The 288,358-nt window shown below is 46.9% G+C and overlaps 3 protein-coding genes across 8 annotated transcripts; 2 read left to right on the top strand and 1 right to left on the bottom strand.

The window, feature by feature from the left end:
- Positions 1-48,758: 48,758 nt before the first annotated feature.
- Positions 48,759-62,429, top strand: NDUFV1 (NADH:ubiquinone oxidoreductase core subunit V1). Of its 4 annotated transcripts, none has more exons than XM_073563341.1 (11): positions 48,759-48,912; positions 50,271-50,378; positions 50,568-50,647; positions 50,731-50,901; positions 51,164-51,347; positions 52,332-52,521; positions 56,326-56,538; positions 56,715-56,881; positions 56,959-57,040; positions 60,234-60,379; positions 62,236-62,429. In XM_073563341.1, the coding sequence occupies exons 2-11, from the start codon at positions 50,283-50,285 to the stop codon at positions 62,317-62,319; spliced, it is 1,413 nt and encodes a 470-aa protein (XP_073419442.1). In that variant the 5' UTR covers positions 48,759-48,912; positions 50,271-50,282; the 3' UTR covers positions 62,320-62,429. The 4 variants fall into 4 exon arrangements, with proteins under 4 accessions (XP_073419442.1, XP_073419443.1, XP_073419445.1 ...); XM_073563342.1 differs by having other exon boundaries at positions 48,871-48,991; XM_073563344.1 differs by lacking the exon at positions 48,759-48,912 and adding an exon at positions 49,148-49,168.
- Positions 62,430-62,473: 44 nt separating this feature from the next.
- On the bottom strand, positions 62,474-75,912 carry NUDT8 (nudix hydrolase 8). 2 transcript variants are annotated; one of them, XM_073563345.1, is made up of 5 exons: positions 75,601-75,912; positions 68,284-68,531; positions 67,912-68,044; positions 65,637-65,714; positions 62,474-62,775 (listed from the first exon to the last, which is right to left on the bottom strand). In XM_073563345.1, the coding sequence occupies exons 2-5, from the start codon at positions 68,523-68,525 to the stop codon at positions 62,554-62,556; spliced, it is 675 nt and encodes a 224-aa protein (XP_073419446.1). In that variant the 5' UTR covers positions 68,526-68,531; positions 75,601-75,912; the 3' UTR covers positions 62,474-62,553. The 2 variants fall into 2 exon arrangements, with proteins under 2 accessions (XP_073419446.1, XP_073419447.1); XM_073563346.1 differs by lacking the exon at positions 75,601-75,912 and adding an exon at positions 74,008-74,065.
- A 4,800-nt stretch (positions 75,913-80,712) lies between these two features.
- On the top strand, positions 80,713-271,480 carry ACY3 (aminoacylase 3). 2 transcript variants are annotated; one of them, XM_073563400.1, is made up of 6 exons: positions 80,713-80,945; positions 163,562-163,757; positions 165,416-165,509; positions 197,592-197,699; positions 259,341-259,450; positions 271,256-271,480. In XM_073563400.1, exons 1-6 carry the CDS (start codon positions 80,713-80,715, stop codon positions 271,460-271,462), a joined length of 948 nt encoding a protein of 315 aa, XP_073419501.1. In that variant the 3' UTR covers positions 271,463-271,480. The 2 variants fall into 2 exon arrangements, 1 of the variants encoding a protein (XP_073419501.1); XR_012227415.1 differs by lacking the exons at positions 80,713-80,945; positions 165,416-165,509; positions 197,592-197,699; positions 259,341-259,450; positions 271,256-271,480 and adding exons at positions 133,503-133,524; positions 138,468-138,557 and having other exon boundaries at positions 163,562-163,658.
- Positions 271,481-288,358: the final 16,878 nt, after the last annotated feature.

Genomic DNA, 288,358 nt, shown 5'->3' with positions numbered 1-288,358 from the left:
GATCGTTTTCTGCTGTCCGGAGACCGACGTCATCGTGCCTTTGCCTGTACCCAGGCATGCCATCTAGCACGTATCATGCCGTGGACCTTGGCGTGCCCCCGCACGCACCTTGCTGTGTTTTCCCTGTGTTTTCACGTCCTGTACCTGATGTTACCCTGAAGTTTTCCTTAAAGAAGATACCTTGAACTTACGTCTTGTCTTGTTTCCTGCCCGTCCCTGGTCGTCAGACAATCATATTGTGTCTTCCTTGAGCTGGCCGTCTGGTTCCAGCAGTCATGGTGGCTCACCCCCTTGGTCTTGCCCCTGACACTCCCTGTATAGGGGTGGTTCCTCACAAGGTCAGCTCGCCCTCGGTGGGTGCCACGACCCAGAGGGTTCACTCTAAAGAAAAGTCGACTCAGCTAAAGCTGACTCTTCACAGTTATAAACTTCTGTGAAGCCCTTGTGGGTTCAAAGTTCTCACAACATATCTAGATAAGTTCCTTGGAGGGTCTAGTTTCCAAAATGGGGTCACTTGTGGGGGATTTCAACTGTTTAGGTACATCAGGGGCTCTCCAAAGGCAACATGACACCCGTAGACCATTCCATCAAAGTCTGCATTCCAAAATGTCACTACTTCCCTTCCGAGCCCCGACGTGTACCCATACAGTAGTTTTCTCCCACATATGGGGTATCAGCGTACTCAGGACAAATTGGACAACAACCTTTGGGGTCCAATTTCTCCCGTTACCCTTGGGAAAATAAAAAAATTGGGGACTAAAAGATCATGTTTGTGGAAAAAATATGATTTTTTTATTTTCACGCCCAGGCGTTATAAACTTCTGTGAAGCACTGGGGGGTTCAAAGTGCTCACCACACATCTAGATAAGTTCTTTAGGGGAACACAAAAAGAAAGCACAGAATAACAAATGTGCAAAAATACCCTGCAGTAAAAAATATGACAATAATCAGCAAGTGCTGGTAAAAAGATGACAACAAATGCAGGGTATTTAGTCGATATGTTTTTTTGCAAAAAAGTGTATACCAAGCCACTCCACCTCATCAAGGTAACCCTTAATGGAGCAGTCCCTGTCTAATGTATTTAAAACCTGAACATATGAACAGTGTCTAAATGAACAGGATTAAGACAGGCGCTTCCTAGTAAGGGCACGTAGTGTAAGATGGCTCTTTATGTGCATGTCACACAAGAGAGGGGTGGGGTCTCTCAAACCATGCAAAAGCAAGGAAAAAATGGATTAAAAACACATGACATGCCCAAATGTGAACAAGTCGGTCGGACAGTGTTCACACCACTCACTGACTGAAACACAAAAAGAAAGCACAGAATAACAAATGTGCAAAAATACCCTGCAGTAAAAAATATGACAATAATCAGCAAGTGCTGGTAAAAAGATGACAACAAATACAGGGTATTTAGTCGATACTTTTTTTGCAAGAAAAAAGTGTATACCAAGCCACTCCACCTCGTCAAGGTAACCCTTAATGGAGCAGTCCCTATCTAATGTATTTAAAACCTGAACATATGAACCGTGTCTAAATGAACAGGATTAAGACAGGTGCTTCCTAGTATGGGCACGTGGTGTAAGAAGGCTCTTTATGTGCATGTCACACAAGAGAGGGGTGGGGTCTCAGCTCTTTCTGATGATTGTCATATTTTTTACTGCAGGGTATTTTTGCACATTTGTTATTCTGTGCTTTCTTTTTGTGTTTCAGTCAGTGGGTGGTGTGAACACTGTCCGACCGACTTGTTCACATTTGTGCATGTCACATGTGTTTTTAAGTTCTTTAGGGGGTCTAGTTTCCAAAATGTGGTCACTTGTGGGGGTTTTTCACTGTTTAGGTACATCAGGGGCTCTCCAAAGGCAATATGACACCCGCAGACCATTCCATCAAAGTCTGCATTCCAAAACGTCATTACTTCCCTTCCGAGCCCCGACGTGTGCCCATACAGTAGTTTTCTCCCACATATGGGGTATCATCGTAGTCAGGACAAATTGGACAACAACGTTTGGGGTCAATTTTCTCCTATTACCCTTGGGAAAATAAAAAAATTGAGGACTAAAAGATCATGTTTGTGGAAAAAATATGATTTTTTTTTATTTTCACGCCCAGGTTATAAACTTCTGTGAAGCCCTTGGGGGTTCAAGGTGCTCACCACACATCTGGATAAGTTCCTTGGGGGGTTTAGTTTCCAAAATGGTGTCATTTGTGGGGGTTTCCACTGTTTAGGCACATCAGGGGCTTTCCAAATGCGGCATGGCGTCCGATCTCAGTTCCAGCCATAAAAGTCAAATGGCGCTGCTTCTCTTCCGAGCTCTGCCATGTGCACAAATAGTGGTTTACCCCCACATATGGCGTACTCAGGACAAATTTCACAATAACTTTTGGGGTCCTGTTACCCCTGGAAAAATAAAAATTGAGGGTGAAAAGATCATTTTTGTGGAAAAAATATGATTTTTTAATTGTACAGCTGTACGTTATAAACTTCTGTGAAGCTCTTGTGGGTTCAAAGTTCTCACCACATATTTAGATAAGTTCCTTGGGGGGTCTAGTTTCCAAAATGGGGTCAAATGTGGGGGGTTTCCACTGTTTAGGCACATCAGGGGCTCTCCAAACATGACATGGCGTCCGATCTGAATTCCAGCCAATTTTGCATTGAAAAAGTCAAACGGCGCTCCTTCCCTTCTGAGCTCTGCCATGCGCCGAAACAGTAGTTCCCCCCACATATCAGGTATCAGCACACTCAGGACAAATTGCACAATAACTTTTGCAGTCCAATTTCTCCTGTTACCCTTGGTAAAATAAAAAAAATTTGACCTGAAGTAATTTTTTTTGTGAAAAAAAGTTAAATGTTCATTTTTTTTAAAACATTCAAAAAATTCTTGTGAAGCACCTGAAGGGTTAATACATTTTTTGAATGTGGTTTTGAGCACCTTGAGGGGTGCAGTTTTTAGAATGGTGTCACTTTTGGGTATTTTCTAACATACAGACCCCTCAAAGTGACTTCAAATGTGATGTGGTCCGTAAAAATAAAATGGTGTTGCAAAAATGAGAAATCGCTGGTCAACTTTTAACCCTTATAACTTCCTAACAAAAAAAAATTTGGTTCCAAAATTGTGCTGATGTAAAGTAAACATATGTGAAATGTTACTTATTAAGTTTTTTGTGTGCCATATGGGTCGCCCTCGCATACCCAGGGCAGCGGGGTACTCGGTACCGGGCCGGTGTCGAGGCGGGAAAGTGTCACAGCAGCGGTGACCCGGTCCATGGCCCTGGGCGCCCAATATCAATGGCGGTGATGTTAATGGTATTAAAGTTTATTAGGTAGTTCGTGATGCCACCCGTGGTGTTTGGCAAGTAAGATGTTGAGCCAACACTGCATGCAGATCCGCTGGTACTGATGGTGTGGTGCAGCAGAGATGGTATAGCTCCCCACAGGTGGAGCTGTAGTCCCAGGGCAGTGTAGGTGCAATGGATGAAGAGAGGCGCAGAATGGTATAGATGTTGTTACCCAGACGTAGCGGTGTGGGAATAACTGGAGGACACCAGAGTAAGCGGCTCCAAAGCTTTACTCACTGTTTGCAGTTCACACAACTGCCTGCTTCCGTACTGTGTTCTCCAGGTCAGGGCTCCAGCCAACCTCCAGGCAGGATAGGATTCTCCCTTCCACACTCCGCCAACATGTACCTTACTGAACGACTCCTCCAATGCGCCTTTAGGTGCGAAGCACTCCAGTACTTAGTTACCCTGGAATGCCTCTCTCTAGGTGTTCCTAGTCTTTACTTGTATGACAGACAGCTGTAGCCTGCTTCGGGGACTCCTCACTGCGTCCCGGCTCTCTATTCAGTTGCTGTTGTGTCCCAAGTCTATGATGGGAGCAAGGCGTTAGCGGCTCACTACTCCTCCGGTGTCTGTTGCCGGACATAAAGATCCAATCAACCTCGGGGACCGGCCCCGGCCTTTGCGCTCTCTGGACTGGAAGGGTTATCTCTCTTTCTCAACCTGCTTCCCACCATCCTTCTATTCTCCTTTGTTCCAATCTGTTCTCTCTCTCTTATGGAATCTGTAGTCTTCAGGCTACGTCTCTTTCTCCTTCTCTTCCTTCCCTAGGGAGCTCGTTCCACTAAGACCAGTCCTCAGCCTCTCCTGACTGACTGCCTTCCTCCGCCTTGAGCTCGTCTCAGGCTGACCTGCTGTCAGCCTGCTCTCTCTCTGGGACTCACCCCAGACTGACCTGAAATCCTACAGCTTCCCTCTCCTTTATATCTAACTCCACCCGCCTCCCTAGCACCTCTCGTGTTACGAAGCCAGGGACCACAAAAGGCACCCTATGACCTTTCCAGCATAAAGCATGGATGGGTCCCTGATGAACTATCCTGTGTGTGGGGTGCAGGTGTTGGAATGCGGAAAGGAGTTCCCAGCCTACCTGGATGGTGGGGCACTACACCTTAGGAGAAGGTGCAGTACCTCTGTGGTGACGGAAGCCTTAGGGGCGCCACATACCCCCCCGTTAAACACAGCACGTCCGCGGGCTGTAGAACAACAAAAGGTACAATACAGGAACACACAAAATTTTTTAAATGCTATTCAACAATACTTATCTAATCTTCCTAATGTAGGAGGCACATTTCTTAAACGTTACAAACAGGTTAACTTCCTATCTTAGTATCAAAAATTTACTTAAGTGCAATTCTTAATTCAAAGTGCTATACTCAACACATTTTCTTTAGTACATTTTCAATCAATTATTCTCTTTTTATTTCTTTCTTCTATTGGACGCAAGACACTGACCATCTACTCTTGGCCTGTCACCTGTCACTTTCAATTCTTCAGTCTTTATTCAATTCTCACATTCTATCTAAAAACTTTTCTAATTCTCTGTATCAAATATTCTATAAAAGACATTTACTTTTCACAAGACACAACATTATCAAATACGTTATCATAAAACATTCAAAATTCTTGTAAGGTGCTAAACACTGCTCCCAGCCGGGCTTTCTTGCAGTGTCCCTTGAGGTAGACATCATTCTTCGAAAAGTGTCCATGCAAAAACATTATCTTCGCAAAGTGTCTTTATATGTAAAACCAAGAAAGGGCATCTAAAGAGGTGCAACTATTTCCAATAAAAGTTTTTGGATCAATCAGCGTCCATGATCTCCACAGTTCCATTTCAAAAACAATGCTGCCAATCAAAAACTGGGCAACATGATGAACAAAGGCAAAGGCACAACTGGTGCAACAAACCCTCCTGGGTAACGAGAAATTTTGTAATTCTATTTCTTAGTGGCTACCAGATTCAAAGTAGTCATTGGCAATCCGCAGGTACTCCTCTTCCCACGGTGTCAAGCCAGAGATCTTTGGTTTGGGCTGCCAAACTGGAGGTGATGCATTAGCAGCCTGGTTCTTGGAAACAGGTACCTGAACAGTCTGTGGGGTACAGGTGGATGGAGCATTGACTGGTCTTGATGGCAGGTACCTCTCGATGAACTCTGCAGGGATACGTCACACATTCAGGGCGTACCATCCCCAGAGTCCCTTATGCCGGGTAAAGGTCACATACTCCCCAGGCTGCAGGTCTCTTTTAGGGTGTCCTTTAGGCAAGTGGGATTCAACATCCCTCCGATTAAAGAATAAGTCACTTATCCTCTTGGGGTCTGCAATAAATCCGAACTCCCGTTCTCGATTGATGTTAAGGACCTGCCCCCATCCTGCGGCATCCTTTGAACCGTAATGCCCAGCACGGGGCCTCTCTTTCCTGCTCAAGTCCGGGCCCAGTACAGCCATTCTCCTCTGCTCCATCTCTCGGTACTCATCTGCCAGCTTTTTAATGGTGGCTCGGCAATAGGCATCATTCTGCCCCTCCCGGGACCTGCTTTGGCCTTCTGGGGCCTGCGGTGCCACCGTTGGGGGTTCTGGTATCTCCCCTGGGGACTGGCTTCCCGGTCCCAGACCAGGTCTAACACAACCTGGCCAGCCGTTGCAACGGTGGGACAACCCCGGGTCTTCTCAGGGGAAGGGGCACAGGACATACCTGAGGTCTCCCGGTTGTGCGGCCTCGGCTCCGATGCAGGTGATAAAGGAGCAGTTGCGGGTTCTGGATCCGCAGGGGTCTCTGTGGGGACCGGCACAGCCGCGCCAGGCCCAGGCGTGAGCTCTGCTTCCACTCCCGGGTCCTCCGGTAACTTCACCGGGCCGGTGATGTTCAACCGCACGGTCAAAGTAGATGTGTAGGTCAGCGCCGCCCAGGGACAGTCCAGTGCGGTAGCAGCGGGTACCGATGGAGAGGGTGGTACCGCTGGTGTAGGCCCCGCCGGGGCGCGCTGCCGTCTCAGCTTCTCCAAAGCTTCCTTCTTCTGCTGCAGGCGGGTGGTCAGTTCGGTGATTTCGTCTTCCAATTGCTGGCGGTTCATTCCGGAGCTTGGGTTGGAGCCGTCAGACATGGCGCCGGGGGTTTGCACTTCCCCACGCTCCGCAGGCCTCCTTCCCTCACTCTCCAAGATGGCATTCTGGCGTTCTTCCTCTGCTCGCCACTAGCTTTCTCTGCCCCTCCTTCCGGGGGCGGTGTCTTCTTCCAGCGCCTCCATACCAAGCCAGTATACGAACCCCTCGGGGGTGGGCCATGCATCAGTCTTTTCTTTGGACCTCCCATCTCTTCACGCCCCTCATCTCTGCGCCAGCGGCCATTTCTAATGTCCATTTTACAGTATATTAAATTTGGTCTTCTGCACATTTTCAAAAGTTGTAAATCCAAGGCACACAGAACCCGATGGCATCGGGTCTCGTCATCCTGTTCGTGACGCCAAAATTGGGTCGCCCTCGCACACCCAGGGCAGCGGGGTACTCGTTACCGGGCCGGTGTCGAGGCGGGAAAGTGTCACAGCAGCAGTGACCCGGTCCGTGGCCCTGGGCGCCCAATATCAATGGCGGTGATGTTAATGGTATTAAAGTTTATTAGGTAGTTCGTGACGCCACCCGTGGTGTTTGGCAAGTAAGATGTTGAGCCAACGCTGCATGCAGATCCGCTGGGACTGATGGTGTGGTGCAGCAGAGATGGTATAGCTCCCCACAGGTGGAGCTGTAGTCCCAGGGCAGTGTAGGTGCAATGGATGAGGAGAGGCGCAGAATGATATAGATGTTGTTACCCAGACGTAGCGGTGTGGGAATAACTGGAGGACACCAGAGTATGCGGTTCCAAAGCTTTACTCACTGTTTGCAGTTCACACAACTGCCTGCCTCCGTACTGTGTTCTCCAGGTCAGGGCTCCAGCCAACCTCCAGGCAGGATAGGATTCTCCCTTCCACACTCCGCCAACATGTACCTTACTGAACGAGTCCTCCAATGCACCTTTAGGTGCGAAGCACTCCAGTATTTAGTTACCCTGGAATGCCTCTCTCTAGGTGTTCCTAGTCTTTACTTGTATGACAGACAGCTGTAGCCTGCTTCGGGGACTCCTCACTGCTCTCTATTCAGTTGCTGTTGTGTCCCAAGTCTATGATGGGAGCAAGGCGTTAGCGGCTCACTACTACTCCGGTGTCTGTTGCCGGACATAAAGATCCAATCAACCTCGGGGACCGGCCCCGGCCTTTGCGCTCTCTGGACTGGAAGGGTTATCTCTCTCAACCTGCTTCCCACCGTCCTTCTATTCTCCTTCGTTCCAATCTGTTCTATCTCTCTTATGGAATCTGTAGTCTTCAGTCTATGTGTCTTTCTCCTTCTCTTCCTTCCCTAGGGAGCTCGTTCCACTAAGACCAGTCCTCAGCCTCTCCTGACTGTCTGCCTTCCTCGGCCTTGAGCTCGTCTCAGGCTGACCTGCTGTCAGCCTGCTCTCTCTCTGGGACTCACCCCAGACTGACCTGAAATCCTACACCTTCCCTCTCCTTTATATCTAACTCCACCCGCCTCCCCAGCACCTTTCGTGTTACGAAGCCAGAGACCACAAAAGGCACCCTATGACCTTTCCAGCATAAAGCATGGATGGGTCCCTGCTGAACTCTCCTGTGTGTGGGGTGCAGGTGTTGGAATGCGGAAAGGAGTTCCCAGCCTACCTGGATGGAGGGGCACTACACCTTAGGAGAAGGTGCAGTACCTCTGTGGCGACTGAAGCCTCAGGGGCGCCACACGTATCTCTGTGATTTAAGGGCATAAAAATTCAAAGTTGGAAAATTGCAAAATTTTCAAAATTTTCACCAAATTTCCACTTTTTTCACAAATAAACGCAAGTTATTTGAAAGAAATTTTACCACTAATATGAAGTACAATATGTCACGAGAAAACATTGTCAGAATCAGTGGGATCCATGGATGCGTTTCAGAATTATTACCTCATAAAGGGACAGTGGTCAGAATTGTAAAAATTGGCCCGGTCATGAACGTGCAAACCACCCTTGGGTGTAAAGGGGTTAATTTTTTTATAACAATTCACATCATTAAGTTGTTTAAATGCTTCTCTTTCATATTGTTGTATTGGCCAGACGACCACAATACCACCTTTGTCAGCTGGTTTAAATACAACTTGTTCCATGTCCTTGAGCTCCCTCAGTGCTTGACGTTGTATTTTTGTCAAATTATCATAGGGTTTTTGGATTTTTAATTGGTATAGTTCATTACATACCATTTTGACAAAAATTTCCACAGATGAATTTAAAGTTATTGGCAGAAAGTTTGTAGATTTCTTTATGATAAAGTGAGAGAACTTACAATGTATAGGTTCTTACTGTTCAAGGAGTAATTCCTCTAGGACCGGGGCGCTTCCAAATCTGCCTCTGTTGAAAAAGGTATGTGGAGGGATTTTTTTTATTCTGGAATTTTTTTAGCAGTAATTTACATGCAAAGAGAAATACATCTTTGATTGCCATAAAGGTATCAAAAGTAGACATGGGACAGAATGTAAGACCTAGAGACAAAACTGGTAAATGAGCTGGTGAAAGATTAACATCAGATAAATTGATTACGTTAAAATCATCAGACCGATCTGAATTTTGGCACTTGTTATATTTGCGTCCATATGTCATTTGACGAGTAGTACACCTTCTCGGATTACTATTAGATAACAAGAACAGTGTATGTGATAGAACGTTGCACAGATATTGTATTTAGTCTCGTGTCATAATATACTATATTTACCCTGTTACTGTAACCCACCATATAGTGCTTATTTCTGTATATACAGTACAGACCAAAAGTTTGGACACACCTTCTCATTCAAAAAGTTTTCTTTATTTTCATGACTATGAAAATTGTAGATTCACTCTGAAGGCATCAAAACTATGAATTAACACATGTGGAAAATGTTAGGCGTCAGATTTCTGTCGCTGCACAGCGAGAATCCTGAGCCTTACTTCCAGCAGTCTCCCATTCCTGTCCAGGCGCAGAGGAGGTTGCTCAGCAAACTTGTCGGTCCAGGCACTCTGCCCAGACCAGCTCCATGGGTTTGCTTGCTGCTGCCACCTCTGGCGCAGCTATGACAATACATGCTGCTCAGCAGCGAGATTCTCCAGGGACTAAGTAGCCATGTCGGGCCACTGAGCATGCCCGTGGAGTGATCTCCCATTGGAGATCAAAGGTCACGTGCTCAGGTCCTGCTCCTGTTCGGATTGGCCCATCCGAGAAGCCAGGAGGGTCCCGGACGCTCGCGGCTATAAAAGGTTCGCATGGCCGCTCAGCCATGCTCTAGGATAAGATTGTATTTACAGACTATGTGGAGTGAGTGATGTATGCACGCATGAATGTCTCTGGTGAATGACTCATTAAGAAATCCCTACCCTTGGTACGCATGTGTTGTGCAGCCTAGCCTTCTAGCGCCCAGGCTTAGGTGTAGGTAGGACAGAGGTTGAGTCAGGCATCAGTCCTCACCAGGGACTCGGCACACCTCAGTGCACGTGCTCCATAGCCAGCGTCTATAGCGGCGTTCGCGGCAACGACGCCGTGCGTTCAGTGGGCCTAGAAGGACTCTAACCCCGTGTCCTTGGGGTAGAGTTCTGTGGCCGTACACTGTGCGCTCTTTTGGCCGGGCTCTGTGAGCTTAACAGGCTCCGGCATCTACGTTCGGCGGTTGTGCGGCTCTGTGCATTAACAGAGTTCGCCCCTGTTCACATTGGGTGTCGTAACCCACGTGTGACTGGTTTCAAACTGCTTAATTCTTCCGCCATTACTTAGCAGCAGTGTACCACCTCTGCACGGTGGACCCCAGGCTGCGAACGCACCTACTATTATTTTATAATTTGGTGCGTTCCGCCAGCCCTAGCATAATTAAATAATTAACAAAAAAGTGTGAAACAACTGAAATATGTCTTATATTCTAGGTTCTTCAAAGTAGCCACCTTTTGCTTTGATTACTGCTTTGCAAACTCTTGGCATTCTCTTGATGAGCTTCAAGAGGTAGTCACCGGAAATGGTCTTCCAACAGTCTTGAAGGAGTTCCCAGAGATGCTTAGCACTTGTTGGCCCTTTTGTCTTCACTCTGCGGTCCAGCTCACCCCAAGCCATCTCGACTGGGTTCAGGTCTGGTGATTGTGGAGGCCAGGTCATCTGGCGTAGCACCCCATCACTCTCCTTCTTGGTCAAATAGCCCTTACACAGCCTGGAGGTGTGTTTGGCGTCATTGTCCTGTTGAAAAATAAATGATGGTCCAACTAAACGCAAACCGGATGGAATAGCATGCCGCTGCAAGGTGCTGTTGTAGCCATGCTGGTTCAGTATGCCTTCAATTTTGAATAAATCCCCAACAGTGTCACCAGCAAAGCACCCGCACACCATCACACCTCCTCCTCCATGCTTCATGGTGGGAACCAGGCATGAAGAGTCTATTCGTTCACCTTTTCTGCGTCGCACAAAGACACGGTGGTTGGAACCAAAGATCTGAAATTTGGACTCATCAGACCAAAGCACGGATTTCCACTGGTCTAATGTCCATTCCTTGTATTCTTTAGCCCAAACAAGTCTCTTCTGCTTGTTGCCTGTCCTTAGCAGTGGTTTCCTAGCAGCTATTTTACCATGAAGGCCTGCTGCACAAAGTCTCCTAACAGTTGTTGTAGAGATGTGTCTGCTGCTAGAACTCTGTGTGGCATTGACCTGGTCTTTAATCTGAGCTGCTGTTAACCTGTGATTTTTGAGGCTGGTGACTCGGATGAACTTATCCTCCGCAGCAGAGGTGACTCTTGGTCTTCCTTTCCTGGGGGCGGTCCTCATGTGAGCCAGTTTCTTTGTAGCGCTTGATGGTTTTTACCACTGCACTTGGGGACACTTTCAAAGTTTTCCCAATTTTTCAGACTGACTGATCTTCATTTCTTAAAGTAATGATGGCCACTCGTTTTTCTTTACTTAGAATTTGTATTATGGCAAGAAAAAAGCAGCTAACAGTCTATTCAGTAGGACTATCAGCTGTGTATCCACCAGATTTCTGCACAACACAATTGATGGTCCCAACCTCATTTATAAGGCAAGAAATCCCACTTATTATACCTGCCAGGGCACACCTGTGAAGTGAAAACCATTTCCGGTGACTACCTCTTGAAGCTCATCAAGAGAATGCCAAGAGTGTGCAAAGCAGTAATCAAAGCAAAAGGTGGCTACTTTGAAGAACCTAGAATATAAGGCCGGTTTCACATTCGCGCTTTTGAGCGCAGCGACGGCCTGCGCACGGCCGCCACTAAGCCCCGCCCCCTGCCCCGCCTCCACCGGTATCTCCGCCTCCGGGCGCATGACGTTGCATGCGTCGTGCGTCCCCTATCTTCATCACAGAGGGCGCAGGCCGTGCGCAGTCTGCGCACAGTCTGCGTTTGGCGGTGCATGCGTCCTTTTGACGGTGCGCCGAGCACAACCAAAATGCAACAGGTTGCGTTTGGCGCTGCTCGGCGCACCGTCAAAAGGACGCATGCGCCGCCAAACGCAGACTGTGCGCAGACTGCGCACGGCCTGCGCCCTCTGTGATGAAAATAGGGGACGCACGACGCTTGCAACGTCATGCGCCCGGAGGCGGAGATACCGGTGGAGGCGGGGCAGGGGGCGAGGCTTAGCGGTGGCCGTGCGCAGGCCGTCGCTGCGTTCAAAAGCGCGAATGTGAAACCGGCCTAAGACATATTTTCAGTTGTTTCACACTTTTTTGTTAATTATATAATTCCACATGTGTTAATTCATAGTTTTGATGCCTTCAGAGTAAATCAGTCATGAAAATAAAGAAAACTCTTTGAATGAGAAGGTGTGTCCAAACTTTTGGTCTGTACTATATATATATATATATACTTACTTATAAACAGATTTCCCTTCTGTGTTAGTTGAATAAATAGTTAGTTTAAATATCACTGTCTCCTGACTGTCTGTGCAGTTGCATCCAAGTAACCTGCCTACATTTACATTGCAAATCTGCACTGCTTTATGGAGGCATTCTCTGGTTGCACTTTTACGTGAAAACGTTTTTTTGTGGGGACACTCTAACCAATATTAATATATAGGAGCATTGTCTGGCTGACGCTCATCTGTGTAGATAGTCTCTGCGTCTTCCCGGCTAACACTGTCACATCTCTCCAGTGCATCCTTGACTCTACTGTATGACTCCACCTCTCTCCCCCGCTTCTCCTCCTGTTCTGAAAATCCCTTCACTGGCTCCCAATTCCCTAGTATTCAATTCAAACTACTAAGGCTGGTTTCACATTAGCGCTTTTTAAGCGCACGCACGGCCGGGGGTAGCTCCGCCCCCGAGCCGGCTCTCTGCCCGGCGTGCCCGCCCCTTGCTTGTAGCGCCGCCTCCTAGCGGACAGCGGCGCCTGCGATCGGCGCACCCTATCTTTAGCATAGGGTGCGCAGATCGTGCGCAGGCCGTGCGCTAGTTGCGCTTTGACCTGCGCTGCGCACTTTTGACGGTCAAAAGTGCGCAGCGCAGGTCAAAGCGCAACTAGCGCACGGCCTGCGCACGATCTGCGCACCCTATGCTAAAGATAGGGTGCGCCGATCGCAGGCGCCGCTGTCCGCTAGGAGGCGGCGCTACAAGCAAGGGGCGGGCACGCCGGGCAGAGAGCCGGCTCGGGGGCGGCGCTACCCCCGGCCGTGCGTGCGCTTAAAAAGCGCTAATGTGAAACCAGCCTAACACTAACCTACAAAAACCATCCATAATCTGTGTCCATCTTATATCTCTGAACTAAGGCTGGTTTCACACTTGCGCTTTTTTGCGCTGTTTTTTAGCGCAAAAAAAAATGCGTTTTTTCCCTCCTATCTTTTACATGGTGTAGTGTGCGCTCGGGCGCACAAAATGCATCCTGTTGCATTTTTTGTGCGTCCGACTTCCCCCAAAAAAACGCATGCGCACGCAATGCGTTTTTTTTTACAGCAAAACACCCATTATAGTCTATGGGTGCGCATACGTGCGCATGGTAATGTGCACGTATGCGCAAAAAAAGCATGCATTTTTTTAAAAAAAACGCACCAAATCCCGCAAAAAAACACACACAAATGCATGATGCGTTTTTTTATGCGTTTGTGTGCGCAAAAAGTGCACCGCAAAAAAACGCAAGTGTGAAAGTAGCCTAATCGGTACTTTCAGATGGAACTTAAAAAGCATCTCTTCAAGAAACCTTACAGCCTGTAATAACACCACCAGAGCTGCTGCAACCCCCCCAATGTACTGTCTCCTTCTTTATTACCCTGTAGCCAGTAAGCCGCAAGGGCAGAGTCCTCTCCCTTCTGTACCAGTCTGTCACTCTTAGCTTGTTCTCTGTAATATACATGCGTATTTTGTATGTAACCCCGCTCATGTACAGCCCCATGGGATCAATGGTTGTCTCAAAATAAATAATTATAATAGGTATTTACTGGGTCACTCATTTGATGCCAACACTGATTCTGAGCTAAAAGTCCTGCTAAAAAAACCCCTTCTACACAGTCAGTGTCATCATTTTGGAGTTTTATCAAAGTATGCCTTTTAAAGGCTCATTTAGACAAGCCGATAATTGGTGTTGGTAGGAACGCACGCTCTCATTTATCAGCCTGTGTAAACATTCGTTTGTCGGCATATTTTATGTGTTTTTTGCCAGCATAAATATCATCGTTACTGGCAGCACACCACCCCATATAAATAGATGTGCTGCTGATAACATGGTGCTTTACGGGGACAGAATGATTGTAATGATAATTGTCTCAATCATTGCTTGCCTGCCTGGGAAATGAGCGCTAAAAGACTTGTATAGAGCTGACTGGCGCTTGTCTAACAGCCTGAGGTCAACCGGTGTAAATGGGCCATTATACTACAGTTGTAACGTGGAAAGTCAATCACTGTTGTGGGTTCATTGGTGTGGTCACTGTAAAGGCCCCGTCACACTAAGCAATATCGCTATAACGTCACAGGTTTTGTGACGTAGCAGCGATATCGCTATGTCTGATACTTACCTCCGACCTGCTCCCCCCCGCTGCTCATCGCTGATTGCGCGAGAACATCCTGGACCGTTTCTCGTCGTCAGCTTCCTGTGGTGCCGATGAGCGAAGCGTTGGCGCGGGCGGGAGGGCGTCTTCATCGCCTTGTCTGACAGGTAAGTAGCGACCCCCGACCCCTGCTATGTCGCTGTGAGATCTGCCTGTGTGGCAGCTCACTAGTGACCACTTAGCGATGCACCAGCGATCCATGTCGTTGTCAGGATCGCTGGTGCATCGCTAAGTGTGACAGTACCTTAAGGCTGCATTAAGGCGGCCATAATGGCCACATTTAAAGGGGTTATCCAGGACCTATTTTTGGTGTATGGGGCTTATCAGTTATCTGTAGGTAGATGCTAACAACGTGCCTGTTCTGCCCTGCAACAATCTCTCCTGGCTCAGAGCAGTAACAGACTGCTCCTGTCAGCGATTTTTCTCCTTCCTATGACATCATTCCAATCCAAATCCAGGTGTGAAAAACTTGTTGCATCATTCCCAAGAAGAATCATGGCTGTACTAGCGCAAAAGGGTGCTTCTACTCAAAACTGAGCAAAGGGGCTGAATACTTATGACCATGTGATATTTCAGTTTTTCTTTTTTAATAAATTTGCAAAAATTTCTACATTTCTGTTTTTTTCAGTGAAGATGGGGTGCAGAGTGTACAATAATGAGAAAAAAAATGAACTTTTTTGAATTTACCAAATGTCTGCAATGAAACAAAGAGTGAAAAATTTAAAAGGGTCTGAATACTTTACGTACCCACTGTATAGCAGTGTATTTCTATGTAACTATTCAAGAAGGAGAATATAAGTAAGATTTTTTTTCTTCCTATAAGATTACTAAAAAATAATGAAAACAGTTATAAAAAAAACATCATTTTCTTTTCGTAAGATTTGGTCTTCCTGGGAATCAAACCCACAGCCTTTATCATTGCAGGCAGCAGCTAAAGCTGAGCCTCCAGCAGCACTGACAATATGGGAGGATTTTCTATATGTGAAGCTGTATTGAAGGCTCTGAACCCACAGACACAATATCCTGGAATATGTAGCTGTATATAGCGTATTCAACGTCCGTGTATTCTAGAGAAAAAATAAGTTTGATTTTTTTTTCTAAAAAAATACTAAAAGATGATGAACAATAATTACAATATTGTCATTTTTAATGCACTTTTTTATAAAAAAAACAAACAAACAATAAACATCACAAATCCGCAAATAAAATACTTGTTTGTTGTCCCTATAATCAGAACAACCCGCATAACACAGTGATTAGATTATTTATGGTAGTCGGTAAATGGCATAAAAATGGCGTGATTGATTTTTTTTTTCTCCATCAAACCCCTAAGAAAATATGTAAAACTGAGGCCGTGTTCACACATAGAATTAATGCTGCATGTTTTGTCCTGCAAAAGTAGAGAGGTATGAGGATAGGTGTTATTTCCGGCCATTGGGTCAGGCCACAACACAATGCTGGAATAAGCCTGAAATACTTGTATTTATTAGGGCAAACCTGGGCAAAGTGCGGCCCGTGGGCCACATCCGGCCCTTTGGCTGTCTCAGTCCAATCCACGGACCGAGACAGCCGAGGGGCTGGAAAACTGCGGTCCACGGGCCACACCGTGCCCGCCAGCTCACTGTTTCCATAGGCGCCACTGACTGCATTGGTGGAGGAGGGGCCTCCGGCCACTTAGTCCACCAATCAGCGTGTGAAACAGCTGATGCAATGACATCATTTCATCGCGTAAGCTGTGTGCTGCGGTGCGGAGAGTCAACGCACCGGAGACAGGGAGACAAGCAGAGCGCCAGGGAACAGAACCGAGGTGAGTATGTGGTGTTCATTTTTTTCATGTGTATGGGATGTTGGATGGGCATGGGGATGCTATGGGGGTGTTGAACTTTACAAGGGGAGGCTATGGGGGTGTCATGCTGTACAAGGAGAAGCTATGGGGGTGTCGTGCTGCTGAAGGGGAGGCTATAGGGGCCTCGTGCGGTACATTGGGAGGCTGTGTGAGGCTTGTACAGTATATGGGGAGGCTGTGTGGAGCTCATGCAATATATGAGGAGGCTGTGTGGGGCTCATGCAGTATAAAGGGAGGCTGTGTGGGGCTCATGCAGTATATATATATATATATATATATATAGGGAGGCTGTGTGGGGCTCATGCAGTGTATATAGGGAGGCTGTGTGGGGCTCATGCAGTATATAGGGAGGCTGTGTGGGGATCATGCAGTATATAGGGAGGCTGTGTGGGGCTCATGCAGTGTATATGGGGAGGCTGTGTGGGGCTCATGCTGTGTGGAGCTCATGCAGTATATAGGTGTTAGGGGGTAAGATATAATGTCTTTCATGCTCTCTTCCCTCTGATTGTCTTCCAGTACTTAAGATTTATAGATGTGTTTTATGATAGCTGCCTGCGGTACTGCTATATGTATAACTATGTATTACTGCTCACTGTTTATGGTATTGCCACTTGAATGTGTTACCATTATATAGAAAAACTGTAATATATTGTCTTGTATTGTAATATTGCATATATGTTATGTGTTCTTTGTATATGTACAGTCAGGGAAACTTAGTGTATCCTCCTTGGGATAGTTTCTATAGTTTCCCCTATAGATCGGGTAGCTGTAATTATGTTGTGGGCCACTAGATGGGGGTATACTAGTAGGACCTGATAGGAGGTTCATAGAGGGTTAATTTTAGGAGGGGCTCCTGAGATTTAAGGTTAGTGATGAAAAGTAGTTTAGAGAGACAGGGCCAGGGCGCCCAAGTGTCCACATGGGCTATAGGCCCGGACAGCTCAGCAGTCACGTAACGTTAAGTCGTTATTGCCCACGTTGCCCACGGCCACTGCAGGTCTTAGCAGTGGGTCAGAACAGGAAAAGAAAGATGAGGCATCTCACCACCTGGGCCAATGCTTTTAGGGCAGAAGTTGGCTGGACTAAAGAGATGAAAGGAGTTGGAGCTTCAATGAGATCGGTACAGATGGGCCGGATGCTTTACTAGGGGCCACCAAACGTAGTGATTGATGAACTCATGTCTGGGGCAAAACAGGCTGAAGGAAATGTCATTATAGCGAGGTCAGGTCAGGAAGGAACTGGGAAGCAGTCTAGTACGGTCTGGTCTGGGCGTGTACTGCACAGAAGTGACAGCAAGCAGGGGAAAAGTCAGGAAGCAAGCAAATGTTATGATGTACCAACTGTGGATGTAACGTGCGAAATACTAAGTAAGGAAAGTGTTAAAGCTGTCTCAGACTGTGTCTCCATTGATAGGGGTCGCCTAGAAGAGTTACCATTATGGCCTGGGAAGTGCCCGGGTAAAGATGGATCTGGAGATGAAGGTATGCCAAGGAGAAGAGTATTGTAGGGGAAGGGCTGGGCGCAGTTGCCACTGGAAAACAGGTCACGAATACAGTCCTGTCCCTCCCTTACATAGGGAAGCTGAGTGGGGCTCATGCAGTATATACAGGGAGGCTGTGTGGGGCTCATGCAGTATATATATATATATATATATATATGGAGACTGTGTGGTGCTCATGCAGTGTATATATAGGGGGCTGTGTGGGGCTCATGCAGTGTATATATAGTGAGGCTGTGTGTGGCTCATGCAGTGTATATAGGGAGGCTGTGTGGGGCTCATGCAGTATATATAGGGAGGCAGTGTGGGGCTCATGCAGTGTATATAGGGAGGCTGTGTGGGGCTCATGTAGTGTATATATAGGGAGGCTGTGTGGGGCTCAAGCAGTATATAGCGAGGCTGTGTGGAGCTCATGCAATATATAGGGAGGCTGTGTGGGGCTCATGCAGTATATAGGGAGGCTGTGTGGGGCTCATGCAGTGTATATAGGGAGGCTGTGTGGGGCTCATGCAGTGTATATAGGGAGGCTGTGTGGGGCTCATGCCGTATATATAGGGAGGCTGTGTGGGGCTCATGCAGTGTATATAGGGAGGCTGTGTGGGGCTCATGCAGTGTATATAGGGAGGCTGTGTGGGGCTCATGGAGTATATATAGGGAGGCTGTGTGAGGCTCATGGAGTGTATATAGGGAGGCTGCAGGGGGGCTCATGCAGTGTATATATAGGGAGGCTGTGTGGGGCTCATGCAGTATATATAGGAAGGCTGTGTGGGGCTCATGCAGTATGTAGGGAGGCTGTGTGGGGCTCAGGCAGTATATATAGGGAGGTTGGTGGGGCTCATGCAGTTTATATAGGGAGGCTGTGTGGGGCTCATGCAGTGTATATAGGGAGGCTGTGTGGGGCTCATGGAGTATATATAGGGAGGCTGTGTGAGGCTCATGGAGTGTATATAGGGAGCCTGTGTGGGGCTCATGCAGTGTATATATAGGGAGGCTGTGTGGGGCTCATGCAGTATATATATATATAGGAAGGCTGTGTGGGACTCATGCAGTATATATATAGGGAGGCTGTGTGGGGCTCATGCAGTATATATATAGGGAGGCTGTGTGGGGCTCATGCAGTATATATAGCGAGGCTGTGTGGGGCTCATGCAGTATATATAGGTGGCTATGTGGGGATCATGCAGTGTATATATATATAGGGAGGCTGTGTGGGGCTCATGCAATATACTGTATATAGGGAGGCTGAGTGGGGCTCATGCAGTGTACATAGGGAGGCTGTGTGGGGCTCATGCAGTATATAGGGAGGCAGTGTGAACAGTTAATAATTTAAGAAAGAATAGAGGTACAGAGAGATACATAAAGTGCATGTATACTTGTTATGAACGGCGGAACACACTAAATAAAAATATAAATAAAGTGTGTTCGCCGCTCGGGGTCCACCGTGCGGTGGATGGAAAAACCGCAGCTAGGAGATGACAGAGCACTATGGCAATAGTGTGCACAGGGTTTGATTTCACCCAGGTGCCACAAGCAATCTCTGCTGAAGACACAGAGCTGCTATAACAAATAATAAATAACGCAACGCTGAGCCTGTTAGCAGCACAGGGACTCAGCGGCACACAGTTGGTAAAAGGTCACTGGAGTAGCCAAGACCTACCGATAGTGTGAATAGCGTTGCTACTGCCAACGCACAATAAAAGGCTGCTACAGCAGCGCGGCGTAGAGGAAGCCGCAATATAACACCGCAGTAACGCTGGCGCGATGTTAGACGCTAGCAGGTGTTGCTGTGAAGCTATGGCGCGCAGGCGCTGGCGCTAATACTGGCTCTAACTCAATCCCTCACACATTCATAATATCATAGGAATGGGGTTTCAAATGAGTCATTCACCAGATCATGCATCCATCAGCAAACACACAGCAGCAAATATGACTATACTAGCGCATGGCGGAACAGCCATGCGCGCCTTTTATAGCAAACGGGACCTTACAGAAGTCTCCAGAACTCTGAGCTGGACCAATGGGATCAGGAGCAGGACCTGAGCACCTGACTCCTGAACTCCAATGGGAGATCGTCCTACGAGCATGCTCAGAGGATGGAATGAAGGACTTAGCCTCCGGAGAGAGCTGCTGCAAAGCAACCCCCTCTGCAATCTCTTCTGCAGTGGACAGAGAGCAGGAGCCTGCAGAATGTGAGGGTCTAGATTCCTGCATAGTAAGGGCAGAGATCTGACTCCTAACATTACCCCCCCTCCTAGGGCTCCCCCCTCCCTGAACCCTCCGATCCACCAGCCTGTGCCCGACAGTGGCACAGGCCTCAGACTCGTCCAAAGGCGAGCCTGATGTCCTGGTAGGTGAAACAGAAAACCGGGACACACGGAAGGTATCAGCGGAGGCCAGGTTTCAGGAGGGACACCCGGGAGATAATGGGAGCGGGAGTTTCAGGGAAACGCCGCCGTGTGTCGACGGCCGTTGCCACACTCCGTCTGGGAAGGCTATCCCGAGCACATGAGGTGCATGCCCGAATAAACTTTTTAACGTCCCGAGCCCTGTGGCGATAGTGTGCACAGGGTTTGATTTCACCCAGGTGCCACAAGCAATCTCTGTTGAAAACACAGAGCTGCTATAACAAATAATAAATAACGCAACGCTGAGCCTGTTAGCAGCACAGGGACTCAGCGACACACAGTTGGTAAAAGGTCACCGGAGTAGCCAAGACCTACCGTTAGTGTGAATAGCGTTGCTACTGCCAACGCACAACAAAAGGCTGCTACAGCAGCGCGGCGTAGAGGAAGCCGCAATATAACACCGCAGTAAAGCTGGCGCGATGTTTAGACGCTAGCAGGTGTTGCTGTGAAGCTATGGCGCGCTGGCGCTAATACTGGCTCTAACTCAATCCCTCACACATTCGTCATATCATAGGAATGAGGTTTCAAATGAGTAATTCACCAGATCATGCATCCATCAACCAACACACAGCAGCAAGTATGACTATACTAGCGCATGGCGGAACAGCCATGCTCGCCTTTTATAGCTAACGGGACCTTACAGAAGTCTTCAGAACTCTGAGCTGGTCCAATGGGATCAGGAGCAGGACCTGAGCACCTGACTCCTGAACTCCAATGGGAGATCGTCCTACGAGCATGCTCAGAGGATGGAATGAAGGACTTAGCCTCCGGAGAGAGTTGCTGCAAAGCAATCCTCTCTGCAATCTCTTCTGCAGTGGACAGAGAGCAGGAGCCTGCAGAATGTGAGGGTCTAGATTCCTGCATAGTAAGGGCAGAAATCTGACTCCTAACAATACTAATGCCAGAAGCCTTGCCAACAAAAAGGAGGAATTAGAATTAATTTTGTTGGAACATAATTATGACATGGTGGGGATATCTGAGACATGGCTGGACGAGAGCCTTGACTGGCCGGTTAATTTACAGGGCTATAGTCTGTTCAGAAATGACCGTACAAATAAACGAGGGGGAGGCGTGTGTTTATATGTAAAATCATCCTTAAAAACCATCTTGCGTGATAATATATGTGAATCTAATGAAAATGTAGAGTCCCTGTGGGTAGAGATAAGGGGAGGGAGGAAAAATAATATAAGTCTCCAAAAATAATGGAAGCAACAGAGAATATCCTCATAAAGCAAATAGATGAAGCTGCGACTCAAGGAGAAGCCATTATTATGGGGGACTTCAACTACCCTGAAATACATTGGGGAACCGAAACCTGCAGTTCCAGCAAAGGTAATAGGTTTCTGACAACTATGAGAGACAATTACCTTTAACAACTGGTTCAGGACCCAACAGGGGGGGGGCACTGCTAGACCTAATATTAACCAACAGGCCAGACCGCATATCAAATATAAGAGTTGAGGGTCAATTGGCTAATAGTGATCACAAAATAATAAATTTTCAGGTGTCCTTTAATAAGATGTGTAGTAGAGGGGTTACAAGGACATTAAACTTCAGGAAGGCAAATTTCCAAAGGATGAGAGATGATCTTGATGCATTTAACTGGGACGATATCCTGAGACATAAAAATACACAAAGAAAATGGGAGACGTTTATTAGCATCCTGAATAGGACCTGTGCACAATATATACCGTATGGGAATAAACATGCTAGAAATAGGAGGAAACCACTAAGGCTAAATAAAGCTGTAAGGGGCGCAATAAGTGACAAAAATAAAGCAATTAGAGAATTAAAGCAAGTAGGTAGTGATGAGGCATTAAATAAATGCAGAAAATTAAATAAATTCTGTAAAAAGCAAATCAAGACAGCAAGATGGAGACTCATTGCCAGAGAAAGTAAAAATAATCCCAAAATATTCTTCAACTACATAAATAGTAAGAAGCTAAAAAATGATAGTGTTGGTCCCCTTAAAAATAGTCTGGGTGAAATGGTGGATGAGGATGAGGAAAAAGCCAATATGCTAAATGACTTTTTTTCAACAGTATTTATACAAGAAAATCCAATGACGGATAACATGATCAGTGATAAAAATTGTCCATTAAATGTCACCTGCTTAACCCAGCAGGAAGTACGGCGGCGTCTAAAAATCACTAAAATTTACAAATCCCTGGGCCCGGATGGGATACACCCCCGAGTACTGCAGGAATTAAGTACAGTCATAGGTAGACCATTATTTTTAATCTTTAAAGATTCCATAATAAGAGGGTCTGTACCACAGGACTGGCGTATAGCGAATGTGGTGCCAATATTCAAAAAGGGGACAAAAACGGAACTTGGAAATTACAGGCCAGTGAGCTTAACCTCAACTGTGGGTAAAATCCTGGAGGGTTTTCTAAGAGATCCAATACTGGAGTATCTGAAGAAGAATAACCTCATGACCCAATATCAACATGGGTTTACGAGGGACCATTCCTGTCAGACTAATCTGATAAGCTTTTATGAAGAGGTAAGTTCCGGACTGGACCAAGGGAATGCAGTGGATGTGGTGTACATGGACTTTTCAAAAGCTTTTGATATGGTGCCACACAAAAGGTTGATACATAAAATGAGAACAATGGGGATAGGGGAAAATATGTGTAAGTGGGTTAAGAGCTGGCTCAGGGATAGGAAACAAAGGGTGGATATTAATGGAGCACACTCAGATTGGGTCACGGTTAGCAGTGGGGTACCACAGGGGTCAGTTTTGGGCCCGCTTCTTATTAACATATTTATTAATGACCTTGTAGGGGGCATAGAGAGTAGAATTTCAATTTTTGCAGATGACACTAAACTCTGCAGGGTAACCCATACAGAGGAGGACAATGTTATATTACAGGAGGATTTATGTAAACTAGAAGCTTGGGCTGATAAATGGCAAATGAGCTTTAATGGGGATAAATGTAAGGTCATGCACTTGGGTAGAACAAACAAGATGTATAATTATGTGCTTAATTGTAAAACACTGGGCAAAACTGTCACTGAAAAAGACCTGGGTGTATGGGTGGACGACAAACTCACATTTAGTGGACAGTGTCAGGCAGCTGCTGCAAAGGCAAATAAAATAATGGGATGCATTAAAAGAGGCATAGATGCTCATGAGGAGAACATAATTTTACCTTTATATAAGTCACTAGTGCGACCACACTTAGAATACTGCGTACAGTTCTGGTCTCCGGTGTATAAGAAATAGCTGAACTGGAACGGGTGCAGAGAAGAGCAACCAAGGTTATTACACTTGGGGTTATTTAGTTTGGAAAATCGTAGGCTTAGGGGAGATCTTATTACAATGTATAAATATATGCGGGGACAGTACAAAGACCTTTCTAATCATCTTTTTACTCTGTAAGGTAGCGCTGTCATTCGGGTAGGGGATACTCGCTTGGCAGCCAATAAATCACATCTGGCACAGGTTTTCCATAAAAATAATCACAGTCCATGTGGTTTATTTAGGCATCATAAACCATGACCAGCAACATAAAGTTCATATTAACAGCATAGCGTCCATGACAGAGCTTCACTCTGTTATCCCTGTGGTCACACAGGTTATGCAATGTTCCATACGCAGTCTCTTCAGCCTCCCAGTTATATCCCCTCTCTGGGTTTACCTCATGGCTGCTTCACCACGCTGCAGACGTCCATTTCCTCTAGGGAACTATCCGGCACGTGCAGCCGTTAAACACAGCGTTCACTTGCTGTCAGGAAGACAGCCCCATCTCTCAGACGGGACCTTCCAAAACGGACCAACCGGGTCCCTGCATTCAGTCCATGTGACCTACCCTGGCAACCTTATATGGTCCGTAGCCATACCCACCGGGTCACATGGCTATGACCTCATCACAGGTCCTTCAACCACTCATACACACTTTACAATAGCGTTCTTAAACACACCCCCTGGGTGGGTTTGTGGGTAACTGGTCCGCCCTTCTCACCAGTTACCTAGAGACTTCCCAAACACATTGAAAAAGCACCTCAGCACTATCACTGCTGATCAACATACACACAAGTCTCCATCCCAAGGCCACCGACCTTGAGGTACATAACGGTCATTCAGTATTATGCCAGTCATCCTCTCTCCTGGGACATCCACACAGCACCCCCTAGCGGACACAGTGGTCACTACACCACAACTCTTAGACCTGTGACGGGGACAAGGGGGCATCCTCTACATCTGGAGGAAAGGTTTAAGCATACTGGAGCGCCCTCACTCGCCAGGGCCGTGGGGTACTCGGTACCAGGCCGGTTGATCTTCTCAACGGGGGTTGTCAAGGCAGCAATAACCTGGTCCGTGGCCCTGGGGCTCCATTGCAAAAGGGGGAGTTTCAGTGTGCTTATGATGGTGAAAGTTTATAAGTGATTCGTGACTCCACCTGTGGTGTTCGGCAAGGAAGATGTTAAGCTGATGCTGCAGATAGATCCTCTGGGACAAATGGTGTGGTGCAGCAATGATGTTATAGCCCTCCACAGGCAGGGCTGTAGTCCCAGGGCAGTGTAGGTGAAGTGACACTTAGATGGTGTAGTGTCGGGCGCAGGAGGGATGTAGCAGTGTCGAGCAGGTTGGCGCAGGAATAAGTGGAGGACACCAGGGCATGTAGTTCCAAAGCTTTACTCACAGTCTGTTGTGGTACAGGTGCCCGCCTCCGTGCCGTGTCCTCCGGGTCAGGAGCTCAGGCAAGAAGAAGTACTCCTTTCCAACACTACGCCAACATATGTGCCTTTTCTGAACGTCTCCCTCTTAGCGCCTTTTAGTGAAGTACTCACAGTACTGAGTTACACTGGAGATCCTCCTGTCAGATGTTCCTAAGAATTCTACTTGTATGGCAGACAGCTGTAGCCTGCTTCGGGGACTCCTATCTAGTCCTGGCTCACACACATTGCTGTTGTGCCCCCAAGTCTGGTGTGGGAATAAAGTGGTCACTACTTCTATTCCTCCGGTGTCTGCTGCAGGACCATTAGTATCCATACAACCTCGGGGACCGGAGCCCGGCCTTGCGCTTAGAACTTGGGAAGGGTTCTCCTCTAACCCTGGTCCTTGTTCTCTTATTCGCCTCACGTTTCGTATCAATCCTTTCTTTCTTATGGAGAGTCAGGCTTTCTATCAATGTTCCTTTCTTGTGCCAGCGGACCCAGATCAATGAGGTCGGCTGCAGCATGTAACGAATGGAAGCCGAGGCAGAGATGGTGAAGTTCACGTTCGTTTTTATTTTTTAAGTGGAACCTCGGGACCACGGTCCGGGGGCTCCGAAGGGGACGTGACTAGTGAGCCCCGGGCACCCGTAGTAAAGCCCCTCAGGCAGGGCCAGAATGGAATACCCGGAGGACACAGGTGCTACCTCCAGTTAGACTCCGAACACGTGGCAGCTGTCCCAGCGGGACCAAAAGTGATAACAAAAGTTACATCAGAGTCCGTAATGCGCTGGGTCCTGGATCCGGTTAGTTGGTAAGGAGTCGGTTCCAGTGACCTTCACACAGTCCTTTGGACTCGGATGGCTGTAGGCGGAACGGGATGGCTAAGGCCCAGATGGTTGCTGATATAATCAGGTAACACAGGATACTGATATGCTGTGGAAACAGAGAGCATTAGACAATGCACAGAGACTGCAGATGCAGCGCAGACAGGTTAGCATGAGAGCCGGATGTAGCAATGATAGATACACGTTGCTCCGGCGCTCTCCCTATGGAGAAGAGGCCAGAAATAGCAGCCAGTGCGCTGCCATTGGTTGATTGCATTTTTTGAATAATGCACACCGCCCCTTTAAGAAGGCAAGAGAGCGGGCGGGCGTGCCCTATTAACCTTAGCTACAGATCTCCTCACAGGACGCCAGGAGGAGGAGGCAGGAGGGAGGACAGAATGCTGAGCAGCAGTATGAGAGGCTTGAGGTGAGTGCCCAGAACGGAGAGCAGCGGCAGGCCTGGACGCAGCGCCAGGACGGGGGCCAGGTGTAACAGCGACAGACCTGGGCGCAGCGCCAGGACGGGGACCGGGTGTAACACAGCACTTCCTTCATCCATCCCACTCAGGGGATCTCCTCTCACAGACTGACCTCGTCAGACTCCTGTGACTAACTGACTAAATCCTATCCTCTTCCCACTCTTTTAGTGCAAACTAAACTCCACCCGCCTCCCAGCACGCTTTGTGTTCCAAGCAGGGAGCCCCCAAAGGGTGCTTTGCTACACTACTATGTTGTGTGGGATGCAGGTGTTGGAGTGTGGTCAGGTGTCTCCACCTTACCTGGATAGTGGGGCACCACACCTCAAGAGGAGGTGCAGTACCTCTGTGTAGTGTTGAGCGATACCATCCGATATCGTGAAATATCGGATCGGATTGGATCGGACCGATACCCAAAAAGTATCGGATATCACCGATTCCGATACCGGAAACCAATGCAAGTCAATGGGACAGAAATATCGGAATTAAAAAAAACCCTTTCTTTCCTTGTAGGTTAATTCTACATGAAGAAAAACAACTAATAATAATGTAGAATGTATTGGGGGAGGTGGAGGAGACATTAAAGGCATAGAGGTTTAGCCCAATCAAATGGAATAGCAGGAATAAATTTTTTTTTAAAGACGTTTGTAGTTACAAAGATATTGACTATGTTAACCTTTTTTATATTTTGTCAGATATCTATGTTTCACTACTTCCATGCTCTTCACCTTCTTTTTTACTTCTCCCACACTTTCTCCTTCATGATCCTCAGCAGCAGCAGCATCTTTTTCATCAACTTCTTCATCTTCTTCACCTTCTTCCTATTATTCATTTTTTTTTACATTCTTCATATTCTTCTTATTCAACTATTATTCTTCTTCATATTCTACTTCTTCATCTTCTTCCTATTCTTCTTCTTCTTCATCATATTCTTATTTGTGACAGTCATTCCTGTAGTTGTTATCTATAAAAGTTTGAAGATTACACCTTCCGTTCTGCCTGTCACAAAAGATTTACAACAGGATTTGTCCGCATTCAGTTTGGCCTGCAGCAGCAGGCATTTTCCAGGGGCACCACGAGGAGGAACGGACTCACCCCCATACACTGCTTAGTCTTCTTCTGCTTATAATTCAGATAATATCTTTTGCTCTGATTTTTAGTCTTATGCTTAATGTTCTTCTGCTTTTTGTTCTTCTGCTTCTTGGTCTTCTGCTTCTTGGTCTTCTGTCTCTTGTTGTTCTGTATCTTGGTGGTTGTCTTCATGTTCTTTGTCCTCTTGGCCACCTTCTTCAGGGTCATCTTTTTGGTCTTCTTCGGGGTGGTATTCCGGGTCGTCGTCTTCAGGGTCATCGTTTTCGTGGTCGTCGTCTTCTTCGGGGTGGTCTTCATGGTCATCGTCTTCAGGGTCGTCAGGGAGATCCAGAGTGATAACCAAAAAACATTTCCAAAAGCTTGAACTTGGAAATGTAGCAGAAGGTACAAGAAGGCTGAGGAACTGCCGAGAACCAGCTGACGGTACTGGAACCCAGATGGGTAGCAGAAGGAACAAGAGCCAATGGCATTACCAAGGACCAGCTGACGGTGCTGGAACCTGGTTACTAAGCAGGAGGTACCTGTGCTAGAAAGCACTACCAAGGACCAGCAGACGTTGCTGGAACTCGGATACCGAGATGGAGGCACCTAAGCCAAAGGCACTGCCGAGAACCAGCTGACGGTGCTGGAACCCGGATGGGTAGCAGAAGTTGCAAGAGTCAATGGAACTAGCGAGGACCAGCTGATGGCGCTGGAACCCGGAGGTGCAGCAGAAGGAACAAGAGCTAATGGCACTACCGAGGACCAGCTGACGGTGCTGGAACCTGGTTACTAAGCAGGAGGTACCTGTGCTAGAAAGCACTAACAAGGGCCAGCAGACGTTGCTGGAACTCGGATACCGAGAAGGAGGCACCTAAGCCAAAGGCACTGCCGAGAACCAGCTGACGGTACTGGAACCCGGATGGGTGGCAGAAGGTACCCATGAAAAACAAAGTTGCAAGGCCGCGAGCCGGCCGCAATTACCGAAACCCACAGTCCTACAGGGGGTGCTTGTCCTATTGGCACTTGTTAAATATTAATAATCTGTTAATTTCGTATAAGACTCAGTTCTGTACATTGCTTTAGCTGACACGACATAGGCTATTTTTGTAAGCTTGGCTCATGGTACAGGACAACTCCATATATACCAGGATCACGTGCTTCAAGAGACGTATATAATTCATGGCTAACTGTAGAGGTCGCTCGCTCCTTCCCTCACCATCATGAGACACAGACGCAAGATGTCATCTCTGCACGGACATAACTGAACAGCTGGTATATACTGTAACTTTACTACGAAGAAGCCTAAGAGAGACAGAGGCCATTTTACCATTTGCAATCCCAGAGAAAGAAGGTGACAAGCTTTTGCTATGAACTAATGGACAATCTCTCTTTCACCTATTTTTATGTTTTTCTGTAATAATCTTTTCTTTGATGGAAGAATCCAAATAAACCACTACATTTTTATCTGGTAACTAGTCCTAAGTATTTTATAAGAATACACATTATTTTACAGCACTATGGAACCAGCTTTTGTTGCCAGATCCCGCAGCCCACATAGGAAGCCCATAAACTGCAGGCACCATAGACTCAGCTAACCCGACCGCAACACGACAGGACAACGTATTGGTGTCAAAGTGACGTTGACACTATCTGGAAACATAGCAACGGGGATGTGGAAACCACAAATTACGACCAAAAGATCCATTAGAAAAATATCTTTATTAAAGAATCATACAGAACGGGGCAAAGTGGGGAGACACATACAGGGAAACAAAGTTCTACAGTGCAACGGACACGTGACCAGCCCTTAGCCAACGTTTACAATATCAAATTCTACAAAATAAATTGATTCACATCATTCCTATAGCCTGAAAAGGCCTGGCGAGCCGATTATCTTCCTGTTATTACAGTGTATAAATTAGTGAATATTAATGGGCTACATTATATATGGGCAACCACAGATATTCAGGGCATATCCTCGCCACTATAACAAACCCAAACTATAAGTACCCAATTGGAAAATAATGCAATGACCATATGTAAGATCTAATATCCACCATGTGTGTAACACATGATCCGCCCACCAACACGCTGGTGGACGGCACAAGGCAGAGGTAATTACCTGCAAAAGGAATGAATGAGAGGCCAGGGCAGTCAACGCGTCAAGGGGGTAATATTGTTTTATGGCCTAAACAGCTTTATGTAAAAGAAGCCATGCGTCAACTCTCTGATATTACCTGTTATAAAAGATTGACATATAACCCCCTTTCCGCCTTTTGTGGACAACTCAGGGAGATTTTGACTTGAGCGATGGAAAATGACATTATTTCCAAGGAGCTCTTGTCAGCTTTGATTGTGGTGGAACCCACGATTCCGACGTTTTATCTACTTCCCAAAACTCACAAGAATGTACAGTCACCACCAGGTAGGCCCATAGTGTCGGGACGGGGGAGCTATTTGGAATGCGTGAACAAGTGGCTGGATTCTCTTCTTCAGCCACTTGTAGAATTGATGCCCTCGTACCTTAAAGACACCAATCAGCTGTTGCGCAGGATGGATTCTCTTTTTTTGGACAATGACACGCTGCTTGTCACCATGGACGTTGAGTCACTATACACGAGCATCCGCCATGGTGATGGTTTGCGTGCCACGAAATTTTTTCTAGCGATGTCCAATTTATCTTTGGGATTCCAGGGCCTTATTCTAGAGGTTCTGGAATTCGCTCTTACACACAGCTTTTTTGTTTTCAGGGGGTCCTTCTTCCTACAGCTCCAGGGCACCGCTATGGGAGCAGCCTATGCGCCCTCCTACGCTAATTTGTTCCTGGGGCTGTGGGAAAGGGACCTCCTGATGTCAGATCATCTGTCATCTATGGAGCGCGTCCTGTTATGGACGCGCTACATAGATGATATTTTTGTTATCTGGCAAGGTGAGGCTGGACCATTAAATGAATTTATAGCAGCACTTAACAATAATGATCGGAACATTCGGCTTACAGGTACTTTTGATAGGGATAAGATTGAGTTTTTAGATGTCTCTCTCACTAGGGGTGATGAGGGTTTGATCCACACAACTATATTTCGTAAATTAACATCTACGAATGCACTCCTACATGCATCTTCCTCCCACCCAGCTCATATGGTGCGTTCTGTACCAGTTGGCCAGTTTTTACGGCTCCGACGGATCTGTTCAACAGAACAAGAAATTGAATCCCAGGCCCTGGATCTGAGAAATCGGTTTTCCGAAAGGGGATATAGCAATCGTTCTATTAAACGGGCATATCTCCGGGCTAAACATAGCAGTAGGAATTCCCTCCTATATAAAACCAAGGAGGCACAGGAAAAGAAGGATGTGCTGAGATTTATTACAAACTTCAATGCACGGTCAGGTCAAGTGCGTGGGATTCTTGAAAGGTCTTGGGCTATATTAAAGACAGATCCCATTATCATCAAAATTATTCCAGATAGACCACAGATCACGTTTAGGAGGGCCAAAAACCTACGGGACCATATTGTGCGCAGTCACTATTCTGATGAATCTTCAAAGACCTTTCTGGATAATTTTACCAGAAAGAGGAGTGGTGGAAGTAAGGCCTGTGGTCATTGCGTGGCATGCAGTAATATGGTTAGGGATGACAAGTTTTTCGATTCTTCTGGACGGAAAATGTTTAATATCAGGAAAGCCATTACTTGCACGTCCCGCAATGTAATTTATTATGCCACATGCCCCTGTTCCCTGATCTATATAGGGTTGACCACTCGTCAGTTAAAGGTGAGGATCAGGGAGCATGTTCTTGGCATACAGGCCGCAGCAAATGAGGTAGATCTTAATTCACTCAAAACTCTACCAAGACACTTTAAGATTCATTATAACTGCGACAGTAGTGGCCTAAAGGTGAAAGGTATTGATATGATTGATGTGGGGATTCGGGGTGGACGTGTGTCTCAACGATTGGCTCAGCGAGAGACACGCTGGATTTGGACTTTGGACACGGTACACCCCCTAGGATTAAATGAAAATATATCTTATGTTCCATTCTTGTGATGTCCCTGTGGTTGGAGCAATGCATGGAGATGCATTGCGCTGCAGTTTGTTTGTTCTTATTGTTTTTAATTTTAATCTTTTTAGGATTATATTTTGGTCCGGACCGGCAACACCATTACACCTTGGATCCCCCTTACCGTCATGGATGAAGAGTGGTTCTTTCCTTTCCTTCCCCTGTTTCCCTCCCTCCCTTCCCCCCCCACTCCCCTTCCTTTCCTTTATCCCCCTACACTCCCCTTCTTACAGATGTATTTTATTTCATATGTGCACACATGTATATTATATCTTTATACCCTATCCTTTGGTGTTATCTGATTTTCATATACTAGGATATAATAATATATATGTAATTTTTTATTGTATACATTGTTGTTTACAATTATGTGCGGGTATATAGGTATATGGATGTACATGCTGTTTATTGATATATTATTTTCTATACATTAAGGTTCGAAATTAGGAGATTGATTTTCATTGCTATATGTGAACATCCAGTATGACATTATGTCATGGATTCCTTTCCCCTCCTCTTCCATGATTAGTGACGGCGGATCTGACGTGGCGCTGACCCTGTACGCGCGTGAGTCATGTCCTGGTGCGTCGGATGGTACTGGTGTCTCTATGCGGTGGGAATGTCTCAGGTTGCTGGGCCCCTCCCTATCGCATGACGCTATTCCCATCCGGCGTTCCCGGTCCGCGTCACGGGTACTTCCGGTTTGGCGATATTTAAACTCACTGGTTTTAAGATTACACACGCCCCCTGACGAAGGAGAATCTCTCCGAAACGCGCGTCAGGGGTGACGCGTTGACTGCCCTGGCCTCTCATTCATTCCTTTTGCAGGTAATTACCTCTGCCTTGTGCCGTCCACCAGCGTGTTGGTGGGCGGATCATGTGTTACACACATGGTGGATATTAGATCTTACATATGGTCATTGCATTATTTTCCAATTGGGTACTTATAGTTTGGGTTTGTTATAGTGGCGAGGATATGCCCTGAATATCTGTGGTTGCCCATATATAATGTAGCCCATTAATATTCACTAATTTATACACTGTAATAACAGGAAGATAATCGGCTCGCCAGGCCTTTTCAGGCTATAGGAATGATGTGAATCAATTTATTTTGTAGAATTTGATATTGTAAACGTTGGCTAAGGGCTGGTCACGTGTCCCTTGCACTGTAGCACTTTGTTTCCCTGTATGTGTCTCCCCACTTTGCCCCGTTCTGTATGATTCTTTAATAAAGATATTTTTCTAATGGATCTTTTGGTCGTAATTTGTGGTTTCCACATCCCCATTGCTATGTATATTAACGACTGATCCTTTGTTTATTCCATAATACAGGCATCCTATTTAGTTATAGTACACATGATGCTGCTATTTACCCTTGCTTTGTTGTCATACTATCTGGAAACAGCAGGCGTGCTGGAACCAGACTGGGCAGGAGGGAGTACCCGTGCCAAAGACACTGCCGAGAACCAGCTGACGGTGCTGGAACCCGGAGGGGCAGCAGAAGGAACAAGAGCCAATGGCACTACCGAGGACCAGCTGACAGTGCTGGAACCCGGTTACTAAGCAGGAGGTACCTGTGCTAGAAAGCACTACCAAGGACCAGCAGACGTTGCTGGAACGCGGATACTGAGAAGGAGGCACCTAAGCCAAAGGCACTGCCGAGAACCAGCTGACGGTGCTGGAACCCGGATGGGTAGCTGAAGCTGCAAGAGCCAATGGAACTAGCGAGGACCAGCTGACGGTGCTGGAACCCGGATGGGTAGCAGAAGGTACCCATGAAAAACAAAGTTGCAAGGCCGCGAACCAGCCGCAGTTACCGAAACCCACAGTCCTACAGGGGGTGCTTGTCCTATTGACACTACGGAACCAGCCTTTGTTGCCAGATCCCGCAGCCCACATAGGAAGCTCATAAATTGCAGGCACCATAGACTCGACTAACCCGACCGCAACATGACAGGACAACGTATTGGTGGCAAAGTGACATTGACACTATCCGGAAACAGCAGGCGTGCTGGAACCAGGCTGGGCACGAGGGAGTACCTGTGCCAAACACAATGCCGGGAAACAGCTGGCGGTGCTGGAACCCAGGGAAAATACAACAGAGTGGAGACAGAGGCCTAATTGGAGCAAGTTTGAAGTCAGTAGTAGTGTGAATGTGGAGGCAGCAGTAGACATTGCCGGACACACAGCAGGGGAGCAGTTGGTGTTACTGAACCCCACTAACACTGGAACATGTGTTTTTCTCTGTGCAGACGGCACTTCTGAGCAACAACTGGCGGTGTTGGAGCCCAGGATCAATCAGGGTTTAGGCTGAGGTCTAATTGGAGCAAGTTTTATATCTGATGTAGTTTGAATGTGGAGGCAGCAGGAGACTTTGCCGGACACACACACACACAGCAGGAGGGGAGCAGCTGGCGTTACTGAACCCCACTAACACAGGAGCTAGTGTTTTTCTCTGTGCAGTCTGCACGTCTGAGCAGCAACTGGCGGTGTTGGAGCCCAGGTTCAATCAGAGTTTAGGCTGAGGCCTAATTGGAGCAAGTTTTATATCTGATGTAGTTTAAATGTGGAGGCAGCAGGAGACTTTGCCGGACACACAGCAGGGGAGCAGCTGGCGTTACTTAACCCCACTAACACAGGAGCTAGTGTTTTTCTCTGTGCAGACGGCACTTCTGAGCAACAACTGGCGGTGTTGGAGCCCAGGGATTACAGTTCAGGTGGTATAAACATGAACACAACAGGAGACCTGGATACTGTTGCCAACCAATTATTTATTCTGGAAGAGGACTGGCAAATTCCGGCGAGATCCCGGCCTTGTTCATTTTCAGAAAAGTAAGCCGGTCAACGTTATCGGAGGATAATCGCGTGCGACGGTCTGTTAGTACACCACCTGCGGCACTAAAGATGCTTTCCGATAATACACTAGTGTGGCGCCCCTGAGGCTCAGTCGCCACAGAGGTACTGCACCTTCTCCTAAGGTGTAGTGCCCCACCATCCAGGTAAGGTGGGAACTCCTTTCCACGCTCCAACACTCGCACCCCACACAACAGGGTAGTTCTGCACAACCACATTGCGGCTCAGTGCTTAGAGAGTAGCAGAGCATCTCTGGTGGTTCCCTGCTTGGAACACTGGATGTGCTGGGAGGTGGGTGGAGTTTAGACACATAAAAGAGTGGGAAAGTGTAGGATTACAGGGCAGTCTGACAGAAGGTCAGCTGACAAATGGTCAGTCGGGAAGGAAGCGACTCGGGAGGAGTGGGGATTCCTGGAAGGAGGGATGGAGGAAGGAGTGCTGCAGCTGCCTCAGTGTTCTGAGCCAGCTGGCACGGGAAAGGAAAAGGAGAAAGACGTAGAACTGCAACCTAAGCTTCCATAAGAGAGAGGAAGACCAGTACGGAACGAAGGAGTAAAGAGAACAGAGAGGACATGTGTTGGAAGAGGAACCCTGCCTATAGGTTCTCAGCGCAAGGCCAGGGCCCGGTCCCCGAGGTTGTATGGACACTTATGGTTCTGCAGCAGACACCGGTGGAGTAGTTGGCTGTAAATGCACCACTCCCATCTAAGACTTGGGGCACAACTGCAACTGATTAGAGCCGGGGCTCAGGGTAAGGCACAATAGAGGAGTCGTTCAGGAAAGGTACATGTTGGCGGAGTGTTGGAGAGGAGTTTTCCATCTGGCCTGGAGGTTGGCTGAGTCTCTGACCCGGAGGCTACGGCTCGGAGGCAAGCAGCCTTGTGTACCGCAGACTGTGAGTAAAGCCTTGGAACTGCAAGCCTCGGTGTCCTCCATTCATTCTTGCGCCAACCCGCTCAGCACCGCTACATCTGGGTGCCATCCTTTACACTGCCTGTGCCTTTCCACAACCATTACAACTATACTGCCCTGGGACATCAGCCCTGCCTGTGGAGGGCTATACCATCACTGCTGCACCACACCATCTGTCCCAGAGGATCTGTCTGCAGCGTCGGCTTAACACCTCCCTTGCCGAGCACCACAGGTGGCGTCACTTTTACATTACAAACTTCCACTGATTTTTGGGCGCCCAGGGCCACGGACCGGGTCACCGCTGCTGTGACACATCCCCCCTGACACCGGCCCAGGACCGAGTACCCCACGGCCCTGGGAGGGCGACCCAACTTGGCGTCACGAACAGGATGCCGAGACCCGATGCCATCGGGTTCAGTGTGCCTGAGATTTGTTGGACTTTGAACTTTTTAAAATGTGAAGAAGACCTAGTTTAATGGACTGTGACATGAATATTAAAAATGGCCGCTGGCGCGGAGAAGGGCATGAAGAGGAGGTCCTAGGAAAAGACCGCGAAGAGTCTTGGGCCTCCCCTGCCTGAATTACTACGTGACAGCTACATGGCCCACCCCCCCGAGTGGTTTTTATACTGGCTTCGTATGGAGGCGCTGGAAGAAGACGCCGCCCCCAGAAGGAGGGGCAGAAGAAGCCAGTGGAGGGAAAGGGGCCGAGGCAGGAAGAATGCCTGAACGCCATTTTGGAGAGAGATGGAAGGAGGCCTGTAGAGCGCGCGGAGGTTGGATTGGATCTCCCCGGCGCCATGGCTGAAGGCTCCGACCCTGTAGCACAGATGAACCGCCAGCAGCTGAAGGACAAAATTGCCCAGCTGACGCGCCGCCTGCAACTGAGGCAGGAAGCACTATGGACATTGAATTTGCAGCGCGCCCAGGAGGGGCCTACACCTGCGGTGCCCGCGACACTGGTACCAGCCGCTGCTGCACTGGACCTTTTTCCGGCAGACCCTGTGGAGCCTGGAGCCGCTGCCATGCCACCGGCAGCGTACTCTGTTCCCTCTCTGCCGCTAATACCGGAGGAGTTGTACACAGCCCAGGGAGCTGAAGTGGAGGAAGAGAAGCCCCTGCCCAGACCTGACGCGGCTGCGCAGGTCCCGCCAGCGACCCCCGCGGAGCCGGAGCTGCCATTCGCTCCACCACCATCCCCGATGTCTCACCGGGCGGCGCCAGTTGCCACCATGCCTGCACCGGAGCGGACACCACACCGCCAGGAGGCACCAGGTATATACCCCGGCCCTCCTAATGGGTTGACCTCTGAATTCACGCTGTCCGAGGTGGGTTTGCGACAACTCGAAATGGGGCAGTTGGAAGAGTCCGCTGGGCGTGCTAGTCAGTCAGAGATGGGGAGGTGGAAGAGGTCCCTACTGAGGAGGGTACGGCTGGAACAGGCGCGCACGATTCGACATCTTCGGGGAATAGATGAGTCTCAGTCGCTTTGGGATAGTGACCTCGGGATCCCTTGGTGGCCGAACCCTCGTATAGTTGCTTATCAGCGCCAACAAGCTGCAGAAGCCCTCGGTGCTAGGCCTCGTACCAGAGCAGAACAAACTACGAAAAACAGAACTGATATCCAAAAATTTTTATTATTAAAACATATACAAAAAATGTATATATATCCAACAATGTAGACCAGCTCACTCCTGTGAACCACCTGGAACCTCAGCTGACCTGGTTAACTCCGTTGTGCCCGGATCTGGATGTAGGAGTCCATCCATACAAATGTGAACAACGACAAAGCAAAGTCCAGCAATAACGTGAGCAATCCAGGATGCTGTTAAAATTTTTTTTCTTTTTATTCATAAATCCATTAAAATGCAATGGTCCAAGCAGTTCAAAACAGCAATAACGCAGGAAAGTCATGCAGATAGGACTACGCGTTTCAGCGGTAGAACCCGCCTTCTTCACGGTCCAGAATCATATGTATATATAAAAGAAAGGGTGGGATCCCAATACCCAAATGGAGGAATACCGGGAAACAATATGACATTAATAAAATTATAATAAGATGTCCCCAAATAAAATGAAAATATGAAAATAATTGAGTATAGAATAGCACATATCATAATGAAAATGTACTGTAATTTAACCAAAATATATACAACATAGCATAATTAAATCGAATGGTGTAATAACCAATAATGTGTAACAGGTATCAGTACACAAGAATATGGGCATATATTATATTGCAAACTAGTGCTATCATGAAAAAAATTATATAAATATATGAGTACACAGTTACATGATGCACATTTATATATTGTAAACAAATACAACTCGATAAGCACCAATGTGCTACAGGCTGAATAGCCCTGCCATATTGCACACACCTGAGTAAAATACAAATTAAATGGAGAACAATGGAGTATACAATGCCACAATGCACTTAAATATATTTGAAACTAGTGCCACTTTATATGTACCAATACCCCGCAAGTAAAATAGCCGTGCCATGATGCCTACAAATGTAAGAGACACATGTTAAGAAAATGGCTATAAATACCTAGTATCTGTTAATGCCAAGTTCCCAGTATACGTCCGACCCCTACATCTGGGTACCATCCTTTACACTGCCTGCGCCTTTCCACAACCATTACAACTATACTGCCCTGGGACATCAGCCCTGCCTGTGGAGGGCTATACCATCACTGCTGCACCACACCATCTGTCCCAGAGGATCTGTCTGTAGCGTCGGCTTAACACCTCCCTTGCCGAGCACCACAGGTGGCGTCACGAACTATTACATTACAAACTTCCACTGATTTTTGGGCGCCCAGGGCCACGGACTGGGTCACCGCTGCTGTGACACATCCCCCCTGACACCGGCCCGGTACCGAGTACCCCACGGCCCTGGGAGGGCGACCCATTAGCAGCAGGGCAAGCCAGCCCCTCCAATGCATGCTGGCTAAGCTCTGGCCATGTATCCAGCTTAGAGACCCAAAACTTGAAGGGGGAAGAGCCATTTTGGAGTACACTGAGTGGGCAAGACATGTAGTCTGTCACCATCTGACGGAAACGTTGCCTCCTGCTGACTGGAGAGCCGTCTGTGATGGTGTAGACATTTGTGACGGGCACACAAAACTTTGCCACATTTGGGCCATACTGGTCTTGCCTTGTGCTGAGGCGCTGCTTCTCCTCCTTCTTTGTGCAGAGCTTCCTCCACTGCCTCGACGCACAGAGCTGCTTTGTAAAGCACTAGCAGCACTGCTCTCGGGTGGAATGGAGAACATGATGGAATGCACCAGTGTGTCTTGGTACTCCCGCATTTTACTCTCCCGGTTCAACGGTGTTATGAGACTTTGTAAGTTGTCCCGGTAGCGAGGATCTAGGAGGGTGTACACCCAATAATCAGCCATGTTGAGAATGTGGGCGATGCGGCGGTTGTTTCTCAGGCACTGCAGCCTGAAATCAACCATGTGCTGCAGACTCCCAACTGCCCAAGAAACGCTGTCCCCTGCTTGAGGCGTCATCTCTGCCTGCTCTGCATAACCCCACCCTCGCTCTACATACTGACTACTAGAGCATTGTGTACCTCCCTCCTCTGGAGAGGTCTTCCTCCTCCATTGACTCCTCCTCATCCTCCTCACAAAGTGTCCCCTGCCAAGGCCTTTGTGAGGAACCACGTTGAGCAGACTGTCAAGAAGCAGATGGCATTTGTGACTCCTCATCCTCCACCTCTTCCAAAACCTCCTCCCTTAGTGCTTGCAGTGTTTTTTGAAGCAGGCAGAAAAGGGGGACAGTCATGCTGACTAGTGCATCATCTGCACTCGCAATCCACGTGGAATCATCGAAGGCACGCAAAACGTGGCAGATGTCCTTCATAGAGGCCACTCAGTGGTGCTGAAGTGTGAACTGCGCGCAGTGCGACTTGTTTGCGCCTGATGCAGCTGGTACTCCATTACTGCTGCCTGCTGCTCACATAACCGCTCCAACATATGTAACGTTGAATTCCACCTGGTGGGTAGGTCACATATGATGCGATGTTCCGGAAGGCGAAATCGGCGCTGCAGAGCTGCAATGCGCGATCTAGCCATGCTAGAATGCCGCAAGTGAGCGCACTCTATGCGGACCTTGTGCAGCAGTGCATCAAGATCTGGATAGTCCCTCAGAAAGCTCTGCACGACCAAGTTGAGCACATGTGCCAGACATGGGATGTGAGTGAGGTTGCCTAGGCCCAGAGCTGCCACCAGATTTCGGCCATTGTCACACACTACCAAGCCTGGCTGGAGATTCGCTGGCACAAAACACACGTCGCTCTCCTGCTTGATGGCATTCCAGAGCTCCTGCACTGTGTGGCTTCGATTCCCCAAAGAAATTAATTTCAGTACGGCCTGTTGATGTTTGGCCACGGCTGTGCTCATATCGGGTAAGCGTTCACGGGTCCATGTGGAGGTAGACCGTGACGGCTCCTGCAGCGCTGATTCTGAGGAACTGGAGTATGAGGAGGAGTCAATGTGTACAGACTGGATTCCCGCAATCCTTGGAGTTAGCAGAACACGTACAGCGCCACTCTCAAGATCTGTACCCGGATCCACAACATTGACCCAATGGGCAGTGAGGGAAAGGTATCATCCCTGTCCATAGTTACTGGTCCACGCATCGGTGGTCAGGTGGACCTTGCTACTGATGGCGTTTAGTAGCGTATGTTTAATTTTTCCCTTCACATGCTTTTGCAGGGCAGGGACGGCTTGCCTGCTGAAATAAAAGCGGCTGGGCACGGTGTATTGTGGGACTGCCAATGCCATGAAGTTACGGAAGGTGTCAGTCTCCACTCACCTGAATGAAAGCATTTCAAGGGCCAGTAGTTTTGCAATGCCAGCATTCTGAACCTGTGCTCGGGGATGGTTTGCCGAGTATGGCCGCCTTTTCTCTCATGCCTGTGCTACCGATGGCTGCAGAGCCTGGGAGTGTGAGGATGACAGGGAACGTGGTGCTGTGGGTGGAATGTCACTGAGTCACTGGACAACAGTGCCAGACGTTCTTCCATGGCGATCCTGTGAGGAAGCCAAACCAGCTGTGTGTGAGCTGGAGGAAGAGGCTACAACACGAGCTGAAGAGGTGGTAGGTGGTGCTGTAGGTAGGCCTACGTCTTCAGTGTGTCTTTGTAACTCCACCATGTGCTTGGTCCGCACATGTTTCCACATATTTGTGGTATTCAGGTTGCTGACACTTTTCCCTCTTTTGACTTTATGATTACACAGCTTGCATTTGACAAAGCAAATGTCATCTGCAACTGTGTCAAAAAAGGACCACGCACTGCAAGTCCTGGGAGCGCCCGTTTTGGGTTTTGGAAGAGGAATGCCCCTAACGGGTGCCGAAGCGGAGGCTACAGGCAACCAAGTCTGCCCCCTCCCTCTCCCTCCTGTTTTGGCCGTTCGGGGAATCTCTTCCTCAGAGCTGCTCCCACCACCTTCCTGTTCCTCACGCCATGATGGGTCAAGGACCTCATCTACACTCCCCTTTTCAAACACTTGCTTCTCCTGGGTAGTCTCGCCAGCACAGTACACACCAGAAACTGGCACCTGAGTCTCATCATCATCTGATGCGTACTGAGGTGTGCTGACCATAGGCACTGGCCCACCCGCCTCTTCAGATTCAGAGGGACAAAGCAGTTGCACATCACTGCATACTCCCTCTTCTTCACATTCTAGAATGCTGCTTGGCTGGCCCCCTGATTCCAAGCCAAGAGATTCAGAGAACAGAAGTAGAGATGGCTCCTGTCAAGGGCTCTCTGACTGCCTGGGCAATTTGGCAGGTGGTGAAGAGACAGATGGTTGCTCTTCAGTGCTCTGGCCCTGAGAGGATGTGAAAGTAATTGATGTCAATGCGTTAGCTGTCATCCATCCGACAACGGCTTCAATTTGTCTGTCCCGCAGCAGTGGGGTACGGCGAGGTCCTACAAAGCTGCACATAAAGGACTGTTGCCTGGTAAAACTGGGGGATGCTGAGTCAATGGTGTCCGCAGCAGGCACAGAATCCCCACGTCCTCTCCCTGCTGAAACTCCACGCCCACGTGCCTTACTCCCTGCCTTCTTCATCTTGGTAGACTGATAAAGATAGGCAGAAAGTAGAAAGGGGGGGCTTAGTGTGCTTATTCCTGAACAGCTGCTAACAGGTATAAGAAACACTAATTTTATAAAGTGTGTGGACTACACTTTAATATGAGCTAAAGTGGCCTACACAACTGTCAAGTGGAGTGTTTGGTGAACTTTATTTACGTGTTTTTTTTCAAAAAAACAAAAAGGATGTGAAAGCGATAGTATCACAAACTTTTTGGAGCTATTACGATGCAGGAAGGTAACCTACAATGCAATAGATGAGGCTCCAAAAAATAGGCTAATACTAATCTGGCTGCGGCTGCAGGGAACAAGCCAGCAAAAAGGCTCCTCTATCTACTCCTATATAGTGTTTGCAACCAACCAATGTAGATGGATACGGATGGAAGCACACTAATAGGAGAAAAAAAATCAGGAAAAATGAGCTGCAATAAAACAAAAAAAGGACTATGTATGAGGCAGTGACGCACACTAAGCGGACTACAACCAGAGGTGAACGCAGAACACACTGCAACGTGAGCTGCACTCACACACAGAGACCTCACAGACAGCCGTGAACAGTGCAGAGAACTGGGCACTAGCACTGAAAGGCTGCAGAAAGGCTCCGCTGTCTACTCCTATAGTATTTGCAACCAATGTAGATGGATACGGATGGATGCACACTAATAGGAGAATTAATGAAAAATGAGCAGCAATAAAACAAAAATATGTATGAGGCAGTGACGCACACTGAGCGGCCTACAACCAGAGGTGACTGCAGGACACATTACAGCGTGAGCTGCACTCACACAGACCTTGCAGACAGCTGTGAACAGCGCTACAAGGCAAAAGAAAGCTACAGTGATTGAGAATGTAGCCTGGGTAAAGCACAATATTATTTAGCAAATCGCTATCTCTAACTGTCCCTCAGAGTCTTGAACAGCACCCTGTCCCTAACTGAATTCACAGCAGAGTGAACCCTAAATGGCGGCAGCGGCTTTTATAGTGCATCACGACATCATTTCAGCAGCCAATTACAGCCATGCCATTAGCTAACATGCCTACATGCCTAACAGGATGTGCCCATACTTCTGAGGATTCCTCATTGGCTGAATCAAATCAAACTGGCTCATAGCATTATGGGAACTTCCGATTCTGGTATTTGATATGCTAAAAGTATCGGAACTAAGTATCGGCATTCCGATACCGTGAATATCAGCCGATACCCGATATTTGCGGTATCGGAATGCTCAACACTACCTCTGTGGTGACTGAACCCTCAGGGGCGCCACAATACTCACAGACGCGGATTCTTTACTGTAAGAGCAGTGAGACTATGGAACTCTCTGCCATATGATGTTGTAATGAGTGATTCTCTAATAAAATTTAAGAAGGGACTGGATGCCTTTCTTGAAAAGTATAATATTACAGGGTATATACACTAGTCTCTTTAATATTGCGTTGATCCAGGGAGCTAGTCTGATTGCCGTATGTGGAGTCGGGAAGGAATTTTTTTCCCCAATGTGAAGTTTACTGTTTGCCACATGGGTTTTTTTGCCTTCCTCTGGATCAACATGTTAGGGCAAGTTAGGATAGGATATGGGTTGAACTAGATGGGCTTAAAGTCTTCCTTCAACATCAATAACTAAGAGGACGGCATCATATGAAGATGGGAGGCGTCGGACTGGAGCGTGACACCCATCGGACCGGACGCACGGGTGCAGGGGTGGATTAAGGGTAGCCAGGGCCCGGGGCAGTTCAGACTCTGTGGGTCCCCCTCGTCACGTGACGGGGGTCACGAATCGTAGAGCCACACTCTACATAGAGAATAATGGGGCCTCCAGCACCGACCTCCACCCGCAGAGCCACACTCTACATAGAGAATAATGGGCCCTCCAGCACCGACCTCCACCTGCAGAGCCCCACTCCACATAGAGAATAATGGAGCCTCCAGCACCGACCTCCACCCGCAGAGCCCCACTCCACATAGAGAATAATGGAGCCTCCAGCACCGACCTCCACCCTCAGAGCCCCACTCCACATAGAGAATAATGGAGCCTCCAGCACCGACCTCCACCCGCAGAGCCCCACTCCACATAGAGAATAATGGGGCCTCCAGCACCGACCTCCACCCGCAGAGCCGCACTCCACATAGAGAATAATGGGGCCTCCAGCACCTACCTCCACCCGCAGAGCCGCACTCCACATAGAGAATAATGGAGCCTCCAGCACCGACCTCCACCCGCAGAGCCGCACTCCACATAGAGAATAATGGGGCCTCCGGCACTGACCTCCACCCGCAGAGCCGCACTCCACACAGAGAATAATGGGGCCTCCGGCACTGACCTCCACCCGCATAGCCGCACTCCACATAGAGAATAATGGAGCCTCCAGCACCGACCTCCACCCGCAGAGCCGCACTCCACATAGAGAATAATGGGGCCTCCGACACCGACCTCAACCCGCAGAGCCGCACTCCACATAGAGAATAATGGAGCCTCCAGCACCTACCTCCACCCGCAGAGCCGCACTCCACACAGAGAATAATGGGGCCTCCAGCACCAACCTCCACCCGCAGAGCCGCACTCCACATAGAGAATAATGGAGCCTCCAGCACCGACCTCCACCCGCAGAGCCGCACTCCACATAGAGAATAATGGGGCCTCCGACACCGACCTCCACCCGCAGAGCCGCACTCCACATAGAGAATAATGGAGCCTCCAGCACCTACCTCCACCCGCAGAGCCGCACTCCACATAGAGAATAATGGGGCCTCCAGCACCGACCTCCACCCGCAGAGCCGCACTCCACATAGAGAATAATGGAGCCTCCAGCACCGACCTCCACCCGCAGAGCCGCACTCCACATAGAGAATAATGGAGCCTTCAGCACCGACCTCCACCCGCAGAGCCACACTCCACATAGAGAATAATGGAGCCTCCAGCACCGACCTCCACCCGCAGAGCCGCACTCCACATAGAGAATAATGGAGCCTCCAGCACCGACCTCCACCCGCAGAGCCGCACTCCACATAGAGAATAATGGAGCCTCCAGCACCGACCTCCACCCGCAGAGCCGCACTCCACATAGAGAATAATGGAGCCTCCAGCACCTACCTCCACCCGCAGAGCCGCACTCCACATAGAGAATAATGGAGCCTCCAGCACCGACCTCCACCCGCAGAGCCGCACTCCACATAGAGAATAATGGAGCCTCCAGCACTGACCTCCACCCGCAGAGCCGCACTCCACATAGAGAATAATGGCGCCTCCAGCACCGACCTCCACCCGCAGAGCCGCACTCCACATAGAGAATAATGGGGCCTCCGGCACTGACCTCCACCCGCAGAGCCACACTCCCCATAGAGAATAATGGGGCCTCCAGCACCGACCTCCACCCGCAGAGCCACACTCCACATAGAGAATAATGGAGCCTCCAGCACCGACCTCCACCCGCAGAGCCGCACTCCACATAGAGAATAATGGAGCCTCCAGCACCGACCTCCACCCGCAGAGCCGCACTCCACATAGAGAATAATGGGGCCTCCAGCACCGACCTCCACCCGCAGAGCCACACTCCACATAGAGGATAATGGAGCCTCCAGCACCGACCTCCACCCGCAGAGCCGCACTCCACATAGAGAATAATGGGGCCTCCAGCACCGACCTCCACCCGCAGAGCCGCACTCCACATACAGAATAATGGGGCCTCCGGCACCGACCTCAACCCACAGAGCCGCACTCCACATAGAGAATAATGGAGCCTCCAGCACCGACCTCCACCCGCACTCCACATAGAGAATAATGGGGCCTCCAGCACCGACCTCCACCCGCAGAGCCGCACTCCACATAGAGAATAATGGGGCCTCCAGCACCGACCTCCACCCACACTCCACATAGAGAATAATGGGGCCTCCAGCACCGACCTCCACCCGCAGAGCCGCACTCCACATAGAGAATAATGGAGCCTCCAGCACCGACCTCCACCCACACTCCACATACAGAATAATGGGGCCTCCAGCACCGACCTCCACCCGCAGAGCCGCACTCCACATAGAGAATAATGGGGCCTCCAGCACCGACCTCCACCCACACTCCACATACAGAATAATGGGGCCTCCAGCACCGACCTCCACCCGCAGAGCCGCACTCCACATAGAGAATAATGGAGCCTCCAGCACCGACCTCCACCCACACTCCACATAGAAAATAATGGGGCCTCCAGCACCGACCTCCACCCGCAGAGCCGCACTCCACATACAGAATAATGGGGCCTCCGGCACCGACCTCAACCCACAGAGCCGCACTCCACATAGAGAATAATGGAGCCTCCAGCACCGACCTCCACCCGCACTCCACATAGAGAATAATGGGGCCTCCAGCACCGACCTCCACCCACACTCCACATAGAGAATAATGGGGCCTCCAGCACCGACCTCCACCCGCAGAGCCGCACTCCACATAGAGAATAATGGGGCCTCCAGCACCGACCTCCACCCACACTCCACATAGAGGATAATGGGGCCTCCAGCACCGACCTCCACCCGCAGAGCCGCACTCCACATAGAGAATAATGGAGCCTCCAGCACCGACCTCCACCCACACTCCACATACAGAATAATGGGGCCTCCAGCACCGACCTCCACCCGCAGAGCCGCACTCCACATAGAGAATAATGGGGCCTCCAGCACCGACCTCCACCCACACTCCACATACAGAATAATGGGGCCTCCAGCACCGACCTCCACCCGCAGAGCCGCACTCCACATAGAGAATAATGGAGCCTCCAGCACCGACCTCCACCCACACTCCACATAGAGAATAATGGAGCCTCCAGCACCGACCTCCACCCACACTCCACATAGAGAATAATGGGGCCTCCAGCACCGACCTCCACCCGCAGAGCCGCACTCCACATAGAGAATAATGGGGCCTCCAGCACCGACCTCCACCCGCAGAGCCGCACTCCACATAGAGAATAATGGGGCCTCCAGCACCGACCTCCACCCGCAGAGCCGCACTCCACATAGAGAATAATGGGGCCTCCAGCACCGACCTCCACCCACACTCCACATACAGAATAATGGGGCCTCCAGCACCGACCTCCACCCGCAGAGCCGCACTCCACATAGAGAATAATGGAGCCTCCAGCACCGACCTCCACCCACACTCCACATAGAGAATAATGGAGCCTCCAGCACCGACCTCCACCCACACTCCACATAGAGAATAATGGGGCCTCCAGCACCGACCTCCACCCGCAGAGCCGCACTCCACATAGAGAATAATGGGGCCTCCAGCACCGACCTCCACCCGCAGAGCCGCACTCCACATAGAGAATAATGGGGCCTCCAGCACCGACCTCCACCCGCAGAGCCGCACTCCACATAGAGAATAATGGAGCCTCCAGCACCGACCTCCACCCGCAGAGCCCCACTCCACATAGAGAATAATGGAGCCTCCGGCACTGACCTCCACCCGCAGAGCCGCACTCCACATAGAGAATAATGGGGCCTCCGGCACCGACCTCCACCCACAGAGCCGCACTCCACATAGAGAATAATGGAGCCTCCAGCACCGACCTCCACCCGCAGAGCCGCACTCCACATAGAGAATAATGGAGCCTCCAGCACCGACCTCCACCCGCAGAGCCGCACTCCACATAGAGAATAATGGGGCCTCCGGCACTGACCTCCACCCGCAGAGCCGCACTCCACACAGAGAATAATGGAGCCTCCAGCACCGACCTCCACCCGCAGAGCCGCACTCCACATAGAGAATAATGGGGCCTCCAGCACCGACCTCCACCCGCAGAGCCGCACTCCACATAGAGAATAATGGAGCCTCCAGCACCGACCTCCACCCGCAGAGCCGCACTCCACATAGAGAATAATGGGGCCTCCGACACCGACCTCCACCCGCAGAGCCGCACTCCACATAGAGAATAATGGGGCCTCCAGCACCGACCTCCACCCGCAGAGCCGCACTCCACATAGAGAATAATGGAGCCTCCAGCACTGACCTCCACCCGCAGAGCCGCACTCCACATAGAGAATAATGGCGCCTCCAGCACCGACCTCCACCCGCAGAGCCGCACTCCACATAGAGAATAATGGAGCCTCCAGCACCGACCTCCACCCGCAGAGCCGCACTCCACATAGAGAATAATGGGGCCTCCAGCACCGACCTCCACCCGCAGAGCCACACTCCACATAGAGAATAATGGAGCCTCCGGCACCGACCTCCACCCGCAGAGCCGCACTCCACATAGAGAATAATGGGGCCTCCAGCACCGACCTCCACCCGCAGAGCCGCACTCCACATACAGAATAATGGGGCCTCCGGCACCGACCTCAACCCACAGAGCCGCACTCCACATAGAGAATAATGGAGCCTCCAGCACCGACCTCCACCCGCACTCCACATAGAGAATAATGGGGCCTCCAGCACCGACCTCCACCCGCAGAGCCGCACTCCACATAGAGAATAATGGAGCCTCCAGCACCGACCTCCACCCGCAGAGCCGCACTCCACATAGAGAATAATGGGGCCTCCAGCACCGACCTCCACCCGCAGAGCCGCACTCCACATAGAGAATAATGGAGCCTCCAGCACCGACCTCCTCCCGCAGAGCCGCACTCCACATAGAGAATAATGGAGCCTCCAGCACCGACCTCCACCCGCAGAGCCGCACTCCACATAGAGAATAATGGAGCCTCCGGCACCGACCTCCACCCGCAGAGCCGCACTCCACATACATGGCTGCTCTCTGTGCTGTGCGCACAGGACCTGTGATGAGGTCACAGGAGGGGAGGAGACAGGGGTCACATGATCGGGGGTCCTGACCCCTTCCCTCCTGTGATCTCATCACAAGCCTTTGCACGCTACCAGCAGCATCAGCGTTCACGCTACTTGTAGATGCTGCTGGTAGCAGAGCACATAATGCCGCCCCCACGGTCACTCACTTTTAGGTGGGGAGAAGATGAAGTGCCATTGCAGCAGCCAGCAGGAATGTGGTGGGGGCCCCCTTAGAAGCTCTTGTGGTGGGGGCCCCGGGGCTGAAGCCCCGCCTGCCCTGCCTATAATCCGGCCCTGCGCGGTGGCGGATTATAATGGGGCAATTTACTGGCCTGGGCTGTGGGCCCCTTAACCCCACTGGGCCCGGGGCAACTGCCCAAATTGACCTCATTATAATCCGCCACTGCCCGGGTGAGTATAATCTGTTTCTTTTTCTCTTTCAGGTTACATCGGGGGCTTATCTACAGCATTACAGAATACTGTAGATAAGCCCCTGATGGCGGTGCCGGCAGCTGATAGGGCTAAAATGGGGTGACAGATTCCCTTTAATTCTGCTCAATATTGAGTGCTACAATTAATAATATAATTATCAATAATATAATTATAATATATTGATATTAATATTGAGTAGAATTAATTTCGGCATATTGGTTCTGCCCTCCACAATAGTCACTGTCTCTCATGTCGCCCCTCAGAAAAATGAATTGCCCACCCCTGTATTAGGGCACAGATCTTGTACAGCCACTGGGGATTTATAGCTGACACTCTGCCTCTCTCCTATAGGAGGCGCACTGGAGGCAGGTGAGGGTGTGGTTGGTGTCATGGCATGGCATCTAGGATCTTCCGTGGCGGTTTCTTTCTTATACCATTAGGACTAAGTTCTGGAACTTGCCAGCAGTAAAGATGGCCTCCCGAGCCACTGACGTCACACCGTGCGCCGCGGACCAGCCTGAAGTGACTATAGAAGTCAGTGCCGGAAGAGGAGGAGCTTGTGTGGCGGCTGCTGCTGAAGGTGACACGATATAAACATATTATAAACAGTGGGGGGTGACATAATGGAGGTGGCTGGTGCCCGCCGGACTCGGGCATAGGTTCGTCACGTATCTGATGTGTGTGTAATCCCTGCAAATTAGAAATGACCTCTCAGATCACCTATGTGCTGCCGCTATGCATTACTAAATAGAGGTTGACCAATCAGAGGCCAGCTCTTATGTCGCAGACACCCTTGGAGAGATGAGCGCTGCAGTCTGATTGGTCACCAGTCACTGGTATCCTTTGCTCTTTCTCCTTCACCTCCCCAATAGATGCATTAGCAGTCAGCCATGATCCCGCAGTGGTGACGCCCGTATATAAGGCTGGGGCACACAGAGACTCTGCATGTAGAAACTTTACTGTATATTCTCTGCTAATTGCGCACCCCTTGTGCACAGGAGAATCTGAAGGACACAAACATGTATGTAGGAAGAGGCAGCCATGCTTGCCTCCACTGCTCACTGTGCTCCGCACTGAGACCCCGTCATCTTCATGCTTCCAGAAGCCCCGTGTCGTGAGGTCGCGGCACATCGTGACCTCACCGTGTGCTTCTGTTCTGAGACTTCCCAGCTCGGTCATGGCTGTCCGTCCCGGCATAGTGTGAAGAGGCCCAGGGTCTCAGCGCTAGGTGGCGAGGCCTGTATAGGGGCGTCATGTAGGGTGGGGGAGTGAAGGGTTTTCGTGTTTAATTTTTGCCGACCCTTTGTGGTTCCACATAATGGCCATCTTGCTGAATTAATACAAAGCGAATTATAAAGATATCTGCATTCTGGAGAATATGGGTTTTTGTAAACTCGCCCAATTCTAGCTGCGTGTTTTGCAGCCTTTATGGAGAACGCTGTGTCCATCTCGCCATGTATGATGTACATTTCAGTGGGGAAAGATTGCGTAAAACTTGTATTTTACTCATTGTAGTCCCTGGTGTTTGTATGCTTAGGAGTCCAGGGGGCGGTGCTATCAGTGATTGACAGTCTCTTGTGTATGACTACATGCGGAGATAGCTGTCAATCAGTAGTAGGACCGCCCACTGGACTCTTCCATACAGACACCAGAGATTTCAAGGTAGAAAGTACAATTTATACTGAATCTTGTGCTTCTCTACACTGTGGTGTCCATACATCAGACTGCATGTACAACATGACAGGTCCTTTTAGGTGGATGTGGAAGCCTAGTTATTGTGTGAGGCTTGTCAGAACCTTGCTGTTTGCAATGTGACCACGTTTGTTGACGTTTTGGTGCCATGAGGCGATCTTATACCGACACATTGGCCAAGTAGTCAGTGAGGTCGGTCATCAGTAAATGCAGCCTGTGTATATGCACGTGTTTTCTTTCTTCTAGCCTTCTGCCAGGATGCTGCTGTCAGTCCGACACATCCTGCGCTCGTCCCTTCCCTCCCCAGCACCTGCTGCGTCCTTGATCAGGTTGAACTCCACAGCAGCGGAGCAGGTGAGCGGTGCCCTGGTCATGTCCTAGTGCATGTAGGGTTAGCACAATGTAAGCTTGAATTGCTGCTATATATGCAGCCTCATATACAAGATTTAGACAGTTTATGTATCATTTGCCACTGATAGGTGTGGAATTTAGAGGCTGATTTTATTCTAGATACATTTTTTTTGCTATAAATAATATTACCAGGCACCTAAAAAGACAAAGTTTGGGCCCCTGAGTGATGAAGACCGAATTTTCACCAACCTGTATGGCCGTCATGATTGGAGGTGAGCCGGGATGTTTTTTCAGCTTTGTATTTCCAATTGTAATTTTTGTTTTATGGTTATCGCAATCTTCCCTTTTCCTTTAGGTTGAAGGGAGCTCTGAGCCGCGGCGACTGGTACAAGACAAAGGAAATTCTTCTGAAAGGAGTGGATTGGATATTGGGGGAGATCAAAGTGTCAGGCCTGCGTGGAAGAGGAGGTGCTGGTTTCCCAACAGGTCTGAAATGGAGCTTTATGAACAAGCCATCCGATGGACGGTAATTGATTTTGTGAATCAGCCCTTTATGCTGTGTAAAATGTAATGCACAAACAATATGGCAGTAAGAGCAATGTGATGTGTGCTTGGACTGTCCTGCCTCTGAAGTGCTGATGTTGGTCTGTGTGTATCTTGGGCAGGATTAAGCAGCGATTCATTCCCTACTTCTCAGAACTGCCTACTGGTGGATGAATATGGGAACAAGCATCTTCCTTTTAAAACTGTCCAGATTTCAATCATTTTTATTATTTTTTTTTTTTTAGCCCTAAGTATCTTGTGGTAAATGCAGATGAGGGGGAGCCAGGGACCTGTAAGGACCGCGAGATTATGAGGCACGATCCCCACAAGTTAGTGGAGGGATGTCTGGTGGCCGGTCGCAGTATGGGGGCGCGAGCTGCCTACATCTACATTCGAGGAGAGTTCTACAATGAGGCCTCAAATCTTCAGGTAACAATTAGCCCCCAAGTGGGGGTAATTACTAGATGCAATGATGGTCCATCGTTTTTAGTTATATTCTGTGGATCCTTTCTGTGTATGGCTGGGCTGAGCTGTACTATCACCACAATGGAGAACAGTGGTCCTTTTCCTGAACGTTCACACCTTGCTAGTTGGTCACAGATTTACAGGGTTTTCTTATATGCAGTGAGCCCATGCTCTTCACCCTGTAAAGAGTCAAATTGTGGCCAAGTCCACACATGATTTATGTGAATGTACAGCAATGTCTGACGTAAATGCTTACATCTGGATTTAAGAGGGAGGTACATTTGTCACCTTCCCATTGGATTGGTGATAAATGCTGGATTGATGAGGGTCCTAATGCAAGGCCCCCCACTGATCACTAGAACTGGAGACATGATCATTCCTGCTAGGATAAGTTTGAGTTGAGCTGTGGCCTAGCATATGGTTTCCTGTTCTGATTATCTGTAAGGGTCCCTGTGATCAGACCCCTACTGAGCTAGGCATTTGTCACTTATCCAGTGGATAGGTGATTAAGATGTATTTCTGCCAGAAGCATTTATCACCAACCTTTTGGCTAAGTAGGAAATGCCTAGATCAGTGCTGATTGGGTCTAATCACAGGGACCCCCATAGAATTTAAGAACAGGGAACTGTAAGCTGGATTGCAGCTGTGGCCTTTCCGCTGGAGGAACCAGTGGATCAATGGTGGTCCCTGTACTCAGACCCCACACTGATCTAGTAATTTGTTACTAATCCACTGAATAGATGATAAATGCTTCTGGCTTAGATGCATTTTAATGTTTTTGATAAGGATGGAGCTAAAAATTCCAGAAGAAAGGGTTAAGAGCCAGTCTCATCTGGCAGCTTAAGTTGCTTGTTGTTTTACTGGCTCATGTACTTCTTGTATTTTATATGTATAGTTCACCGAAACCAATGGCATAATGTAAGACTTGTTTAACTCCTGAATTTGCAGGTGGCCATCCGCGAAGCGTATGCTGCTGGTCTAATTGGACGCAATGCCTGTGGCTCGGGATATGACTTCGATGTGTTTGTGGTGAGAGGAGCTGGCGCCTATATTTGTGGAGAGGAGACGGCTTTGATAGAGAGCATTGAAGGAAAACAAGGAAAGCCTCGCCTCAAGCCTCCATTCCCTGCAGATGTTGGTGGGTCCTGGATTGGTATTGGGGGCGCAATCTTCTCGTCTTCATAATCAGCTGACGTGTGGATTTATGGTACCAACCCGCTCCATAGAACTCTACTTCACCATGGCAGGGACTTCTACTGTACCCCCTGATTTCACAGGATAGGATTACTTTGGGCGGTTTTACAGGCTTTAATGCTTGTTTAACTATATCTTCTCCTTGTGAAGGAAGCAAGTAGAGATTATTCAGTGCTGCAAAGTTGAAGTAGTAGCCAAAATTCTCACGGCACCCTGCTAGATGACTTTACATGGCACTACCCATCTTTTATAGCACTCGAGTAAGTTTGCAGTCTTGATTTTGAAGTGTCCATCTGTGACTGGTAATAGACTATGGAAAATCATGAAATAGTACATGTTGTCATGTAAAGCTACCCTTAAGGTGCCCATACACATCCAGTCGCTGACAACTACTGCTCTTGATTCCCCCATATACTTGAACTCTGCTGAGCATTCATGTGTTTTCAGTATAGAGAGGGGAGTGATCTCCCCAACGATCAGAAGATTTGGGCATGTAAATGTAACCTGCTTTGTTCAATCCTTCTCTCCAAGCATCATCTTGTAGTGGAGTGTTGGCCGGGCCCCATAGTTGATCGTCCAGCTCCAGTGAAATTTTTTTGCCCACTACTGGACAATTAATTGCCTAAAGGGAATCTCACAGATTTTTGCTTCCTCCATATCACAGCAGCATGATTTAGGGGCAGAGCCCCCCGATTCCAGCAATGTATCACTTACTGGGCTGCTTGCTTTAGTTTTGAGTACCATTTTTTTTTTTCTTTGTTTGAGATCTACACTGAATGCTAAGCTCTGTATAACCCCGCAACACCACTGATTGGCAGCTTTCTGTGCATAGGCAGAAAGCTGCCAATTAGTGGTGGGGGTGTGGTTAGACTACCTGGCAGCAGGCTTACTAGGCCTCTAGCTAAAATCACCGTTTTATCAACCGAAGATTATATTAAATCCACATCAAGCAGGACAGTAATTGATATATCACTGGAATCAGGGTCTCTGACCCTACATTACGCAGCTCCCAGATTAGGGTACTAAAAACCTGGTGACAGATTCCCTTTAAATGACCCACATCACCAAAAACTTTGTTCAAGTGAATGGTGTCATTTGAAACTACAGAATGTAACGCAAAAAAAACATACAGCCGTCAATGGAAAAATAAAAAAAAGTTCTGGTTCTTGTAAGAAGGGGAAGAAAAAGAAAAAAGCAAGAGGAAAACGGGCCTCGGCAGGAATGGGTTAAATTCTTGAACTCTGTAGTTGAGCTTCTGTTACAAAAAAAAAAAAAGGCGAGAAGGGACAGATTAAAGGCCCGATTCTTCAATGCTTTTATGCTAGTATTCTGGAATAAAAAGTTTTAGTGTAACTGTCAGCTGTACTAAAACAATGAGACTTTCACAAAGTGGGTGGAGTTGGGGCAGGACAGGGGGTGGTGAGCGTCACTCCTCAAATTTCAGACAAGCGTCAGAGTTCACTACACTATAAATCTTATTCCAGCAGGGGTTTGATGGATCTGTCCCTAAGTGTTTAAAGTGTAAGCAATACTGTAATAGTTGCCAAAAAACTTCTTTATGTAGAGTCACCTGCATCCAGGACCATTTATGGACAGGTCATCCTTGGTAAAATTGGTTTACCGTGAAATGGTACCAATATGTGTCGAACAGCCCACGGCCGTTCGTCCACTTACGGGCGACACTAACGGGGGTCCCGCTGCCACCAAAACGCGACGGACAGCGGACCCTGTGTCACCACTATGTCACAATCCCACCACTGACACCGGTGTATCAGCGGACGGAGGGGCGTGACACAATGCCGGCACACGGCTATCACAGGCGCAGTGGGGCTTATCTTAGTTATCCCAACACTGGCACCATGTGACCAAAAATATCCAGCAAGCTAATCTCGCTCTACAATTTGCCGCAGGGGGAGTTTAATTTGGATGCCCCACCACTGCTATCAATCTTCCAAGTACTGCGGGGATTTATGTATATCCCACTTTCTCAGTTCCACTTTGGAACTTGCAGCTCTCCGGCGCCCCCCTTACCCTCAGGTCAGTCAGGGAACTGCACCTAGGATAATTGGTCGCCGGACGGGCTGCCTGTTGTGAACCGGCAATTAGGCTTCTGCAGTAAGGGAATTATGAATGCTGGTGCCGCAGACCCTTATTCAGCTATATAAGACCCTTCTAGACTGCCAGCAAGCCGCGATAGCCGTGCAAAACGTGCTGCCACCAGTCACGGTTACTTAATTCACAGTGTTAAATTAAGAGGGTCCGTGGCAAACACCTTGAATTAGTAGCGATTATCTATCAAAGGCGTATAGTTCGAGTCTTAGAGCATAGAGACAGATCTAAATAATTATTTCATTTATTTTCCGAAAGAGGACAGTGATTACAGATAAAAGTTGCTATAAAATTGAGACCTAAAATATGTACAGTACAGGTATAAAATAAAAGTGGAGAAAACAAAGAGATTACACTCACAGTTCCATATTGTTCCTTAGGCAGACCATGCGGCTAAGGTGGGTGGAGGCGGAGCTGCACTTCTCCGCTCATCTGGGGATCTTTCTAGCACGACGACTTGAGCCGTTCTGCTCTGGTTTTGTCCAGGAAATGCTTTATAGACTTGCTATGTGACATCACGGAGAGATGCATGCTGGGTTAATCCCACCTCTCTCTTTTGGATGTAGAATTACACTAGAAAACTTATACTAATCATAACTCCGTGGGGGCAGCCCGCACAGACACATATAGGGCATCATCGGTTGTGATTTGTTGAGTACAATAATTCAAGACCAAATATGCAGTAGTTCTGATACACCGTTTAGCTGGAACACATATCTCAGGTTCTGAAAGGATTACGCTTCGCCAGAACCACGGCAGCGATGCTGTGACCGCCCGGATTACAAAAATGTGATTTTCATATCTCTAGGGTATTTGGTTCTTATGGTATAGTCTCTCATAGTTTTATTCGTTTCAAACAAAGAAGTTTTTCCCGCTCTGAAGAGGAGAGAAGGAAACAAATGGTTGTAACAGCAGGGGGGTCTCCTATTACTAGTGCGAACACAGGCTGTAGAGGAGGGGGGGTGGCACTGCTCTGTGTGTGTGTGACGGGAGGAGGGATGAAGCTGCAGAGCTAGCAGCCTGGATTGTCATATCTGCCGGATCTTTCTGGAAAGTTACAACAGAAAACATCATATTTTGTGGACAAAACCCCATACCTCACAGACATTGTACATCACACCTCCCCCCTTAAGAGGGCGCTAAGGAGGCATTACCTCTCGGTAATCGGCCATGCGCACCTCAGCGGGTTCGCCCCGGCGGGACAACCCATCGGCATTGCCGTTTTCACTGCCCTTCCTTCCAGTGAAGTCGTACTGTTGAAGGGCAAGGCTCCAGCGGCGCAACCTTCCATTGGTTCCGGACACTGTGTACAACCAGCTCAGAGGGTTGTGGTCGGTTACCACCGTGAAGGCGCGCCCATACAGGTAGGGCTGCAAACGCTGCAGTGCCCACACCATGGCCAGACACTCCTTCTCGATGGTCGAGTATGCCACTTCCCTCGGCAAAAGTTTCCGGCTCAGATACAACACGGGGTGCTCTTGGTCCCCCGAATCGACCTGGCTAAGCACAGCAGATTGTGAGCCCCATCGGGGACAGTGATGATAATGTGTGCAAAACTGTAAAGCGCTGCGGAATATGTTAGCGCTATATAAAAATAAAGATTATTATTATTATTATTAAATGGTTTGCTTTCTTGAAGGTGTTTTTGGCTGCCCAACAACAGTTGGTAACGTAGAGACGGTTTCCGTGGCCCCCACTATTTGCCGCCGTGGTGGATCCTGGTTTGCTGGATTTGGCCGGGAAAGAAATTCGGGAACTAAACTGTTCAACATCTCTGGACACGTGAACAATCCGTGCACTGTGGAGGAGGAGATGTCCATCCCTTTGAAAGAGCTCATAGAAAGACATGCAGGTATGTACAATGTAAGCGCGGATTCATGTCAGGTGGTGTATTTCTATTTTAGGGATCTAGCTGTGCAAATAACGGTCTTGTAGTTTAATGTATGTTACATGAATAATGCACCTTCTAAACACTACTGTCTCAGGATGGTGTGCTGCTTGCTAATTTTTTGTGACTGATTCCTATAGGTGGTGTGATCGGTGGCTGGGACAACTTGCTTGCCGTAATCCCAGGTGGTTCCTCCACACCTCTCATCCCCCGGTCAGTGTGTGACAATGTCCTCATGGACTTTGACGCCCTGATACAGGCGCAGACTGGTCTGGGCACAGCCGCTCTCATCGTGATGGATAAATCGGTGAGTGTCTCAGTGCAAGATACGCCCGCACAATGTATGGACCTCCAGGATTTCACTTGAGACTTCCTTTATTGCAGACAGACATTGTTCGAGCTATTGCACGTCTTATAGAATTCTATAAACATGAAAGTTGTGGTCAGTGCACCCCCTGCAGAGAAGGTAAGTGTCCCGTCATTCTTACTGGTCTGCATATGTAAAGCATGCTGTGACGCCTACATCTGAGAAGGCAAGGAGGATAGGCCTAAGGCCCTTATATACCAAGTTAGCTTACTTTTCTGGCCCCATCCCTTTTGTGAAATTTTGTTTATGGGGCTGATCACAGCTATGTCCAGTAGTGTAACTATATCATACCGAGACCTTTCTTCTTACGGAAAGGAGTTCTGCTTTAGCTCCTCTGTGCCTAGCGTTCATAGAGTAAAACAGCCCTGGCTCACATCGCAAACTCAACTTCTTCAGCGATGCTCTAGGTGTGCTGAACGCCTATGGAGAAAAACCCGCACACCAGAAGACTTCATCCACTTCAAATTTATGTTAAGAACCTATAACGCTGTCCTTCACCTCGCCAAACAGACCTACTTCACCTCCCTGATCTCCTCACTAGCCAACAACCCCAAGAAACTTTTTGACACTTTTCACTCCCTCCTCAGGCCAAAAGCACAAGCCCCTATCACAGACATTTGTGCTGACGACCTGGCCTCCCACTTTACAGAAAAAATGGATAATATCCGTCAGGAAATCTGCTCCCAGCCACCAAGTGCTGCATCTCCCCTGGCTCACTTTCCACATCACAGAAGAAGTAGTCTCCAGACTCCTCTTGTCCGACCACATGCACTACTGACCCCATTCCCTCACATCTTCTCCAGTCTCTCCAGTCGTCACAATTCACCTAACTGCGATCTTTAATCTCTCCCTCTCCTTGGGCATTTTCCCATCCTCCTTCAAACACGCTATTGTTACTCCATTACTAAAGAAACCCGCTCTCGACCCATCCTGCACAAACAACTACAGACCAGTCTCCAATCTCTCCTTCATCTCTAAACTTTTGGAGTGCCTAGTTTACTCCCGCCTTACCCATTACCTCTCCACTCACTCCCTCCTAGACCCTTCACAGTCCGGCTTCCGCCCCCTACATTCGACTGAAACTGCACTCATCAAAGTGACCAATGACCTTCTGACAGTAAGACATAACGGTGACCACTCTATGCTCATTCTTCTTGACCTATCTGCAGCTTTCGACACTGTTGACCACCATCTTTTACTCTCTAGGCTCCAGTCACTAGGCATTAAGGACACTGCTCTCTCCTGGATCTCTTCCTATCTTTCTGACCGCTCCTTCAGTGTTTTGTTCTCTGGCTCCACATCATCTCCTCTTCCTCTCGCTGTCGGGGTACCTCAGGGCTCAGTTCTTGGCCCCCTTCTCTTCTCTCTACACAGCCCCAATTGGACAGACCATCAGCAGATTTGGCTTTCAGTACCATCTTTATGCTGATGACACACAACTATATACGTCATTCACCAACCTTACCCCCGCTGTACTACAGAACGCCAGTGACTGTACGCAGTCTCCAACATCATGTCCGCTCTGTATCTGAAACTCAACCTCTCCAAAACTGAACTTCTTCTCCTGCCGTCTACTAACTTCCCTAAATCTGACATTTCCCTCTCCGTGGGTGGCACCATAATAACACCCCGGCAGCAGGCGCACTGTCTGGGTGTTATGTTTGACACCAGTCTCACCTTCACATCCCATATACAATCTCATGCCCGCTTTTGCAGCTTACACCTAAGGAACATCTCTAGAATCCGCCTGTTTCTCACCATAGAAACAACAAAACCCCTCACTGTCACATTGATCCACTCCTGCCTGGACTACTGCAACGCTCTATTAATTGGCCTCCCCGTTACTCGACTATCCCCTCTCCAGTCCATACTTAATTCAGCGGCCAGGATCATCTATCTGGATAATCGGTACTCGGACACGTCCGCTCTTTGCCAGTCCTTTACATTGGCTGCCCATTCATTATAGGATCCAATGCAAAGTACTTGTTCTCACCCACAAAGCTCTCCACAGTGCAGCACATCTCCTCCCTCATTTCTGTCTATCGGCCTAACTGACCGCTGCGCTCTGCAAACGACTTTCAACTAACCTCTGCACTAAATCCATACCTCCCACTCCCGACTTCTCCCGCTGTATTGCCAACTGTTTAGCAATAAGGTTCGGATACGGCTTTAAAGAAGGCACCACTTGGATATGACACAATTTTATTATACAATGATTAATTTAAATGATAAAACACCAAATTAATGGAATGGCAGATATAATATTACCCTGTTTTGTTAATTAATTTCATGTGAATCACACAATTAATATGAATTATAGTACATAGAGAAATAAGCATCCATACTATACATTACCAAGCATTGTAGCATCACTTCTCCACTGGAGGGACCACAGTGTCAGCGAGAAGGAAATACTCTGGTCTTGCATAGCGCGTGGATAGTTGCCTCTTGGAGCAGGGACCAACAACGATCTCAGGTGCCATAGTCAATAGTGACTGCAGTGCCTTAGGGGGCATAAGCAACATGAAACCCCAATACAGGAGCAGTTCTTAACACCCCTGGCGTTGTCTAGTCAGCCTATACTTGGTATCCCTAGAATCACGATGATCTGAAAATAAAGTTTACATGAGTTCTAGATGCAGGAAAAAAAATAAATGTTAAAGTTTAACTGCACTTTTAGAAAGTATTGATACATAGGGTTCTGTATGGACCATCACTGAAATCTAGGCCAACTTTGCTTTCATCAGAGAGCAGCACTCCATTGCCTCTTCAGTGATTGGTGGTGGTCCCAGCACTCTCTAATTAATAAGACCATTCATCTCCACCGGGGGGGCCTCACATTTATGTGTGGTCCCAATGCAGCGCGCTCATCATTCTCCGTGGCTGGCTCATTGCTGTCACTCATTTTTGAGACTACGTAGAAGTGGCTTGTCTTGTGACACGATTGCGAGCTAACATAGGCCTTGTGTCATTCAGATACACAGGACCCTGGTGGGTTTTTCAGTATGGCTTTGGTTGTAATAAACGTTTTAATAAGGTTTTTTCATACAGCGTGTAAATATCTAACAGAAGTGTGTTGGAGAAGGGTATTTTTGCTTTTTGGCCAATTAGGTAAGCTGTCTTGTGCTACAGCACAGCATTTTGTTCTAATTTTATGCAAACCCTAAATGTTCCCGAGTACTGAGCCTTGGAGAAACCTTGAGATTATTTGGCCGGTCCTAGAAAACCATTTTGTTATTTGCAAATGGGAATTTGAGCATTTAGGGTTTTTTATCTCTTGAATCTCCAATAGGTGTTGATTGGATGAACAAAGTCATGTGGCGAATGTGTCAAGGAAATGCCCGTTCTGATGAGATCGACATGTTGTGGGAAATCAGCAAGCAGATTGAGGGCCACACTATCTGTGCTCTGGGAGATGGCGCTGCTTGGCCCGTGCAGGTAAGATGCTCTGTGACCTAATCCCTACATAACCATACATGCCCCCAAATCTTACCTCAAGTGAATATACTCCTGGGCTTGCTCAGATGCCAAATTCTGGTATCTTATAAAAAATACTACAATTACCATCGTTGAAACATCTGGCCTGACTCTAGCATTGTGCACTCCAGTCTTCATGATGGACCTAGTTCACAAAGTGGCACCACTCAAGACAGGGGTACCATTTCTGCAATAAGGTACGCCACAAATTTTTTATGAATTTGTGAAGTGGGTGTTTCCTGTCCCATCTATGTGTTGCACATATTTTATGCCTAGAAAACTCTTTAGGAATCGATCCCGTAGCTTTGCTTCAATATGTTCTCTGGCTGCATTTATTTATAAATAAAAACCTTGCTGAATATTGGACACACTGGTAAAAAACAAACAAACTGATGATTTGGGCTGTGGTGTATTAATTGGACTTTTAAAAATCCATTTTGGTAAAGCTCTTTGGGATCTCTCATCTATCACGAGCCTCATGTATCTGACATCTTGTTTTGGTTTGACGTCTCCTTGTTATGTCTGAATGGCATTTTCTGCTGAAGAAATGATTGTACGCCTGCTGAGCAGTATAGTTTTGTTAGTGTGTTTTGTGGTAAACTAGGACTGAATGCTACAATTTCCATGGCATGCATAGGGTGCAAACTCCACTCAGGACACTACTGTTAGTACAAAACAAAGGTGCTGGTGAGTGCAAAGAGCTGGGTGACAATGTCACAAATCTCTAATTTAAATGAACCTTTTTTCAATTTTTTTTACGTGTCTCAAAGTATATTTATATTGTCATGCCACAGAAAAATCTGCATCAAATAACATTTAAAGGGAATCTGTCAGCAGACTTTTGCTATTTAATCTGACAGCAGTATAAGGTAGGGGCAGAGACCCTGATTCCAGCGATGTATCACTTTACTGGGTGCAGCAGTTTTCTCTGTGGCACACAGTTAGCGTTCTGTGAACACTGTATAGTGACAGAAAGCGGCCAATCAGTGTTGGGGGCGTGGCAGTGCTCCAGTGATAACCTCCTGCTGATAAAACACCCATTGTATTGAAACAGCAAAATTCAACCCAAGTAAAGCCCCCCGTTACACACTGCGATATCGCTAGCAATATCGCTGTAAAGTCACCGATTTTGTGACGTTGCAGCGATATTGCTAGCGATATCGCTGCATGTGATAATTACCTCCGACCGGCTCCCCCGCTGGTTATCGCTGATCGCGCGAGAAGCTCCTGGATCATTTCTCGTCGGTCACTTCCTGCTGTGACGATGAGCGACGCGTAGAGCCGGGCGGGAGGACGCAGGATCGCCGCGTCTGACAGGTAAGTAGCGATCCCCGTCCCCAGCGATGTCGCTAGTGAGATCTGCCTGTGTGGAAGCTCACTAGCGACCACCTAGCGATGCACCAGCGATCCTGACCGCGTCATATCGCTGGTCGGGATCGCTGGTGAGTCGCTAGGTGTAACGGTACCCTAAGTGACACATTGCTGTAATCTCTGATCCTGCACATTGCTGCTCACAGTTGACATAGCAAAAACCTGTTGACATCTAACTCATTGAAGAGAAACTGTCATAAACCGATGACATTAACATTGCTACTTGGGAAGATTCTCCAGTGTAGTGATGAGTTTTGCAGCTACAATCCTCTGCCGATATTCAGCGTGAACATAATCTAACTGTTGATTGGTAATGATTTTGACCCAAGTACTAGTACATCAGTACAAGAGTATTCAGGCCACCAAATCGTGGAGAGGAGACACTGGCCTATACTGTAAAGCAGTGCTGATTCATGCCACTATAACCAGTCACTTATCTCTTGCAGGGCTTGATCCGCCACTTCAGGCCAGAGTTGGAGGAACGTATGAGACAGTTTAATGTATCAAAGAGACAGCAAGTCAGCAGCTGAGAGGGCACAAGCCCCTCTGCCCAAAAAATGGAATCTGTTTTATTTATAAAGAGGAATGAGCATCATTACCCTCAGTACGTGTGCTAATAAACCGGAACTTTCTAAGCTGACTTCTTTTGTCTAGAAGTTTCTTTAAACGTCATAGAAGGTCCAATAATGTAAAACAAAAACTTTATTTTTGGGGGGGTACTTAGCAGCATTTAGATTTTTCTTTTAGGGGAAAAAAAGACATGGTCACTGAATTCGAGAGCCACTGAGGATGCTATGATATGAGCCTGGGAACAGCAGGGAAAGAGCAGAGTCTGTCATCATTGCTGTAAGCCCCCATACTTTGTATCCTTGGAGCTGGAAGACTGGTAGCGTATAAGCATAGCGGCCACGCTGACGGAAAAACGTGTAACCACGAATGGAGCTTGTACAAGCAAGTGAAAGTGGAAGTGTGAGGAGCGATTCCACCTACGAAACAAAGAGAAAATCATGACTTCTTGGGTTAAGAATACAATGTTGGTGAAATTCTTCAGTGCAGAGTTAAGGCTTGGTGTACCCTGTGTCTGTGCACCTAGCCTACTGTATAGGTGGACAGCTTTTCTTTGTGTATACTGTAACACCACCTTAGGCGACCATTAAACAGAGGCCAAAAGAGTATTCTGTTGGCCTCCGATTCTATATGCATATTAAAGCACAGCAGACTGCTCTTTACTATACAGAGGGCCACTGCAAAGAAACTTCCAAGTAGCAAACAAATGTGGAACTCACCCTGTGGCTAAAACAACCCTTTACTAATTACCGGACCGAAGATACTGAAGGAAAAAGCGAAGGCCGTTTCATGCTGTCCAGTGCTTCACCCAGCCTTCCTCCAGGGGGAGCCTGGATAAAGTGCTTGACCACCAGAAATAGCCATCACTTTTTCCTTCTGTATCTTCGGTCCGGTAATTAACAAAGGATTGTTTCAGCCACAGGCTGATTCCACATTTTTTGCCATTTGGAATTCTCTTGGACCCGTTCAGCTCAGCGTGTGGCTGTGATAGAGCTGACTCAGAATTTCAAAAGCTCAAGGCCCAGAAATATTTGGACAGTAAGGCTAGGTTTACATATGGATATGCACATGTAAATCATAGCGTTAAATGGACTGCGTTAACGCTACTCATTCTGATCGCGTTTAGACGCTCCATCTGCACTAGCAGTGACAGACCCTCGAACACTGCAGACTGCGTCCGAGGGTCCGTCACAGAATGACGGCACATCGCTAACGCATGCCGCTTATGATATGCGTTAGCGATGCGCTCGGTAATGGGAGTGTATGGCAGCGTTAATGCCGTGGTGTAACGCAATCCGTTAAACGGACTGTTAAACGCTATGTGAACCTGGCCTAACCGAATCTCCTTGATTTGGACTCGTCGTGCCACTATTTTGTATTTAAAATGAAACAACTGAGATGAAGTGTAAACTTTTGGGTTTGATCAAAGGGGATGAGCAAAAATATCCTGTGAAACATTTAGGAATTGCAATCATTTTTCTACAAAGCCTCCACATTTCAGGGGCTGAAAAGTAACTGGACAAAATAACTTTTATTTTCAGTAAATGATTATTCATAATTTGCAGAGAATTCTTTGCAGGCAATGACTGCCCAAAGTCTGGAAGCTATGGATGTCACCAACCACTGGGTTTCCTACTTCTTCTCTGTATAATAAGCTTAGATACTGAAACACCCACTTTCTGGAGAATGTTCACTTGGGAGGATGTTCTGAAGGGGCTTTTCTTTCTTCACCGTGGAAAGGATACTTTAAACATCCACCACTGTTGTCTTCCATGGACATCCAGGCAATTTTTTTTTCTTTTTTTCAGAGTGTCCCAAGCTGTTGACTTGGCTACTCTAACATTTCTGGTATCTCTCTGATGGATTTTTTTCAGCCTAGCAATGGTCTGCTTCTTTCATTGAGAGCTCCTTTGACCGTATGTTGTAGATTCACATCAACAGGTTCTAAATGCAAATATCACACCTGGAGTCAGCTCCAGACCTTTTAACTGCTTAATTGATGATAATTAATGAGGGAATAACCCATTAAAGAGCTTTTGAGATAATTATCCAATTACTTTTGGTCCCTTTAAAAAGTGGCAGCACATCTGAAAGAGCTGTAATTCCTAAACCCTTAAGGCCCAGTGATCCCACCAACGATCCGACATGATGGGATCGCTGGGACATTGTTAGACAGCCCCAGCGATCAGGACCAGTGATGCTGGTTTGTAATGTAAACGTCGGGTATCTAGGAGCCCGGCGGCTCTTGGATACCCGTTGTTTACCCTGAAACCAGCATGCACGCTCGTTTCCAAGAGTCGCGGGACTCCTAGATACCCGACGTTTACATTAGAAACCAGTGTCGCTGATCGCTGGTCTCTCGCTGCCACACGCAGCGATGCGCGCTGGGCAGCGGGAGACCAGCAATCAAAAAACGGCCCGGGACGTTCGAGGACGATCAGCGACAACCAGCAGGGGGGCCGGTCGCTGATCCCCGTCACACACAGCGATCTTGCTGGCGATATCGCTGTGTGTGACGGGCCTTTACTCTGATTAGTATGTGAATACCCTCAAATTAAAGCTGCACTTTAGGTCACGTTCAGTATTTGGTCAGTATTTTATATCAGTATCTGTAAGCCAAAAGCAGGAGTGTGTATAAAAAAAAATCCAGAGGTGGTGACGTGTTTCTATTAGACTTTTCCTCTGTTCCACTCCAGGTTTTGGCTTACAGATACTGAGGTAAAATACTGACCAAATACTGAACATGTGAATGTTGACTATAAAGCCTAACTGTATCTTGAATATGTTTTGGTAAGCCGCTAGCATGCCCAAACCTGTCACTGTCCAACTATTTCTGGACCTAGCTGGATATGCACATGTAAATCATACACTCCTAGGCTTGCTTCATTTAGTAGTGCTGATTCATTTCTCTCATTTGCAAAGAAACTTGTACCATGTCGCATACGTTTCTCTACAATAGGCCCCTGTGGTGCCTGACAATGGGCAGAGATGCAGTTTAGACCTAGACTGAGCCAAAACTAAAGATGAGTCCATAGCCTCTTGCTGGTCTCCGTGTTCTTTATACCACCCTTGTGTTTTCTAACCCTGTGCTCATGCACCCACTATGAAATACTCTTACTAGAGTGCGTTACTCATTTAACTAACTAGATTCCTCATGCCTCCTTTACATGGAATTGTGCCTCTGCAGTTTTTACAAAATTACCACATAACAATGAACATTAGTATGATTGCTAAACCACCAAAAAATATACAAACAAGACTGTAATGGTGCGGGACTAACCTCTTCTGGATTGGGATTCGGTGACAGGTCTTCCAGACATCCTATGTTAGCTATGACCGGTACTATGACCATGCCTGTCTGAAAGTACAGAAGGAGAAACTTAACAGGTGAGGCAGCAGTGGACACAAGTGTACAACTCTTTTTAATGGATTCCCTATGTAATCCCTTCTGGACCACGTGATATTCCTTTTTTTTTTTTTTTCCTTCTCTCAAGATCCATCATTTTTTGATTTTACCATAAAATGTACTTGAAAAGGGGAAAAATTACAGGTGCCATACTCAGGCCGATGGTCCATGTGGAGAAAAAAAATTGCAGCATGTATTATTCTGATCCATTTAGAAATAGTCCATGCAATGTGGGTAAGCAAATGGAGCCAATTATGGAAACTGGCCATCTTTTAATATGGCGATATGAACCCAACCTAAAAGATGCCCGACATCCTGCCTTCCCCTCACACCTCATCCATAAAAATAGCATAGATAACCAAAGAAAAAATGGACATCAGAGCAATATAACAAAAAATAAGTTCAAATTTTATTTATACATAGAAAAGAAATATAAGGTAAAAATACCAAGTAAAAAAATAAAGGGGTGGGGACACCTAAGTGCCACATCCAAGAGGGTTGGTATATAAGTCTATATAAGTGTTCAGTCAGGGTTCAATAAATACAAGCTACTCAACTGGCATAAATATTAACTGAACATATATGGTGCACTAATCTAAAAATGTCAAAATATTGCATTACAGTCAATCCCATTAATAGACCTTTAAATCCAATAAACTATATACCAGGCTATTTGCGCTCCCGTAGGTTTAGGATCCAAAAAGCACATACAACGCGTTTCGACAGTATAAAATGTCTTCCTCAGGTATATATTCACAATATACCTGAGGAAGACATTTTATACGGTCAAAGCGTGTTGTATGTGCTTTTTCTTGAGAAATAATAACTTTTTTTGGATAATAAGAAGCCTTGGATCCTACACCTACAAGAGCGCAAATAGCCTGGTATAAAGTTTATTGGAATACATTCCTATGGTTACTTGGTCTGAGTGACTTACTAGCTACCAGGGATATGCAGCATACCGACCACAGAAGAAATCCACCTTTGAACACCTAATGGTCCTAAATGACCTATATGCAAGATCTCAAGATTTATAAAAGGTGAGTGACACCTATATTTACCTACGACCTAATTATACATTTACATCGGTGCGCTTTCTTCCTTTCCTTCCCTTTTACCAGAACCTTCATTACTAGACCTTTCCAACTATCAGATTGTATAACGTGCATGGTGCAATAACTATACGTGGTCAAACAGAATAAGACCCATAGGCTACAGATAAAATAGTATACAATTTTATATTGGTAAAGTGCAATGGAAAGACATTCCCCGAAGAAGCACATCGCGAAACGCGCGTTGGGGTCCCTCTCCCATGTCCTTTCACAGGTTGGTTCTCTTTAGTGTTTCCCAATGTTTAGTTAGCCACATGGCTTTTGTATATCAGGGTCTTATACTCATTAAGGATTAATATAATGTCCTCCAACCCTCTTGGATGTGGCACTTAGGTGTCGCCACCCCTTTGATTTTTTTACTTGGTATTTTTACCTTAGATTTCTTGTTATCTATGCATTGCTTATATCTATATGTATAAATAGCATTTGAACTGATATATTTTTTATTCTTGCTCTGATGTCCATTTTTTTTTGGTTATCTAGGGATGTTTTAGATAGAATTTTGTGAAGGAAGAGTTTCTAAGCTCTTCATACAGGTACTCAATTACCAATGGAACGAGTCTGTTACATATAAATGGTTCCATAGGAAAGGTGGGTAGTCCTGCACTCAAACTTCCAAATTATCATAAAAAAATTTTACAAGTCTATTTAAAATACATAGTTGAAAACAGGACATACACATTTATTTTTGCCAGTATCTCCTATGCGTTTCAAACCATCATGTTTGAACGAATTATATCTGCCATGACTAAGAACTGTTCACATGTGATTATTAGAAACCCGTAGGTGATTTCACTTTTTTTTGACAGGATATCTAGTTTTTAACTGCGTGAATTTTTAAATGCACTTAATAAAATATCTAATTTGGAAGTTTCAATACAGGACTATCGCCCCATTCCAACTGAACTATTTTCATTAGTAGCCAATTTCAACCCAGAGCTCCTTTTGTCTTTGCACCATTTGTGGATCCAAATACTTGGAGGCAATTTCATTTGAGATGAGCTGAAGTCTTTTCGTGTGATTGTTCCTTTTCTTACCCCGTCTGTGATTGGCTTCATTGCGCCCCAGACTGTGTTGCGAGACAGTGTTATTCCGAGTTCCTCTTGTGCTTCCCTTAGTGCTGTGCCGATCGCATCTTCATCTGATGAATCGAACTTGCCACCTGGAAAGCTGGAAGCAAATACATAATCTAGAGAAGGGCATCCACACACCATAAAGACATGGCATACATCTGGTTTCTGAAATCTTATGGAGAGAAACCCTAGAAAAAAGCCAAAAAATCTGTACTCCAAGAGCACAGCAAGAGATTAGCTGGTTAGGAGACCTCCGTAACAATGGGGGTGGTAACAAAAGAGCCTATTACCAAAGCAACTGACAATAAATGACTTCAGGTCAGAAGGGCCACCTACCTTACATCTCCCTTATGTCTCCCTTTCAGCTTAGATGATCTCAGGGTGTACAGAAAGGCAGGAGCACCCCGAGAAGTGCATAACGTCACCAGGACCCCTGCTGACACCTTCGGAGGCAGAGCGGTCTTGCCCAGTATCTGCCGGCACCGCTGCTCTGTTTCTGCAGTCAGGACTTCATTGGGAAGTTGCTGGAAATCCTTTGTGCAGAGACCACGGCTCAAGAAGGCTGGACGCAGAAACATCGGTTCCTATAAGAATAGTGACAAGTATGTGCATCATAAATAGAAATGTTCTAGATGCACTACTACATGCAATCTGTACATATGTCTTCTACCTAACTAATCCAATTAAAGCATTTTTAGCAACTTCTTTTGCATTGCTTGCCAGGGACAGCACACGTGACAGTTCATGCACGGATCATGGTTGCACCGTTAGCCCGAACTGTGTGCTCTCCCAGGCTGCAAGCAGAGAGCAGAAAGATGTCCAAATCCAGTTGACTTCAGAGCAGCGCTTACAAGCTCTATTTAAAAGACTTTGTAAGTGCTGCACTCCTTGCTTAGGAACCTGGCAAGCACTTTGTATCTTTGACCATTTATGATGATGAGACTAGCCCTTTAATGGTGGAGCTCAATGACAAGCAACAAGGCCAGGGCTGTGGAGTCGGTAAGCCAAGCCTGCGACTCCGACATATATTGCTTAAATTTAAGTGAAAAATTTATTGTAGTACAATGTGAACATCAGACATTTAATCATTTTTATGATGCAATAATCAAGATATTTAGATAGCACATAATATATATTTATTGGAATACAACTTTAGAACACAAAAAACTGTAAAATTGTAAATATGTAATACTGATTCATATACTGTGTATATTGTGTGTGTGTATGTATATATATATATATATATATTTTCACACTATAATAAACTATGTAAGTGGCAAAAAACAGTTTTCAACAAAAACATACTAAACATTTGTGCAGTCTATGAATTTGTTCTAAGAAATATCAATTGCCTCCATCAGATCCTCCTTCATAGATGACCTCAAATCTGACCTAATAATTTTAAGGCTAGAGAACAACCTCTCTACACTAACTTGGGTTGGAGGCAAAGCTATAACCACATGGGAACATCTCTAACAATTTCCGGGTATAAAGGAATTGCTTCATGCACAGTCAGTTTTGCTGAACGGTTGAATTTTTCTATTTCTTTGAAAGCAAGTGAAACATTTTGCTGAAATATGGTCAATCTGCTTGCTATAGGAGACGGAGTGAAATCTTTTTCCTTGCGGCAACGCTTTGCCTGCTCCATGTCATACAAATACTTGTCAAAGTCAAACTCCTCATCTGATGAGGATGAAGATATGGCAGCAGTAGCACTGTCAGGACCCGAGTCCTCTTGCGCCTGGCAGTCCTCCTGTAGGCCACTCATCCTAACTGCTACCTCAATCAGAGCTTCTTTTCCTTTAGTACGCTGTTGATCATCAAGCAATATACGATGACTTGGGTCCACATAAACAGCTGCCAGATTTTATTTTCCAATAGCGGTGTCTCTCTCCGTTTCATTGAAGCAGAACTGCCATCTGCGATTAAACCTCCTCTTTGGGACAGGCAAAATAGCAAGGTCTTCCACTCCCTTATGAAAATGCCAGGAGTTAAATCCTCAGCTTGTAATTCTTTAGTCACGGTAAATGGGTGATTAAGCAATTCCTTCAATTCAGCCACCTGTGTCCATTGACCTTCATTTAGGGTTACCTGAGGGTTCGCCATATCTATAAGAAACGGCTTTAGTTCAAGCAATCGCTCAATCATTAAATAAGTGCTGCCCCACCGAGTGACTTGATCGACAATTGCCCCTTTCCCAGCACGTCTCTTCAAGATGGAATCAATTTTAGGGGTTCTGGCGGCAATAACCAATTTCCTCACTTTTCCAATCAGATTTCCAGCATGTTCCTCTTGCAGACGGTCTCATTGCCAGCTGCAGCGTGTGCACAACACAGCGCATGTGATGAATAGCAGTGTTTTGAAGACGCTTCAACAAGATCATCTATTTCTACAGTATAATTTTGCTGCTTTTCTGTTCCTCAGTTACATGAACAGCACTGTGTCCTTCCATCTCAAACAAACTGAATCCTAAATGTTCCTCTAGCTGTTGTTCATTACTCTCATTCATCAGTATAATTGTACTTATGTTTGAAACATTATCAGTTACAATAGCAAGAACCTGTTCTTTTTTGAGTTTGTAATCTTGCGGAATGTTTCCACTAAGGCCTGGAGAAACTGGCTGCTGTGATGAGCTTTAGTATCTTTTACTGCCAGAGTCTTGGTAACAATTTCTTTGTTGTCACAAACATATTGAATATTGATGGCAAAATAGTTCACTCTGTGACGTGTGCAGGCATCCATTTTAAGAAACATGAAGCGTCTTTTGAGAGTCTTTTTATACTTTGGAGTCGGGCCATTTTATACCGACTCCGACTCCACCAAAATGAGCACCGACTCCGACTCCATAGCGCTGAACAAGGCCTCCATTACACCTTCTGCATAGTTGTTATAGCGTGCAGATTGGAATGGAGTAGGGCAATAATGGCAGCTCTTGTGGTGGTCGCGGCTTCCAGAAAAAGATATAACTTTGAAATTAAAATGTTGTTCTGTTCTTCCTAATTCATGCCGTCATAATATCCAAACAGTACTCAGTCACTACAGGCACCAAGCTCATCTAGTGTTCCCAGCTCAGGAGATATGTTCTGCTATGTTTGGTTGCATACCCCAATGGGGTCTTCACTGGATATGCTCTATGTAACTTCCCCTGTCCCTGCAGTTACTGCAGCTGGGATACTGTATTCCAACTGAAAGTACAAAACATCTCAATCTACAATAACGTCGAAACGCGCGCTGGGGAGGCACACCATCCAGGAGAGCGAGATGCCATTATCTCTGTAAGCATTCTAATATTACTATTTTTTCCTGACTTGATCTTTTTATATTTTGGCGGTCTCATTTCTACCCATTATTACTGAGGTTCCAATGCTCTTGTATATTAGTTTATTTATCGCTCCTATTCACAATTTGGGTTATACTGATATTTCTTTTACATCTCTTTACACAGTTTTCTTGTTTTTTTGACATTTTAGCACTTTACATGTTTTATTGATTTTTATCACCAATTTTTGTCTATTGATTTTTTTGTCATTACATTTCGAAACGCATTTTTGGCCTGACCATATCTCAAGGTTTTTACTGCCTTTGGCCTTTTTTCCTCTCATATGGATGCACGGCCTTGTTTTTAATTTACTGTTTTCCACACATTGATTCTTTTACTCCCATTATTCCTGTAATTGATTATAATTAATAAACATCATATTTTTCCCATTATCTCTTGGACTTCATGGTCATTTTTTCTCTCCTATATTTCCCTTGGTTTTATCTGATTGTTCACAATCAACTATATATTGTCCATTCTTTTCGGTTTCAGGGTTACCATTCTGATTCACTGAATATTCTGATTATCTTTATACATCGGTACCCTGCCCTTACTAGTACTCCGTTGTTTTGTTTGGTTATCTGAACGTGTACCACGTTGGGCACAAGTGTAGAAGAAAGAGATGGCTCGAATGGAGCGAGTACACAAGCAAGTACTTGAGGTTGTACCAAGATGGTCGGAGTTGTCCACTATCCAAAAGATTCCTGATCACTAGGAGTCTGATCCTGAGATCAAAGCTCTGAAGAGCCCCATCTGAATAGCTCCATTGCATTCATTCTCTGGGGGTGCCATCACACTCTGCTAGGGACAACCCATTTATCGGATTACATAACTAGGTCGAGCTATTGAATTTGAGATTATTCATAACCGGGTGTAAATTTAATCTTTTTTGGCAAGTCACTGTAAGAAAAAAAAATCGTGGGACTCTGTCCTACAACACGAACTCTTAGGGGCACGTCGACAAACGTTGAATACGCAGTAAAATATATGGTGTATAAGAGCTGACGAGGGATATCTAAGGTTTTCATAGATAGCACCTGGACCCATGATATTACAAAAAAAAAAATCAGACGTCCGATTACGGTGAGTGTTGGATCAGAATCAGCAATATGCAAGTCTACAGGTCCATGAAACCAATCGGACCCACAGATGACATCGGAGTGTGATCTGATTTTCACTGACAGAATGGAGAAGCTTGTTTTTTTCTCTCCATGTCTAAGGTCAAACTGACTATAATCTGACCATTTTTTTTTCCAGATGTGGTGAAGTCGGTCGTATGAACTTAACCTCACAGTGTCGGCATTGCATTTCATTGATTCTCAGCCACTGTAATGTGAAAAAACCAGCACTGCGGATCCGACATCCGCATGTGTATTTATGCTGCCGGTGTGGATATCTTCATCAGGATTGGACACTTTGGAATGCCAGGGGTGACTACCGTAGCAATGTGAGAGGATTTCCGTGGCAAACTAGCCAAGAGGAACTGAAGCAGCAAATCCAGAGAGGCATTGATGTCCCCCCAGCTTGGCCAGCCCCTGGACCTGGGAATAGGTGAACCACAGGCAGCATGAACTGTGGCCAGGTATAAAAATAGTCTATGAAAAACCACGGCGTTTCAGGGAAAATATGCTATAAAGATCTGATTTTGGACTATCCTCGCCAGCACCACAGCAAGTGATTGACAGGTCACTCCTTAATGCACATAGGGAAACACCTGTCAATCACCTGCAGCTGCGCTGGAGGTCTTTACAGTCAACTGTCTCTGAAGCTGCAGAGCTTTTCCTGGACTAATGTACCTGGATGCAGTGGTGCAGCCAGGCTCTATGGCATGGTGCTCAGTTTGGTTAGCATGAATGGCCTAAAAAGGTACCTGTCACCGGAAAAAAATACTATTAACCTGCAGATATGGGGTTAATCTGCAGATTAATAGTATTAGGCCGGGGTCACATTTGTGAAAAACTCGCATGAGTCTCGCACCTCAATACCCAGCACTGCCGCCGGCACTCGGGACCGAAGCGTGCGGCTGCATGTATTTCTATGCAACTGAGTGTTCTGGTCTGAGTGCCGGCAGCAGTGCCCGGGTATTGAGGTGCGAGACTCATGCAAGTTTTTCTCAAGTGTGACCCCGGCCTTACCAACCTGCCTGGCGTCTGCACATAGCCGAAACCCTGCTTCTGTATTGCCACATGTGCCACTTATGTCATGTGAATATGCTGAAGATTACACCGGGCATGTAACTACAACTTTACAAATCCACCGCTAACTCAAGAATGGAAGGATCTTTAATTTCATCTCTTGCTTGTTACCTTGGTTACCGGCCACCACTGCAGGCTTGGCAGCAGCCGGTCTCCTAGACAAGGCTCGCATAGGACATGTAAACACGTCAGTGCCACCGCACTCACCCCATGTTGGAAAACACGATGCCGCCACCTATGGTATGTGTACTGACTACTGGAGGACCCCTTAATTACTCTAGAGCAGGCCCGGATTGGTAATATAACCAACCGGGCATTTTCCCGCTGGGCCACTGTCATGTGGGCCGCGGGCGGCAGCGCCCGATCATCTGGCCGCTTGCCAGCTGATGCGGCCACTGGCCTGGCTGTTGCTCCTGCCGCCGGCCCTCTGCGGGCACGGCGGTTATAGTTTCCAACCCTCCCGCACTGCAGGGAGATAAGCCGCCACGCCCCTCCCCACGCACCCCATCCTTGCCGTAGCATGAGACCCCCCCCCCCGCCACTCACAGCGTCGCTTGCCTGCTCTCTTCTCTGTTCACAGGACCTGTGATGAGGTCACAGGAGGGGAGGAGTCGGGTCACATGATCAAGAGCCTTTGTCCAGACCCCTGATCATGTGACCCCTGACTCCGCCCCTCCTGTGACCTCATCACAGGTCCTGTGCGCTCAGCCTTGCCTCTTGGTGTCTGCAAGACTCTGCTGTGCTGGTTGTCATGGTGCTGGATGAGGTAAGTATGTGTGGGGTCAGGAAGGGTTTACAGGGTAGATGTAGCAGAGCCGTGTGTGTACGAGGTGTGCGGAGCGGAGCCGCGCGTGTACGAGGTGTACGGAGCGGAGCCGCGCGTGTACGAGGTGTACGGAGCGGAGCCGCGCGTGTACGAGGTGTATGGAGCGAAGCCGCGTGTGTATGGGGTATACGGAGTGGAGCCATATGTGTACGGGATGTACGGAGCGGAGCCGCAAATATGGGGTATACGGAGCGGAGTCGTGTGTGTATGGAGTGGAGCCAAGTGTGTACGAAGCATACAAAGCGGGCTTTTCCCACAGACACAGGAGTACATGGCGGAGCCCCGAGGAGCATTTTAAAACACACACGACGTTCCACCGGAAGTGACGTGCTGGAAGCTGACCGGAAATTAGATAATTTCTTGAGGAGATTGTGACGGAACCAGGAATGCTTCAGATCCATCACTGTGTCCTCCTCTGACAGCGCGAATAGCAGGATCGCCTTGGAATCGGGGATGCAGGCCATGTGAGCAGATCATGATATTTCCTGCATCGGGAGGCTCAGGTGGGCATTACAATGGGAGCCGGCCTGCTATAGTATCTTTATGGAATCTTTCTTTAGTTCTTTCTCTCTTTTTCTTTCTCTGTTTCTTTCTCATTCTCTGTTCTGTCTTTCCCTCATTTTCTTTCTCTCTCTCTGTTCTTTCTTCTTTCTCTCTGTTCTTTCTTTCCCCTCTTTATTTTTCTTTCCTCTCTGTTCTTTCTTTCTTTTCTTCTTTCTTTCCCCTCTTTCTTTCTCTGTTCTTTCTTTCTCTCTCTCTGTTGTCTCTCTTCCTTAGTACCCGCCACTGTGCCCTCAGTACCAGTCAGTGTGATCAGCAGTGCTAAATGGGTGTGGTTGTGGAGTGGGCATGGGTGTGACTAGTTGTGAAATGGGTGTGGTCGGGCGTGGGCTAAAATTTGCAGCGGTGCGCTGCAGTCTTTGTCCCTCTTTCCCTTCTTTAAAAGTTGGGCAGTATGATAGGGGCAGCTATGACCAGGGGGTCTGGTTGCCCAATGGAGAGCAGTTCTGCCAGGAATTCTGTCACCGTGCGTACAAAAGGGGACAGAGCTTTGGGAGGAGTACTGTACCTAAAAGCAATAAATAGGACTGAGCTGAAATACTGGGCACAGCTGTGACTACATGTTATATAGTCGTGTTAATCTCCTCTCACTTCTTGTAACCTACAAGTGTACAAAGATATTATACAGTCACCATGTGACTAGTGGGCCTATGTAACTTCAAATGCCAGGGCTGAATTTTAGTCGCAGTCCGGCCCTGCTCTAGAGCCCCCCAGAAAGTAAAAACAATGTCTCCTCGCCTCCGATTGGTCACCTGCAATGCTGGCGATGCTATTCTCGGTCACCTGGCATCGTTCTAGGCGGATACAGATGTGGCATAAAACCCCTTTAAGCCCTGAGTTCTCAGAAAACGCTGGTGTCTGATCAATGTCCAACTTCTGGAAATCACAAAATCCCCTGAGCCGTCACGTCCTGCTTCTCCCGCTCCCCGAGTCTTCCATGCAAACACGGTTCAGAGGATGCAGAAATCCGCCTCCATTTGTCGTGTAAATAGACACACCGGGCTCTACTCCGTCCTTGTACAGAACTTTCCGTGCACTCTTGCCAGCATCAAAAATGGCCGACATTTGTCCCGCCCACACTGGGAAACTTCCGGGATCACAATTACTTTTACGTCAGTCAATTCAAAATACGAACGCTAGAATGCGCTGTGGGTTCGGGAATAGACTCGAATGGCACTGCGCATGCGGAACCAAAATAGTTGCTGAGGCATACTTAATAGATAATGTACGCATGCGTCAATTATTTAGCGTCGCTATGGCTAGTGGGGAGGGTGGGTACTAAATGGCTGGCTCGCTCACAGGACGATAAAAGCACGCTTCTGTGTCCAGTGTGACCCTGTTATTTTACACAGCTCTATTTGTCTTGTCCACAATGTGAAAAGCTGAAAACTTCTATTTCTATAGTAAACATGTTCCTTTATTACAAGCTTTGCCTGAGCAAATGTCACCTTCTGTGTGATGTCGGCCTGAGGAGCTGGAGGTCATCAATAGCTCGGTCCTGGGTGACTGCTTTGTTTCATTTCTGTGTTATTAAGAGAACATATGATAATTGTCGTCCATAAGAGTCCGAGTCATTGACATATAATGTGGTTAACGCCATAAAACCAGTCACAACGCCGAAATCACTAACAATGCAACAAAAAGCAAAATGGCCCAAGTGCCATAAGATAGTAAAAAAAACATAGCTCAACACAAAAAACAGGCCCTCACACAGACTTACAGGAAAAAAGCAATGTCCGAATTGTGTTTGTTCACCTTACTTGGATTTTTCCCCTATTGTTCAATACGTTATATGGTAAAGTTATAAAATAATAAGTCTTCTGCAAAATAAAAAAATCCTGTCATAATATTTCCTCTTAGGCCGGGATCACACTTTGCCAGAAACTCATACAAGTCTCTCGTCTCAATACCCGGCACTGCCGCCGGCACTCGGGACCGGAGCGTGCAGCTGCATAGAAATACATGCAGCCGCACAGTCCTGAGTTTCTCGCAAAACACTCGCAAGTGTGACCTCTGCCTTATAGGCAGAGTCAGACGGTCAGTTCGAACACCACGGTCCGATCTATACAACCATCTAAGGGTAGTTTCACATTTGCGTTTAAGGCCGCAGCGACGGCCTGCGCATGGCCACCGCTAAGCCCCGCCCCCTGCCGCGCCTCCTCCGGTAGCGCCACCTACGGGCACATGACGCTGCATGCGTCCTGTGTCCCCTATCTTTAGCACTGGGGACACAGGCCGTGTGCAGGTATGCGTTTGGCGGCGCATGCGTCCTTTTGACACTGCGCCGACTGCACCAAATTGCAACAATTTTAGCATTTTTGGAGTATTTCTGAGGCATTTTATTTTAAAATCCATTGAACAAGGAAGAATCTGCTTGTGGTTTTTGGCAAGGAGAGTGGCGTCCTATGGGATTAAGCATACTCTGCCACCCAAAACGTAACCTGCCAGAGTAAATAAATACAGACAGAAATGAATTGGGGGATTTTGGCCATGATCATCTTGATTAACCCCTTAATGCTCTTTGACATACTGCACATATCAGTCATGACCATCACACTTTGTGCACCATGTATATCACGCTGATCACACGGCACAGCTTTTATACCGGTGTGATCAGCTGCAGGAGCTGGATTTATGGACACAGCAGGGCAGCTGCAGTCACTTCTAGGATCATGTTCTTGCTGATCCCAGCAGTTTAACCCCTCTTATGTTGCTGTCAATAGTGATAGCGGCAGATTGAGAGTTTGACAAACAGAAGAATTCTGGCAACCCATCGGCACTATCTTAGGCTATGTGCACATGTAGTTTTAGGTGCTGCAGATTTTTCCGCGCGGATTTGGAAAAAGACCTGCGGTGTACCTGCGGATTAGCCTGCGGTTTAGCCCTGCGGGTTTCACACCTTTACAATGGAGAAGGTGTGAAACCGCAGCGGAATCCGCACAAAGAATTGACATGCTGCGGATTTGAACCCGTAGCAAATTCGTGCAGAAAAATCCGCAGCATGTGCACAGCGTTTTTCAGTTTACCATTGAAAGCAATGGTACTGTACAACGCAGCTAAATCTGCTGCGTACCCGCAGAGCCTGAAACGCTGCGGATCCGCAGCAGAATCTTCTTTTCCACTTGCCGTATTTTTTGCGGCCCGTTATAGCGGGCTTTTTTGTGGGCTGTATCGCGACAAAAAAGGCGGTCTGCCGCAATAACAGACTGCAAAAAACTTGTGGTTTGCCGTTTTTCAGTTTTTCAATACTATGGAAGAAGTATTGGGAAAAAAAACGGCGTTCCTTCTGTTTGTTTTTTTTGCAGCCCCATTGATTTTCAATGGGAGCCATGTCCGTACGCCGTGAAAAAGATTGATCTACTTTCCTGGCCGCTAATACGGCCCTCACGGCCATACGGCACACGGCGCACCATGGAATTTTTGTGGGCCGATTTTGAGGCCCCATAGAAATCTATTGAGGCCACAAAAATGGCCAGCAAAAACACGGTATGTGTAAAAGAAGCCTTAACCGGAGGCCTGAGAATGGCCTACAAGACTTACATGCAGGGATTGATATGCTACCTGTCAATCTTACCCTGACAGGATGAGGTAATTACCTATACAATCATAGGACCGCATGTCTCCCTGGGGGACTAAAAAATATTCTATAGAAAAAAATGTTTTTAAATTTTTAAATAAAAAAATAAATTAAAAAAATGACATAAAAAGTGATAAAAAGTTGTATGTATCCCCACACCATTACTGACCCACTGCCAAACCGGTCATGCTGAAGGATGTTGCAGGCAGCAGGTTCACACTCAGCACATGTTAAAGATATGACAGAGTCTGGAGACGCTGTGGAGAACGATCTGCCTGCAACATCCTCCAGCATGACCAGTTTGGCAGTGGGTCAGTAATGGTGTGGGGTGGCATTTCTTTGGAGGGCCGCACAGCCCTACATGTGCTCGCCAGAGGTAGCCTGACTGCCATTAGGTGCTGAGATGACATCCTCAGACCCCTTCTGAGACCATATACTGGTTTGGTTAGCCCTGGGTTCCTCCTAATGCAGGACAATGCCAGACCTCATGTGGCTGGAGTCTGTCTGCAGTTCCTGCAAGATGAAGGCATTGAAGCTATGGACTGGCCCGCCCATTCCCCAGACCCGAATCCGATTGAGCACATCTGGGACAGCATGTCTCGCTCCATACACCAACGTCACGTTGCACCACAGACTGTCCAGGAGTTGACGGATGCTTTAGTCTAGGTCAGGGAGTAGATCCCTCAGGAGAACATCCGCAACCTCATCAGGAGCATGCCCAGGCGTTGTAGGGAGGTCATACAGGCACGTGGAGGCCACACACAATACTGATCATCATTTTGACTTGTTTCCACTGTAATTTTGTCTTCTTTTGAGTTTCATTTTGACTTGTTTCCACTTTCATTTTGGGGGTCTCTCCAAATCCAGGCCTCCATTGATTCAAAAATTTGATTTCCATTGATGATTTTTGTGTGATTATGTTGACAGCACATTCAACTTTGTACAGAACAAAGTATTCAGTGAGAATATTTCATTCATTTAGATCTAGGATGTGTTATTTGAGTGTTCCCTTTATTTTTTTGAGCAGTGTATATTAGATATCAAGTATAATAAAGCTATATTATTAAACTTTGTCTATGGATAAATAGAAAAGGCATGTGTCTCGGAATATGGAATGTCTCCCAATAATTCGATTTTTTTTGTATAAATGAAATAACGCATAAGATAAATTATATAAATCGAGTTTTTTCCCTATTATATCAATTTGCAGAGTAAAGGTAAAATGTCAATAAAACTGATTAGTTAACAATGTAAAAATGACAGAATTTCTGGGGCTTTTTTTGTACATTCTGCCTCCCAAAAATTGTAATAAAAAATTATCTAATAGTCGAATGTATCAGAAAAATAAGCCCTCATAGCATCATTGATGGAAAATTTTAGAGCGTATGGCTTTCAGATTATAGCGACAAACAAATGATTTTTGTCACACGAGCGCTGTGCGTGGTAGCCTGGCAGCTCTCAATAGGACTTCCACGACCAATACTAGTATGGAATCCATTACCAGCTTTTTACTACCTCACTGAGAGCAGCAGGATCTGGGGGAAGAGCAGGGTTGTCAACTATCCAGAAATTCCAAGACAGTCTGTAAAAATATAGCACTTCTTTCTCCTTTGTCATGGCCGTAAGAAAAATTTGAAGCATCTATGAATTTTTGAAGCTGAAGAAACTTCTACAGAATATTTTGACTGTAATGATCATCATTTTATAGTTCAGTTACAGAGCTCATGAAAGCTTGAGTTAAGAACATAACCTATAATCCACGTCTAGTATCAAAATTCATTTTGTGATTGCCCTATTTGGACTAGAAGCTGTCCATAACGCCTACACTGTAGTCCAACAGTTTGGGATCTGATTGCAGATGGGGACACTAGCATGTTGTACCCATTGTACAGTGTTAATACAGTGACAGGTCAGGTTCTCTCACTCATGTGACTGATGCATTGTTGCCACAGGAAGGGTCAGACAGTGTTAAGTCAGGTCACAGCATGACTCTGTGTTTGGATAGCTGTGAGCTCTGATTGCCTGCATTGTGCTGTATTGTGGAAATCTACATATGACCCTTGGCCTTGTCAGCATTCCTGGGGTTAATAGATAATTTGCGTGTAACTTGTAGAAGGTATTATTATCCAGTAATGACAATTTAACAGACAAAAAATTAGGCACAATCCACCAAAGTTAGCTTGCCTAGGAGGCGGCAGGGTTGAGTGTACGTAAACTTTGAAATCTTGTGCTGTCCTGTGATTCACCATCTCCGAAGATCTTGAGATCCGCCAAACTTCTTTTCGGCATGTCTGGAACAGTTTCCATTAATTCCCTTCATCGTGTCGCTGTGGCAGGAGGTACGCATGGTAATGAGATGTCGGGGGTCACTCTTGTAAAACACTGGCTTAGAGACTCTACTGATCTGGTGAGGGACACTTTCACCGCTGTTCCACTATTGGCCAACCCAAAAGCGACTGAGAAATGCGTGAGATACTACGAAAGGGACCTGAACCGCTGCTTCACCTGGGACATCTTGTGGTAAGTAGGCTGTTTAGATAATGGGGGCATTAATAAGTTCAGCTTTGGTTTTTGTTAGTGACCATTAGTGGACGAACAGCATCTGGGATCCCCCTGAAAGGACCATCATGCTTGGCACAATGGCAGCACTTATTTTAATATGTTCAATTGATTAAGTGTCTCAGTGCCAAAAGCTGTAAATCGAATAGGGAGAGGCGTATCGCTAGGTGGGAGACCCTGTTCACATGTGGAAGTAGTAAAAGACACTTATTAATGTTAGCAATTGTCTTTTTTCCTGCAAAAGAGTAAATATGATTCCTACTGTTTGCCTTTAGGTGATTATATTCAGTGTTCCCCAGGATCTGGTTGGGTTTAATCGTAAAGATTTATCTGCTTCCATTCCTCTTGTTACCATTTGTCTTTCATTTCATAGTGTATATCATATAATGTGTCCCACAGCAACCATGTAAAAGTCCTGCTGCTGCAACAATTAAGAAAGGGCATTTTCCCTTTACAGTATTAGCAAAAACAGTGCTTGTTGCAGTATCCTCAAACATGAATGGTTGAGATGTCTCCTTCCCTTATGATTACCAGTTTTCAGTGGCCATTAATGTTCCCCTGCCCCAGACAACACTAACCCTGTCCAAGTGATGATCTCAAACCTAAGCTGGAACAAAGGTTTAGGAGTTCACACGTCACGTTTTTGCCAAACATTTTCGTCCCCAAAAATGGAGCATTTTACAGTCCCAGCAAAGTGAAGGATATTTGTGATATCTCATGCACATGTAGCTTATTTTTTCCTTGTAAATTTGAAGCACTTTTGTATCTGCAGCATGTCAATTATTTAACCATTTTTCACCCATTCTAATGACTGTGACAAACTGCATCAAAAGTCACATAAAAACTAAAGCAAAAATATGAGGTTTTATGCAGCGTTTTTCCTGCAAAAATACATGTTTTTTAATGCAGAAATGTCTACAGCAAATACTTATAGGGGTAACTCCGATCTCCAAGATCCTATCCCAATATGTAGTAGGTGTAATAATAATAATAATAATAATAATAATAATATTAGCAAACCCCTCCAATTAGAACTGTAGTATAGTTCTCCAGATAAGCTATGTCGCTTACCCCATGTGCAGGGCATTGCAGCAGCTTAGGTGTACATGATTACGACCACTAATAGCTAATTAACTGTCAATTGCAAACCTCCAGTAGATTATATATTCAGGATTATGTACTCCAAACAGAACCAGAAAAAGAATAATCCCTAAAAAGTAACTTTTAATTCAATCACTAAAAAGCATAATACAGTAAAATTACCTCAATACATAGAGAGGTAGATAAATAGATAGAGGGTCAGGTAACCAAATGGTTCAATAATTCACAGACAATAAGGGCCAAAAACTACTTCGCCCTAATATGCCCAACCAAGACCCTTCCTGACCGCGGAGGTTGGCACCCTAATTGTTGACGATGTGGCGCCCCCGCTCAACGTCGGCGTCCCTAGTAACGCCCTAGACCTCCCTACATATACAAAAATAGGGGACACAAAAAATACCCATACTCACACCCACAATGCCGAGAATAGTGGAGAGACAATAATTGACTCGCGCTAATAAAAGTGCTAGGTGCTGTAAACTTATCTCGTAGTATAGGACTGTAAACTTATCTCGTAATAGAGGACTGTAAACTTATCTCATAGTCTAAAAATTCTTAATTCACAGAATGGGTATCAGCAGAAAAAATAGAACTTATCTCGTAGTCAAACAAATTATACTACCCTGCTGAAATAAATCAAACCCATAATAGAAAATCTTAGAAAAAACGTATACAGAGAGATCAATGTCGCTAGTTTACAATAAAAGTACACATATTTGTTCAAAATTGAAAACCAGCAACAAACACTGTAAACACTGCACACTTAAATAATGGAAGAATAGTATCTGTTAGACAGCTGTTGCACATGCGCATAAATTTAATCAGCCCAATATGTCCTGAGGCTCAGTCAACCTCAAAAGATGCACACAATGTCAAAATGAGCAACAGTATTGGTATAAGGCGGTACTTCAGGTTGACTGAGCCTCAGGACATATTGGGCTGATTAAATTTATGCGCATGTGCAACAGCTGTCTAACAGATACTATTCTTCCATTATTCCATGGTGTTGTACATGAGAAGGGGGCTACATCCAAATTACAGATATCACTTACAGTAAACAAACTAACAATCACAGACTGATATAGAGGGGAGAGGACCCTGCCCCTGTGGGCTTACATTCTACAGGCTGGTGGGGAAGGAGACAGCAGGTTTGGGGGTTGTGGCAGCTCCAGTGTTGGTGAGGCGGTAGCTCCAGTGGTGGGGAGGAGGTAGCAGGGTCATTGCAGGCTGTAAGCTTTCAAGAAGAGGTGGGTTTTTAGGTTCCATCTGAAGGATCCGAATGTAGTTGATAATCGGACGTGTTGGGGCACAGAATTCCAGCGGATGGGGGCTATTCGGGAGAAGGGACAATCATAAGGGCTTCATCTTGATATAGTAAAAAAATCAGAGATTGGGTTTTTGTCATTTGTCAGTTCAGGAAGACATAGTACTCTGTGGTTCTGTCTGTTACTCTAAGGGGTGGCTCTAAGAGATGTTTCCATCCACTAAGCTCTGAGCCATTTATATGACACAAGATTAGTACTTTTCTTTTGTTATCCTTGTTATTGTATGTGATTGTATATACTGTATTGTTTTGTTCCCATTTTGTAATATCTTTGTATATACACTGCCTACTTTTCCAAATTACATGTATACACACAGTATACAAATGTATAAAACACAATGTACCTATACCTACAGATGACATGGCTCCCCAAACTATCACTGAAGTTTCTACAATCAGTGATGGTTTGGGGAGCCATGCCATCTGTTGGTATAGGTACATTGTGTTTTATCAAGACCAATGTCAGAGCAGCCGTCTACCAGAAATTTTTAGAGCACTTCATGCTTCCCTCTGCCGACAAGCTTTTTTGGAGATGGACATGTCATTCTCCAGCAGGACTTGGCACCTGTTCACACTGCCAAAAGTACCAATACCTGGTTTGCAAACAACAGTATCACTGTGCTTCTGTGCATGATTGGCCAGCAAACTCGCCTGACCTTAACCCCATAAAGAATGTATGGAGTATTGTCAAGAGGAAGATGCGACACCAGACCCCACAATGCAGACAAGCAGAATGCTGCTATCAAAGCAACCTGGGCTTCCATAGCACCTCAGCAGTGCCACAGGCTGATCGCCTCCATGGCATTGATGCAGGAATTGATGCCAAAGAAGCCCGACCAAGCATTGAGAGCATTTACTGATCATACATTTCAGTAGGCCAACATTTCAGATTTAAAAATCATTTTTTTAAGCTGGTGTTATAAAGTATTCTAATTTACTGAGAAAATGACTTCTGGGTTTTCATTGGCTGTAAGCCATAATCAGCAACATTAACAAAAATAAACACGTGAAATACATCACACTGTTTGTAATGACTCTAAATAATATATGAGTTTCACTTTTTGTATTGAAGAACTGAAATAAATTAGCTTTTTGATGATATTCGAATTTTTTGAGATGCACCTGTATATTCCAAGTGTTATAATCGGATGTGATTTCACTGTGAGCTCCCTAATATGCGGCTTAGTAGTGAAAGCAGCTGCGGCCTCGTCCATCAATCGTCATCCATTTGTACAATTATCTTGACGATTGACTTGCGTCCCCTGACAAGAACTATCAATATGGTGAGGGGAGAGACAGTTGTTAGGAGTGAGAAAGTTTTATTGTCCACTAATTGAGGTTTGGTCCATGGGGAACATGCCTTAATAATAATAATAATAATCTTTATTTTTATATAGCGCTAACATATTCCGCAGCGCTTTACAGTTTGCACACATTATCATCACTGTCCCCGATGGGGCTCACAATCTAAATTCCCTATCAATATGCCTTTGGAGTGTGGGAGGAAAACGGAGTACCTGGAGGAAACCCACGCAAACATGGGGAGAACATACAAACTCCTTGCAGATGTTGTTCTTGGTGGGTTTTGAACCCAGGACTCCAGAGCTGCAGTGCAAGGGAGTCTGTCAACCTCAATACTCAAATTAAACCATTTAAACATTCATTTATAGGGGTAGTGGCCCTATAAAAATCATACTTGTAGTATAGATTTCATTTATTTTGTTTTATGTAAAAAGAATTTTACTGCAAAGTAAATGAGGGGGGTTTGGTTCACCCTTGACTTGGCTAAACTATTTGGTGTACTGCTCCGTACTCCAAATTACAATTCTTTGACCCTCCCCTTTTGATGATCGACAGTGCTCCAAGGAGCACTGCCTGTATTGAGTCAGCCGCCCTGCACACAATACCATTGCAGAAGACAAGAGCTCACACAATGTTAGTGTGTGCGGGTATAAGGAGATGAACATACTGAACATTTTCCCCCTTGAAGACACAAGTATTGTTATGGTGTAATATGTATTGTGATATGTGTTATTGATGATAATGTGGTGTTATGCCGGACATTAGGGTTAGTGTTTGGGACTATCCCAGAGTGGGAGGGGCTAAAGTGAAGGGGCATTAGATGATGCCCAGTGCACGTCAGATGCAGACCTAATGACTGAAAAGTAAGCAGTGCCGCAGGATGTGAATGTCCCGAAGTGAGAGGTGACTGAGGTAGTGGATTGCAGGAGTATGGAGAAGGGAAAACTGACATAAGGACAGAGTAACCAACCAAAAACAGGTCCTGAGAGATGATACCTAGCAGAACGGCCCCAAGTTTATGACTCAGAGTGGTAACAGGCAAGGAGGGGACACAGAATGTGAGATGAAAAGAGTACCTCAGGCAGAAGTTCTAAGGCGTCAGTGGCAGAGAAGCTAAATGCCGGCCGTATTGGCAAACTAGTTCCCTTGAGAAGAAAGAAGACATAGAACCGTGGGTTGAAAACAGGACACTCACTAACTGGACTGCTATGCAGAGCTGGTTTGTGGTGAAGGCAGGTGAACTAATGGCGACAGGAACCATACCTGTTAAGAGGAAGGAGCTAAGATTGTGTCTGGAGGAAATGTTTGTTAAGTTGTATACCCACTATCTTCTCTACACAAGCCTCACCAAGTTATCATTCAGTAAAAAGTTTATTTTTGACTCGTGGTCTTCCTCATTGAAGTCCTCAACATCTGGTCCTGGCCAATCAAAGCCATCGGTAACATGTGGCCTGCAAAGGTGTAGCGCCCACCACAGACAAAATCCACACACCCTGCCGTGACCCGTACCTTCATGTAAACTGCTGGGCCGGCTACCTCCCCGTGCCACGTTACACAGGCACCCTCTTATGCCCCTGTTCTGCGAACAGTGGCCACTTGTTGTACACAGGATCGCACAGTAGCAGCCAGCCAGTGCTCACAGGAGATCCTGTCAGTATCTGCCACCTGCTGCATTTAGATCCTATGAGTAGCAAGTGGCTGATGTAGCCGGGACAGGGGGATCACATGGCAACTGCACTCTATGTCATTGTGTGAGCTCATGTATCCAGCAACATCAGTGTGCAGAGCTGAGGATTAGAGATGAGCGACTTTTGGTTTTTTAGGGTCGCGTTTCGTTTCGTGAAACCCGACTTTTCCAAAAGTCGGGTCGAGCAAGATCGTCCGATTATAGGGAAAAGTCGGGGTCGTCCCGAAACACGAAACCCAATGTAAGTCAATGGGGAATAAAAGTCGGCAGTGAGAGGAGGACAGGAAACACACCTACAGTGCCCATTTGAATGCCAAAAGCATCAATTCTTCTTTCTTAAGCTTGTCAACCTTAATTAACTTCATAATACAAGTTACGCACTGAAAAATGGGGGTTATTTGGCTACAAACTGTGGGGGGGGAGGGCTGGCTCCAGGTTTTCATGTGCCCTGGGCGAAAGAGCGCCCCTTTAACACATACCACAACTCATCATGCTCCGATACGGCAGAGAAATAGCGGTATAGTACAATGAAAAATACCTCACTTTTTACATCTCATGACGAGGCCCATCTATTTCTCCATACAGAATCATTGGTCCCATATAATGTTTGAAACAGTATATGATGAGATCCACATAATGCTACAGTATATGTTGGTCCCCATGGATGAAGCTCCACTGTCTTATGGGCCCAAATAATGCTCCAAACATAATGGGCCCCATTTCTAATGCTCTAGTGTATAATGGGCCCTGTAAATGCTGCTCCAGTGTCTGATGTCCACCTTTGGAATGTTCCAGTGTATGGTGGGCCCCATCTATCATTCTCCAGAGTATAGTGCTCCCCAAAAATTGCTGTCCCAACATTGAAAACAATCAAATAAGTCTCCTCGCTAGGGAATCCCTGTACTTGTCTGGACAGGTGCTGTAGCTTGCTTAACAGCTCGCCAGCCGTTCTCACGCCCAGTATGGATTACACGTGATTGCACAAAGGTGAGAAAGGGTACCGTATCCCCAGATAACATGTATGGATAGCGTACACATTCAAAATATATGTCTCAGGAGGCAGGCTCAGACGGTGTTAGGCCCAGTATGGATTGCACGTGATTGCACAAAGGTTAGAAAGGGTACCGTATCCCCGGATAACATGTATGGATAGCGTACACATTCAAAATATATGTCTATACAGCATGAGGCAGGCTCAGACGGTGTTAGGCCCAGTATGGATTGCACGTGATTGCACAAAGGTTAGAAAGGGTACCGTATCCCCGGATAACATGTATGGATAGCGTACACATTCAAAATATATGTCTATACAGCATGAGGCAGGCTCAGACGGTGTTAGGCCCAGTATGGATTGCACGTGATTGCACAAAGGTTAGAAAGGGTACCGTATCCCTGGATAACATGTATGGATAGCGTACACATTCAAAATATATGTCTCAGGAGGCAGGCTCAGACGGTGTTAGGCCCAGTATGGATTGCACAAAGGTTAGAAAGGGTACCGTATCCCCGGATAACATGTATGGATAGCGTACACATTCAAAATATATGTCTATACAGCATGAGGCAGGCTCAGACGGTGTTAGGCCCAGTATGGATTGCACGTGATTGCACAAAGGTTAGAAAGGGTACCGTATCCCTGGATAACATGTATGGATAGCGTACACATTCAAAATATATGTCTATACAGCATGAGGCAGGCTCAGACGGTGTTAGGCCCAGTATGGATTGCACGTGATTGCACAAAGGTTAGAAAGGGTACCGTATCCCTGGATAACAAGTATGGATAGCGTACACATTCAAAATATATGTCTCAGGAGGCAGGCTCAGACGGTGTTAGGCCCAGTATGGATTGCACAAAGGTTAGAAAGGGTACAGTATCCCTGGATAACATGTATGGATAGCGTACACATTCAAAATATATGTCTCAGGAGGCAGGCTCAGACGGTGTTAGGCCCTGTATGGATTGCACGTGATTGCACAAAGGTTAGAAAGGGTACCGTATCCCTGGATAACATGTATGGATAGCGTACACATTCAAAATATATGTCTATACAGCATGAGGCAGGCTCAGACGGTGTTAGGCCCAGTATGGATTGCACGTGATTGCACAAAGGTTAGAAAGGGTACCGTATCCCTGGATAACATGTATGGATAGCGTACACATTCAAAATATATGTCTCAGGAGGCAGGCTCAGACGGTGTCAGGCACAGTATGGATTTGACGGCCCAGATTACACAGCGGAGGAGCAGGGAGAGGTAAAGATTGCAAATGCTGGGGCCCTGCCCAAGCAAGGGGGGCCCACTCGTGGGCGTCGGTACTGGCACTGGGCCCCTCATAGTACAGCGGTGTGTCTGACGGCGGGTTTGCACCACCACCGTCAGAGACACTTGATTGCACTATGAGGGACCCTGTGCCAGTGCCCGCGCCCAAGAGTCGGCCTACCCACCTGTCCAGGGCAACGGCACTCGCACGGTGTCGTGCGGTAGGTGGTGACCCCGGCCATGGGGGGGAGGCAGCACAGTTAGGGAGTTTTAGAAAGTGGCATATGTTGATGTTGGACATTCAGCTGATGCAAAAGGCGAAATAGGTGAAGTACCAGGAAGAGGTGGACCAAAGCAAGCCATTTTTCTGTCACCCTATGTGTCATCAGGGGAAGGTGGGACAAAATCCTTGGAAACCCATGCGTGGTTCATTTTAATGAAGGTTAGATCATCCACATTTTGGGTTGACAGACGGGTCCTTTTTTCTGTCAGGATTGATCCAGCTGCACTGAAGACTCTTTCCGATAGCACACTTGCAGCTGGGCAAGCGAGCTCCTGTAAGGCATATTGTGCCAATTCAGGCCAGGTGTCCAGTTTAGCGGCCCAATAGTCAAAGGGGAATGACCTGTGTGGGAGAACATCGATATGGGAGGAAAAGTAGTTTGTAACCATAGTTGACAACTGCTGTCTCCTGTCACTTTCCATCGATGCAGTATTACCAGTTGTGTGAGCGGTATTTGAAAAATCAGTCCACAACATTGTCATGAAACCCCTGTCTCCAACGCCACTTCTGCTGTGTGCACCGCGAACACCTCTGCCAAGCTGCCCCTGGCCCGTACGGCTCGTGTGAGAACCATCACCGCTGCTGTGTGCTGGGAATGCCTCAAGCAACCGATTTACCAGAGTTGCTTGTTTATTAGCCAATATTAGGTCAAGGTTCTCCTGTGGCATGATGTTTTGTAATTTGCCTTTATAGCGTGGATCCAGGATGCTGGCCAACCAGTAGTCGTCATCGTTCATCATTTTGGCAATGCGGGGGTCCCTTTTTAGGATCTGCAAGGCATAATCTGACATGTGGGCCAATGTTCCCAGTGTCAATGATGCACTGCGAGTGCTGGGTGGAGGAGCACTTTCTGGCAAATCCACATCCCTCCAGTCACGCACAAACCCTGTACCAGACCTTGCCACGCCAACATTTTCACTTGCCCCACGAGATGCATCCTCCTCCCCTAAGTAATCATCCCCATCATCCTCCTCCTCCTCCTCTTCTTCCTCCACCTCGTCCAGGAGAGGTCCCTGAGCAGACAATGGCTGAATGTCATCAAGGATTCCCTCCTCCTCTTCCTCCTCATCAACATTGGCTGCAGACGCCTGCTCCTTAAGGTGCGTCAAAGTTTGCATGAGCAGACGCATAAGTGGGATGCTCATGCTTAGGATGGCGTCGTCTGCGCTTACCAGCCGTGTGCATTCCTCAAAACACTGAAGGACTTTACAAAGGTCTTTCAGCTTCGACCACTGCACACCTGTCAACTCCATGTCTGCTCTCAAAGTGCCTGGCCGTGTATCCTCCCACAAATGCATTATGGCCTGCCTCTGCTCGCACAGCCGCTCCACCATGTGCAGGGTGGAGTTCCACCTTGTTGCAATGTCGATAATGAGGCGGTGGTTGGGAAGGTGGAGCAATCGCTGCAGCTTCTGCATACGAACGGAGTGTACAGGCGACCGGCGGATGTGCGCGCACAGTCTTCACACCTTCTGGAGCAGGGCTGTTAACTCCGGATAATTTTTGAGGAAGCACTGCACCACCAGGTTCAAGGTGTGAGCCAAGCAAGGTATGTGGCTGAGTTTTGAAAGGGCTATGGCTGCCACAAAATTACGGCCGTTATCACTAACTACCTTGCCTGCCTCAAGATGTACACTACCCAGCCATGACTCAGTTTGTCGCTTCAAGTACTTGGCCAGCACCTCGGCGGTGTGTCTGTCGCCCAAACACATCATCTGCAACACAGCCTGCTGACGCTTTCCACTAGCTGCTCGATAGGGGGACACATCGTGTGCAACAGTGGCAGCTGCAGATGGAGTGCTCGTACGACTGCGCTCTGTGGACGAGCTTTCGCTTCTGGAGGAGGTGGAGGAGGAGGAGGGTCGAACGCCTACAGCCAACTGTTTCCTATACCGTGGGCTAGGCAGCACTGTCCCACCACCGCTGTCCCCTGTGGACCCTGCATCCACCACATTAACCCAGTGCGCAGTGATGGACACGTAACGGCCCTGGCCATGCCGACTGGACCATGCATCAGTTGTGAGGTGCACCTTTCCGCTCACTGACTGCTTGAGTGCATGGACAATGCGGTCTTTCACATGATGGTGGAGGGCTGGGATGGCTTTGCGAGAGAAGAAGTGGCGACTGGGTAGGTCATAGCGTGGTACTGCATAGGCCATGAGTTCGCGGAAAGCTGTGCTTTCCACCAACCGAAAGGGCATCATCTCAAACGAGATTAGTTTGGCAATGTGGGCGTTCAAACCCAGTGTACGCGGATGAGAGACTGAGTACTTTCTTGACCTACTCATAGTGTCTGGGAGGGTGAGCTGGACTTGAGAGCTGCATATGGTGGAAGTAGCGGTGGACAGGGCGGACTGAGAGAGGGTTGATGATGGTGATGGAGTTGGTGTTCTTTCTGATGGTCTAGAATCAGTCTTTCGTTGATATAACAGTGGGATTCCCTGACTGCTGTGGCCTTGCAACGACACCTCAACATTTGCTGCTGTGCTAACCGGTGGGCTTACAGTGGGGGAAACAATGTAGCGTTGCTGACTACCTTCGTTGTGATCAGTTGCACATGTGGCACTTGAGGTTTGGTGTTGTGTCCACACTTGCAAGTGCATGCTGGTTAAATGTCTAAGCATGCAACTGGTATTCAAATTTTTCAGATTTTTCCCTCGGCTAAAGGTCTTTGCGCACTTCTTACAGATAACCTTGGCCTGATCATGAGGATTTTGTTCAAAAAAGTGCCACACTGCACTCTTCCTACTTTGGCAGACATTTTGCGGCCTAGCACGCTGTGATCTTTTGACCCTCTGGACAAGCTGTCCAGCAACTCTTTTGATGTTTGGAACCTGTCTTTGGAGTGCTCCGGGCCTGCCAGATAACAGCTGTTGCGATGTCGATGTCTGCTGTGGATGCTCCTCATCTGAGCTATAGGAAGCAGCACCCTCTTCCCCCAATGGATGCCAATCTGGGTCAACAACTGGGTCATCCATCACCTCCTCTTCTATGTCATGTGCACCTTCCTCTGTGTCACCGTGTATGGTGGTATAGTGTGCGGGAAGGGGCACCTGAGTCTCATCAGGGTCAGAATCTGGCTCTGTACACTGCGAGGACAATGTAGTGCTCTGAGTGAATGTACCAGCAGAATCATCCATCAGCGGCTGTGCATCAGTGCACTCCATGTCAGATTCATCTTGGCCTGGGTAATTCACCATTTCACTTGATAATCCAGGCATGGTATGTGAAAACAGCTCCATGGAGTAATCAGTAGTATGGCCTGCGTCATCCTTCAATCTTGGTTGGGGTGAAGGACACAAGGAAAGGTGTGGTTCATGAACATGAGCCTCCAATGACGACTCAGTGCTTTTACTTTTTACAACTGAAGAAGAGGAGGCGATAGAGCTGGAGGCTGAGTCAGCAATGTAAGACAAAACTTTTTCCTGATGCTCTGGCTTTAAAAGCGGTTTGCCAACTCCTAGAAAACTAAGCGTTCGAGGCCTTATGTAGCCAGACGATGAGGCAGGCTCAACACCTCCTGCATTCGGTCCTATTTTGCTCTTGCCACTACCATCAGATCCACCACCAACACCATCATTACCAGCTGCCAACCCCCGCCCAATTCCACGGCCTCTTCCACCAGCCTTCCTCATTTTTGGTAGAAATGTAGACAAAATCCAACAAACTATATAGTATGTAAAACAAGGTGTCTATAGGACAGGGGAGATTTTGAATTTCTGCACACACTTTTGGACACTGGACACTTTTGGATTGTGTGAGGCCCACTGATATCTGAGCGCTATGTGACAGGCTCGATGGCACAGCTGTGACCTAAATGACTAGAGAATAAGTGAGATTTTGAATCTCTCCACACACTTTTGGACACTGGACACTTTTGGATTGTGTGAGGCCCACTGATATCTGAGCGCTATGTGACAGGCTCGATGGCACAGCTGTGACCTAAGTGACTAGAGAATAAGTGAGATTTTGAATCTCTGCACACACTTTTGGACACTGGACACTTTTGGATTGTGTGAGGCCCAATGAATATCTGAGCGCTATGTGACAAGCTCGATGGCACAGCTGTGACCTAAGTAACTAGAGGATAAGGGAGATTGGATTGCTTTTAAAAAAGCAGTTTGCGGAGCAGTGGGTAAACAGCAATGCCAGCCTGTCAGGAAGCCTTAAAAGGCAGCCCAACAACCAACACCACTGATACACCACTATATAGCCTCCCCTTGCACTGCACACAGTGACTGGTGTGTTGTGCAGGCCAAATTGCTATCAGCAGCAGAAGCAGTTTTTTTTTCTTCTCAGCAGGACAAAAAAAAAAAATTGGGATTGCTTTTAAAAAAGCAGTTTGAGGCCCAATGAATATCTGAGCGCTATGTGACAGGCTCGATGGCACAGCTGTGACCAAAGTGACTAGAGGATAAGGGAGATTGGATTGCTTTTAAAAAAGCAGTTTGCGGAGCAGTGGGTAAACAGCAATGCCAGCCTGTCAGGAAGCCTTAGAAGGCAGCCCAACAACCAACACCACTGATACACCACTATATAGCCTCCCCTTGCACTGCACACACAGTGACTGGTGTGTTGTGCAGGCCAAATCGCTAGCAGCAGAAGCAGTTTTTTGGTCTTCTTCCCTGCCTAACGCTCTCCCTACAGAATCAGCAGCAACCTCTCCCTATACTGAGATCGGCAGAAGTAAGATGGCGGTCGGCGTGCACGCCCTTTTATACCCCCTGTGACGCCCACCAAAGCAAGCCAATCACTTGCATGCCCTTCTGAAAGATGGTGGTGACCCGTGCCTATGTCATCACGTTGCCCACAGTGTCCGAGGATCCTGATTGGCTGAAAAAGAGCGCAAAACAAACTTTTGAAACGCGACTTTGGCGCGTAAGTCGCCGACCTCGTGGCCGACCTCATCCTAGGGTCGGGTTTCGTTTCATGAAACCCGACTTTGCCAAAAGTCGGCGACTTTTGAATTTTTTCGACCCGTTTCGCTCAACTCTACTGAGGATTTAATGCAGGCAGTAGAGTTGAGCGAAACGGGTCGAAAAAATTCAAAAGTCGCCGACTTTTGGCAAAGTCGGGTTTCATGAAACGAAACCCGACCCTAGGATGAGGTCGGCCACGAGGTCGGCGACTTACGCGCCAAAGTCGCGTTTCAAAAGTTTGTTTTGCGCTCTTTTTCAGCCAATCAGGATCCACGGACACTGTGGGCAACGTGATGACATAGGCACGGGTCACCACCATCTTTCAGAAGGGCATGCAAGTGATTGGCTTGCTTTGGTGGGCGTCACAGGGGGTATAAAAGGGCGTGCACGCCGACCGCCATCTTACTTCTGCCGATCTCAGTAGAGGGAGAGGTTGCTGCTGATTCTGTAGGGAGAGCGTTAGGCAGGGAAGAAGACCAAAAAACTGCTTCTGCTGCTAGCGATTTGGCCTGCACAACACACCAGTCACTGTGTGTGCAGTGCAAGGGGAGGCTATATAGTGGTGTATCAGTGGTGTTGGTTGTTGGGCTGCCTTCTAAGGCTTCCTGACAGGCTGGCATTGCTGTTTACCCACTGCTCCGCAAACTGCTTTTTTAAAAGCAATCCAATCTCCCTTATCCTCTAGTCACTTTGGTCACAGCTGTGCCATCGAGCCTGTCACATAGCGCTCAGATATTCATTGGGCCTCAAACTGCTTTTTTAAAAGCAATCCCAATTTTTTTTTTTTGTCCTGCTGAGAAGAAAAAAAAACTGCTTCTGCTGCTGATAGCAATTTGGTCTGCACAACACACCAGTCACTGTGTGCAGTGCAAGGGGAGGCTATATAGTGGTGTATCAGTGGTGTTGGTTGTTGGGCTGCCTTTTAAGGCTTCCTGACAGGCTGGCATTGCTGTTTACCCACTGCTCTGCAAACTGCTTTTTTAAAAGCAATCCAATCTCCCTTATCCTCTAGTCACTTAGGTCACAGCTGTGCCATCGAGCCTGTCACATAGCGCTCAGATATCAGTGGGCCTCACACAATCCAAAAGTGTCCAGTGTCCAAAAGTGTGTGCAGAAATTCAAAATCTCCCCTGTCCTATAGACACCTTGTTTTACATACTATATAGTTTGTTGGATTTTGTCTACATTTCTACCAAAAATGAGGAAGGCTGGTGGAAGAGGCCGTGGAATTGGGCGGGGGTTGGCAGCTGGTAATGATGGTGTTGGTGGTGGATCTGATGGTAGTGGCAAGAGCAAAATAGGACCGAATGCAGGAGGTGTTGAGCCTGCCTCATCGTCTGGCTACATAAGGCCTCGAACGCTTAGTTTTCTAGGAGTTGGCAAACCGCTTTTAAAGCCAGAGCATCAGGAAAAAGTTTTGTCTTACATTGCTGACTCAGCCTCCAGCTCTATCGCCTCCTCTTCTTCAGTTGTAAAAAGTAAAAGCACTGAGTCGTCATTGGAGGCTCATGTTCATGAACCACACCTTTCCTTGTGTCCTTCACCCCAACCAAGATTGAAGGATGATGCAGGCCATACTACTGATTACTCCATGGAGCTGTTTTCACATACCATGCCTGGATTATCAAGTGAAATGGTGAATTACCCAGGCCAAGATGAATCTGACATGGAGTGCACTGATGCACAGCCGCTGATGGATGATTCTGCTGGTACATTCACTCAGAGCACTACATTGTCCTCGCAGTGTACAGAGCCAGATTCTGACCCTGATGAGACTCAGGTGCCCCTTCCCGCACACTATACCACCATACACGGTGACACAGAGGAAGGTGCACATGACATAGAAGAGGAGGTGATGGATGACCCAGTTGTTGACCCAGATTGGCATCCATTGGGGGAAGAGGGTGCTGCTTCCTATAGCTCAGATGAGGAGCATCCACAGCAGACATCGACATTGCAACAGCTGTTATCTGGCAGGCCCGGAGCACTCCAAAGACAGGTTCCAAACATCAAAAGAGTTGCTGGACAGCTTGTCCAGAGGGTCAAAAGATCACAGCGTGCTAGGCCGCAAAATGTCTGCCAAAGTAGGAAGAGTGCAGTGTGGCACTTTTTTGCACAAAATCCTCATGATCAGGCCAAGGTTATCTGTAAGAAGTGCGCAAAGACCTTTAGCCGAGGGAAAAATCTGAAAAATTTGAATACCAGTTGCATGCTTAGACATTTAACCAGCATGCACTTGCAAGCGTGGACACAACACCAAACCTCAAGTGCCACATGTGCAACTGATCACAACGAAGGTAGTCAGCAACGCTACATTGTTTCCCCCACTGTAAGCCCACCGGTTAGCACAGCAGCAAATGTTGAGGTGTCGTTGCAAGGCCACAGCAGTCAGGGAATCCCACTGTTATATCAACGAAAGACTGATTCTAGGCCATCAGAAAGAACACCAACTCCATCACCATCATCAACCCTCTCTCAGTCCACCCTGTCCACCGCTACTTCCACCATATGCAGCTCTCAAGTCCAGCTCACCCTCCCAGACACTATGAGTAGGTCAAGAAAGTACTCAGTCTCTCATCCGCGTACACTGGGTTTGAACGCCCACATTGCCAAACTAATCTCGTTTGAGATGATGCCCTTTCGGTTGGTGGAAAGCACAGCTTTCCGCGAACTCATGGCCTATGCAGTACCACGCTATGACCTACCCAGTCGCCACTTCTTCTCTCGCAAAGCCATCCCAGCCCTCCACCATCATGTGAAAGACCGCATTGTCCATGCACTCAAGCAGTCAGTGAGCGGAAAGGTGCACCTCACAACTGATGCATGGTCCAGTCGGCATGGCCAGGGCCGTTACGTGTCCATCACTGCGCACTGGGTTAATGTGGTGGATGCAGGGTCCACAGGGGACAGCGGTGGTGGGACAGTGCTGCCTAGCCCACGGTATAGGAAACAGTTGGCTGTAGGCGTTCGACCCTCCTCCTCCTCCACCTCCTCCAGAAGCGAAAGCTCGTCCACAGAGCGCAGTCGTACGAGCACTCCATCTGCAGCTGCCACTGTTGCACACGATGTGTCCCCCTATCGAGCAGCTAGTGGAAAGCGTCAGCAGGCTGTGTTGCAGATGATGTGTTTGGGCGACAGACACACCGCCGAGGTGCTGGCCGAGTACTTGAGGCGACAAACTGAGTCATGGCTGGGTAGTGTACATCTTGAGGCAGGCAAGGTAGTTAGTGATAACGGCCGTAATTTTGTGGCAGCCATAGCCCTTTCAAAACTCAGCCACATACCTTGCTTGGCTCTCACCTTGAACCTGGTGGTGCAGTGCTTCCTCAAAAATTATCCGGAGTTAACAGCCCTGCTCCAGAAGGTGCGAAGACTGTGCGCGCACATCCGCCGATCGCCTGTACACTCCGTTCGTATGCAGAAGCTGCAGCGATTGCTCCACCTTCCCAACCACCGCCTCATTATCGACATTGCAACAAGGTGGAACTCCACCCTGCACATGGTGGAGCGGCTGTGCGAGCAGAGGCAGGCCATAATGCATTTGTGGGAGGATACACGGCCAGGCACTTTGAGAGCAGACATGGAGTTGACAGGTGTGCAGTGGTCGAAGCTGAAAGACCTTTGTAAAGTCCTTCAGTGTTTTGAGGAATGCACACGGCTGGTAAGCGCAGACGACGCCATCCTAAGCATGAGCATCCCACTTATGCGTCTGCTCATGCAAACTTTGACGCACCTTAAGGAGCAGGTGTCTGCAGCCAATGTTGATGAGGAGGAAGAGGAGGAGGGAATCCTTGATGACATTCAGCCATTGTCTGCTCAGGGACCTCTCCTGGACGAGGTGGAGGAAGAAGAGGAGGAGGAGGAGGATGATGGGGATGATTACTTAGGGGAGGAGGATGCATCTCGTGGGGCAAGTGAAAATGTTGGCGTGGCAAGGTCTGGTACAGGGTTTGTGCGTGACTGGAGGGATGTGGATTTGCCAGAAAGTGCTCCTCCACCCAGCACTCGCAGTGCATCATTGACACCGGGAACATTGGCCCACATGTCAGATTATGCCTTGCAGATCCTAAAAAGGGACCCCCGCATTGCCAAAATGATGAACGATGACGACTACTGGTTGGCCAGCATCCTGGATCCACGCTATAAAGGCAAATTACAAAACATCATGCCACAGGAGAACCTTGACCTAATATTGGCTAATAAACAAGCAACTCTGGTAAATCGGTTGCTTGAGGCATTCCCAGCACACAGCAGCGGTGATGGTTCTCACACGAGCCGTACGGGCCAGGGGCAGCTTGGCAGAGGTGTTCGTGGTGCACACAGCAGAAGTGGCGTTGGAGACAGGGGTTTCATGACAATGTTGTGGACTGATTTTTCAAACACCGCTCACACAACTGGTAATACTGCATCGATGGAAAGTGACAGGAGACAGCAGTTGTCAACTATGGTTACAAACTACTTTTCCTCCCATATCGATGTTCTCCCACACAGGTCATTCCCCTTTGACTATTGGGCCGCTAAACTGGACACCTGGCCTGAATTGGCACAATATGCCTTACAGGAGCTCGCTTGCCCAGCTGCAAGTGTGCTATCGGAAAGAGTCTTCAGTGCAGCTGGATCAATCCTGACAGAAAAAAGGACCCGTCTGTCAACCCAAAATGTGGATGATCTAACCTTCATTAAAATGAACCACGCATGGGTTTCCAAGGATTTTGTCCCACCTTCCCCTGATGACACATAGGGTGACAGAAAAATGGCTTGCTTTGGTCCACCTCTTCCTGGTACTTCACCTATTTCGCCTTTTGCATCAGCTGAATGTCCAACATCAACATATGCCACTTTCTAAAACTCCCTAACTGTGCTGCCTCGCCCCCATGGCCGGGGTCACCACCTACCGCACGACACCGTGCGAGTGCCGTTGCCCTGGACAGGTGGGTAGGCCGACTCTTGGGCGCGGGCACTGGCACAGGGTCCCTCATAGTGCAATCAAGTGTCTCTGACGGTGGTGGTGCACACCCGCCGTCAGACACACCGCTGTACTATGAGGGGCCCAGTGCCAGTACCGACGCCCACGAGTGGGCCCCCCTTGCTTGGGCAGGGCCCCAGCATTTGCAATCTTTACCTCTCCCTGCTCCTCCGCTGTGTAATCTGGGCCGTCAAATCCATACTGTGCCTGACACCGTCTGAGCCTGCCTCCTGAGACATATATTTTGAATGTGTACGCTATCCATACATGTTATCCAGGGATACGGTACCCTTTCTAACCTTTGTGCAATCACGTGCAATCCATACTGGGCCTAACACCGTCTGAGCCTGCCTCCTGAGACATATATTTTGAATGTGTACGCTATCCATACATGTTATCCAGGGATACGGTACCCTTTCTAACCTTTGTGCAATCACGTGCAATCCATACAGGGCCTAACACCGTCTGAGCCTGCCTCCTGAGACATATATTTTGAATGTGTACGCTATCCATACTTGTTATCCAGGGATACGGTACCCTTTCTAACCTTTGTGCAATCACGTGCAATCCATACTGGGCCTAACACCGTCTGAGCCTGCCTCATGCTGTATAGACATATATTTTGAATGTGTACGCTATCCATACATGTTATCCAGGGATACGGTACCCTTTCTAACCTTTGTGCAATCACGTGCAATCCATACTGGGCCTAACACCGTCTGAGCCTGCCTCATGCTGTATAGACATATATTTTGAATGTGTACGCTATCCATACATGTTATCCGGGGATACGGTACCCTTTCTAACCTTTGTGCAATCACGTGCAATCCATACTGGGCCTAACACCGTCTGAGCCTGCCTCCTGAGACATATATTTTGAATGTGTACGCTATCCATACATGTTATCCAGGGATACGGTACCCTTTCTAACCTTTGTGCAATCACGTCCAATCCATACTGGGCCTAACACCGTCTGAGCTTGCCTCATGCTGTATAGACATATATTTTGAATGTGTACGCTATCCATACATGTTATCCAGGGATACGGTACCCTTTCTAACCTTTGTGCAATCACGTGCAATCCATACTGGGCCTAACACCGTCTGAGCCTGCCTCCTGAGACATATATTTTGAATGTGTACGCTATCCATACATGTTATCTGGGGATACGGTACCCTTTCTCACCTTTGTGCAATCACGTGTAATCCATACTGGGCGTGAGAACGGCTGGCGAGCTGTTAAGCAAGCTACAGCACTTGTCCAGACAAGTACAGGGATTCCCTAGCGAGGAGACTTATTTGATTGTTTTCAATGTTGGGACAGCAATTTTTGGGGAGCACTATACTCTGGAGAATGATAGATGGGGCCCACCATACACTGGAACATTCCAAAGGTGGACATCAGACACTGGAGCAGCATTTACAGGGCCCATTATACACTAGAGCATTAGAAATGGGGCCCATTATGTTTGGAGCATTATTTGGGCCCATAAGACAGTGGAGCTTCATCCATGGGGACCAACATATACTGTAGCATTATGTGGAGCTCATCATATACTGTTTCAAACATTATATGGGACCAATGATTCTGTATGGAGAAATAGATGGGCCTCGTCATGAGATGTAAAAAGTGAGGTATTTTTCATTGTACTATACCGCTATTTCTCTGCCGTATCGGAGCATGATGAGTTGTGGTATGTGTTAAAGGGGCGCTCTTTCGCCCAGGGCACATGAAAACCTGGAGCCAGCCCTCCCCCCCCACAGTTTGTAGCCAAATAACCCCCATTTTTCAGTGCGTAACTTGTATTATGAAGTTAATTAAGGTTTACAAGCTTAAGAAAGAAGAATTGATGCTTTTGGCATTCAAATGGGCACTGTAGGTGTGTTTCCTGTCCTCCTCTCACTGCCGACTTTTATTCCCCATTGACTTACATTGGGTTTCGTGTTTCGGGACGACCCCGACTTTTCCCTATAATCGGACGATCTTGCTCGACCCGACTTTTGGAAAAGTCGGGTTTCACGAAACGAAACGCGACCCTAAATAACCAAAAGTCGCTCAACTCTAGCAGGCAGTATTTCTTGGAGTATTGGGAACCATCATAAGGCCAAATTCAGAGAGCCGTATGAAAATTGGACCAGTCACATCTGCAAATTGCTAACATGACTAGCTCCATTTTCAGCTCTGTGTGCCCGTCTGCATATCAGATGAGTGCAGGAGTTGCCTACCATTTACATGCAATTGTCTGGTCTATAAATCGGGCCAGAACCAGAATAATGTATCCTGAAATTTTTTTTCCATGCTGACCATTGGTCCATGTGGAAAGTCAGCCATGTGCATTCTCGTTGTGTTCGTCCATGGTGCATATGGACACACGCTCGGATAATATGCATGTCTGAACAAGCCCTAAGACGGAGGATAGTAATTGAGGGGGCGGAACAGCGTACCAAGCAGTTCTCCATACTAAAGATACATTAAAGCCCTCATTTACTTTATGATAAAATTGTTTTTAAATTAAACAAAGTAATTTAAATCTGTACCACAAGTATGATTTTTTTATAAGTGCTAAGTACCTTATATGAAAATATAAATGGTTTAATTTGAGTATTTCGGGTAACAGACTACTTAAAGAGGTTGTCTGTCAAGACCGATAAGTCTGCAGTCACTATGTCAGTATTCTGTGGTCTGAGGTACATGACTGTGATATCTATCACTCCAATTAAAGCAATTACAATTTTTCTGGGTTAAATTTCTCACCCATACACTGTTCCGGGGTTTGGGGTACATTTCAGAGTTATAAAACACTCCAAAAAAGTGTTACAATTTTTTGCTGTATACAAGTAGTCATTCATACAGTGTAACGTGCTTAGTGGGTGACAGAGATGGAAAAACCACGAGAGACTCTCGAAGTAGAATATTGGAGCCAGAGGAAGCTGGCGCAATAGTAGTGGTGGAAGGAGCCTGTGGTCCCAATATGGCTGATTACCCGGAACCACCAAGGACTTAACCCAGGTCTCATCCTTTACTTCTGGGGTTCCTGCGGACTGCAGACAGGAGAGGCAGGATCCAGAAACTTGTGAGCGGACTGCGGGGCCTAGGCTGGTAGTAAGAGACAAGGAGGTGAGCCAGGACCAGGTCTGGAAAAATGTTATTGGGCCCTGTGGCCAGGAGATACCGAGAGTTGGCATCTCCAGGGGGGTGATCGCTACTTACGACCATCAGCATCATTTTAGAGTATGGGACCCGTCATCATATCTTGTTCAACCATCAGGCAGTAGAGACGGAGTACTTGCCTCAAAGTCTGTAACAGCTGATGGCTTGAACTATGGTCACTTTTCTCAAAATAGAGGTTGAACATTGCTAGTATGCAGTAGGTGGGATCCCAGAAGGAAAGGAACAGGATGAACCTGTGTTGAGGAATCAACGTGCCTGGGAGAGGCTCCTTGAGGCTGCTTGAGACAGGGCTACGACAATCCCAAGAGAGTGCACTATCTTTGGGGTTCCCCACCCCCTATTCATGAGCAGCCAATGGTGCAGGTAACATTGAGGGCTGTTGCCCATTTCTACATGTCAGGGACTCTGCACTACCAGAAGCTGAGTCACTTACAGCACAGGCACCTGAGACTCGGGCTCCAGTAAGTAGGTGGAGGCAGTCCCCCCCCAGCCTCCTGAGTAAGGAGAAGATGCGGACACATGAAGAGGATTACTGTATTACCCTCCTTATAATTTTTTACTGGCTTTGCTCATTTTGCAAAGCTTTATGAGTGGAAGAGTACAGCAACTACACTTTAAAAATATTTGAATGAGTCCTGGCAGTTCTTCCTTTCAGAAGTCTATAGATGAACCTCCTTAGACTTTTCTTTTGGCTTTGCACTTTCTGCAAAGCCTTTATGAGTTTGAATGGATATATCAGAACAAAAACTATCACACAAGGGTGACTATAGGACTCAAGGCCATAGGTAAATTTTGTCAAGGGCAGCAGATCTACTCCAATACATAAATGCAAAACGAAGAGGAGAAGGCTTACAGAAAAATCTGTTTAAAAAATGCAGAAATACTATATTACAATAACGTCATATCATCAGGGGGCCATGAGGAAGCTCATGCGAAATGCGCATTGGAGCTGCGAGGTCTGACGGTTCAAAGGAACTTACATGGGTAAGGATAATTCCTATTGCACTTTGCCACTTTATATATGTCAGGATAACCCAACTTTTTGCCTCTCAGTTCCAGTTAGGAACTTGCAGCAATCTGGTGCCCCCCCTTACCCTCATGTCAGTCAGGAAACTGCACCTAGGAAAAGTAGTCGCCGGAAAGACTGCCTTGCCAATACTGGCTATCAGGCACTCTGCAGTGAGGACGGTATGTGTATCTCCAGTCCCATGCCGGGAATACACACCTAACCCTCTGATCAGTCACTGCCAGGGTTCCCCAATGACACCAAGGCGCCACGCTGTCACCAGTCCCTCGTTTGATACCAAAGTCTATATCGGGTCAGGAACCAACCCAAGGTAGCGGGAATTTGCATGTGACGGTTCGATCATAGAGCAAAAAGAACATAACTAGTAAATTTATAAGTTTACTCCAGAAAATATCGGCAGTGTTTACAAAAATACAGAAGCTATTACAAAAGGAGACAAAATACAATATTTACAGACAGAAATAAAAGGGATTAAAATATGAAACTTACTCTATCTCAGTCACAGGTATGATGTGTTGATAAAGGGGAGGAGAGCCGTCCCAAAGCAATGGGTCAACAGTACAGCCTGTTGTCTAGCTGACTCTCCGGCGTCTGACACTTCCCCAAATGTGCTTTTCAGTTTTATGCTTTGCCCACAAATCTAGGGACTCCTCATCACATTTTCCCCTGCGAAGTGACCATTCTTTTGAGATCAAATATGGAATGACTGCCTGTTACTGGGGCCAGAAACTAATTTCCCAGGTTTCTGATGGACCTAAAGGCCGCAAAACGTTGCCATGTGTAGCTCTTACGTGTCCCGGTCTTAGGAATCAATTTTCATGTTTCTAGGATTATTGTGTGATATTAAATTTGACCTGGAATATCATGCCTGATAGACAAAGGAATCTTTTGGAGGGAAAAATACACACTTAACTCTGCCAGAGCTGGCATACAATAAAAGTGACCATTTGGTGAACTGAAGGGAGGAGAGGACAGAATTTCACAGAGGCAGACTGAGAGGGCTGCAGCAGTGCAAGGAGGATTTCAGTGGGAACTGGGTTTTTCACAAACCAATGGGGGAGGAGTTACAGGCAGCCCTGTATGTGTACCTAGGATGATAGAAAATAATTCGTATTTTACTGACACCTCCCCCTTTTGAACTGCACTACGGAGGCAGGACATCTTGGTACTCCTCCATGCACAGCTCTGTGGCTCTCCGGAGACAGGCTTGTCCGGGAGGGGTCACTCAGCATCTTGGAACAGGTCTGGCGCTCCTGGCTAGGGGCAGCCCGATGTGATGCTAAGGTCCCAAATTTACAGGAACCCTCTGGGACCTGTTCTGGGACAATCACTGACCCCGCGATCCCACTTGTTGATGAGAGTTCAGAAGACAGGGTGCTCCCTGCGCTCTGGGCTCTCAGGCCGCGGATGACAGCGATTGAACAGGCTGTCTCCCCTGGGGTAACCTTTTCTTATTTCTCCACTAGGCTGTGGCACATACTGGCCTACCACTCTGGACTCTGCGTACAATTTTCCCACTCCTCTGACAAGCTAGGGGTATCTTCTCCCCATCCTCCTGACAGACAGTGGGACACAAGTTTCCCTCACCCTGCCTGGCTGTAGGACATACCTTCCCACACCCCGGAGGGGCTGGGGGTAACACCTTCTTTGGTCTCCTTCTTACCTTCAAGACTTTTGTACCTGTGAGGTTGTTACCACTGGCGACGTCACAGTCCGTTGTGTCACGGGCCAGGTACACAGGATCACCCGCTTCATGATCTCCGGGCCTGCTCCCATCACCTTTAGAACTTATGCTAGCTCCTTTTATGAAACCCTCAGCAGCATCACTCCCTTATCTCCCTCCCCACACACCAATCCAGAAAAACCCGGGCCATCGATAGGAGACAACGAACACACCCGAAACCAGTGACAGTCAGGGTCTTCCACGGAATGAATTCCTCTGGTAGCACAAACTCAGGGTGCACAAGAGTTCATTCTGTACCAGTGTCCTTAAGCCCAACAGCAATGGTGCTAACCACAGTGACTGCTTGCAAATTTTCACGGGCTCTTCCAAGCACCCCACCCACCAAAAGAATGGCTGCCCTAGGTCCTGAGGCCTCAGGTGTTGGGTTCATCTCCTGCCTCTCTGGGTAGACAAGGCTAGTGTGACTGGTCCGGTCACAGGTATAGCAATGCCGGGAGTCATAAGCAGGTCAGGTGCTGGAAGATGGGGCCAGACCCCCTGAGGGTCGATGGGCTGGGGCACTGGGGGTGGTTGTCGGCTTACCCAGTTCCCAGCTGGTGACCGCTGACTTCCGCACCTCCGGTTTAAGATTGCCCTCATAAGTGTCGGCAATCTGCGCTGCTTTATCCGCGTCTTTTTGCTTGCGGTCCATCACAAACTGTCGCACCTCAGCTGGGCAAAGATGTAGGAACTGGTCTTTCACCATCAGGTCCTGCAGCTGCTCAAAGGTGGTCACTGACAGTCCTTGGCCCCACTGCTCAAAGTGGGTCCATGCACCACATCGCTGTAGCTGTAGTGTGATCCACATTGGAGGTTCCAGAACTTATGGTAGATCTCAGGAGTCAGTTGGTACTTTCTTTATCAGGGCCTGCTTGATGGCCTCATAGTCTCCATCTTGGTCTTGAGGGAGAGAAGCAAACACCTCCAGAGCTTTTCCTCTGAGCCCTGGAGTCAAATATCGGGCCCATTGGTCCTCAGGCAGCTCGTACTATCTGCAAGCTTTCTCAAATCCCCGCAGAAAAATGTCCAAGTCCCCGTCCTTTTCCATCACTGGAAAATACTCTGGCCGGGGTTTAAAGCTTGTTGCATTATTGGACTCACAGCTCCGTGGGGTAGATGGTGCTACCCCGAGTCGGGCCATCTCCAGTTCATGGTCTCTCCGAGCTTGGGCCTCTGCTCACCGCTCAGCAGCTTCCCATTCAGCCTCTCACTCAGCTGTCTCAGCCTCTCATTCAGCTCTCTCAGCCTCTCGCTGGGATTGGGCCTGCCACTCGGCTCTCTCTGCCTCTTGGTGTTGCTGGATCAGCTTCAGATGTCCCTCATGATTGTCTGCGTGGAGTTGCTCAAAGGCCATCCGCAGATAAGGGTCCACACTACCCTGGTTGCGAGTAGGGCTGGCATTCACCGGGTGGACCGCCGCAGCAGCACCACCTGCGTTTGGGCTGGCTCCTGGGTCACCAGGGCTCTGGTGATGGACTGGCTCTAAAGGCACATTGCATCAATGCAGCAACCATCTGGGCCTTGGTTTTACCCGTGGAGTCAATCTGTCTCGTCACGCAAAGGGCAATAAGAGTGTCCTGGGACTGCTGCTTATACCCGGCCTCTCCCAGCATAGCCATAATTGCCAAATAAAAGATATGACAGAAAAACGAAGAGGAGGGGAGGGTGTAACTGCTACACACACCTTATTGTCTCAGATATAATAAACACTGAGTTCAATCTTCAAAACTTTTTGTGCAAGGTCCTCGCAAGAACCGTGAAAGTTTTAGTGAGAGGAATGATTGCTGAAACCAGTTAACTAACGCTCTGTGATCCCACCGCTGCCACCAATTTTTCAGGATAACCCGACTTTTTGTCTCTCAGTTCCAGCTAGGAATTTGCAGCTGTCTGGAGCCCCCCTTATCCTCAGGTCAGTCAGGGAACTGCACCTAGGAAAAGTAGCCGCCAGAAAGGCTGCTGGATCTCCGCTAGGGCTGTGGGGTACTCACTACCCAGCCTATCCTTAAAAGGGATGTGTCACGGTAGCGGCGACAGGCATCGGGTTCCTGTCGCTGCACATCAGGAATCCCGATCCTCACATCCAGCAGTCTCCCATTCCTCTTCAGCCGCAGAGGAGCCTGCTCAGCAGATGCGTCAATCCCGACGCTCTGCTCAAACCAGCTCTGTGGGTTTGGTTGCTACTGCCACCTCTGGTCCAGCTATAGCAACACATGCTGGTCAGCAGTGAGCTTCTCCAGGGACTAAATCCTCCTTTCGGTCCACTGAGCATGCCCGTGGGACGATCTTTCATTGGAGATCGGAGGTCACCTGCTCAGGTCCTTCTCCAGCTCGGATTGGACAATCAGAAAGGTCAGGAAGGTCCCAGAAGGATGCGGCTATAAAAGGTTCATATGGCCACTCGGCCATGCGCTAGTATAGACTGCATTATCAGACTATGAGTGAGTTTCGTATGCATGTATGAATGTCTCTGGTGAATGACTCATTAAGAAACCCTTACCCTTGGTACGCATGTGTTGTGCAGCCTAGCCTATTAAGCGCCCAGGCTTAGGTGTAGGTAGGACAGAGTCTGAGACAGGCATCAGTGTCCACCTGTGGCTCGGCACGCCACGGTCCACGTGATCGACACTCCATAGTCAGCATCTATAGTGGCGTCCGCAGGTGCGACGCCGCACGCTCAGGATGTCTAGAGGGACTCTGACTCCGTGTCCTTGGGGCAGAGTTCTGTGACCGCTTTCTGTGCGCTCCGTGGCCGGGCTCTGTGAGATATAAACAGGCACTGGCTTTTATGTTCTGCGGTAGCGCAGCTCTGTGAGTTAGCAGCATTCGCTTCTGTTCACATTGGGTGACGTTAACCCACATGTGAGCTTTTGTACACTGCTTTATACTTCTGCCATTACTAAGCAGCAGTTTACCACCCCTGCATGGTGGACTCTGGGCTGCGAACGCACCTTACTATTATTTTATTATTTGGTGCATTCCGCCAGCCCTAACACCCGGTCCGTGGCCCTGCGAGTCCAATTAAAGGGGATATTTACAAGGGATAAAGTTTATAAAGTTTGTAATAAAGTGATCGTGACGCCACCTGTGGTAGTCGGTCAGGGGACCAACGCTGCTATTCAGATCCTCTGGGATGGTGACAGAGCAGCAGCGATGGTTAAGCTCTCTCCAAGTAGAGCTATATCCCAGTGCAGTTTGTAGATATGGTGCAGGGCAGGTGACGCAGGAATGATCAGAGGACACAGGTGAGGTGCAGTTCTAAAGCTTTACTCACTGTTCTGGTGCACAGATGCCTGCTTGGCGCTGTGTCCTCCAGGTGAGAGGTCCAGCAAACTCCCAGGTAGATCGGGATACACCTTTCCAGGACTCCTTTCAGTATATGCCTCTCCTGGCCGTCACACTGTGCTGGCTTTCCGCCTCTCCTGCCCAACACCTTACAGTCAGTGTCCCAAGCCAGCAGTCGCAGACCTTGTCAGGTGATGTCCTCTCTGCGTCCCCTTGCTCCCTTATGGCTGCCTTTTCGGCGAAGATAACTGTGGCATGTGGCTGAAGCACCTACAGGTGCCCCTGCCTCCAGCTTTCTAGCTGAGTCTGGTGATTTCGCCACTCGTCTCGGGGGACGGTACCCCACTGCGACCTGGTCCTTCCACCTGGTGGCAGTCAGCGTGGATACGGGCCCCACGGGTGGACCTGTAGGAGGAAGGGCCCCCGCCGCGTCTCCGGGCCGGAACCAAGAGGATCGTCACCAAGGTTCCTAGGGGGTCTGTTCCCGGGGGACGGAATTAGAGGACGGACGGGAGAGACTTCTAGAACGGTTGGGGGAGGAGCTAATATAAAAGGGGCGGAGGATGCTAGCAAGGGTGAGTCAGCAGATCGGCAGAGGAGGAGCAGGAGACCTCAAGTGCGCCAGAGAGCAAGAGCCTCCAGCAGCCACCAGAGAGGAAGACAGCAGCATGAGAGACGGGAGTGAGACTCGCTGTTGACCGCAGGGAGACGGCACCGAGCTGACCGACCGAGGAACACCGCTTCATTCCAGTCTGCAGCTGCGGCCTGCCTGCTGCTGCCTGTTGCTGTTGCCGCCTCACTCCAGCTCGCGGCTACGGCCTGCCTGCTGCTGCCCGCGGCCGTTGCCGCCTCACTCCAGCTCACGGCTGCGGCCTGTCCGCTGCTGCCCACGGTTGCCTCCTCCCAGCTCGTGGCTGCAACCTGCCCATTGTCGCCCGCAGCTGCCACCTCCCTGCCCCAGCCCGCAGCTCGGGTCTGCCCCTTGCCATCCGTAGGACTCCCTGCACTGCCCCAGGCTGTGCCAGTGGCCTGCCAGCCGCCACTCTGCATCACTGCGGCTCGTCCCTCATCCCGCTAACAGACGGGATTCCGTTGCCTCCGCGGGCGGTTACCCCACCAAAGGACTTTCCTAGGGCCTGTTGTACCCCCTATTTGCCTGGGCATAGGAACGCCCGAAGCCTCCACCAGATCCTCAGCGGCTGGGCCCAGCGGCTGCGACTCCGAAGCATCATCGGACAGCACGCCGTGGGACGTCATGACGGATAAGTGACATATAGTAACTAAGGACCCGTAGTCGGCCCTATGGTCACCGACCTTCGCTGGGTTAGTTGTGTTCTCATTACCCGTGTTTCTTTGTGTTTGGTCCCTGTGAGGACAATTGTTGTTATCTTGTTCGGTTGCTCAGGATAGCCCCATCGGCGTCCACATATATAAAAGCCACCACCAACAGTTACATCCATCTCGTGTCTCGTCACTGCATCCTGCGTACTTGCTGTACCTACATTTGGCATAGTTGGCAGGATGCAGTCTCCGAGCACAGACAACGGTGCCGCAGGTCAGAGCTGGGATGCAAACCCAGCAAGTGACTAGGGCCCCCGGTCCAGTATTTCCTTAGGGGCTATGCTGAGCAACCTGCCCAGGTTCTCCAGCACTAACACCATACTGTGGAGCTGGACGGAGTGGATGTGAGGGCTCTTTCATATGCATCCGATGACCCCTGACCTGGAAGCCAAGGTAGCTCTCATGGCATTAGATGGGGAGGCCTGGGATTCAGTAATGTTGAGGCCCCCGGGACACCGCAACACCTTTGGTAGGGTCCTGCGGATCCTGGAAGAGACCCATGGGGATCCGACGAATGTGGGGAGTTGAGGACCTGGTTGTTTAGTCTCATGCAGGGGAAGGGGGAACCATCACCCAGTATATGAATGTCCTTCAGGAGCTTTACACCGCCATCGAGCGGAAGGACGGCATAAGTGTAGTACCCATCAACATTACCCTATGCGACCTTCTAGTGACTGGACTGCGAGACCCTCTGACGAAGCAGGCGTTACGAGAGCAAGTCCGGGTGAATGCGCGTATGGCTTTCTCTGGGGTGGGAAGTCAGGCGCGCGCTCGAGAGCAGGAGCAGGGGCTGACGGTCCCATGGGGAAGGTCCGGAGCGTGGAGGCCTCCGTGAACACTATCGGAGAGCCCCAGTGGATAGAAGAGATGAAGCAAGAGTTGAAGAACATCAGGGGTGAGTAGGCCGAAGTAAGGGCCGAGATGAACTCGGGGCCCTGGGGGCCTCGCAATGCTCGGAGCGGCTGGCTCTCGCAATCCCGGTGTTATGAGTGCAGGGAGCTGGGCCACTTCGCACAAGAGTGTCCACAGCATGGGAGATGCCCACCCCGGCAGCCGTTAAACTAGAGGGCTCCGGGCTGGGGGGACGCCGCTCGGAGCCAGAAGCCATGACATTGAGTGGTGGAAGTCCCGAAGACCAGGTCGCAAGGTGTCCGGTGGTATGGGCGGAGGTTGAGGGCTGTGCCGTACGGTGCCTAGTAGACACGGGCTCACAAGTAACAACCATGCCTGCAGCTTATTTTCGGCAGCATTTTCCTGAGGCAGTGAGACCCCAGTGAGGGTCCATGATAAGACTGGTAGCCACCAACCAACTGCCGGTTCCTGTCGCTGGAGTGGTTTGGATGCAGATGACGCTGTGCGGCAAATCTCTCGGCCACCGGGAAGTGGTCCTTACCCAGGGGGAAACCAACGACAAACACCCGGGCACCTTGGGTATGAATATACTGCGGGAATTCGGCAATGTACTCCTTAATGACCCCACACAAGAGATCCTGAACCAGTGGTGCTCCCGCACACCCCAAGGGCGGGTCTTCCAGCAGTTAGTACGGGGGGCGCAAATTCTCCAGGAGTGCCAGGAGAGTGAGGTACTGGGAAAAGTGATCGCGCCAGCAGCTCCTCCACTCGTGCTGCTGCCTGGGCAAACGGTAGTGGCCCTACCTATAAGGGCTCTGGTGCCTCTGGAGGGCATGGAGATGCAGGTGGAGCCATGCTTTTCGGAACGCCTGCACCCTGGTATACTGGTGGCCCGCACCCTGGCCACTGTATGGAGGGGGACCATCCTGGTGCACTGCATCAACCTTGAAGACCAAGACATCGTCCTAAGGCCCCGGGTCGAAATCGCGAAGCTTGTAAGACCTTTGGAAGAGGTGCTGCCAGCCCCTGAGATCCAAATAAAGGTGCAGCCTGAGGACCCGTGACTGTTCGCTCTCTTCAGACTGCTGGGTCCTTGGCCCAGGCAAAGGGCCAAACCATCCTGGAGAGAATGCGGGCCGAACTCTCTGGCCTAACTACAGCCCAAATCATCCAGGTGGAAACGCTACTCGGGCAGTACCAGGAGGTATTCGCCAGCCATGAGGTCGATTTCAGATGTACCACCGCCATCATGCACGGTATTCCCCCAGCAGGGACGGCTCCCGTCAGGGAGCGATATCCGTTGTGAATGGGTCACCGTGAAGCAAAAAGCAAACAAGCTAAGCCACAGAAAACAGAGTGGTTGGTAACTATGCAGATTGCAGATCCCTGATCTTACCACACAACTAGCAGTAGCCGTGGAGCGTGCCTACGATGAACCTAGACGCCTCGTCACAGCCGGAGGACTACATAAGCCTAAAGCAAGAAAAGGGAAAACTAACTGCCCCAGTTCAGACCCCAAAGGAATAGACAGCCCCCACACATGTATTGACGGTGAAACAAGATGAAGGCACAAACACAGGCAGGAAAATAGGCTGAGCAAATGATGGGGCCCAAACTAACTAGACAGGAAAGGAAAGGGAAGACACTATCTGCAACCTGCAAAAAACCCTACAAAATAATGTCCAACACTTCTGATAGCAAAATTAACCCTGAAGTCACTAGACTTCTCCCACTATATCAGCACTCTGAAATATTCTGAGACAGAGCAAAAAGAGACCGAACTAGTAAGGGACAAAAAGCCAATTGGCAAAATACTGATAAATAAGAGTGGAAATTCAGCTCAGCCCCCAGCCGGGACTGGCAGACCTCACAAAAAACTGAATAGACCAACAAAATCAAGTGTGAACATTAGCAGAAAAAACTTAGCTTTAGATGACTGGAACAGAGCTGAAAACCAAGAGCTGACAAGCCAGAAGGAATCACCAGCAACTGAATAGGGCGTCGGCTGTCTTAAATCCAATCTGAGAATCCTGAAATCCAATCATCATCCTCATTCTCAGGTGGCAGATCTCCACCGATCAAACCAGCCGCACCACCTCCCGTCACCACCAGAGGGAGTCCAGAAGGGGAACTCACAACTGGTAAGAATGAACTCACAGCAGTACCCCCCCTTGAGAAGGGGTCACCGAACCCTCATCCACGCCACCAGGCCGATCAGGATGGGCCCGGTGAAAAGCACAAACCAATCTATTGGCATGAATATCGGAGGCAGAGACCCAAGAATTATCCTCCTGACCATAACCCTTCCATTTAACCAAATACTGGAGTCTCGTCTAACCAAACGAGAATCCAATATTTTCTCTACCTCAATTCCACATTGCCTTCGACCAACACAGGGTCAGGAGGTGCTGCCATAGGAACCACTGGCTCAACAAACCTCTTCAACAGAGATTTGTCAAATACGTTATGGATCTTGAACGTAACTGGAAGAGCCAATCGAAACGAAACAGGATTAAGAATTTCCAAAATCTTATAAGGACCAATAAATCTTGGCTTAAATTTAGGAGATGCAACCTTCTAAGGAATATTCTTAGACGACAACCAAACCACATCACCCACTTTAAAGCGGGGACCAATGGTCCTATGCCGGTTGGAAAATCGCTGGGCCTTTTCTTGAGAAAGTGACAACTTATCCACCACTTGGTCCCATATCTGCTGCATTCTCTTAACCAGCAGTGTCCACACCTGGGCAGGACGAAGATTCCACTTGCCCTGAAGAGAACCGAGGATAAAACCCAAAATTACAGAAAAAGGGTGACATCAAAGTGACAGAACTAGCTCTATTGTTCAGCGCGAATTCGGCCAAGGGCAAAAATGAGACCCAATCATCCTGATCAGTAGATATAAAACATCTCAAATAAGACTCCAAGGTCTGGTTTGTTCTCTCAGTCTGTCCATTGATCTGGGGATGAAACGCGGAGGAGAAGGACAACTGAATTCCCAGATTGGAACAAAAGGCTTTCCAGAATCTGGAAACAAAGTTGACTCCTCTGTCGGACACAATGTTCTCAGGAATCCTATGCAACCGAACGACCTGTTGTAAAAACAAGGGCACCAACTCAGCAGAAGATAGCAACTTTGGGAGTTGCACAAGATGGACCATCTTTGAAAATCTGTCACAAATCACCCAGATAACATTCATTCTTTGAGAGACAGGAAGATCAGAAATAAAATCCATTGAGATATGGGTCCATGGCCTCTTGGGCATCGGCACGGGCATCAGCAACCCACTAGAACGAGAACAGGGTTTAGACCGAGAACAAGTCCCACAGGACTGTACAAAATTTCTGACGTCACGAGATAAGGCAGGCCACCAAAAAGACCGACTCACCAAATCTCTGGTACTAAAAATACCTGGATGACCAGCCAATGCGGAACAATGAATTTCAGACATCACTCTCTTTCTCCACTGGTCAGGAACATACAATTTTCCCATAGGGCAACGCTCAGGTTTATCCTCCTGAAATTCCTCCAGGGCGCGTCTCAAAACGGGCAAAATGGCAGAAAGAACTACCCCCTCACCTAGGATGGTAGTAGGCTCGGTCACACTAAGAGAATCGGCAAAGAAACTCCTAGAAAGGGCGTCTGCCTTAACATTCTTAGTGCCCGGAAGAAAAGAGACCACAAAATTAAAACGCGTGAAAAACAAGGCCCATCTAGCCTGTCTAGGATTCAAGCATTTGGCCGACTCCAGATAAATCAAATTCTTGTGATCGGTGAGGACCACAACTTGATTTCTAGCTCCCTCCAACCTATGTCTCTACTCCTCAAATGCCCACTTCATGGCCAACAATTCCCGATTCCCCACGTCATAGTTGCGTTCAGATGGGGAGAACTTTCGAGAAAAGAAGGCACAGGGATTCATCTTATAAGTCACAGGGTCTTTTTGGGACAAAACAGCTCCTTCACCAATCTCAGAAGCATCTACCTCCACCTGAAATGGAAGTGAGACATCAGGTTGCTGTAAAACTGGAGCTGAAGTAAATCTCTGCTTAAGCTCCTGAAATGCTGAGATATCCTCAGGAGACCAATTCAGCACATCAGCGCCCCTCTTGGTCAGATCAGTCAGTGGTTTGACAATACCTGAAAAATTACCTATAAATTTACGATAGAAATTAGCAAAACCCAAAAACTTCTGGAGGGCCTTCAAAGAAGTAGGCTGAACCCAATCATAAATGGCCTGTACCTTGGCCGGGTCCATTTCAATAGTCGATGGAGATAAGATAAATCCCAAGAATGAAATCCTCTGTACACCAAAGAGGCATTTCGATCCCTTAACAAACAGGGAATTCTCTCTCAAAATCCGGAACACAGTCTGGACGTGTTCCACATGAGAATCCCAATCACTAGAAAAGATCAAAATATCATCCAGATAGATGATCAAAAACTTATCCAGGGGGGGCGTGGCCTGCTTGCTAATGGCACCGGTCACTTAGCTGCTGAGCTCCAGCCACTTCGACTCCTAATCGGCTCATTGCGGCTCGCCAGCGGCACCAATCTCTCTGCACACGGGGGGGAGTGCTGCGGAGGTATCCAGGATCGTAGCATGCCAAGGGGAAAATCCCAGAAGAAGCCGTCCCCGGCGAAAGTTACAGACTTCTTCTCCAGCACGGGGCGAGGGAAAATGGCGGCAGCATCCTCCTCCACAGCTTCCTCACGCTCATCCAGGAGGGGATCCACAGCAGGCCCAGACTTGTACACAGACGCTGCAGATATACCGCTTACCAAAGGTACAATGCAGAAACTGCTCAGTGCCCTCCGCTCATCATTGCAGCAGGATTGGAAAGATATGGTGGCTGAGCTGAGGGGAGATATCACTGCCATAGGCAGCCGTACAGCACATATTGAATCTAAAATGGGGGAGCTGACAAAGTCACACAATAGCCTCATTGATGCCAATGCAGCACTGGAGGAACAAGTGCAAAAGCTCCATACCAAGGTCTTGGATTTAGAGGACAGGTCCCGCCGAAATAATATAAGAATCAGAGGAATTCCAGAGGCCATACCAGACAAGGGGCTGCAGAGTTTTCTGGGCTCCTTGCTGCAGGAGCTGCTCCCAGACCTGACTGCAACTGATTTCCTGGTGGACAGAATACACAGAGTCCCTAAGCCTAAATCCCTCAGTGCTGATGTCCCTCGGGACACTTTAGCTCGCCTGCACTTTTACAAGACCAAAGAAGCCCTGCTGCAAGCCCTGAGAAAGAGACCCCCTCTGTCTGAGCAATTCCGGCACCTGTCCATTTTTCCAGATCTGTCTGCAGGAACCCTGGCAAAAAGGAGGGAATTTGCTCCTTATACCAAAGTTCTCAGGGATGAAGCTATATCCTATAGATGGGGTTTCCCTGTAAAGATCCTGCTTTTCCGAGCAGGAAATACCCACGCCTGCCATTCCCCACAGCAGTTGGCAAAGCTCCTATCCTCATGGAACTTGGCAAATCTCCCGGCCAGATCTCCAAGAGCTACAGGATCATCCCAACAGGATAAAGTGAATGAAGATTGGTCCGTCGTGTGAGTTATGTGATATGTTTGAGTCGCGGCTGAGACTTAGTTGCTACTTTTAAGGTCCGCTGGTTATGTTCAACCAGGACCCTGAACCCCCATGGCGGTAAATTTCCACCATACCGCAGGCCCCTTTTTTGGGCTTTTTTCTTTGTGGACTGATGCTCCCTACATCAGTAATGTTAGTGATGTCAATATTGTTAGTGTTATCTCTTTCCTGCCTAACCTTCCTTTTCCCCCTGCAGCTCTAGGCAAGAGACTTTTTTTTCATGTACAATGGTACTGAACTGTATGTCTATAAATGTTAGGGGTCTGAACTCGCCAGCCAAGAGATCCATGTTTTGGCGGGAAGTGGTTAAATCCAAATGTGATGTAATATGTGGTCAGGAGTCTCATCTCCTCCAAGGGGACTCGCACAGGTTAAATAATGCTAAATTTCCTTTCATACTGCTGGCTTGTGGAAAAAAAAAAAAAGGCTGGAGTATTCATTTGTGTAAAAAATACTGTTGCGTTCACACTACATTCACAACATTTAGACCCTGACGGTAGATACGCCATTATTAATTGCTCCATAAATGGATCTAAGTATACTATTGCAACCGTTTACGCCCCCAACTCTGGTCAGATCAGCTTTTTGCGGAGGTTTCTTTCCAAGCTTTCATCCGTTAAAGAGTGTAAGCAAATAATCTGCGGGGATTTTAACATGGTAATGTCCAGCACTCTGGATTGCTCCAATACTGCTGTAAAGAGGAAGGAGATGAGCACAATAATTTCAGAAAGGCATCTCCATGATATATGGAGATACCAACATGCAAATGAGAGGGACTACACATTCTTCTCGCCTCGGTTCACCTCTTACAGCAGATTGGACTACTTTCTGGTTGATAGCTCACTTATTATGGATTGCTCAGATTCAAAAATTGGACTTATAGCTTGGTCGGACCACGCCCCCATATACCTGACAGTTCAGGAGCAAAACCGCGCGCCTGTTTTTACCCGGTGGCGCATGAATGACTCCCTCCTAGCCTGTAGACAAATCTCTGAGGAGTTGCAGGCCGACCTCGCAGAGTTTTTTAACTTTAATGATAACAAGGAGGTGACAGAGGAAACGCTTTGGTCTGCACACAAGGCCTATATTAGGGGGTCATTCATCAAAATTGCCACTAGGGAGAAAAGGAGGCGTCAGGCAACTTACAAAGCTCTACTGTCCCACATAGTACTTTTGGAAGCCCACAATAAATCTGCCCCAAACTTGTCGACATCTGACGAACTCAGGAAACTAAGAACACAGCTCCGCCAGGTGTTGATGGCAGACTATGAGAAAAACTTAAGATCCCTCAAACAGCGGTACTATGTGATGGGTGACAGGGCGGGTGCCTTACTAGCCAGGAGGGTTAAAAAACGAGAAATGCAAAATAAAATTGAATACCTCGTGACGGGTTCTAATGCCACAATACGCAACCCAACGGAAATAGCCAACGCAATCGCTGACTTTTACCAGTCTCTCTACAACCTTAAAAATGACCCCACTGCCCCAAAGCCTACCCAAACGGCAATTAATTCCTTCTTAAACAATATTAATCTTCCTCGGTTATCTGCAGTACAGCTGGAGCAACTAAATTCCCCTTTTTCTCTGGAAGAGGTTCGCCAGGCGGTGACCACAGCCAAAAGAAATTCAGCTCCAGGCCCAGACGGCCTCACTAACTCCTATTATAGGCAATTCACTGAAACCCTGTCTCCTTTCCTCCTGAGACTTTTCTCCTCTTGGCGAGCCACAGCAGATATTTCACCAAATAATCTAGAGGCCATTATAACTACCCTGCCAAAACCAGGAAAACCCCCTATTTCACCGGGAAACTTCAGGCCAATATCCCTCCTAAACTGCGACTTAAAATTGTACGCCAAAATAATCTCAGCTAGAATACATAAAGTTCTTCCATCACTGATTTCCCCGGATCAAGTGGGGTTTGTGGCGGGGAGGCAGGCGAAAGATGGGACGAGACGTATGCTGGATCTGATTGCGGTGGCTGAGGGGAGGAAAATCCCCAGTGTATTCCTGTCCCTGGACGCAGAGAAGGCGTTCGACAGGGTGCACTGGGGATATCTGAAATCTGTTCTGGCCAAGTTTGGTTTGAAAGGCCCCATACTTAATGCCATAATGGCGCTGTACTCTAACCCTAACGCCAAAGTTCTGGCATCCGGATTTATATCTCGGAGTTTTGAATTAACCAATGGGACACGCCAGGGGTGTCCGCTCTCCCCTATTATCTATGCCCTTGCTATAGAGCCTCTGGCGCAGACTATCCGTGAATGCCCTCGGATCTCGGGGATTCGAGTGGGGAGTATAAATCATGTGGTCAGTCTATATGCAGATGACGTGATTTTATCTTGCACTAATGTAGAGGTGTCCCTACAACACGTAATGGAGATCCTGTCCTCCTTCGCTCAAGTCTCGTATTACAAGCTTAATATTACCAAGTCCTTAATTTTTCCGCTCTTCTTGCCAGCCTCTACCAGAGCCACTCTTTCTCATCTTTACCCTTTCAAATGGGAAGACGAGGGAATCCCCTACCTGGGTATTATACTGGCCCCGCTACACTCCGTGATCCGGAAAAATCTGCTGACCCTGCACACCTCATTGGATAAAGAACTTACTCGCCTTTCTCTTCTCCCGCTCTCTTGGGTGGCGAGAATGCAGACTTTTAAAATGATCTGTCTCCCAAAAATTATCTACTTACTTCGGTGCCTGCCCCTAACAATTCCGCAACGGTATCTCACCAAAATTCATTCGCTAATGAGTAAATTTATATGGGCTGGGAAAAAACCTAGAATAGCCCTGAGATGTATGCATGCCCCGTTCAGTGGTGGAGGAATGGGTATTCCTAATATTCTAACATATCACAGAGCTGCTATCCTGGAACCGGCTCGAGATTGGTGGAAGAATGATTCAGACTTGAGATGGTTACAGATTGAGTACACCTGGGCACAGGCCCACTCCCCTAAACAATTCATAGACTCCCTGCTCCTAACCCCTTCGCCCCCCGGCGATCTTCTACCCACCACAGCAGCTCTAAAGAAAGCTTGGTCCTTATGGAGCAAGCCAGTGTCACAGGCTCTAGGTCCCAGCCTTCTCCTTAGATCGCTGGAAGCCTTCATTCCGAATTTGAATCTTGCCGCCTGGACACGTGGAGGTCCAATTACCCTAGCAGATCAATATAGAGAAGGCGTCCTACTCCCGTACTCAGAAATGTGTGTTAAATTTAACCTCCCCCGACACAGTTTATTCCAGTTTTTTCAAATACGTCACTTCCTTCAGTCCGCTCCTCACCTACCGGTTCCCACAACAGCCGACCACGCTGCAATTAAAAAATTCTTTCAAAATAGCAAAATCAAAGGCCTTTCATACATCCATAACCTGCTAAACTCCCCGGAACCAGACAAACAATTGCCGTATATGCTCAAATGGGAAAAAGATGTAGCCTCTCAGCTTCCGTCGCAAGAATGGTTCGCGGCCTCAAAATGGATCCACAAATTCTCTTCATGTCTCAATCACATAGAGCAATTAAAAAAGGTTCATCTGCGGTGGTACAACTCCCCTACTAAACTGGCTTCTTTTTCCCCACATATGTCACCTTTGTGCTGGAGGGGATGCAACCACAGGGGCACCTTGTGTCATATGTGGTGGTTTTGCCCTAAGTTATCTAACTTCTGGCAGGAGGTGTTCAATCTAATCCATGAGGTTACTAGTCTCTGTCTTTCCCCAAACCCAACCTTAGCGGTGCTACACATTGGCCTAGATGGGATCCCGGATCTTTTAAAAAATATCATTTCTCACATTCTCATAGCCGGCAGGTACTGTGTGGCATACAAGTGGAGGTCGGTGAGCCCCCCTACAAAAACAGAACTAATTGAGAGGACCAACCTACACTGGCTATACGAAACCAACTTGACCCCCAATCTAGAGAAGAGAACGGTGAGACTTAAACAATGGCATCCGTGGGCCACTTCCCTTTATGCAACGGCCCTCCCCCAGATACAGACACCTACACCATAAATAAATTGATTGTGCCTAAGAATGCCATGCATGTAGAGCTGCTTCCCCTTCCCCCTCCCCCCTCTCCCCGCTTCTATGTTCAAGTTGTTGTTGGAAGGGGTATTTAATGTCCCAGATTGATATTCTAATAATGGCTCGAGGTTATTCCACCTTTTGCTACTCATTGCTCCTGTTCTTGATGTTTTTGTATGAGAAGTTTGTATTTTTTCTGAAAACTCAAAAACCTTTATGATAAAAAAAAAAAACTTATCCACAAAGTCATGGAAAATATCATTCATAAAGGACTGGAAGACAGAAGGGGCATTAGTGAGCCCAAAAGGCATCACCAGGTACTCAAAATGTCCCTCCGAAGTATTAAACCTCGTCTTCCATTCATCCCCGTGCTTGATGCGAATAAGACTATGCGCCCCCCCTGAGGTCAAGCTTAGTAAACCAGCAGGCACTCTTAACTCTGGAGAACAAATCAGACATCAGAGGCAACGGGTACTGATATTTAACCGTCATCTTGTTAAGGGAACGATAATCAATACACGGTCTAAATGAACCATCTTTCTTGGCCACAAAAAAACCCCCAGCACCTAAAGGTGAAGAGGATGGTCTAATATGACCCTTCTCCAATGACTCCTTAACATAGGATCGCATAGCATCATGTTCGGGTACTGACAAGTTGAAAAGCCGACCCTTGGGAAATTTACACCCAGGCATCAACTCAATTGCACAGTCATAACTCCAATGAGGAGGCAAAGACGCAGACTTGCTCTCACTAAATACATCAGAAAAATCGGCTAGATAATCAGGAATATCATGAGACTGAGCAGAGGTGGAGAAAACAGGAGCGTCCCTAAGAACACACTGACAACCCCAACTCACCACAGACACAGATTTCCAATCCAAAACTGGATTATGAGTTTGCAACCAAGGAAAACCCAGAACAATAGTATCATGCAAATTATGCAGCACCAAAAATTTACAATTTTCTTGGTGGTCTGGGGCAACCCGCATCGTCACCTGGGTCCAAAACTGAGGTTTATTCTCCACCAAATGAGTAGCATCAATACCCCTCAAAGGAATAGGCGTCCGCAGAGGCGTCATGGAAAAACCACAACGTTTAGCAAAGTCCAAATCCATCAGATTCAACGCGGCGCCTGAATCCACAAAAGCTTTCGTGGAAAATGTGGATAAGGAGCAGATCAGTGTAATTGCCAAAAGAAACTTAGGTTGTATACTGCCCACAGCAAATGTGTGTGCAAAACGTTTCTCTCGTTTTGGGCAGACAGAAATAATATGAGAGACGTCTCCACAGAAAAAACACAGCTTATTACGCCTTCTAAACTCCTGACGTTGCGCCCTAGACAAAACTCTATCACATTGCATAGGTTCAGACATTTGTCCAAAAGGTGGCAACTCCTCTCGTGTAGTTTTGCGTTCACGTAAACGCCGATCAATTTGAATGGCTAATGACATAGAATCGTCAAGACCAGAGGGAACAGGAAATCCCACCATAGTATCTTTTACGGTTTCTGACAAATCCTTCCAAAAGAGAGCTGCCAAGGCACCATCATTCCAGGTAGTAAGGACCGCCCACTTTCGGAATTTTTGACAGTATAACTCTGCAGAATCCTGACCCTGTTTCAATGCCAATAGGGCTTTCTCAGCTTGATCAATAGCATTAGGTTCATCATACAACAACCCCAAGGCTTGAAAAAATGCATCCACATTAGTCAGAATAGGATCTTCAGGTGTCAAAGAAAATGCCCAATCCTGGGAATCGCCGCGCATCAAAGAGATGACAATTTTAACCTGCTGTGCAGAGCTCCCCGATGAATTAGGCTTCAAGGCAAGAAATAATGTACAATTATTCTTAAAATTCTAAAATTTAGACCGATCCTCAAAAAACACATCAGGAGTAGGGATCCTTGGTTCAGCAGCATGTGAATGAGCGAGATAGGCGGAAATTCCCCGCACTTCAGTGAGCTGCTCCACATGATCAGACAATTGCTTAATATCCATTTGAAAAAAAATAAATAAATATCCTCCTACGGCCCCAGAGAAAAAGAGGAAAAAATATACATATAAAAAAAAAAATTCTCACACTTTTTTTTTTTTTACAATTCTTTCCTGCTTTTGAGTACCCTAGAATCTGCGGTATGGCTGGTGATTCTGTTGTGAATGAGTCACCGTGGAGAAAAAAGCAAACAAGCTAAGCCACAGATAACAGAGTGGTTGGTAACTATGCAGATTGCAGATCCCTGATCTTACCACACAGCTAGCAGTAGCCGTGGTGCGTGCCTACGATGAACCTTGACGCCTCATCATGGCCGGAGGACTACATAAGCCTAAAGCAAGAAAAGGGAAAACTAACTGCCCCAGTGCAGACCCCAAAGGAATAGACAGCCCCCACACATGTATTGACGGTGAAACAAGATGAAGGCACAAACACAGGCAGGAAAATAGGCTGAGCAAATGATGGGGCCCAAACTAACTAGACAGGAAAGGAAAGGGAAGACACTATCTGCAACCTGCAAAAAACCCTACAAAATAATGTCCAACACTTCTGATAGCAAAATTAACCCTGAAGTCACTAGACTTCTCCCACTATATCAGCACTCTGAAATATTCTGAGACAGAGCAAAAAGAGACCGAACTAGTAAGGGACAAAAAGCCAATTGGCAAAATACTGATAAATAAGAGTGGAAATTCAGCTCAGCCCCCAGCCGGGACTGGCAGACCTCACAAAAAACTGAATAGACCAACAAAATCAAGTGTGAACATTAGTAGAAAAAACTTAGCTTTAGATGACTGGAACAGAGCTGAAAACCAAGAGCTGACAAGCCAGAAGGAATCACCAGCAACTGAATAGGGCGTCGGCTGTCTTAAATCCAATCTGAGAATCCTGAAATCCAATCATCATCCTCATTCTCAGGTGGCAGATCTCCACCGATCAAACCAGCCGCACCACCTCCCGTCACCACCAGAGGGAGTCCAGAAGGGGAACTCACAACTGGTGAGAATGAACTCACAACAGATATCGGCAGATCCCTCCTTAACTATACCAGGAGGTGAAAACATTACTGGGCCAAATGCTGCGGAAGGGGGTCATCCGAGAAAGCCAGAGCCCCTGGGTGGCCCCTATCGTGTTGGTTCACAAAAAGGACGGCACTCTACGGTTCTGCGTGGACTATCGGAAATTGAACGCCTGCACCATCAAAGACTCGTACCCGCTGCCCCGCATAGAAGAGTCCCTGTCCGCATTGGGGAAAGCAACGTACTTCTCAACTTTGAATCTGGCCAGCAGGTACTGGCAAGTGCCAATGTCGGAGGAAGACAGGGCCAAGACTGCATTCATCCTCCCCATGGGACTGTTCGAGTTCAATCGGAGGCCTTTCAGGCTGGCCAACACCCCGGAAACTTTCCAACGGCTGATGGGCTGATGGAGCGGTGCTTGGGAGATCTCAACTTTGTTGCCACGCTGATATATCTAGATGACATCATCATCATCTACGCTGCCACGTTCGAGGACCACCTGCGGCGGTTGGGACAGGTGCTCGGCCAGCTGTAGAAGTACGAGCTGAAGGTAAAACCCCAGAAATGCCACCTGTTTCCCCCTCAGATCAAATATCTGGGGCACACCGTCTCCGCCGAAGGCGTTAGACCATCCCTGGAAAAGGTTGCCGCAATCCAGGGGTGGCCTACCCCCGAGATGGTAAAAGACGTGCGGGCCTTCCTGGGGTTGGCCGGGTACTACCGACGTTTCGTAAAGAATTTTGCACATTGTGCCCGGGCCCTGCAAGACCTGCTAAAGGGGGCTCCCACCGGGGCGAATGGGCGGAAGATCCAGTGGCAAGAACCGCAAGAAGCAGCCTTCCAAGACCTCAAGGCCGCACTCTCGGGTGCCCCAGTGTTAGCTTATGCAGATTTTTTGCAGCCATTTATACGGCACATGGACGGGAGCCTTCACAGGCTGGGAACTGTATTGTCACAAGTTCAAGACGGTCGGGAGAGAGTGATAGCCTATGGCAGCAGATCACTTCATGACTCCGACCGTAATCCCGATAATTACAGCTCCTTTAAGCTCGATCTCCTTGCGGTAGTGTGGGCCATGCTGGAGCGGTTCGCAGAGGACCTGGCGGGCTCCGAGGTGGTGATACGAACTGACAACAACCCACTGGCCCACCTTGAGAATGCCAAACTAGGGGCGCTGGAGCAATGATGGGTAGCCCGGATGGCCAAGTTCAATTACAAAATCATTTATAAGAGAGGAGCAGAGAACTTACACGCTGATGCCCTCTCCAGGATCCGGCATGCAACTCCAGGGCAGGGCAGAGACAAAGAATTAGAAGGAGAAGAAACACTGTTCGCTCTGGCCCCCCTGTACTCACAGCTACCACCCAAGAGTAAACTCATCTAGGACCTCCCAGGGGTATGCTGGAACAATCTCGTGACACCTGGATTCAGCAGCAGCAGGAAGAAAGGGAAATTGAGGCCCTACGCCAATGGGTGGTCGCCGGCAAACTACCTACCGACGCCCAGAGGCAAACCTTGTCTCAGGACATGTTGCTAATGCTACGCCAGTGGTAAAAGTTCGTCATCAAGAAAGGACTACTATATCGCAAGGCGGTATCACGGACAACATCCACAACAACTTGGCAGGTAGTTGTGCCTGGAGCCCTACTCGGTGAACTGGCTGGGGAAGCCCATGAAAAGAGGGCCCATTTTGGAGCTCAAAAGACCTTCCAGTGGTTGCAACAAATGGTCTACCACCCTCGCCTACAATCGGCAGTGGAAGAAGCCTGCCGGGTGTGCTGCCTGTGCGAGCTGGCCAAACCACCTGCACAACGGGCCCCGGCACAGACAATAGTAACATCTGCTCCATTCGAACTCCTAATGGTGGACTATTTAACCATTGGCCCCGCACACCAGGGGTATGAACATTGTCTCATCATGGTGGATCATTTCACCAAATTCGCCGTGGTAACCCCCACCCGACAGGGGCGGGCTGGGCCGGGTGGCAGGGATGCATATGCCCCCTGGGCCAGTGCCTAAGCAGCTTCACAGGGCCGCTGGAGGACCGGCAATGATTTCAATACATAGCGCACCTGTAGTGCGCGGTCATGTCATCCCGCCCGACATGCAGGCTGCTTGGCTGCAGCAGTATGTGATGAGCAGGCCCAGGCTGGCAATAGGCTGAAGATAAATCGGGCTGCCACGGCCCCTTCAAATGTTTCTGCAGCCGCAGGCCGGGCACAGCCAGGGAGCCGCAGAGAGTAGTTGCATGGAAGCTTCCGGCTCTGTTCCACTGCAGCCACTTCCTGGAGGAGGAGTATGACAGCTCGGCTCCACTCCTCAGCGGCTCCAGCTGCTGGATGCCTTCTGCTCTAAATTCTGCTGCCTGGAGCCATGGAGTTCCTGCACTGCTTGCAGGTGGGCACCTTCGCATGATTCATGTCCTGACCTTAATGTCTGCTTCACCTCCTGGGTGGGCTTCTTCATCCTGGGTGGTAAGAGGGTGTATTATGCCAGATTGCTAGCTATCATAGGCATTACTGCAGCTCTCCCCATTATAGGTGCCGTAATGCTGTCATTCAGGGCTGTGGGGGCTGTACATGATGAATGGGGGTGAATGTGAATGGGGCTCCACATGATGAAGGTGGTGACTAGGGCTGTACATGGAGGGGGGTGAATATGGCTGCACATGATGGAGGGGGAGTTGGGCTGCACATGATGGAGGGGGGAGAATGGGGCTGTACATGATGGAGGGGGGAGAATGGGGCTGTACATGATGGAGGGGGGGGGAATGGGGCTGTACATGATGGAGGGGGTTGAATATGGCTGCACATGATGGAGGGGGAGTGGGGCTGTACATGATGGAGGGGGGGAATGGGGCTGTACATGATGGAGGGGGGTGAATATGGCTGTACATGATGAAGGGGGGAGTGGGTCTGCACATGATGAAGGGGGGAGTGGGTCTGCACATGATGAAGGGGGGAGTGGGTCTGCACATGATGAAGGGGGGAGTGGGTCTGCACATGATGGAGGGGTGAGTGGGGCTGTACATGATGGAGGGGTGAGTGGGGCTGCACATGATGAAGGGGTGAGTGGGGCTGCACATGATGAAGGGGTGAGTGGGGCTGCACATGATGGAGTGAGGTTGTACATGATGGAGGGGGAGTGGGGTTGTACATGATGGAGGGGGGGAGTGGGGCTGTACATGATGGAGGGGGAATGGGGCTGTACATGATGGAGGGGTGAATGGGGCTGTACATGATGGAGGGAGGGAGTGGGGCTGTACAAGATGGAGGGGGTGAGTGGGGCTGTACAAGATGGAGGGGGTGAGTGGGGCTGTACAAGATGGAGGGGAGAGTGGAGCTGTACATGATGGAGGGGAGAGTGGAGCAGTACATGATGGAGGGGGAGGAAGTGGGGCTGTACATGATGAAGGGGAATGGGGCTGTACATGATGGAGGGGAGGAAGTGAAGCTGTACATGATGGAGGGGGAATGGGGCTGTACATGATGGAGGGGTGAATGGGGCTGTACATGATGGAGGGGGGTAAGTGGGGCTGTACATAATGGAGAGGGGTAAGTGAGGCTGTACATGATGGAGGGGGGTAAGTGGGGCTGTCGATGATGGAGGGGGGCTGCACTTGATGATGGGGAGTGGGGCTGCACATGATGACTGGGGGGTAAGGGGGATTGCACATGATGAAGTGAAGGGATAAGGGGAACTGCACATGATAAAGTGAAAGGATAAGGGGGACTGCACATGATGAAGTGGGGGGTAAGGGGGACTGCACATGATGAAGTGGGGGGTAAGGGGGACTGCACATGAAGTGGGGGGTAAGGGGGACTGCACATGATGAAGTGTGGGGGAAGGGGACTGCACATGATGAAGTGTGTCTGAGGGGTGATTGCACATGATGAAATGGAAGGGGGATAAGGGGCTGCAATTGATGAAGGGGCACTGCAGATGAAGTGAGAGGGTGATGGGGACTGCAATGGATGAAGTAAGGGGACTTCAAATTAAAGTGGGGGACTGTTATGAATGAGTCACCGTAGGAGGCAAAAGCAGAAATACAAGCTAAGTCCAGAAAACCAGAGAAGTTGGCAACTATCAGATTGCAGACCCCTGAACCTATCAACACAACTAGCAGTAGCCGTGGGGGGTTCCTACGATGCCCTAGACCCCTCGATCACAGCCGGAGAATTACATAGGCCTAAAGAAAGAAAGGGGAAATCTAAACTGCCCCAGAGCAGACCCCAAAGCAATAGGCAGCCCCCAACATATAATGATGGTGAAGCAAAATGAAAACACTAACAGAGACAGAAAGACAGACTGAGCAAAGATGGAGCCCAAAACTACCTAGATAGGAAAGGACAGGAAGGCTGCTGTCTGCAATCTGCCAAAACCCTGTCAAAGACATAAGCCAACAAGCTGATATGAAAAAGGCCCTGAAGCAGCTAGGCTTCAAAAATTAAATCAGCACTCAGGTATTTTCAGAAGACAGAGCTAAATGAATTCAGCACACCCCAGCAGGGAATGGCAGAAATCCAGAAAAACAAAGCAAAACAAAGTCAAAGCACCAAAGCAAAAGGCCGAGCAGCAAACTTAGCTTTAGAGGAGCAGGAATTCAGACTGATCTCCAAGGATCCCACAGAGAAATCACCCGCAGGGCAGAAGGGCGTCAGCAGCCTTATATCCAGTCAGTAACTCCACTCAGCCAGTCATCATCATCAGCCTCAGGTGTTTGATAATCAGGCTCACTACCTTTCTTTACCAGAAGAGGGAGTTCCTCGGGCCTCAGTAATGAAGGGGAAAATGAACTCACAACAGTACCTCCCCCTTGAGGAGGGGTCACCGAACCCTCAACTACGCCACCAGGGCGATCAGGGTGAGCCCGATGAAAGGCACGCACCAATCTTTTGGCATGAATATCAGAGGCAGAGACCCAGGAATTATCCTCCTGACCATAACCCTTCCACTTAAGCAAATACTGGAGTCTCCGTCTAGCCAGACGGGAATCCAGTACTTTCTCTACCTCATATTCCATGTTACCTTCAACCAATACAGGGTCTGGAGGTGCCACCCCCGGAACAACAGGTTCAACAAACCTCTTCAACAAAGATTTATGGAACACATTATGGATTTTAAATGTGACAGGAAGAGCCAAACGAAAAGAGACCGGATTAATAATCTCCACAATCTTGTAAGGTCCAATAAATCTAGGCTTAAACTTAGGAGAAGCCACCTTCATAGCAATATTTTTTGATGATAACCACACCATATCACCAACCTTAAACTGGGGACCAATGGTCCTATGTCGGTAGGAAAACCGCTGGGCCTTTTCCTGGGAGAGAGATAACTTATCCACCACTTGGTCCCAGATCTGGTGCATTCTCTCCACCACAGTGTCAACACCTGGACAGGCAGAGGGCTCCACCTGCCCTGAAGAAAATCGAGGATGAAACCCAAAGTTAAAAAAAAAAGGTGACATCAAAGTGGCAGAACTAGCTCTATTATTTAAAGCAAATTCGGCCAAGGGCAAAAATGAAACCCAATCATCCTGATCAGCAGAAATAAAACATCTCAAATATGACTCCAAGGTCTGGTTTGTTCTCTCTGTCTGCCCATTGGTCTGAGGGTGAAAAGCAGAGGAGAAGGACAACTGAATTCCCAGCCTGGAACAGAAAGTTCTCCAAAATCTAGACACAAACTGGACTCCTCTGTCAGATACAATGTTCTCAGGAATCCCATGCAAACGAACCACCTGTTGTAAAAACAGGGGCACCAACTCAGAGGAAGACGGAAACTTAGGGAGTGGTACAAGATGAACCATCTTAGAGAACCTATCACAAATCACCCAAATAACAGTCATCCTCTGAGAGACAGGCATATCAGAGATGAAATCCATTGAAATATGGGTCCATGGCCTCTTGGGGACAGGCAAAGGCATCAACAACCCACTAGAGCGAGAACACGATTTAGACCGGGAGCACGTCCCACAGGACTGCACAAAATTCCTGACATCACGAGACAAGGAGGGCCACCAAAAAAACCGACTCACCAGATCTCTAGTACCAAAAATACCTGGATGACCAGCCAAAGCAGAGCAATGAACTTCAGACATCACTCTCTTCTTCCACTGGTCAGGAACATACAACTTTCCACTGGGATAACGCTCAGGTCTGTCCTCCTGGAACTCTTCCAGAGCATGTCTCAAATCGAGCGAGATGGCAGAAAGAACTACCCCTTCGCCTAAGATGGTAGCAGGCTTGGTCACTACAGGAGAATCAGCAAAGAAGCTCCTAGAGAGGGCGTCTGCCTTGACATTCTTTGTTCCAGGAAGAAAAGAAACCACAAAATCAAAACGTGTAAAAAACAAGGCCCACCTAGCCTGTCTAGGGTTCAAGCGCTTAGCCGACTCTAGGTAAATCAAATTCTTGTGGTCAGTGAGGACCACGACTTGATGCTTAGTTCCCTCCAACCAATGTCTCCACTCCTCAAATGCCCATTTCATGGCCAACAGTTCCCTATTCCCCACATCATAGTTACGTTCAGATGGAGAGAACTTTCGGGAAAATAAAGCACAGGGATTCATTTTAGAAGTTACAGGATCCTTTTGGGACAAAACAGCTCCTGCAGCAATCTCAGAAGCATCCACCTCTACCTGGAATGGAAGTGAGACATCAGGTTGCCGCAAAACCGGGGCGGAGGTGAATCTTCGCTTCAGCTCCTGAAAGGAAGAAACAGCCTCCGGAGACCAATTTAACACATCAGCACCCTTTTTAGTCAAATCAGTCAATGGCTTGGCAATACTAGAAAATTTTGCTATAAATTTCCGATAAAAATTAGCAAAACCCAAAAACTTCTGGAGGGCCTTCAAAGAAGTGGGCTGAACCCAATCGTGAATAGCCTGTACCTTGGCCGGGTCCATTTCAATAGTTGACGGGGACAAAATAAATCCCAAAAAAGAAATCCTCTGTACTCCAAAAAGGCATTTAGATCCTTTTACACACAGGGAATTCTCCCTCAAGATCCGGAACACAGTCTGAACATGTTCCACATGAGAATCCCAATCCTTGGAGAAGATCAAAATATCATCCAGATAGATAATCAAAAATTTATCGACAAAATCTCGGAAAATATCGTTCATGAAGCTCTGGAAGACAGAAGGGGCATTAGTGAGCCCAAAAGGCATCACCAGGTACTCAAAATGTCCCTCCGGAGTATTAAACGCCGTCTTCCATTCATCCCCATGCTTAATGCGAATAAGATTATACGCCCCCCTGAGGTCAAGCTTGGTAAACCAGCAAGCACCTTTAACTCTGGAAAATAGATCAGAAATCAGGGGTAACGGATACTGATATTTAACAGTAATTTTGTTGAGGGCACGATAATCAATACAAGGTCTTAATGATCCATCCTTTTTGGCTACAAAAAAAAAAACGGCACCTAAGGGTGACGAGGATGGTCTAATATGACCCTTCTCCAACGCCTCCTTAATATAGGATCGCATAGCCTCGTGCTCGGGTACAGATAAATTGAAGAGCCGACCCTTGGGAAATTTACACCCCGGGCTCAGTTCAATTGCACAGTCATAACTCCTATGAGGAGGCAGAGACGCAGACTCATTCTCACTAAATACATCATAAAAGTCCGCCAAATAATCAGGAACATCATGCGACTGAGGAGAGGTGGAAAACACCGGAGCCTCACTAAAGGCACACCGACAACCCCAACTCACCACAGACACAGATTTCCAATCCAACACTGGATTATGAATCTGTAACCAGGGAAACCCCAGAACAATAGTATCATGCAGATTATGCCACACCAAAAATCTGCAATTTTCTTGATGGTCTGGGGCGACCCGCATTACCACCTGGGTCCAAAACTGGGGTTTATTTTTAGCCAAAGGAGTAGCATCAATCCCCCTCAAAGGGATAGGCGTCTGCAGAGGTGTCATCGGAAATCCACAACGTTTAGCAAAATCCAAGTCCATTAGGTTTAGGGCTGCTCCTGAATCCACAAAAGCCTTGGCGGAAAATGTGGACAGGGAGCAGATCAGAGTAATAGCCAGAAGAAACTTAGGTTGAACACCCCCAACAGAAAACGTGTGTGCAAAGCGTTTCTCTCGTTTAGGACACACAGAAATAATATGCGAGGCATCTCCACAGAAAAAACACAACTTATTACGCCTTCTGAACTCCTGATGCTGCTCTCTGGAAAAAACTCTATCACATTGCATAGGTTCAGACATTTGTTCAACAGGTGGCAACACCTCTCGTGCAGCTTTGCGTTCGCGCAAACGCAGATCAACCTGAATGGCTAATGACATAGAATCGTCAAGACCAGAGGGAACAGGAAATCCCACCATAGTATCTTTTATGGCTTCTGACAACCCCTTCCGAAAGAGAGCAGCCAAGGCATTATCATTCCAGGTAGTAAGTACTGCCCACTTTCGGAATTTTTGACAGTACAATTCTGCAGAATCACGACCCTGGTTCAATGCCAGCAGGGTCTTTTCAGCCTGATCAATGGCATTAGGTTCGTCATACAACAACCCCAAAGCTTGAAAGAATGCGTTCACATTAGTCAGAATAGGATCATCTGGTTTCAAAGAAAACGCCCAATCCTGGGGATCGCCACGCAGCAAAGAGATGACAATTTTAACCTGCTGCGCGGAGCTCCCTGACGAGTTAGGCTTCAAGGCAAAAAATAATTTACAATTATTTTTGAAATTCAAAAATTTAGACCGATCCCCAAAAAATACATCAGGTGTAGGAATCTTTGGTTCAGCAGCATGTGAATGAGCAAGGTAGGCGGAAATTCCCCGCACTTCCGCAACGAGCTGCTCCACACGATCAGACAATTGCTTTATCTCCATTGAGAGAAAAAAAAATTCCCCCTACGGCCTCAGAGATATAGAGGAAAAAATATACACACTTTTTTTTTTTTTTTTTTTTTTACAATTCTTAACTGCTATTGAGTACCCTAGGATCTGCGGTATGGCGGGTGATTCTGTTATGAATGAGTCACCGTAGGAGGCAAAAGCAGAAATACAAGCTAAGTCCAGAAAACCAGAGAAGTTGGCAACTATCAGATTGCAGACCCCTGAACCTATCAACACAACTAGCTGTAGCCGTGGGGGGTTCCTACGATGCCCTAGACCCCTCGATCACAGCCGGAGAATTACATAGGCCTAAAGAAAGAAAGGGGAAATCTAAACTGCCCCAGAGCAGACCCCAAAGCAATAGGCAGCCCCCAACATATAATGACGGTGAAGCAAGATGAAAACACTAACACAGACAGAAAGACAGACTGAGCAAAGACGGGGCCCAAAACTACCTAGATAGGAAAGGACAGGAAGGCTGCTGTCTGCAATCTGCCAAAACCCTATCAAAGACATAAGCCAACAAGCTGATATGAAAAAGGCCCTGAAGCAGCTAGGCTTCAAAAATTAAATCAGCACTCAGGTATTTTCAGAAGACAGAGCTAAATGAATTCAGCACACCCCAGCAGGGAATGGCAGAAATCCAGAAAAACAAAGCAAAACAAAGTCAAAGCACCAAAGCAAAAGGCCGAGCAGCAAACTTAGCTTTAGAGGAGCAGGAATTCAGACTGGTCTCCAAGGATCCCACAGAGAAATCACCCGCAGGGCAGAAGGGCGTCGGCAGCCTTATATCCAGTCAGTAACTCCACTCAGCCAGTCATCATCATCAACATCAGGTGTTTGATAATCAGGCTCACTACCTTTCTTTACCAGAAGAGGGAGTTCCTCGGGCCTCAGTAATGAAGGGGAAAATGAACTCACAACAGGGGACTGTAAATGATGAAGTGGGGGAGAGGACGGGGACTGCAAATGATAAATTCAGTGTGAGGGATGGGGCACAGCAATTTAATTGAAGGTGGGGGGGTGAGGAGAGAAAATGTTGAATTGAAGGTGGGGCTGGGGAGAGCAAATAATGAATTTTGAGAGTGGGGGAGTAAATGATGTATTGAATGTGAGGTAGAGCAGTTGATAATGAATAGAGGGTGGGAGAGAAAGACATGACAATGAATTGAGGCGGGAGGGGCATGTAAATATAATGAATCAGGGTTAGGGTTAGAGAGGGAGGTACATAGTGGGGGGCCTTGAGAATGAAGTGTCTGGTAATGAATTGGGGGAAAGAGTACAGGTGTTAATTAATATATATATAAAATGGGGAAGTGGCATTTATAGTTAGTGGGTGCACAGTGGTGGATTATAATTTATATTTGGAATGGTGGGTTGATAATAACTAATTATATGTTGATTGTGGGTGTACCTCTGTATTCAGATGTTGTCACATCACCGTCAGACTCAGGGCCTGCTGTCCCGGCCTCGACCACTAGGAGGCGCCGGACTGTCCTATCACCGTCTGACCCGTGGCCTGCAGTCCCGGCCTTGGTCTCTGGGAGGCGCTGTGCTTCAACCCCGAGTGATGGCGGCGATAGTCATGAGGCTCCTGCGCAGGCGTCCGCTGGACGCAGGCTTCGCTCCTCGGTCAGTCATGAAGGGGCTGGTGCATCACCATCCAGCCTGGTCCTGGGGGCGGTCCGGATGACTTCATCAGCCCACAGGCCTGTGAGGGATGACCTGATCCCTCAAATACCTTGGGACTGCTCTTGCAGGCCGCCGGATATATTCTTGGTTCCCCTGCGTGTTACTGTGTGTATTACTGTTGACTGACTGACTTTTGCCTGGACTTCTGACCCTTCTTCTGCCTAACGATTCTGTACCTCTGCGACTCTCCTGGTTTATGACACTGACTTCGGCCTGGATTCTGACTCTGCTTCTGCCTAACGATTCTGTACCTCTGCGACTCTCCTGGTTTATGACACTGACTTCGGCCTGGATTCTGACTCTGCTTCTGCCTAACGATTATGTACCTCTGCGACTCTCCTGGTTTATGACTCTGGCTTCGACCTGGTATCTGTCTTTGCTGCTGTCTACCGTTTTTATACCTTTTCTGCCAGACTGGTTTAGTCTCGCATATCATTGCCTTTGTGTCCTGTGTTGGAACACCTGTCTGGCGACCGTCCTGCTCTGGTCATTGCTCCTATTCAGACAGTGCCTCCTGGGCTCTGCTATAAATCCAGATCCCTGTATAGGGGTAAAGGGTATCAGTGTTTCTCGGGGTGTTGTCTGGCTGCAGCCCAGACCGCAGGCAGACGTCACATTATATCCGGCCCAAAAAATAAAACTGCTTTTTGTGTCTATACTTAACACATATAAAAGCAGTTTTCCTCACCTTTTTTTTTTCCTTCCTCCTGACTGAGCTGATTCTTGGCCCAAACACCTGTTACATTGCACAGCCCAGAAGATCACTCTCAGGCTCAAGCATGCTGCAGCCTGGAAGCTTCAAGGAAAATGCTGGCTGTTGGAAATCCACACTCCGGGATCATCACCCCCTGGACAGCTCTGGGGGTCAGGTATTGCCCACAAATGCGGCCAAACTGTTGTTACCAGTTTCCCTTTCTTTTGCTAAGAAACGTCTGTGTGTGAAGGCTTTTGTAGATTGTGGGGCTGCTGGCAACCTTATGGATTTTTTATTTGCTAAGAGCCTTGGTGTACCTCTGTCAAGGCTTAAAGCGCCTATTCAGACTACTGCGATTAATGGTACATCTATATTCCAAGGAGGTGTGGAATTCGTTACTGCCGAAATTTCTATGTCAGTGGGGACATTACATAACGAACAAATGTCATTTCTTGTTATACACAATTTATCAGATCCAGTTGTGTTAGGCATGCCATGGTTGCACCAACATAATCCGGTTATTGACTGGCGCATAGGTGACGTTGTGCGCTGGAGTCCACGGTGTCAGAGAAACTGTATGTCTTTTTCAGTAAACCAGATTAAAATTAAAACACCTTCTATTCCCTAATGCGTTTAGGGATTATGAAGATGTTTTCTCTATAGTGGAGTCGGAGAAACTACCTCCTCACAGAGAATACGATTGTCCTGTTGAATTGGTCCCTGGTGCCCGTCTCCCTAAGGGGAGAATATTCAACCTCTCTGGTCCTGAGCGTGTAGCCATGAAGGAATACATAGCAGACAGCCTTCGAAAGGGCTTCATTAGACCTTCCACCTCACCTGTAGGAGCTGGGTTTTTCTTTGTAGAGAAAAAAGATGGTGGACTCAGACCATGCATTGACTACCGTGAGCTGAACGCCATAACCGTAAAAAATCAATACCCACTGCCACTCATTCCTGATCTGTTTAATCAGTTACTGGGAGCTCGCTGGTTTACTAAGCTTGACCTCCGGGGGGCATATAACCTGGTCCGCATAAGAGATGGGGACGAATGGAAAACGGCCTTTAATACACCCCTTGGCCATTTTGAGTACCTGGTAATGCCCTTCGGACTCAGTAACGCTCCTGCAGTATTTCAGCACTTCGTCAATGATATTTTCAGAGATATTTGTGGGGTGTATGTCGTCGTATATCTGGACGACATTTTGATTTATTCTGCTGACCCTGTGACACATGCTCAACACGTCCGTTCAGTACTGCAAAGACTGCGCGAAAACTCTTTGTTCGCGAAATTTGAAAAATGTGGGTTTTTTTGCCGAAGAGGTGCAGTTCTTAGGATACATGGTCTCAGGCAAGGGGTTCCGCATGGATCCTGCCAAGATTCAACCCATTAAGGATTGGGTACAACCCAAATCGCTGAAAGCACTGCAGCGATTTTTGGGATTTGCGAATTATTATCGCAAATTCATCAGGGGATTCTCAGAGATTGCCAAGCCACTCACGGACCTTACCCGGAAAGGGGCGGACGTGACTAATTGGAATCCTGAGGCAACCCGGGCTTTTTCTACACTAAAGGAGTGCTTCGTGGCCAACCCGGTGTTGATTCAACCAAACTTGGACCACCCGTTTATTGTGGAAGTAGATGCCTCCGAAGTCGGAGTGGGAGCAGTGCTCTCACAAGGCACTGCATCCCTCACTCAGCTTCGTCCATGCGCCTTTTTCTCCCGCAAGTTCTCTGCCACGGAGAGAAACTATGACATCGGCAACCGAGAACTATTGGCAATCAAGTGGGCCTTCGAGGAATGGCGCCACTTCCTCGAAGGCGCCAAACACAAAGTTACTGTTATTACCGATCACAAAAACCTAACCTACCTAGAGTCGGCTAAAAGACTAAACCCTAGGCAGGCCAGGTGGGCCTTGTTTTTCTCCAGGTTTGATTTCTTAATCACCTTTCACCCCGGAACCAAAAATGTGAGGGCAGATGCCCTCTCCCGCAGCTTTTGTCACACACACACCGAGGACTATGAACCAGGTCCCATATTGGCTAATGGCATTGTCGTGTCGGCAGTATCTCTGGACCTTCTGGAGGAGATCCGTAGGTCATCAGAACGAGCTCCTGACACTACGCCCCCCAAAAAATTATTCGTTCCAGCTACCTTTCGCTTACGAGTGTTAAAAGAATCTCACGACTCCGTCCTGGCAGGCCACCCTGGTCTCAATAATACCACTAGGCTGGTAACCAGGAACTTTTGGTGGCCAACGGTGGCCAAGGACTGTAAGGAGTACGTCTCAGCGTGTGAAGTCTGTGCCCGCGCCAAGTCCCCCCATAACCGTCCTACCGGCTGGCTTCAGTCCTTGCCCACCCCTGAAAGTCCATGGACCCACATCTCCATGGACTTCATTACAGACCTGCCACCCTCCGAGGGGAAAACTTGCATTTGGGTGGTGGTGGACAGGTTCAGTAAACAGTCTCACTTTGTTCCCCTGTCCGGCTTACCCAACTCTGAAACCTTAAGCAAGTTGTTTGTTCTTCACGTTGTATGTTTGCACGGCGTTCCGGCAAATATCGTATCTGACAGGGGTACCCAGTTCGTCTCGAAGTTCTGGAGGGCGTTCTGTAGACGTATTGGTGTTGAGTTGTCCTTCTCCTCGGCATACCATCCCGAGACGAATGGCCAAACTGAGCGTGCCAACCAAACGCTGGAGCAATACCTCCACTGCTATGTCTCAGCACATCAGTCAGATTGGGAGGAACATTTGCCATTGGCAGAGTTCGCTCTCAATAATAGATACCAAGACTCCATCAAAACTACCCCCTTCTTCTGTAACCTTGGACTACATCCGCGCTTTGGATCATTTTCGGCCAAGATGTCGGAAATCCCAGGGGTTGAGCAAAATATACATCGTCTGAAGACTATTTGGTCCGAAGTAAACTCTAATATAAAAGGGGCTCAAATTAGACAGACTTCGGCGGCTAATAGACGACGATCCCAGGGGCCGCACCTGGGAGTTGGTGACAAGGTTTGGCTCTCTACAAGAAACATCAAACTTAAGGTACCGTCAGCCAAACTGGGTCCCAGGTTCATCGGCCCATATGAAATATTAGAGGTAATTAACCCGGTAGCGTTTCGGTTAAAGCTCCCGCAGTCGTTTAAAATTCCTAACGTTTTTCATAAGTCCCTCCTCAAGGTATACCGTTCCCCAATTCGTCCCGTCCAGTCCCCTCCTCCTCCAGTTTTGGTTAAGGGCGCCTTGGAGTACGAGGTCCAAGGCATATTTGATTCCCGTCTAGTGAGAAACTCGGTACAATATTTGGTGCATTGGAAGGGCTACGGCCCATAGGAGAGGTCCTGGGTCCCCGCTAGTGACATTCGTGCAAAGCGGTTGATTAGAAGGTTTCACCTCCTCCACCCTGACAAACCGGGTTTTGAGGGTCCAGAGGCCCCTCTTAGAGGGGGGGGGGGGTACTGTCACGTCACCGCCAGACTCAGGGCCTGCTGTCCCGGCCTCGGCCAGTAGGAGGCGCCGGACTATCACATCACCGTCTGACCCGTGGCCTGCAGTCCCGGCCTTGGTCTCTGGGAGGCGCTGTGCTTCAACCCCGAGTGATGGCGGCGATAGTCATGAGGGTCCTGCGCAGGCGTCCGCTGGACACAGGCTTCGCTCCTCGGTCAGTCATGAAGGGGCTGGTGCATCACCATCCAGCCTGGTCCTGGGGGCGGTCCAGATGACATCATCAGCCCACGGGCCTGTGAGGGATGACCTGATCCCTCAAATACCTTGGGACTGCTCTTGCAGGCCGCCGGATATATTCTTGGTTCCCCTGCATGTTACTGTGTGTATTACTGTTGACTGACTCTGACTTTTGCCTGGACTTCTGACCCTTCTTCTGCCTAACGATTCTGTACCTCTGCGACTCTCCTGGTTTATGACACTGACTTCGGCCTGGATTCTGACTCTCTGCTTCTGCCTAACGATTCTGTACCTCTGCGACTCTCCTGGTTTATGACTCTGGCTTCGACCTGGTATCTGTCTTTGCAGCTGTCTACCGTTTTTATACCTTTTCTGCCTGACTGGTTTAGTCTCGGATATCATTGCCTTTGTGTCCTGTGTTGGAACACCTGTCTGGCGACCGTCCTGCTCTGGTCATTGCTCCTATTCAGACAGCACCTCCTGGGCTCTGCTATAAATCCAGATCCCTGTATAGGGGTAAAGGGTATCAGTGTTTCTCGGGGTGTTGTCTGGCTGCAGCCCAGACCGCAGGCAGACATCACAGATGTGTAGTGTAGAAGAAAGGGAAAAAGTAGGGAATGTGCTCTGGAAGCAGTGCTCTAGGTAACTGTGTTATTTTATGCAGACATGAGTCCTGGCTGGAAGAAGTGATGGCGGTCTGTGTTGGATGAAAAAGAAAAGCAAAGATGAAGGACTTCAGCTAGAGACGTCACTGGTGAGTCAGTGTGTTACCTGTACACTGACAGTATACAGCAGTCCTGTGCATAATGTCACTGGTGATGCCTGTATTACCTGTACACTGACACTACAAACAGAGCTCTTGTGTATAATGTCACTGGTGATGCCTGTATTACCCGTACACTGACACTATATTCAGAGCTCCTGTGTATAATGTCACTGGTGATCACTGTATTAGGCCTGTTTCACACTTCTGTTTTTGACCATCAGTCAAAATCCGTCGTTTTTGCAAAAAAAAACGGATCCGCCTTTTTTTGGCCAATCTGTTTTTTCCCCCATTGATTTGCATTACCGGCGGATCTCTCTCTCTCTCTCTCTCTCTCTCGTACAATGACAGAAAATACAGAGTTCCTGTATATAATGGCACTTAGTATTGTGGGTTTTTTAATTAATGATCAGTATTGTAGTATTCAGTCACTATGTGGTGGTAATATTTGGTCTGACCAAGGTGTGGCGTTATTTGTTCCTAGTATGTGGTAATATGTGGTCTGGTCATGGTGTGACGATGTTTGTCCCTTGTATGTGGTATTAATGGTTGTTTAAAAAAAATGTAAATGTATGTGACTCATTCTCTTAAAGAAAAATACCTAAATATATATTTATTTTTAATAGTGTAGAGTAGGGCCCGGCCGAAAGAGTTTACCGTGTCGTGGTACCAGCTTAAAAATTATTTTGGCCAGAACAAAAGCTGCTGGTTATGAATGTGATCTGGTGTTTGATGGGAACTGTTAATATCTGATTGGTGAGGATGTGGTGATGAAGTTGAGTTTTTCCAAGAGTGGGCGGTGGGACTGTGGAGTCTCAAGGGAACCCCAAAAATTTTGCCAGTATGGGGCCCTGAAATTCCTAGTGGAAGCCCTGGTCTGTCTCATAAGCTGCAGGTCGCAGCTTCCTGAGACTTCAGTGTGCTCACGCAGGCATGTCTCATGACGCTCTGCGGACCGGAAGAGAAAATGGAGGCTGCAATGCCAGGAATCAGGATGAGGTGAGTATAAACTTCATAATTTTTAATATGGAGAACTGGGGCCATCCTACTATATATATAGGGGAGAACTGGGGCTATTATACTATATATATGGGGAGAACTGGGGTCGTGATACTATATAAATGGGGAGAACTGTGGTCATCATACTATATGTGATGAGAAATGGGGCCATCATACTAGATATGTGGGGAGAACTGGGGCCATCATACTATATATATGGGCAACTGGGGCCATCGCACTATATTAATGGTGGGAACTGGGGCCATCGCACTGTATATATCTCATATCTCTGTGGTAAGCTCTGTTCTGCTCCAAATCTCTGTAGTAAGCTCGGTTTTGCTCTCATATCTCTGTAGTAAGCTCGATTTTACACCCATATCTCTGTAGTAAGCTCCTTTCTGCTCCCACATCTCTGTAGTATTCACCGTTCTGATCCGTATCTCTGGAGTAAGCTCTGTTCTGCTCCCATATCTCTGGAGTTAGCTCTGTTCTGCTCCCATATCTCTGTATGAAGCTCAGTTCTGCTCCCATATCTCTGGAGTAAGCTCTGTTCTGTTCCCATATCTCTGGCGTAAGCTCTGTTCTGCTCCCATATCTCTGGAGTAAGCTTGGTTCTGCTCCCATATCTATGCAGCAAGCTCATTACTGTTCCCATATCTAGGTACCAGCCTAGTTTTAAATCCTGTTATCTCTGCTGCTTTAATGCAATGGCCAGAGATAAGCAGGGAAAAGGAGGGCCAACGCAACTCGAGGGCCACTGCCTTGTGATTGCCCCCCAGGCTGAAAAGTGCCAGCCAGCCCCTGCCACCCAAGATCAAACTGCAGAGAACTTCATCCAAGTGTACGGCTGCCCCCAACGGATACATTCCGATCAGGGAGCGTGTTTCCTAGGGAAGGTCATGGAGGAATTACACCGTCTCTATGGCATCGATAAATCCCGAACCACGCCGTACCACCCGCAGGGAAACTGGGCCTGCGAACGATTTAATCAAACGCTCATTCAAATGTTGCGCACCCTGGAGATCGACCGGAAGGCCCGCTGGCCTGAGTACGTTCCCGAACTTGTGTGGGTATATAACAACCGGGTACACCGAGTCACCGGCTATACCCCCTACTCGCTGCTATTTGGACGAGAAGGTAAAGGAATTACGGAGGTAGAACTGAACACGGAAGAACCACAACCCTGGAGAGGTGTTTCGTCATGGGTCCGGAACCACAGGCACCAACTACAGACCCTCCACCGAATCGTCCATACCAAGCTCCAGGACCTAGAGCATTCAGGTGGGACTCTGCCTCCACCCATCGACCTCCAAGCTGGAGATCGAGTACTCGTGCTGGACCAACGCCCTCAGAACAAGTTTTAAACCCCGGTGGGAAGAGGGTCCCTATCGAGTATTGCGCCGAATAAGCCTCGACGGGCCCGTGTATGAGATACAACCTGAAAAAGACAGAGCTCTCCCTACTCACGCTGTACACCATAATATGTTACGGCCCTGCACGTGCACTGACCCCGTACGACCCGAGATCACTCCCCAGGCCCCCGAACCCCTGCCAATGGTTTGGGACCTGGACGACGAGGAAGACTTCCCAGCAGTACAAATGGGTCCACCAAAGACTGATATCTCTGCAGGCCCCGTCGAACCTCCAGGACCAACCAGCCCACCACCTTCCACCACTCCGGAAAGCTCCACCGCAGTCGAACCAAGACGCTCCAAGCGGGCAACAGCCTGCAAATCCCCTGAACGATACGAGCAAGATCAGTTAATATGGCAACGAAAACTGTTGTCTCAAAAAGCCAACCCAGGCCCGCCCAAGGACTGGCGAGCATACAGGGCGGGGGAGTGTAGGAGGAAGGGCCCCCGCCGCGTGTCCTGGCCAGAACCAAGGGGATCGTCACCAAGGTTCCTAGGGGTCTGTTCCCGGGGGACGGAATTAGAGGACAGACGGGAGAGACTTCTAGAACGGTTGGGGGAGGAGCTAATATAAAAGGGGCGGAGAACGCTAGCGGGGGTGAGTCAGCAGATCGGCAGAGGAAGAGCAGGAGATCTCAAGCGCGCCAGAGAGCAAGAGCCTCCAGCAGCCACCAGAGAGGAAGACAGTGGCAGGAGAGATGGGAGGGAGACTCACTGTGGACCGCAGGGAGACGGCACCGAGCCGACCGACCGAGGAACACCGCTTCACTCCAGTCCTGCCAGCCGCCACTCTGCATCACTGTGGCTCGTCCCTGCCAGTGGGCTGCGGCCTCTATCCTCCTGCTAACAGGCGGGATTCCGTTGCCTCCGCGGGGGGGTAACCCCGCCAAAGGACTCTCCTAGGGCCTGTTGTGCCCCCACTTTGCTTGGGCGTAGGAACGCCTGAAGCCTCCACCAGATCCTCAGCGGCTGGGCCCAGCGGCTGCGATGCCGAAGCATCATCGGCCAGTATGCCATGGGACGTCAGGATGGATAAGTGACACATAGTAACTAAGGACCTGTAGTCGGCCATACTGCGGCCCTATAGTGACCGGCCTTCACCGGGTTAGTCGTGTTCTCATTACCCGTGTTTCTTTGTGTTTGGTCCCTGCGAGGACAATTGTTGTTATCTTGTTCGGTTGCTCAGGATAGCCCCATCGGCATCCATATATATAAAAGCCACCACCAACAGTACATGTACCGTCTCGTGTCTCATCACTGCATCCCGCGTACCTGCTGTACCTACAGACCTTCACTACCCGTGTCCCAAGAACCCTTTCTGCCCTCCGGGGCTTCTATCTGTCTGTCTCTCTCCTTCTGCAGCTCCTCCTGATAGGGAGCTGCTTCACCACATGTATCTCCACTTTCTTTACACTCTCTCAACTCTCCGGTTCCGCTGTCTAAGCGCCTCCTATTTTCCTACTATCTCCACCCACTCCCCCAACACCCTTTACTACCCAGCCTGGGATGAGACCATCCTCCCTTAGGGTACGCCCAGGGTGCCCTGCTGCTATAGTGTGTGTTGGGTGCAGGTGTTTGAGTCCAGGTTGGTGCTCCCTCCTTACCTGAGAGTGAGGTTCCACACCTCTGGGTGAGGTCACGTACTGGCTATCGGGCACTCTGCACTGAGGGTGGTATGTGCATCACTGGTCCCAGGCTGGGAATACACATATAACCCTCTGATCCGTCACTGCCAAGGTTCACCAATAACACCAGGATGCCACTCTGTCACCAGTCCCTCATTTGAGCAAAGCCTATATCGGGTCAGGAACAAACCCAAGGTAGCGGAAATTTGCGCGGAGAATGTGACAGTTCGATCATAGAGCAAAAAGAATGAAACTAGTAAATTTATAAGTTTACTCCATATCGGCAGTGTTTACAAAAATACAAAAGATATTGTGACACCTCTGTGAAGTGAGTACTTAGAGTGGACCCTCTGGACCGTGGCACAGACCTACCCCTGGGCGAGCTGACCTAATGGAGACCGACCCCTATACAGGGATCATCACGGGCAAGCCCAGAGGTCTCTTGGACCACAGTAGCTGATACCAAGAGGGGCGGCTCAGATAGTGAACGGGGAGCGATACAGTGAGGGACCGAGGGAGAACAGTGGACACAAGTGTGCAGGAGCCCGGGGTACAGATCCAGGGAGGATAGATGGACCCAGGACAAACACTGGAGGAGGATGCCAGGACTCCAGGAGAGCTGAAGCAGGAGGCAACTGCAGAGAGAGAGTGTTAGAGGGAAGAGGGACATGCTGCCAGAGCAGCGCACAGGAGAACTGACGTATAGGATGCAGACAGAGCAGTGCAACAGGGCACGGGTGTACGGGATGCTGGCAGAGCAGGGCATGAGCGTGCAAGAGCGCAAGCGCACAAAGGAGCAGATGCCGGCCTGAGTCACTAAACGGAAAGCTATACGACAACCAAGCACCTCCGCCTAGGGGAGGTAGCCTAAAATACCCTATGCCTTATCCGTATAAGTTGATGAGGAATTCCGGCATCTGGGGGAATAAAAAGCTGGGGAGGTGCGCTGCCGCCCTCTTAGGATCCCAGGGAGCATGCGCGGATGCCGGGAAGTCCCGACAGAGTGTGTGACTGGAAGTCATGGAGGAGCATGGCGGGGCCGAGCGAGGACAGCGTGTCGGGACCCAGGAGCAGAGCCGGAGGAGCCATCCATAGCAGAAGGAGAGCGGGCAGCAGCGGACTGGGTAGAGGGCCGATGGGCAGCGGCAGGCACAGCAGCGGTAACAGATATTACAAAAGGAGACAGAATACAATATGTACAGACAGTCAGATATTAAAGGGATTAAAATATGAAACTTACTCTCTCAGTCACAGGTATGACGTGTCGATAAAGAGGAGAGCTGTCTCAAAGCAATGGGTCAGCAGCACAGCCTGTTGTCAAGCTGACTCTCTGGCGTCTGACATCTCCCCAAATGTGCTTTTCAGTTTTATGCTTTGCCCACAAACCTATGGACTCCTCCCTTGCTGACCTCACTGGTGGGCTGGGTTAAAAGACATATGTCCCTTTTGAAAAATTCATAAAAACTCCTATCTTCCATATCTTTGGCTGGAAAGCTCATAGGGCGATGATAGGGCCATCACATTTTCCCCTGTGAAGTGACCATTCTTTTGTGATCAAATATGGCATGTCTGAGTGTTGCTGGGGGCAGAAACTCATTTCCCAGGTTTCTGATGGCCCTAAAGGCCTCAAAACCTTGCCATGTGTAGCTCTATGTGTTCCAGTCCTGGGAATCCATTTTGACATTTCTAGGATTATTGTTTGTTATTAAATTTGACCTAGAATATCATGCCTGATAGACAAAGGAATCTTTTGAAGGGAAAAAAAACACACTTAACTCTGCCAGAGCTGGCATGCAAAAGAAGTTACCATTTGCTGAAGGGAGGGGGAGTGGATAGAATTTCACAGATGCAGACTGAGGGGGCTGCAGCAGTGTGAGGGGGATTGCAGTGGGTACTGGATTTTTCACAAACCAATAGGGGGAGGAGTAACAGGCAGCCTGTTTGTGTACCTAGGATGATAGGAAATAATTCATATATTCCTGACAATTTACATATATAATGTGTGCCTCTATATATGTGTGGATGGATTAATGGCACTTTGCCTTTATATATCATTCTATATGCTGCAACACATGTATTAATTAGAGATTACTCTAGCATGAACCTTTGGGACACAACTTCTTTAGGAATGTGACTTCCTGGTCCGTATACAATCTGTGTTTACCTGAGACTTACCATTGTTCGAGTCCTTCACTTAAATCCTTTTGTCCATATACTTTTGCAATTGTTATTGATTGTGATGATATGACGTTATTGTAATAAAATATTTCTGCAATATTTAAACAGATTTTTCTGTACTTCTTGTCCTCTTCGTTTTGCAAAGCCTTTATCAGTGTAGAAGTACATAAACTACACTTTCAAAATATTTACGTTCCAATTGTATTTCTGGATTCAATTAGTCATCCATACAGTTTAATGTGGTTATTGGTACATTACAATGGTATGTAAAACTACAAAAAAGCGTTAAATTTGGCTGGGTTAAATTTCTCACCCATACAGTATTCCATAGTCTAGGGTGCATTTCTGTGATATATAACACTCCAAAAAAGCGTCTAAAAATGTATCTGGATTCAATTACTCATCCATAGAGTATAACATGTTCTGGGGTACATTCTGTTGGTATATAACTAGAGTTGAGCGAAACGGGTCGAAAAACTTCAAAAGTCGCCGACTTTTGGCAAAGTCGGGTTTCATGAAATGAAACCCGACCCTAGGATGAGGTCGGCCACGAGGTCGGCGACTTACGCGCCAAAGTCGCGTTTCAAAAGTTTGTTTTGCGCTCTTTTTCAGCCAATCAGGATCCACGGACACTGTGGGCAACGTGATGACATAGGCAGGGGTCACCACCATCTTTCAGAAGGGCATGCAAGTGATTGGCTTGCTTTGGTGGGAGTCACAGGGGGTATAAAAGGGCGTGCACGCCGACCGCCATCTTACTTCTGCCGATCTCAGTATAGGGAGAGGTTGCTGCTGATTCTGTAGGGAGAGCGTTAGGCAGGGAAGAAGACAAAAAAACTGCTTCTGCTGCTAGCGATTTGGCCTGCACAACACACCAGTCACTGTGTGTGCAGTGCAAGGGGAGGCTATATAGTGGTGTATCAGTGGTGTTGGTTGTTGGGCTGCCTTCTAAGGCTTCCTGACATTCCTGCATTGCTGTTTACCCACTGCTCCGCAAACTGCTTTTTTAAAAGCAATCCCAATTTTTTTTTTTTTTTTGTCCTGCTGAGAAGAAAAAAAAACTGCTTCTGCTGCTAGCAATTTGGCCTGCACAACACACCAGTCACTGTGTGTGCAGTGCAAGGGGAGGCTATATTGTGGTGTATCAGTGGTGTTGGTTGTTGGGCTGCCTTTTAAGGCTTCCTGACAGGCTGGCATTGCTGTTTACCCACTGCTCTGCAAACTGCTTTTTTAAAAGCAATCCAATCTCCCTTATCCTCTAGTCACTTTGGTCACAGCTGTGCCATCGAGCCGGTCACATAGCGCTCAGATATTCATTGGGCCTCACACAATCCAAAAGTGTCCAGTGTCCAAAAGTGTGTGCAGAGATTCAAAATCTCCCTTATCCTCTAGTCACTTTTGTCACAGCTGTGCCATCGAGCCTGTCACATAGCGCTCAGATATTCATTGGGCCTCACACAATCCAAAAGTGTCCAGTGTCCAAAAGTGTGTGCAGAAATTCAAAATCTCCCCTGTCCTATAGACACCTTGTTTTACATACTATATAGTTTGTTGGATTTTGTCTACATTTCTACCAAAAATGAGGAAGGCTGGTGGAAGAGGCCGTGGAATTGGGCGGGGGTTGGCAGCTGGTAATGATGGTGTTGGTGGTGGATCTGATGGTAGTGGCAAGAGCAAAATAGGACCGAATGCAGGAGGTGTTGAGCCTGCGTCATCGTCTGGCTACATAAGGCCTCGAACGCTTAGTTTTCTAGGAGTTGGCAAACCGCTTTTAAAGCCAGAGCATCAGGAAAAAGTTTTGTCTTACATTGCTGACTCAGCCTCCAGCTCTATCGCCTCCTCTTCTTCAGTTGTAAAAAGTAAAAGCACTGAGTCGTCATTGGAGGCTCATGTTCATGAACCACACCTTTCCTTGTGTCCTTCACCCCAACCAAGATTGAAGGATGACGCAGGCCATACTACTGATTACTCCATGGAGCTGTTTTCACATACCATGCCTGGATTATCAAGTGAAATGGTGAATTACCCAGGCCAAGATGAATCTGACATGGAGTGCACTGATGCACAGCCGCTGATGGATGATTCTGCTGGTACATTCACTCAGAGCACTACATTGTCCTCGCAGTGTACAGAGCCAGATTCTGACCCTGATGAGACTCAGGTGCCCCTTCCCACACACTATACCACCATACACGGTGACACAGAGGAAGGTGCACATGACATAGAAGAGGAGGTGATGGATGACCCAGTTGTTGACCCAGATTGGCATCCATTGGGGGAAGAGGGTGCTGCTTCCAATAGCTCAGATGAGGAGCATCCACAGCAGACATCGACATCGCAACAGCTGTTATCTGGCAGGCCCGGAGCACTCCAAAGACAGGTTCCAAACATCAAAAGAGTTGCTGGACAGCTTGTCCAGAGGGTCAAAAGATCACAGCGTGCTAGGCCGCAAAATGTCTGCCAAAGTAGGAAGAGTGCAGTGTGGCACTTTTTTGAACAAAATCCTCATGATCAGGCCAAGGTTATCTGTAAGAAGTGCGCAAAGACCTTTAGCCGAGGGAAAAATCTGAAAAATTTGAATACCAGTTGCATGCTTAGACATTTAACCAGCATGCACTTGCAAGCGTGGACACAACACCAAACCTCAAGTGCCACATGTGCAACTGATCACAACGAAGGTAGTCAGCAACGCTACATTGTTTCCCCCACTGTAGGCCCACCGGTTAGCACAGCAGCAAATGTTGAGGTGTCGTTGCAAGGCCACAGCAGTCAGGGAATCCCACTGTTATATCAACGAAAGACTGATTCTAGGCCATCAGAAAGAACACCAACTCCATCACCATCATCAACCCTCTCTCAGTCCGCCCTGTCCACCGCTACTTCCACCATATGCAGCTCTCAAGTCCAGCTCACCCTCCCAGACACTATGAGTAGGTCAAGAAAGTACTCAGTCTCTCATCCGCGTACACTGGGTTTGAACGCCCACATTGCCAAACTAATCTCGTTTGAGATGATGCCCTTTCGGTTGGTGGAAAGCACAGCTTTCCGCGAACTCATGGCCTATGCAGTACCACGCTATGACCTACCCAGTCACCACTTCTTCTCTCGCAAAGCCATCCCAGCCCTCCACCATCATGTGAAAGACCGCATTGTCCATGCACTCAAGCAGTCAGTGAGCGGAAAGGTGCACCTCACAACTGATGCATGGTCCAGTCGGCATGGCCAGGGCCGTTACGTGTCCATCACTGCGCACTGGGTTAATGTGGTGGATGCAGGGTCCACAGGGGACAGCGGTGGTGGGACAGTGCTGCCTAGCCCACGGTATAGGAAACAGTTGGCTGTAGGCGTTCGACCCTCCTCCTCCTCCTCCACCTCCTCCAGAAGCGAAAGCTCGTCCACAGAGCGCAGTCGTACGAGCACTCTATCTGCAGCTGCCACTGTTGCACACAAGGTGTCCCCCTATCGAGCAGCTAGTGGAAAGCGTCAGCAGGCTGTGTTGCAGATGATGTGTTTGGGCAACAGACACACCGGCGAGGTGCTGGCCGAGTACTTGAACCGACAAACTGAGTCATGGCTGGGCAGTGTACATCTTGAGGCAGGCAAGGTAGTTAGTGATAACGGCCGTAATTTTGTGGCAGCCATAGCCCTTTCAAAACTCAGCCATATACCTTGCTTGGCTCACACCTTGAACCTGGTGGTGCAGTGCTTCCTCAAAAATTATCCGGAGTTAACAGCCCTGCTCCAGAAGGTGCGAAGACTGTGCGCGCACATCCGCCGGTCGCCTGTACACTCCGTTCGTATTCAGAAGCTGCAGCGATTGCTCCACCTTCCCAACCACCACCTCATTATCGACATTGCAACAAGGTGGAACTCCACCCTGCACATGGTGGAGCGGCTGTGCGAGCAGAGGCAGGCCATAATGCATTTGTGGGAGGATACACGGCCAGGCACTTTGAGAGCAGACATGGAGTTGACAGGTGTGCAGTGGTCGAAGCTGAAAGACCTCTGTAAAGTCCTTCAGTGTTTTAAGGAATGCACACGGCTGGTAAGCGCAGATGACGCCATCCTAAGCATGAGCATCCCACTTATGCGTCTACTCATGCAAACTTTGACGCACCTTAAGGAGCAGGCGTCTGCAGCCAATGTTGATGAGGAGGAGGGAATCCTTGATGACATTCAGCCATTGTCTGCTCAGGGACCTCTCCTTGACGAGGTGGAGGAAGAAGAGGAGGAGGATGATGGGGATGATTACTTAGGGGAGGAGGATGCATCTCGTGGGGCAAGTGAAAATGTTGGCGTTGCAAGGTCTGGTACAGGGTTTGTGCGTGACTGGAGGGATGTGGATTTGCCAGAAAGTGCTCCTCCAACCAGCACTCGCAGTGCATCATTGACACCGGGAACATTGGCCCACATGTCAGATTATGCCTTGCTGATCCTAAAAAGGGACCCCCGCATTGCCAAAATGATGAACGATGACGACTACTGGTTGGCCAGCATCCTGGATCCACTCTATAAAGGCAAATTACAAAACATCATGCCACAGGAGAACCTTGACCTAATATTGGCTAATAAACAAGCAACTCTGGTAAATCGGTTGCTTCAGGCATTCCCAGCACACAGCAGCGGTGATGGTTCTCACACGAGCCGTACGGGCCGGGGGCAGCTTGGCAGAGGTGTTCGTGGTGCACACAGCAGAAGTGGCGTTGGAGACAGGGGTTTCATGACAATGTTGTGGACTGATTTTTCAAGTACCGCTCACACAACTGGTAATACTGCATCGATGGAAAGTGACAGGAGACAGCAGTTGTCAACTATGGTTACAAACTACTTTTCCTCCCATATCGATGTTCTCCCACACAGGTCATTCCCCTTTGACTATTGGGCCGCTAAACTGGACACCTGGCCTGAATTGGCACAATATGCCTTACAGGAGCTCGCTTGCCCAGCTGCAAGTGTGCTATCGGAAAGAGTCTTCAGTGCAGCTGGATCAATCCTGACAGAAAAAAGGACCCGTCTGTCAACCCAAAATGTGGATGATCTAACCTTCATTAAAATGAACCACGCATGGGTTTCCAAGGATTTTGTCCCACCTTCCTCTGATGACACATAGGGTGACAGAAAAATGTCTTGCTTTGGTCCACCTCTTCCTGGGACTTGACCTATTTCACCTTTTGCATCAGCTGAATGTCCAACATCAACATATGCCACTTTCTAAAACTCCCTAACTGTGCTGCCTCCCCCCCCCCCATGGCCAGGGTCACCACCTAGCGTATGACACCGTGCGAGTGCCGTTGCCCTGGACAGGTGGGTAGGCCGACTCTTGGGCGCGGGCACTGGTACAGGGACCTTCATAGTGCAATCAAGTGTCTCTGACGGTGGTGGTGCACACCCGCCGTCAGACACACCGCCGTACTATGAGGGGCCCAGTGCCAGTACCGACGCCCACGAGTGGGCCCCCCTTGCTTGGGCAGGGCCCCAGCATTTGCAATCTTTACCTCTCCCCGCTCCTCCGCTGTGTAGTCTGGGCCGTCAAATCCATACTGTGCCTGACACCGTCTGAGCCTGCCTCCTGAGACATATATTTTGAATGTGTACGCTATCCATACATGTTATCCGGGGAAACGGTACCCTTTCTAACCTTTGTGCAATCACGTGCAATCCATACTGGGCCTAACACCATCTGAGCCTGCCTCCTGAGACATATATTTTGAATGTGTACGCTATCCATACATGTTATCCGGGGATACGGTACCCTTTCTAACCTTTGTGCAATCCATACTGGGCCTACCACCGTCTGAGCCTGCCTCCTGAGACATATATTTTGAATGTGAACGCTATCCATACATGTTATCCGGGGATACGGTACCCTTTCTAACCTTTGTGCAATCCATACTGGGCCTACCACCGTCTGAGCCTGCCTCCTGAGACATATTTTGAATGTGTACGCTATCCATACATGTTATCCGGGGATACGGTACCCTTTCTCACCTTTGTGCAATCACGTGTAATCCATACTGGGCGTGAGAACGGCTGGCGAGCTGTTAAGCAAGCTACAGCACCTGTGGTTTGCACACGTAAGTTTTTCATTTTTTCAGGAATGACGGTTAGGCCTAATTCCGGAATTGCGGTTGACCTGCACTTACTGGGAAATCAGTGTTCGCGGGTAATAATTGTAAACAGTGATCCCCATCACTAACGTTGTTCAGCGGGTTATCTGCACCTGTAAGCGACAAACGCTGACCTTTTCAGTGTAGCGCACATGCAGCCACGGACATGTAAGGGCATGACACACCAGTTATTGGCCAATCTCATGTGCCAGAGCCTCACGTGTCCCTCTAGTAAGCCGGACTCGGACCGCGGGGCATGACGGAGTCTCGTTCGTTAACGGAATTAAGCTTGCAATGTGTGCATCTGTTCTGTAGCTGGCATGGTTGAGGTTTCCCAGGTGGAGTCGAATTTAACCGTAGGCTCCACTCCTGGTGGTGCCCTTCTGGACATTCCTTTAAGGTTCAGCTTTGCAACCATACTGCCCACGTAAAACAAACACTTTGCCTTCATGAACGCTGTTTGGAGGGTCATGACTCGTGGGAATAACGCCGCCCAATCAGTTAACCTGCTAGAGAGATCCTTTGTTGCTCCCAAGCATGACATCACACTCCCTAGGAGGAAGGTAATGCCACTGTGGCGACCGTACTCCTGGGGGCGACACAAGTGCACTGATGCCCAGCCACTGCTCGATGAATCTGCTGGTACATTGACCCAGACCACTACATTCCCCTCGCACACTACACGACCTGAATCTGACCCTGATGAAACTCAGGTTACCCTTCCCATATACAGTTCCATCTTACACGGTGACAAAGAGGAAGCTGCAGATGAAAGTGCAGGTTCGGCCCACCCGCCATCAGACACACCACCGTACTATCAGGGGCCCTGTGCCAGTGCCGTCGCCAACGAGTGGGCCCCCCCCTGCTTGCTCAGGATCACAGCACTTGCAAAGTTGAAATACTGTGCAGTGAGATGGAAGATGGGGACGACGAGGAATCCAGACAAGTACAGGGATTCCCTAGCGAGGAGACTTATTTGATTGTTTTCAATGTTGGGACAGCAATTTTTGGGGAGCACTATACTCTGGAGAATGATAGATGGGGCCCACCATACACTGGAACATTCCAAAGGTGGACATCAGACACTGGAGCAGCATTTACAGTGCCCATTATACACTAGAGCATTAGAAATGGGGCCCATTATGTTTGGAGCATTATTTGGGCCCATAAGACAGTGGAGCTTCATCCATGGGGACCAACATATACTGTAGCATTATGTGGAGCTCATCATATACTGTTTCAAACATTATATGGGACCAATGATTCTGTATGGAGAAATAGATGGGCCTCGTCATGAGATGTAAAAAGTGAGGTATTTTTTATTGTACTATACCGCTATTTCTCTGCCGTATCGGAGCATGATGAGTTGTGGTATGTGTTAAAGGGGCGCTCTTTCGCCCAGGGCACATGAAAACCTGCAGCCAGCCCTCCCCCCCCACAACTTTAGCCAAATAACCCCCATTTTTCAGTGCGTAACTTGTATTATGAAGTTAATTAAGGTTGACAAGCTTAAGTAAGAAGAATTGATGCTTTTGGCATTCAAATGGGCACTGTAGGTGTGTTTCCTGTCCTCCTCTCACTGCCGACTTTTATTCCCCATTGACTTACATTGGGTTTCGTGTTTCGGGACGACCCCGACTTTTCCCTATAATCGGAAGATCTTGCTCGACCCAACTTTTGGAAAAGTCGGGTTTCACGAAACGAAACGCGACCCTAAAAAACCAAAAGTCGCTCAACTCTATATATAACTCAACAAAAAGTTGATCAAAAATTTATCGCTATTATACTGCTCACCCATAGAGTAATATGTGTTCTTGGTGCATTTCAGTGGTAACTTACCCTCCAAAAAATTGTTCACATTTTTTTTTCGGTATGATAATGCTCATTCATGCATTATTACGTGTTCTTGGGTACATTTCAGTGGTATATATAACAATACAAAAAAGCAGTGAGAAATTTGTCTGGATTCAATTACTCAGCCATACAGTTTTATATGCTAGTTTTGGAAGGCTTTGCAGTTAATGCATAGCTTTTATGAGTCTATAAGTACCACTACATGACAATTTGAACAGAATATGTATGAGGTTCTCCCATTATGTCTACTACAGGGTGTATCTGCGTCCTTCTTACATCACATTTTTGGCAGTTCTTGCTTCCTTCATAAATTGCTCGGAAATTTCCAATTTTTTACTAAAAATTTCAATTTTGGTTTACTTAAATTATTTAAAAAAAAATAATTTTAAAAATTTGACTTATATAAAAGTCATTGTACAGTAATGAATGTTTCGTAACACTTATTTATCATGTAAACTCCAAGTTATTGCTTATTTTGAATGTTTCTTTGTCAGTCCTTAACCCCTTCTCGATATGCACTGCACATATACTGCTCTATGGGAGCTGTGTTCCCGCAAAGAGAAGTATAGAAGTATACAGTATGTGCGGCGCCGCAATTGCGCCGGCCCACGCTGAGCGCTGCCGCAATCAGGTGCAGGTGTCAGCTCTATGTGAGACCTGACACCCTGCAGCTATGCCCACGACCGGTGCTAGCATTGATCGTGGACGTTTAACCCCTCTGATGCCACTGTCAATAGTGACAGTGACATCAAGGAGCATCGCACAGGGAGTGGGCTTCCTGTCTGCTCCCATCAGCACAATGCGTTGTGCTGATGGTCTCTATGGTGACCCCTGGCAGCAAGATGGCCACGGGTTCCTTCAGGGTCCTGCCTGTCAGACGCTGATCTGATGCTCTGTTGTCTTGCAGACAATGTAAAAAACTAAAAAAAAATTACAAAGTGTAAAAATATTAAAAAAAATCGCTAAATAAAGAACAAAAAAAATACAACCTGCTCTATAACTGTCCCACTACTTAACCCATTCAGTGAAAACGAAAAAAAATAAATATGAGGCAAAAAACTATGCTTTAACATCCTAACGCCTAACAAAAAGTGCAATAAAATGCGATCAAAAAGACACATGTAAATAAAAATAGTATAGCTAAAAACATCATCTTGTCCCACAAAGAACAGGCTGCCCAAAGGTCAGTCAGCTGAAAATTAAAGGCGTTATAGCTCTCGTAATAAAGCAATGCAAAAATAATTTTCTTTATAAAACAGTTTTTATTGTGTAAAAGCTCCAAAATATAAAAAAGATATAAATGTGGTATCTCTGTAATCGTACTGACCCGAAGTATAAAGCTGCTTTATCAATTTTTCCACACGTGGAATGGTATTAAAAAAATACAACGCAAACAATTATTCCGGAATTGCTGTTTTTTGTTCATTCTATTGCCCAAAAATCGAAATAGAAAGCGATCAAAAAATGTCATGTTCCCGAAAATGGTACCAATAAAAACCATCAACTCTTCCTGCAAAAAAAAGCTGTCACATGACTGTCAGTCAAAATATGGAAAAAATTATAGCTTTCAATATATGGCTATGCAAAAACTACTTTTTGCAATAAGAAGCATCTTTTACTGTATGACAGCAGCCAAACATAAAAACCCGATATAAATCTAGTATCTCTGTAATCGCACTGACCCGAAGAATAAAGTTGTCTAATCACTTATACTGCACGAGTAGCAACATAAAAAATAAATAAAACCAATTCTTCACCTGCTGTTGATTTGTTCATTCTGCCTCCCAAAGATCGCAGTAAGGCTTAACTCGCATTTATCCTGTGCTCTGCGCTAAGCGCTTACATTGGGGTTTCTGTGTAAATCTCTGAAATACATGATTCAGACAGAACCCCTGTGGAAGATTCCCTATCATGAGGCAGATGGAGGCACTGTGGACCCCATAGGACCTGTGATCCGGCAATGTCTGTCTTTTTAGGCGAGCCTAAAAGCACAGTCGATCACAGTTTTGTGCACGTCTGAAACTAAGGACAAGGCTGAACAGAGGCCAGACAGAGTCCAAAGTACTCTGTTGCCTCAGTATAGTGAGTGGCTCCCTCAGGGGCGTCATCTGTCACGTAACTCGGAGATTTATATGGAAACCCCAAAGTAAGTACTCAGCATAGGGCGCCGGATAAATGTGATCCTAAATGTTATGTAAAATGTTCCCAATAAAAGCTTCAACTCAATCCACAAAAAAAGCAAGCCCCCCACTCAGGTTTGTCATCTGTTAACAGAAATATAAGGGGCTTCCACGTTACTGGTAGTACAAAGGCTCTGGAAAATCACTATTGCTCCTCACCCCACCAACAGAAATTCAGAAAATTCTGCGCTCCCAAATCTAAATGCCACCCTCCCTTCTGAGCTCCAGTGTGTCTAAACCACATTTAGCGCCCACATGCTTGGAATTTCTATAGGGATGAGAGCCCGCCTAATTTACTTGTGCGTGTCTCCAGAAGCATGAGCTGGGCATAATGTACTGGTCACTATAACATACTGGTCTCTATAGCGTACTGGTCACTTCAACATACTGGTCACTACAATGGTAGTTTGCAGTTTTCACTCAGCAGCATCCACTGCTGCTTGTTTCTGGAAAATACCCATGGAGACAAAATCCTCACTACATCTGTAGATAAATTCCCAAATAAGTATAATTTCCAAAATGGGTTCACTTGAGGGGGAATTCTGCTTTTCTAGCACTTAGGGGCTCTGTATATAGAGTCTGCAAATTATTCTAGGAAAATCTACGCTCCAGAAGGCAAATAGCGCTCCATTCCTTCTGAGTGTCGCCATGTGTTTAAGCAATACTGTACAGCCACATATGAGTGATTTCTACATTTAGCAGAAATTGTTGGACAAATTTTGGTACCATTTTTACCCTTTTCCCAGGAAGAAAATGTAAAATTTGGGGCTAACAAAGAATCTTAGTGGCAAAAATGTTAATTATTTTTTCTTCACTGCCCAATGGTATAAAATTCTGTGACATACCTGTTTTGTCAATATGATCACTGCACCCCTAGATGAATTCATTGAGAAGTGTAGTTTGTAAAATGGGGTCACTTATGGGGGGTTCTGCTGTTCTAGCACCTCAGGGGCTCTGCAAATATGACATGACACACTCAAACCAGTGCAGCAAAATCTGCACTGTAATATGGCACTCCTTCCCTTCTGAGCTTTGCACTGTGCCTCAAAAGTAGTTTTTGACCACATATGGGGTATTGGTGAACTCAGTAAAAAATGCACAACACATTTTGGGGTATATTTTCTTCTGTTACCCTTGTGAAAATACAAAATTTGTGGCTAAAAAACATTTTTGTGGCAAAATGTAATTTTTATTTTCATGGCTCGATGTTATAAACTGTGAAGTACCTGGGGTTTCAAGGTGCTCACCACACATCTAGATAACTTCCCTGAGGGGTCTAGTTTCCAAAATGGTGTCACTTGGGGGTTTCCACAGTGTTAGATGCTAGCAGGAACGTGGGATGCAGTGACGAGCAGGAGGCAGAGCAAGAGTTAACGGGCACTTTATGCAAAGTAGTGTACAGTCAATACTCCACGCAGGGAGTTTGCAGTAATGATACAGTATGAATGCAGGAAGGGCAACAGTGGATAAAACAAAGTTAACAACAAATAGCATGAAACGATTCAACTTATCAGTCTATACCTTCCAGATGGATACGGTTGAAAGTTCCCATGATGGCGACGCAGGTGCCGCAAGAAGTCTCTGAAGCAATCACGCGCTTCGCTCCTTTTATATCCACCCCGCCCCCCATAGTCGGGTGCAAAGGTCTGCATTGGTCAGAAAGTCCTACAGGATGCCCTTCCCCCAGCAACACTGGTGACAACCCCGATAGTTCCAGCCCCGGCACGCAAGTAGCTGCCCTAGCCCGGTCCATCCTCCTACATTCCTCCACTCCTTTCATTCGCCATTCCACGGGCGAGGCTTCTCGGGAACTGTATGGGCGTTTATGACTCTTCCGAATTTTCCGTTGCCAAACAAATTGGTCTTGCTCATAACGATTGGGGGGTTTGCCAGCTGCTGTATGTTCGGAGTGTCGTAGATTGGAAGAAGTAGTGGAGTCCTCGGGAACGGTAGAGTCCAGCAGCAACGCAGGGGGCCTAGAAGTGTCTGTACTTTCCAAGACGTCTTCCTTAGGAGCCTTGGGCCCCTGTTCTGTGCTTTCCTCATCTTCTTCTTCTTCCTTTATAACAGGGACTAACTCAACAGTCTCTGGTACCTCTTCCACATGTACAGGATCTTTGGACAAGCAAGGCCGAAGCACGTTTCGATGAGCCACTCGAGTAGTGGAGCTCCCGTTCCTCTCATACTGTATCCCATACACAGGGCCTTCAGAACCAATTTGTTTCTTTACCCGATATGAGCTCCTCTCTGAGCGGTTTTCCAATTTGTCTTGTGGATGTTTGTCTCGCACTAAGATGCGGACTCCAACTTGAAGATCTGCGGCATGGCTCCCCAAACCATAACTGACTGTGGAAACTTCACACTAGACCTCAAGCAGCTTAGATCGTGTGCCTCTCCACTCTTCCTCCTGACTATGGTCTAGTATGAAGTACACATTGTGCCTAAATCACATCTACATATTTGCCTTTTCTGTAGCAATGAGAGCCTGCCTAATTTACGAGTGCATGTCTCCAGATGCACAAGTTGGGCATAATGTACTGGGCACTACAACATACTGGGCACTACAATGGCAGATTTACAACTTTCACTCAGTAACATCCACTGCTGCTTGTTTGTGAAAAACACCCATGAAGTTAAATCATCACTACACCTGTAGATAAATCCCAAAGGGGTATAATTTCCAAAATGGGGTCAATTGAGGGGGGTATACTGCTCTTCTAGCACTTAAGGGCTCTGTATATGGAGTCCGCAAACTATTTTAAGAAAATTTGTGCGCCAGGAGACAGATTGCGCTCTTAGTCTTTCCCGAGTCTCGCCGTGTGGCTAAGCAGTACTGTACCACAACAAATTAGATATTTCTTCGTTCAGCAGAAATTGTGGGACAAGTTTTGGTGCCATTTTTAACCATTTCCCAGTGTGAAAATGTAAAATCTGGGACAAAAATTTTTTGGGTAAAAATTTATTTTTTTCTTCCCTGCCCAATGGTCAATATGATCACTGCACACTTTGATGAATTCATTGAGAGATCTAATTTGTACAATGGGGTCACTTATGGGGCTTTTCTGGCACCTCAGGCGCTCTGCCAATGTGACATGGCACCCTCAAACCATTCCAGGAAAATCTGAACTCCAATGTGCATTTCTTCCCTTGAGTTTTCGACCACATATGGGGTATTGGCATAATCAGAAGTAATTGCGTAACAAATTGTACCTTTAGTTTTCTCCTATTATCCCTTTTAAAAATTAAAACTTGGGGCCAAAGCAACATTTTAGTGAAAAAAATGGTAATTTTCCATTTACTCTGTCTAAGGATATATAATTCTGTGAATCTGTGAATCGCCTGAAGGTTAGAAATGCTCACTACATCCGTAGATGAATTCCTCAAGAAGTACTGTTTAGACATGACAGAGGCTTTGCAAATGCAACATGGTGTCCGCTATCTCTTCCAAACAATTTTTCACTCTAAGGCTATGTGCACACGGTGTGGATTCACACACGGATTTTTCAGCACGGATTTTGCAAAATCCACAGGTAAGACCTGCGATTTACCTGCGGACTAGCCTGCGGAATGGCAAACCGCAGCGGAATCCGCAGAAAAGAATGTCATGTCAATTCTTTCTGCGGATTTGAAACCGCAGGCAAAACCGCATGGAAAAATCCGTACCGTCTGCACAGCGGTTTCAATTTCCCATAGGCTAGAATGGTACTGTACATCACCTGCAGTTCTGCTGCGGATCCGCAGGGCCAAATCCACTGCGGATCCGCAGCAGAATCCGCATCGTGTGCACATAGCCTTAAAGGTGCTCCTTCCATTTTGAGTTCTGCCGTGCACCAAAACAGTAGTTTTCCATCACATATGGGGTATTGGATACTCAGGAATAATTGCCCAGCAAATTTTTCTGGTTCATTTTCTCCTGTTACTCTTGTGAAAATAAAAATTATTTTTGAGGGGAAAAATGTGAGTTTTTATTTTCACGACTCCACTTTATAAATTTCTGTAAAGCACCTGGAAGTTCAAGGTTCTCAAAACACATCTATATAAAATCCAAAATGGGGGGGGGTTTCCACTGTTTAGGCACCTCAGGTACTCTCCAAACACGACATAGAGTCTGCTTACGATTCCAGCCAATATTGCCTTCAAAAAGGGCTAAAGCAACATTTTTATGGGAAAAAGTAAAATTTTCATTTTTTTCCTTCCACATTGCTTTAATTCTTGTGAATCACGTGAAGGGTTAATAAACTAATTTGTTGTGATTTTGAGCACTTTGTGGGGTGCAGTTTTTAGAATGGTTTCACTTTTGAGTATTTTCTGTCACATATGCCATTCAAAGTCCCTTAAAATTTTCAAAATTTTTGCCAAATTTCCAATATTTTCACAAATAAACCCAAGTCATATAGAATCAATTTTACCACTGTCATGAAGTACAATATGTCACGAAAAAACATTCTCAGAATCAGTGGGATCCATTGAAGCGTTCCAGAATTATTACCCCATAAAGTGACAGTCGTCAGAATTGAAAAAATTAATCTAGTCATGAAAGTGAAAATAGGCTATGGGTGAAGGGATAAAACAAAATGTCTAGCTAAAAGGATTCAGGCATTTATATATTTTTTTTACAATAGCTGTCAGTGGAAATGCAACAGAATTGTACAAGATTATCATTTTAATAGTTCATAGTACGGTAACTAATTTCCAGAACTAAGAGTGTTAGTGTCACGGTCACGCGTGTCTGGACGCAGCAAGTACCGCAAGGCGAACCCATAAGACACCCATGACCCTGGATATGCCTCCAGTGGGGCGAATTTAGATAATAAACACGTGCAGCTGGATACACCGCCTCCAACTGGCGAATTTAGAAATTACACGTATATACAAGTCTGGAAACCCCGCCTCCAGTAAGGCGAATTTAAATAATAAAGGGAGAACCTGGGAAACATTAACAATGGTGGGCCCTGCGATAGAGAATAGGGAAGTGGAGACCTCCTGAGCTCCCCTGAGCCAGTGTCCCTGCACTCCTAACCTTCCCTATGCCGGTTCCGCACCGGGCGCGCAACAGGAACCTAAAAACCCTAGCTCGTCCTGACCTAAACCCTCACTAAGGAATTGGTCGGTGCGGAAACTAATCCCACCACTGCACTAAAACACCCATGAGGAAAGATGGCAAAACAGGGGAAACACCACTTATCTTTGCTCTGTTGCGTACGCTCCTAGCAACAGAGCCCACCACCTGTGTGCATCTTCTCCTCCACCCGGATCCATCACCATAACTGGATCCTTCACCATAGTGCAGCCTTTGAGCAGAGTCTACCACCAGTTGCAACTGCCCAGTAAACAAAGATGAGTCCAGCTTCTGCCCAAACCGTCCAGCATGCTTGAGTCCAGCTCTCAGCAACCAAGTCCCGCATGCTGAGTGCAACTCTCTCCATAGTAGTCACTCCACCACGCCATGCCAGCCCTTCTTGCAGACCACCTAGCTGCCACTTGTCCCTTCTGGCTGGGCTGCGCAGGACTCGTGTTCAGCTCCTTCTTTCACCCAGGCTTCCTTGTGAAAGACTAACACACAATATCACCCACAGTGATTGAACACACCTGGCTCTCTTTTATAGAGCCTAGCACCTGATTTGTAATTAAGTGCACATTAAACCAAAGAAACTAAAGTGCACTACCGCTCACCACCACCGGGGCAACTTAGAATGAACGACACCACTTGTAATAATTCTAATTGCCACTGGGGGCAATCACATCACTTTGGCACCTAGCTAAAGGAAAAAAAAGTTCACTTATCCATTTGAACTGTCAGATCCACGCTGGATCATGACAGTTAGTTAAAATGAATGGTAAAATACATGTTAAATGTAGCAGCTTGGTATGGATATAATTAAAACTTAACCTTTAATCACAGAATAAAATCTATAAAGTGCAAAATAATGCCAGACAAAACAGTGCTCGTGCAATAGTGTCAATAAGAGAAAAAGGAGAGAACGGGAGAACGGTGTGGGAATAAAGCCATCCAGATGAATGAGGGCATGAGAATACGCTGAGGCTGGGGGCCACCTCTTTTCAGGAGCGTTTATACAGGCATTGGTGTATAGGACTAATACACCTTAAGAGGAGTATAAAGACATACAATTGTTTGACCATGAGATTACTTTCTATGCAGTAATATGTGAGGGGTAATGCACTATAATTTATGGTAGTCCATGGATACGATGTATGGTTCATTTTGACCTGTGAGATATGCTGGTATAGCATGATTGAATGATGTGGAGCAATAGATACTCCGGTCATATTCGCCTATTAATATATTGGATGTTATGTGATACAGAATTAGGAATAATTTAGCAGGAATTTTCATTAGGATACTGAAAATTCTAAAAGTGTCGCTATATGTGCTGAAGTGTTGGTTGGCCAGTATATCTGGAATAATAATACTCAGATCAATAAGACACTAAAGAAAAATATTCTGTTCACTATTCTGACATTAATAGGGCGTATTTTGGCACAGGCTGCCTTTTTCTCTTATTGACTCTATTGCACGAGCACTGTTTTGTCTGGCATTATTTTGCACTTTATAGATTTTAATCTGTGATTAAAGGTAAAGTTTTAATTATATCCATACCAAGCTGCTACATTTATCTTGATTGGGATTGGTGAAATAGACCCCTGCTCATTTGTAAAATACAAGTTGATATTTGATAAGTGTCAGATCTAAATGAGACCTGCAAAATTTATGTTGTCTAGTGGCAAGGAAGTCCTGCTCTTTAGCCATGTTATAGCAGCTATGGATCGCCCTCACCCTGGGCGGCAGGGTACTCTGAGCTGGGCCCGTGGGTTTCAATGGGAGATGTCACGGCAGCTGTGACCCGGTCCGTGGCCCTGGGTGTCCATTGTAAAAGGTAGGATGTTTGAACGTGTGGATGATGATTAAAGTTTATGAGTGAATGAGTTGTGACGCCACCTGTGGTGTTCGCCAGTGAAGATGTTAAGCCGACGCTGCGGACAGATCCTCTGGGACAGATGGTGTGGTGCAGCAATGATGTTGTGGCCCTCCACATGTAGGGCAGTGGTCCCAGGGCAGTGTAGATGGGGAGAGAATGAGGAGACGTAGATGGTGCAGTGTTAGGCACAGCGATGTAGCAGTGCCGAGTGTGTTGACGCAGGAATAAGTGGAGGACACCAGGGCATGTAGTTCCAAAGCTTTACTCAGTCTGTTGTGCATACAGGTGCCCGCATCCGTGCCGTGTCCTCCAGGGCAGGAGCTCAGCCAACTTCCAGGCAAGATGAAGTACTCCGTTCCAACACTCCGCCAACATGTGCCTTTCCTGAACGTCTCCCTCCTTAGCGCTCGTAGTGAAGTACTCACAGTACTGAGTTACACTGGAGTTCCTCCTTTCAGATGTTCTTAGAACTCTACTTGTAAGGCAGACAGCTGTAGCCTGCTTCGGGGACTCCTTGCTACTAAGTCCCGGCTCACTCACGTTGCTGTTGTGCCCCCAAGTCTTGTGTGGGAATAAAGTGGTGACAACTTCTATTCCTCCGGTGTCTGCTGCAGAACCGTTAGTATCCATACAACCTCGGGGACCGGACCCCGGCCTTGCGCTTAGGACTTGAGGAAGAGCTCTACTCTAACCCTAGTCCTTAGTCCTCTTCTCCTTACGTTCCATACAAATCAATCTTTTTTATGGAGAATTAGGCTTTCTGAATATCTCTTTCCTGTGCCAGCATACCCAGGTCACTGAGGTCTGCTGCAGCACTTCCTTCAATCCATCCCTCTCAGAGGAGCTTCTCTCACCAACTCCTTCAGTCCTAATATCTTCCCACTCTTTTGGTGCAGACCAAGCTCCACCCACCTCCCAGCACTCTTCGTGTTCCAAGCAGGGAGCCACCAAAGGTGCTTTGCTACACTACTATGTTGTGTGGGATGCAGGTGTTGGAGTGTGGTCAGGTGTCTCCACCTTACCTGGATGGTGGGGTACCACACCTCAAGAGGAGGTGCAGTACCTCTGTGGCGACTGAACCCTCAGGGGCACCACAGCTACATAGAGATATGTAGTTGTTTGGAACGGCCTTATGCATCATTTAAATACTCCTTGAAACTTCCAAGTAAATTAAGCACCTCCCTAAAGAATAGGGGTACAACCTCTAGTTTAACGTGAAATAACAATGAGGAATATGATGGCATAAAAACTGGCAGTGTAGAGCAGGTAAAAGCTTCCAGATAAAGCCGCTAATAAAAGAGGGAACAGGAATGCATCTTTAAAAACAGAAGAATCCTCAGCATTGTTCAGTAGTCCAATCAAAACAAGTCTTGTATCTCATCAAGCACATCTAGGACGTCATTGGTCGGCAATTGCAAAGGTAACTGCTAGCAGTGGATCTTGATTGATGATAAATGGTGGTGATACCCTTAGACCACAACCTCCCTCATTACATAAATACACATCACATGATGTTCTTCATCCAATAAGCATTCAGGTTTATACAGCTTGGAGTTGGAAAATCTGAATAAAAATGATGATTTTGTCAAAATACTCACTTGCCTAATAATTCTGTACACAGTGTACCTCGTATCTGATTGGTGTCAGTATAATTGTTTTTCTTGACAGTTCTCTGATCATAAGTGAGAATTCCTTCTTCCAGTTCCTCAGAGTCAGAAGATGAACCATATGAAGTGAAAAGGGCCAGAGAGATTAATCGGATGTTTGGTCCAAGAGGAAGCACAAATGCTTTTGACATGATACTCGACTTGCACAACAGCACATCTAACATGGGTGTCTGTCTGATCATCAGTGAGACTCAGAAGCATCTGGAGATGCATGCTTGCCACTACATACAGGTAAATTCAGCCCTTTATGTAAATAAATGTTTAAATTACAAGGTCTCATGTCACATAAAGCTGCCTTCACCAACCATTCACTTCTCTGCTGATAAGGCAGAAGTGTGTTGTATGGTTTACGCTATTACATCTGGAACATATAAGTGATATTGAGTTATGCCATAAATGTTCGATATATCAGGACCCCTCCTCTGAAACCCGAGTCTATCTCAAGAAGGGTGTCCCACTGCATGCAGACAGGGATAGAAAGGTAATCCATTCATTTCTATGCGAGCTCCAAAAATTGATGACCACCAATGATGGGACCTGAATCTATCTGATAATTACGGCATATTAAAAAACATAAACTAGAGGATTTAAAATTAAGTAATTTATGCCAAAAACAGTGATTAATCTGGTTAGTCATATATACAGTTGAAACCAGAAGTTTACAGACACTAAATAAAAAGACACATCTGCATGTTTTTCTCATTATTTGACATTAAATCAGAATGAACCTTTCCCGTTTTAGGTCAATTAGGATTGTCATAATTATTAATATTTGCCAAATGCCAGAATAATGAGAGAAAACATGCATTTTTATACAGTGTAGGTAAACTTCTGGTTTTAACTGTATGCAAACCATCTGCAGTCTATTAGACGCGACCACGTGGCAGCACTCCTCTTCATGCCACCTGTCTGAGAGATGTGCCAGTAGGCTATGAGCTGCCTTTACCCATGGCTGGCTCAATGTTTTGAGCACTGCTGTCACATGGCCACTGGTTTGTGTTCTTTTTGTTGTGTTCGACTGGAGGCAAAAAAATGGATGATTTTTCATCATCCATATGATGTTTAGTATGTCTTTTGTATTTTCTTACATCTGTGTGGCATACGTTTTATACATCAACAAAATAATATTGAAGGCCAAAAATTATTACTACAATGGCTCCGTTACAAATAGATGCCTTGTGACTAATGCTCATATTGCATGCATGTTTTGACACCCGGCTAATGAAGAGCTGGCTGGCTGTCAGTGCCGGAAGCTGTGGCGATCCACCCCTATGTCAAAGCCAAGCACTGCTGGGAGGAAGAAGGTTCACTTTCACTCTGCAACAGTGTTTTCAGTGCAAGCTTCGGGCAGGTTAAGAGTGCTATTAATTTGCAGATTAACCCAATATCTGCAGGTTAATAGCTTTTTTTACTTGACAGGGTCCCTTTAACTGAATGGAGATGTATTATTTATTTATTTTAACCTGAAGAAGATTGCTTCTCCAAAAATGTTGCTTAGTGTACAGGAGGCCATTACGATAAAGGGGTTGTCCAATACTTCGATACCGAATACCTATTCTAGATCATCAATATAAGATCATTAGGTGTCTGACATGTGGACATCCCCTGTAGTCACATATACAATACCTAAGGACACTCCCAGTGCTGTTATTAGTATGTTACTCCAATACAGTCACAGAAAATTGAACATGTGCAATTGACAAGGCTGATTTATTTCAGTTTTTGGATTATTTTTGGACACATGACTGAAAAGACCCGTGGAGTCAGCACGTGATGCAAACCAACATATTGGAGTAGTTTTGATGCTTATTTTTTAATATATCTAAAATATCGGAAAGGATAGAATTTGTCATAAAGTTTCCTTTCATGCATATGATCCTTACTTTCAGACCCACCTTCCTGAATTTGACCCACGAATATATCTGTACATGGAACCTGGATCAGCATTGTATGATTTGTGCTCTGTTGGTAAAGCTGGTATTGGTGAGTACAATACAAGAAGGAATTATTTAAGCAAGTGTAGAAATACAATGGCATGTAAAAGTTTGGGCACCCCTGGTCAAAATTACTGGTATTACGAACAGTTAAGCAAATTGAACATGAAATGATCTCTAAAAAGCCTCAAGTTGCCTTTCCTCAATTTGAAATATACTGTAATTATGATATGGCAGTTAACAGGAACAGTGGAGTTCAAGATAAAGTTTGGAAGACTAAGCAACATTTCTGTGAGAGCTGCTCTTAGGATTGCTATTGAGGCAAATCAGAACCCCTGCTTGACTGTGAAAGACCTTCAGAAAGATATAGCAGACTCAGGAGTTGTGGTACATTGTTCTACTGTTGAGAGTCACCTGCACAAATATGGCCTTTGTAAGAGGGTGGCATTGCTATGGACAGTAGAGACAAACTGTCACTTTAAGAGACACAACCCCCTTGGCTAGAGCAGGGTTTCCCAACTCCAGTCCTCAAGGCACACCAACAGATCATGTTTTCAGGATTTCCTTTGTATTGCACAGGTGAAGCAATTATCACCTGAGCAATACTAAGGAAATCCTGAAAACATGATCTGTTGGTGTGCCTTGAGGACTGGAGTTGGGAAACCCTGGGCTAGAGCAATGGGACATTCAGCTTGTTAGGCGTCGGATTCCTGGGACTGCAAAACAGGAATCCAGAGCTGTACATCCAGCGGTCTCCCATTCCCCTCTGACCGCTCAGGGACCTGCTCAGCAATCCCGGCGATCCAGGCGCCCTGCTCAGACTCACTCTGTGAGCCTGGATGTTGCTGCCACCTCTGGTGCAGCAATGGTAGCGCAACCTGCTCTGCAGGGAACCGCTCCAGAGGCTAAGTCCTCTCGCCGTGCTGCTGGGCATGCCCGCAGGATGACCTCTCAGTGGAGAGCAGGGGTCACATGCTCAGGTCCTGTGTCGGATCTAATTGGTCCTTCCCAGAGTACTGTAAGGTCCCGGAAGCGCATGGCTATAAAAAGCCCACATGGCGGCTCGGCCATGCGCTAGTGTAGACTATTACGCTGTGTGTGTAAGGTGATGGATGCATGTGTCTGGTGACTGACTTATTTGAAACCCCCTTCCCTCTGATAATACGAATGGTGACAGAGTGTTGGTTATAGTCAGCTCCAGTTAGTGGCAAGCTAAGCGCCACAGTGCTTCCCGCACTGTACACTAGCGTCCGATGGTGTCCGGCTTTCCGGCGCCGTCATCTAGCGGCTATAGTTACTGCCGCACTGCAGTAGCAGCATTTATTGGCGTTCGCGGCTGCGACGCCACACGCCAGCTGGTCCTGTGGAGTTAACAGGCCCAGCGCTCATTCCTAATTTATATTAGGGTGTCTCTGTGGCTTAAGAGTCCGCCTTCACTCCTCGGGTGACGTTAACCCGAGTGCAGCACTTCGCCAGCTAGCAAGTCTGCCATTGTCCAGCAGCGGTCTTGTCACCTACCGCACGGTGGACCCCGGGCGGCGAAAGCACCTCCTATTATTTATATTTGGTGCGTTCCGCCATCCCTGACACAGCTCTCCCTGCAATAAGACTGGTTTTAGTTTGTTCTGCCAGCTATGAGAAGGGAGGGGCTGTTTTTCCAGTGAGTGTGCTGAGCTGGGAGTCTGCAGGAAGCTGGCGTGCTGGATGCTGTGAGGAGTAAAACGTGCAGCTTGTAGCTGACTGAACTTGTGGGATTGTGTATACCATTCTGGGGATAATGAAGGTGTCTTTCCTGTGTTGCTCTGAGGAGCCACGAAGATATACAAGGAAGGAATTCAGAGGAGAGAATTCACCGTTTCTATGAACAGGTTTGGAATCTTCACACATGGACAAGTCCACCTTGCACAGAGCTTCCAGGGAGGACGTCGCATCATCTTGCAGAAAACTGCAGGGGGCCCCCCAAGAAGGAACTGAGACACCAACTTTACTGTGAGTGTTAATCGCGTTTGTGCACATGGATTAGGATAGGCTGCAATAGACAGAGCACTGTAGCCGTGTGGCCGGAGTAGCAGCGGCCAGTCAGGCTACAGTTAGAGTAGCAGCAAACTGTACTTTATTGCATCATTTTGCCTTTTGAAAAATACACTGATCTGTAATAGTTGGTGCAGCGTGCCATTTGTACGGCCCAGCTAGAGAATATCACTTTTGTAAATTGTTTTATGTCATTACATACCCCTGATTTCACTTTCCTAACACTGCATTCCTTGCCTGTAAATAAATTAACCCTTTGTTGTTTGGACCTCATCTTGGTACTGTAGTCTCCCTGCATTGTGGTGGTCCCCCGGCCATCGCATCAAGTGGTGCTGCGAGCAGGGTTACTGTCACCAAGATGCAGGCAGCAGGTGGCAACAGCGGGAGTGCTAGTGTTAGTGGGGATGCTGTGGGCATTGGTGGAACCCCTGCAAGGACACTACCTATGGGCACCATATTTAGTGTGCTTCCAAAGTTTGACGGCAATAATATGCCCCTGTCTGACTGGGTATCCTGGCTGCAAAGCACCCTGAAGATTTATAACATCAGCACAGACCTTGAAGTGGACATTGCGTTGACTGCCTTAGAGGGAGAGGCCCGTAAAAACGTCTGTCTACAGCCGGAACTCACCCATAGTACCCTGAATGAGCTAGTGAAATTCCTGGAAGAGATCTACAGCGAGACTTCTAGCGTGGGGCGCCGCGCCAAATTTTTCTCTAGACTGCAGCAGGATGAAGAAGGGATCTCTCAGTATGCAACAGCACTGCAAGAAGTGTTGGCAGAAGTGCAAAGGAAAGAGACGGATGGGCTTGGTGGCATGAGCTCCACAGACCACATACTCCGGGATCAATTCATTCTGGGACTGCATAGCACATTCTTGAGGAGAGCGCTGTTAGAACGGGTCCGTGTAGCTCCGACTCTTTCATTCCGTCAAATCCTGGCAGAAGCAGTGGCCCGAAGCAAGGAAGACAGTTATGCGTCTGGTATGATGCGTGTCCAGGGTGCAAATACCAGAGGAGACCCAAATCATCAGGAGGCACTGGTCCAGGTTGTCATGGTCACGTGTGTCGGGACGCAGATGATACCGCAAGGCGAACCCATAACACACGTGACCCTGGATACACCGCCTCCAGTGGGGCGCATTTAAATAATAAAAACGTGCAGGTGGATACGCCGCCTCCACCTGGCGAATTTAGGTATTACACGTTATACATACAATATCGGGAAACACCGTCTCCAGTAAGGCGCATTTAAATAATAAAGGGGGGAACCTGGGTAACTTTAACAATGGGGGGCCCTGCAATAGGGAAAAGGGAATTGGAGACCTCCTGAGCTCCCCTGAGCCAGTGTCCCTGCACTCCTAACATTCCCTATGCCGGTTTCGCACCGGGCGCCGCACGCGTACCTCAACGCCCTAGCTCGCCCTGAACCTAAACCCTCACTAGGGAATAGGTCGGTGCGGAAACTAATCCCACCACTGCACTAATAACACACATGAGGAAAGAGACAATACAGGGGAAACACCACTTAGCTTTGCTCTGTTGCGTGCACTCCTAGCAACAGAGCCCACCACCTGTGTGCATCTTCTCCTCCACCCTGATCCATCACATAAATGGATCCGTCACCATCGTGCAGCCTGGGAGCAGAGTCCATCACCACTTGCAGCAGTCCAGTACACAGAGTCACAAGATGAGTCCAGCCTCTGCCAAGAATCCAAGCATGCTCGAGTCCAGTTCTCAGCAACCAAGTCGAACATGCTGAGTGCAACTCTCTTCCTAGTCGCCACTCCTCTAAGCCATGCCCGCACTTCCCGCCGACACCATAAACTGCGACTCCAAGCCATGCCAGTCCTTCCTGCAGACACCATTAGCTGGCACTCATCCTCTCTGGCTGACTGCGCAGGACTCCTATCCCGCTCCATCCTTCCACCAGGCTCTCCAACAACTCAGAAAGAAATATCACCAGCCGTGAGTGAACCCCCTAAGCACACCTTTATAGGGAGTCACACCTGATCCCTAATTAAGTGAACATTAACCTAAACCTATGGTGCGATACCGCTAACCACCACCAGGGACAGTCAAAACACCTTTGAACTCAACCAAAGTAAAAAAAGTTCACTTTGTGCTTTTAATACCGCCAGATCCAACACTGGATCATGACAGTACCCCCTCCTTAATGAGGGGCCTCTGGACCCTCAAGACCACCCCTCATTAGGGAAACACCTACAGCGGGGACGCCCAGATCCTGAGTTCACCCCACCATTCCCTGACACTTCAGGTTTATGACAAACACCGCTGATATTGGCAATATATGTTCCTTTTGGAGGGACCACTCATGTCCACAGCGCCGACCTGGGGAACGAGTTAATGTATGTGTAGGTTTGCTCAGAGCTGATCAGACTCCATAACACATTTCCACAAGATGATTTTTGGTGGCACATATACACGCTCGTTCACACACAGGTCCGGACCTGAACGTTTATTGCACACATACATTTGTCATAACTTGGTGAACTCACTCTGGACTTGACAACAGAGGCGTCCCCCTGTGTCACCACACTCACACCCCCACTATTCACCAAGGGACACCACCCTCCAACCCTTTCACCATGAGGGCTGCGCCTCCTAGGGTTGGTTAATGGCGAGGGTAGAGATTTGTCCCTACTCCCCCGCAGCACACCTGCTGCACACACCAGGAGGAGAAGGGGACCGGGAAATGGAGGAAATATACTCTCGCTGGTCGCCTCCACACGACCAGGAGGGCGGCTTCTTCGATGGTATGAAGATTTGGCGTAAAACCCCGCGGACTATCACACCAGTCAGCTCACCACAGGGGCGTACCCCTTCACCTCGGGGAATACCAGGCAGCTCAGTGGGGCACCATTCCTCCCACCTGCCTGGGTGCGCCCGCCTGCATGAACCCGTCCTGCTCCCCAGCAGCGACTCTAGGGGGTTTTAGTACCATAGCCGCAGGAATATGGAGGAAAATATATATATACTCGCTGGTCGCCTCCACACGACCAGGAGGGGCGGCATCGAAGATTTGGCATAAGCCCCGCGGACTATTCGCCAATCTGCTCACTACAGGGACGTACCCCTTCACCTCGGGGAATACCAGGCAGCTCCGTGGGGCACCATTCCTCCCACCTGCCTGGGTGCGTCCCCTGTAAGAGCAAGTCCCGCTCCCCAGCAGCGACTCTAGGGGCTTTTGCCAGACCGCAGCCGCCATTTTTGTTTCTCTGGTTATCTGAGCAGAGGCCCCAGACCCTGATAACTGCTGCTGCAGCGGCTTAAACACACCTTGCCGCTCCCCACTTCACCTCAGTGAGGCCCGGCAGCAACTACCACAGGTCTCCACATGGCCAAAGCTCACCAGAAAAAAAAAAAGTAAGGGCTGGTGATAATGTCATGGTCACGTGTGTCGGGACGCAGATGATACCGCAAGGCGAACCCATAACACACGTGCCCCTGGATACACCGCCTCCAGTGGGGCGCATTTAAATAATAAAAACGTGCAGGTGGATACGCCGCCTCCACCTGGCGAATTTAGGTATTACACGTTATACATACAATATCTGGAAACACCGCCTCCAGTAAGGCGCATTTAAATAATAAAGGGGGGAACCTGGGTAACTTTAACAATGGGGGGCCCTGCAATAGGGAAAAGGGAATTGGAGACCTCCTGAGCTCCCCTGAGCCAGTGTCCCTGCACTCCTAACATTCCCTATGCCGGTTTCGCACCGGGCGCCGCACGCGTACCTCAACGCCCTAGCTCGCCCTGAACCTAAACCCTCACTAGGGAATAGGTCGGTGCGGAAACTAATCCCACCACTGCACTAATAACACACATGAGGAAAGAGACAATACAGGGGAAACACCACTTAGCTTTGCTCTGTTGCGTGCACTCCTAGCAACAGAGCCCACCACCTGTGTGCATCTTCTCCTCCACCCTGATCCATCACATAAATGGATCCGTCACCATCGTGCAGCCTGGGAGCAGAGTCCATCACCACTTGCAGCAGTCCAGTACACAGAGTCACAAGATGAGTCCAGCCTCTGCCAAGAATCCAAGCATGCTCGAGTCCAGTTCTCAGCAACCAAGTCGAACATGCTGAGTGCAACTCTCTTCCTTGTCGCCACTCCTCTAAGCCATGCCCGCACTTCCCGCCGACACCATAAACTGCGACTCCAAGCCATGCCAGTCCTTCCTGCAGACACCATTAGCTGGCACTCATCCTCTCTGGCTGACTGCGCAGGACTCCTATCCCGCTCCATCCTTCCACCAGGCTCTCCAACAACTCAGAAAGAAATATCACCAGCCGTGAGTGAACCCCCTAAGCACACCTTTATAGGGAGTCACACCTGATCCCTAATTAAGTGAACATTAACCTAAACCTATGGTGCGATACCGCTAACCACCACCGGGGACAGTCAAAACACCTTTGAACTCAACCAAAGTAAAAAAAGTTCACTTTGTGCTTTTAATACCGCCAGATCCAACACTGGATCATGACACAGGTAGTGCACGACTTGCAGCGGTCTCTTGTCAGTATGCAAGATAAATTAACCCGGATGGAGCAAAGAATGGGAGAACAACAGTCTGACTCAACGCACTCATATAACATCCTTCGGCCCGACCTTTAAGGGGTCAGTGGGTGCATTGCAAGCTCCCCCCCCGCCAGGCATCAGAGGCACAAAGACAGGCTCGGGGTGCCCCTCGGCGAAGAGGAGGCATCCAATGCTGGGAATGTGGAGGACATGGGCACCTTGCCAGGGACTGCCACCGTTACACTACCAACCCCCGCACTAGCGCGGCACTCTGTGGGGGAAGCAAGAAGAGAGGCCGCTCCTTATCATAATGAACACTTGATTGCTGGGAGTCCCATCCTGCATGCTGAATTTGAGGGCATTCCAGTGGACTGCTTGATAGATACCAGTTCACAAGTGACAACGATGCCAGAATCATATTTCAAACAGCATTTTCAGGTCCTGTCTAAGCCAGAGAAGGAGACATTGATCCGGTTGTTTGCTGCCAATCAACAGCCGATCCCGGTCACAGGGCTTGAGTGGATGAATATTCGAATCTGTGGGCATAGGAAAGAAAGGGATCCTGCTAGTCTCTGAGCCCATCAAAGAAGATGTTGCTGTAATACTGGGAATGAATATCCTATGAGAACTCGACCAGATAATGTTCACCAAACGGGGACCCAGTTATTGGAAGAAGGCTGCCACATACAAGCCTACTCAAGAAGCCCTTCAGCGATTGATCCGCGTCTGTGGGACGTAGAAGAGTGTGCCGTCTTATCAGGTGGTAGGGGTCATCAGGGCCCTTGGGAAGGAGTCTGTAATCCTGCCTCCCGAGCTAGAAAGTATATTACACCTTCCAGTGGGGACTCATTGCAACCTTGATGGGCTGGAGGTGATAATTCAGCCTGTGGTAGGTGGAGGAGCGGTCCAAGAAGTCATGATAGCTCATACGATAGCTGTGGTATAGCGAGGACATGTGTTATGATTGAGTCACCGTAGGAGGCAAAAACAGAAATGCCAGCTAAGTCCAGAAAACCAGAGCAGTTGGCAGCTATCGGATTGCAGACCCATGATCCTATCACAACAACTAACAGTAGCCGTGGGGGGTTCCTACGATGCCCTAGACCCCTCGATCACAGCCGGAGAATTAAATAGGCCTACAGAAAGAAAGGGGAAATCTAAACTGCCCCAGAGCAGACCCCAAAGCAATAGGCAGCCCCCAACATATAATGACGGTGAAGCAAGATGAAAACACTAACACACACAGAAAGATAGACTGAGCAAAGACAGGGCCCAAACTACCTAGATAGGAAAGGACAAGAAGGCTGCTGTCTGCAATCCGTGAAAAACCCTATAAAAATAAGAGCCAACAGACTGACAGTGAAAAAGGCCCTGAAGACGCTAGGCTTCAAAAACGCTATGTCAGTACTCAGGAATATTCTGAAGACAGAGCAACAGGCAAAAGGAGATTCAGCTCACCCCAACAGGGAATGGCAGAATCCAGAAAAGCAAGAAAAACAAAACATAAATGCAAACAGGCAAAGCAGAAAACTTAGCTTTAGGGAAGCAGGAATCAGACTGGTGTCCTAGAAGTCCACAGAGAAATCACCCGCAGGGCAGAAGGGCGTCGGCAGCCTTATATCCAGTCAGTGACTCCACTCAGCCAGTCATCCTCATTAGTCTCAGGTGCCTGATAATCAGGCTCATTACCTTCCTTTACCAGAATAGGGAGTTCACCAGACCTCAGTGACGAAGGGGAAAATGAACTCACAACAGTACCTCCCCCTTGAGGAGGGGTCACTGAACCCTCAACCACGCCACCAGGGCGATCAGGGTGAGCCCGATGAAAGGCACGCACCAATCTTTTGGCATGAATATCAGAGGCAGAGACCCAGGAATTATCCTCCTGACCATAACCCTTCCACTTAACCAAATACTGGAGTCTCCGTTTAGCCAGACGGGAATCCAGTATTTTCTCTACCTCATATTCCATGTTACCTTCAACCAATACAGGGTCTGGAGGTGCCACCCCAGGAACAACTGGTTCAACAAATCTCTTCAACAAGGACTTATGGAACACATTATGGATTTTAAATGTGACAGGAAGAGCCAAACGAAAAGAGACCGGATTAATAATCTCCAAAATCTTGTAAGGTCCAATAAATCTAGGCTTAAACTTAGGAGAAGCCACCTTCATAGCAATATTTTTTGATGATAACCACACCATATCACCAATCTTAAACTGGGGACCAATGGTCCTATGTCGATTGGAAAACCGCTGGGCCTTTTCCTGGGAGAGAGATAACTTATCCACCACTTGGTCCCAGATCTGGTGCATTCTCTCCACCACAGTGTCAACACCTGGGCAGGCAGAAGGCTCCACCTGCCCTGAAGAAAATCGAGGATGAAATCCAAAGTTACAATAATAATAATAATAATAATAATAATAATAATAATAATCTTTATTTTTATATAGCGCTAACATATTCCGCAGCGCTTTACAGTTTGCACACATTTTCATCACTGTCCCCGATGGGGCTCACAATCTAAATACCCTATCAGTATGTCTTTGGAGTGTGGGAGGAAACCGGAGTACCCGGAGGAAACCCACGCAAACACGGGGAGAACATACAAACTCCTTGCAGATGTTGTCCTTGGTGGGATTCGAACCCAGGACCCCAGCGCTGAAAGGCTACAGCGCTAACCACTGAGCCACCGTGCTGCCCCTTTTTTACAAAAAAAAGGTGACATCAAAGTGGCAGAACTAGCTCTATTATTTAAAGCAAATTCGGCCAAGGGCAAAAATGAAACCCAATCATCCTGATCAGCGGAAATAAAACATCTCAAATACGACTCCAAGGTCTGGTTTGTTCTCTCTGTCTGCCCATTGGTCTGAGGGTGAAAAGCAGAGGAGAAGGACAACTGAATTCCCAGCTTGGAACAGAAAGTCCTCCAAAATCTAGACACAAACTGAACTCCTCTGTCAGATACAATGTTCTCAGGAATCCTGTGCAAGCGAACCACCTGTTGCAAAAACAGGGGCACCAACTCAGAGGAAGATGGCAATTTAGGGAGTGGTACAAGATGAACCATCTTAGAGAACCTATCACAAATCACCCAAATAACAGTCATTCTATGAGAGACCGGCATATCAGAGATGAAATCCATTGAAATATGGGTCCATGGCCTCCTGGGGACCGGCAAAGGCATCAACAACCCACTAGAGCAAGAACAAGATTTAGACTGGGAGCAAGTCCCACAGGACTGCACAAAATTCCTGACATCATGAGACAAGGTGGGCCACCAAAAAGAGCGACTCACCAGATCTCTAGTACCAAAAATACCTGGATGACCAGCCAATGCAGAGCAATGAACTTCAGACATCACTCTCTTCTTCCACTGGTCAGGAACATACAACTTTCCACTGGGACAACGCTCAGGTTTGTCCTCCTGGAACTCTTGCAGAGCAAGTCTCATATCGGGCGAGATGGCAGAAAGAACTACCCCTTCGCCTAAGATGGTAGCAGGCTTGGTCACCACAGGAGAATCAGCAAAGAAACTCCTAGAGAGGGCGTCTGCCTTGACATTCTTAGTTCCAGGAAGAAAAGAGACCACAAAATCAAAACGTGTAAAAAAACAAGGCCCACCTAGCCTGTCTAGGGTTCAAGCGTTTAGCCGACTCCAGGTAAATCAAATTCTTGTGGTCATTGAGGACCACGACTTGATGTTTAGCTCCCTCCAACCAATGTCTCCACTCCTCAAATGCCCATTTCATGGCCAACAGTTCCCGATTCCCCACATCATAGTTACGTTCAGATGGAGAGAACTTTCGGGAAAAGAAAGCACAGGGATTCATTTTAGATGTTACAGGATCCTTTTGGGACAAAACAGCTCCTGCACCAATCTCAGAAGCATCCACCTCTTCCTGGAACGGGAGTGAGACATCAGGTTGCCGCAAAACCGGGGCGGAGGTAAATCTTCGCTTCAGCTCCTGAAAGGAAGCAACAGCCTCCGGAGACCAATTCAACACATCAGCACCCTTCTTAGTCAGATCAGTCAATGGCTTGGCAATACTAGAAAATTTTGCTATAAATTTCCGATAAAAATTAGCAAAACCCAAAAACTTCTGGAGGGCCTTCAAAGAAGTGGGCTGAACCCAATCATAAATGGCCTGTACCTTGGCCGGGTCCATTTCAATAGTTGACGGAGACAAAATAAATCCCAAAAATGAAATCCTCTGTACTCCAAAAAGGCATTTCGATCCTTTGACATACAGGGAATTCTCCCTCAAGATCCGGAACACAGTCCGAATATGTTCCACATGAGAATCCCAATCCTTGGAGAAGATCAAAATATCATCCAGATAGATAATCAAAAATTTATCGACAAAGTCTTGGAAAATATCGTTCATGAAGCACTGGAAGACAGAAGGGGCATTAGTGAGCCCAAAAGGCATCACCAGGTACTCAAAATGTCCCTCCGGAGTATTAAACGCCGTCTTCCATTCATCCCCCTGCTTAATGCGGATAAGATTATACGCCCCCCTGAGGTCAAGCTTGGTAAACCAGCCATCCCCTGTAACTCTAGAGAATAGATCCGAAATCAGGGGTAACGGATACTGATATTTAATAGTAATTTTATTGAGGGCACGATAATCAATACAAGGCCTTAAAGAACCATCCTTTTTGGCCACAAAAAAAACCCGGCACCTAAGGGTGAAGAGGATGGTCGAATATGACCCTTCTCCAACGCCTCCTTAATATAGGACCGCATAGCCTCGTGCTCGGGTACAGATAAATTGAAGAGCCGACCCTTGGGAAATTTACACCCCGAGCTTAGTTCAATTGCACAGTCATAACTCCTATGAGGAGGCAAGGACGCAGACTCATTCTCACTAAATACATCATAAAAGTCCACCAAATAGTCAGGAACATCATGCGACTGAGGAGAGGTGGAAAAAACTGGAGCCTCACTAAAGGCACACCGACAACCCCAACTCACCACAGACACAGACTTCCAATCCAAAACTGGATTATGAATTTGCAACCAGGGAAACCCCAGAACAACGGCATCATGCAGACCATGCAACACCAAAAATCTGCAATTTTCTTGATGGTCTGGGGCGACCCGCATGACCACCTGGGTCCAAAACTGAGGTTTATTTTTAGCCAAAGGAGTAGCATCAATCCCCCTCAAAGGGATAGGCGTCTGCAGAGGTGTCATCGGAAATCCACAACGTTTAGCAAAATCCAAGTCCATTAGGTTTAGCGCTGCTCCCGAATCCAGAAAAGCCTTGGCGGAAAATGTGGACAGGGAGCAGATCAGAGTAATTGCCAGAAGAAACTTAGGTTGAACACCACCAACAGAAAACGTGTGTGCAAAGCGTTTCTCTTGTTTAGGACAAACAGAAATAATATGCGAGGCATCTCCACAGAAAAAACACAGCTTATTACGCCTTCTGAACTCCTGACGTTGCGCCTTAGACAAAACTCTATCAAATTGCATAGGTTCAGACGTCTGTTCAACCGGTGGCAGCACTTCTCGTGCAATCCTGCGTTCACGTAAACGCCGATCAACCTGAATGGCTAATGACATAGAATCGTCCAGACCAGAGGGAACAGGAAATCCCACCATAGTATCTTTTACGGCTTCTGACAAACCCTTCCGAAAGAGAGCAGCCAAGGCATTATCATTCCAGGTAGTAAGGACCGCCCACTTTCGGAACTTTTGACAGTACAACTCTGCAGAATCTCGACCCTGGTTTAATGCCAACAGGGTCTTTTCAGCCTGATCAATAGCATTAGGTTCGTCATACAACAACCCCAGAGCTTGAAAGAATGCATTCACATTAGTCAGAATAGGATCATCTGGTTTCAAAGAAAACGCCCAATCCTGGGGATCGCCACGCAGCAAAGAGATGACAATTTTAACCTGCTGCGCGGAGCTCCCTGACGAGTTAGGCTTCAAGGCAAAAAATAATTTACAATTATTTTTGAAACTCAAAAATTTAGATCGATCCCCAAAAAATACATCAGGTGTAGGGATCTTTGGTTCAACAGCATGCGAACGAGCAAGGTAGGCGGAAATTCCCCGCACTTCCGCAGCGAGCTGCTCCACACGATCAGACAGTTGCTTTATCTCCATTGAGAGAAAAAAAAAATTCCCCCTACGGCCTCAGAGATATAGAGGAAAGAATATACACACACTTTTTTTTTTTTTTACACACAATTCTTTCCTGCTATTGAGTACCCTAGGATCTGCGGTATGGCGGGTGATTTCTGTTATGAATGAGTCACCGTAGGAGGCAAAAACAGAAATGCTAGCTAAGTCCAGAAAACCAGAGCAGTTGTCAGCTATCGGATTGCAGACCCCTGATCCTATCACTATGAGACTAACAGTAGCCGTGGGGGGTTCCTACGAAGCCCTGGACCCCTCGATCACAGCCGGAGGATTAAATAGGCCTACAGAAAGAAAGGGGAAATCTAAACTGCCCCAGAGCAGACCCCAAAGCAATAGGCAGCCCCCAACATATAATGACGGTGAAGCAAGATGAAAACACTAACACACACAGAAAGATAGACTGAGCAAAGACGGGGCCCAAACTACCTAGATAGGAAAGGACAGGAAGGCTGCTGTCTGCAATCCGTGAAAAACCCTATAAAAATAAGAGCCAACAGACTGACAATGAAAAAGGCCCTGAAGACGCTAGGCTTCAAAAACGCTATGTCAGTACTCAGGAATATTCTGAAGACCGAGCAACAGGCAAAAGGAGATTCAGCTCACCCCAACAGGGAATGGCAGAATCCAGAAAAGCAAGGAAAACAAAAACAAAACATAAATGCAAACAGGCAAAGCAGAAAACTTAGCTTTAGGGAAGCAGGAATCAGACTGGTGTCCTAGAAGTCCACAGAGAAATCACCCGCAGGGCAGAAGGGCTTATATCCAGTCAGTGACTCCACTCAGCCAGTCATCCTCATTAGTCTCAGGTGCCTGATAATCAGGCTCATTACCTTCCTTTACCAGAATAGGGAGTTCACCAGACCTCAGTGACGAAGGGGAAAATGAACTCACAACAGACATTTCCCCATAAGAGCTTTGAACGTGGGCCCCGGGGAAGTCACCTTGCCAAGGGGGACAGATCTGGCCCGGGTGTACCTACACAAGGGCGAAGTGGTGAGTCAGAAAAAGATGTCTTTATTGCCGATCGAAGGTGCGGGGTGGACCCTGGCAGTCACTGCGGGGCCCGAAGAGAAGCAATCCCCATAGTGGAATGGGCGAATCATCCTTGACCAAATGGAAGTGGATGTGAAGGCTCTTGGCCCTGAGCCTGTGTGGGCGATAGAAGCTATGCTGTGGGAAAATCAGGCTGCATTCGCCCGTCACGCCGAAGATTTTGGCTGTACCGAAGCGATCACACACGAGATACTGACCGGGGACGCTCGTCCAATTCGAGAACGATACCGGCAAATCCCACCCAAGATGTACCAAGAGGTGAAGACATTACTGAGGCAGATGCTAGATTCAGGAGTAGTGCAGAGTAGTCAGAGCCCTTGGGCGGCACCGGTGGTGCTCGTCAAGAAGAAGGATGGGACCATCCGGTTCTGTGTAGATTACAGGAAACTCAATGCCTGCACTGTGCGAGACTCATATCCGTTACCCAACACCCAGGAATCCTTGACAGCATTGGGGAAAGCCAAGTTATTCTCCAACTTGGACCTAGCAAGCGGATACTGGCAAGTGGCCGTGGCCGAGAAAGACAAGGAAAAAACCGCCTTCATCCTCCCTATGGGATTGTTCGAGTTTAACTGGATGGCCTTCGGGCTCTCCAATGCTCCGGGCACGTTTCAACGGCTGATGGAAAAGTGTTTGGGAGACTTAAACTTTGAGACTACCCTGATCTACCTGGATGACATCATTGTGTTCTCTGCCTCGTTCGAAGACCATCTTGCCTGGCTTGGACAGGTACTCGGAAGACTGCGGGCTCATAACCTGAAGGTGAAGCCAAAGAAGTGCCACCTCTTCAGGAGAGAGATCGAGTACCTGGGCCACATAGTGTCACAAGATGGAGTTCTGCCTTCACCGGAAAAAGTGGCTGCTATCCAGAAGTGGCCAGTCCCTCGCACCGTGCGGTAACTCCAGGAATTCCTTGGACTTGCTGGGTACTACCGACGGTTTGTCAAAGATTTCGCAAAGGTGGCGGGTCCTCTGAATGAACTGCTGAGGGGGACCGCCCGAGTGCCGAAGACCCAGTGCATCCCCTGGGACCAGAGGCAAGATGAGGCCTTCCAGGCTATAAAGAATGCTCTTACTTCAGCTCCAATTTTGGCCTACGCAGATTTCGATCAACCGTTCTTGTTGTACACAGTCGGTAACCTTCATGGACTCGGTGCACTACTTTCCCAAATACAGGATGGACATGAGAGAGTCATCGGGTATGCCAGTAGGTTCCTGCGAGACAGTGAAAGAAACCCCCATAATTACAGCCCTTTCCGGTTAGAGCTCCTGGCCCTCGTGTGGATCATGACAGAGAAGTTTACGGGCTTCCTGGCAGGGACCAAGATTCAAGTTTGAACGGACAATAATCCTTTGGCCCACCTTGAGAATGCAAAACTGGGGGCCTTAGAACAATGGTGGGTGGCTCGCCTGGCCAAGTTTGACATTACCATCCATTATCGCTCTGCTACGGAAAATGCAAATGCCGATGGCCTGTCACGAGTGACGGTGGAAACTCCAGTGGGGGATCTCGATGAACAACTCAAAGAGGAAGAAACCCCAGACTTCCGTAAGTTCAAGACCCCAGTGGTTGCGGGTCCAGTCGAGTAGGGAGGCCTGTGCACTACCCCGATCTCTGGGGAGAATCAATGAAGAGTGGGGAAATGTTCAAGATGAAGATGGAGAGCTGAGACAGATGAAATGCTGGGTAGCGCAGAAGCGGGAGCCAGGCAAACAAGAGAGAGATAGTCTGGACGCTGAGATGAAGAGTGTCTTACACCAGTGGGATAGACTGGAGGTGCGGGAATCGGTGCTATATCGCAAGAGGGAACAGCTTAAAGATACTGAAGTAAGGTGGCAGGTGGTCATCCCAGGAGGAATGGCCCAAGAAGTGGCTAAAGATGCCCACGAATTCGGAGCCCACTTCGGGTCCACAAAGACCTACCAGTGATTACAGCGGCACGTGTACTGCCCCCGGTTGGAGTCCGTGGTAGAAGAGGTTTGCCGGCAATGTCGGGTATGCGACCTGATTAAGAGTACTGAACAAAGGGCACCCATCCAGACCATACATACTAAGGAACTGAATCTTACACAAAAATAATGCAAGAAGAAAGAAGGAATAAGCCAAAAAATAATAAAATCTCAATTTTTTATTAGAAAAAATTATTTAAAAATTGTAGTAAAGCAAGGAAATTTCCAAAAAACATGCCAAGGTAAGTGCTTACACCAGGAAAAAATATCTCAATAGCAATGTGATGCAATTTCTACAGAATAAATTTTAGGCTCTCAACAATTATATATTCACGTGGAGCACTCAGTTCCGATCACAAAAAAAAATCAATGATGGCAAAATTTAGTATATACAGTAGTATATTGATTGCAACAAAGTCCATATAATGCATAAAAATTTCTATAGCACCTCACAAAAATATATATATATGTGATGCAAAAAATGCATACAAATAATTAATCACATACAGCACCAGCATATAATACATATAGTCATTACATATAGAATATGATACAAAAAGAGGCTACATGCTGGCTTGTTAAAAAGCAATTAAGGAAGGGGCAAACTAAAGTAGTAATTTGCTTGGTGCATAATTTCCTTCCCAAAATATCCAAAAATATATGCAAATGTGCCCATGCTACTAAAGTGCATATAAGTGATACATAAAAATTGCTAGATACCAATTAAAGAATTAGGTATGTAGGGACAGACTAGTAGTTTGCTTAATGCACAATCTCCTTCCCAAAATATCCAACAATGCTTGCAAATGTGCCCATGTTGCTAAAGTGCAAGTACAGACAATTTGCGGCTATCAGAGAACTTACATGTGTGCAGCCACTGATAATACTGGTGTCCAGGTAACATTTGCACTTTAGCAGCATGGGCATATTTGCAAGTATTGTTGGATATTTTGGGAAGGAGATTGCACACATTATTTCTCTGATAGCCGCAAATTGTCCTGTGTGATCTAGGCTTTAGGCTGGGTTCACACGCAGCGGAACTCTCGCGGAAATTACCGCGAGAATTCCGGAATTCCAGTCCGCGGGAAAATCACATTTTAAATTCCCGTGATTTTCCCGCGGAAAAACTAGCATTTTGCAAGCGTAATTAGCTTGCAGAATTGCTAGCGTTTTCCAAGCAATCTGGAGCATCGCTTGGAGAACTGATTGACAGGTTGGTCACACTCGTCAAACATAGTGTTTGACGAGTGTGACCAACTTTTTACTATTGAGGCCGCCTATGCGGCATCAATAGTAAAAGATAGAATGTAAAAAATAATAATAAAAAAATATCGTTATTCTCACCTTCCGAGCGTGGAGAGAGGCGGGAAGGCTGCGCGGGACGTCGGAAGGTGGGAATAACAATATTTTTTATTTTAGATTCTATTTTTTACAGGGATATGGTACCCAAAGCCCGGAGGACAGTCTCCTCTCCTCCGGACCGCAAATGTTCTGCTTACTTTTCGCATGGTGTGCACAGCCACATGCGGAAAGTAAGCAGAACAATGCATTCCTATGGGTCCTGTTGTACCTGCCAGTAGTCATCTCAATGTCAGTCTGTCCCGCTGCACCTGCCAGAGATCATCTCTACATCAACTGGTCCAGTTTCACTTGCTAGAGCTCATCTCTCCATCAGCCGGTCCCATCTGCATCTGTGGTACCTGTCAGCTTACTCAGCCTCCCTGCCTCTATCAGACATTGCCTCGGGCTGCCCTAGCTACCCATTCATAGGGGTCAGCTGCCATTCACCCAAGGTCAGTCCTCGAGTAGCACCTGGAATACTTCCCTTGTCTCTCCTCGGATCTCGGTGTTGTACGATGCTGTGTATCCATGGTCAGATTGGGTGAGGCTCCTAGTCACGCCCCTCCAGGTCTTCCTTGGGCTTCAGCACAGTGGTTCCACCACTCAGCCCGTTACACCCCCTGTATTTCCATTGACAGATGACCTGAGTGGGGACTTGCTATTTTTGTGGGTTGAGTTGAAGCTTTTATTGGGAACATTTTACATAATGTTTGGGATCACATTTATTTGGCGCTCTACGCTGAGCACTTAAATTGGGGCTTACATCTATATCTCTGAGGGATGTAATTCAGATGAAACCCCCGAGGGAGCCACTAACTATAATGAGGCAGCAGAGTTACTCTGGACTCTGTCTGGCCTCTGTTCAGTGGTGTCCTTCTTTTCATAAGTGCACAAAATTGTGGTTGACCGCGCTTTTATGCACGCCATAAAAGGCAGACACTACCGGATCACAGGTCGGACTGACAGCATCCACAGTGCTTCCATCTGTTTCATTATAGGGAATCTTGTGCCGGGGGTTCCATCTGAATCACGTATTTCAGAGATTTACATGGAAGCCCCGGTGTAAGCGCTCAGCGCCGAGCACAAGATAAATGTGTGCCAAGCCTTACTGTGATCTTTGGGAGGCAGAATAAAAAAATCAAAAGCAGGTGAAGAATCGTTTTTATTTTTTATGCCGTTCCTTGTGCGGTATAAGTGATTAGACAACTTTAATCTTTGAATCGGTGTGATTACAGCGATACCAGATTTATATTGGGTTTTTATGTTTGACTGCTGTCACACACTAAAAGACGCTTTTTATTGCAAAAACTAGTTTTTGCATCACCATGTTTTGAGAGCTATCATTTTTCCACATTTCACCAACAGAGCCATGTGATGGCTTGTTTTTTTGTGGGTTGAGTTGGTGTATTTTTTTGTACAATTTTTGGTCACATAACATTTTTTGATCGCTTTCTACTATGATTTTTGGAAGACAGAATGACCGAAAACCATTAATTCAGGATTTTTTTTTAATGCCATTCCACGTGTGGTAAAATTGATAAGGCAGCTTTATTCTTCAGGTCAGTACAATTAAAGCAATAACTCATTTATATAGTTTTTTATGTTTTGGTACTTTTACACAGTAAGAACTATTTTATAGAAAAAATAATTAATTTTGCATCTCTGTATTCTGAGAGCTATATCTTTTTTAATTTTCCACTGATGGAGCTGAATGGCAGCTTGTTTTTTGGGGTACAAGATGGTGTTTTCATAGATATCATTTGTACTAACTTCTGATGACTTTTCTGTAAAGGACATTTGTGCAGGTGTATCTAAACAGTAGAACAATGTACCACAACTCCAGAGTCTGTTAAATCTTTCTGAAGGTCTTTTGCAGTCAAGCGGAGGTTCTGATTCGCCTCTCTAGCAATTCTAAGCGCAGCTCTCACTGAAATTTTGCTTGCTTTTCCAGACCTTATCTTTACCTCCACTGTTCTTGTTAACTGCCATTTCTTAATTAAACTTCAAACTGTAGAATGGGCAATTTGAAAACATGTTGCTATCTTCTTATAGCCTTCTCCTGCTTTGTGGGCCTTCACCATTTTTATTTAGGTTAGGGGAGGATGGGTTTTCATAAAGCTCAGGAATTTTCATCACCTGGCGTTTCCTAACAATGACAGTGAACAAGCCATAACCCTAACAGGCTAAATAAGGTCTGAAACTTTGGTCAATGTTATCTGAACACACAAATATCCAAAGGTGTCAAAACTTTGTAATTTTTAAAATGTAAAAATGACTATATATTTTTTTAACCAAAATACCTTGGAAATGTGTCATCTTTAACCCCTTCATGACCCAGCCTATTTTGACCTTAATGACCTGGCCATTTTTTGCATTTCTGACCAGTGTCCCTTTATGAGGTAATAACTCAGGAACGCTTAAACGCATCCTAGCGATTCTGAGATTGTATTTTCATGACATATTGGGCTTCATGTTAGTGGTAAACTGAGGTCGATAATTTTTGTGTTTATTTGTGAAAAAAATGGAAATGTGGCGAAAATTTTGAAAATTTCACAATTTTCAAATTTTGAATTTTTATTCTGTTAAACCAGAGAGTTATGTGACACAAAATAGATAACAAGTAACATTTCCCACATGTCTACTTTACATCAGCACAATTTTGGTAGGAAGTTATAAGGGTTAAAAGTTGACCAGCGATTTCTCATTTTTACAACAAAATTTACAAAACCATTTTTTTAGGGACCACCTCACATTTGAAGTCACTTTGAGGGGTCTATATGGCAGAAAATGCCCAAAAGTGACACCATTCTAAAAATTGCACCCCTCAAGCTACTCAAAACTACATTCAGAAAGATTATTAACCCTTCAGGTGCATCACAGGCACTAAAGCAACATAACATGGAAGGAAAAAATGGACATTTTAATTTTTCCAACAAAAATTTTCTTTTAGCATCATTTTTTTCATTTTCACATGGGTAATAGGATAAAATGGATCCTAAAATTTGTTGGGCAATTTCTTCTGAGTACACCGATACCTCATATGTGGTCATAAACCACTGTTTGGGCACACGGCAGGGCTCAGAAGGGAAGGAGCGCCATTTGACTTTTTGAATGGAAAATATGCTGGAATATTTGTCGGTTGCCATGTCGCGTTTGGAAAGTCCCTGTGTGCCTAAACATTGGAGCTCCCCCACAAGTGACCCCATTTTGGAAACTAGACCCTCCAAGGAACTTATCTAGATGCATAATGAGCACTTTGAACCCCCAGATGCTTCACAAATTGATCTGTAGAAAAAAAAGTACTTTTTTTTCACAAAAATTTAGTTTTAGCCTCAGGTTTTTCATTTTCACATGGGCAACAGGGTAAAATGGATCCTAAAATTTGTTGGGAAATTTCTCCTGAGTACACCGATACCTCATATGTGGTCATAAACCACTGTTTGGGCGCACGGCAGGGCTCAGAAGGGAAGGAGCACCATTTGACTTTTTGAATGGAAAATTTGCTGGAATATTTAGCGTTACCATGTCGCATTTGGAGAGTCCCTGTGTGCCTAAATATTGGAGCTCCTCCACAAGTGACCCCATTTTGGAAACTAGACAATCCAGGGAACTTATCTAGATGCATAATGAGCACTTTGAACCCCCAGGTGCTTCACAAATTGATCTGTAGAAAAAAAGTACTTTTTTTTCACAAAAATTTTCTTTTAGACTCAGTTTTTTCATTTTCACATGGGCAACAGGGTAAAATGGATCATAAAATTTGTTGGGCAATTTCTCCTGAGAGCACCAATACCTCATATGTGGGGGTAAACCACTATTTGGGCGCACGGCAGGGCTCAGAAGGGAAGGAGCGCCATTTGACTTTTTGAGTGAAAAATTAGCTCCAATCGTTAACGGACACCATGTCGTGTTTGGAGAGCCCCTGTGTGCCTAAACTTTGGAGCTCCCCCACAAATGTCCCCATTTTGGAAACTAGACCACCCCAAGGAACTTATCTAGATGCATAGTGAGCACTTTGAACCCTCAGGTGCTTCACAGAAGTTTATAACGCAGAGTCGTGAAAATAAAAATATTTTTTTTCCTCAAAAAATGATTTTTTTAGCCCGCTAATTTTTATTTTCACAATTGTAACAGGAGAAATTGGACTCCTAAAGTTGTTGTCCAGTTTCTCCTGAGTACGCTGGTACCCCATATGTGGGGGGACCACTGTTTGGGCACACGTCGGGGCTCGGAAGGGAAGTAGTGACGTTTTGAAATGTCGACTTGATGGAATAGTCTGCGGGCGTCATGTTACGTTTGCAGAGCCCCTGATGCACCTAAACAGTGGAAACCCCCCACAAGTGACCCCATTTTGGAAACTAGACCACCCAAGGAACTAATCTAGATGTGTGGTGAGCAATTTGAACCCTCAAGTTCTTCACAGAAGTTTATAACGCAAAGGCATGAAAATAAAAAATATTTTTTTTCCTCAAAAAATGACTTTTTAGCCCACAATTTTTTATTTTCACAAGGATAGCAGGAGAGATTGGACCCCCAAAAGTTGTTGTCCAGTTTGTCCTGAGTACGCTGGTACCCCATATGTGGGGGGAACCACTGTTTGGGCACACGTCGGGGCTCGGAAGGGAAGTAGTGACGTTTTAAAATGCGGACTTCATGGAATGGTCTGCGGGCGTCATGTTACGTTTGCAGAGCCCCTGATGCGCCTAAACAGTGGAAACCCCCCCACAAGTGACCCCATTTTGGAAACTAGACCACCCAAGGAACTAATCTAGATGTGTGGTGAGCAATTTGAACCCCCAAGTTCTTCACAGAAGTTTAGAACGCAATGGCATGAAAATAAAAAATATTTTTTTCCTCAAAAAATGATTTTTTAGCCCACAATTTTTTATTTTCACAAGGGTAACAGGAGAGACTGGACCCCAAAAGTTGTTGTCCAGTTTGTCCTGAGTACGCTGGTACCCCATATGTGGGGGGAACCACTGTTTGGGCACACGTCGGGGCTCGGAAGGGAAGTAGTTTACGTTTGCAGAGCCCCTGATGTGCCTAAACAGTAGAAACCCCCCACAAGTGACCCCATTTTGGAAACAACACCCCCAAGGAACTTATCTAGATGTCTGGTGAGCACTTCGAACCCTCAAGTGCTTCACAGAAGTTTATAACGCAGAGCCATGAAAATTAAAAATCATTTTTTTCCACAAAAATAATTATTTTAGCCCCCAATTTTTTATTTTCCCAAGGGTAACAGGAGAAATTAGACCCCAAAAATTGTTGTTCAATTTTTCCTGAGTACGCTGATACCTCATATGTGGGGGTAAACCACTGTTTGGGCACACGTCGGGGCTCGGAATGGAGGGAGCACTGTTTGACTTTTTAAACGCAAAATTGGCTGGAATAAATGGTGGTGCCATGTCGCGTTTGGAGACCCCCCTGATGTGCCTAAACAGTGGAAACCCCTCAATTCTAACTCCAACCCTAACCCCAACACACCCCTAACCCTAATCCCAACTCTAACCCTAACTACAAGCCTAACCCTAATCCCAACCCCAACCCACCCCTAACCCTAATCTTAACCCAATCACAACCCTAACCCTAATTCCAACCCTAACCCTAATTCCAACCCTAACCCTAATTCCAACCCTAACCCTAATTCCAACCCTAACCCTAATTCCAACCCTAACCCTAATTCCAGCCCTAACCCTAATTCCAGCCCTAACCCTAATTCCAGCCCTAACCCTAATTCCAGCCCTAACCCTAATTCCAGCCCTAACCCTAATTCCAGCCCTAACCCTAATTCCAGCCCTAACCCTAATTCCAGCCCTAACCCTAATTCCAGCCCTAACCCTAATTCCAGCCCTAACCCTAATTCCAGCCCTAACCCTAATTCCAGCCCTAACCCTAATTCCAGCCCTAACCCTAATTCCAGCCCTAACCCTAATTCCAGCCCTAACCCTAATTCCAACCCTAACCCTAATTCCAACCCTAACCCTAATTCCAGCCCTTACCCTAACTCCAGCCCTAACCCTAATTCCAACCCTAGCCCTAATTCCAACCCTAAACCTCATTCCATCCCTAACTCTAATTCTAACCCTAACCCTCATTCCAACCCTAACCCTAATGGAAAACTAAAAATATTTTCTTTATTTTATTATATGTCCCTACCTATGGGGGTGATAAAGGGGGGGTTTATTTACTTTTTTTCTTATTTTGATCAAAATAAATGAATGAATCTGCAGCCGGTGCACTGCGCATGCGCCCGCCATTTTCCAAGTTGGCGGCACCCATGACGCAAGACACCGGGACGGCCAGAGGGACAGGAGGTACCGGGGCCGTGGGGGGGGGATCGGAAGGCTGGGGGGAGCGGAGGGCAGGGGGAGGGGTCCGACCTGATGATGACTGCAGTGTCCGATCGCTGCCGTCAGTCGGTGGCGGCAGCCGATCGGCGCCATCAGTCGGTGGGTGAGGGGTCTGATTGCTGTCTCCAGCCATGGCCGATGCTATTGCAGCATCGGCCATGGACCGATTGTAATATTTCACCAAATTTAATTGGTGAAATATTACAATCGTACTGCGCATTTTCAAAGATGGCGGCGCCCATGCAGGAGGGAAGCGGGACACCGGGAGCCGGAGCGGGACGTGACAGGTACCGGTGAGGGTGAGGGGGGATCGGACTGTGGGGGGGGATCAGAGGAAAGGGGAGCGGGGGCAGATCATGACAGCAGCGGCCCATCGCTGCTGTCAATCCATGGCGGGGGCCGATCGCCCCCGCCAGCCGGTGTAGGGGGGTTAAATTAGTGTCTCCAGCCATGTCCGATGCTACTGCAGCATCGGCCATGGCTGGATTGTAATATTTCATCAAATTTCATTGATGAAATATTACTATCGCTCTGATTGGTTGTTGAAAGTGAAACAGCCAATCAAAGCGATCGTAGCCACGTGGGGGCTAAGCCACCCCCTGTGGTGAAGCATAAAGGGTCCTTTGTGTGTGGGCCGGGTGACCTTTCATTGACCCCGGTCACCCGACCCACAGGAGCGCTATTTATAGCATGACGAATACGGGGGTGCCATGGGTCGTTTGGGCACGACTTTTCATGACGCCTACGTAGGCGTCATGGGTCGGGAAGGGATTAACTTTAGGCCTTTTAGAGATCATTTCATCTTCATCTTGCTTAACTTTTCACAATACATGCCACTGTATATACAGGCGCTTTTCACGAAATTAGAATATCATCAAAAAGTTAATTTATTTCAGTCCTTCAACACAGACAAGATAAAGTCTGCTGTCAATGCAACCTGGGCTTCCTTAACTCCTCAGCAGTGCCGCAGGCTTATCGCCTCCATGCCACGCCGCATTGATGCAGTAATTGATGCCAAAGGAGCCCCGACCAAGTATTGAGTGCATTTACTGAACATACATCTCAGTAGGCCAACATTTCAGATTTTAAAATCATTTTTCAAGCTGGTGTTTTAAAATATTCTAATTTACTGAGATCATGACTTTTGGGTTTTCATTGTCTGTAAGCCATAATCATAGTAACATTAACAGAAATAAACACGTGAAATAGATCACTCTGTTTGTAATGACTCTATACAGTATATGAGTTTCACTTTTTGTATTGAAGAACTGAAATAAATTAATTTTTTGATGATATTCTAATTAGTGAGAAGCAACTGTAATTTTTTGTAATTCTTTTCCAAATAATGGTATATATCTGAACACTGAATATGTCTGGACTCCACATTCATCAAACTGGAAACATGTCTGAAAAGAGCAGCTGTATTTACCAATGCCAGGTAGGAAAACTATTGCAAAACAGGATGCAGCCTGCATGATAAAGGTGGAGGCAGCACAGGTGCAATATACTGATGAAAACAACCAGTCACATGCCTAAAATTCATGGAGACAGTGGTCACCCAGTATTATGAAAGCACATGGATAAAGTTTGTATAGGGTGCCAATCACACAGATGTAGTGCACAGTGCCTGGCTTACAGCCAATTAATGATGCCCATACGATTAGAACAAGCTGCCAAGCACTATATAAGGCTTCATTCAAATGTCTATGTTTAACCCCTTAACGACCGCCGATACGCCTTTTAACGGCGGTAATTAAGGGTACTAAAACCACAGCGCCGTTAATTCACGGCGCTGTGATTTAAGTGAATAGCGCCCCCAGTGTCGGTTTTTACCGACCCCCGCTTTTGCGATCGCCGTTATTAACCCTATAACGGCGACCGCAAAAAAAAAAGCCGCGATTTTACATTTAATTTCTCTCTCCTCTGATGTGATCGCACATCAGAGGAGAGAGAAATAGGGTCCCCGATCCCCCCCCCCCCCGGTACCTCTCCGTGGCCCTCCGTCCCCTCCCGGTGGTCCCACGTCCCGCCGGCATCCTCCGATGGGCGCCGCCATCTAGAAAATGGCGGGCGCATGCGCAATGCGCCCGCCGGGAATCTGCCGCCTCCGGCTGGCAGATTCCATTCAGAATTTTGATCACTATGATAAACGATCATAGTGATCAAAATAAAAAAAATAGTACATAACCCACCCGTTTATCACTCCCTTATATAGGCCAATATAATGAAATAAAGAAAATATTTTTTTTTTCAGCTTTCCATTAGGGTTAGGGGTAGGGTTAGGGCTAGGGTTGGGGTACGGTTAGGGTTAGGGTTGGGCTAGGGTTAGGGTTGGGCTAGGGTTAGGGTTGGGCTAGGGTTAGGGTTGGGCTAGGGTTAGGGTTAGGGCTAGGGTTAGGGTTGTGCTAGGGCTAGAGCTGGGCTAGGGTTAGGGCTCGGGTCACGACTAGGGTTAGAATTAGGGTTAGGGCGAACTAGAATTAGGGTTAGAATTAGGATTAGGGTTGGGATTAGGGTTAGGGTTAGGGGTGTGTTGGGGTTAGGGTTGGAGCAAGAATTGAGGGGTTTCCACTATTTGCCAACTTTGGGGGTCTAAAAATTGGGGTCTAAAAAATCACTTTTGTGGAAATAAAAAAAGACTTTTTATTTTCACGGCTCTGCGTTTATAAACTTTTGTGAAGCGCTTGGGGGTTCAAAGTGCTCACCACACATCTAGATAAGTTCTTTAGGGGGTCTAATTTCCAAAATGGGGTCACTTGTGGGGGGTTTCCACTGTTTAGGCCCATCAGGGGCTCTGCAAGCGCAACATGATGCCCGCAGACCATTCCATCAAAGTCTGCATTCCAAAATGGCACTCCTTCCCTTCCGAGCTCTCCCATGCGCCCAAACAGTGGTTCCCCCCCCACATATGGGGTATCGGCGTACTCAGGACAAATCGCATAACAACTGTGCGGGTATGATTTCTCCTGTTACCCTTGTAGAAATAAAAATTTGGGGGCGAAAAGATCATTTTTGTGGAAAAAAATAGATTTCTTATTTTCACGGCTCTACGTTATAAACTTCTGTGAAGCCCTTGGGGGTTCAAAGTGCTCACCACACATCTAGATAAGTTCCTTAATGGGTCTAGTTTCCAAAATGGGGTCACTTGTTGGAGGTTTCAACTGTTTAGGCACATTAAGGGCACTCCAAACGCAACATGGCATCCGATCTCAATTCCAGCCAATTCTGCGTTGAAAAAGTCAAACGGCGCTCCATCCCTTGCGAGCTCTGCCGTGTGCTGAAAAAGTGGTTTACCCCCACATATAGGGTATCAGCGTATTCAGGAGAAATTGTACAACAAATTTTGTGGTTGATTTTCTCTTTTAACACTTGTGAAAATAAAAAAAATTGGTTTGGAAGTAAATTTTTTGCAAAAAAAAGTTAAATGTTAATTTTTTCCTTCCACATTGCTTTAGTTCCTGTGAAGCACTTAAAGGGTTAATAAACTTCTTGAATGTGGTTTTGAGCACCTTGAGGGGTCTAGTGTTTAGAATGGTGCCACTTTTGGGTATTTTCTGTCATGTACACCCCTCAAAATGACTTTAAATATGATGTGGTCCCTAAAAAAAATGGTTTTGTAAATTTTGTTGTAAAAATGAGAAATCGCTGGTCAACTTTTAACCCTTCTAACTTCCTAACAAAAAAAAATTTTGCTTACAAAAATTGTGCTGATGTAAAGTAGACATGTGAGAAATGTTATTTATTAAGAAATTTGTGTGACACATCTCTCTGATTTGAGGGCATAAAAATTTAAAGTTTTAAAATTGCAAAATTTTCAAAATTTTCGCCATATTTCCATTTTTTTCATAAATAAACACAAGACTTATCGAAGAAATTTTACCACTAACACGAAGTACAATATGTCACGAAAAAACAATCTTAGAATCAGCGGGATCCATTAAAGCGTTCCAGAGTTATAACCTCATAAAGGGACAGTGGTCAGAATTGTAAAAATTGGCCTGGTCATTAAGCTGCAAACTGGCTCTGTCGCTAAGGGGTTAAACACATGAAAACTTACATGAAAAAATGGTACTGGCGTCAATCTTTTTTTTTGCATCAGGGTGTCATCAGTGTGTCTGTTGTTAACATCAGTGTTTTTCCAGTATGGATAAGTAAATAAATTACAAAGACTTAAAGGCATGTCACACTAAGCGATATCGGTAGCTATAACTTGTGACATTATAGCGATATTGCTAGCGATATCGCTGTGTGTGATACTTACCTACAACCCGCTCCCCCGCTGGTTATCGCTGATCGCGCGAGAACAGGCTGGACTGTTTCTCGTCGTCAGCTTCCTGCGGCGCTTCCTGCTGTGACGACGAGTGACGCGTGGAGCCGGGCGGGAGGACGCAGGATCGCCTGGTGTGACAGGTAAGTAGCGACCCCCGTCCCCAGCGATGTCGCTAGTGAGATCTGCCTGTATGGCAGCTCACTAGCGACCACTTAGCGATATACCAGCGATCCTGACCGCGTCATATCGCTGGTCGGGATCGCTGGTACATCGCTAAGTGTGACAGTACCTTTAAAGACTTATTGGAGTTTTGTAATTTATTGTTCCCATTGGCAATATATTTTGATACCACTAGAGGGAAATATTTCCCAACAGTCATTCTTGAATGTACTCTATCCTAATTAGCTTTCGCTTCCGAATATTTGTGTCTATTTTGTTTGTTAAATTTATAAAATCAATAAAAATTACATTTATAAAAAAAGACCTAGTGGCCATAGATAGTGAATGAAGTAAGTACAAGCCATATTAAATGTCATATCATGCGCAAAAAGAGAAAGCAAAATAATAGGCACATGAAAGTTCAGTAAAATAAATGAGATAGACCTGGATGACAATAGTGTGAAATCCCAATGCGCATTTTGCGTTTAGCTTCTTCTTGGGGGGTTAGTCATGAAGCTACCATCATTTTATAGACAATCATCTTGTACATCTACATAAATGCGACTTGCAACTATTTAGCATATGATTAGTTATGCACATTCTTGCCATGTCACTGCATTGTTGCTGTTTTGCTCCTGGTGGTGGAAAAATATTTTTCTTCCTGAATGCTACAAAATACAACCTGATCTCATGTTCCCTATTAGCTCATTGTATTACTAGGTTGTTTCCCAAGTGAAACGTCACTGGTTTGAATCGAGGAGCAGCCATGAAGAAGATTTCCCAAGAAAAGAAAAATGTCATCATCTAGCTCATTGATGACGGTCTCTTGGCCAAGAAAATTGCCAAACTGTATCATGTAATAACCTCCCTCTCCAACATCACTGAAGGAGAGCTTACGCACCTCCTTTCCAAATCACACCTCACCACCTGTGCACTTGACCCCATCCCTTCCCACCTGCTCCCCACCTCACTCACGCTCATCCCAGCCCTAACCCATCTCTTCAACCTATTGCTATCTTCTGGTACTTTCCCCTCTGCCTTCAAACATGCCACCACCACACCCATCCTCAAAAAAACTTACCCTGACCCAACTGCTATGCCCAGCTATCGCCCCATATTACTTCTCCCGTTTGCTTCCAAACTCCTTGAGCAGCATGTCCATGCTCAACTTTCCTCCCACCTCTCATCTAACTCTCTCCTTGACAACCTCAAATCTGGCTTCTGAACCCCACGACTCCACCGAAACAGCCCTAACCAAAATTACTAATGACTTACTCACAGCCAAAGCTAACAGACAGTTCTCCATCCTCCTTCTCGACCTGTCCTCTGCCTTCAAGACAGTCGATCACTGCCTACTGCTACAGATTCTTTCTTCCCTTAGCATCAAAGACCTTGCCCTGTCCTGGATTGCCTCATAACTTTCCGACTGCACATTTAGAGTCTCCCACTCACACGCTACCTCCTCATCCTGCCCTCTCTCTGTTGGAGTCCCTCAAGGCTCTGTCCTGGGGCCCCTACATTTTTCCATCTATACCCTTGGCCTAGTACAACTCATAAAGTCCCATGGCTTCCAGTACCACCTGTATGCGGATGAGACTCAGATCTACTGTACCTCTCTGACCTAGATGTCACCTCTCTGCTGTCCAAAGTCCCAGAGTGTCTATCAGTGATATCCTCCTTCTTCACCTCTGGCTTCCTAAAACTCAATGTAGGCAAAACCAAACTCATCATCTTTCCTCCATCTCGTGTACCTCCCGTACCCGACCTATCTATTATGGTAAATGGCATCACGCTCTCTCCCACACCTGAAATCCGCTGCCTTGGAGTAACTCTCGACTATGCCCTGTCCTTAAAACCACATGTCCAAACTCTTGCCACCTCCTGTCGTCTCCAACTCAAAAATATTTATAGAATCCATCCCTTCCTCAGCCCTCAATCTACTAAAACTCTAAAAACTCTAAAACTCTTGGCATGCCCTCATCACCTCCTGCCTTGATTACTGCAACACCCTCCTCTGTGGCCTCCCCGCTAACTCTCTTGCACCACTCCAGTCTGTCCTCAACTCTGCTGCTGGACTAGTCCACCTCTCTCCTTGCTACTCCCTTGTTTCGCCCCTCTGCCAATCCTTCCACTGGCTCCAATTCCCCAATGAATCCAGTTCAAACTATTAACATTGACCTACAAAGCCATCCACAACCTGTCCCCTCCCTATATCTCTGAACTAATCTCCCAATATCTTCCCTCACGTAATCTTCGAACCTCCGAAGACCTCCTACTCTCCTCCATACTTATTCGTTCCTCACCCAACCGCCTCCAAGATTTCTTTCGAATATCCCCCATCCATCCGTTTATTCACCACCCTCGGATCCTTCAGACAGAACCTGAAAACCCATCTCTTCAGGAAAGCTTACAGCCTTTTCTATAAGTTTGTATGTAACTCCTTCTCATATACAGCACCATGGAATTCATGGTGCTATATAAATAATAATAATGTAAGTGCCATGATAGTCCATCCCTCCATTTAGAAGCCAAAAGGTGGACATCTAGGCAAAATATCAGAGTCAACATGTATGCTTCATAATAGTGAGATCACAAAAGACGTTACAACCATTAAGTGTTGCACGTTACACAAGTCTGGAATGATGGCCCGAAAAAAGTGGAAGAAGCCTTAATTTCAATATTATCATAAGAAGCGTTGGTTCAAATTTGTAAACAAGTACAAAAAGTAGATATTTAAAAATTTGAAATGGGTGATTTGGAGCGATGACATGAAAGCCAATAGACTAGGCTCTGATAGGTGCAAATGGGTCTGACAGAAACAAGGGAAAAAGGGGACAAAGGATTGAGAAATTAAAGGAAATGTCAAGTTCGGTGGATGAAGCCTCATGATATGGGGCTGTTTCACAGCCAAAGGCATTGGATACTCAACCAGGATTGATAGTGGGCTCAATACTGAGCTATTAGTGAGTATCCTACAAGATGGGTTAGTTCGTACACTCAAATACTATGGGTATGAAAGTACGACATAGTGTTCCAGCACGACCACAACACGAAGAAGTGGTTCAATGACAATGAAGTAAAGGTGCTGTATTGGCCCCAACAGTCCCCAGACATCAACCCAATCACTTGTGGGTAGAATTGAAGGAAAATCTGTATACAAACCCAAGTGAGTCGACCAGTATGCACCAACTTTGGAAACGTGTAGAAGAGCCTTGGGGTCAGATTTTGGTCGACACATATTGGAATCTGATTGTCCAGAAGGATTCAGGCAGTGTAGAAAGCCAAAGGAGGATTTACAAAATGCTAACAAAATAATAAAAAATAAAAATTTAGATCTTTAAAAACAAAAACAGTAACAATGCAGTGACATGACAAGAATTTGCATAATTAATAATATACTAAATATCTGCAAGTCAAATTTATGTGTGAGATAGCCAAGATGATTGTCTATAAAATGATGGTAGTCTCACGCAATTGTCCCCCATGAGTGATAGGTGTGAGTGAATACTCTTCAATATTTTGCACCTGTGCCGCCTCCGCCTTTATCATGGGGCCTGCTACATCCTGTAGTTCATTAATATTGTAATCTGGTTTTGGTAAATACAGCTGCCATTTTTCATGCTGTTCTTTCAATTTTACATCCTTTTAATTAATTGTAGCCTCTAACTAGAGTAACAGTTCTTAAATTATTAATTAGTGTGTCTCTTAATAAATTAGACACATCCTCAGAAAGCAGCCCCATTTATTAAGTTTGGTGTGCAAAGTGGTAGTCTTAAAAATTCAGGCCCATAAGGATTTGTTCACTTGACAATTCTAGTTTTAACTTCCAATTCATACATGATGTACTACATTTAGCATATTATAAAACCTAACAGGAAGATGAGAAAGAACAAGGAAGGCAGGAGACAGATTTATTTATTTGAAGTCTTATTTACTTTCTGGACCTGGCTACTGTAACAGATGTACCTTAAAGGGGTAGTCCACTGCAGACTAATCCATGCTTGAATGCTAAAGTGTCCATAATAAAATATAAATATATATATATATATATATATATATATATATATTCGCTCACTTTCTGGACTGGCACCATTCCAGTGATGTTTATGATTGGCTGCAGGGGTCCTGTGACATAATATCATGCGATTGCCTGGAGACACAGCGCTGACATTGCTAGCAGAAAACCCCATTAAAAAGCTGTTTGAAAATCTTTTCTTTATGTAGCATTAGAACCACACATCTACTGATCACTGTCTCTGTTATTTCAGGTTTTGAACTGGGTCCTCAGCCTCACGGGGTCGTCAGAAGTGACATATTGCAGAATATGAAGGCACTTGTTAAAGTAACTTTGGACTTTATCAACTTATTGAATCAAGGTACTGATAAGGAAAGGCAGAAACCTGTCAGAATTACAAAATATGATACTTTTAGGCTACATTAGGCTACATTCACTGTTTGTGGCAGCAGTGGGGTTTTTTTGCCGTGACTACAACAAAAACTGAACTTTTGCCATGATCTTGGAAAATTGTGGCAAAAAAGTTTTGGTTTTGCATCAACTGCAGCCTAATAATAATAATAATAATAATAATAATAATAAGTGCCCAGCATGTGAATGCAGCCTAAGTATATCAAAAACGTGCTATAAATTGGATTTAATTGACACCATACACCGTGTTACTTTAATCATAATCGGCCCGTCTACATGTGCAGTGGTATTTCAGAAGGTTGTTTTCCTTTGTAAAGTGGCATAAAGTACAATTCCCCCACAGTTCTCCCCTCACACACGGGTTATAAACCTCCATCTGTCCTGTGTGACACGACCCACAGGCCGGTAACTAAAACAACAAGACACGGGTGAAGAGGAAACAGTTACAATGGTGGGCCCTGCGATAAGGAACGGGGACGTGGAGACCTCCTGCACTCCCCTGAGTCAGTGTCCCTCCACTCCTAACGATCCCTAGGCCGGTTTCGCACCGGGCGCCGATCAGAATACCTGTCACCCTAGCACACCCTACACCTATCCCTTGCTAGGGAGCTGGGTGGTGCAGGCAGTGGCCCCACCGCTGTACTAATACACACCAGGGAAAAATACAAACAGGGGAAACACCAAAAAGACTTATCTTGCTCTGCTGCAGCACCAGGCAGCAGAGTGCATCACCGGATTAACTTTTCACAGTGGCTCGACACCTCAGAGCCAGCTGCCACCTTCACCATCTCACTCTGCTGTGGACACCGGGCAGCCAGAGTTCAACACCAATTTCAGCAGTGGCTCCAACCTTCAAGCCAGCTGCTAACTTCACCTGGTTTCTGCAGTGGCTTCACACCTCAGCCAGCTGCTCCCTTCACCGTGGTTGGAATCCCAAAAAGATGCTATCACCAACACCTGCTCATAGACCATGTAACCCTATAAAGAAAAAGGGAATGGCCAAATGATCAGGGGCCAAAAACTGCTATAACCCCAGTGACCACCGGGGGCAAAAGGCAAATCAAAGAAAACATCAAGTGCAATGACCCTAACGGCCACCGGGGGGGAAACTAGAACTGAAACCACACAGTGAGGAAAAATAAAGGTTACTAGTGCTTTTATCTGTCATGATCCAGCATGGATCATGACACAATGAGGTTGTTGATTAGTTGTTTTAGGTGTGCACCACATGTGATTTACAACTGTTCACCCATATGAGGGGTTCTATTCAGGGGATGAACAATTTAGAGACTGCTGTAGTCGTTAAAAGTGGCATCTTGTGTTACCCTTGTAGAAACCACTTGTTATATTAGTTGTATGGAGCTGTTTACATTGTTCTTCTTTGGTTTATTGCAGCACAAAGTTTGTATATTTTGTAAAAAAAAATCTAAATTGCAGTGGGTGTAAAATATTCTTACTTACACCTGCATAGAGTGAGGTTAGTTCTGTTGCTGAATTTGTGCAATGAGCTGTGTTCTGTCTCCGACATTTAATTAATAATCCCTGATTATCTGCTTGTTAATGTTTACAGTGTTTTCTGGCTCCATCTAGTGACCAGAGTCATAACCGCCATGTTATTGTGTGTTTTACTTTCACTTTGCTATTTCCCTGCATTTGCAGTGCATTCTGGTAAGGTTACAATGCATCCTGGTAGCCTTGTGCAAAGGATTATGGTGAGTTCAGCTCCCATTTTCCCTCCAGTCCACCATTTTCCTTCTGCCTGCATTCAGGAAGCATCTAATTTCTCTTCTCCCCTTGTGACAGCATCGCTGGTATGTATTTATGGTTCCTGTATCCAATTCCTGTCTCATACTAGCTTGCTTAGTTAGTTCCTTCTTGGTTAGCTATTAGTGCAGATGATGTATTATGTATATATGAATCCCTGATGAACCCAGTATTGATTGTATGCATATATGTTTTGTTTGTAGTTTCACTGTGCCAATATACCATCATGTTCAATAAAGCACAGACTCAACCTACAGTCTCCTTATTGGACCCCCGGTATAGCGGTTTTGCTGCCTGTATAGCTACATGAATTCTGCTTCATTTAGTAAGGACAGAACAGTGAAACAGTAGCCATCCAGCTAGTGGGAATTCAGAGAGAAGATTCTTCCATCCTGCAGGGGCCAGTAAAACAGCGGCCATCCAGCTAGTGGAATTCAGGGAAAAGACAGCCTTCAATCCAGCTTTCAGGAACTAGCCACCCACCAAGTGAGATTCAAGTCACCGGCTACACAGAGACTAATACAGCTACAGCAATCTCTGCACAGCCAAGCATCCCCCCAAGACACCATGTCCCACAAATCGCGCAGGACAAAATCTGTTACTTCCGTCTCCTCAAAGACTGTATCCATCAGCAGCGCGGTCGCCATTGCCCCCGCAAATGCTGAGGCTGCCAAAATACGAGCAAGCTTTGTTGTAGAAGAGATGGAATTCAAATTAGAGAAAGCATGCCTTGAAGACCAAGAGAGAAGGTCACGCATAGAAAGAGAGGATCAAGAGAGAAGGTTACGCTCAGAAAGAGATGACCAAGAGAGAAGGTTACGCTTAGAGAGAGATGAGCAAGAGAGAAAGACGCAGTTAGAGAAGGCACGCGTGGATGCAGCCTTAGGGAGCCTAGCAGCAAAAAGAGAAGCTGCCGCAGCCTTAGCTGAAGCAGAATCGCTAAAAGCCGCACAAAACCCTGAGCTGCATAGCCGAAGCAGTACATCAAGTCTGAAGTTGCCACTGCAAGATTCACCACAATGCACATCTCAGTATGTTAATGAACTTCCTGATCCAAACTATACCAAGAACACAAGCTCTCCAGTGAAGCAAGTGAGAGTCATCATGAGGCTCAGCTCCAGGAAAACGTGGAGCAAAACAATTCTGCTAATGACTACCTTGCCTCTCCCCAGGTAACCAACATGAATCACCTTGCTGACACACCGCATGTCAGACCGAAGCAATATGACACCAGCTGGTGTCCTGAGGATACTAACAGGTATGAACGCACCTCACACCACTATCAGACCCATCACCAGTATACTCTACTGACAACCGGTTCACAACAGAATTTGCTAAGTTATTCGCGCAACGTGAACTGGTTGCCAAGGGACTCATGAAATTCACTGACCACGCTGAAGGTTACAGAGCTTGGAAAGCTTCCTTCCAACATGTCACTAGAGACTTGGGGCTACAACACTTAGTTAAATACCTAGGAGAAGAGTCAGTCAAACACGCAGTAAGGATCAGAGACATTAATATAAACCACCCCGAGATCGGCATCAAAGAGATCTGGAAGAGGCTAGATGAGTGTTACGGCTCAGCGGAGGTAATAGAGAGAGCCTTGTTTAAAAGAATCGATGATTTTCCTAAAATATCTAACAAAGATCTCCAGAAACTTAGAGAACTAGGTGATCTGATAAAGGAAGTCCTAGTTGCCAAATGTGAAGGTGACCTACAAAGACTTGCATTCCTTGACACATCCAAAGGTGTTGACTAGAGTTGAGCGAAACGGGTCGAAAAAATTAAAAAGTCGCCGACTCTTGCCAAAGTCGGGTTTCATGAAACGAAACCTGACCTTAGCGTGAGGTCGGCCACGAGGTCGGCAACTTTAGCGCCAAAGTCGCGTTTCAAAAGATGCTTTAGCGCCCTTTTTCAGCCAATCAGGAAGAATGGACACTGTGGGCAACGTGATGACATAGGCAGCGGTCACCACCATCTTGGAGAAGGGCATGCAAGTGATTGGCTTGCTTTGTGTGGCGTCACAGGGGGGATAAAAGGGTGGGGACGCCGACCGCCATGTTACTCATGCTGATCTCAGAATAGGGAGAGCTGCTGCAGCTGCTGATTCTGTAGGGAGAGCGTTAGGAAGGCAAAAAGAAAAAAAAAACTGCTTCTGCTGCTAGCGCTTTTCACTGTAGTTACTGTGCGGTGAAAGGTGAAGATTTTTGCTTTTGTGCAGCAGCGCTGGTGGTGATTAGCCTGCCTTTTAAGGCTAGCTGCATTGCTGTGTGCACACTGGTGTTCCAACTGCCTTTTTAAAAGCAATCCAAATTGTATTGTTTTGTCCTGGTGAGGTAGTGAGCGTTCATTTTTTCACACACCGTACAGCGGTGTACGCTCCTCACACAGTACCGAGTAACAGCTGTTATCACGGCCAAATTGAAGCTATCTAAGTGTGTGACTCTGTAAGGAAAAGCTGAGGAGTTTGTCCGTTCTTATAGACCTACACCTTATAGTTTTGTCTGTTTTTCAAACAGTTTAGTATATTTGCTGTTTGATTACATTCAAAACTACAGAGAGACAGCGTGTGTCAGTCTGTATACAAAAACACGGAGCTTGACAATTTTACATACACCGTACAGCGGTGTACGTGTATGCTCCTCTCTCAGTACCGTGTAACGGCTGTTATCACGGCCAAATTGAAGCTATCTACGTGTATGACTCTGTAAGGAGAAGTCGAGGAGTTTGTCCGTTCTTACAGACCTACACCTTATTGTTTTGTCCGTTTCTCAAACAGTTTAGTATATTTGCTGTTTGATTACATTCGAAACTACAGAGAGACAGCGTGTGTCAGTCCGTATTCAAAAACACGGATCTTGACAATTTTACATACACCGTACAGTGGTGTACGTGCACGCTCCTCTCTCAGTACCATGTAACAGCTGTTATCACGGCCAAATTGAAGCTATCTACGTGTGTGACTCTGTAAGGAAAAGTCGAGGAGTTTGTCCGTTCTTACATACCTACACCTTATAGTTTTGTCCGTTTTTCAAACAGTTTAGTATATTTGCTGTTTGATTACATTCAAAACTACAGAGAGACAGCGTGTCAGTCCGTATACAAAAACACGGAGCTTGACAATTTTACATACACCGTACAGCAGTGTACGTGCACGCTCCTCTCTCAGTACCGTGTAATGGCTGTTATCACGGCCAAATTAAAGCTATCTATGTGTGTGACTCTGTAAGGAAAAGTCGAGGAGTTTGTCCGTTCTTACAGACCTACACTCTAGGGAGATTCCAGTTCTGCCCAATTCTATATACACATTGTAGTTTGTCATACACTAGGCAATTTCTACCGTCACATTGCGGTGTTATAGACACAGGGCCTGACAGAATCCAACTGTGTCCTGAAGTGTAGAGAGATTCCAGTTCTGCACAGTCCTCTATCCACCTTTCTTACAACATCCAGAATCTGCCTGTCACATTGCGGTGTAAAATAAACAGGGCCTGACAGAATCCAACTGTGTCCTGAAGTCTACAGAGATTCCAATTCTCCCCACTACTATATACACCTTGTACCTTGTTTTACAGTACCATATAGTTGGTGTTTTTGTGGGTACATTTTCCCCAAAAATGAGGAAGTGTGGTGGAAGAGTCCGTGGAAGTGGGCGGGGGTTGGCAGCTGGTAATGATGGTGTTGGTGTTGGTGGTGGATCTGCTGGTAGTGGCAAAAGCAAAATAGCACCTAATGCAGGAGGTGTTGAGCCTGCGTCATCGTCTGGCTCCACAAGGCCTCAAAGGCTCCCTTTTCTGGGAGTAGGTAAACCGCTTTTAAAGCCGGAGCTTCAAGAACAAGTTTTGGCTTACATTGCTGAATCAGCCTCCAGCTCTTTTGCCTCATCATTGGAGGCTCATGTTCATGAACCACACCTTTCCTTGTGTCCTTCACCCCATCCAAAATTGAAGGATGCAGCAGGCCACACTACAGATTACTCCATGGAGCTGTTTTCACATACCATGTGTTATGATCCAAGGTGGATCTGACAACTAAATGGAAAAAGTGAACTTTTTTTCCTTTGGCTTGGTGCCAAAATGGTGTGATTGCCCCCGGTGGCCATTAGAATTATTATACGTGGTGTCGTTCATTCTAAGTTGCCCCAATGGCGGTGAGCGGTAGTGCACTTTAGTTTCTTTGGTTTAATGTGCACGTAATTATAAATCAGGTGTGAGGCTCTATAAAAGAGAGTCAGGTGTCTTCAATCACTGTTGGTGATATTGTGAGTTCGTCATTTGGGAAGCAAGCCTGGGTGATGAAGGAGCTGAACAAGAGTCCTGGGCAGCCCAGCCAGAGGGGTTGAGTCAGCTATGGAGTCTGCAGGGAGTGCTGGCATGGATTGGAGGAGTTCTACGATGTGGTCTGCAAGAAGGGCTGGCATGGCATGGTGGAGTCGCAGTTTATGGTGTCAGCAGGAAGTGCTTGCATGGCTTGGTGGAGTGGCGACTTTGGTGAGAGTTGCACTCAGCATGCTGGACTTGGTTGTTGAAAACTGGACTCAAGCATGCTGGACTTATGGGCAGAAAAGTTGGACTCAAGCATGCTGGACTTTTTGGCAGAAGCTGGACTCATCTTTGGGACTCTGTTTACTGGGCAGCTGCAACTGGTGGTGGAGTCTGCTCCAAGTCTGCACTATGATAATAGATCCGGTTATGGTGATGGATCCGGGTGGAGGAGAAGATGCACGCAGGTGGTGGGCTCTGTTGCTAGGAGCGTACGCAACAGAGCAAAGCTAAGTGGTGTTCCCCTGTATTGTCATTTTCCCTTGTGTGTGTTTAGTGCAGTGGTGGGATTAGTTTCCGCACCAACCAATTCCCTACTGAGGGTTTAGGGTCAGGGTGAGTCAGGGTTTTAAGGTTCCTGTGCGTCACCCGGTGTGGAACCGGCATTGAGAACATTAAGAGTGCAGGGTCACTGGCTCAGGGGAGTACAGGAGGTCTCCACGTCTCTATTCCCTATCGCAGGGCCCACCATTGTTATTGTTACCCAGGTTTCCCCTTTATTATTTAAATTCGCCTTACTGGAGGCGGGGGTTTCCAGATTATTGTATAAATATGTGTAATACCTAAATTCGCCAGTTGGAGGCGGTGTATCCAGCTGCACGTCTTATTATTTAAATTCGCCCCACTGGAGGCGGTGTATCCAGGGTCACGTGTGTCATATGGGTTCGCCTTGCGGTACTCGCTGCGTCCAGACACACGTGACCGTGACACCATGCCTGGGTTATCAAGTCAAATCATGAATTACCCAGGCAAAGATGAATCTGACATGGAGTGTACTGATGCGCAGCCACTGATAGATGATTCTACTGGTACATTCACTCAGAGCACTACATTGTCCTTGCAGTGTACTGAGCCAGAATCTGACCCAGATGAAACTCAGGTGCCCCTTCCAACATACTATACCACCATACATGGTGACACAGAGGAAGGTGTACATGACATTGAAGAGGAGGTGATGGATGACCCAGTTGTTGACCCAGATTGGCATCCATTGGGGGTAGAGGGTGCCGCTGCCAATAGCTCAGAAGAGGAGGAGGAGCATCCGCAGTGGGCATCGACATCGCAACAGCTGTTATCTGGCAGGCCCGGAGCAGTCCAAAAACGGGTTACAAAAACCAAAAGAGTTGCAGGACATCTTGGCCAGACGGTCAAAATAGAACAGCGTGCAAGGCCTCAAAATGTCTTCCATAGTAGGAAGAGTGCAGTGTGGCACTTTTTTGAACAAAATCCTAATGATCAGGCAAAGGTTATCTGTAAGAAGTGCGCAAAGACCTTTAGCCGAGGGAAAAATCTGAGAAATTTGAATACCAGTTGCATGCTAAGACATTTAACGACCATGCACTTGCAAGTGTGGACGGACTACCAAAACTCACGTACCACATGTGCTACTGCTCCCAAAGAAGGTAGTCAGCAACGCTACATTGTTTCCCCAACTGTAAGTCCACCAGTTAGCACACCACCAGCAGCAAATGTTGAGTTGTCGTCGCAATGGCAAATCAGTCAGGGAATCACACTGTTATTGCAACTAGAGTTGAGCAAAACGGGTCGAAAAATTTCAAAAGTCGCCGACTTTTGGCAAAGTCGGGTTTCATGAAACGAAACCCGACCCCAGGATGAGGTCGGCCATGAGGTCGGCGACTTAAGCGCCAAAGTCGCGTTTCAAAAGTTTTTGTGCTCTTTTTCAGCCAATCAGGATCCACGGACACTGTGGGCAACGTGATGACATAGGCAGGGGTCACCACCATCTTTCAGAAGGGCATGCAAGTGATTGGCTTGCTTTGGTGGGCGTCACAGGGGGTATAAAAGGGCATGCACGCCGACCGCCATGTTACTCATGCTGATCTCAGAATAGGGAGAGCTGCTGCTGCTGCTGATTTTGTAGGGAGAGCGTTAGGCAGGGAAGAAGACACCAAAAACTGCTTCTGCTGCTAGCGATTTTGCCTGTACAACACACCAGTCACTGTGTGTGCAGTGCAAGTGGAGGCTATATTTTGCTGGATCAGCGGTGTTGGTTGTTAGGCTGCCTTCTAAGGCTTCCTGACGGCTGCATTGCTGTTTACCCACTGCTCTGCAAACTGCTTTTTTAAAAGCAATCCCAATTTTTTTTTTGTCCTTGTGAGGTACTGAGCATGCATTTTTTCACACTCCTCACACAGTACCGTGTAACGGCTGTTATCACGGCCACAGTGAAGCTATCTGTGAGTCACTCTGTAAGGATAAGTCGAGGACATGTTCCGTTCTTACAGACCTGCACCTTCTAGTTTTGTCTAGTTTTCAGTTAAGTATATCTGCTGTTTGATCACATTCAAAACTATAGAGAGACAGCGTGTGTCAGTCCGTATACTTAAAAAACACGGAGCTTGACAATTTTACGTACACCGGACAGCCGTGTACGTGCACGCTCCTCTCTCAGTACCGTGTAACGGCTGTTATCACGGCCACAGCGAAGCTATCTGTGTGTCGCTCTATAAGGATAAGTCGAGGACTTGTTCCTTTCTTACAGACCTACACTCTAGGGAGATTCCTATTCTGCCCAATTCTATACACACCTTGTAGTTTGTCATACACTAGACAATTTCTGCCTGTGACATAGCGCTGTGATATTCACTGGGCCTCACACAAGCCAAAAGTGTCCAGTGTCCACAAGTGTGTGCAGAAATTCAAAATCTCAGTTATCCTCTAGTCACATTTTTCACACCTGCGACATCAAGCCTGTGACATAGCGCTGTGATATTCAGTGGGCTTCACACAATCCAAAAGTGTCCAGTGTCCACAAGTGTGTGCAGAAATTCAAAATCTCCGTTATCCTCTAGTGACATTTTTCACACCTGCGACATCGAGCCTGTGACATAGCGCTGTGATATTCAGTGGGCCTCACACAATCCAAAAGTGTCCAGTGTCCACAAGTGTGTGCAGAAATTCAAAATCTCCGTTATCCTCTAGTGACATTTTTCACACCTGCGACATCGAGCCTGTGACATAGCGCTGTGATATTCAGTGGGCCTCACACAATCCAAAAGTGTCCAGTGTCCACAAGTGTGTGCAGAAATTCAAAACCTCCGTTATCCTCTAGTGACATTTTTTCACACCTGCGACATCGAGCCAGTGACATAGCGCTGTGATATTCAGTGGGCCTCACACAATCCAAAAGTGTCCAGTGTCCACAAGTGTGTGCAGAAATTCAAAATCTCCGTTATCCTCTAGTGACATTTTTCACACCTGCGACATCGAGCCTGTGACATAGCGCTGTGATATTCAGTGGGCCTCACACAATCCAAAAGTGTCCAGTGTCTACAAGTGTGTGCAGAAATTCAAAATCTCTGTTATCCTCTAGTGACATTTTTCACACCTGCGACATCGAGCCTGTGACATAGCGCTGTGATATTCAGTGGGCCTCACACAATCCAAAAGTGTCCAGTGTCCACAAGTGTGTGCGGAAATTCAAAATCTCCCCTGTCCTATAGACACCTTGTACCTTGTTTTACATTACTATATAGTTTGTTGGATTTTGTCTACATTTCTACCAAAAATGAGGAAGGCTGGTGGAAGAGGCCGTGGAATTGGGCGGGTGTTGCCAGCTGGTAATGATGGTGTTGGTGGTGGATCTGATGGTAGTGGCAAAAGCAAAATAGGACCAAATGCAGGAGGTGTTGAGCATTGCGTCATCGTCTGGCTCCACAAGGCCTCGAAGGCTTAGTTTTCTAGGAGTTGGCAAACCGCTTTTAAAGCCAGAGCTTCAGGAAAAAGTTTTGTCTTACATTGCTGACACAGCCTCCAGCTCTATCGCCTCCTCTTCTGAAGTTGTAAAAAATAAAAGCACTGAGTCGTCATTGGAGGCTCATGTTCATGAACCACACCTTTCCTTGTGTCCTTCACCCCAACCAAGATTGAAGGATGACGCAGGCCATACTACTGATTACTCCATGGAGCTGTTTTCACATACCATGCCTGGATTATCAAGTGAAATGGTGAATTACCCAGGCCAAGATGAATCTGACATGGAGTGCACTGATGCACAGCCACTGATAGATGATTCTGCTGGTACATTCACTCAGAGCACTACATTGTCCTTGCAGTGTACAGAGCCAGATTCTGACCCTGATGAGACTCAGGTGCCCCTTCCCGCACACTATACCACCATACACGGTGACACAGAGGAAGGTGCACATGACATTGAAGAGGAGGTGATGGATGACCCAGTTGTTGACCCAGATTGGCATCCATTTGGGGAAGAGGGTGCTGCTTCCAATAGCTCAGATGAGGAGGAGGAGCATCCACAGCAGACATCGACATCGCAACAGCTGTTATCTGGCAGGCCCGGAGCACTCCAAAGACAGGTTCCAAAAATCAAAAGAGTTGCTGGACAGCTTGTCCAGAGGGTCAAAATATCACAGCGTGCTAGGCTGCAAAATGTCTGCCAAAGTAGGAAGAGTGCAGTGTGGCACTTTTTTGAACAAAATCCTCATGATCAGGCCAAGGTTATCTGTAAGAAGTGCGCAAAGACCTTTAGCCGAGGGAAAAATCTGAAAAATTTGAATACCAGTTGCATGCTTAGACATTTAACCAGCATGCACTTGCAAGCGTGGACACAACACCAAAGCTCAAGTACCACATGTGCAACTGATCACAAAGAAGGTAGTCAGCAACGCTACATTGTTTCCCCCACTGTAAGCCCACAGGTTAGCACAGCAGCAAATGTTGAGGTGTCGTTGCAAGGCCACAGCAGTCAGGGAATCCCACTGTTATATCAACGAAAGACTGAATCAAGGCCATCAGAAAGAACACCAACTCCATCACCATCATCAACCATCTCTCAGTCCGCCCTGTCCACCGCTACTTCCACCATATGCAGCTCTCAAGTCCAGCTCACCCTCCCAGACACTATGAGTAGGTCAAGAAAGTACTCAGTCTCTCATCCGCGTACACTGGGTTTGAACGCCCACATTGCCAAACTAATCTTGTTAGAGATGATGCCCTTTCGGTTGGTGGAAAGCACAGCTTTCCGCGAACTCATGGCCTATGCAGTACCACGCTATGACCTACCCAGTCGCCACTTCTTCTCTCGCAAAGCCATCCCAGCCCTCCACCATCATGTGAAAGACCGCATTGTCCATGCACTCAAGCAGTCAGTGAGTGGAAAGGTGCACCTCACAACTGATGCATGGTCCAGTCGGCATGGCCAGGGCCGTTACGTGTCCATCACTGCGCACTGGGTTAATGTGGTGGATGCAGGGTCCACAGGGGACAGCGGTGGTGGGACAGTGCTGCCTAGCCCACGGTATAAGAAACAGTTGGCTGTAGGCGTTCAACCCTCCTCCTCCTCCTCCAGAAGCGATAGCTCATCCACAGAGCGCAGTCACACGAGCTCTCCATCCGCAGCTGCCAGTGTTGCAAACGAGGTATCCCCCTATCGATCAGCTAGTGGAAAGCGTCAGCAGGCTGTGTTGCAGATGATGTGTTTGGGCGACAGACTCAAGGCGGAGGTACTGGCCGACTACTTTCAGCGACAAACTGAGTCATGGCTAGGCAGTCTACATCTTGAGGCAGGCAAGGTAGTTAGTGATAACGGCCGGAATTTTGTGGCAGCCATAGCCCTTTCAAAACTCAGACACATACCTTGCTTGGCTCACACCTTGAACCTGGTGGTGCAGTGCTTCCTCACTAATTATCCGGAGTTAACAGGCCTGCTCCATAAGGTTCGAAGACTGTGCTCGCACATCCGCTGGTCGCCGGTACACTCCAGTCGTATGCAGAAGCTGCAGCGATTGCTCCACCTTCCCAAGCACCGCCTAATTATCGACGTTGCAACAAGGTGGAACTCCACCCTGCACATGGTTGAGTGGCTGTGCGAACAGAGGCATGCCGTAATGCATTTGTGGGAGGATACACGGGCAGGCACTTTGAGGGCAGATATGGAGTTGACAAGTGTGCAGTGGTCGAAGCTGAAAGACCTCTGTAGAGTCCTTCAATGTTTTGAGGAATGCACACGGTTGGTAAGCGCAGACGACGCCATCATAAGCATGAGCATCACACTTATGCGTCTGCTCATGCAAAGTTTGACGCACATCAAGGAGCAGGCGTCTGCAGCCGAGGATGATGAGGAAGAGGAGGAGGGAAGCCTTGATGACAGTCAGCCATTATCTGTTCAGGGAACTGTCGTGGACGAGGTGGAGGAAGAAGAGGAGGAGGAGGATGATGATGGGGATGATTATTTAGGGGAGGAGGATGCTTCTCGTGGGGCAAGAGAAAATGTTGGTGTGGCAAGGTCTGGTACTGGGTTTGTGTGTGACTGGAGGGATGTGGATTTGCCTGAAAGTGCTCCTCCATCCAGCACTCGTAGTGCATCATTGACACCGGAAACATTGGCCCACATGTCAGATTATGCCTTGCAGATCCTAAAAAGGGACCCCCGCATTGCCAAAATGATGAACGATGATGGCTACTGGTGGGCCAGCATCCTGGATCCAAGCTTTAAAGGCAAATTCCAAAACATCATGCCACAGGAGAACCTTGACCCAATATTGGCTAACAAACAAGCAACTCTGGTAAACCGGTTGGTTGAGGCATTCAGGCATTCCCAGCACACAGCAGCGGTGATGGTTGTCACACGAGCCATAGGGGCCGGGGGCAACTTGGAAGAGGTGTTGGTGGTGCACACATCAGAAGTGGCGTTGGAGACAGGGGTTTCATGACCATGTTGTGGACTGATTTTTCAAGTCCCGCTCACACGACTGGTAATACTGCATCAATTGAAAGTGACAGGAGGTAGCACTTGTCAACTATGGTTACAAACTACTTTTCCTCCCATATCGATGTTCTCCCTCACAGGTCATTCCCATTTGACTATTGGGCAGCTAAACTGGACACCTGGCCTGAATTGGCACAACATGCCTTACAGGAGCTCGCTTGCCCAGCTGCAAGTGTGCTATCCGAAAGTCTTCAGTGCTGCTGGATCAATCCTGACAGAAAAAAGGACCCGTCTGTCAACCCAAAATGTGGATGATCTAACCTTCATTAAAATGAACCATGCATGGGTTTCCAAGGATTTTGTCACACCTTACTCCGATGACACAAAGGATGACAGAAAAATGGCTTTCTTTGGTCCGCCTCTTCCTGGGACTTGACCAATTTCGCCTTTAGCAGCAGGTGAATGTCCCACATCAACATATGCAATTTTTTAAACCTCCCTAACTGGGCTGCCTCCTCCCCCCATGGCCGGGGTCACCACCTAGCGCACGCAACCGTGTGAGTGCCGTTGCCCTGGACAGGTGGGTGGGCCGACTCTTGGGCGCGGGCACTGGCACAGGGTCCCTCATAATGCAATCAAGTGTCTCTGACGGTGGGGGTGCACACCCGCCGTCAGACACACCGCCGTACTATGAGGGGCCCAGTGCCAGTACCGACGCCCACAAGTGGGCCCCCCTTGCTTAGGCAGGGCCCCAGCATTTGCTATGTTTACCTCCCTGCTCCTCCGCTGTGTAGTCTGGGCTGTCAAATCCTTCACTGGGACTGCCACTACAAATTTGGTGAACTGATAGAAGATGATGGTTAAGACGTAGCTATGCCCTGTCCCGCTGGCCGGGATCTAGCTTCAGATGATCAATGACTTCCATTTCTTATGGACGTCGACTCACAATGAGATGCAGTGGTGGTTTCTCATCAGCTTTCACAGTTTTCCTACCCACAGACGTGTGACATTCTAGCGCACATTTTTAAATGTGCCCTCTCATGCCAATCCAAATGAATCGCCTACGGCCTGTGGCTTCTGTCTTTTGCACTCCAAAGTTACGTGACAGAGCATGATGGGCAGTGAGCACCATGTTTACATCTCTCCCTGTGATCAAAATTATATGGATATGAGTAATGGCGATGGGATCAACGGTACTGCGATACAGCAACACTTTCTTCACAAAGAAAGGTTTTCGCTGTCTCCACACACTAATTAATTCAGGGTCTGCATCACCTCTGAGAATTGTGACAGAAGTTTATCCCGTGAATAGGAATTCCTAGATTTCTGCAATCACTAGAATTTTTGTCAGTAATTGTATGCATCTCATTTCCTATTGCGGAGAGTCTGGACTGTCTTACTGAGACAGAAATATATATGAAGATTTAAAAATACCACAAAAAGTGTATACTGGTGTACGCTTCAAATACATTTCCTTTTTTCTACTTTTTAGATTGTTGTCTAATCCATACTGAGAACATGGAGATTTTAAATATTTAAACTATGCTATATATACCTGCTATCCAGTGATAATGTACCCTTTCTCAACTTTGTACAAGCTGGTCAAATCCATACTGGGCCTGAGACCGTCTGAGCCTGCCTCCTGATCTGTAGACATAGGTTTTTAATGTGTAAACTATGCTATACATACCTGTAATCCGGTGATACCGTACCCTTTCTCACCTTTGTCCAATCACGTCTAATCCATACTGGGCCTGAGACCGTCTGAGCCTGCCTCCTGATATATAGACATAGGTTTTTAATGTGTAAACTATGCTACATATGTACGTGTTACCCGGTGAAACTTTACCCTTTATCAACTTTCTAGAATCTTGTCGAATCCATACTGGGCCTGAGAACGGCTGCCGAGCTGTTAAGCAAGCTACAGCAACTGTGGTTTGGACACGTAATTTTTTGCATTTTTTCAGGAATGCCGGTTAGGCCTAATTCAGGAATTGCGGTTGACCTGCACTTACTGGGAAATCATCGTTCACGGGGAATAATTGGAATCACAGATCCCCATGACTAACGGTGTTCTGCTGGCTATCTGCACCTGTAAGCGACAAAAGCTGGTCCTTCCAGTGTAGCGCACATGCAGCCCCAGACATGTAACGCCATGATAGACCATGATAGTGCCAGAGCCTCGCGTATCCCTCTAGTAAGCTTGACGCGTACCGCGGGGGCATGCCGGAGTCTCGTTCGTTAACGGAATAAAGCTGACAAATTGCTAGCACAACTACAAACGGACATACCACACCACACACACAATCGACAAAGCTTTCAATATGTGCATCTTTTCTTGAGGTGGCATGGCTGTGGTTTCCCAGGTGGAGTCCAATAAAGCCACAGGCTCCACTCCTGGTGATGCCCTTTTGGACATTCCTTTAAGGTTCAGCTTTGCAATCATACTGCCCCCCGGAAAGCAAACACTTTGCCTTCATGGATGCTGTTTGGAGGTTCGTGGGAATAACGCCGCCCGATCGCCAGTTGGCATAATTTATTGGTGGGAAGTCCAACGGTATATGATTGTGCTCGATTTCAGAATTTTTTTTTTTTTTGGTTGGTATTTTACATTTTTATTCCAGCCTTTCTTGACTTCATAAGGGAATGACAAGCCTATATCTGTGTCTCCTCCACCTCCTCCTTTTATTCCTCCACCTCTTTTCTAAACGTAGTTGCCCATTTCCATATGTAATTTTTGTCTTCTGAGCATTTTCTCTGCTTTGGGACACCTTTTAAGGTGTTTTGTAATTGTTTTCTATGTGTTTGTATGTGTTTGTGTTTGCCTGCCATTGTTTTCAATGGGGTTCGATGAACATTCGACGAACTTGCCTCCTGTGTGACGAACTAAAACACTACCGTGGTGGCTCAACACTACTTCTGATATATAGACGTACATTGTTAATGTTTAAACTATGCTATATATACCTGCTATCTGATGATACTGTACACTTTGTCTACTTTTTATAATCTTGTCTAATCCATACTGAGCCTGTGAGCGTCTCTGTGTGACTGATGGAATAAATATGGAGATTGACAATTATCCTTTGGCTGAATAGAGCTGTACATTTCTGATATAGTGCCATATATCTGATGTTATTTTGTGTCTATTTTGTGCAAAATTTTGAAGTTTGGTGGAAGAGGCCACCGACGTGGGCCCGGGGGGGGGCAGCTGGTGATGCTGGTAGTGGCAAAAGCACAATAGCAGCTAAGGCAGGAGGTGTTGAGCCTGCGTCATGGTCTGGCTCTGGAACGCCTGGAATGATACCTTTTCTGGGAGTAGGTTAACCGCTTTTAAAGGCGGAGCATGAGGAACTGGTTTTGGCTTACATTGCCGAAACAAACTCAAATATGCCCACCTCTTCTGAAGTTTCAAAAAATGCAAGCACTGAGTGGTCAAGTGCTGGCTCCTGGTCAGGAAGAACCCCTTTCCTTGTGTCCTGCACCCCCACCCAAACTGAATGAGGCAGCAGGCCACAATTCACATTAGTCCATGTAGCTCTTTCTATCATACCATCCTGGGTTATCAAGTCAAATCGTGAATTCCCCAGTCCAAGATGAATCTGACATGGAGTGTGGGTGGCCAGCCAGGGCAGTGGGGTTAATCGGTACCGGGCCGGTGTCTCACTGGGATGTGTCCCGGTGGTGGTGACCCGTTCCGTGGCCCTGGGCGTCCATGCAAAGGGGTGAATTATGTTTATTGGTGAATGATACGTGACGCCACCTCTGGTTTCTGATTAGACTGACCAGCGCTGCAGTGTCGCTTCTGTCGGACAGATGTTGTGGTGCAGCTAAGATGTAGAAGCCCTGCACAGGTAGGGCCGTAGTCGCAGGGCAGATGAAAGAGTTGGGCGATGGTGTGCAGTGCAGGATGCAGCTCAGCCGTGCGCCAGGCGCAGGAGAAAGATGACACACAGTCGTGCAGTTCTTTTACCTGTACTTGGTAGGTGCTGTGCAGGACCCATAGTACAGATGGAGAAGAAGTTGGTCAGCCTGGAAACCAATTTGGATTTCTCTCTCTGCATATAGGTAGTGTGGCCTCCGTTCTAGCACTTATCTGAGGTACTCGCAGTGCTGAGTTCAATTAAGTTTCCCCCTGTTGACTCTCTTTTGGAACTTTCTCGTATGGCTGGCAGCTGTAGCCTTTTCCTTCTGGCTCACACACGTCGATGCTGGGGCCTCCGAGCCTCAGTTGGGTACAGAGCATTTACAGCTGCTACTTCCTCCGGATTCTGCTGCAGGAACGTCAGTGTCCCTACAAACTCGGAGACCGGAATCCGGACCATGCGCTCCAGCTAGGAGTGAGCCTTAACTCTGCTCATCCTCCAGCTCCCCTTCACACGTCCACACACTTCCCCTTCCCTGCACAGAATGGCCTAACTTACCTCCTCCCGACCACTGAGAGCAGCTCCTCAGCAGTCATGTTCAGAGGTCTCCCTGCTGGCGTGGAGTGGGAAATGTGTTGTGTGTTGGTTTAACTGCTAGAAAGATCCTTCGTTGCTCCCAAGCATGACATCACACTCCCTAGGAGGAAGGTAATGCCAGTGTGGCGACGGTACTCCTGGGGACGCCACAAGTGCACTGATGCCCTGCCACTGCTAGTTGATTCTGCTGGTACATTGACCCAGACCACTACATTCCCCTCACACTCTACACAGCCAGAATCTGACCCAGAGGAAACTCAGGTTTCCCTTCCCGCATACTATACCACCTTACACGGTGACAAAGAGGAAGGTGCAGATGAAAGTGCAGGTTCCTTGAGCTGGTGGGGGGCATACTCATGGGCGACGGCACTGGCACAGGGCCCCTCATAGTACGCAAAAGTGTCTCTGCCGGTGGGAGGGTGTCTCTGCCGGTGGGAGGGCCCACCCGGGAGGGGGAGGGCCACCCGGGAGGGGGAGGGCCCAGGCCCACCCCACCCGCCGTCAGACACACCACCACACACCGCTGTACTATTAGAGGGGCCCTGTGTCACTGCCGTCGCCAACAAGTGGGCCCCCCCTGCTTGCTCAGGATCACAGCACTTGCAAAGTTGAAATACTTACCTCTCCCTGCTCCACCGCCATGACGTCTTCCGCGTTTCCTGACAGTGATAGTCTGATCAGAGAGCACAATGACATCACGTCAGTACGCCCTCTGCCTAAACAGCCAAGTGCAGTGAGATGGACGATGGGGACGACGAGGAGTCCAGACTAGTACAGGGATTCCATAGCGAGGAGACTTATTTAATTGTTTTCAATGTTGGGACAGCAATTTTTGGGGAGCACTATACTCTGGAGAATGATATATGGGGCCCACCATACACTGGAGCATTCCAAAGGTGGACATCAGACACTGGAGCAACATTTACAGGGCACATTATACACTAGAGCATTAGAAATGGGGCCCATTATGTATGGAGCATTATTTGGCCCATAAAACAGTGGAGCTTCATCCATGGGGACCAACTATACTGTAGCATTATGTGGAGCTCATCATATACTGTTTCAAACATTATATGGGACCAATGATTCTGTATGGAGAAATATATGGTCCTCATTACTCTGTATAGCGCACTATGCGGTGGCCATAATACTGTATGGAGTAATATACTGTCCGTTTTTTGAGCTGTTAAAAATGGATATCAGTCATGAAATGTAAAAAGTGAAGTATTTTTCATTGTACTATGCCACTATTTCTCTGCGGTATCGGAGCATCATGAGTTGTGGTATTTGTTAAAGGGGCGCTATTTGGCCCAGGGCACATGAAAACCTGGAGCCAGCCCTACCCCCCCACAAATTTAGCCAAATAACCCCCATTTTTCAGTGCGTAACTAGTATTATGAAGTAAATTAAGGTTGAAAAGCTTCAGTAATCAGAATTTATGTTTTTGGCATTCAAAAGGGCACTGTAGGTGTGTTTCCTGTCCTCCACTCCCTGCCGACTTTGCTTCCCCATTGACTTGCATTGGGTTTCTCCATCAGAAGCCTCATCCTGTACTGAAATGCAGAGGCTTCAGGGCAAAATCTATGCCAGATCGCAGAAGCTTCCTGAAAGAGAACGGTATCTGCTACAAGTGCTGCTCATCCACAACTCATCTCGCCAAGGATTGTAAGGTCAGGGTAAAATGCACAGAATGTGGCACCACAGATAATAACACTGCTCTACACCCTGGCCCAGCTCCATGGAGTGCACAAAACACGCTAGCTGACAGTGAGCATGGCGGGGAGGAAAGGAGCACTGATGCAGCTATGCCAGAGATCACTTCACAATGTACTGAAGTCTGTAAAGGGACAATAGACAGTAGGTCCTGTTCAAAAATATGCCTCGTCAGAGTGTACCCAAAGGGTCATAGAGACAAAGCCGTAAGACTGTATGCTATCTTGGATGATCAAAGTAATCGATCCTTGGCTAGATCAACATTCTTTGACCTATTCAACATCAAAGACCAAGCACTCCCTACTCATTAAAGACGTGTGCAGGTACTGTGACAACAGCAGGCAGGAAAGCCACTGACTACCAAATTGAGACCTTAGACGGACAATTCTGCCTACCACTACATACAATCATCGAGTGTAACCAGATCCCAGATAATAGATCTGAAATACCTACGCCAGATGTGGCAATCCATCGTGCTCACTTGAAACGCGTAGCACACCTTATACTGGAACTCGGCCATCAGGCCCAGATAATACTGCTATTGGTAAGAGATATCCTACAGGTTCATAAAGTGAGATGTCATATCAATGGACTCCACAATGCTCCGTATGCCCAAAAGCTAGTCCTAGGATGGGTCATAATAGGAAACGTATGCTTGGGACATATGCACGCCCCATCTTCTGTGACAAGTATGTTAACAAATACATTGGAGAAAGGATGCCCATCTCTGTTTCAACCTTGCAACAACGAGTTCCATGTCAAGGAACTACCACACAGCATCCAACTACCCAATCATTTAATAGACTTTACTCATGACAGCAGTATGGTGTCAGGAAGCTATGAGAATCAGTTGGGGTGCACAGTCTTCCAAAGAACTAAGCAAGACAACCAAGTGGCAATGTCGGTAAAGGACAAGTTGTTCTTAGAGGTAATGGACAAGGGACTTGTAAAAGATGAGATCAACAGCTGGGTCGCACCTCTTCCTTTCAGAACCCACAGACCACGTCTACCAAACAACAGAAATCAGGCATTAAAACGTTTCTCCTCTCTCAAACATAATCTGCAAAGGAAACCAGAGATGAGAGATCACTTTTTCTTCATGTTGAAGATTTTTGAGAACTGCCATGCAGAACTAGCTCCCACTCTCAAAGACTCTGAAGAATGCTGGTTCCTACCCATGTTTGGAGTATACCACCCCAAGAAACTGGGCCAGATTAGTGTGGTGTTTGACTCCAGTGCTAAGTTTGATGATGTCTCCCTGAATGATGTTCTACTGACAGAACCAGACCTCAATAACAAACTGCTGGGAGTACTTATGCGCTTCCGTAAGGATTCCATTGCCTTCATCGCTGACATCCAGCAAATGTTCCATTGTTTCCTTGTGAGAGCGAGAGACAGGAACTTCCTAAGATTCTTCTGGTACAGAGACAATGATCCTACTAAAGAGGTCACAGAGTACCGTATGAGAGTGCACATCTTTGGCAATAGTCCTTCACCTACAGTTGCCATTTATGGACTCAAAAGGTCAGCTCGAGAAGGAGGAGAAACAGATTATGGATCAGATGTCAGACAATTCATATAAAAGGACTTTTATGTTGATGAGTGTCTGAAAGCCATGCTTTCAAATGAGACTGCCATCAGTCTTCTCAGGAGAGCCCAAGAGATGCTTGCTTGCTCTAACTTCAGGCTTCACAAAATAGCCTCAAACAGCCAAGAACTCATAAAAGCATTCCCTTCACAAGACTTGTGTAATGGTCTCAGAGACCTGGACCTGCGGTCAGACCCCACACCAATGCAACGAAGCCTCGGGCTTCTCTGGAATCTACAGTCAGACACTTTCACCTTTCAGGTCAGCCAGGAAGAAAAGCCTTTCACACGCAGAGGTGTCCTTTCTACCATCAACAGCCTGTACGATCCCTTGGGTTTTGCAGCTCCTGTTACCATACAGGGCAAAGCCTTACTAAGAGACTTAACTAAGGAAACATCTGACTGGGATACACCTCTGCCACCTGATAAGAGAATCCAGTGGGAAGTATGGAAGACTCTTAAGCAGCCCTCTCCAACCTGAATGTGCCAAGACCATACACTCCTGTGCCGTCTACAGAAATACAAAGCCAAAGACTGTATGTATTTACAGATGCTTCTGTCAAAGCAATTGCTGCTGTTGCCTATCTCAAAACTGTAGACTCCAAATGTCAGAGCCACATCGGATTCATTATGGGGAAGGCCATACTTGCTCCACAACCAGAGCACACTATACCAAGGTTAGAGCTTTGTGCTGCAGTCTTAGCCGTCGAGTTGGCAGAGTTCATCGCATCCGAGATGGATATCGACCTGACACAAGCCAAGTTCCACTCAGACAGCAAAGTAGTCCTGGTATACATTGTGGTACAGTAAAGGGTGTTTTACTGGATGGAAGATATGTTTCTCCCAGCAGATTAATGTTTGGCCGGGTTTTACCTGCGATGATGTCAGGGTCACGTGATCAGCCCATGTGATGTCTACCTCACTGGTGAGAGGGGTTAGGCCTTATGTAATGGAGGTTAGTAATTGCCACAGTGTGAGTGTTTCTGGAAGCTACAGGAACTTGTGTGGACTCAGCCTGAAACTTGTATACAGGATTCCCGTGCTGCAGGACTATAGCAGCAAGACTCGGAAGAACCCCGGGAATGGCACCTGGCGGATGCCGCAGGACCTGGCAGCCGCTTAGTTACGCCCGTCCTGTGCAAGGGGTGAGTCTGGGACCAGTGGTTCTCCAAGCTGGAGTATGTGTTTGGTTTTCCTTATGTTCTGTTAAGCTGCTGGTTACTGAGTGACATTAAAACCACTGGAATTGGACTTTATGCCTGTGCGTTGCCTCGTTACTGCCGCCCGGCTATTGCCTACCAGAGCGAATCCCTACAATTGGTGGAGAATGCGGGCAGAATCAGTGAGGCCAGGCTGTTTTTATTTTTGATTTGTACCCCAGCTTATGTCCTGGGTGAAATGAGTGGCAGAGACCCAGGCGGGGAACTTTCCAGAAATGGAGGCTGTTATGAATGGGTCACCGAGGAGGAAAAAACAAAACAAGCTAAGTCCCAGAAAAACCAGAGAGGTTGGTAACTATGCAGATTGCAGATCCCTGATCCTAACCACACAACAGCAGCTGTGGAGCGTTCCTACGATGATCCTAGATGCCTCGTCACAGCCGGAGGACTAAATAAGCCTAAAGCAAGAAAGGGGAAAACTAACTGCCCCAGAGCAGACCCCAAAGGAAAGACAGCCCCCACACATGTATTGACGGTGGAACAAGATGAAAACACAAACACAGGCAGGAAAATAGGCTGAGCAAACGATGGGGCCCAAACTAACTAGAAAGGACAGGAAAGGAAAGACACTGTCTGCAATCTGCCAAAAACCCTACAAAAATAATGTCCAACACTTCTGATAACAAAATTAGCCCTGAAGTCACTAGACTTCTCCCACTATATCAGCACTCTGAAATATTCTGAGACAGAGCAAAAAGAGGCCAATCTAATAGGGGACAAAAAGCAAATTGGCAAATACAGATAAATAAGAGTGGAAATTCAGCACAGCCCCAGCCGGGGCTGGCTGACCACACAAAAAACTGAATAGACCAACAAAATCAAGTGTGAACATTACCAGAAAAACTTAGCTTGAAATGACTGGAACAGAGCTGAACACCAAGACCTGAAAAGCCAGAAGGAATCACCAGCAGCAGAATAGGGCGTCGGCTGACTTAAATCCAGTCTGAAATTCCAGAGGTCCAATCGTCATCCTCATTATCAGGTGGCAGATCTCTACTGATTAAATCAGCCTCACTACCTCCTGTTACCACCAGAGGGAGCCTGGAAGGAGAACTCACAACTGGTAGACCAGAAAATGAACTCACAACAGTAGGCCATGGTAAAAACGCTCATAGAGGCCATCCGACAGCAGCAGCAGGCTGTGCAGCAGCAGGCTACACAGCAACAGCAGGCTACACAGCAGCAGCAGGCTATGCAGCAGCAACAAGAGGCCATGCCGTAACAGCAACAGGAGGCCATGCGACAGGAGGCTATGCATCAGGAGGCTATGCAGCAGCAGGAAACCAATCAGCTGTTTATACAGCATATTACGAAAGCACAGGCAAAAGGAGCTGACCGAGGAATCCATGATATTCGGAAAGTCGTTCATACAGCGATTCCCAAAATGGAGAAATCGGACGATGTGGAGGTGTATCTGGAGATGTTCGAAGGAGTCGCTGAGCGAGAGAAGCTACCCCGGGACCATTGGGCAGATGTCCTTGCTCCGTTTCTGACCCCAGGACCGTTGAAAGTGTGTCAGGACCTACCCCCAGAGCAAAGGGTGGACTACACGGTCGTCAAGGGTGAGATATTGGCACGCCTTGGGGTAAATGTGTTAGTGCGGGCCCAGCGGGTACACCAGTGGGAGTTTACCCCCTCCAAGCCAGCCCGGTCCCAGTATTACGACCTGTTGCACCTGTTACAAAAGTGGTTGCAGCCTGAGGTGTTGTCCCCCACGGCCATGCTGGACCGCATAGTGACTGATAAATTTTGTTTGGCTTTGCCCCACTCCCTCCACACATGGGTCGGTCAGGCATCCCCTACTAATGCCATGCAGATGATAGACCTCATAGAAAGGTATGGGACTACCAAAGAGTTACAGGGAGGGACCCCTCGAAAGGTAACAGGAAGGTTCCCTAAGTCCCCGCCCCTGATTCGGCGAGCGGAGCCCAGGAAGGCCGCTCAGGACTTATCCAGGGAAGTAAGGAGCCCCATAATCTGCTAGCGGTGCCAGGAACCAGGTCATATGAGAGCTGATTGCCCCCACCTGACTGAGCCCATGGACACCAATTTTGGGTACCGCCAGTCCCATTATGCCGAACCAATGTGTGCAGTGGGCACCCCGAAAGGCCCCTATATGGAACATTTGTGTCGGGTGGAAGTGGAGGGCACCCCGGCCGGCTGTGGCCCTATTGGACTCAGGGAGTCTTGTAACCCTGGTACGAGCCAGCTGGATACACACCAGCGAGTATACGGGTCGGAACATTGGGGTGTTGTGTATACATGGAGACTTAAAAGACTATCCCACCGCACTAGTGGTAATCAGCACGCCAGCAGGGAGGCAGTGCCACGAGGTGGGGTGGTGACTAATTTACATTATGAAGTGATAATTGGAAGAGAATTGCCATTGTTTTCTGGGCTGTGGCCGTCTGTTGTCCCGTCCACTGAGCAACTGCCGGCACCAGAGGCAACCAGGTTACATTCTCCAGAAGGGGGGCATGAACCTGGTGGCCCAGAGGAAGAAGTGCTGGCAGTAGGAATAACCTTCCCTTCGGTGGAGGAGGGGGAGAGTTCTCCCATAGAAGTATTGGTTGGAGAGGTGGAAGACTTGCCGCTGGGACCCGAGTTGTCAGACTTGAATGTATCAGGTGACAATTTTGGTACAGCACAACTCCGAGACCTTACTTTAGCCCAGGCCAGAGAAAATGTACTGTTTGTCAATGGGGAACCCCAACAACCTGGGGCAGATACGGTGTTTCCACGCTTTGCGTTGAACCAGGATTTGTTGTACCGAGTGGAGAAAATACATGGGGAAATGGTAGAACAGTTACTGGTACCTCAGACGTATTAGAGGCTGGTAATGGATTTAGCGCATGCGCATGTACTTGGGGTCATTTGGGCCAAAAGAAGACCCTGGACTGAATTCTGCAGCGATTTTACTGGCCAGGGGTTCATGAAGAAGTTAAACGGTACTGTAGCTCCTGTCCAGTATGCCAGGTAACCAGTCCCCAGCCTCACTTTCGGAGCCCTTTGGTGCCTTTGCCAATTATAGAGGTACCCTTCGAGAGAGTGGCCTTGAACCTGGTGGGGCCTCTCAATAAGTTGGCAAGGGGACACCAACACATTCTTGTAGTTCTAGACTATGCTACCCGATATCCTGAGGCCATTCCTCTGCATCACACATCAGCTAAGCTTATAGCAAAGGAACTTATGGGTATGTTTTCAAGGGTGGGAATTCCGCAAGAGATTCTAACAGACCAGGGAACCCCCTTTATGTCAAAAATTATGAAGGAACTCTGCCGGTTGTTAAATGTTAAACAGTTGCGCACCTCGGTCTATCATCCCCAAACAGATGGTCTGGTAGAAAGGTTCAATAAGACACTGAGGAGCATGTTAAAAAAGGCAGTTTCCAAAGATGGGAAGGACTGGGATCTTTTATTGCCATATTTGTTATTTGCAGTGCGGGAGGTGCTTCAGGCATCTACGTGGTTCTCACCCTTTGAACTATTGTACGGCAGACGTCTGCGGGGCTTACTCGATATAGCCAAAGAGGCCTGGGAGAATCAACCTACCCCTCACAAAAGTGTGATAGAACATGTTGCAAAAATGCAAGAGAGAATGGAGACTGTCCTACCCTTGGTCCGGGAACATATGGAGGCAGCACAACGGTCACAGAGTCGGGTCTATAACTGGGAGGCTCGGGTAAGAACCTTTAGCCCTGGGGATCAGGTCTTGGTGCTTGTGCCTACCGTAGATAGCAAATTTCTTGCAAGGTGGCAGGGACACTACGAGATCATGGAAAAGGTGGGGCCAGTAGACTACAAGGTACACCAGCCAGGATGGAGAAAGCCAGAAAAGGTTTACCATATTAATTTGCTTAAACCCTGGAAAGATAGAGAGCACCTTGGTGGGGATAGTCCGCTGCCAGCATTTCAGATGGAAAAGGCTCCCTTACCTCGGGGCGAGGCAGGAGAAACCCAACCCGGGGTTAAAATTGCAGATACTGTACTTTGTCCACTAAACAGGTTCAGGAGGTCCGGGAGTTCATTAGCCGAAATACAGATATTTTTTCGAAGCTCCCGGGACGCACCTCCCTAATCCAACATGACATTGTCACAGAGCCACAGGCCAAGGTCCAACTAAAGCCATATCAGGTGCCTGAGGCCCGGCGACAAGCCATCTCGGAAGAGGTAAAAATGATGCTACAGTTAGGGGTCATAGAAGAGTCTCAGAGTGAGTGGGCCAGCCCAATAGTTCTAATACCCAAGCCTGATGGGTCTCTAAGATTCTGTAATGATTTTAGAAAACTCAATGACATTTCAAAGTTTGACGCCTACCCCATGCCCCGGGTTGACGAGTTGATAGAGCGCTTTGGGCAAGCACGGTATTTTACAACTCTGGACCTTACAAAAGGTTATTGGCAGGTACCCCTAACAGAGGCGGCGAAGGTAAAAACGGCATTTATAACACCTGAGGTGCTGTTCCAGTATAAGGTGTTACCCTTTGGATTGCATGGCGCTCCAGCAACATTCCAGCGGTTAATGGATATTGTTCTCCGTCCCCATCGCCACTATGCCTCAGCCTATCTAGATGATATCATTGTGTTCAGCACCGATTGGGAAAGCCACTTAGCAAAAGCACAGGCAGTGGTAAACTCCCTGCGAGAAGCAGGGCTAACTACCAACCCAAAGAACTGTTTCATAGTGTTGGAGGAAGCCCGATACTTGGGTTATGTCATTAGGAGAGGAGTTCTCAAGCCCCAAGTAGACAAGGTGGAGGCAATTCAGAACTGGCCCCGTCCCCTCACAACAAAACATGTAAAGGCCTTTTTGGGTGTGGTGGGATATTACAGGCAATTCATTCCCAACTTTGCAACCCTGTCCGCGCCTTTAACAGATTGTTTAAAAGGAATAAAATCTGTGATGGTCCACTGGAATGATCAGTTAGGGGAGGCCTTTACAAAATTAAAAAAATTAAAAGGGGTACTGTGTGGTACACCAGTCCTGACCACTCCAAATTTCAAAAAAGAGTTTGTGGTGCAGACTGATGCCTCTGAGCTAGGCCTCGGTGCCGTGCTGTCTCAGGAAGTTAACGGGGAAGAGCATCCCGTTAGCTTCCTGAGCAGGAAGCTTACCCCAGCTGAAACCCGGTACAGTATTGTGGAGACAGAGTGCCTGGCTATCAAGTGGGCACTGGAATCATTGCGCCACTATTTGCTGGGGAGAACATTTCGGTTGGTGACAGATCATTCCCCTCTTATGTGTTTGAGTCAAGATAAGGAGAGGAATGCCCGAGTCACCAGGTGGTTCCTGTCCCTGCAAAATTTTACATTTTCAGTGGAACATCGTGCAGGCAGACTACAGGGGAATGCAGATTCCCTGTCCAGAGTTCACTGTATGTCATGTGTCCACCCCTCTAGGGTTGAACATAGGGGGGAGGTATGTGGTACAGTAAAGGGTGTTTTACTGGATGGAAGATATGTTTCTCCCAGCAGATTAATGTTTGGCCCGGTTTTTCCCTAAAGACGGGACCTGCGATGATGTCAGGGTCACGTGATCAGCCCATGCGATGTCTACCTCTCTGGTGGGAGGTGTTATGATGAGTCACCGAAGGAGGAAAAAACAAAATACCAGCTAAGTCCAGAAAAAACAGAGAGGTTGGCAGCTATCGTATTGCAGACCCCTGAACCTATCCACGACAACTAGCAGTAGCCGTGGAGGGTTCCTACGGTGCCCTAGACCCCTCGATCACAGCCGGAGAGCTACATAGCCTAAAGACAGAAAGGGGAAAAACTAAACTGCCCCAGAGCAGACCCCAAAGCAATACGCAGCCCCCAACATATAATGACGGTGAAGCAAGATGAAAACACTAACATAGATAGAAAGATAGGTTGAGCAAACGATGGGGCCCAAGCTGTCTGCCATCCGCAAAAACCCTATCAAAATGAGCCAACCGACTGATAGGAAAAACAGGCCCTTAAGTCGCTAGGCTTCAAAAGACTATATCAGCACTCAGGTATATTCTGAAGACAGAGCAAAAGATCAACAGATCAGAGACAAAAATGGAATTCAGCTCACCCCCGGCTGGGGATGGCAGAACTCCCAAAAAACAAGGCAAAACAAAAACATAACTTGGCGGCCAATGTGCTGTGTAGACAGCTCTGTCCCCGAGGCAAAAAGCTCCACCACGCATGCGTCCAGTGGAACGCATGGAGCTCTCCCATGGAGCGCAGCCGCCACGCATTGGCATGCTGCACTATACATGTCCATCCACAACGGCGCATAAGGCAATCAGCCCATTTAGTCTCGCCCACAAGGGTGCGCTCCATGGGAGAGCTCCATGCGTTCCACTGGACGCATGCGTGGTGGAGCTTTTTGCCTCGGGGACAGAGCTGTCTACACAGCACATAGCGCATGCGTGGCGGCCATGTTTTTTCATGTGACCGGGACGCCGGTCTCTTTTCTTACTGATTGGGATTGCCAGATGGAAGTGTTTGCTATGTTGCACGTGTGTATCCACCGGGACCTCGGTAAGGTATTTAAAGCGCTGGGACCTTGGTCAGTTACTTCCCCTGACGAAGCCGCACGGGTTGTGGCGATACGCGTGGGGTATGGTCCTGGGTGTAGTACCCACTTTATATATCTTTTGATTGCAGCCTTATTTTCCCATAGCGTTTTTGGAGACTGTCTGATGTGGCATATATGAGCATTGGGTTGGTTATTTTGGCCATCTTTTGCTGTGTGGCTTATTATGGCTTATATGCCTAATCCGGGCAGATTGTGGGGCTACATGCATCTTTATGCAGTTACTGTGCAATATTAGGCCTTGGTCCCCATGAGCCTAGCTATAGGGTGGTGGCTGTGATATTGTGCAGTAGGGTAGGATCGCACATGGATTACACATGGGTTATTATATCAGGTTTCATATGTTGTATGTGCCCTATTCTACTGTTATGTACTGTATTGTGGGATGCTCACCATATTTTTTTTTGTATTATGTTTTTAACAAATAACTCTTTTGTATCAATAAATATTTCTTTCTAATTGGTTTAGTGTGCGCTTGTTGCAGTGGTGTCTTTTTCTCCTCTTTTTTGATAGTTTATCCCACTGTTGCGGCACCTATTAACCCTTACCCATACATTTCTATTGTCACAGTTAGTTCGCCCTATTTTGTCTATTATGCAGGAATCAGACTGGTCTCCAAGAATCCAGTAGGAAACTCACCAGCCAGGAAGAAGGGCGTCGGAAGCCTTATATCCAGTCCTCAATTCCAGCCACCCAGTTATCATCTAGCTGCCCAGGTGTTTGGTAATCAGTCTCACTACCTTCCTTCACCAGAAGAGGGAGTTCATCAGACCTCAATGATGAAGGGAAAAATGAACTCAAAAAAGTACCTCCCCCTTGAGGAGGGGTCACCGAACCCTCATCCATGCCACCAGGGCGATTCGGGTGAGCCCGATGAAAGGCACGCACCAATCTTTCGGCATGAATATCAGAGGCAGAGACCCAGGAATTATCCTCCTGACCATAACCCTTCCACTTAACTAAATACTGGAGTCTCTGTATAGCTAGACGGGAATCCAGTATCTTCTCTACCTCATATTCCATGTTACCTTCAACCAATATAGGGTCAGGAGGTGCCACCACAGGAACTACTGGTTCAACAAACCTCTTCAACAAGGACTTATGAAACACATCATGAATTTTAAATGTGACAGGAAGAGCCAACCGAAAAGAGACCGGATTAATAATCTCCAAAATCTTGTAAGGTCCAATAAATCTAGGCTTAAACTTAGGAGAAGCCACCTTCATAGCGATATTTTTTGATGACAACCAAACCATATCACCCACCTTAAACTGGGGACCAACGGTCCTACGACGGTTGGAAAACCGCTGGGCCTTTTCCTGGGAGAGAGACAACTTATCCACTACTTGGTCCCAGATCTGGTGCATTCTCTCCACCACAGTGTCAACACCTGGGCAGGCAGAAGGCTCCACCTGCCCTGAAGAAAATCGAGGGTGAAAACCAAAGTTACAAAAAAAAGGTGACATCAAAGTGGCAGAACTAGCTCTATTATTTAAAGCAAATTCGGCCAAGGGCAAAAATGAAACCCAATCATCCTGATCGGCAGAAATAAAACATCTCAAATACGACTCCAAAGTCTGGTTTGTTCTCTCCGTCTGCCCATTGGTCTGAGGGTGAAACGCAGAGGAGAAGGACAACTGAATTCCCAGCTTGGAACAGAAAGTCCTCCAAAATCTAGACACAAACTGAACTCCTCTGTCAGATACAATGTTCTCAGGAATCCCGTGCAAGCGAACCACCTGTTGCAAAAACAAGGGCACCAACTCAGAGGAAGATGGCAACTTAGGGAGTGGTACAAGATGGACCATCTTAGAGAATCTTTCACAAATCACCCAAATAACAGTCATTCTCTGAGAGACAGGCATATCAGAGATAAAATCCATTGAAATATGGGTCCATGGCCTCCTGGGCACCGGCAAAGGCATCAACAAGCCACTAGAGCGAGAACAAGGTTTAGACCGGGAGCAAGTCCCACAGGACTGCACAAAATTCCTGACATCACGAGACAAGGCGGGCCACCAAAAAGACCGACTCACCAGATCTCTAGTACCAAAAATACCTGGATGACCAGCCAATGCAGAGCAATGAACTTCAGACATCACTCTCTTCCTCCACTGGTCAGGAACATACAACTTTCCACTGGGACAACGCTCAGGTTTGTCCTCCTGAAACTCTTCCAGAGCACGTCTCAAATCGGGCGAGATGACAGAAAGAACTACCCCCTCGCCTAAGATGGTAGCAGGCTTAGGCACAACAGGAGAATCAGCAAGGAAACTCCTAGAGAGGGCGTCTGCGTTGACATTCTTAGTGCCCAGAAGAAAAGAGACCACAAAATCAAAACCTGTGAAAAACAAGGCCCACCTAGCCTGTCTAGGATTCAAGCACTTGGCCGACTCCAGGTAAATCAAATTCTTGTGGTCAGTAAGGACCACGACTTGGTGTTTGGCTCCCTCCAACCAATGTCTCCACTCCTCAAATGACCATTTCATGGCCAACAGTTCCCGATTCCCCACATCATAGTTACGTTCGGATGGGGAGAACTTTCGGGAAAAGAAAGCACAAGGATTCATTTTAGATGTCACAGGATCTTTTTGGGACAACACCGCTCCTGCACCAATCTCAGAAGCGTCCACCTCCACCTGAAACGGGAGTGAGACATCAGGTTGCCGCAAAACCGGAGCAGAAGTGAATCTTCGCTTCAGCTCCTGAAAGGAAGAAACAGCCTCTGGAGACCAATTCAGCACATCAGCACCCTTCCTAGTCAAATCCGTCAATGGCTTGGCAATACCAGAAAAATTAGCTATAAATTTCCGATAAAAATTAGCAAAACCCAAAAACTTCTGGAGGGCCTTCAAAGAAGTGGGCTGAACCCAATCATAAATGGCCTGTACCTTGGCCGGGTCCATTTCAATAGTTGACGGAGACAAAATAAATCCCAAAAATGAAACCCTCTCTACCCCAAAAAGGCATTTCGATCCCTTGACATACAGGGAATTCTCCCTCAAAATCCGGATAACAGTCCGAACATGTTCCACATGAGAGTCCCAATTCTTGGAGATGATCAAAATATCATCCAGATAAATAATCAAAAATGTATCCACAAAGTCTCGGAATATATCGCTCACGAAGCACTGGAAGACAGAAGGGGCATTAGTGAGCCCAAAAGGCATCACCAGGTACTCAAAATGTCCCTCCGGAGTATTAAACGCCGTCTTCCATTCATCCCCATGCTTAATGCGAATATGATTATACGCCCCCCTGAGGTCAAGCTTGGTAAACCAGCAAGCACCTTTAACTCTGGAGAATAGATCAGAAATCAGGGGTAACGGATACTGATATTTAACAGTAATTTTGTTGAGGGCACGATAGTCAATACAAGGCCTTAATGAACCATCCTTTTTAGCCACGAAAAAAAACCCAGCACCTAAGGGTGAAGAGGATGGTCTAATATGACCCTTCTCCAATGCCTCCTTAATATAGGATCGCATAGCCTCGTGCTCGGGTACAGATAAATTGAAAAGCCGACCCTTGGGGAATTTACACCCCGGGTTCAGCTCAATTGCACAGTCATAACTCCTATGAGGAGGCAAAGACGCAGACTCATTCTCACTAAATACATCATAAAAGTCAGCCAAATAGTCAGGAACATCATGCGACTGGGGAGAGGTGGAGAAAACAGGAGCATCACTAAGGGCACACCGACAACCCCAACTCACCACAGACAAAGATTTCCAATCCAGAACTGGATTATGGATTTGCAACCAGGGAAACCCCAGAACAATGGTATCATGCAAATTATGCAACACCAAAAATCTGCAATTTTCTTGATGGTCTGGGGCGACCCGCATTACCACCTGGGTCCAAAACTGAGGTTTATTCTTCGCCAAATGAGTAGCATCAATACCCCTCAAAGGGATAGGCGTCTGCAGAGGTGTCATAGGAAATCCACAACGTTTAGCAAAATCCAAGTCCATCAGGTTCAGAGCTGCTCCTGAATCCACAAAAGCCTTGGCGGAAAATGTGGACAGGGAGCAGATCAGAGTAATTGCCAGAAGAAACTTAGGTTGAACACCACCCACAGAAAACGTGTGTGCACAACGTTTCTCTCATTTAGGGCAGACAGAAATAATATGCGAGGCATCTCCACAAAAAAAAACACAGCTTATTACGCCTTCTGAACTCCTGACGTTGCACCCTAGACAAAACTCTATCACATTGCATAGGTTCAGACATTTGTTCAACAGGTGGCAACATCTCTGGTGTAGTTTTGCGTTCATGTAAACGCTGATCAACCTGAATGGCTAATGACATAGAATCGTCAAGACCAGAGGGAACAGGAAATCCCACCATAGTATCTTTTACAGTTTCTGACAAACCCTTCCGAAAGAGGGCTGCCAAGGCACCATCATTCCAGGTAGTAAGGACCGCCCACTTTCGGAATTTTTGACAGTACAACTCTGCCGAATCCCGACCCTGGCTTAATGCCAACAGGGTCTTTTCAGCCTGATCAATAGCATTAGGTTCATCATACAACAACCCCAAGGCTTGAAAAAATGCGTTCACATTATTCAGAATAGGATCATCAGGTTTCAAAGAAAACGCCCAATCCTGGGGATCGCCGCGCAGCAAAGAGATGACAATTTTAACCTGCTGCGTGGAGTTCCCCGACGAGTTAGGCTTCAAGGCAAAAAATAATTTACAATTATTCTTGAAATTCAAGAATTTAGACCGATCCCCAAAAAACAGGAGTAGGAATCTTTGGTTCAGCAGCATGTGAATGAGCAAGATAGGCGGAAATTCCCCGCACTTCAGCAGCGAGCTGCTCCACACGATCAGACAATTGCTTCATCTCCATTGAGAGAAAAATTTCCCCTACGGCCTCAGAGATATAGAGGAAAAAATATGCACACAAAAAAAAAAATTCTGACACCTTTTTTTTTTTTCCCTACAATTCTCTCCTGCTATTGAGTACCCTAGGATCTGCGGTATGGCTGGTGATTCTGTTATGATGAGTCACCGAAGGAGAAAAAAACAAAATACCAGCTAAGTCCAGATAAACCAGAGAGGTTGGCAGCTATCGTATTGCAGACCCCTGAACCTATCCACGACAACTAGCAGTAGCGGTGGGGGGTTCCTACGGTGCCCTAGACCCCTTGATCACAGCCGGAGAGCTACATAGCCTAAAGACAGAAAGGGGAAAAACTAAACTGCCCCAGAGCAGACCCCAAAGCAATAGGCAGCCACCAACATATAATGACGGTGAAGCAAGATGAAAACACTAACACAGATAGAAAGATAGGTTGAGCAAACGATGGGGCCCAAGCTAACTACGTAGGACAGGATAGGAAAGCTGCTGTCTGCCATCCGCAAAAACCCTATCAAAATGAGCCAACCGACTGATAGGAAAAACAGGCCCTGAAATCGCTAGGCTTCAAAAGACTATATCAGCAGTCAGGTATATTCTGAAGACAGAGCAAAAGATCAACAGATCAGAGACAAAAATGGAATTCAGCTCACCCCCGGCCGGGGATGGCAGAACTCCCAAAAAACAAGGCAAAACAAAAACAAAACTGAAGAGTAAAAAGCAGAGCAGAAAAACTTAGCTTTGAGACGCAGGAATCAGACTGGTCTCCAAGAATCCAGCAGGAAAATCACCAGCCAGGAAGAAGGGCGTTGGCAGCCTTATATCCAGTCCTCAATTCCAGCCACCCAGTTATCATCTAGCTGCCCAGGTGTTTGGTAATCAGTCTCACTACCTTCCTTCACCAGAGGAGGGAGTTCATCAGACCTCAATGATGAAGGGAAAAATGAACTCACAACAGGGAGGGGTTAGGCCCTATGTAATGGAGGTTAGTAATTGCCACAGTGTGAGTGTGTTTCTAGAAGCTACAGGAACTTGTGTGGACTGAGCCTGAAACTTGTATACAGAATTCCCGTGCTGCAGGACTATAGCAGCAAGACTCGGTAGAACCCAGGAAATGGCACCTGGCGGATGCCGCAGGACCTGGCAGCCGCTTAGTTACGCCCGTCCCGTGAAAGGGGTGAGTCTGGGACCAGTGGTTCTCCAATCTGGAGTATGTGTTTGGTTTTCCTTATGTTCTCTTAAGCTGCTGGTTACTGAGTGACATTAAAACCACTGGAATTGGACTTTATGCCTGTGTGTTGCCTCGTTACTGCCGCCCGGCTATTGCCTACCAGAGCGAATCCCTACAACATCCACAATGAAACTAGACGATTCTATGTTTATGTGTACAACAGAGTGCTACGAATTAGGAGATCAGTTCATCCAAAACAGTGGCATTACATTCCTATGGACCAAAATCCTGCAGATCACGCAACTAGAGCAGTTGACGCAAGTCGACTGGGAAGCACAACATGGCTCTCAGGACCAAAACTATTGTACACTGAGACACCTTTGAACTAGTGGGAGAGGACTCAGATTCTGAAATTTTCCCTCAAGTGTCTACACTTCATACAATGACCTCTGCTATCCAGCTTGGATCTCACAGATTTGACAAGTTTTCAAGTTGGAAGTCACTCATTCGAGCCATTACCTGCCTGACTCAAATTGCTCACTCATTCAAGACCACCAGAGCTTGTGACGCAGAAAAATGTAATGGGTGGCATCTCTGTAAAAACACCTATGTTACCTCCGACTTGGAATTTTCCAGAAACCACGTCATCTTCACTGTTTAAAGAGAAACCTACTATGTGGAAATCCAATGTCTCATTAGCAAAGTAATAATAATAATAATCTTTATTTATATAGCGCCAACATATTCCGCAGCGCTTTACAGTTTAACAGTTTCAAAACACAAGACCTAAGTAACAACGTTAACAATACAATAATTAAAGCAAAATAAAACGACCCTGCTCGTGAGAGCTTATAATCTACAATGAGGTGGGGGAGATACAAAGTACAGGTGTGTATTTACAGTGATGTATTTGCAATGATGGTCCAGCCATCTTGAGGGAGTGAGGGATGGATGGAGATAGTGAATGGGTTACTCATGCACACTTACACATAGAATGATTTTGATTAGAGAACGTGATAGGCCACTCTGAACAAATGTGTTTTGAGGGAGCGCCTAAAACTATGCAAATTGTGGATAGTCCTAATTTCTTGGGGTAGAACATTCCAGAGGATTGGCGCAGTGCGGGAGAAGTCTTGGAGTCAGAAGTGGGTGGTACGGATTAGTGCAGAGGTTAGTCGAAAGTCGTTTGCAGAGCTCAGCGGTTGGTTAGGCCGATAGACAGAAACGAGGGAGGAGATGTAGGGGGGTGCTGCACTGTGGAGAGCTTTGTGGGTGAGAACAAGTACTTTGAATTGGATCCTATAATGAATGGGCAGCCCAAGTATGGACTGGCAAAGAGCAGACGCTTCCGAGTACTGATTAGCCAGATAGATGACCCTGGCTGCTGCATTAAGTATGGACTGGAGAGGGGATAGTCGAGTAACGGGGAGGCTAAAGCTCCAATACCAACGAGCAACGCATTAAGAAAACTCCACCCATTCATCGACAACAACGGCCTGCTGAGAGTATGAGGCCGACTCAAATAAGCTAAAATGGAATTTGAGGAGAAATTCCCTCTTATCATTCCTGGAAAATGTCACGTTGCTTACTTAATCGTACAACACTACCACAATCTGGTCAAACACCAAGGAAGACTATTTACAGAAGGAACCATCAGAACTGCCGGCCTGTGGATTGTCGGTGCAAAGAGACTCATCAGTAGTGTCATCAACAAATGCATTACTTGCCGTAAGCTTCGTGGTTAGACTCAGACCCAAAAGATGGCTGACCTACCAGCAGATAGACTCAGCCCGGACCCTCCTTTTACCAGCGTTGGTCTCGATGTGTTTGGGTCTTGGTCAATTGGTACACGTCACACGAGAGTCGGACAAGCTAATAGTAAACGTTGGGCTGTCATGTTTACCTGTCTGTCTATCAGAGCTGTCCACATAGAGCTCATTGAGTCACTTGACACTTCAAGCTTCATCAATGCTTTGAGACGTTTCATTGCCATCCGTGGTCCTATCAAACATATACGTTCAGACAGAGGTACCAACTTCATTGGTGCAGCAAAGGAATTGGGAATACCTTCAAATCTAGACCATAAGACTCTCGAGAGGTTCCTCAGTGACCAAAGTTGCACATGGCCATTCAACCTGCCTCACTCTTCACACATGGGTGGATCTTGGGAATGTATGATTGGTCTAGTATGGAGAATTCTTGACTCCACTTTTCTTCAGGAAGAAGCAGCGGAACTTACCCACAAAAGCCTAACTACCTTCATGGCAGAACCCGCAGCTATAATCAACGCAAGACCCTTGGTTCCAGTCCCTAATGACCCCGAGAAACCCTTGTTATTGTCTCCAGCTACTCTCCTAACCTAGAAAACAGGATTATCCAGTGCCCCTCCAGGAGGATTCGATGTTAAGGACCTCTACAAGCGCCAATGGAGACAGGTACAAAAGTCTTGCAAACACATTCTGGGACAGGTGGCGCAAACAATATTTGTCTACCCTGCAGCCACGGACGAAGTGGCAATCTAAGAGGCCTAATCTGAGGATTGGTGACCTCGTCCTTGTGAAAGACTGTCAAGCCCATCGGTACCAGTGGCCACTTGGTCTAGTGACCACGACATTCCCGAGTAAAGATGGCAATGTCCGCAAAGTCGAATTGAGGATGGCCAAAGGGAATTGAACTTAAGACATTCTCCAGACCAGTAACTGAGCTGGTCCTATTGTTGTCTTCAGAGAAAAAGAATAGTGACATCCGTTTGATGCCAGATGGGGAGTGTTTTGTCTCCAACATTTAAATAAAAATCCTTGATTATCTGCTTGTTAATGTTTACAGTTTTTTCTGGCTCCATCTAGTGACCAGAGTCATAACTGCAGTGTTATTGTGTGTTTTACTTTCACTTTGCTATTTCCCTCCATTTGCAGTGCATTCTGTTAAGGTTGCAATGCATCCTGGTAGCCTTTTTCAAAGGATTATGGTTAGTTCAGCCCCCATTTTCCCTCCAGTCCACCATTTTCCTTCTGCCTTCTTTCAAGAAGCATCTCATTTCTCTTCTCCCCTTGTGACATCATTGCTAGTATGTATTTATGTTTCCTGTATCCAATTCCTGTCTCATACTAGCCTGCTTAGTTAGTTCCCTCTTGGTTAGCTGTTAGTGCAGATGATGTACTATGTATAAATGAATCCCTGATGAACCCAGTATTGATTGTATTCCTATTATTTACTCTTTTTTAGTTTCACCGTGCCAATATGTCATCACGTTCAGTAAAGCACAGTCTTCTTATTGGACCCCCGGTATAGCGGTTTAGCTTCCTGTATAGCTACATGAATTCTGCTTCATTTAGTGAAGACAGAACAAGCTAGTTATGTTTTGTTATATGCCCTTGGTGCATTGAACTTGATGCTGTATTTTAGCTTTGCATTAAAGGGAACCTGCAGATATGGGGTTAATCTACAGGTTAATAGCATTTGAACCTGCCCAGCGCCTACACTTAAACACCCACTCCTGGAAGGAAATTAACTTTATTCCTCCAGACAGAGTTCAGGTCGTAGTCATGGGGGTGTGCAGGTCTGGCTTCAGTCATCGCTGTGTGTATAGAGAACACTATTAACATGCAGATTAACCCCATTTCTGCAGGTTAATAGTGTTTTTTTCACATGGCAGATTTCCTTTAAGAGGCTTTTTATAAAGATGGGAGGCAGCTGTCCTGTTTTTGCCTGGAATATCCACATATAGGTCCATAAGTACAGGATGAGTCTCATGAAGTGTGTTTAAGTGGGTATGTATGAATTCATGGTGTGGCAAAGTGGTATAACATTTTACTTTGGAGGTGGGGGTACACAGGTTGGGATATTATAATATTTAACATTCCCCATTATTATATGGAACATAAGAACTGTTTTTTGTTTTTAGTTTAGCCCCTTAAAGACAGCTGATTTGCCTTTTCATAGCAGCCATAACAGTGCTGTCATGATCTCAGTGCGGGTTTGACTCGCACATGTGGGATTAATGTCTGGAACCAGTGCTGATGACTGGCACTTCTGAGGTTAAAGGTTATGATCCCAGTGCAGGCTTATCTGCACACCTGGGGTCATTATTGTGGCATCTCCCTGGTTCTGGGAAGGCTTCTTATGGCCTCAGGAAGCTCCTATCCCCGTAAGTTATACTTTCGCCCTTGGCAGAGTGTGTTGACCCCTGAGTGTGTTTGTGCTGTGTTCTTGTTTGCCTGATAACTTGGTGTACGACTCGGCCTGTTCTCTGGATACTGCTTGTTGGATTCTGTTTGGTACCTTCTATGTCTGTTTGGCTTTCACCACTGCCTGTCCCCGACTATCTGTTCTGTCTCATCCCTGGTACTTTACTGTTATCTCTGTGTATGACCCGGTTTGTCTGACTTTGAGTATTCCTGTATAGTATTTTGCCTATCTCTGGCAGCAGGACGCTAAGCCCCGCCCCCTTGCAGTCACATGACCGTGGGTCCTTCACTGCTCACTGACTTCAGCTTCTCCAGGTCCTGTTTGCCTGAACTATCCGGCCATGTCTGACCCCGGGCCCCTCTGCAGTGTGGGTGAGTCCTTGCTCAGCGGTGACTGCACGCCGACCCTAACAGGACTGTGACAATTGCCTTATTTCTCAGCTCCGCTTTTTTACAGCTGAGAAACAAGTGAATAGCTGTATATGACAGCTGACACCCTGCGGCATCGGCCTTGACCGGTTTTGGAACCGATTAACCTCTTAAATACTGTTGTCAATTGCAACAGCAGCATTTAAGTTGTTAAAGGGGTTAAAAGACCCTCCGTACGGGAAATTAGGATTCCCCCGTTTTCCCCCTCCCAGAGTGAACAGCACAGAGGGAGGGATAAAACTCAGCAGAGAAGTGATGATGCCAGCACAGCCCCCAGCTCCTTGAACATGATGGATGAAATAAAAGACCTGCGGGCCCAAATGTCAGAGTTCCCCACAAAAACTGATATGGAAGGATGTATTGCAAGGTTGGAGAACCTATACAAAGCGGAGATTCACTCAATTAATGCCACTGTGTCCCAAGTCACTGACAGAGTATCACAGCTGGAATCAGCCTCCACTGTACTGACATCTGAGCAAGCTGCCCAAAAGACTCTCATTGACCAACATACTCAGCAGGTAAATGCCCTGTTTGACGTGGAGAAAGGTGAGGGACAATACTATTAAGACACTCCTTCTTATGTCCCACAGTAAAACGACAAAGTCATCTACATGTATTCTATCGGTCGATGCTGAAAAGACATTTGCCCGGGTGAAATGGTCCTTTCTCCATAGTGCACTCCGTCAGATTAATATGGGACCTAACCTACAGAAGATAATGGCTCTATATCATAACCCCACAGCTAAAGTAAAATGCAATGGTGCGTTTTCAGATTATTTTAAGATATCAAATGGAACGATACAGAGCTGCCTGCTGTCACCGCTGCTGTATATTATAGTGATGGAGCACCTAGCGATAGCCATTAGAAACAACCCTAATATTACTGGCATACAGGTTGGGCCTAGAGTACATAAACTCTCTATATATGCAGATGACTTATTGCTGTATATTACGAACCTGAGACTCAGGGCTGCCACTAGGAATTTTAGGCCCCTTACTGGTAAAATTTTGGGGGCCCTGAGACTCCGCCCAGGCTCCACCCCAGCCCCGCCCTCCACCCCTCCAACTGTCCACAGGCCCACCGCTCTCTCTTGGAAAAACTCCACTTCTCACCAATCACACATTAACAGTTCCCAAAAGATTTTTTAAATCTGCCACCACGACAAGGTAGACTCTTTTGGCCGAGCCCTACACTACTCTAACCTATTAAACATTTGCTAAAATATCCAATACAATTTAGGTATATTTGTTATTTATTTTTCAATTTTTAAAATGACCAATAATATCACATCCAAAGGGACAAATACCAATGCACCATGTGCAGACCACATATTACCACCACATAGTGACCTATAATACCACATACAAGGAACAAATACAGCCACACCATGACAAAACCACATATTACCACCACAGAGACAGAATAATAACACATAGAAGGGACAAATACCACCGCACCTTGCCCAGACCACATATTACCAGCACATGGTGACTGGATACTACAATACTGATCATTAATAAAAAAAATAATACTATCACCATAAGTGCCATTATACACAGGAGATCTGTACTTAGTATGTAGTGTCTGTGTACAGGTAATAGTGATCACCAGTGACATTATACACAGGAACTCTGTATATAGTGTCAGTGTACAGGTAATACAGTGATCACCGGTGACATTATGCACAGGACCTCTGTATATAGTGCCAGTGTGCAGGTAATACAGTGATCACTGGTGACATTGTACACAGGAACTCTGTATATAGTGTGTAGTGTACAGGGATCACTGGTGACATTTTACACAGGAACTCTGTATATAGTGTCAGTGCACAGGTAATACAGTGATCACTGGTGACATTGTGCAAAGGCACTCTGTATATAGTGTAAGTGTACAGGTAACACACTCACTCACCAGTGACATCTCTAGGTAAAGTCCTTCATCTTTGCTTTTCATCTTTCATCCAGCACAGACCGCCATCACGTCTTCCAGCCAGGGCTTCTCTCTGCAGGAAATAACACAGTTATCTAGAGCTCCACTTGCAGAACACATTACTTAATTTTTTCCCAACTTCTACACTACACCAGATGAAGAAAAACAGGTGACATAGGGTCGCTCTGCACAGTATCAGAACCTCCCCCCCATTTAAAACAGTATCCTCAAAAAAATAAAATAAACACATCACTACAGTAATTTCCCTTAATTAGCCCCTATGGTAATAATATCCCCCATCCTGGCCCCCGTGTGTCTCATTCCTGGCTCCAGCCATATTTTCTCTCATCCTGCCCTCATGAGTGTCCATTCTGCCCCCATATGATCTCCCGATCCTGCTCCATCTGTCTACATCATATCCATCCTGCCCCATGAGCCTGCACCATGTGTCTCCCATCCTACCCCCTGGGTCTCACATTCTGCCCCGTCCTGTGTCTCACTGTCACATTCTGCCCCCTTTTGTGTCTCACTGTCACATTCTGCCCCCTCCTCTGTCTTACTGTCACATTCTGCCCCCCGTGCCTCACATTCTGCCTCCTCCTGTGTCTCACTGTCACATTCTGCCCCCTCCTGTTACTTACTGTCATACTCTGCCCCCCTCCTGTGTCTCACTGTCACATTCTGCCCTCTCCTGTGTCTCACTGTCACATTCTGTCCCATCCTGTGTCTTACTGTCACATTCTGCCCCATGTCCTTTCTGCCCCCTTGTCTCATGTTCTTCCCCATGTCCATTCTGCCCCATGTCTCACATTCTGCCCCCGTGTCTCGCACTCTGCCTCCTCCTGTGTCTCACTGTCACATTCTGCTCCCTCCTGTGTCTCACTGTCACATTCTGCCACCTCCTGTATCTTACTGTCACATTCTGCCCCAAAGTCTTGCATTCTGCCCCCATGTCTCACATTCTGCCCCTCCTGTGTTTCACTGTCACATTCTGCCCCCTCCTGTGTCTTACTGTCACATTCTGCCCCATTTCTGCATTCTGCCCCATGTCTTACATTCTGTCCCCATGTCTTGTATTCTGCCGCCGCGTCCTGCATTCTGCCCCCAAGTCTCACATTCTGCCCCATGACTCACATTCTGTCCCCATGTCCATTCTGCCCTTGTGTCTCACATTCTGCTCCCGTGTCCATTCTGCCCCCATGTCTTGCATTCTGCCGCCATGTCTTGCATTCTGCCCCATGTCCATTCTGCCCACATGTCTTGCATTCTGCCCCCCATGTCTTGTATTCTGCCCTCATATTTTGTATTCTGCCCCCATGTCTTGTATTCTGCCCCCCATGTCTTGCATTTTGCCCCATGTCCATTCTGCCCCCATGTCTTGCATTCTGCCCCCATGTCTTGCATTCTAACCCCATATCTCGTATTCTGCGCCCGTGTCTTCATATTTGCCCCTGCGTGCCTCCAATCCTGCCCCCGAGTCTCCATTCTGTCTCTGTGTGTCTCGATCCTGCCAGGGAAACATTGCCCCTTTCAATAATAAAATAAAAGCTTTCTTCTTACCTGACCGTGCTCTCGCGGTGAAGATGGAGCTGCTGCTGTGTGAGCTGAAAGGACGTGTGGTGACGTCATCGTCATTTGATCAGGGGGCGGAGCTGATCAATGGTTAAGGCCTGTGGTAATGATGACGTCACCACAGGTCCTTCAGCACTTCTGTAGCTTTCGGATGTCGGCCGCTGTGGCGGCTCTGCTGATGTGTGTTCTGCAGGCCCGGCCGCAGCGCACACTTGGGGCCTGACCGCAGCGCACACTTGGGGCCCACCCCGTGCTCGATGACGCACAGCACTTTGGGCCCGATAACTAGAAGCACAGGAGCGGGGCCCCTGATCTGTGTGCACCGTTCTGCACTGCTGTTCACTGGGCCCCATACAGCAGTAAGGGCTGTCATGTCCTGATGGCGGCCCTTTTTTCACTACCCATGGTCATGAGGGAGTTTGATAGGTATAGCAGGGTAACTAACTTTAAAATCAATCCATCTCAGTCTGAGATACTTAATATTACGGTGCCAGGTCGGGAGAGGGTGGTGCTACAAAACTCACTTCCCTTTCAGTCTTGTTCCACATCAATGCAATATCTGGGGGTACAGTTGACACTAAAGACTTCACAATTTTATGAGGCCAACTCGCCCCTCTTTTAACACATATTACAGCCGATTTTCAAAGATATGAGAGAGCTAGGTTGTCCTGTTTGGTTGAATAAATGTCATCAAAATGGATATTCTCCCCATACTGTTGTATCTGTTCCAGGCAGTCCCGGTGATACAGGTAAATTTTTTAAGCATCTAGATACAGTCTGCAGTAAGTTAATATGGGGATTGAAGAGACCTCGACTTGCTCGCTCACTGCTTAGCAAACCCAAATCAGAGGGCAGTACGGGCATGCCGAACTTGAGAAACTACAATTGGGCAGCCATAGTGATACGGGCCTTGGACTGGTTTCATGATCAGGGAGGAAAACAATGGCTCTCAATAGAAAGGTCTCTTTCACCACTAGCATTGACTTCGCTTACTTGGACCCCTACTGTACCAACTCCCTACCATTTCTGACACGTGATCTACTTAAAATATGGGACTCCTCTATTTTGGCACGGAGTTTCTCAAACAGCCCCAGTCCCATGACCCCAATATTTGACAATTCTGAGTTTCTTCCGGGTGTTGGAGTAGGGTCGTTTATGGTGTGGTCCAACACACCTAAACTCTGAGTGATGCACAGCTCTAGGACGTTAGAGAGGCGGCAATCACTGGCGGGACTGAGGGAGGAATTTCCAGAACTCCACATCTCATGGTTTGCATATTTGCAACTACTTTCCTTTGTGTCGTCACTAGAGTTGAGCGAAACGGGTCGAAAAATTTCAAATGTCACCGACTTTTGGCAAAGTCGGGTTTCATGAAACGAAACCCGACCCTAGGATAAGGTCGACCACGAGGTCTTACGCGCCAAAGTCGCGTTTCAAAAGTTTGTTTTGCGCTCTTTTTCAGCCAATCAGGATCCACGGACACTGTGGGCAACGTGATGACATAGGCACGGGTCACCACCATCTTTCAGAAGGGCATGCAAGTGATTGGCTTGCTTTGGTGGGCGTCACAGGGGGTATAAAAGGGCGTGCACGCCGACCGCCATCTTACTTCTGCCGATCTCAGTATAGGGAGAGGTTGCTGCTGATTCTGTAGGGAGAGCGTTAGGCAGGGAAGAAGACAAAAAAACTGCTTCTGCTGCTAGCGATTTGGCCTGCACAACACACCAGTCACTGTGTGTGCAGTGCAAGGGGAGGCTATATTGTGGTGTATCAGTGGTGTTGGTTGTTGGGCTGCCTTTTAAGGCTTCCTGACAGGCTGGCATTGCTGTTTACCCACTGCTCTGCAAACTGCTTTTTTAAAAGCAATCCAATCTCCCTTATCCTCTGGTCACTTTTGTCACAGCTGTGCCATCGAGCCTGTGACATAGCGCTCAGATATCAGTGGGCCTCACACAATCCAAAAGTGTCCAGTGTCCACAAGTGTCTGCAGAAATTCAAAATCTCCCTTATCCTCTAGTCACTTTGGTCACAGCTGTGCCATCGAGCCTGTCACATAGCGCTCAGATATTCATTGGGCCTCACACAGTCCAAAAGTGTCCAGTGTCCACTAGTGTGAGAAGAAATTCAAAATCTCACTTATCCTCTAGTCACTTTGCTCACAGCAGTGCCATCGAGCCTGTCACATAGCACTCAGATATTCATTGGGCCTCACACAATCCAAAAGTGTCCAGTGTCCACAAGTGTCTGCTGAAATTCAAAATCTCACTTATCCTCTAGTCACTTTGGTCACAGCTGTGCCATCGAGCCTGTCACATAGCGCTCAGATATTCATTGGGCCTCACACAATCCAAAAGTGTCCAGTGTCCACTAGTGTGAGAAGAAATTCAAAATCTCACTTATCCTCTAGTCACTTTGCTCACAGCAGTGCCATCGAGCCTGTCACATAGCGCTCAGATATTCATTGGGCCTCACACAATCCAAAAGTGTCCAGTGTCCACTAGTGTGAGAAGAAATTCAAAATCTCACTTATCCTCTAGTCACTTTGCTCACAGCTGTGCCATCGAGCCTGTCATATAGCGCTCAGATATTCATTGGGCCTCACACAATCCAGAAGTGTCCAGTGTCCACTAGTGTGAGAAGAAATTCAAAATCTCACTTATCCTCTAGTCACTTTGCTCACAGCAGTGCCATCGAGCCTGTCACATAGCGCTCAGATATTCATTGGGCCTCACACAATCCAAAAGTGTCCAGTGTCCACTAGTGTGAGAAGAAATTCAAAATCTCACTTATCCTCTAGTCACTTTGGTCACAGCAGTGCCATCGAGCCTGTCACATAGCGCTCAGATATTCATTGGGCCTCACACAATCCAAAAGTGTCCAGTGTCCACTAGTGTGAGAAGAAATTCAAAATCTCCCCTGTCCTATAGACAGCTTGTACCTTGTTTTACATTACTATATAGTTTGTTGGATTTTGTCTACATTTTTACCAAAAATGAGGAAGGCTGGTGGAAGAGGCCGTGGAATTGGGCGGGGGTTGCCAGCTGGTAATGATGGTGTTGGTGGTGGATCTGATGGTAGTGGCAAGAGCAAAATGGGACCGAATGCAGGAGGTGTTGAGCCTGCGTCATCGTCTGGCTCCATAAGGCTTCGAAGGCTTAGTTTTCTAGGAGTTGGCAAACCGCTTTTAAAGCCAGAGCATCAGGAAAAAGTTTTGTCTTACATTGCTGACTCAGCCTCCAGCTCTATCGCCTCCTCTTCTTCAGTTGTAAAAAGTAAAAGCACTGAGTCGTCATTGGAGGCTCATGTTCATGAACCACACCTTTCCTTGTGTCCTTCACCCCAACCAAGATTGAAGGATGACGCAGGCCATACTACTGATTACTCCATGGAGCTGTTTTCACATACCATGCCTGGATTATCAAGTGAAATGGTGAATTACCCAGGCCAAGATGAATCTGACATGGAGTGCACTGATGCACAGCCGCTGATGGATGATTCTGCTGGTACATTCACTCAGAGCACTACATTGTCCTCGCAGTGTACAGAGCCAGATTCTGACCCTGATGAGACTCAGGTGCCCCTTCCCGCACACTATACCACCATACACGGTGACACAGAGGAAGGTGCACATGACATTGAAGAGGAGGTGATGGATGACCCAGTTGTTGACCCAGATTGGCATCCATTGGGGGAAGAGGGTGCTGCTTCCAATAGCTCAGATGAGGAGCATCCACAGCAGACATCGACATCGCAACAGCTGTTATCCGGCAGGTCTGGAGCACTCCAAAGACAGGTTCCAAAAATCAAAAGAGTTGCTGGACAGCTTGTCCAGAGGGTCAAAACATCACAGCGTGCTAGGCCGCAAAATGTCTGCCAAAGTAGGAAGAGTGCAGTGTGGCACTTTTTTGAACAAAATCCTCATGATCAGGCCAAGGTTATCTGTAAGAAGTGCGCAAAGACCTTTAGCCGAGGGAAAAATCTGAAAAATTTGAATACCAGTTGCATGCTTAGACATTTAACCAGCATGCACTTGCAAGCGTGGACACAACACCAAACCTCAAGTGCCACATGTGCAACTGATCACAACGAAGGTAGTCAGCAACGCTACATTGTTTCCCCCACTGTAAGCCCACCGGTTAGCACAGCAGCAAATGTTGAGGTGTCGTTGCAAGGCCACAGCAGTCAGGGAATCGCACTGTTAAATCAACAAAAGACTGATTCTAGGCCATCAGAAAGAACACCAACTCCATCACCATCATCAACCCTCTCTCAGTCCACCCTGTCCACCGCTACTTCCACCATATGCAGCTCTCAAGTCCAGCTCACCCTCCCAGACACTATCAGTAGGTCAAGAAAGTACTCAGTCTCTCATCCGCGTACACTGGGTTTGAACGCACACATTGCCAAACTAATCTCGTTTGAGATGATGCCCTTTCGGTTGGTGGAAAGCGCAGCTTTCCGCGAACTCATGGCCTATGCAGTACCACGCTATGACCTACCCAGTCACCACTTCTTCTCTCGCAAAGCCATCCCAGCCCTCCACCATCATGTGAAAGACCGCATTGTCCATGCACTCAAGCAGTCAGTGAGCGGAAAGGTGCACCTCACAATTCATGCATGGTCCAGTCGCCATGGCCAGGGCCGTTACGTGTCCATCACTGCGCACTGGGTTAATGTGGTGGATGCAGGGTCCACAGGGGACAGCGGTGGTGGGACAGTGCTGCCTAGCCCACGGTATAGTAAACAGTTGGCTGTAGGCGTTCGACCCTCCTCCTCCTCCTCCTCCTCCTCCAGAAGCGAAAGCTCGTCCACAGAGCGCAGTCGTACGAGCACTCCATCTGCAGCTGCCACTGTTGCACACGAGGTGTCCCCCTATCGAGCAGCTAGTGGAAAGCGTCAGCAGGCTGTGTTGCAGATGATGTATTTGGGCGACAGACACACCGCCGAGGTGCTGGCCGAGTACTTTCAGCGACAAACTGAGTCATGGCTGGGCAGTGTACATCTTGAGGCAGGCAAGGTAGTTAGTGATAACGGCCGTAATTTTGTGGCAGCCATAGCCCTTTCAAAACTCAGCCATATACCTTGCTTGGCTCACACCTTGAACCTGGTGCAATGCTTCCTCAAAAATTATCCGGAGTTAACAGCCCTGCTCCAGAAGGTGCGAAGACTGTGCGCGCACATCCGCCGGTCGCCTGTACACTCCGTTCGTATGCAGAAGCTGCAGCGATTGCTCCACCTTCCCAACCACCGCCTCATTATCGACATTGCAACAAGGTGGAACTCCACCCTGCACATGGTGGAGCGGCTGTGCGAGCAGAGGCAGGCCATAATGCATTTGTGGGAGGATACACGGCCAGGCACTTTGAGAGCAGACATGGAGTTGACCGGAGTGCAGTGGTCGAAGCTGAAAGACCTCTGTAAAGTCCTTCAGTGTTTTGAGGAATGCACACGGCTGGTAAGTGTAGACGACGCCTACCTAAGCATGAGCATCCCACTTATGCGTCTGCTCATGCAAACTTTGACGCACCTTAAGGAGCAGGCTTCTGCAGCCAATGTTGATGAGGAGGAAGAGGAGGAGGGAATCCTTGATGACATTCAGCCATTGTCTGCTCAGGGACCTCTCCTGGACGAGGTGGAGGAAGAAGAGGAGGAGGAGGAGGATGATGGAGATGATTACTTAGGGGAGGAGGATGCATCTCGTGGGGCAAGTGAAAATGTTGGCGTGGCAAGGTCTGGTACAGGGTTTGTGCGTGACTGGAGGGATGTGGTTTTGCCAGAAAGTGCTCCTCCAACCAGCACTCGCAGTGCAAGATTGACACCGGGAACATTGGCCCACATGTCAGATTATGCCTTGCAGATCCTAAAAAGGGACCCCCGCATTGCCAAAATGATGAACGATGACGACTACTGGTTGGCCAGCATCCTGGATCCACGCTATAAAGGCAAATTACAAAACATCATGCCACAGAAGAACCTTGACCTAATATTGGCTAATAAACAAGCAACTCTGGTAAATCGGTTGCTTGAGGCATTCCCAGCACACAGCAGCGGTGATGGTTCTCACACGAGCCGTACGGGCCGGGGGCAGCTTGGCAGAGGTGTTCGTGGTGCACACAGCAGAAGTGGCGTTGGAGACAGGGGTTTCATGACAATGTTGTGGACTGATTTTTCAAGTACCGCTCACACAACTGGTAATACTGCATCGATGGAAAGTGACATGAGACAACAGTTGTCAACTATGGTTACAAACTACTTTTCCTCCCATATAGATGTTCTCCCACACAGGTCATTCCCCTTTGACTATTGGGCCGCTAAACTGGACACCTGGCCTGAATTGGCACAATATGCCTTACAGGAGCTCGCTTGCCCAGCTGCAAGTGTGCTATCGGAAAGAGTCTTCAGTGCAGCTGGATCAATCCTGACAGAAAAAAGGACCCGTCTGTCAACCCAAAATGTGGATGATCTAACCTTCATTAAAATGAACCACGCATGGGTTTCCAAGGATTTTGTCCCACCTTCCCCTGATGACACATAGGGTGACAGAAAAATGGCTTTCTTTGGTCCACCTCTTCCTGCGACTTGACCTATTTCACCTTTTGCATCAGCTGAATGTCCAACATCAACATATGCCACTTTCTAAAACTCCCTAACTGTGCTGCCTCCCCCCCCCCCATGGCCGGGGTCACCACCTAGCGCACGACACCGTGCGAGTGCCGTTGCCCTGGACAGGTGGGTAGGCCGACTCTTGGGCGCGGGCACTGGCACAGGGTCCCTCATAGTGCAATCAAGTGTCTCTGACGGTGGTGGTGCACACCCGCCGTCAGACACACCGCCGTACTATGAGGGGCCCAGTGCCAGTACCGACGCCCACGAGTGGGCCCCCCTTGCTTGGGCAGGGCCCCAGCATTTGCAATCTTTACCTCTCCCTGCTCCTCCGCTGTGTAGTCTGGGCCGTCAAATCCATACTGGGCCTGACACCGTTTGAGCCTGCCTCCTGATGTATAGACATATATTTTGAATGTGTACGCTATCCATACATGTTATCTGGGGATACGGAACCCTTTCTCACCTTTGTGCAATCACGTGCAATCCATACTGGGCCTGACACCGTCTGAGCCTGCCTCCTGATGTATAGACATATATTTTGAATGTGTACGCTATCCATACATGTTATCTGGGGATACGGAACCCTTTCTCACCTTTGTGCAATCACGTGCAATCCATACTGGGCCTGACACCGTCTGAGCCTGCCTCCTGATGTATAGACATATATTTTGAATGTGTACGCTATCCATACATGTTATCTGGGGATACGGAACCCTTTCTCACCTTTGTGCAATCACGTGCAATCCATACTGGGCCTGACACCGTCTGAGCCTGCCTCCTGATGTATAGACATATATTTTGAATGTGTACACTATGCTATCCATACATGTTATCCGGGGATACGGTACCCTTTCTCACCTTTGTGCAATCACGTGTAATCCATACTGGGCCTGAGAACAGATGGCGAGCTGTTAAGCAAGCTACAGCACCTGTGGTTTGCACACGTAAGTTTTTCATTTTTTCAGGAATGACGGTTAGCCCTAATTCCGGAACTGCGGTTGACCTGCACTTACTGGGAAATCATCATTCGCGGGTAATAATTGTAATCACAGATCCCCATCACTAACGTTGTTCAGCGGGTTATCTGCACCTGTAAGCGACAAACGCTGGCCTTTTCAGTGTAGCGCACATGCAGCCACGGACATGTAAGGGCATGACACACCAGTTATTGGCCAATCTCATGTGCCAGAGCCTCACGTGTCCCTCTAGTAAGCCAGACTCGGACCGCGGGGCATGACGGAGTCTCGTTCGTTAACGGAATTAAGCTTGCAATGTGTGCATCTGTTCTGTAGCTTGCATGGTTGAGGTTTCCCAGGTGGAGTCGAATTAAACCGTAGGCTCCACTCCTGGTGGTGCCCTTCTGGACATTCCTTTAAGGTTCAGCTTTGCAACCATACTGCCCACGTAAAACAAACACTTGACCCTCCAAACAGCGTTCATGAAGGCAATGACTCATGGGAATAACGCCGCCCAATCAGTTAACCTGCTAGAGAGATCCTTCGTTGCTCCCAAGCATGACATCACACTCCCTAGGAGGAAGGTAATGCCACTGTGGCGACCGTACTCCTGGGGGCGACACAAGTGCACTGATGCCCAGCCACTGCTCAATGAATCTGCTGGTACATTGACCCAGCCCACTACATTCCCCTCGCACGCTACACGGCCTGAATCTGACCCTGATGAAACTCAGGTTACCCTTCCCATATACAGTTCCATCTTACACAGTGACAAAGAGGAAGCTGCAGATGAAAGTGCAGGTTTGGACCACCCACCATCAGACACACCACCGTACTATCAGGGGCCCTGTGCCAGTGCCGTCGCCAACGAGTGGGCCCCCCCTGCTTGCTCAGGATCACAGCACTTGCAAGGTTGAAATACTGTGCAGTGAGATGGAAGATGGGAACGACGAGGAGTCCAGACTAGTACAGGGATTCCCTAGCGAGGAGACTTATTTGATTGTTTTCAATGTTGGGACAGCAATTTTTGGGGAGCACTATACTCTGGAGAATGATAGATGGGGCCCACTATACACTGGAACATTCCAAAGGTGGACATCAGACACTGGAGCAGCATTTACAGGGCCCATTATACACTAGAGCATTAGAAATGGGGCACATTATGTTTGGAGCATTATTTGGGCCCATAAGACAGTAGAGCTTCATCCATGGGGACCAACATATACTGTAGCATTATGTGGAGCTCATCATATACTGTTTCAAACATTATATGGGACCAATGATTCTGTATGGAGAAATAGATGGGCCTTGTCATGAGATGTAAAAAGTGAGGTATTTTTCATTGTACTATACCGCTATTTCTCTGCCGTATCGGAGCATGATGAGTTGTGGTATGTGTTAAAGGGGCGCTCTTTCGCCCAGGGCACATGAAAACCTGGAGCCAGCCCTCCTCCCCCCCACAACTTTAGCCAAATAACCCCCATTTTTCAGTGCGTAACTTGTATTATGAAGTTAATTAAGGTTGACAAGCTTAAGTAAGAAGAATTGATGCTTTTGGCATTCAAATGGGCACTGTTGGTGTGTTTCCTGTCCTCCTGTCACTGCCGACTTTTATTCCCCATTGACTTACATTGGGTTTCGTGTTTCGGGACGACCCCGACTTTTCCCTATAATCGGACGATCTTGCTCGACCCGACTTTTGGAAAAGTCGGGTTTCACGAAACGAAACGCGACCCTAAAAAACCAAAAGTCGCTCAACTCTAGTCGTCACTCCAGCTGGCTTCATTAAACGAGACAGATCTGACACCACTGGAATCATTGATGATGCAAGAGACAAACCCAGCACACTCTGTCTCACAAGTATACTCAATTATTATGTCAGAGAGCGCTCAGAATAAGTCATGGTTTGCTTTGGATTGTGAACGGGAGATTGGGCAAGAGTTTTCTTTTAAGCAATGGAAAAAGCTTTTTTGTTCACACAGGCTCCTTTTGGCTTTTAGGGCTCAGAAAACGAACTTCAAACTTATAACTAGGTGGTACAGATGTACAGCCCAAGTTCATAAGATATATCCACTGGTATATGACCTCTGCTGGAGATGCGAGGCATTTGAAGCTACCATGCTCCACATCTGGTGGGATTGTCCGCCAATTAAAAGACTTTGGAATAAGTTCTTTGAAATTTATTCAAAGGTTTCTGGTGATTTCATTCAAAATAACCCACAGCTGGGCCTACTGTCAATGATCGCAGGCTCCTGAAGGAGCATCAAGGTAGGACTCCTAAAACATTGCATAACGGCCACTCATACTATCATTCCGAGGAAGTGGCATTCTAAGACAGCCCCCAATATAGGGGATTGGATAGTTGAAATGGATTTGCTATGTAGGATGGAGAGGCTATCCACTGTTACGACACAGCGTGAGGATATGTTTTACAAAACATGGCAGGAATGGATTATGTTTCACGAATCGCCTGAATTCCTAACACTTGTGGAGACAAATTAGCAGAGTAGGGTAGAACAGAGAGGCAGTTAACATAAACAGGAGAGATTCAGCTCTCCTCATGCTTCACCCCTCAATTCCCTTCCCTCCCCCCACTTTCTTCCATCCTCTTAATCAGACCCCCCTATTTCCTCCTTTCTCTTTTTTCTGTACTTTCTATTTCCTACTCTACACTCTTTTCTTCTGTTCATTCTGTGATGTTTATCGTATGTTTATGATGATAAGGCATATGATACTCAAGACAGCGTTATGGCAACGCTCTGGACAATCAATTAATGGTTAATGAGTGAAGAATGGATTGTCATCAGGCAGGATCTGGCCCAAAAGCTGATATCCAGCTGCCAGGGCGAAGAGCAGAAATCTTGTAAAATAAGGGACAACACTGGAAATATTGAGTCTTTACATAAACTTGATGTAAAAGTATAAAATCTGATGAAATAATAATTGTTCTTCAGTAACCATAGAAACATCTGATTAAAAGATTGAAAACCGCTCAAGTAGGAACTTTGTGATAACAAGAAAAACTTGTGTCAGCCTCAAAACTTTGGCCACTACTATCTATCTATAATCCTTTCCTATATAATGCACATTTATCTACCTCCCTATTCATCTTAATATTAAGATCAGGTAGATTGACAGTGGAAGGAGAATCAGCTTTTTATTGTAGGGCTGAGGTAAATAATAAGCCTAAGTGCTGCCCAATGTTTCTAATGTAATGCTGTTGGCCACGTTAGTAGAATGATTTGCAGGATCCTGGGTGTTCACACTCACCTGGTCTCTTAGGGTACCGTTACACTTAGAGATGCACCAGCGATCCCGACAACGATATGGATCGCTGGTGCATCGCTAAGTGGTCGCTAGTGAGCTGCCACACAGGCAGATCTCACCAGCGACATAGCAGGGGTCGGGGTCGTTACTTACCTGTCAGACGAGGCGATCCTGATGACCTCCCCCCCGCGTCCACACGTCGCTCGTCGGCGCCACAGGAAGCCCAGCAGGAAGCTGATGACGAAAAATGATCCAGGACGTTCTCACACGACCAGCGATGAGCAGCGGGGGGAGGCGGTCAGAGGTAAGTATCAGACATAGCGATATCGCTAGCAATATTGCTGCTACGTCACAAAATTGGTGACGTTACAGCGATATTGCTAGCGATATCGCTATGTGTAACGGGAGCTTTAGATGCAGATCTGCCTAGCTCTAGGTATAGACTGAACTCTCCTCCTTTTTCCCACATTGCAGACTGTTCCTGGTCACCTCACTGAGTGGGCAACACATGTGCAGTATGATAGCCAGGCACATACGCTTTATAGGAATATACCTCCTGGCAGATTCACTTTATTGCTAAAGGAATGAAATGTGTGAAACAAATTAGAGAATATTTAAAATGGCAATCCAGCCTTTTTACAAAGATGACTATCCCTTAAGTATACCATGGATATTAGATTGATGGTATTTTAGAGCAAACAAATGCCCTACCCTCCTAGGGTCGATATTTTTTTTAGGAGTTTGTTTTTGACTAGACGTTTTATGTTGGTGAATGTCCACAGGCCCTAATAGGGTGGCTGTCTTTCGGGGTTTCTGACGCCACAGTTCATTTGAAAGTGTCTTGTGCCACCAAGAATAGCTGAAGATTCCTGAACAATTGCTATCATTACAAATGAGTGTTCAGAGGAAGTTGCTGTTCGTGCACATGAAAACTTTTATATGGCATTTTTAATGACATAAGTGGAGAAAGAAGCTTCTTGATTGGCTTAAGGGGGTTTTACACTAAGCAATATCGCTAGCAATATCGCTAAAACGTCACTGGTTTTGTGACGTTATAGCGATATTGCTAGCGATATCGCTATGTGTGATACTTACCAGCGACCGGCTCCCCCGCTGTCCATCGCTGATCGCGCGAGAATGTCCGGCTCCATTTCTCGTCGGGCGCTTCCTGCTGGGCTTCCTGCTGTGACGACGAGCAACGCGTGGACGCGGGCGGGAGGACGCAGGATCGCTGTGTGTGAAAGGTGAGTATCGTGCGCTGCGTCGCTGCTGCATCGCTGTGAGATCTTTCTGTATGAAAGCTCACTAGCGATCATTTAGCGATGCACCAGCGATCCTGACCGGGTCAGATCGCTGGTTGGATCGCTGGTGCATCGCTAAATGTAAAAGGGCCTTTAGATCTATGAAATTAAGAGGCCAAGTAAACTTCTTGAATTTCATTGTCATGTTCCTCAATCTATTCCAGAGCAGTGTGGTAGGCCATACCATCCTGCTGAAAGAAGCCACTGCTACTAGGATCACAGATTTCATAAAGGGGTGTGCTTAGTTGGCAACAATGTTTAAGGAGGTGGTTTTAAAGAAACTTTCACTAGATTCCATGGTTTCCCAACAGGAAGTTACCCATAGGATCACACTGCCTCCGCTGGTTTCATTTTTTCCTTGTGAAAGCAAAACACAAGCACATGTTTCTTTGTTTGTGTTCTGACAACTTTCTATCATAGTCAACATTATATTTTTCACCAATTTCTGCTAATGTACCTTTTGTGTGGGATGACATCAGATGACTTATGGCACATTACAGCAGGATGATGTTACCTTAAGTCAGTGATATTACCTCGAACACTGACACCATCCGTTTGAATCAGTGTTCTGCACAGAATGGTCTAACTGTTCACAAATGACTGAAAGGTTAATTTTTGGACATGTGCAGAGTGCTGGTGCCAAGTTTTCGTGTCTCTCTCTGTCTCCAGTATTGAGTATGAGCACCATATGCAAAAATCCCAGCACTTAAAGCCTTGGCTGTTATCAATGATGGTGTTATGATTAAACCCTTCATGACAAATGACGTATATATACAGCATATGCTGTTTCTCTCCCTTTGATGCAGGCTCCGTCTCTGAGCTTGTTTTCCGGCACATGAAATGTCATGTGTCCTTAACAGCCATGGGTGGAATCACGATTCAACCGTGGCTGTTAACTGTTAATCCACCACCCTCAGATCCTTCAGACGGAACCTGAAAACCCCTCTCTTCAGGAAAGCTTACAGCCTGCAATAACCATTCTGCCGCCTCACCACCATCAGAGCTGCTGCACCCCCAACCTTCTGTCTCTTCCCCATTATCCCATAGAATGTAAGTCCGCAAGGACAGGGATCTCTCCCCTCTGTACCAGTCTGTCATTGTAAATTTGTTTAATGTTAGCGATATCTATAACTTTGTATGTAACCCCTTCTCATGTACAGCAGCATGGAATTAATGGTGCTATATAAATAAATAATAATAATAATAATAATCTCTGACAGCTGCATTTAACATGATCACGCCAGAAGCACGTCACTAACTCCACCCATTGGTGACCCTGTCACATGATCGTGGGGCACCAATGTGTTGGCATGACAACCTGGGGTTTTCAGAAGACCCCTGTGGTTGTCATTGCCGATCTGCTATGAGCGCTGCCCGGTGGTCAACATTCATAGTAGTCAAACATTTCTGCTACACATAGCAGGGCAGAAGACCTACTATGTCCTGCACAAGTGATCAGATGACTGCAGCTTCAAGTCTGAGAAAACTACTGAAGCATCAAAAAATATAAAATTTCAAATGCCCGATCTATCAAAATATAAAAAGAATTAATCTGATCAGCAAACAGCATAACGAGAAAAAAATTAGAAACATCAGAATTACATTTTTTGGTCGCTGCAGAACTACAATAAAATGCAATAACATCAAAAGAGTGTATCTACCCCAAAATTGTATCAATAAAATCACCAGCTCGGTGTGCAAAAAATAATTTCTGACCTAGCCCAAGATCCGGAAAAATGGAGATGCTACGGGTCTTGGAAAATGGCGCCTTTTTAGCAAACTTTGGATTTTTTTTCACTACTTAAATAAAAAATAAACTAGACATGTTTGTGACCTATGAGGTTATAGTAACCTGGAGAATCTTAATGGCAGGTCACTTTTAGCATTTAGTGAACAATGGACATGGTAAAAAAAAAACAATTGCAGAATTGCACTTTTTTTGCAATTTCACGGAACTTAGAATTTTTTCCTGTTTTCCAATACATTATATGGTAAAATCAGTGGTGTCGTTCAAAAGTACAACTCATCCTGCAAAAAAACAAGCCTTAACACGACAGTATTAACAGAAGAGTAAAAAAGTTATGCCACTGGGAAAAAGGAGAGCGATAAACAAAAACAATAAAACAGATAATGGCCCAGGGGCAAAGGGGTTAATGTTCTGCCATGCTGAATACACTTGGGAAAAACATAACGATCTGCTGCTGACAGCTCCCTTTGCAGTTGCTGACCAATGAGGTCCCATATGTTCAAGTTTAGGCCATGCAAGCAACTTTTCACAATAGCACAAACAACACGCGGTAATGGCTTTCTTGTATTGAAAAACGACTCCTAGGACACTTTAGACAATTAGCTGTGCCCCTGGTTCCATGACCAAATCTATGCAAAGCCGAGCTGTTAGCGTACCTGGAATTAAGACAGGGTGGGGGGAAAACTGCTGTACATTATGCCACCCCACACCATAATCTAAGGGTACGTGCACACGCTGCGGATTGCTCTGTGGATTTGGCCGCGTGGATTTTGTAAAATCCGCAGGTAAATCTGCAGGTCAAAAGACCTGCGGTTTTGCCTGCGGTTTTTCATCTCCACAATGGAGGAGATGGTAAACCGCAGCGGAATCCGCAGAAAGAATTGACATGTCATTTCTTTTTGCGGTTTTGAAACCGCAGTAAAACCGCGCGGAAAAATCCGCACCGTCTGCACTGTGGTTTTTAATATCCATAGGATATTATGGTACTGTATGGAGTAGGACTGATGTGACTTTCACTCATGAAGATTTTTTTGTGGTCTCCAAATGGAGACTGAAGGATAGAATGCAGCAATGGAGTCTTTAAGGCTATGAGCTAGATGTCCGTGGCGCCCCTGAGGGTGCAGTCGCCACAGAGGTACTGCACCTCCTCCTGAGGTGTGGTGCCCCACCATTCAGGTAAGGTGGAGACACCTGACCACACTCGACCACCTGCATCCCACACAACATAGTAGTGTAGCAAAGCACCTTTGGTGGCTCTCTGCTTGGAACACGAAGAGTGCTGGAGGTGGGTGGAGCTTAGTCTGCACAAGAGAGCAGGAGCTCATTAGGACTAGGTCAGTCTGACTAGGTCAGTCTGTGAGAGAAGATCCCCTGAGTGGGATGGATTGAAGGAAGTGCTGCAGCCGACCTCAGTGACCTGGGTGTGCTGGCACAGGAAAGAGATATTTAGAAAGCCTAATTCTCCATAAGAAAGATAGTTTTGTACGGAACGTGAGGAGAAGAAGAGAACTAAGGACTAGGTTTAGGGCAGAGCCCTTCCTCGTGTTCTAAGCGCATGGCCGGGGTCTGGTCCCCGAGGTTGTATGGATACTAATGGTCCTGCAACAGACACCGGAGGAATAGAAGTTGTCACCACTTTATTCCCACACAAGACTTGGGGGCACAACAGCAACGAAAGTGAGCCGGGACTTGGTAGGAAGGAGTCCCCGAAGCAGGCTACAGCTGTCTGCCGTACAAGTAGAGTTCTAAGAACATCTGAAAGGAGGAACTCCGGTGTAACTCAGTACTGGGAGTACTTTAAATAGGCGCTAGAAGGGAGACGTTCAGAAATGGCACATATGTTGGCGGAGTGTGGGAACAGAGTACTTCATCTTGCCTGGAGGTTGTCTGAGCCCCTGACCTAGAGGACACAGCACCGAGGTGGGCACCTGTATGCACAGCAGACTGTGAGTAAAGCTTTGGAACTACATGCCCTGGTGTCCTCCGCTTATTCCTGCGCCAACCCACTCAGCACCGCTACATCTCTGTGCTTAACACTACACTGTTCTCCTCTCCTCATGACCTCTCCATCTACCCTGCCCTGGAACTACAGCCCTACCTGTGGAGGGCCACAACATCATTGCTGCACAACACCATCTGTCCCAGAGGATCTGTCTGCAGCGTCGGCTTAACATCTTCATTGCCGAACACCACAGGTGGCATCACGAATCATCCACTTATAAACTTTAATCATCAGCCACTCTATTCCCCTTTTACAATGGACACCCAGGGCCACGGACCGGGTCACAGCTACCGGGACAACTCCCATTGAAATCCACGGGCCCGGTACCGTGTACCCCCGCTGCCCTGGGAGGGCGATCCATGTCCAGCTTCAGGTGTTCCATTGACCTCATGCCACCTCTCTCAAAGGTTATCTTGGTGCAGAGCAAAACTGCAATGAAGGCTAGAATGGAGGTATATCCTCTTCAGCAATGAGTTCCGCTTTTGTCCATGTGGGCAATGCCATGAAGAGGCCTTTATTACAGGTAAATTTACAGCTCGGTGTTACATTGATTGGTCACGTAACCAGTGGTATGAATTTTTCTCTAAAATGTCTGAGGAGCCATTATTCAACATGACAACATCAGGCTACTTGACCGTTCTACTGTGAGCACTGCAGCCTATGTGAACTAAACATGCTACTATGGCATGCAATGTCTCCAGAATTGCATCCCATTGAGGACATCTGGGACGTCATTGGTCGACAATTGAAAAGGAAGCTGTCAGCAGTCTTATTATTTCCTCATCCAATTGCATTCAGCGTAGCAGAACATTCCTCAGATAACCAGCAATAATGGCATTGATAGCAGCCAAGGAGTGTAAGTGCATTTATGCGCGAGGCGCTCATACGTGATACTGAACAAATTATCAAATAGAATGTTATGCTTCATGTACATACACATGACAGCTTATTCTGAAAAGTCACCTGAAGTAACATTTACCCTTTAAGGTCAAACTCTGTGGCCCATAATAGTACCCCCAGTTATCTCAGTAGCCTTCATATACCTGTTATCTTTTTATCTATGGCTAATATATTTATTATTCCGCAAGTCTCTATTCAAGCAAACCTAGTTGTGTGTGGTATTCTTGTAGTTAGAGGATGCGGTTACTCTAGGCTCTTTGGCTCCTTTATGGTTGTTCCACACTACTTACGAGAAAAATCAAGGTAATTCTCAAATCAGAGAGGAAGAGGACTAGAACTCTAACACCACCTATAGGAAGTAGCAATCCTAAAAGTCAATGTCGACCCTTTAACGAGCCTTGTCACATGACTTAGGATAAAAGCCAAACCAGAATCTCAATTTGCAGACATGGTGTTTCAGGCTATATACCCTCATCAGTGCAAAAGTGTGAGATCTGTTTTGGCTGTGTGAGAGGCGTCTGACCGGGATCCAAGTGATAATGTTTCTCCTTGCGGAGAGTGACATATTAAGCATTGCAGCTTAAAAGTCTCCTCATCTTAGCATGCTTAACATGTCACTATCCGCAAGGAGAAATGTTATCACTTGGATCCTGGTCAGACGCCTCTCAGTCAAATCAGATCTCACACTTTGCACTGACGAGGGGCAGTACCCCGAAACATAGTATCTGCAAATTGAGATTGTGGTTTTGACTTTTCATAAGTCATGTGACAAGGCTCGTTAAAGGGTCAATATTGACTCTTAGGATTGCTACTTCCTATAGGTGGTGCTAGAGTTCTAGTCCTCTTCCTCTCTAAAGAGATTTTTGCATATTTTCCAGAGGAGCATTGCAGCTTAAAAGTCTCCTCATCCTGGCATGCTTAACATGTCACTCTCTGCAAGGAGAAACATTATCACTCGAATCCCATGAAAAATTAGGCAAATCTTAAAGTGAACCTGTCATGTTGAAAACAGTCAGATCTACATTGTGCTATAGCTGACCAGAATGGTAAATAATTTTGTGGAAAAAGAGTCAGTATACCTTGTATTTTAATTATTTATATCTATGCTCATTCTGGGCTTTTCAGACAACAGGGCGGTCCTATTCAGAGAATGAAAGAATACCTTGTGTAAGTGTACAGTACATGTATAGATAATGGTGTCACTTTGTATAACTGCCCACTTGTCTAAAAAGCAAAGAATAAATAATAACAAACCATCCAAAGGACAATGTATGATAGAACACCCACTCGACCCATATCAGTGATAGGTAATAGAGGGCTTCCACAAGACACTCCACATTAGAACTTGATGACCAAAGACACCATAAGGAGTACAAAGTCCAAAGAATATAAAATATACATAATTTTATTAGACATAATTGTCACAAACATGAAAACATACAAAAGGATCAAGGTGCACCTTGAAAAAGAGCAGCGAAACGCGTGTCGGTGGCGTGGGACTTTGGTCTTGATTCATATCGCTAATGGGTAAGCACTTGGGGCATTTATTTATGATGTATATTTAATTGTATTTTGGCCAGTTCCAATAGTGGGGGATTTAGTACATATACTGGCCAGTACTTTTATAATCTATTCCCATGGTGGTATAATGCACTTTGGCATTTTTTACATGCTATTTAATCTGTGACCTTGCCTTCATTACCTGATCCTTTTGTATGTATTCATGTTTGTGACAATTATGTCTAATAAAATTATATATATTTTATATTCTTTGGACTTTGTACTCCTTATGGTGTCTTTGGTTATCAGAGCAAAGAATAAGCTGAAATACACATTAATAAAATAGAAATTATACTTTAATATTTTTCCTACAAATACACAGTATATGCCCCTGTGGCTCAGTTCTTCTTGCACTATAGACGATGCCTGCAGATTGGACTGCATTGTCAGTGTGACAGTTTTTCTTTAACTGAGTTAATTTATTAACCTAGCATTTTTGGCAAACTGGCATGAAACGCCTTATAGGAACATAATAAACATTTGTTTCATCAATGACTACTCAGCCACAATTGTATTTACTGGACAATAGTGATAATTTTCACTTTCTTTTCCATTCAAGGAACTGAATTTCCAGCTTTTGAAGTTGATGTTTATCAGCGCGTTGGTCACGTACAATTTCCTCTTTCACCCGATGGAGAAGTGTCTGCAGTCATACACCCTTCCCTACAGGTAATCATCAGATCCAGCAACAGCAAAGAAATGAGCTTGGATATTTGTTAAAGGGAATCTGTCACCCCTTTTTTGAGGTATCATATAATGATATCATTCAATTGTTTGTCACATAAGGATTCTCTTAGTACTTTTGCTTCCCCCTGACCCCGCACCTTTCATGCATAAATACCTTTTTTATATCGGTTCAGATGTATGTAAACTGTCGCTGTCCGGTCCGCTGGGCGGGGCTTATTCACCTGCTCCCCCCTCCCTGTCTTGCTCTACGCATTTCTTCTTGTGTAGACAGGGAGGGGGGTAGCAGTTGAATAAGCCCCGCCCAGCGGACCGGACAGCTGCAGTTTACATACATCTGAACCGATATAAAAAGGTATTTATGCATGAAAGGTGCGGGGTCAGGGGGAAGCAAAAGTACTAAGAGAATCCTTATGTGACACACAATTGAATGATATCATTATATGATATCTCAAAAAAGGGGTGACAGATTCCCTTTAATATAAATGTAATGTGTAGGAGCACATTCACACTGTGGCCAATGACAAAACAAATAAATACCCTGCAGTAAGTAAATAGTAATAGTAAACGGCTTACAAATACAGTGGATTGTGAAAGTATTCACCCCTTGGCATTTTCCTTGTATTGTTACCTCACAACCTGGAATTTCAATGTTTTTTGAGGGTGTGCATCAGTTCATGTAAAGAACATGCCTACAACTGTTAACATTTGTTCTGTGTTATTGTGAAGCAAAGAACAAATAGGACAAAATAACTGAAAACTTTGGTGTGCATAATTACTTGCCCCCTAAAGTCAGCACTTTGCAGAGCCTCCTTTTGCAGCAACTACAGTTGCAAGTCGCTTTGGATAAGTCTCTAAGATTTCCACATCTTACCACTGTGATTTATTCCCATTTCTCAAGGCAAAACTGCTGGAGGTCCTTCAAGTTAGATGTTTTCCTCTGGTGAACAGCAATTTTCACGTCTGACCACAGATTCTCAATTGGATTAAGGTCTGTGCTTTGACTAAGGCTAGTTTCACACTAGCGTTTATGAGCGCAGCGACGGCCTGCGCACGGCCGCCGTTAAGCCCCGCCCCTGCCGCGCCTCCGCCAGTAGCTCCGCCCACCGGCGCATGACGCTGCATGCGCCCTGCGTCCCCTATCTTTATCACTGGGGGCGCAGCCCGTGCGCAGTATGCGTTTGGCGGCGCATGCGTCCTTTTGACGGTGCGCCGACCTGCGCCAAACGCAACCTGCTGCAGTTTGGTTGCGTCGGCACACCGTCAAAAAGGCGCATGCGCCGCCAAAAACGCATACTGCGCACGGACTGCGCCCCCTGTGATAAAGATAGGGGACGCAGGGCGCATGCAGCGTCATGTGCCGGTGGGCGGAGCTACTGGCGGGGCACGGCAGGGGGCGGGGCTTAGCGGCGGCCGTGCGCAGGCCGTCGCTGCGCTCATAAACGCTAGTGTGAAACTAGCCTAAGTCACTCCAAAACATTAACACAATTCTCCCTAAACCACTCGAGTGTTACTTTAGCAGTATGCTTTGGGTGATTGTCTTCTTGGAAAGTGAACCTCCGTCCCAGTGTGAAATTATTGACAGACTGAAATAGGTTATGCTCAAGAATATCCCTATATTTCGCACCATCCATCTTTCCCTGGACTCAAACCATTTTCCCGTTCTCTGCTGCCAAAAACATCCCCACAGCATGAACTGCCACCACCATGTTTCACTGTATGGATGGTGTTCTTGAATTGATGAGCTTTGTTAGTTTGGCAGCAGACATAGCCTTTACCTTAGACACCAAAAAGTTCAATTTTAGTTTCATCTGACCACAGCACCTTTCTCCATACTTTTGGGGAGTCTCCCACATGTACTGTATATCTCTGAGGCATTTACACAATAGCTGTAGTTATACCAAGAATAAATTACACACAAGTTTGCTACTCATGGGTCTTCTGAAAGCAATTAATTACTCAGGATTTTATTTAGAGGTATCAGACTACAGGTGGCTGAATACCAACGCACGTCACAATTTTCAGATTTATATTTTTTAAATATTTAGGAAGCCATGAATAATTTCCTTTATACTTCACAAATACTTGCTACTTCGGGTTGTGGTATATCACAAAAAAGCCGAATAAAAAACATTTTGTTTGTGGGTGTAACATGAAACAATGTGGAAAAGTTCACGGGCGATGAATACTTTTTCAGGACACTGTAACTGCAATACAGCAGAGATGAGCATTTTACCACTGGAGTGTCACTAGTTGCATGGGTGACCAAAGTGTTCCCACTTCGGACAGTGATTGGCTGCATTTAGATTAAGCAGATTTTCAAGTAATGGTTTTCAAATGTGGGACTTGAAATACAATATTTCCTATCGTATATTATTCAGGGCTTTTTAGAGTCCTGCTCCTTGTGTCTTATGATCCATTTAAAGGGGTTGTCCTCTTTTTGGCGTCTTCCTTTCATAGGCTGTAGTACCAATAAAAAAAACCAGTGTATAACTTAAATTCCCCATGTCCAGCACCAATTCTCTGCTGCTGCCCTGGCCTCCGTTGGTTGTCTGCAGCACTAACATCATGTCGACAGCGCTGCAGCCAATCATTGAGCTCAGTTGCTCCTGCCATCTACACTATCACAGCAATTCAGCTAAAAAAAAAGCTGGTTGCAACACTGTCTATGTGACATCAGCAAGGCAGACAAAAAACATAAAGCAAGGCAGCGACGGAGAGCTGGCGGTAGACATGTATGGGGAGGGTGAGTAATATTTGGTTTGTTTTGTTTATAGGGACTCCAGCTTATGAAGGTAAGTTTTCTTAAAGGGGACAACTACTTTAACGTGAGACAAATTCCTACTTCATTTGTTCATTGCCTTTTGGAGATGTTATACACTCCTCAATATTGAAATTGCAATGAAATTGCAACACCAAAAATGTTGTGGCATTATAGAAATCACAGGATAGATATACATATCAACGATATGCAAATAATAAAAAAATTGAAACAAAATTTTCAATATATTTCGATTTATTCAGTATTGATTATGAGAGGCATGTGCAGAAATACTACACACCTTGGCTGCTGTCAGGGAGGTTAATAATGGTTGTCTGAGAAATGTTCTGCCACACTAAATGCACACAAATCATCAACATCCGCTGCTGGCAGCTTTCTTTGCTATTATCGACAAACAGCATCCTAGATGTGCTCATTGGGAGACAAGTCCAGACTCTGCTTAAAGGGAACCTGGCACCAATTTTTGAGCCTACGAACAAATACCACCTCCTTTAACTGCTCCTGTGCTGCATTCCACAAACATGTCTGTCAGATCCTGACTCCCCCCTGCATGCCCCCAAAAATACCATTTGATATGCTCCCACGATGTATGTAAATAAAGTGGTCCAGTCTGATGGGCATCTTTGCTGCGGCGTACGTCCCTCCTCTCTGCTCCTAATCACATCCTCCTGCTTTGATTGATATGATGCGCCATCCATATAGCAAACCTAGAGCTCGCGCCTGCGTAGTAGCCTCACAGGACCGTGCAGGCGCCCTCTGCTCTACCCTACTGTGAACCGAGCATAAGATAGCAATGTGCAAGTGCATAGTTGTGATTAATGCGAATGGAGAACCGAGATCTTGCGCCTATGCAGTAGCCTCATTCAAATGACGTTGCAATGCCCTTGCACAGTGCTGTTTAATGCTCTGCTCACAGTAGGGCAGAGCAGAGTGCGCCTGTGCGGTCCTGGAAGGCTACTGTGCAAGCTTCTCAGTTCGTCATGTGGATGACGCATAACATCAATCAAAGCAGGAGGACGCGATTAGGAGCAGAGACGACGGACGTACGCTGAAAGGCGCCCATCGGACCACTCTTATTTACATACAGGGCAGGAGCATATGAAATGGTATTTTTGGGGCATACAGAGGGAGTCAGGAGCAGACAGATACAATTGTGGAATGCAGCACAGGAGCAGTTAAAGGTGGTGGCATTTATTCATAGGCTCAAAAACTGGTGACAGGTTCCCTTTAAAGGGGTTCTCCAAGAAATGTGATAAATAAAATACTTTTAGATATTAAACATTTTTCTAAATACCTTTATTTAGCAAAAAGGTACGCTTTATCTATTCCACTCTGTCAGGATTATAAAGATGACATCTTCCATCTAGCCGTGTGCAGCCGACTTAGGGCGGACTGCATGAAGAGCAAGACAGAAACCCACTCAGCACTGCAGTAAAACTGACTTAAAGACATGTTCATTCTCAGATGAAGAAAGGTGTTGTCATGGGTTTACCATGAAAGAGAGGAGCTAGAAGACCGCAGCATCTGATTTTTGCTACTCCTGCGCTGGTTAAAAGCACTTCACTTTTGAAATAAACGGTGTAAATTTCTTTTGGCGGTGCAGGGCTGAGGCTATGTGCCCACGTAGCGTTTCCATGCAGAATATTCCTGAGCGGAAACGCACACCCTCTTCCCAGGAAAACGCATGCGTTTATGTAAGTGTTTTTGATGCTTTTGTTAAGCATTTTTGCATGCGTTTTCCTATGCGTTTTTGCAATACAATTGAATGTATGCGGAAACGCGTGTGTTCCCGCAAAATTAATGAACATGCTGTGTTTTCTTAAGCTTAGCGTTTCCGCAGCAGAAAAAACGCACCATTAGCACAACATGTGCGGATTCCATTATGATTCCATTGGATGCTTTTCTTAAGCATTTCCACAGCAGAAACGTGCGTCTAAAAGCGCTGCGGAAACGCTTAAAAAGCGCAACGTGGGCACACAGCCTTAATCTGCTCAGATGAGAGTTCCTGGAGAGTTTAGGCTCTCAGCTGTGCACTGTTAGCCACTCTCATCACCTATATGAACTGCCTCCTGGCTGGCCCTCATTGTCGGAGTAGCTTATGCAGCATGGCTGGAGGATGTTGGTGGTGGTTATTATTAGAGTAGGTGGTTGGTGGATTTATCTGTAACAGTTGCTAGATTTTTAGAGTGTGATAATTCCCTTTCTTCTCCTACTCTGGTTTAACCCCATCCTCCACTCCCCGGTGCATCAATTTGTATGTATATTTGTATATTTGGTGTTTTTCGTTACTCCTGTTCGTATTACCTTGTTAGTCTGGTGGGTGTAATACAGTACACTACTACTCCATGTTCTGTCCCCACATGAGGAGAATGAAGATGTAGCTGATGAATAGGGGTTGGGAGAGGTCCTACCTTTGTTTCCTCAATGCAGGGCAGACAGGACCATATCTTCCTCAGCGTCTGGAGAGATGATGCACACCAGGGATTGTACAGTCCAGACTTGCTTAATCGGAAATCTGGACATACAGCGTATGATTGGTAATACAATAAGTTCTCCAGAAATGCAGAGTGTTAACAACAAGGTGTGAGCAACGAAATGTGGTCAAAAGACTGATGCCTTTCACAGCTTGCTACAAGCATGTCTCTCCCAGGAGAAAGTGAAACTAACAATGGCTGGAAGGAGGAAGAGGAGAGCTGAACTTTGAACTGGAAGTGGAAGGCATGCATGAGGATTAATTAGCTGCAGGCTGCTATATAGAAAAAGACCAGCAGGTGGCAGCAGAGCAAATGCAAGACCATTATACACAGCATGGAAGTAATACAATCTATATAAACCATAGAAGCATAACTTACAAGGAACAGCACACTCCCCTCTTCCATGGGTGAGGGAAGGGTACAGTCTAAGTGTCACGGCCATGCGCGACTGGACACAGCGCCTCCAGCAGGGCGGATTTAGATGACACGCGTGACCCTGGATACACCGCCTCCAGTTGGGCGAATTTAAACAATAAAAGGGAAAACCTGGGTAACAATAACAATGGTGGCCCTGTGATAGGGAAACGGGGAAGTTGAGACCTCCTGCACTCCCCTGTGTCAGTGTCTCTACACTCCTAACGTTCCCTAGGCCGGTTCCGCACCGGGCGACGATCAGGAACCTAAAAACCCTGACTCGCCCTGCACCTAAACCCTCACTAGTGAAGTGGACGGTGCGGAAACTAATCCCACCACTGCACTAAAACACACATAAGGAAAAGAGACAAAACAGGGGAACACCACTTAGCTTTGCTCTGTTGCTTATGCTCCCAGCAACAGAGCCCACCACCTGCGTGCAGCTGTCCAGAAACAGAGTCCAGCATTTGAGTCCAGCTTTCCAGCAAAAGAGTCCAGCATCTTGAGTCCAGCTTTCCAGCAACCGAGTCCAGCATCATGAGTGCAGCTCTACACCATAGCTGCCACTCCATCAAGCCATGCAAGAACTCCTTGCTGACACCATAGCTGCAACTCCACCAAGCCATGCCAGCCCTCCTCGCAGACACCATAGCTGCCACTCCAGGACTCTCACTGAGCTGCCCGGGACTCTCCTTCAGCTCCATCCTTCACCCAGGCTTGCTTGTAACTGAGGACTATCACCAACAGTGATTACCACACCTGATACTCTTTTATAGAGCTATCACACCTGTTTTATAATTATGTGCACAAAACTAAAGTAACCCAAGTGCAATGACCCTAATGGCCACCGGAGGGAAACTGGAACTGAAACCACAGACAAAGGGGAAAAAAAAGGTTACTTGTGCATTTTCTCTGTCATCCAACCTGGATCATGACACTATGGGCAGATGCAGGAGCTAAGTCAAGGTACGTGGCCCCGGCGCCTTCATCATCAGAAGTAATCCGGGGAACAGGGCGAGCTATGGCAACCCTAGGGTTAGGAACAGGGAAGGAGCCCCTGGTTCCAGGACACCCGACAACAGAGTTGTGACATTAGCTCTGACTGAAACCATTTTTTGATCCATTATGGATCCTATCACTGCACTGACAGGGCAACTGCAGCAGCTCAACCTGGAGGTGGTAGAACTACGCCCTATAGTTTTGCAGGACCCTAACACATCAGGTTTGGGAATCATGACTCCCAGGCAAGCCTTACTGGAGCCCAGTATGGCTCTGCCCGGCAGGTTCTCTGGGGGGCATGACAAGTTTGTTTTCAAAGAGGCCTGTAAACTATACTTCAGGTTACGTCCTTGTTCCTCAGGAACCGAGGAGCAACGGGTGGGGATAATAATCTCACTCCTTCAGGGTGATCCCCAAGCATGGGCATTCTCTCTCCCATCTGACTCCCAGTCGCTCCAGACAGTGGAGGAATTATTTCTGGTGCTGGGTAATGTATATGATGACCCCGACCGCGTCTCCCTGGCTAAGTCCTCACAACGTTAGTTTCAGCTGGGAGACTGGCTGGCGGAGGAATATTGCTCTGAGATTCACTGGTGGTTACTAAGTGGAATAACTCCACACTCCGTAGCCAGTTCTGTGAAGGGTGAAATATGCCTTAGCCCTGTATGAGACTACAGTATTCTTTGAGGTGGCCATGTCTCTGGCTATCCGGGTGGATCGCTGTCTTCACCAGAGACATAAAGAGACAACCCAAGATGTGGGAGGTCCAGGGCCAAAGGAAACCTGGTCAGAGTCATTTGAGGAACCCATGCAGTTGGGAGGGGCAACTCATTCTGGAAAGCAGTCTGTTGTTCAGCGCAAAGGGGAGTATGCTTTTACTGTGGTAGAAAGAGCCATTTCGTGGGCACGTGTCCTTCCCTATCTCATGGTAACAGCCGACAGAAAACTAAGGAGCCAGGGTTGTGGGGAGGTTAGAAACCAGACTGTACATATCTCCTCCGTGGGTAGGGCACAATTTTTTCTGCCAGCTGAAATCCATATGGGCAAAAATAAGGTGGTTATTTCTGCATTTCTGGACAGTGGGGTAGAGGGCCTCAAACCACATACACTGTCCAGACCTATACACATAATCACTATCGACTCCCCATCCTTGAGACAGAGGTATTTTACTCAAGCCATCTGAGGGTTACATCTACAGATCTGCCCTCTTCTGTGGTTCTTGGAGTTCCTTGGCTCACTCTGCACAACCCTGTGGAAGATTGCCAGGCTCGGGAAGTGGTAAAGTGAAATGAGTAATGTCAAGGACATTGCTTGGGCACCCGGCTTGCAAGGGTGGATACCCATTCTGTGCTTAAATATCTGTCTTACTTTGGGGATGTGTTCTCGGAGCAGGGGTGCCAAGAACTTTATCCCCATTGTCTTTATGACTGTGCCGTTAATGTTGTCCCAGGGGCAACGCTGCCTAAAAGCAGACTATATAATATCTGTGGTTCAGAGAAGCAGGCCATGATGACTATATCGCAAAAAGTTTTGCAAAGGGTCATATCAAAACATTCTCATCCCCCACTTCTGCAAGGTTTTTCTTTGTAAAGAAGAAAGATGGGTGGTTACGCACCTGCCTAGATTTCTGCAAAGTCAATCAGATCACTGTCCGGGTTTCATATCCGCTCCCTCTCATCCCGGACCTCTTTAATCAGATTGTAGGAGCAAAATGGTTTTCTAAACTGGATCTCAGAGGGGACAAATAATCTCATTCATATTAAAGAGGGTGATGAGTGGAAAACGGCTTTCAATATGCCTGAGGGACACTATGAGAACCTTGTGATGCCATTTGGGTTGACGAATGCTCCTGCCATCTTGCAGCACTTTGTAAATGACATCTTTAGTCACTTGGTAGGTAGATGTGTGGTAATCTATCTTGATGACATATTAATTCATGCACCTGACCTTGAGTCACATCAGGTAGATGTCAAGCAGGTCTTACAGATATTCAGAGACAATAATTTATTTGTCAACCAGAGAAATGTATGTTCTCGGTTGAGGAGATCCCTTTTTCTAGGATATGTGTTATCATGCACCAGTTTTCACAAGGATCCGTGGAAAGTCCGGGTGGTACTGGATTGGGATCGTACTGAGAATTTGAAGGCATTACAAAGGCTTTTGTGTTTTGCCAACTACTACTGTAAGTTCATCAAAAAAACTTTTTGGTAGTGGCCAAACCTCAGACGGAAATGACCAGGAAAGGGACAGACTTTTCCAAGTGGTCCAGTCTGGCAAGGGAGGAATTCAATACCTTGAAGGAGTGTTTTGCATCTGCGCTGATTCTCATAAAGCCTGTCATCACACAACCTTTTATTGTAGAAGTTAACGCATCTGAAGTGGAGGTGGGGGATGTTCATACTTTTCTAAAAAAAATGTCATCTTCGGAGAGAAATTATGACATTGGTAACAAGGAACTCTTGGCAATCAAGTGGGCCTTTGAAGAGTGGCGTCTTTTTCTGGAGGGAACAGTTCATCCGGTTACAGTAATCACGGATAATAAGAATCTCGTATATTTAGATAATGTAATAAGACTTGGCACTCAGCTTAATGTTCAAAAGACTTAATGTGGTCCACGGATAGTACATCAATTTCACAAACATTTCGGTCATACGGCGACCTTCTTCAGTTTAACCGACTGCTTATGAAAAGGAACCGGTGTGGACACATAAGAAAACCTCAAGGGTATAGTTGCTGATGTATGGCACCTAATAACACGTATTGCTGAGGACAAAAAATTGTGGGATTGTGAGACCTTAGTCCTAGGTCTAAGAGATGTAGCAGAGTTGCTGCTGTTTTGACTCAAGTCGACCTGGGATCCACTGGGAGTCGTTAAGATGGACAGGCAGTGGTGTCCAGTGGGGATGCGTGTCCTTATGACCACAGTGTCCGTGGTTGTCAGGCTCTTAGACCGATGACTAAGGTCTCACAATCCCCCCCTTTTTCTTACACGCTGCACGCTTTGGTGCAAATTTTCATCAGAGAGATTGTAATATTACATGGAATCCCTACCTTTATTGTTTTTGACCAGGGGGTGCAGTTTGTTTCCAAACTTTGGAAAGCATTTTGCACTCGTTTGGGGATCCATCTGTCGTTCTCTTCTGCAATCTAATAGGCAAACTGAACGAGTTAACTAGAATCTTACGACTTATTTTAGGCGTTTTGTGTCTGAGAATCAGGGGGATTGGGTTACCTGCTTACCTCTAGCTGAATTCACTATAAATAATTGTTGTCTTGAGTCTACTGGTAAGTCCTCATTTTTTTGGGCCATTCGAGTTTCATCCTCAGTTCCGCTCATTTAATAGAAAACGTTCTTTTGGAATACCTGATGAGGAACGGTTTTCATCATCAATTATGTCTGTGTGGCAAGGAGTTATTGATAATTTGAGAAAGATGAGGTCCAAATTTAAGATTGTGGCTGATCGGATTTGTTGTTCCGGATCTGTGTGTTGGTGACTTGGTGTGGTTGTCCTCAAGGAACATTAAGTTGGAGTGTTCCCTCTTGGAAACTGGGCCCAGGTTCATCGGTCCTTATGAGATCGTGGCCCTCGTCAATCCTGTAGCATTCCGCCTTGCTTTGCCGCCCACCTTTAGGATCCATAATGCGTCTCATCGATCTCTATTCAAAAAATACATTGCATCCTCTGAACCATCACCGCTACTGCCATCTCCTGTCATTGTGGATGGAAATTTAGAATTTCAGATAGCAAAGATCGCTGATTCTCGCTTAGTTTGTCGGTCGCTTCAGTATCTGGTACACTTGGAAGGGATAAGGTCCTGAGGAGTGGATGTGGGTACAAGCATCTGACGTCCATGTGGCCAGGATGATCACCTGTCTTTTTACGTGGCACAACCTGATAAACCAGGATCTGAGGTTCTGCGGTTTACTGCGACATCGAGTAGCCAGAAGACCGCAGCGTTTGATTTTTCCTACTCCTGCACTGGTTAGAAGCTCTTCACCTTCTAATAATACTAATAATTTATTACTATTATATATTTTTATATACATACAAATATATTACATATCATATATAATACTATATCTGGTGTTCGTGTATTTTTTACATACCTTGGTAGTAAATGGTATAATTTTTTTTTTGCAGTGCAGGAGTTAATTTGCTCAGTTGAGAGCACCTGGAGAGTTTAGGCTCTCAGATGTGTACTGTTAGCCACTCCCATCTCCTATATAAACTGGGTCCTGGCTAGTTCTCATTGTCAAAGATAGCTTTTGCTGCATGGCTGGAGGTTGTGGGTGGTTATTAGAGTAGGCGGTTGGTGGATTTATCTGTGATAGTTGCTAGGGTTTGCGTGTGTGATAATTCCCTTTCTTCTCCTACTTTGATTTAACCCCATCCTACACTCACTGATGCATCCCTCTGTTATTTGTGTGTGTATATTTGTATGTTTGGTATATTTCATAACCCCTGTTAATATTACCTTGTTAGTCTGGTAAGTGTATTACGGTGCGCTACTACTCCCCTCTTCCCTGGGTGGTGGAAGGGTACAGACTCAGACTGAGGGCGGATTCAGGAGCTAAGGCAAGGTACATGGCCCCGGCGTCTTAACCATCAGAAGTAATCCGGGGAACAGGGTGAGCTATGGCGCCCCTAGTGTTAGGGACAGGGAAGGAGCCCCTGGTCCCGGGTCACCCAGCAACAGAGTTGTGACAGGTGTTTATCTTCAACTGTACTCCTGCTCCACTCAGTATCCTGTCAGGTTGACTGAACAGAGGAGTGCGACTTCACGATGCCTGACAGATGCTGCTCTGAGCTGACATATGTCTCGAGCAGATGTTCTTTATGCAGTCCATTCTGTCCTACTCCATGTCCTCTGAAAGCTAGGACAGGTGTTCACTGATTTATCGCAGCTGCCATCTCTAAAATCCTTACAGCGTGCATGAGATAAAGAATATCTTTTTGATAAATAAAGGTCTGTAGAAAAAATTTTAATATTTAAATGTGTATTATTTATAACAATTCTTGGAGAAGCCCTTTAAGATCGTCTGATAGAATGCTATGCGTGTTCTGCATTTTTATACTCAGCTCTCTGACTTTTAAACTCCAAATAATCTTCTTTCCTTAGGATCAAGATTTCTCTCTTCTGCACCCTGGTGATCCTGCATTTCTGAGCTTGGATAACAAGATAATCCCTTATACTGGAGAACGACCAGTTTACCCTGTGTTTATTAATGAGGCTGCTTATTACGAGAAGAATATTGCTTTCATAGTGGCTAACAAGCTCCAAGTATCTGTTCCCGCCCTTTCCTCCACAAGAGGGAAGAAAGCTTAAAAAACAATGTGGATGCATATTCAAAAGCCTGCCTGAAAAAAACAGATTATCCAAAGAATACAGAGCAATCGATATATTCAAAACATTCAAAAATAACATCCAAAAATACATAGCTTACTGTATATCACAAACTTCAGAGATATAAAATGCACCTTAACTAATATTCCAAAATGGCATATACTGTATAAATACTATACAACAGGGATCCCCAACCTGTAGCACGGGAGTCACATGTGGCTCGGGATCTCATGAATTGTGGCTCGCGACTGTCTGCCAGCTTGGTGCATTATCTCCAGGTCTAGCAAAGAGCTATGAAGAGCGCATCTCAAAATGGTGAATTTTGTGCGTAGTCCAGCAAAGAAGAGCAGATCTGGATGCACATATACTGGTCTTAGGGGTTTAGAGATAATCTAAGGATGTATGCTGGAGAGAGGATGATACTACCCGACAGAGGAGATGCTTGAAGCTGGATATGACAGTGTGGTGGGAGTGCTTGATGGGAGAATACTGAAGGGGGGATTGTGGGAACCCTTGGATCTTGGTATACTGCTTTTCTGGAAAAGCTTTGGCTGTTATTATACCCATAATAGGGGCTTTGGTTGCCACTAATGTGAGGGAGTGTGGGAGCCGGATGTGGCTTGCGACCATCTCTCAGAGCTGGATGTGGCTCGCGACCCTCTCTCAGAGCTGGATGTGGCTCTCAAGGTCAGAAAGGTTGGGGACCACTGCTATACAGGGTGGGCCATTTATATGGATACACCTAAATGAAATGGGAATGGTTGGTGATATCAACTTCCTATTTGTGGTACATTAGTATATGGGAGGGGGGAAACTTTTCATGATGGGTGGTGACTATGGTGGCCATTTTGAAGTCGGACATTTTGGATCCAACTTTATTTTTTTCAATGGAAACAGGGTCATGTGACACATCAAACTTATTAAGAATTTCACAAGAAAAACAATGGTGTTGAGTTATTTACAACTTTATGTTCTTTTAATGAAAAGAAATAAAGGAATATTTTTTATCTTCAAAAGTTTCCCCCTCCCATATACTAATGTGCCACAAACAGGAAGTTAATGTCACCAACCATTCCCATTTTATTTAGGTGTATCCATATAAATGGCCCACCCTGTATATACACTATATATACACTGCTCTGGCAAAAATTAGGAGACCACTGCAGTCTGTCTGATTTTTCTCTTTATAGGTATATTTTGGAGTAAAATGTAAATTGCTCTTTTATTCTATAAACTACTGACAACATGTTTTCGAATTTCCAAGCACCTAATTTTGTATTTATTTTCAGAAAATTATAAATGGTCAAAATAACAAAAAATGCAGTGCTTACAGACCTCAAATACTGCTAAGAAAACAAGTTCATAATCTTTTAGAATCAACAATACTAATATTTTAACTCAGGAGGAGTTCAGAAATCAATATTTTGTGGAATAACCATGACTTTTAATCACAGCTTTCATGCGTCTGGGCATGCTTTCCACCAGTCTTTCACACTGCTTTTGGGAGACCTTATGTTATTCCTGGTACAAAAATTTAAGCAGTTCTTCTTTGTTTGATGGCTTGTGACTATCCCTCTTCCTCTTGATTACATTCCAGAGGTTTTCAATGGGGTTTAGGTCTGGAGATTGGGCTGGCCATGCCAGGGATTTGATGTGGTGGTCATTCATCCACACATTGATTGACCTAGCTGTGTGGCATGGTGCATTGTCCTGCTGGAAAAAAACAGTCCTCAGAGTTGGGAAACATTGCCTGAGCAGAAGGAATCAACTGTTTTTCCAGGATAACCTTGTATGCAGCTTGATTCATACGTCCTTCACAAAGATTAACCTGCCTAATTTCAACCTTGCTGAAGCATCCCAAGATCATCACCGATCCTCTCCAGGTCTCCGTCTAACCATTAGATGACCAGGTGTTGGGAAAAGATGAAAATTAGACTCAATAGAGAATATTACCTTACTCCAGTCCTCTGTGGTCCAATCCTTATGGTCTATGGCAAGCTTCAGCCAGGCTCTTCTTTGCTTCTCATTGATGAAAAGCTTTTTCCTACCTTTACATGTCTTGAGCCCTGCCTCTAGGAGCCTGTTACAAACTGTTCTTGCCGTGCACTTCACCCCAGCTGCCATTTGCCATTCCTTTTGTAGGTTACTTCATGTCATCCTGTGGTTGCTGAGTAACATTCGAATAAGATGATGGTCATCCCGGGCAGTGGAAAGTCGTTTTTGCCCTCTGTCGGTCTGTAGCTTTGTTGTCCCTAATATCTGCAGCTTGACCTTGTTGTAATGGAATGCGGTCTTAGAAATTTTAAGGATGGAGGCAACATGAGGTTCACTGTATCCCTCTGCTAGTAAAGCCACAATTGAGCCCTTCTTTTCCTCACTCAAGACTTTTCTTTTCAACTCCTTTGGCATGGTTAAAAGTTAATTTTTCATTCCTATTACTTTTGGGATATTACTAGCACTTGTTTTGCCATCCAGCTTGCCCTTTTGCAAGGGGATTGTGAACACCACAGCTTGGATTTTTATAATTTCCTTCATTAAATAAGATTTGTTTCAGGTGATCACATAATCAGAAGCACATTAAGTAGAATGAGGTGTACTCTGGTTGGAATGCAACTGACACTGGAATGGAATGGCAGACATGTAGAGAAGCTGATTTTTATATGGAAAATAAAGAGATCACCACATCAAAACCCTGTTATGGGTAGCCCATTCTCCAGACCTGAACCCCATTGAAAACCTCTGGAATGTAATCAAGAGGATGATGGATAGTCACAAGCCATCAAACAAAGAAGAACTGCTTAAATTTTTGCACCAGAAGAAATGTGAAAAACTGGTGGCAAGCATGCCAAGACGCATGAAAGCTGTTTTTAAAAATCATGGTTATTCCACAAAATATTGATTTCAGAACTCTTCCTGAGTTAAAACATTAGTATTGTTGTTTCTAAATGATTATAAACTTGTTTTCGTTACATTATTTGTAAGGTATTAGCAGGAACGCAGGATGCAGTGATGAGCAGGAGGCAGAGCAAGAGTTAACAGGTTCATTATGCAAAGAGAACTTATCAATAACTACTCCACGCAGGTAGTATGAGGATATGGAAGTATACAAAAGCATGAGGGGTCAAACGGTAGTCGGGTACAAAGTTAACAACTGTTAAAACAAATCAAGTAGTCGGGTACAAAGTTAACAACTGTTAAAACAAATCAACTTATCAGTCTGCTCCCGGACGGAAGAGGTTGAAAGATCCCATGATGGCAGCGCAGGTGGCGCGAAATGTCTCTAAAGTGAATGAAATTGAAGCACTGTCTCTTTACCGAAACGGTGTATCCTGGCCTTTCCAGACATGGTCTCCCAATCCTGGAACACGGTGTCGAACAAGAGGTTGTAGATGGCACAGCAAGTGCGACACAAAGTCTCGAGGTGGAGCCAACAGCAGAGCCCCCCGAATCAGCGTGTAACACGAGGTCAATACTGTTAAGCTTGTCAGTCACTGTGAGGGGTGCCGACCGGTCAGGGCTCTCAGGTACAGGAATCTGTAATATGCTCGGCTCTGTCTGTGCACAGGTTGTGCGTGCAGGTGAGGAGAGGCGGCCGAATAGGCCTCCTGGTTGGCATGGAATAGCGGCGATGGAGTCAACCTTCTCTTTGTAAGTACACTGTCTTCCCGCCAGAAGTCCCGTTTTCATGTGCTCAGCCCCTTTTATGTCCACCCCGCCTCCTACAGTCAGGTACAAAGGTCTGCTCTGTTCAGAAAGTCCTTCCCCCCGGCACCAATGGTGACAGCCCCGAGATTGCTAGCAAAGAAAAAATGTGGTTTTTAAAACTTAACTTTTACTTGTTAGTTTCTTGACAGTTCCAGCCCGGGTGTTAGAATCTGTTTAGTTTGTGACTATCCGCCATTTTCTTGTTGTGTTCTGGTTGCTGGTCTTTTCCTCTGGTGCTGGGTTTGTCTTAGGTCAGGTGATTGTATCACTCTTTAATACCCAGCACCTGCCTCCCAGTCCTTGCTGAACAACAGTGTTAATCCGCTTGAGTTCTGGCTTGGTGCTTTGCTTTGCCTTCTGTGTGTGTAATTTGTGCAGTGCTGGGACCTTTGGTTCTGCAAGTCTTTGTTTCTGTATTCTGTTGGTTTCTGCAGCCTTCTCTGTGTTTTCTATTAGGAGGTGACCCGCTTTTGTGCCCAGTCCTTAGATCTTTCAAGGACCCCCCTCCCCCTATCTACAGGTCTTCGCTTGAGATTAACATAGGATCGTCGGTGGGTCTATTCGCAAGGAATGGGTCACCCACTACATCGTAGGATGTCAGCCTAGTCATAGTGCAGGGTCAGTTTTCCCCCTTCTACCTTAGCCCTGTGTTGCAGATCTGTAACATCGGGCGCACAAGAAGCCGCCCTAGCCTGGTCCATCTCTCTACATATTTGAGGTCTGAAAGCATTAATTTTTTTTAAATTTTGACCATTTTTTTTTGTCAGAAAAAAAATGCAAAATTTATTGCTTGGAAATTCGGAGACATGTTGTCAGAAGTTTATAGATTAAAAGAACAATTTACATTTCACTAAAAAATATACCTATAAAGAGAAAAATCAGACAAACTGAACATTTGGAAGTGGTCTCTTAATTTTTGTCAGAGCTGTATATATTTCAAAATGCCAGCACAATGTAAATGCATAGTAACAAATAGTCATGGTGTTTATGATCCCAAGTGGGAATTGTAAACTAAAAATGGCTCCATACAAAAGCAGTGATAAAGAAAATCAAAGCATATAATCCAATCCCTAAAATATCATTACATTCCTAAATACCAATCTTAAGGGGCATTTACACTGTCAGATAATCATGTATAAGCGTTGCTAAAAACACCCGTTTCACAATTATTTTGCCATGTAAACAGACTGCCTATCCCCCCAATGAGTGTGCAAAACGTTGTATTATTGAGCTCTCAGTGCTGATTATTTTCTTTGCACTGCCTGTTCTTACAGATATTTAAAAACCCACAAATTGGTAAAAGTTTAGTGATCAGTGGCCGTATAACACTGGCAGTTGTTCCATTTTAGCCCTTACTGTGGAATATTGGTCAAAGGCCCATTACAGATTATTAAAACCTGAGATCCTATCTGTAATGAACTTCGCTCACTGCAGATCAGTGGTGTCCAATGATCCATCTCCTTGCCTCATTTGCTGACTTTGGTGACAATGGTTACACCTTGCATTGTACTTACCTTTTTTGCTGCCCAGCCAGTATAATGATTGAGGCTAGAAACTTCTCAAGTGCTAGACAGTGTTTCCGCCACTCAGCCAGTTTGACAAACAGGGCTGGCAGCAACTATTATCTATTTATCTAAAAAAATAGGAAAAACACCCCAAATTGTTGTTTTTGTTCATCCCACATCACAAGAAAGATATAAAAAGTGATCAAAAAGTTGTTCATACCCCAAAGAAATATGAATACATAGTAATCTTCATTCTGCAAGAAGCAAGATTTAGAATATATTGAAAAAAGAAATAAGCTATGTCTCTGAAAAAATGATGACACGAAGTATAAATTTTTAAGTGAGTTTTTTGTGCAAAAGTAATAAAAAATAAACTATATAATTGAGAAATTTTTATAATTGTATCAAATTACAGAATAAAGTTATCAATTGTATGGTGAACGCAATTAAAAATAAAAAAAAAAAATCAAAATTTATTGTTTTTTTTTGTTTTTTTCTCCTTCCAAAAATGGAAAAAAATTCATCAAAAGATCATATGTAACCCAAAGTGAAAATGACAGTTCTGGATTTTATGAGCAAGAAAAGATTTCTATTCAAAAGTAGTAAAAAAAATGTTAATTTCGTATCATTGTATCAACCTGCTGGATAAGGACAACATGTTATGTATAACGACTAGAGATAAACAAATATTTCAATCTTTGGTTCGAATTACGATTGCCGAATTTGCATTATTTGCCAATTTATTCAACGAATATTCGCCGAACATAACCGAACGCCGTTACAGTCAAAGGGAGGCAAAAACAAATGCATTCACAACACCTTATAATGGCCCCAAAAGCTGCCAAAACACATCAAATGAGGGACAGACTCCAGGAAAGTGGTGTCAATTCACCCACAGTACAAATTGTAGCATGGCACAGCAGCAATCAGCCAGGCATGAGGTATCGGTGTCTGGGACAGCATTTACAGCTTCCAAGTTGAATGCGAGGTGGGTGAGGGATCGGTATAGGCCTCCTGTGCTGGGAGCCCTGATACCACATGCAACAGCTCAACCTGCTTTCATGCTCAGCCACACTTAGGTGGCACAAATATCATATAAATTTTGTAGACTACTATTGTCAGAAAAATCTAAGGATAGTAACACAGGTAGTTGACTCCAAGAAAGTGGAGGCCTGGCGGCAACACGCATGAAGGAGACCAAATAAGGAGTCTGCACAGTTACAAAAATTAAACAAAATCAAAGGAAAAAACAATGTGTGCATATCCCCTAATGAAAATAAAGAATTTAAGAAGCAAGTGCATTAAATAATTAACATAGGGTACTTAGTAAACACCGTTTTGATCAAAAAAGTATAAAGTTGTCTCACCACGGCAAGGTGTACCCATTTGGGACAGTAACTACACTCTCTAACATTAAAACCTACCTAGTCCCTCTTAAGCTGGGTGTCCGTTTGGGACCCGGAGACTCTCTGCCACTATTCACACTAGGTAGGCTTTAACGTTAGAGAGTGTAGTTACTGTCCCAAATGGGCATTGTCTAGAGATAGAAGCTGGGATGCAGTTGGGGAGATGGGGCTGTTGAAGTTTCCCAGCATAATGGTTGTCAATTCTGAGAACATGAAGTGTGGCAGCAACCAGGGGTGGATTAAGGGTAGCCAGGGTCCCGGGCTGTTCAGACTCTGTGGGCCCCTCAGTCATGTGACGGGGACACGTGATGGGGTCGGGAAGTCACTAGTTTTCAGGACGCATACGGTGCATCAAAGAGCGGGAAGGGGTTAAATACTGAGGTAAAAAACTCAGTAAATTCACAATGTGTGCACGAGGCCTCACAAATACTGAGGTAAAAAGCACAAAATACTCAGTGTGTCCATGAGGCCTTACAAATACTGAGTGAAAAACTCACCAAATACTCAGCGTGTGCATGAGGCCTTATAAATACTGAGGTAAAAACTCACCAAATACTCAGCATGTGCACGAGGCCTTATAAATACTGAGGTAAAAACTCACCAAATACTCAACGTGTGCACGAGGCCTAAAAATACTGAGGTAAAAACTCACCAAATACTCAGCGTGTGCACGAGGCGTTATAAATACTGAGGTAAAACTCGCCAAATACTCAGCGTGTGCACGAGGCCTTATAAATACTGAGGTAAAAACTCACCAAATACTCAGCATGTACACGAGGCCTTACAAATACTGGAAGGCTTCCACCCAACATCTAGTCCTGACTCACCTGTACCTAACATTGAAAACAGCTAATAGTCTGCAATCACCTGCTGACCTTGACCCATGACCTGTCAGACAAGTTACTTCACATGAGTCACACAGAGGCTTCTGCTTCATGAACTTCCCCAGATAGAAGAAGCAGCCTCCGGTGTTCAGCCTGTGGCCGGATACACAGGAAGAGACACTACTCGTCACAGGCTGTGCCCAACATGGCAGCAGAGGGGTTAACGCCACAGACAAGTCGCCGTCACCTCACACACTGGACACGACGCTGCATCTGGCGACGAACAAGCGCACATTGCGCAATGTTAGTCATGTCCCAGATGTTCAGCATGTAGAGGACCAAGGGGGGACCAAAAAAGACCTCAGGATTGGAACAGGAGCATGGGAAAGTGGATGGCGGTCGGAGGAGCAGGGTTTATATAGGGGTCGGAGTAAGTATATATATATATATATATATATATATATATATATATACACACACATATTACTACATGCGGGCAGCGCACACATGCACAATCCTCAGGTTGTATAACTTTCAACTGGTCAAAACATTTCTCTCAGTAGGCCAAGAAAAAAATGTGGCAGGAATAAAGTACACCTCATAGTAACCTATGTGTGAGGCAGAGGTGACAAGACCCGCCATCTCGTGCCCACCTTACTAGAGGTGCCCACCGCCCACTATAACAAAGTTGATGGAAGCAGACGACTTCCACTATGATGATTGGTTACCAGTCGCCCGACCACACCCATTTCACAACTAGTCACACCCATGTCCACGACCCAACCATATCCATTTAGCACTGCTGATCACACTGACTGGTATTGAGGGCACAGTGGCTGGCATTATGGGTACAGTGGCTGGCATTATGGGCACAGTGGCTGGCATTGTGGGCACAGTGGCTGGTACTGTGGGCACACTGACTGGTACTGAGGAAAAGAAAGAAAGAACAGAGAGATAGAAAAAAGAAAACAGAGAAAGAAAGAAAGAAAGGAGAGAGAAAGAAAGGAGAGAAAAAAAGAAAGAGAGAAACAGAGAAAGAAAGAACAGAGAGAAAGAAAGAGGGGAAAGAAAGAACATAGAGAAAGAAAGAAAGAGAGGGGAAAGAAATAAGAACAGAGAGAAAGAAAGAGGGGAAAGAAAGAGAAAAGAGAGAGAAAGAATGAACAGAGGGGGAAAGAAAGAGGGGACAGAAAAAAAGAACAGAGAGAGAGAAAAAGAAAGAGGGGAAATAAAGAACAGAGAGGGAGAGAGAAAGAAAGAGGGGAAAGAAATAATAGAGAGAAAGAAAGAGAAAGAAAGAGGAAAGAAAGAGAGAGAAAGAAAGAGGGGAAGGAAAGAGAACAGAGAGAGAAAAAGAAAGAAAGAGAAAGAAAGGAAGAACAGAGAGAGACAGAAAGAAAGATTAGAGAGAGAAAGAAAGAGGGGAAAGAAAGAAAGAACAGAGTGAAAGAAAGAACAGAGAAAGAGAAAGAAAGAGGGGAAGAAAGAAAGAACAGAGAGAAAGAAAGAACAGAGACAGCGAGAAAGAAAGAACAGAGACAGAAAGAAAGAAAGAACAGAGAGAGAGAGAAAGAAACAGAGAGAGAAAGAAAGATTCTATAAAAATACTAACCAGTACGGTTCACATTGTAGTGCCCACCTGAGCCTCCTGGTGCAGGACATATCATGATCCACTCACATGGCCAACATCCCCGAGTCCAAGGCGATCCCACTGTCCACGCTGTCGGAGGAGGACATGGTGATGATCTGAAGCATTCCCTGAAGTGCCCCCATTCCGTCACAATCTCCTCCCGAAATGGAACGTCACGTGCGAGTTTTCAAGTGCTCCTCGGAGCTCCACCGTGTACTCCTGTGTCCGCAGGAAAAGTAAGCTCCCGGTCGGGGCAGTGGGGCCGACTCTCAAAATCTGGGACGGTTGGGAGGTATGAATGCTCCCCATCATTCACCTTGGACACGCATGGCTCCGCACACCTCATACACACACGGTTCCGCTTTGTATGCCTCGTACACACATGGCTCCGCTTCATACACCTCGCATACACGGCTCCATTCAGTACACACATGGCTCTGCTCTATAAACCTCGTACACACACGGCTCTGCTCCGTACACCTTGTACACACGCGGCCACACTCTGTAAACCTTGTACACATGCGGCTTTGCTCCATACACCTCGTACACACGCAGCTTCACTCCGTACACTTTGTACACACAGGCTCCGCTCCGTACACCTCGTACACACACGCGGCTCTGTTCCATACACCTCGTACACACACGCGGCTCCGCTCCATACACCTCACACACGCGTGGCTCTGCTCCGTACACCTCGCACAGGCGGCCACGATCTGTAAACCTTGTACACATGCGGCTTTGCTCCATACACCTCGTACACACGCGGCTTCGCTCCACTCCATAAACACACAGCTCAGCTCCATACGCTTTGTACCCACAGGGCTCTGCACCGTACACCTCGTACACGCGCAGCTTTGCACACATGCGGCTCTGCTCCATACACCTCGCGCACACACAGGGTTCCGCTCCGTACACCTCGTACACACAGGGCTCCGCTCCGTACACCTCGTACACACACGCTCCACTCCGTACACCTCGTACACACACGGCTCCGCTCTGTACACCTCATACACACACAGCTACATCCACCCTGTAAACCCCTCCTGACCCCACACATACTTCCCTCATTCAGCACGATGACAACCAGCACAGCAGAGTCCTGCATACATCAAGGGCTCACTGTGCGCACAGGACCTGTGATGAAGTCACAGGAGCGGAGGAGACAGGGGTCACATGATCAAGGGCATTCCACCGAGACCCTTGATCATGTGACCCCTGACTCCTCCCCTCTTGTGACCACATCACATGTCCTGTGCGCATAGAGCAGGGATTTATAAGTGAGGGGCTGCAGTGGCCGTTGGTCTGTCTGGGAGTGCGAGGATGGGGTCGATACATGGGGGGGTGTGGCGCTATGGCGGCGGATTATAATGGGTCAACTTACCCTGGGTCGGTGGGCCCCCCACACCGCTGGGCCCTGGGCTACCGCCCAGATTGACCTCATTATAATCCGCCACTGGCAGCAACGCATAAATGTGGTCGGGGAAGTGGGTGGGTGAGCCTGGGGGCTGGTATATGACTGCTACTCTGAGTGAGAGGGGATGGAACACCCTGAAGGTGTGAACCTCAAAGGAAGAATGGCGTCCAATCGGCCTGTATTTATTTATCTGGTTAAAAACAGGAATGTTGTTGGCAGCAAGGAGTGTAGAGTTATCGTGGAGTTAACAGTGATCGTACTGTGGGATATACACATATTCCATGTGTTCTAATCTGGACGTGGATAAGCCGTATGCTCACTATTACTTTTCTGAAAGCTAATTATTGAGAACATCCAGCGGCCTCCTCAGATGATTCATCACCCAATCGTGTCATTGTCTGGCCGATAGGGGCCAGCTGAGAGCTATTCGCTACAAAGATCACAGCGCTTGTTTCTGTATGACTCATGGCTTGTGATCTCTGTGATTATTGCATGGCCAATCCAATCTGTTGGCCATGGAAATGCAGCCTTTCCGTCTTGTGGATACAGATGGTTTTCAATTGCTGATGGCCATCACAGTCCCCCAATACCAGTTGCCCAGTCACCATAACTTCTCTCAGAAAGATGTGCCTGTGCTACAGCAACAAGTCAACACAACACAAAATTCTATATCTGCCAGGGTGCATTACAACAATGACACCTGGATGAGCAAACATGGACAGGGGCGTTACATCTCGATGACTGGGCACTGGGTGACTCAGGTGGCTGTGGGGGCAGTCGGTGAAGGGGCTCCTGCCCAAGTCTTGCAATCCCGAAGGCTTACAGGGCGCTTGGGGATGGAGAAATAAACCACTACACATCATAAGTTGGATAACTAAACTAATAGGCAAGAGGGGTTGAATAAACTACTAAACAGCTATAATTGCAGAAGGAAAGAATTACACACCAAACATGTAGAACTAAACTAATAGACAACGTGGGTTGGAGAACTAAACTACTAAACAGCTTGGTTTGGAGAACTAAACTAGAATACACCAGGGGATGGGGAACTAAATCAGTAGACGCTAAGGTGTCACTAGACACCAAGTCTTGGCATCCCCATAGATTGCAGAACAAACCTCTGTATGTAACAGCTCCTCCACCTCTTCTAGGCCCTCCAACTGCACCTTCAACTGCTGCCTTAATTAAACACACATTAAAACATTGCAGAGAGGATCCCCCCACCTCCTACTGCACAGCCACTGTAATCAGGCAGTGTTTACATTAATATGCCTTGGAGATCGCAGTCATACAGATCAATAGTTGTGGACAGCTATCCATGCTGAGTTTGAGCAATGGCTGTCTACACTAAACTTGGAGCTAGGGAAGGCCATGTGCAAAAACGGTGCAACCTGGTGGCAGCCCTACGCTGGGCCAGCTTTAAACACGTGCCTGAGCATGGCTCGCATCCTCAACCTGATGGTACAGCAATTCCTCCGCCATTGTCCCAGACTGGATGCGCTGCTGCAGAAACCACTGTTATGTGCTGACTTCCACCATTCCACTTCAGTTCACATAGAGATCTTTCCGACTACCGGTTAATCGGTTGATACACGATATGACCACACCATGGAATTAAGCTCTGCACACGTTGCAGCGACTCTGGCAGCAGCGCCGAGACCTGGTGCAGTATGACATTTTTCATAGCCTGGAAAAACGCAGTACGGACGTGGTGCAAATCAGACTTGTGTGGTGGACACAGATGAAGGACCTCTGCACCCTTGTGCTTGTTTTCTTAATGGCTACTACGATGGTTAGCGAGCGGTGACGATGCCATCATCAGCATTGCTATTACTGTCATCTATATGCACTTTAAATAGTCTAGGTGAGGAAGTGATGGTGGTGGTGGTGGTCCCGGGCGGAAGAGGAGGAAGCAGAGGAGGATTCTTTTAGGGTTAACAATATCTATAAGTTCAGGTCTGTCATCTCACAGGCAGTTGCCATGGGAGGACCAAATAGAGAAGGTCCATGAAAAGGACGAGAAGGAAGAGGTGATGAACACACAACAGATAGGAGATGAAGACGATAATGATTCCCTCTATGTTGTCCATGGTGGTTAGGAGGGGATGGAGGAAGAAAGCTTGAGTGTTATCCCACCACCAACACACTGTGAAGCTGGACCTCATGAAAGAGACCGACCCATGAGCACCTTCTTTCAGCACTATCTGCAATGTGATTGTTATTGTTACCCGTATAGTTATGATTCGAAATAGTGCTGCCTACTAGGTTGCCAGGTTGTTCTATCCACAATACAAAAGTTAATTTTGCCAGTTGCTTCCGACCCTGGAAAGGGACGCACCCCTGCTGCAGTATCAAGACATGCATGAAGACAATGGTTTTTCCCAAGAGAGCAGAGAGGCACACAGTTTGCATCTCAGTGATAGCCTCCCAACCACAGAAATGTTCTGTTGTCAATGCAAAAACATTACAAAGGAAAAACAAGGGAGGGGGCGCAGACATAGGGCTTCACCTGGTATAAATCAATGAAAATGAAAGAAGTACTCTGAAGTACTCACCCTTTGTGGGTTGTGTTCAGACACAACCACTCACAACATTTTTTGCAGTTGTATAGCTGCTGCAGAGCTCGTGCAGGTGGAAACGTCCACTAAGAATCACAAGTTGAGGATCAGGAAAAGCACTTCTGAGCAACCGCGCTACTACAGTGACACGAATTCTTCAGAATTCCATATAAATATTTCAAGTTCTTGAGTTGACAACTCTGTACTGTAACCTGAAGAAGAGGTGCGGTTTGTCTCCTCGAAACGCGTAGTTTTTGTAGCACATTTAATAAAGAACTTGAAATATTTATATGGATTTCTGAAGAATTCGTGTCACTGTAGCAGCGCGGTTGCTCAGAAGTGCTTTTCTTGATCCTCAACTTGTGAATGCAAAAACATTAGCAGCCTTGCAACGCTGTAGTCCTATGTTCCAACCCCACCAAGGACAGCATCTGGAAACAGTTTGTATATTCTACACGTGTTTGCGAGGGTTACTCCCAGTAATTATTTTTCTACCCACACTACAAAGACATACAATTAGTAAATTTAGAGTGTGAGTCCAAATGGTGACAGTGCCAGTAATGTCTGTTAGGCTACTTTCACACAAAGCGGAACTCTTGCGGAAATTACTGCGAGAATTCCAGATTCCATTCCGCGGGAAAATCGCATTTTAAATTCCAGCCAAAAAACTAGCATTTTGCAAGCGTAATTAGCTTGCAGAATGCTAGCGTTTTCCAAGCGATCTGGAGCATCGCTTGGAGAACTGATTGACAGGTTGGTCACACTCGTCAAACATAGTGTTTGACGAGTGTGATCAACTTTTTACTACTGATGCTGCCTATGCAGCATCAGTAGTAAAAGATAGGATGTAAAAAATAATAAAAAAAAATAAAAATTATTGTTATTCTTACCTTCCGGCGTCCCGCGCAGCCTTCCCGCCTCTCTCCACGCTCCCAGTAATCCTTTGCGAGAATGACCGCGATGGCGTCCGTTCTCGCGGGATCGGGACGTCTTGCGGTCATTCGTGATGACGTTGCGCTCCGACGTCATCGCGAATGACCGTGAGACGTCGCAATCCCGAGAGAATGGACGCCATCGCGGTCATTCTCGCAAAGGATTACTGGGTCCGGGAGCGTGGAGAGAGGCAGAAAGGCTGCGCGGGACGCTGGAAGGTAAGAATAACAATATTTTTTATTTTCAATTCTATTTTTTACAGGGAGATGGTGCCCAGAGCCCGGAGGACAGTTTCCTCTCCTCCGGACCGTGGGTACCATCCGCCAATGTTCTGCTTACTTTTCGCATGGTGTGCACAGCCACATGCGGAAAGTAAGCAGAATAATGCATTCCTATGGGTGCGGGATCGCCGCGATTCCGCTAAATTAATAAGCATGCTGCGTTTTTTACCGGGAAGCGATTCCGCCGCGGAAAAAACTGCAGCATTAGCACAGCATTGCGGAATCCCATAAGAATACATGGGATGCTTATTTTTTGCGTTTTTGCGGCAAAGTCACGCGTTTAAATCCGCCGCGAAAACGCGAAAAAAATGCTACTTGTGAACTTAGCCTAAATGTCTGTAAAGTGAATGTTGAAATATTTATATATATATAAGTGATAAAACAAACAAATAAACAAAATTTATGCTGATCCACATTCAGGTGGCACAGATATCAGTTTTCATAGATTACTATTGTCAGAAAAATGTAAGCATAGTAACACAGGTAGTTGACTCAAAGAAAGTGGACTGGTGGTATCGGAGGCCTACTGCTATAGGCAACACAAATGAAGGAGACCCAACCAGGAATCTACACATTTGCAAGCATTTATTGGCAGACACCAACAAAGTGACATCAATTTCACCACAGTACAAATAGTCTCATAGGGACCGACAGGTCTTCCACTACACCAACAAAGCAGATGGACATAGTCCAGTCAAAATACGAAAAAAAAATCCTCTACCCTGAACAAATTCCAAGAAAGCATTTTATTGTTTTTTTTGGTAGTATTACATGTAGGGAAAAACATACTAAAAGTTTACCAAGATAGGGTTACCACAAAGGGTCCAAATGTGACGTCAAAGAATATGGCCGCCAAAGCTGTAAAATGTTAAATTCGACTCGCCTTTCAGTGTCTATCATATTCCTTTTACAATTACTACTATTATTATATTTATTATTTAACGATTTATTTAACCATCCCGGTTTTGCAGACCTGTTGCAAGAACTTGAGCAGTTGTATGCTCGGACACTGACTTGTGACTTGAATTCGGTCATCACTTCTACCTGCCTTAGTGAAATTGTCCACCAAAAGAAACGGATTATCCGCTCACTCTCGCACCATTAAACTATGGCTGAATTACCAACAGATGGTTGGAATTGCAAGGGAGCTTATCGAGGCCAATCGTACAGGATCCTGGCTGATGCACCTTCATGCTGTAGCCGAATATTTGCCCATTCTTGCAGCTGCTGGACATGGGAATTATGTGAAGGCCACCTACCTTTACCTCCAGTCTATGACCACTCTGGAAGATGATATGCCATCATTCTTTAAATAGATTTATGAATGGCTTGCATGTTGTAAGGCGGACTGATCAGTACTGGGCAGGCGTGGGTTGCGACCTAGTCATCCAGCAAGCTCTTATGCGCTCCCTAAAAACTGCAGGAGGATTCACCAGAGGAAGTGGAATGTCCGAACATCAGAGGGCCTTGTGGACTCTGTCTGTGCCAGTGTCCTCTTCCTACAGTGATGCAATGCAGGGTTTCACTCGCCAGAGCTTTGTCACCAGTGAACAACACAAGGAGGCAAGAACGTCAAGGACGAGAAGAGATCGTGAAGACCTGGAGAAAATTGCAGATAAACTCGAGACCTTTTCACCTTTCTCTGATGTAGTGTCTCTTCGCAACATTATCACCAGTGTCAATGCAAATAAGGATGTGAATGTCCATAACCTGCTCACCATTGGCAGAGAAATATTGGCAACAATGGAGGGTCAATCACTGTTTTCAGTTAAGTACAAGCGGTCAATGAAAGCCAAGACCCTGGCATCCAGTGAGGCTATTGACGTTGCTAAGGACAAAACAATAGACCCCGCTCTTTTGTTCCAAAGGTTTCTTGTGGTGTCTCAAACTGCTGATCTTTCCCTTGATGAGGTGATGGCCTATGAACTTTCACCATACCCACCATCCCTCTTTGAGGCAAAACATCTGTTACGCAAACCAAACAAAGCACAACTGATGGCTGCTATAAAAGAACAGAGTTCAGATGATGCAGTACTCAAGGATGTACCAGAAGTGGAACATTATGTTCTTGACGGAGGTTCTCTTCTCCATCGACTGAAGTGGTCAGAAGGAAAGACATATTGTTCAATCGCTGAAGACTATGCATCTTTCACACTAAAGCACTATGGTAAGGCTACAATAGTATTTGATGGTTACATTGGAGGACCAAACACTAAGGACATTACCCATCAGTGACGGCGCAAAAAGCGAACAAGTAACAAAGTGAACATTGCTGAAGGAACTAAATTTGTTGGGAAAAAGGAGGACTTCCTTTCGAATGTGGAGAACAAACAGTCTCTTATCAATCTCGTTTCACAGCGCATGAATGACAGAGGTTGCCACGTAATACAATCATAGGGGGATGCAGATGTGGAGATTGTTAAGGCAGCAGTGTCAATGTCATCCAACAGAAGTACTAGTCTCATTGGCGAAGATACAGATCTTTTGGTGTTGTTGCTTCATCACGCGTCAACCAGCAATGGGAACAAGCTTTATTTCTACTCTGATAAAGGGAGTCCTGCAACAGTATACGACATTAAGGTTATGAAGAAGTTCCTGGGAAACCATGTCTGCAGCAGTCTT

Source organism: Dendrobates tinctorius, unplaced genomic scaffold (assembly GCF_039654945.1).
Source record: "Dendrobates tinctorius isolate UK_male_01 unplaced genomic scaffold, ASM3965494v1 ptg000387l, whole genome shotgun sequence".
Lineage (NCBI taxonomy): Eukaryota > Metazoa > Chordata > Amphibia > Anura > Dendrobatidae > Dendrobates > Dendrobates tinctorius.
Note: the sequence above shows the minus strand (reverse complement) of the source record. Positions and strands in the feature narration are given on the sequence as shown.

Excerpts from the sequence above, each read along its gene's own strand:
- ACY3 (XM_073563400.1), top strand. The coding sequence starts at position 80,713 with ATGTCTGGAACAGTTTCCATTAATTCCCTTCATCGTGTCGCTGTGGCA. Across the intron at positions 197,700-259,340 it reads TATCAACTTATTGAATCAAG|GAACTGAATTTCCAGCTTTT; the intron begins GTACTGATAAGG and ends TTTCCATTCAAG. Across the intron at positions 259,451-271,255 it reads TCATACACCCTTCCCTACAG|GATCAAGATTTCTCTCTTCT; the intron begins GTAATCATCAGA and ends TTCTTTCCTTAG.
- NDUFV1 (XM_073563341.1), top strand. The coding sequence starts at position 50,283 with ATGCTGCTGTCAGTCCGACACATCCTGCGCTCGTCCCTTCCCTCCCCA. Across the intron at positions 50,648-50,730 it reads TATGGCCGTCATGATTGGAG|GTTGAAGGGAGCTCTGAGCC; the intron begins GTGAGCCGGGAT and ends CTTTTCCTTTAG. Across the intron at positions 60,380-62,235 it reads GCGCTGCTTGGCCCGTGCAG|GGCTTGATCCGCCACTTCAG; the intron begins GTAAGATGCTCT and ends TATCTCTTGCAG.
- NUDT8 (XM_073563345.1), bottom strand. The coding sequence starts at position 68,525 with ATGTTTCTGCGTCCAGCCTTCTTGAGCCGTGGTCTCTGCACAAAGGAT. Across the intron at positions 65,715-67,911 it reads TGAAGCCAATCACAGACGGG|ACAGGCATGGTCATAGTACC; the intron begins GTAAGAAAAGGA and ends CTGTACTTTCAG. Across the intron at positions 62,776-65,636 it reads CGAATCCCAATCCAGAAGAG|GTGGAATCGCTCCTCACACT; the intron begins GTTAGTCCCGCA and ends TTTGTTTCGTAG.